Genomic DNA, 283,496 nt, shown 5'->3' with positions numbered 1-283,496 from the left:
AAAGATTTTGCCTTGTTTCCCATTCTGCATCCTTTAAAAAGAAACCCCAAATCCACCTTGCCTTACAGTACAGGTACCGCAGACCAAAACGAGCCATTAAATCGGTAAATGAATCAGTCTAGACTGGTGCCATCTGATTTGTCTAATTGTGGCTATCCAAGTTCACAAGCAGAGAAAGATTCTCTTTGCCTTTCTCCCAGGCAACTGAAATATCTTCCCCAATAGTGCTAGCCAATCTTTTTTAAGTATAGGCACCAGAGATCAAACCTGAGATCTTCTATGTACAGGTGTTCCACCAGTGAACAGTGCCTCCCCCTCCCAAAGGTGTTGTCCTAGATTAGCCTCAGCTACCCCACAGAATCTCAGCTTTCAAGCTCCTAGTCCTCACTGAAGGCACAAGTATAGTGTCTGCTTTTGCATTCACCCAGAGGCTGGAGGGGAAGGGTCTTATACAACTTCCTGGCAATTACATTTTGATTCAGCCGTGAATAGTGAGGGCATTCAAGCATTCCTTATTCCAATCTCGGCAGTTGTCAAACTAAAATATGCTCTGGTGTCGCACTCTGGAGGTTGAGCAAAGTCCAGCTGGACTTTGGCCAAAACAAAAGACACCTTTGGGCCACATTCCTGTTTGCAAGAGAGAAGGGTTGTCCTTTGCAGATTCAACCAGTGACCAATTTTCTTAAATGTTCAGAAGAACAGACAGTAGTTACACATCCCCAATCTGAGGATTATGTCCAAAATAGTGCAAACACACAAACAGAAACTGTCATTAAAATAGCACTTTAACAAAGAATGTGTTGAAAAATGGGATGTTTCATATTCTCACCGTTTGTATATGTTAATTTTCACCAGCTCTTCTGTTTCACAGCATCATACTACCAAGAGAAACAAAAAAAATGCTTTTGTAAAAAGTAAGTCTTATTGCCCCATAAAATAAATTCCTTTCCATTACAAAACAAGACATCATTAACAGAGGTTTAGAATGGGAAACATGGAGCTTAATTCAGCATTTTCACTCTCTATTTTTCAATAAAAAAGAGGGTTTCTAGTCCTCATGAACTGTGGACATAAATGTGCAGGCAGTGCCTGGAAAAGCAACAGACCCTAAGAGGACACCGAGTAGAACTTCTGCTGAATCGATGTTGTAGGTCAGCCAGGATTCAGTGAGGAGCCAGCTCTGAGTCAGCAGAAGCCAGCAAGCAGGAAGATGAACTGCAGGCTAGTCAGGATTCACAGCCAACAGCTGATGCAGAGCCACCTACAGTCTCTAGCCCTGAGTCAACAGATGAAACTAAGTTGATTGTTCCCAGCCCTCTGGTATCACCCATACCCTTTGAGCACCACAGATGGAGGCTATGAGCAGAACTACAGGATAAATGGCAGCACACCAAACTTTAAGGATACAGAAGCTAGCTCCACACAACCAGCCGAACTACAAACACAAGCAATACAAGATAACCACTGGAAGCTGTGGCACTTATGGAAATCTGACACAGGGTGTGCACAATCACAAAAATGGCTGCCACAGGAGGTGCAGCCAACCACTAAATATCATGGAACCAGGCTATATCGATATGCTGTTAGCAACAAGTGGCCCCCATCTGCAGATAGCTACGTCTGCTGATTAGGGCCACGTGGACACAATAAACTTTTCAGTAAATTTGGGGGGACTTCCCAGGTTAGCAGAAAAATCTGTAATCAACACTAAAATATATAGTGGGGGTTAAATCCCCCCTAAAAAAGAGCCCCGTGGCACAGAGTGGTAAAGCTGCAGTATTGCAGATGAAGCTCTCTGCTCACAACCTGAGTTTGATCCCAGCGGAAGCTAGGTTCAGGTAGCCGGCTCAAGGTTGACTCAGCCTTCCATCCTTCCGAGGTCAGTAAAATGAGTACCCAGCTTGCTGCGGGGGGAAGTGTAGATGGCTGGGGAAGGCAATAGCAAACCACTCCATTAAAAGTCTGCAGTGAAAACGTCGTGATGCGATGTCACCCCAGAGTTGGAAACAACTGATGCTTGCATAGGGGACTAACTTTACCTTTACTTTAAATCCACCCTATAAATTTGCATTGCCTGTGTGTGCACAGATAGCGCTCTCACCTGATCACAACAGAGCTGCGTCAGCCAGGCCTGGCAGTAGATAACGGCTGTGCCAGGCAGAGAAGGACCGTGGCAGTCCTCTTGGGCCCAGACGCACCAGAGAAGGATGCCAGTCTCTGCTCCAAGCCCAGGAGTGGTGGCAGCCACTAGTGGAAGCAGAGGAGGATGCCAGCTGATGCTGCAGGCCCAGGTACAGCAGCGATGGATGCTGAGGGCACAGTGGCGAAGGATACGGGCACCTGCTGCAGGCTGAGTAGTAGGTGGTGGGGCCTGGAGCCTCGCCAGTCTCAGTGATGGGAGGGGGGAGATATTGGACTTCCTCCACAAATTCCCCCCCCCCCCAAGCCATAAGGTGTGGGGAATTAGCAGTGATGGGAGGAGGGATTCCCCCTTAACAAGTATTGCAGGTCCCCCACTTGATTAACTCTAATAGGGACTCTTCAACATTTCAGGCAGAAGCTCTGTTTAACAGAATGAATTTTAATCCGCATAGCCAATCAGAAGCCTGCTGGACAGAAGCCACACCTAACTCCACCCACTTTTTAAAAGCACTTGGAAGGTGCCAGGAAAGGTTTAGGCCATGGGCACCACCTTAGAGACCTCTGGCTTAGAGTGTTGGAATAGCATCTGGGAGAACCATGTTCACATCCCCACTCGGCCATGGAAGCTTGCAGACTGAACAAAGGCAACCAAATCACTCTCAGCATATCCTACCTCACAGGGCTGTTGTGAGGATAAAAACAGAAGGAAGGGAGAATGACGCTGTAAAGCTGTTTTTGATGTCAACCAGGGAGAAAAGCAGGGAATAAATATTTAAATAAAGAACTAAATCCCCAGCAACCCATAATTCCCAGTATGTTATGAAACAAGGGAGCACAGATGATGTTTTAAAGAGTTTTTTACTCAATGCCCTTTTCTGCATTCTATCCAATTATCTCCAAGACAGATGACAAAATAGATAAAGAACAATATGGTGACCTCCTTCCTCATACCTGCAGTTTTAGCCAGTCAGACTCTGGACAGAGCCTCTTTCCAGCAATGGATGGGGAGGTGGAAAGCAATCTCTCCACTTGTTTCTTCCCTTGGGCCAGACAGGATTCTAGGGGCAGATGGTGCTCCTCTTAGAACAGGGGGTGAGGGGAACCTCACAACATGGGCCTGCTAGCCAGTTAAGTAGATTGCTTAGACAGCTTGCTGGGATTCTTGTAAAGGACTAGGAGGAATTATGGTCTGATCCGGTGAAGATCTTCTTACGGCCTTAAGCCCAGATGCAGACTCAGCATCACCTAATTACATTAAAAGATCCTCAGAATGCCACCCTGAATGTGCAAATTTTAAAATGTATCAATGGACCACAGTGGTTTGCTAGTAGAATTCTAGTGAACTACATATGTAGACTATGCAAGACTCTCCTCTGATCCTTTGTACAAGTCCAGCTTGCATCATCTGGAATTTGGTACCCAGAGTGAATGGTATCTGGGTTGCTGTTGGGAACCTGCAGTAAGAGAAATTGCTTCACACCCTCATCCTTGTTCCTGGGAAATGAGTTGTTCTGGAGTCATCTTAGCCTTTTTTACAAAGTCATAGCTCATACCTGCTGTTTTCTCTTTTCCACTGCTACCGTTTAGGTTGTATGGTCCTTGGAACAGAGACTTGTCTTTTATTTATGATATTCTGTGAAGCACTACATAAACCAGACAGCTTGACAAATTATCGGAATAACCAACCCAAAATTCTTTTTTTTAAAAAATTACCATTCTGGTGTTTTCAAGAATAATTTGGCGGGTTGACATAGGGACCGTAGCCCAGTTTCCCTGGCATTGGTGCAATGATAGGCATGTCTTGAAGTATGTCAGCCAGGATTTTCCCAACCCACTTTGACAAGGCTTCCATGTTGACTGGCTTGACGACTTGATCCGTGGACCTTTCCAGTCTGGAAAGAGAAACCTGAATTAAAAATCATTAGAGAAAACAGCTGTTGCTGCTGAAATCTTAGAGACACTCCTTCTCCACATGCAGCCTGCTGGGTGACCTTGGGCTAGTCACAGTTCTCCCAGAATGCTCTCAGACCTACCTACCTCACAAGGTGTCTGTAATGGGAAGAGGAAGTGAAGGTGGTTGTAAGCTGCTTTGGGACTCCTAAGGGTAGAGAAAAGCAGGGGACAAAAACCGACTCTCCTTTAAACACTAAAGCAGCATTTCTGAAACTACACACACTCCCCCCCCCAAAAAAAATTAAAACTGGAGTTAATCTTTACTCCTAAATCAAAAAAATCTGCTTTATAGAGGAAAACCTAACAGCCTACAGCAGGGGTGGCCAACAGTAGCTCTCCAGATGTTTTTTTGCCTACAACTCCCATCAGCCTCAGCCATTGGCCATGCTGGCTGGGACTGATGGGAGTTGTAGGCAAAAAACATCTGGAGAGCTACCGTTGGCCACCCCTGGCCTACAGGATAGCCCATCCTTTGTGTTTCTGTCTCGAGTCAACAAGCAACGACTCATGCAAAGGCACAACAGGACAACTCTTCTTAGAACTGGTCATTTCAGCATTGGGCATGACCAAGAAACTCAACCCCTGCCAATGCGGAGAGGCAGTAAAATTATCTATGTGTAATGAAGAGTCCTCCGAAGAAGGAAAGGTCAGAGCAGTAAGCATACAGAAAAGCAGTAGGCAGCTTCTGCAGTTAGGTGGGTTCACAGGAGGAGTCCTCAGTTCTTTAATTGCCTGTAGCCTGGAAAGTCCTCTAGATAACTAACTAGGGGATGTCCGTCTACTGCACCATACTGGCTATCATGAGGATACCTGAAGATTTTCCTTTAGATGCAGAAGACCCCCAAAAGATGTCTACTCCCAGAGTAAACCAGCTTCTGTTTAGGTTGTAACCGCTACCACCAAAAAATCTGAAAGAGTAGTTCCTGCTAGACAGATTTATACAACTAGCACTTGTATTTGATGCCATTTAAAGGCTCTGGTAGTTGCTGTATCTCTCACTTAATTAACCTGAAGACCCCTGGTTCAAATTTCACTTCTGGCATGAGCTCCCTAAGCAACCCGCTTGCTCCTGACTCCTTGCTTCACAGGCAATACGAGAGTTAAGCATACTGGCCTCTCTTGCTGTTGTAAGGATCACGAGATTGATGTTCTTTTTAAATGCTACGCATCATTACTGTGTTAATCCTTTTCACGATGCCATAGCAAGAAAACTCTGTGAAGGCTGGATTTTAGCCAGGGTGGCATGCAGATGTCCTTAGCTGGAGAAGCGCCCAGGTGCTTGTTTGGGCTGCTGGAGTAGGTGGGAGGCTCCCCAGAAGAATTTATTCCCCTTGCAAGCTTTTGGGGAGGGATTTAAAACATTAACTCTCTGCTTCCTCTGATACTGCATGCCTCATTAACTCTTTTGAGCGGTACAGATGGATTTTCTAATTTGCTCCAATGCACAAAATACATTAGTTTCCAAAGTACCAGAAAATTTAATAAACCTCATTCCATGGATGGTTTCTTAACACTTTTATGCACCGTGCCTCTGCAATGCCGTCCATGCATCAGGGCTGGTGCAATGCAAAAAAAAGTTTAACAGAAAAGAGTTTCTCTACGGCAAAAGCCATTTACATCAGCCATTGTGCCATTTTTACTTTAATTGTATGAACTAAGCTCAAGCATCAAGGTTTTAGCAATGGCTTGGTCTGTCTTCAGCTTTCAGGCCAAAGGAAGTGCTTCATCACAAATGCAGAATTAAACTCATGCTAATTGCCACAAGATCTGGTGACAGCTACTCACTGCGATGACTGTATAGATTAGACAGCGGCTATTAGCGGAATGAAACCTCCATGTGCAGAGGTAGCTTATCCCTGAGCACCAGACGCTGAAGTAGAGCAAGAGAAATGAGGACGCAAACAGCCAAACAGTCACGCAAGAGAGAAGTTTTTATCTCCATGAATCTTACAAAGGTAACCAAAAGATAATTGACTTCATCACCTAAGGCAAATCATGAAATGGCCTCCCCTTGGGATTTGGAACAGACAAGGGTTATTTGGGAAGTTGCCATAATGTTCTACTGACTTGGGGAAGGCCCAGATTTCCCCTGCCAACAACGTGGAAGGAAACAGGGAAACCAACAGGAAACCTGCACACACCTGATGTTATTGGTTGGGAGTCCCCATTCTATGTGCCTAGAGTTGCCATCTCCATCTTGGGAAATACCTGGAGATTTTGGGGATGGAGGCTGGGAAAGACAGGCTTTGAGGAGGGGAGGGACTTCAGCAGCATATAATTCCACATAGTCCATCCTCCAAAGCAACCGTTTTTCTCAAAGGGAACAGATCACTGTGGTCTGGAGATCACCTGTAGTTCTGAGAGATCTCCAAGCCCCACATGGAGGCTGACAACCCTGTGTGTACCACACCTGCAGAGCTCAGCACTGTGGGTGTCACCCCAAAATCTGGTGCCAGCCCCCATCTCTGCTGGGTTGCAGCTTTCAGCAGCCATCTTTCCCTTCCCTGTATTCATCCCATGCGATTGCAGATAACATTTCAACGTTTTCATCCAGCAGCTTAGTCATATCATGTTCCTGACTTTTGCCTTCCCTCACTGGGCTCCTCATCCAAATCATTTGACTAAAAGACATCCACATTTAAAGCATTTATTTTGAAAAATAAAATACAAAAGGTTGTTGAATTGTAAACATACAAGTCATTTCTCTGGATCTCAGAAATCATTCCTCTTTTTTTAAATAATTAAGAGCCAGCACACTTTCACATGGCAATAAAACTAGGGGGGGGGGGGGGGGACGAGAAACAGGCACAGAAATCCTTCTCCTGAAAATTAATTTGAAAATTGCCTCCGTCAAAGAAACCCAGTAAAAACACAGCACATTTGCTGCTTCCTGGTTAATCCGCTGGATGAATCATGAATGGGAAAAAGATACTGAAGATCATTAGGAAAGAAGACTCCAGCCACTCCAGGCTGCACACTAAGGTCTTTGATGGATCCAGCCCACACCTGCATTCCCCCTCAGTTTACCATACACAATCACCGCTGTTAATGTCTATCACCAGATGGACTCTAGGGCTGTGTCCACATGGAGATGATTTTTGGTGTAGCTCCTGTTGCTGTTGCACCTGCAGTGGCCACAGAACACCCACATGAAAGTTCCCCCCCCCCACCTGACTTGCTCAAGCCTTCTGTGGCTGCTATATTTTCCTGTCTGCCACCAGAGGCTTATTAGGCCTTTAAAAACATCCGAAAGAGCTAGATTGTTGTAACATTTTAATAAACTAATAATATTTTAATGATCCAATGCAACAATGTATTAGTTCCCAGCTTTCATTTTTAAAAAAGTTCCTAGCACTTTCAATTATGGTCAAGAGAAAATGCCGCTTGCACTTTTCCCCTTATAACTTTGCAATGAAAAGGGTTAGAGACTTCCTTTTTTTCAAAAAAGAGAAAGGTGGAGAGTAATACATTGTTGTGATAGGTTATAGTAACATTGTAATGTCACAATTCCCAATTTTCTTTAAAACATTATCTAGTCTGGTGGGGAAATAACCAACAAGGTCCAACGTAAAGAAAACAGTGCCTGTGTGGGCAGGACCTATAAAAATGTGGGCAGGACCTATAAAATGGTACTCTTTCTAGCCATATAGCATCTATAGGAACTTTCCAAAAAGATCATTCCAGACCAAAGTAGGCGAAAACATAAATGCACAATAAACAGAAGACGCAATGTCATGTGAATGCTCCCCAAAACAGTGCTCTGTAAGGAAGGCAAGACAAAGCAAAACATCCATGTAGAAACAGATCAGAATTTCCTTCTTATTCACCCCCCGGTGATGACATAAGAACATAAGAGAAGCCATGCTAGATCGAGCCAATGGCTCATGCAGTCCAACATTCTGTGTCACACAGTGGCCAAAACCCAGGTGCCATCAGGAGGTCCACCGGCAGGAGTTAAAACTCCAGAAGCTTTCCCTCTGTTGCCCCCCACAAAGCACCAAGAATACAGACCATCACTGTCCCAGACAGTGTTCCATCTATACCTTGCAGCTAATAGCCACTGATGCACCTCTGCTCCATAATGTCTATCCAATCCCCTCTTGAAGCTGTCAATGCTTGTACCCACCATTGTTTCCTGAGGCAGTGATTACCACATGTTAATTTCTTTTTTGGGTGCACCCAAATAAACCCACATGCAAGCAGTGTGATTACAGCCAAAAGCTCATGTTAGGATGAATGTGCCAGGGTCAAATAACTTGCAAGAACAGATCCACCTTTGTGAGATTTTTACATATTTGAAATCTCAAATTAGTGTTGGGAATGCAATTGAAATTTTTAAAAACAACAGGCAAGACAGCCAGAACAGTTATCTCTAGTCCAGCCAGAATACTGTTCTATCATTTTAAAAAACAGTGGTGAGCTTGGAGAAGGGCTGGATTTCCAACACCAGGTATGAGGAAGTGTGCAACTCTGGGCATAGTCCTCCAACATCATCTCTTGGGCGAATGTCACAGAGATGAAAGTAAGCTACGCAACCATCTTCTTTTCCTCGCTTTGATGGGGTTTGCTCAGGAGGAAATTTGCCACTGAATTGTTGTCCCCCTGGATGCCTGGGTCCTGGAAGCTTTCGCACAAAATATTTCCAGCTCTTCAGTGGGCTTCTCTGAAGGAAGTGGCACAAGGGCTGAGCCACAGGGATTTACAGGCGCTCAAAAACAATTTTTTAAAAAGACCGCAGTATGGATCAGGAAAATATTCCGAGTGAGGCAAGCAGCCTGCCGTGATCTTCGTAGATCTCACCACAGCACTGTGCTTTAAGAAAAAAGCAGCCAACATTCCTAACCAAAAGAGAGGGAGGGGGAATAAAAATGTAAGTACACACTATTCAAAACTAGACAGAAGGTGTAGGAGTACAGCGATTAATCATTTGCACATTTGTGTGCTAACAGAATTATGCTTTATGAAAATGCATTGCTGGTTTATCCTCACCAAGAGTTGGTGCCCGAGTCAGAAAAAAAACACAAAAAGGATTTTGCTTTCTGGGTCTCTTTGTTTCCCATTACACTTCCTATAAAAAGAACCCCAAATCTACATTGCCCTACAATACAGGTGCCTCCGACCAAGACAGTCTGTTAATTTAGTAAATTAATTCATCTAGACTGGTGATGTCTCATTTTACTAACACTGGCTAGCCAAGTTCCTTTCTCTCAGGCAACTGAGAGATCTTCCCCAATAGCGCTAGCCAATCTCCTTTCAAGTGGAGGTGCCAGAGATCAAACCAGAGATCTTCTATGTACAGGTTTTCCACCGCAGAACTGTGGCACCCTCCCAAAGATGTTGTCCCAAAAGGTGCACCAGATTAGCACTAACAAGAAGGTCGCAGGTTCATTCCCTGGTATCTCCAGTTAAAAGATCTCTGACTGTAGGTGATATGAAAGACCTTTGCACCTGAGAAAGCCACTGCCAGTCTGAGCAGACAATACTAATTTTGATGAATTAAGAGTCTGATTCAGTATTAGGAAGTTTCATGTGAACAACCCCCCAGAAACCTAGTTTTCAAACTCCTAGTCCTCACCAATGGCATTAGCATTGTGTCTGTTTTTGCATTTGCCCAGGGGCTGGGGGAAAGGGTCTCACACAACTCCTTCCTAGCAGATTGTTCAATTCTAGTTTGATTCAGCCATGGGTGTCCAAGCACCCCTTATTGCAATCTCAGCAGTTGTCAGACTGAAATATGCTCTGGCCTGGCACTCTGGAGGTTGAGCAAAGTCCAGCTGGACTCTGGCCAAAGCAAAACGCACCTTTGGGCACATTCCTATTTGCAAGAGGGAAGGGCTGTCTTTTGCAGATTCAGCCAGTGGCCACGGTTTTCTTAAATATTCAGAAGAACAGGCAGCAGTTAAACACATCCCCAGTCTGAGGATTATTTCCAAAGCAGTGTAAATACACATATACACGCTCATGGAAGCTGTCACTAAAAGGCTACTGCAACAAAGAAAGCATTGAAAGATGGGATGTTTCATGCTCTTACCATTTGAGTACATTAATTCTCACAGCTCTTCTATTTCACAGCATCGCTCTACCAAGGGAAACAAAAAAAAAATTGCTTTTGTGAAAGGTAAAACTTGCTGCCCCATAAAATAAATTCCTTTCCATTACAAAACAGAAGGAGGGTGTCATTCACAGAGTTTTAGTATGGGAAACACAGAGCAAAATTCAGCATTTTGGCTCTCTCTTTTTCAAAAACTAAAGAGGGGTTTTGGTCCTAATGGCTGTGGGTGGAGAAATATGTGCAGACTCTGACAAGACACTACGAACCACCTCCACTGCTTCCATATCTGTGCCATACATCTGATAAGGCCCTTAACTCCACGGCCTCTGTCCTTTCATCTCACCTACCAGCAGCCACTCTTTCTTGCAGTAGAACAAAGTTTGAGTCCAGAAGCATCTTTAAGACCAACAAAGTTTTATTCCAGGCATGAGCTTTCGAGTGCACGCAGACTTCCTCAGATACAGCGAAATGGAATTTACCAGTCCATACATATAAGGCAGAGGGTGAGCAATAAATTAGCTAGCAACATAATGAATATGTTTATCAGATTCAGGAATAACAAGCTTAGCTTAAAAGAACCCATTTGTTTGGGACATACTGAAGGAAATAAATATGTCTAAATTGAAGATCGATGTATCCTTAATTGTGGGATGTTGAGAGCAATTAATTAAGACCGTGACATTACATTCCATCCATCTCCTCTTTGGAAGCAACCATACACATACATATAGACTGATAAATTCCATTTCATCATATCTGAAGAAGCGTGCGTGCACACGAAAGCTCATACCTTGAATCAAATTTTGTTGGTCTTAAAGTGGCACTGGACTCAAACTTTTTCCCACTGCTTCAGACCAACATGCCCACCTGAATCTACCTTTCTTGCAATGTTTGCCAAAAATAGTCCATCTTTTAAAAGTGTCCAAGTCTTTGAATCGAAAACAGGCAACATAAATTGGAGCTGTACGGTTTGATCAGTAGTCTATCAAATGAACCTTTCATTGATTAAACAGGGGGTGCTGGTTTTCATCAACTATGATAAAGAGTTCAGGGCAACTCCCCTACCCTTCAGTTTATCTAGAATGGTTCATATAGTTCTGGTGAGAATTTTTAAGAAAGGAATTAGGTCTTGAATGCAAATTTTCTCATACTCCCTTGAACAACTTGCAAGGGATGCTTAGGTTTTGAAAATATTTAAGTTCCTTTAAACAGAATTGAGAACTACCTTGCTGCATCTGACCAATGGTCCACCTAGACCACTATTCTGGGTGGGTTTTTTTACCTGAGATCAGCCAGATGTCTCTGGGAAGACCTCCAGCAGGGCATGAAGGTTCTCATCTGTTTTACCTCTAGTCATGCTGCCTCTGAACATGAAGGTTTTGTTCCCCTCTCCTCTAAGAAACTGACAGTCTAGGGCAGGGGTGGCCAAACGTCATTAACATAAGATCCATATAGAATAAAGGTCAGATATTTGAGAGCTGGAAGGAAGATAGGAAGGAAACGGGGGGGAGGTGGAATGAAAGCAACTTTAACTTTAAATGCATTCTCCAAGCTTCTGACTGACTTGGCTTGGAGAAGTGATTTACAGAGACAAATGCCTTCTCCAAACTGACTAGGGGCTCCAAGAGCCACACAACATGTGTGAAAGAGCCACATGTGGCTCCCAAGCCACAGTTTGGCCACCCCTGGTCTAGGGTTGTCTATCTAATAGGTTGGATCCAACCTGAATTTTCCACCAGCAAAACAAAACCTTCCTGCCTCTGTTCTCCCACTGCCTCCACTAAATGCTGCTTCTGAGGGATAAGGGACCCTGATGGACAAACAGCATGAGTGAGGGGGCTCTTCAGCTATAAAGAGGAACTACTGGATCCAATCCAGTGCTTTTTACAGCCATCCAAAATAGAAGGCCATTGGCTCATCTATAAAAACAAACAAACTCAAAGAAATCTCACACTGGCTCAGATAACAAAATTTCACAATGTCTTGCTTTGTCTGTGATCATCCTGACAGCTGATCCAGCTGGTCAACAACTATACTGGCATCACAGGGCACCGAGAGCACATCTTGATCAGCATGAGCGGTGCGCACGCAGACTTTGGAGCCAAGCAGTACGCCAAGGGCAGCAGCGCACCAAGCTTAAAGGATACAGGAGTTAGCTCCACGCAACCAGCCAGACCACAAACACAGGCTGCCCAAAGCATTTTTTAGAAATAACAGAACAAGCAAGACACCCCCCTTGATACGTTAGAGGGCACATGGGCTTGCACACACGCAAAAGAGGTTATCAGAAGGAGCTCAGGTGCCTGCAGCCAAAAGGGATTTGTGTGTAGAAAATGCAAGACAGACACCACAAGCTACTCTACTTGGAGAGCTCCTTGTTCATTTTATCTTGACACGAGACCTCCTTTCTACTCTCTTCATGGGCTGCAACAAAAACAAAGCCATTTCTCACGCTGCACCAAAGATTCTCCTTGGCGCATTTGTCATGGTTCCCCCCTCCCCCATGAAGAAGTACCTTTCAGGGTCAAGTCCTTCTACGATCGCAGCGGTGTGGGAGACACTCTTCCCCAAGGCTGCTCTCACAGCTCCACAAACCTCAACGGAGCGATAACATGGGCAGGGCTTGTGGAAAGGGCTGCCAAGTGACCCCCATAGGGTTTTCCAGGCAAGAGACGAACAGAGATGGGTTTGCCTTTGCCTGCTTCTGCTTAGTGACCCCGGACTTCCCTGGTGGTTTCCCATCCAAGTACTAAACAAGGCTGACCATCGCTTCACTTCTGAGATCGGCCTAGTGTGATCCACCCTGGTTAAGACAGGTAGAGCTTACAACATCAATTCCCACCCCCACCCCCACACACACACACTGGCAGTGTTCTCTGACATCTGGGTAAGGAAGGTCACCTTTGGCCCCATCTTCTTGATGCTACAGGAGCCATTTTAGCAAATTCATTGTTGGGAGCTCCAACCTCAGAACTCTCAGCACATGCTGGGCTTGGCAGGACCTTAAGGGAACCCGGAAACAGAGTTAGCCGGGTTAGGTCCTCCCTAGGTATGGGTAGGTTGCCTCACAGAAGTGATTGGTTATTATGAAAATGACCAATGCAGCAAGGTTACGAACATTCCAACCTTACCTGTGGCATTTCTTTAAGGAAGTCTGGAAGCTGGAATTCACCTTTATAAACCTGAGGGGGAGGGGAGAAGAAAAGCAGCCTTGTAAACAACAGTGACTTTTATGCTTGCTTGTTTGTTTCTATATTGATTTTTTCCAGTTCAGATGCCACTTCATACAATAGGCTCAACTGAAGCTTATTCAAGTGCTTCAGTAGAGACACACGGGAAGTTTTCTCCCTTGGATCTGAGCACATGAGGAAGAATACTGCAAGCTGTATAGGGCAGTGATCCCCAATGTGCCACCTGTGCGCACCGGGGGGACCACTCCCATCTTCCCGCAAAGCAAAATAATCCTGGCTTTCCTCCCACTAGCTGGAGTCGGAGGTTCTTCAGAAGACCTCAGGAGGTGAAACATCCCTTCAGAAACAGCTGCCTGCATCATAGGACTCCTCTTGGTTTGGATCCTGCTTAAGATTTGGTGTTCGTTTTTATTAATAATCAGGACTATCCCATGAGAGCCAGCATGGCATATCATTAAAGTGGGGTCCCCAACCATTTTAAGCCTGTGGGCACTTTTGGAATTCTGGCACAGGGTGGCGTGCACAATCACAGGAGGTAGAGCCAGCCACTAAATGTCATGGAGCCAGGTTCTAATAAGCAGCTCTTCAGTGTTCAAGCAAAAACTGCGTTTAGCAAAATGCCTTTTAATCTGCACAGCCAATCCCACGCCTAGCTCTTCCCACTTTCTGAAAGCCTTTGGCACCAGGAAAGGTGGGGACTCCTGGCTTAGAGTGTTGGGACTAGCCTCTGGGAGAACCACATTCAGATCCCCACTCCGCCGTGGAAGCCTGCAGACTGAACAAAGGCAACCCACTCACTCTCAGCATATCCTACCTCACAGGATTGTCGTGAGGATAAAAATAGAAGGGAGAATGATGTCGTAAAGCTGCTTTGGGCCTCTGTCAGGGAGAAATCAGTGTAAATATTTAAATAAAGGACTAAATCCCCAGCAACCCACAATTCTCAGTATGTTGTGAAACAAGGGAGCACAGAGGGTCCTTTTTTAAAAAGAGTTTGTTACTCCTTGGCCTTCCCAGCTTTCAATCTAATTATCTCCAAGACAACTGAAAAAAAATAGATTAAGAACAATATGGTGACCACATGGCTGCTGTCTCAGGCAATCAGACTTTGGACAGAGCCCCTTTCCAGCAATGGAGGGGGAAGAAGGCTCCCCACAGCTTTTTCTTCACAGGGTACAGACAGGAATTTTGAGGCAGATGGTGCTCCTCCTGGAAGGGCGGGGGGGCAACCTCTTAACACTGGTCCACTGGTTAATTTAAGAGGACTGCATAATCCTTGCTGGGATGCTTGTAAAGGACTAGAGAGGGAACTGTGGTCTGATCCAGCAAAGATCGCCTTATGATCTTAAGCCCAAGTGCAGACTCAATGTTACTGAATTATGTTAAGAGATTTGCAGTATGCCACCTTGGATGTGCAAATTTTAAAATGTATCAATACACCACGGGGGGGGGGGGTGTTGCTTGTAGAATTGTGGTAAATTACATTTGCAAGCTATGGAAGACATTCCTTTACTCCTGTTGTACAAGTCCAGCTTGTGTCATCTGGAATCTGGTACCCAGAATGAATGGTATTCTGGGTTGCTGTTGGGAACCCGTAGTAAGAAAAACTGCTCCCACCCCACACCCTGGGAAATGAGGTGCTCTGGAGTCATCTTACCCCTTTTTATCAATTCTTAGCTCACACCCGCTGTTTTCTCTTTCCCACCGCCACCCTGTAGATAGTATGCTCCTTGGGACAGAGACTTGTCTTTTGTTTGTGGTGCTTTATGAAGCACCACATGCACATACAGCATCTGAATGACCAAACCAAGAATCCTTTTTTTGTTGTTTTGCTTTACCCTTCTGGTATTTTCAAGAACTTTCTGGTCCGGCTTCCCGTAATTCGGCGGGTTGGCATAGGGGTCGTAGCCGAGTTTCCCTAGCATTGGTGCAATGACGGGCATGTCCTGAAGCACGTCAGCCGGGATTTTCCCGACCCACTTCGACAAGGCTTCTACATTGACCGGCTTGATGACTTGATCCGTGGATCTTTCCACTCTGGAAAGAAAGAATTGAAAATCTTCAGGGAAAACAGAGATTGCTGCTGAGATCTTACTTCACTCAGCGTAGAGGCACTTACGGTAAACTTCCTTGATCTTGCTGCAAAAGAAAAAGTGACATTTGCACATCAAGAAACAGAGAAGAAATTGAAGAGCAAACAGGGAACTGTTCTAGAACGACACTTCAAAAGAAGTTTATACACTCTCTGTCACGCTCATTTCCCTCTGCTTCTATTGTTGGTAGTGGAAAGTGCCATCAAGCCACAGGGGTTTTCAAGGCAAGAGACATTCAGAGGCAGTTTGCCATTGCCTGCCTCTGCGTAGCAACCCTGGTATTCCTTGCAGGTCTCCCATCCAAATACTAGCCAGCCTGAGGCTTCTTATCTTCTGAGATCTGACAAGATTGGGCCAGTCTGGGCAATTCTACTGTTACCCTTCTTCAAGTTCCTTCTGAATGCTGTCTTGCTCTAAGTGGGTTGATGGAGGCCAAACTAGACATGCTTATTTTTAAGCATTCCTCAGACCCAGTTTGGGTTCTGTGCAGCCACACAACCAGGGAAGAAAGGCTTGGATTCAAGCAGTCGCTTTCCTCCCCCAGTGGTGTCCCAAGCCCAGATGTGTGTGCGTTTAGTGCCATTGCATTATGAGAAGACGGGAGTCACTGGAAAAGACAATAAGGAAGGAAAAGCTGAAGGCAGCAGGAAAAGAGGGAGACCCAAGGTGGTGAGATGGACTGATTCAATAAAGGAAACCATGAACCTTCAGTTTGCAAGGATGTTAATGAAAGGATTTTTTTTTTTGAGATCATTAATTCATAGGGTCACCATGAGCCAGACGCAACTTGACAGTACTTAAGGCACACCAAGTGCCATCGAGTCTCAGCCGACTTCAGTGACCCCCAGAAGGTTTTCAAGGCAAGAGGTGTTCAGAGGTGCTTTACCACTGCCTGACCAGTGTTCCCCCTAAGATGAGCTAGTGTGAGCTAGCTCACAGTTTTTTAGCCTCCAGCCCCCACATTTTTGTCTTAGCTCAGGAAAAATGGCCCCAGAGCAAACTAATTTAGCTCACAACTTTAATTCCAGTAGCTCACAAAGAATTTTCGCCTACAAGACTCCACAGTACTTCGAGGGAGTACTGCTCATGATCCTGGTATTCCTCGGTGGCCTCCCATCCAAATACTAACCAGGGCACCTTCTGAGATCTGATAAATGAGATCAGGCTAGCCTGGGCCATCTAGGTCAGGGCAAGCGCAAATGCTCTCTTCGTTTTCTTTAAGCATTCACGGCAGCTGCAAGGAACCAGAGCTGGGTCCAGCGAACTCAGATGCAATTCTTTAAAAACAAGTCCAGCTAGTTTGGCCCCCTGGATGGGAGGACTATTGTTGCACTATTACTGATGTGTTCAGAAAACACTAGAAAACTGAATACACATCTCAATAAGGGGAGAGAAAAAAAAACTTCTGTAAAAGGCACCACCAGAGTAATTGGTATGAAACCAGTAAGTGCTACTCAAACAAGAAACTTATCTGTAGGACTTCTCCAAATACTGGCTGAGTTTGCCTGCACTCAGCAGTGCTAAAAATAACACAGGAACAGGCAGACCACGCTTAACATTTCAACTGCTATCTCTGCATGTATTTGAGTTTTGGCTTTATGGTGGATGTTTAATATCCTTTGTTTCCAATGTTAGCTGGCTTGGTGACTCAGATCGGGTAGAAACTTTGTACCCGATGTGAGTCACCAAGCCAGCTAACAAGGTGGGACAGAAATTTTTCAAGTAAATACATCCTCCCACCAGGACAAATAGTGACAACACCTCATTCCTTGAGAAAAATAAACCCAGAGAGCTTTCTTTTACACAACTCCCTGGGTCACGTCTCCAAACTTTTAGTCAAGCCTACCTCGCAGGGTTGTTGTGAAGAGAAAACTGGATTAACACACAAACCATCAAGTCAGCACCATCGTGGCATCATGGTTAAGAGTGTCTGATTAATATTTGGGAGGCCCAGATTCGAATCCCTCTCTGTGCCGTGGAAGCTCACTGGGTGACTTTGGGCTAGTCATACTCTCTCAGCCTAGCTCACCTCGCAGGGCCAAAATGGAGAAGAGAATGACGTGAGTTGCTTTGGGTCCCCCTCGGAGAGAAAGGCAGGGTCCGAATGCATTAACTAAAAATAATAAAATAAATGTCTTGCAGAAAGGGCCAACCAGACTCCAAGAGCTCAGCTTTCCCTCAGCCTTTCTTGTCTCTGAGATGCAAAAAGGGGGGTTGTTTAAATGGGGGTGAGTGGGACTGCAGAGAAACCCCACACAGAACAGACCATCCTGAGTTCCGTCAGAGCTGCGGGCTCTGCAAAGGAAGAGAGAAACCTGGCTCAAAGACTGGACGGGGGTGGGGGTTGATGACATTTCTTTGCGGGCTGCAGCAGCCACACAGCTGTTTCCAGTGAAGGGGGAGGCCAGTGCCAGGGCACCGCGAACCCTCCTTGCGGCTTGGCCGTCTCCTTCAAGTCTTCCATCGTGACAGCCACGCTGGCAGTGACTTCAAGCCACGGACGGTCTCGTGCTGCTCTGAGCACCTTGCCAAAGCCTTGGCTCACTGCCTCCCTTTGGACACGTTAGGTTAAAACCACATCGTCGAGAAGCAGCAGAGAAGGGGGAAAAGAGAACCCCCAAACACTCAGCGGACTACCGGGTGGTTATGCAACAGAAGGACAGTTGCAATTTCGAGCACCCCACGGCCCCAGGCTAACGAGATCTGCTCCGTTTCTAGAGACCCAAATAAACAGCAAACTGCCGCGTGAGCATCTTTTAATTTTCAAACAGTTTCATAAGAGGGGAAGTGATTGACTGGATGGAATGAGGAGGAGGGAAGGGAGCAGGCGCCGTCTTCCTGCCTGGATCCTGTCCCGTTCCCCCACGTAGCACAACCAGCATGCAGAACAGCTGAAGTCAGCAAAAGACAAGCTGCCCTGCCAGGAGAGGGGCCAATCTGACGCAGAACCAGGAGAGCCATGATCAGTACCAAGTTACAAAGTTAACACACACACACACCCCAAAAAAAGCAGCTTTATAGTTTAACAGAACTCTTCCTCAGGCCAGATGTTAAAACACCCAGCCCCCAGAAATAGTTAAAGGCAAGATGGAAAATTCTGACATACAGCAGTTTGCAACAATCTTAAAAGGGAATAAAGGAAGTATTATGCAGGCTCATAGTGCAGTCTGAAACAGAGTTATGCTCTAACTCAGGCTTAGAATGATGCAACTCTGTCTGGGATTGCAGCATCAATTCATTTAGACCATTTTGGAGGTGGGGGGGGGGGTGTTTCCCCATCAAGTCAGAGCTGACTCACAGCAACTTCATGGGGATTTCAAGGCAAGAGGTGTTCAGAGGTGGTTTGCCATTGCCCGCCTCTGCATAGCAACCCTGGACTTCCTTGGTGGGCTCTCTTCCAAAGACTAACCAAGGACGACCCTGCTTAGCTTCCAAGATCTGATGAGGGTCAGGGCCATTTAGACTCTGCTCGGTGCAAAAAGAAAGATCTCCAGCAGTAAGAAGATGCAGTGGCAACAGCAAGCCCATCTTTGCAAAAGGAACAGAGCTGTCTCTGTCATGTTCGCTAGCAGCTATTCAGATCTGTCTCCAATCTATCAGAACTTGGCAGTTCTTTGGAGCTCTCTCTAAAGCGCATCAAGTTTCCATCCAAAGATTAATAACCAAAAGTAATACTGTTCATGAACAAGGGGAGGGGGGATGTTATAATTGATTATAATAAACCTTGTTCAGAAATGTGTAATCCTACACAATCGTTAAACACTAAAGCAGCATTTCTGAAACTACAGAAACTCGAATTACTCTTTACTGCTACACTCAAATAGATCTGCTTTATAGAGGAAGACACAATAGCCCACCCTTTGTGTTTCTGTATGAGTCACCAAGCAGCTACTCATGTAGAGGCACAAAAGGACACATCTACCTCGGCACTGGGCATAACCGAGCAGCCCAATCACAGCCAATGTGGAGATGCAGTAGAACTAGCCTCCTGTAATGGAGGCTGCTAAGAAGGAAAGGCTAGAACAGTAAGCATACAGAGATGCAGTAGGCAGCTTCCTCAGTTTTGAGTCACAGGAGAAGTCTTCAGTTCTTTAATTGCCTGCAGTTTAGGAGTTCTTCTAGCTGACTAATTGGGAGAGTGTCCATCCACTGCGTTATATTGGTTACCATAAGGATCTCAGGATTTCCCTTTAGTTTCCCCCCACACCCACACAAAATAAAAGTCTACTCACTTGGAGAGAGACACACCACCAGCCTTCCCAATCATCTCTTCGTGATGGAGAACAGCAGGATTCCACGGAATGCGAAGGAACTTCAGTAGAGTCCGCATCCACCTCTCCGGGTGCAAGACAAGCTGTTCATAATGAACCATCATGCAGCGGTCTGATCCGGCCTCCACACACTGGTTGTACATGGTCTCGATAGCTCGATTCCACTTAGTCAAGCAGTCCCTGTAGCTGTTAAGGTCAAAGCCAGCTATGGTGACTTTCCTAGAGATCATGGAGTGGACAGACGCCCGGCCGTCCCGTACCATCAAAAGAAACTTGGCATTGGGGAAAATGTGAGCCAGATAAGTTAAGGACTTGAGAGCAAAGGGGTCCTTGTTGCACAGGTAAGGAGCCGGCTCCCCGTGCTTCACGATAATTTCCAGCAAGAAGGCCTGCATGGCCGAGTCTAAAACCTCATCCGTCACGCCAGCCTCGTCCAGACGGATCTTTTCCTTGCTCGACCGAGCCCACATCTGTTTGACCGCCAGGATTCGAGGAATCACCCTGGTTTCTTCCCCGCAGCGAATGTCCGGATGGGCGTCCAGCATTGCCCGCATCAAGGTGGTGCCGCTTCGGGGCACCCCACCAATAAATATTAAAGGCATGTCTTTGTGATAAGCAAAGGTAGCATTTTCTTTCAAACTCAGGCCAGATTGGGACGTGGCCCTCAAGTACTCCAGTCGAGCTGGCTGACTTCGTTCCTCGATCCGGTGGTGGCACTCCATGGCGTGTTGCCCCAAATAGAAGACGGTCACTGAACTGATGACTAAACATGCCAGCAACAAATTCTGCTTGAGTTTCCCAACCATTTTTTGGTTACGTTACCGTCTCACCAGACAAAAAGCAAATCACCCCACCCGTATCGGTACTGACGCTTCATGCCATGGAGAGCCTGGTCCAGAAAGATCCAGACCTACTGGAGGAGAGGGAGGAAAATTAAGTCACCTCTGGACAATTACAAATTAACTTATTTACCCTTGAGCAACAAATCAGATAGGAAATAACTGGGTACTTAAGGACATCAATACCAAATATATTGCAATACGTTTCAGGGGTGCCCACATGGTGCCCAGGGGTGCCATGGTGCCAGTGCCCACCAAATGATTTTAGAAAGTGGGTGAAGGCTTTGCCCAGCAGGGCTTCTGATTGGCCACTGGAGATCCAATCGGCTGGGTACATTAAAATAATGTTGTTTAAGAAAAAGAAGATATTAGATTTATATCCTGCCCTATGCTCTGAATCTCAGAGCAGTCAGAATCTCCTTTACCTTACCCCCCCCACACACACACACAACAGACACCCTGTGAGGTAGGTGGGGCTAAGAAAGCTTTTACAGCAGCTGCCCTTTCAAGGACATCTACGAAAGCTATGGCTGATCCAAGGCCATTCCAGCAGCTGCAAGTGGAGGAGTGGGGCAGCCAGCACTACACTGTCGGTTTTATTCTCCCACTCCTCTTTCCAAGTGTATTTTTTTAAAACCGTCCCTCTTCTCTCCTGCATTTCTGTTTCCTCTGCATGGCTGCCACCACCTCCTACAGCAGCCATTTTGTGGTCACACCCACCACCCTGTTCCAGAATTCCAAAGGTGCCTGCAGGCTCAAAAACACTGGGGACCACTGATGTATGTATTTATCTGGCTCATTTTTCTATCCTGCCCTTCTGCCAAGAAGATCAGAATGGGGTACATCATTCACTCATAGGTTAAACTAAAAGTCTGTGACTGGCCCAAGATCACCAAGCATCTGCTTGGCAGAGTGAAGATTCACTCTCCCAGATCCAAGACACCCTAAACCACTCTACACCAAGCTGGAATGTTTGGAAACTTCTGACAACTTAAGCCATGGCAGAGTTTCTTTGCTCCAGCTTCCAACTACTGACCAGAGACGGACGGTTTCATCTGCTCCATTCAGAAACCAACCATAGGGGCTTGATTTGAGCCAGGCAAAGACACTGACCTGTTAAGGGGCTCGCCAACCAAAAGCTAGAATCACATTGAGCCGCTTGCTTGCTGTAGGGAAATACTCTGGAAAGAGGCAGCACTGGGATGCCACATTAAATAAAGCCTCCATAGCCAGAGACAGTATATCTCTGAATATCACTCGCTGGAAGCAAACAACAGGAGAGAGCTGTTGTCTTCCTGCCCTGCTTAGGGGCTTCCTGGGAGATGTGTCTGATGACTGAAACTGGAAGCTGGGAGAGATGCACTTGAGGTCTTATCCAGGGTGTCATCTCACCTTGTGTTAAGTGTATCAATTCTGCATGAAGAAATGTTCTCAGCTGGACTTCCGGGGTTGGAAAATGCCAAGCTGAATTGCTTCTCAGAAGGGGAGCAGGCTGGAACTTCTGTTCGTGGTAGTGGAAGGCAATCTAATACCTACTGCCTACTTTTCTCAGTCAGAGATTAGTCCAAGATATGCACAGAAAACTTTGAGGAGATTTACCTTGGCTAAAAGGGAGTCCCGGGGGGACTCCTTTGAGGCTTTGAGGGGTCTCTGGAGACGAGTTGCATTTTCATCATCTACAGAAGTTTCCAGAGTCATTTATTTGACATAAGCTCGACAGGATCCTAATCTTCTTTGATATTGCTAAACATCTAAAGCTACACAAGACCGGTGTTGATCTGGATAACTACAGAAAAGGTACAGATTGCTATCTTTCATTCCAGGACTAATTAAAGTTAAACAAAATAAAATCAGAAGGTGGGAAGGTGGGAAATTGAAATCTAGAAAGCTTGGAAGAAGGAGGGGAGAAGGGGCGAAATTTGGACTTTGAAAATTTAAAGGACAGTGCTAAAAGGTGGAAAGGAATTTATTGTTTGGTCTACTTGCAGTTTTGAGAAAAAACTCCATCGTCATAGAATTGCAGCTCCCACAGCCAACACAGGAAATACATCAAGTATCGTGAGATCTCTCTACCAGCGAAAACGGGATTTGGTGGCAAGTAAAGCAGGAAGTATTGGAGGGAAAAGGGACGTCATTGAAGCAGACAGACTACTCTAGGACTATAATATCATAGAAAAACATCGGTGGCCATTGCAAGGAGGCTAAAGTTTAAATAAACGTTTAAAGTGTTTGGGACATTAAAAATTGGTGGAGCCGACAGAGGTGATGATTATAAGGTAAATGCTATTGGACATTATTCTTAATAACTATTTTAGAAGTCTCTAGAGGAAAAAGGAAAAAAAATTTAAAGTGAGGCAGAAAGTCATGGCCACCATTTTGGAAAAAATAAAAACTTTAAAAATTAATATCTGAGCCCAGGAGGCTCTGAGGACGGTGAAATTTCTTATTGAAGAAAGCAAGCCTCACTTTTTAAAATCTGATAGTTGAAATTTAATTTGGTGAGGTCAAAATTTTCGGTGTTTTTACATGTCAGACCACAAGCAAACCCAGGCAAGGACTGCTTCACTGCAGAAAATGCAGGACCAACTAGATGCAATGGAAGCCAGGATAATGAAAGGGATGAAGGAGATGATAACTGCTTCCAAAAAAAAAAATTAGAAAAGACACTGAAGAGCTAAAAAAAGATATAGAGGATCTTAGAAATGAGACTGTGGTAACATCAAAGAAAGTGCAGGAGGTGGAAGGGAGAGTGAAAGTACATGACTCCACCTTGTTAAAAATACAAGAAAAAGTAGCAATTCATGACTGCAAATTGATGGAGACCAAGATACGTCTGAGAGGAGTACCTGAGGATGAAGAAACTGATTTGAAAGAATATATAATAAATATAATTGCAGAATTTCTGGAGGAAGATCCTGAAGGGACTAGAAACATGTATGACTATATGTACAGAGTGAACTCACTATATGCCAAAAAAATAATCTACGAAGAGATGTGGTTATAAGATATATGACAAAAGAAATGGTGGGAAAAATCATGAATAAAAACTTTGAAAAGACATTGATAGTGGGAGGCAGCAGAGTAAGAATTATGAAGGAGTTGCCAAAACAAGTGATAAATGACAGAAGAGCATATAAGAAATTGAAAGAAAAATTACGGGACAATGAAATGAGGTATAGATGGATAATACCTGAAGGTTTGAGCTTTGAACTTCAAGGAAAAAGGATCACAATTACAAACACACAGGAACTGCGTAGATTTTATGAAGAACATAAAGAATTTGCACCATGACGGATTACAAATTATTATCTTGGAATGTAAATGGACTAAATTCACCACAAAAAAGAGAGGCAACATTTCATTGGATTAAAAAGCAAAATTGTAATATAGTTTGTTTACAAGAAGTACATATTAAACAAAAGGATTACAAATTTTTATGGACTAAGCAATTGGGATTAGAATTTCATTCATTGTCTGAACAGAAGAAAAGGGGCGTGATCTTTTATATTAAACAAGAATTGGATCCGAAATTAGTGTTTAAAGATAAAAATGGAAGATTTGTAGCAGTAGAAATAATATTAAATGCAAAAAAAGTTGTTATTGGGATTGTATTCACCAAATGGAGCAAAAGATGCTTTTTTCAAAGACATTATACAACAATTTGATGAAGTGACATATGATCAAGTTTTGATAATGGGGGACTTTAATGGAACAATTAAAAACACACTGGATGGGTCTGGGGAAAAAAATAATGAAGGAAAATTGCCAAAGTCTTTTTTTTAATTGGTCAAACAAGAAAATCTGGAAGATATATGGAGGAAATTCAACCCTGAAGTGCAGGACTATACCTTTTTTTCAGCAAGACATAATACTTTTTCTAGAATTGACATGTTGTGGGGCATAAATGCAGATCTTGCAGAAGATATGATAATTAGCAAAGGCACAAGACAAGGTTGTCCGCTTTCCCCACTGTTGTTTATAATGACTCTTGAAATTTTACTGATGCAAATTCAAGAAGACAAAGAAATAAAAGGATTAAAAGTAAAAGGATTTACTTATAAATATAGAGCATTTGCAGATGATATGTTTATAAATGAAAACCCCATACAAGTAACACCTTTGTTGTTAGCTAAAATACAAGAATATGGAGAACTGGCGGGACTTTATATTAATAAAGAAAAGTCAAAACTTTTATGTAAAAATATGCAAGTAAATAAACAAAAGGAACTGCAGAAACTAACGGGTTGTGAAGTTACCTCTAAGGTAAAATATTTGGGTGTGGAGATAACAATGAAGAATATTGATTTGTTTAAAAACAATTATGAGAAGCTATGGCATAAAATGGATGAAGATATGATAAAATGGAATAAACTTAATTTGTCATTGCTGGGCAGAATAGCTGCAATTGAAATGAATATTCTGCCAAGAATAATGTATCTGTTTCAAACTATTCCGATTGTGAAAGATAGTAAACAATTTAATAGATGGCAAAGAAAAATCTCAGAGTTTGTGTGGGCTGGGAAGAAACCAAGGATTAAAATGAAAATCTTAATAGATGCAAAAGAGAGAGGAGGATTTCAACTACCAGATTTAAAATTATATCATGAAGCAGTTTGTTTAGTGTGGATAAAAGAATGGGTGACGCTATTAAATACAAAACTCTTAGTGCTGGAAGGTTATGGAAGTAAATTCGGCCGGCACGCTTATATGTATTATGGGGGGGAAAGGATGGGGGTTTTTTTCTCACCATTATATAAGAAACAATTGGTTAAATACGTGGATGAAATATAAGAAATATGGAGATGAAAGAAAGCCATTATGGATAGTGCCAGCAGAAGTAATAAAAATAATAGCTGAGATGGGTGAAAAAAAGTGGTTGTCATATAATCAACTATTAAAAATACAAAGGGGCAAAATAGAATTGAAAAATGCTGAAGAGTTGAATAATAAATATGATTGGTTCCAAATGCAGCAAATAAAGAGCTTGGTGGAAAATGATATTAAAACTGAAGGAATAAGAAAAGAGCAAACAGAAATAGAAAAAGTTCTGCTTGGAGATAATGAAAAATTAATTTCAAAATTATATAAATTGCTTTTAAAATGGTCTACGGAAGATGAAGTAGTGAAGTCTCAAATGATTAAGTGGGCAATTAATGTAAATAAAGAAATACAGATGGAAACTTGGGATACTTGTGGAAGAATTCTATTAAGCTTTTGACATGTCACAGTATTAAAGAGAAATGTTTTAAAATGATGTATAGATGGTATATGACTCCTCAAAAGTTGGCAAAGATGAACAATAAGATGCCAGATAGATGTTAGAAGTGTAAAAACATGAAGGTTCTTTCTACCATATGTGGTGGACTTGTGAAAGAGCAAAAAAGTATTGGCAGATGATTCAACAAGAAATTTCTAGGATCTTGGGATACGAATTTAAGAAAGTTGCAGAGACTTTTCTGTTGGGATTACAAATGGAAAAATTTCCAAAAGAAGACAGAACTATAATTTGGTACTTGCTTTCAGCTGCTAGGACATTCTATGCGCAGTTGTGGAAGCAAGAAAAAATACCAGAGAAATGGGATTGGACTGTAAAAGTTATGACATGGAGTGAAATGGACAAATTAACAAGAACTTTAAGAGACTATGACTTAGAAAACTTTAAGATGGAGTGGAAAAAGTTTAAAAGATATGTAGAAAAAGAGTGGAAAATAAAAGGACATTGGACAATTTTTGACAATGATTAAGTATTAGAAGAAAGAAGAATATAAATTTTTGTTTGTATTAGTTAAGGGTACTTTTAAATATTAGTATATTAAGTAAATAACACCGGCGGGGGTCAAGTAACGGGGGGAGGGGTGGTTAGAAAGTAATATATGGGATAAACAAAAAGAAGTTATTAATGATACAAAAATAGATATTGTTACCACATGTTACTAAATAAAATTGTTTTAAAAAAAAAAAGAAATGTTCTCAGCTTAATCAGTCTTTTTTTTTGCTTATTTTATACAAGGATCGTCACACCAACATACAGGCTAAGTAGCCAGGGCTGCCTCCTTCATTCCCAGTTAGTTGGCTTTCCCTGTGGCAACTGTATGGCATTGTGTGGGTGCTCTGGTCCCGTGACAAGATCCTCATTTGCAAAGTTCAAATGGATCTAAAAACACCGTTACACACAACCCCCACCCCCACCCCCAGTCTCAACACACGTTATTCATCCGAGATCAAAACTAAAAAGACCTAGCAGAATCTAACATACTAATTTTCTCTGGCTACCCATAACAATGATAGACGATTAAAGGCCGGGAAAAGAATTTCCCTCTGCAATTAGTTACAAAACACTACATTGACTCTAAACTGATTTTGTTTAATGATAGGGAGAACCTGAAACAAAGAGATTGACTCAACAAACCAAGTTAAAGACAAAATCTACAGCCAGGAGACAATGCTGGCAATTCAGGAGATTTTAAAAACTGTAAGGCAAAATTCCAATAACCAACCCCTCATTTTACACTAAAACATTATATTCTAAAACAAAAACCAGATAGAACAAAAACCAAATAGAGAGCTCAGAGATCAGACTAAAGGAATGTAGCAGAATTTAATCTACTAGTATTTCTGCCTGCCCATAACAATGTCACAAGATTAAAGGCTGAGAAAAGAAAACAGTTTCAAAACATTCCACCAACTCTAAACTGAGTTGTCTCAAATGGTAGCTGAGAACCCAAAACAAAGAAATTAACCCAATGACCAAGTTAAAGACAAAATCTACAACCAGGAGACAACGCAAGCAAGTTAGTAGATTTTTTTAAATGTAAACTGTAATTCCAATAACCAGTCCCTCATTTCAAGGCACTAAAACATTTTATTCTGCTGTGGTTTGTGACTAGAACCAAAACAAACTACAGCACAGTGTATCTGGTTCCAAGTGGAGGGCTGAGTTCAGTGAATACAGCTCTCCTATGCCAGGTCTCCAACTTACCAGCAGCAACAACCACAAATTAGAAATGTACAGGATAAAACCACCTATAGTGCACAAATAGGAATTTCCTGGGGCTGCTTCACAACTGTCCAGAGACTCTCTGACAAGCTTGCCCACAAAGTCAGGGGGAAAGCCAACATTTGCTGCGGCTTCTGCAGTGCCAAATGCGTTTCAAGATCTACTGATAGGTGTCGGTCAAAATCCATTCGTTTTCCTAGAAGGCGTGCATGCCTGAGTAAAGCATGACACAAAACTTCCAAATAGGTGTTGCTTTAGAAACAAAAGTGACCTTGAGAGCCGTTTTCTAAGAGTGAATCATCTCCCTCCGTTTTTTAAAAAAATCCTATCAGCAAAGCCAAGTTCTGAGTACACAATCCATTCCTAAAGGCCAGGCCTCTCTATTCAGACCTCAGTAGCAGCTCTCAGTAGCAGCTCTCCAAGGCCTTCCTGCAGTAGAACTCTGGCAAAGCAGGGCTTTTTTTGAGCAGGAACACAGCACTAGCTGGCTTTGCACATGAGGGAGTGGCCTAATATGCAAATGAGTGTCTGCTGGGCTTTCCATACAAAAAAGCCCTGTGTGAGAGAATGGTGGCATCAGGGGAGTGGCCTTATATGCAAATGAGTTCCTGCTGGGCTTTCCCTTACAAAAAAAAGCCCTGTCTAAAACTCTCCTAAAGGCACACAGCACATTAGAATGAAGCTGTTCATGGCACGACTACCCATTGTTAGAAACAAGATGCAAGGGTGCGTGGACTTTTGGTGCATTCCAGCAGGATTCTTAGGTTATAGGGAACATGTAAACTTGCCTTCTAGGAATCAGACCCACAGCTTCACAGAACTCAGCCTGGTTTCCTCTGAATGGCAGCAGCTCTCTGAAGTCTCAGACAAGAAAAGGTCTTCCCCAAAACTGCTACCCAGCAGTCTAACTGGAGCTGCCGGGGACAGAACCCAACCCCATCTACAGGCCAAGTCGGTGCCTTTACCACTGATCCCTCAGAATGCAGCTGGCAGAGGAAGTGCACTATGGAAAGTGTAGGATTCCTGCCTCAGATCATAAGATGCCTCCTTTGGGCATCCCTGCATCTTCCGGAATTTCACCCGGCTTACCCGCTATCAAGCATATCATCACAGCCATGAGGGCTAGCCACTTGATTTCTTTCAAGTTCTGTCTCGCCTCCAAATGCAGAAGATACTTTGTGCTGAAATGCCACTGTGAATGTGGAAAGCATCTCACAAATGCCTTCTTGAATCCTTCCAACAGCCCTGTAAAGCAAGCCACCTGCAGACGGGGAGAGGGCCAATATGAGAGAAAGACTAGCCATGGTGTGATGTGAGCCAGGGAACTCCCCGCTCACAGTCCGGTGCTGCTGAGCTAGCGCAGTGCTTTTGCCAGAAGGACATAGGGGAGGGGAGGGGGAGAATCTCCCTTGCGGAGTGGAGTCAACTGCCAGGCATTGGGGTCAAAAGGCCAATTTCCACAGATGGAGAAAGTCAACAAAAGCCTGGCCCCCTCCCCCAAATAAGAAAAGCACTGCCAATCCATCCCCAAGAGACCGGGTGCCTCGGCCCAGAGCAGTAATTGTTTATACTGCTTAGAGAAAGTCTCCACTGAATTTCACAGCAAACATAAGAACAACACCGCTGGGTCAAAAGATCTGTCTTGTCCAGATTTGCACCTCCAGCATCAGACAGCCAGATCCCTCTGGAAATTCCCCGAACAGCCCAAAGAGAGCAATGTGGTTGCTATCAGAGTAACACGCAACGCAAGCTTTTGACCTTCCCCAAACACATCCTTACATGGAAGGGGGAAGTAGCGAAGCCTTCAACTTCCCCTGCTGCTTGTCCTTGGATATTCAAAGGTAGATTGCCTCCAAACATGGAGGTGCCATTCATCTTACACAGATTAATTAATCATACACAGGCCTTTCCCACTGTGGCCCTCATCTTGTGAAACAGCCTGCCTGGGGAGGTCGTGAAGGCCTTGTGAAACAGCCCGCCTCCCACAAACTACGCAAAACTGAATTATTCAAGAGGGCTTTTCTACACAGGCAAAGAGGTAGCACTGCACAACAGGCTTCCCAAAACAATTTGGATAAATTACTGGGGACTGTGGTCTGCCCTACTATGTACAGTTCGCTGTGGGGTGGATCTTGTGGTGAAATTTGCCATCATTTAATGTGCCGAGTTTATTTATTTACTCAATTTTTGTAGTCGCCGCTTACCCAAAGGGTCTCGCAGCGACTTACAACATTACAACCAATAAGGTAAAACATAAAACAAATAATATAAAATATTGACAGTAAAATACTGCATCATTGTAGTATGCAGCTATAACCGTACCACTAATAAAACAGCCCAAACATGTGGTTACCCTCCAAGTCCACTCCAACCGAAACAATTCAGCCTTGCATGCTCTGTGGAAACTTAGCAAATCCGGTAGCGTGCAGGTGTCATCCGAGAGTGCATTCCACAGGGTAGGAGCCACAACTGAGAAGTCCCTTCCCCTGGTGACAGCTAAGCCATCCTGGGGCCAGACACTTATGCTTTACTTAAGTTTTGTTTTTAAGATTTCTGGGTGGTTCTACAACCCAAATCTTATTTCGTTTCTCGAATGCCCCATCTTGTTGACTCTATCAACTCTGTGTAATCCGCCACGAGTCCCAGTGAGAAAGGTGGACTACAGATAACATAAATACATAACAGATGCCTCCTCTACGTTTTTGTCTTCTGAATGGAATTGCTAAGGGAAGGACTTGTCATCTGAGAGGAACAGAATCTCAAACCCCATTGCAGGTGCTCAGAAAAGTCCCACGGTCGTCCCAGGTCCCTACCCTGTGATGTTGCTCCTTGCACTTACACCCAGGGTGTATACTTTTCTTTCTTTCAGAGAGCCAGTTTGGTGTAGTGGTTAAGTGTGCGGACTCTTATCTGGGAGAACCGGGTTTGATTCCCCACTCCTCCACCTGCACCGGCTGGAATGGCCTTGGGTCAGCCATAGGTCTGGCAGAGGTTGTCCTTGAAAGGGCAGCTGCTGTGAGAGCTCTCTCCAGCCCCACCCACCTCACAGGGTGTCTGTTGTGGGGGAGGAAGATAAAGGAGATTGTGAGCTGCTCTGAGACTCTTTGGAGTGGAGGGCGGGATATAAATCCAATATCTTCTTCTTCTTCATTGGGCAATAAGCACTATCACAACACATATGAAAGAGTATCTCCCACTAGACAGATTTGTACATCTAGCACTTAGTATGTCTGCTGCCATTTCAAGGCTCTGCCTAGTTGCTGCATCTCCACTTCACTCTCTGGGAGGTCCCCAGTTTGAATCTCACCCTCTGACATGAGCTCACTAGGCAAGCCAGTTGCTCCTGACTCTTTGTTCCAGGGGTAAGATGAGGGTATATGAGAGTTAGTTATACTGGCCTCCCTTGTAGTGCTATTGTAAGGACTGCAAGATAATGTGTGCAAGGCACTTGAATCTCTGGATATTCTGTATAAAGCTACGTATAATTACTCTTATCCTCTGCATGATGTCATAGCAATAAAAATCTGCGTCGGCAAGACTATAGCCAGACTGGCATGGTGCTGTCCTTAGCTGTAAAGAGCCCAGGTGCTTATCTGGGCTTTGGGGGGGGGGGGGGGTAGGTCAGATGGTGAGCCCCTCTGCGGAAGAATTTATTACCCTTGCAATGGTGGAGGGAAATTAAAAAAAAAAAACTTTCTACCTGCAACTATATATACACACCAGCTGGTGCAGAACGCTGCTGCATGGATGTTGACTTCGTCGCCTGTAAGGACATGGATCCATCCTGTGTTGCGTGAACTGCACTGGCTACCCATTGAGTACCGGATCCGGTTCAAGGTGTTTATACTTACCTTTAAAGCCCTATTCGGCCAGGGGCCAGAATACCTTCAGGACTGCCTCTCCTTCTTATAAGCCCCATAGGTCCTTACGATCAGTGACCCAACAACTTTTGGTAATACCCAGCCCCAGAGACGTCTATCTAGCCTCAACGAGGGCCAGGGCCTTTTCAGCCCAGGCCCCTGCCTGGTGGAATGAGCTCCCCTGGGAGATCCAGGCCTTTCGGGATCTGCTTCAGTTCTGCAGGGTCTGTAAAACAGAACTCTTTTGCCAGGCTTTCAACTGAGGCAGTGGGCGTCACTTGTTACCAGCCTCCCCCCCTACTCCATCCCAGTGCTACAAGACCTGCTGGACCTGGACAATAGGCCATGTCTGTGAGGTGGAATCTGCCATCTTAGTCTTTGCAATTTTAGATTTTATATATTTTAAATAGGTCTTTTACTGTTTTTACTGTTGACTGTTTTTATGATGTAACCCGCCCTGAGCCTGTTCAATGGGAAGGGCGGGCTAAAATTGTTCTCCAATTTGCCACAATGCACAAAATACATTAATTGGGTTCCGGAGTACCAGAACGTTGGTTTAATACTCCTGACTCTATACAGTTTTGTACACTGTTGCTCCCTGTGCCTCCACAGTGCCGTTCATGCATCAGAGTCAGTGCCATTTAAAAGATGGTTTCTTAACACAGAGTCTCTCTGAGGCATAAAGCCATTTCCATCTGCTGTTGTTATGTTCAAATGTATGAGTTGCACCCAAGCATCCAAGTTGGAACAGTGGTTTGAACTGCCCTGAACTTTCAGGCAAAGCAAGTACTTCTTCACAGAGGCATAATTATAGATCCGGCAGCCATGAATGGTGAAGGCTGTCTAGATTTGACAGTGGTTATTAGCTGAATGAAACCTCATGGTCAGAGGCAGATTACCTCAGAGCACCAGAGGCTGAAAATGAGCAAGAGAAATGAGGAAGGAAACAGTCAAAAGATCGTACAAGGGAAATCATAAAACCCAAGTTTTGCTTAAAAAGATAATTGGCTTGGTCACCTAGAGCAAACCCCTCAAGGGCATCCAGCCAGGAAATGTTTCTGAACTACAGATATTTGGTTTCCTGCACCCATAGATTTTAGGCCACCAGTGTATCAAAAAATTACTAACACGGGGCTTAACAAAAGCACTGGCTATTTGGGCTTCTGCACAATAACAGTGACCTCCTAACAATATTTTCCTGTGAATATACCATTGAATAGGCCCATTTAAGAGTTTGAGTAGACTCACTTAGAGATGCTACCTGTAAGTCTGCTAGTCTCTAAAGTGCTACAAAAGTCTTGGGAAGCACAAAATGGCCTCCCCTCTGGGATTTGGAACAGGCCGAGAGTTATTTGAGATGCTGCCTTCATGTTCTGTTAGCCTGGGAAAGGCCCAGGTTTCCCCTGCCAAATATATTCCCCTGCCCACACCTGATGCTGTTGGTTGGGAAGCCCTATTCTGTGGGCTTAGGGTTGCCATTTCCATCTTGGGAAAATCCTGGAGATTTTGAGGTGGTCTCTGGGAAGGATAAGCTTTGAGGAGAGGAGGGACCTCGGTGGCATATAATTCCACACAATCCACCCATTTTCTCCGGGGGAATGGATCGGCTGTTTGGAGATCACCTGCAATCCCAGAAGCTCTCCAGGCCCCGTGTGGCAGTCGGCAAACCTCTGTGTAGAAATGAGAGGATCCCCTCTGTTTTTGTGCCCCATTTATGAAGCACTGCTGGGCACCCTAAACCACTGCAAAGCGAAAGCTTCTTTGCTTGATAAAGCACTTTCCGACTGCTGATTGCTCTGTTTAAAGACCATTATGGGTCTCTGAGATTTACTTTTTGCCTGATTTTAGTCACTGCGCTTATTTAGCATGTTCTCACTTGCTGTTGGAATTATTTTTGATGTTGTTCCATGCAGCAGCTAAACTTTAGTACAGGTTTGTTTGTTTGTTTTAATTGCCACTCGCTATTTGTTTTTCGTGTTTATGTTCTCTCGCTGTATTTTATTTTACTAGGGAACAACCACAGAGGGGAGGACATCTAAATATTTTAAATGAATATCCAGTTACGCTGCTGTGCAAGTTTCTAAGATCTCCATCAGGCACCGGGAAGAAGTGATCTTAGGCATCCCACAAAGAAGTTTGATTACATGAGATTACTGAAACGTCTGCATTTGTTCCCAGCAGGCTGTTCATGATATAACTGAACTGCAATCACCCTGAGATGCCTCACTGGAACCTAAACTATTCATTTGCTTCCAAGGATTCCATTCCAAGACTCTTCCAAGGCAATAATGGCAAAGCTGAAGGCAGCAGGAAAAGAGGGAAACCCAACTAGAGGAGGATTGACTCCACCAGGGAAGCTACAGCACTCAGTTTGCAGGACGTAAGCAAAGTTAAAGTTTGAGTCCGGTGGCACGTTTAACACCAACAAAATTTTATTCAAGGTAGGGTTGCCAATCCCCAGATGAGGACAGGAGATCGCCTGGTTTGGAGGCCCTCCTCCCACTTCAGGGTCATCAGAAAGCAGAAGGGGGGGGGAATGTCTGCTGGGCACTCCATTATTCCCTATGGAGACTGATTCCTATAGGGTATAATGGAGAATTGATCTCCAGGTATCTGAGGCTCTGGAGGGCCTGTTTTTTGAGGTAGAGGCACCAAATTCACAACATAGCATCCAGTTTCTTCCCCCCCCCCCAAAAAATATCCCCAATTTTCAAAGTGAGTGGACCAGGGGGTCCAATTCTATGAGCCCCCCCCCCCCAAAAGTGCCCCTAATCATCATTATTTCCAGTGGAGGGAAGGCATTTAAAAGGTGTGCTGTCTCTTTAAATGTGATGGCTAGAACTCCCTTTGGAGTTCAATAATGCTTGTCCCAACCTTGCTTCTGGCCCCACCCCCAAAGTCCCCAGATATTTCTTGAATTGGACTTGGCAACCCTAATTCAAAGTATGACAGGCAGGCTTCCTCAGATACTGCACCCGAGAGCTCATACCTTGAATAAAACTGTGTCGGTCTTCAAGGTGGCAACTTTGTTCTACCGCTTCAGACCAACAGGGCTGCTCACCCGGATCTGAGCAAGGCCATTAAGGATAGGATGTTTGGGAGGTCATAAATCCATTGGGTTGCCTGCAGTCGGAAGTGACTTGACAGCACTTAACACCCACATATTTCTAATCCAGATGCCCATGAAAACAAACTTGATGACATTTCAGAAGCTGGAATAAAGACTTGCCATGGACGGACATCCATGTCCTAAATGTTCCCCTTCTTTTACAACTAGGGGAAAGAATATCAGTTACGCAAACTGAACTCATAGTGTTCATACTTGTTTTCATTAGCAGAACTTTACGCACACTCAATTTCCCTTGGTGCAGAATGCGGGTACACCCTCCCCCCCCCCGCAGCATTTTAATTCCTTTGGCCCAAATGGCACCCTCCCCCCGCCAATGCTCTGAGTGACAGCTAAGAAATACACAGCTGCTTTGCTGCAAGCTAAAAAGCCAGGTCATATCTTCACAGTCATTTCCATGTTATAAAACTCTCTTTTTTGCCACAGGAACTTCTAAGATCCTGCAGCTAACCCAAGTTTTCTAACCCAGTAAGGAAGTTCTCTCTCCAGCATCTCCTGACAATCTCTCTCCCACCCCAACAACTGCATCAACAAAGCTACCAAACTCTAAAGAAAGAGACTCAGATACACGCTCCCACCAATGGGCCAAACTCCAGGCCAAGAAACTAATTTTTAAAAATAGGTGTTTCCCTACGTGGCTCTGGATTTTCCTTTTTGTCCTCCTTGGCTGAGAGTCAATTATCTATAGAGCTTTTAAAAATATAGACGTTAGGTAGGCAAAAGGATTTGTGTTGTATCTCAAGATCTGTGCAAAGAAATTAGGCAATGGTTCATTTTGGCATACTTTTAATAGTTTAAAAAAAGTTTAAAAATGGGGGTGGAAAGCCCCAAAATATATCACAGGCAGTCCATTTTTAAAAAAACCGCTCGTTCAAAAACAGCCGAATTTTATTTTAGAAGGGGTTTTCCCCTTGCTGGTTATTTTAATTCTGTTGTTTTCAAAGTTACATTACCCTGATTGTATTGTTACTAACCATGAGACACAGTCCCCTGGGAGAAAGAAGGGCTTGTCATTTATTTTAAACATTTGTAACTGAAAAAAAATAACTAAAACTGGACATGATCTAAAACTCATGATCTAAGTCACCCTGGCAATAACCCTGCAAGGGAGGCCACTATCATTACTCCTAATTCCAGATGAGAGAGGCCAAGGCTTACCACAATAATTGGGCCAGCGTCCTCGTGAGCACATGACTTCCCAGAATTCAGCACTAGGAGCCTCTCCTCTGACCAGCAGCAGCTCCCCAAAACTTGAGGTGGTCTCTGGGAAGGCGAGATTTTGCCCCACACCTTCTACCCAAGATCCTCTGGGTTGAAAACTGACAGCAGTCCTATATATACAGTATTGCTTTAACTCTGCATAGGACTGCACCACAGGCCTGGAGCCCTCTGGAAAGCTACCCACTCCAACGTTGACTTGCATGCCCCACCCAGGTGGATTTTATTCTAACACACCAAGAGGTTTTCGATCCGTTCTGCTCCAAACATTGACTCTCTTGAGTGACGATTGTTGTTTCAACAGATTTAGAACTTTTCTATTCAGAACGGGAATGGAAAGCTAGGCATCACTTGCCACAGTACATGGTTAACTTATTCAGCTCAGCGCTCCAGGATGCTGTGCCGCCAGAACTTTTGGTGGTTTTAAGAGAGGATCAAATAGCTCCAGGGAGGAGGAGAAAGCCATTCATGACCAGTAATCAGAAAGGCTAAATGGAACCTCCATGGGCAGATGCAGTTTTGCCCCTGAATGTCAGTTTCAGGAGAAGCCGGAGACACTGGACTCCATGTCCTGCTTGTAGATCAGGAGGGGCAGATCCAGTTGTTCACAATGCAAAACAGGACACTGGACTCAACGGCCCTTGGGTCTGATCCAGCAAGGCTTCTTTTACAGGTCTTTGAGCAATCTATTCTGTAATTCCAATTTTTTTCTTATGTTCTCACGAAGATATATGCGTCTGTGAAAGCATATCAAAGAGCGTTTCAAGAAATATTCAGGCAGCAAGGAGTATTTGGAAGGGAAAGGGTTACGGTTGCCAACTGACCAGAATTCTCATTTAGCCCAAAAAATTCATTCTCCTTTCCTGGATGACCAGAAAGAAAAGATGCACATGCAGACAAAAATGCAGGCATGCGCTCTCAAGCCACAGCCAACTTATGGCTACTGACTCATGGAGTTTTCAAGGCAAGAGAGAAACAGGTGGTTTGCCTGTGCGGCCATGGCATTCCTTGGTGGTCCCCCATCCAAATAGTAACCCGGGTCGACCCTGCTTAGCTTCTGAGATCTAACAAGACCAGGGCCCAGACAAAAATACACGTCTCCAACGTTTGTTTTTTTATTGCTGAGCCCCAGCTGGGAGCACTGTGTGTTATACCTGCTCTTCAGAGATACACACAAAACACATTTAGACAACTTCCCTCCCATCTCAAAGTCCATTGTTCACATGAACACGTGAAGCTGCCTTACACAGAATCAAACTATTGGTCCATCAAAGTCAGTACTGTCCACTCAGATAGATAGGCAGTGGCTCTCCAAGATCCCAGGCAGGCTGGAGGCAGAGGTCTTTTCACGTCCTCTACTGCCTGATCCTTTTAAACAGAGATGTCCGGGACTGAACCTGGCATGCCAAGCACTGGATCTTCCACTCAGCCGGTCCCTCACTAAAGCAAAGGCATTCTGACCGAAGTTCCTTGTCATAAGATTTTTCGTGGCCTATTTTTTGACAATGGAAAAGAGCACTCTGCACATGCTTGAAAGCACATTATCCTTCTAGCCTTTTAGGAGTCTTCTTACATACTGATTTATTTCAAATACCTGTCTACTGCCACTTCAACAAGGCACTCAATATACTAACACACACACAAAATCAATAGCAAATACAATATAAGCATTCCAACAAATAAGAATCACCATGATTACGAAAAGACAAAAGACACTACATTCCCCAAGGGAGTCAGCACTGAAACCCCAAGATCGACCAAAGATCAACGTAGAACCCTTTTCCCATCCCAAGCAAATTTGTCTTTCCATGGATAAGGACATGCATTTTTTAAAAGAAAACCTGTATTAGCAGGATGCCGCTCAGCTAGCGATGCCTTTCTGACGGGGGGCGGAGGGGGGAGCCCGGCCTTCCTTCATATAACAAAAAACCCCAAACCGTCAAGAACCATTAAGAACCTTTCAGCCTGTGCCAGACCCTTTTCTCGCTTCGATGACCGTTCCCCCACCCCCTAAAGACTGGGAAGAACTCGGTGCATGCTCCGGAACAACACGTTCCAACCTCCCCCCACCCCTTTTGTTTCCCCCAACTCCCAGCTTACGGAAAACGGCACTCAAGTCGTGACGGATTCCCACGTGCACCGCGCTGCAAGGCAGGCTTAGGGCCAGCCGACCTCCTCTCTGCCCGCTGGGGGCTGTCCCCAATAAGCAATGGGCTGGCCCGGCCACTGGGGGGCGCTGGTTCTCCAATCCCTCCGCTTTGGGCAAAGGAGCAAAGGATGGAGGCGCAGCTAGCCTGGCATCTCCCGCTGGGCGTGGCGGGGGGCCCGGAAGCCGCCCTCACCGCTGCTGCTCACCTACCGGGGGCCTCCCCGCAGGCCCCGTCGTTGCCGCCCGGCCACAGCCGCCGCCGCTGCCCCATCCCTGCCTCAGCCCGGCCAGCCGCCCCGGCCGCAGCACAGGCGCTGCCATGGAAATCCAAAGACCCCTCCGATTGGCCGATGTCTCGCGGCACCCCATTGGCCGCGCCCGGCCTGATTGGCGGAGGGGGCGGGGCTCCTCCCTCGCCCTTTCCAGAGGCAAACATCTGGGGCTGGGCGCACAGCTGGGAGAGGGAACACCTGGAGGGGTGGGATGCCTGCCCAAGGAAACATCTGCAAGGGGAAGGTCGTGGGGGGGGGGGGTGGAGCTGCAAAGCAAAGGAGAGTTGGTTCCATGTTCCCAATTTGGAATGAAGGGCAATGAGTACAAAGAATGAGGGATATTCTGATAAGAACATAAGAGAAGCCATGTTGGATCAGGCCAATGGCCCATCCAGTCCAACACTCTGTCACACAGTGGCCAAGGAGCATTGGACTGGGAGCTGGTAATGTGGGCACAGCTTTCAGGGACTGAACCTGGAGCCTTCTGCATGCCAAGTGGGTGTTCTGCCACTGGCATCTGCAGTTAGGAGGATCCAATGATATGAAAGACTTCCGGCTGGAACCATGGCTAATCACAGTAGACAATCCTGACTTTGCTGGGCCAAAGATCTCATTTAGTATACGGCAGCTTCTGGAACTTTTCTTTAAATAAGGTCTGGGGTTCAGATGTCTACCAGGAGGCTCATTTGGGTGACTTTAGACCAGGGGTGGCCAAACTGTAGCTCAGGAGCCACATGTGGCTCTTTCACACATACTGTGTGGCTCTGGAAGCCCCCACCGCCCCACTGGCCAGCTTGGAGAAGGTTATTCTCTCTTTAAATCACTTCTCCAAGCCAGCTGGTAGTTTGGAGAATGCATTTAAAGTTAAAGTTGCTTTCTTTCCACCTTTCCCTCCCACCATCCATCTATTTTCCTTCCTCCCTCCCTCCCTGCCTGTCTTGCAGCTTTCAAACATCTGATGTTTATTCTGTGTGACTCTTACTTTAAGCAAGTTTGGCCGCCTCTGCTTTAGACTATTTACTCACTGCCTGTCCTGCCTCTCAGGGTTGTCGGGGAGATTAAACAGATGGTCCATAGATGCCACCCTGAGTTATTTGGAGGAAGAATAGGATTAAAATGGAGAGATTTCCTTTGCTAAATTTGCAGGTTGGCCAGACAAGAGAATGCTTCTGAACATGTTGACCCTGGAGGTCCCTTCCAACTCTATGATTCTATGTCCATCTCTCCCCCAGCATCCCTGTGGGTAAAATCAGTCCCCACTTCCTTCCCACACATCTGAGACATCTGCTTTTGTTTTGTTTTGCCTGGGGGGGAGAGCAGAGGATGCGTATTGTGACCAAATTGGGTTCTGAGAGAAAACTCTCAAGCGAGAGACTGGTTGCTGTTAATAAAGGGAGGAAATGGCTTAATTCTGGAACTCGTCAATGCATGAAGATGGGCGCGTGATGAAAGCCAGCTTAACACGCCAAAGATGTCGAGGACTGGGTCATATGGTGCGTGAGATAGATCTATTTGGCCAGAGGCAACGGCTCCGTTAGCAGCTGCACAGAATTAAGCCACCCAGATGACTGTGTATGGACTTGGAAGATTACAAGGATCAGTTTGTTTGTTGTAAGCCGCCCTGAGCCACTTGTGGGAAGGGCGGGATATAAGTTACGGAATAAATAAAATAAATAAAGTTAACAGATGGGTTCAAATTGAAGCCCATGAAAGCCGAATAATCACTGGTCTGTCCGGGTCAGTACTGCCTACTCTGCCTGGTAGTAAGATCAGAAATTTGTGATAAGTGATTCCAGATCTTTAAGAGTCAATTATGATGTAATCTGGGGCATGGGAGGAGCGCCAAGGGGGTACAAGACATGGCAATTCATTCCAAACACACAAGCAGAAAACTATCACTTACAAAGAGCAAGCAGAAACTGCAGTGCAAGTAAAGCCACCCCCAGCAGAAAGCCGAAGGCATTCAGGCACCTGCTCAGATACACAGGGGCTCTCAAGATGGGTCTCAGGAGGAGAACTTTTTCATCAACTTTTAATCTGATCCTTTCACTAAAGGTGCTGGGGATTGAACCTGGCCAAGTCCTTCAGAACCAAAGCTAGGGTTGGCAGTTCACTGAGCTAGAGTTACCAGTTCCTGGTTGGGAAATACCTGGAAATTTGGGGGGTGGAGCTTGAGGAGGGCAGGGTTTGGGGGAAAGGAGGGTCTTCAATTGGGCATAATGCCATAGTGGTCCAAAATGGTCATTTGCTGCAGGGGAACTTCTCTCTGACACCTGGAGATCAGTTGTAATCACAGATCTCTGACCACCCCCTGGAGACTGGCAACCCTAAGCCTGAGCCGTAACCCCTGGCTCAGTTGAGAGAGCAAACTGATTGCCACCTGTTGTGGGATAAAGCGTTTGCCTGACATTTTTCCATCCCAAACAAAATCCCACAGTTTCAACTACACCACTGAACAGTTGCAATCTTTTGATTATCTCTGTGCCTAGCAGGAAAGCCAAAGAGAAAGAAATTTACTGCTGTTTTCCTGGCATAAGCATGCAACAACAGAAAGAAGCTTTCCCTGCTGGGATCTCTGCCCATCGTGCAGCCGTTAAAGGGACACCAGAAGAAGAGGCACTGCATAAATCAAAGCCCAGCTCCTGATCCCAAACCCAAATTCACATCAAAAACCCAGCTGGGCCCAGCAGCTACAGCACTGAGATGCCTGTCATCTTCTTTATCATCTCTGGTTTGATAGCTCCAATAAGAAGAAAAAGATATTGGATTTATACCCTGCACACCACTCCAAATCTCAAAGTGGCTCACAATCTCCTTTACCTTCCTCCCCCACAACAGACACCCTGTGAGGTGGGTAGGGCTGAGAGAGCTCTCACAGGAGCTGCCCTTTCAAGGACAACTCTGCCAGAGCTATGGCTGACCCAAGGCCATTTCAGCAGTGGAGGAGTGGGGAATCAAACCCAGTTCTCCCAAATAAGAGTCCATGTACTTAAACACTACACCAAACTGGCTCTCAGGGGCGGTGTATGCAGTTCTCCATTTCATCCTTACAACAACCCAGCAAGGCAGACTGAGAGAAAAGGATGACTGGCCCTCAGATCCCACAGGGAGCTTTCAAAGCACACTGTGAATCTGAATTCAGGTCTCCCCACAGCTAATTCAACATTCTACCACTACATAAGCCAACCGTGTGACTAATGGCCACAGAATAAAACACTTAGCTTTGCTTATAGCAGCAGTTCTCAGTGGGGGGCTCTGGCATCATGGCATCCACCAATGTGTTCATCAGTGTGTTGTTGTTGCCGTTTCCTGTCTCCTTCCACACTCCTCCTTTATCCTTTTTTCACTTCCCCTTCTTCTCTTGGCCCCTCCCTCTCCCTGTTCATATCCCATCCTTTTCTGCTCCTTCATTCCTTCCCCACCAGTTTGGTGTAGTGGTTAAGCATGCAAACTCTTATCTGGGAGAACCGGGTTTGATTCCCCACTCCTCCACTTGCACCTGCTGGAATAGCCTTGGGTCAACCATAGCTCTTGCAGAGTTGTCCTTGAAAGGGCAGCTTCGGGGAGAGCTCTCTCAGCCCTACCTACCTCACAGGGTGTCTGTTGTGGGGCAGAGGAAGGGGTAAAGGAGATTGTGAGCCACTCTGAGATTTTGAGTGGAGGGTGGGATATAAATCCAATATCATCATCTTCTTCTTCCCCCTAACTTTTTTGAGTTTCCCAGGCCTTCATCCCCACCCCTTTGAAGCCATTCTCAGTGGCTTCATAGTGTCCTCAAGGCAACAGGAAGGTGGGCAGGTGGTGGTGGTGGGACTGGCTGGAAAGAGGGCAAGTGCTCGTCACCTGCTGTACAGTTTGGGCAGTAACTGCAGCCCAAAGGGCAACTGAACTTGGCTCTGTGCCTCTTTGAGAGAGGAAGTGTTTGCTTGGACCGCCCTCACTGCAACCAGAGTACTGCCACCCCAGAAAGGAAAGAGGGGGGGGGGGAGAGGGAAAATATGAGAAGAGTGTGAAGAGATGAGAATGCGGAAGAGGAGGAGAACATAGGATTCACACTTCCCCAGCTTTAACCAGGGACACCCATCTCATCCTCTTAGTACCTGCCAAATCCAGAACACAAATGTACACCACAAATTGAGGAGAGAAGAACAAAGTAGGAGAGGAAGGCAGGGCATAAATGAAAGAAACATATACATACCTTGGAAATCATTTGCAGTGCGAAACGACAGACCAAAAAAGCCAAAGGGCAGTTGGCTGCTCCCAAAAGCAAACAGAGCGTTGTGCTCCAACCGATGTGGATGGGCCACTTTAAAAGAACACAAAGGTGAGAGCCAACCAAGGGAACAGATGCAGCAAAAATAAAGGAAGTTTAAGAACTATGTCCGTTAGAAAGAACATACAAGATCACTCTGTAGAACAGAACGATAGCCCATTTTAAGCTATTGAAATGTCAGGGGAAAGACAGTGCCACCTATGAACCAGAGTGTCATACTAAGATCCTGGGAGACCCAGGTTCAAATCCCTGCTCGTTCACAGGGTGACCCCAGAGCCAGCCACATACTCTCAGTCTCACCTACACTTCGGGGTTGTTGCGAGGATAGAACAGAGGACTGGAGAACAATGTACACCACTTTGGATTCCACTAGGGAAAAATTCAAGGGAAAGAAATGAAATCAGTCTTTGCTCTAGCATAAGACCACAGTGGTTTTCATGTTAATGAAAAGCCCCCCAGTGGCGAGAGGGAGATGGTACCTACACAGGCAGCCATGGAAGGAATAGGGTTGCCAACCTCCAGGTGGTAGCTGGAGATCTTCTCAGATGACAACTGATCTCCAGGCAACAGAGATCAATTCCCCTGGAGAAAAATGGCTGCTTTGGAAGGTGGACTCTATGGCCATTCTACCCATTGAGGTTCCTCCTCTCCCTAAACCCCACCCTCCTCAGGCTCCACCCCCAAAATCTCCAGGTGCTTCCCAGCCTGGAGCTGGCAACCCTAGGAAGGGATGTGCAGGGAAAACCACCAGGTAGACACTCCATTGCCGCTGCCCTCACAGGAACAATGGAAGGAAGTTGTGGCCGGGTGGACGCCGCCCTTGACAGAGCAGCATTCTGACTAACCCAGAAGAAGGCAGCAGCTTCAGATGTCCTGCAAAGGTGGGACTTGGTGGCTCAGTCACTTCTCTGGATTGCATGAGTGCTTGCCGGCTCCTTCTCTTCAGGCCTGAGTAGGCCCACAGGGTGAAGGAGAAGAGAAGGAAAACATGTGAAAGCTCCTCCTTTTCTTATCCCTGGAAGGACGCTGACCCAGATTCTCCGGGCTTGGGTTGCCAGCCTCCTGGTGAGGTGTGCAGTTCTCCTGCAATTACACCTGGTCTCCCTGGAGGAACCAGCAGCTCAGAGGGTAGATTCTAGGGCATTACGTCATCCTGAAACCCCTCTGCTCCCCAGACTCTGGTGTCTCAAGCACTGCCCCCACATTTCCTGGGATCTCCCACACTAGAGTTGGCATTGGCAACCCTAAGTTCACACCCAGCTAGCCCTTTTTTTCCTCTTCCCCCCCTAGCCTTGCAACCCACCTGTGAGAAGAAGACATTGGATTTATATTCTGCCCTCCACTCAAGAGTCTCAGAGTGGCTCACAATCTCCTTTATCTCCCTCCCCCACAACAGACACCCTGTGAGCTGGGTGGGGCTGAGAGGACTCTCACAGCAGCTGCCCTTTCAAGGACAACCTCTGCCATAGCTATGGCTGACCCGAGGCCATTCGAGCAGGTGCAAGTGGAGGAGTGGGGAATCAAACCTGGTTTTCCCAGATAAGAGTCCGCACACTTAACCACTACACCAAACTGGCTCTGAGAACAACTGCTCTAGGGTAGGTATTCGAGTGAATTTGTTTGGCCCAGCGCTGAATCTTGATCCTGATGTTAGCTTTTTAGGGTTAAGTCCTGCCAAGCTCTGCCTCACCTTGACCTGGATGGCCCAGGCTAACCAGATCTCATCAGATCTCAGAACCTAAGCAGGGTCCGCTCTGGTTAGTACTTGGGGTGGGAGACCCCCAAGGAAAGCCGGGGTTGTGATGCACCTCTGAGCACCTCTTGCCTTGAAAACCCGATGGAAAGGAAAGGTCCCCTGTGCAAGCACCAGTCGTTTTCGACTCTGGGGTGACGTTTTCACAGCAGACTTTTTACGGGGTGGTTTGCCATTGCCTTCCCCAGTCATCTATACTTTCCCCCCAGCAAGCTGGGTGCTCATTCTACCAACCTCGGAGGATGGAAGGCTGAGTCAACCTTGGGCTGGCTACCTGAACCCAACTTCCGCTGGAATCGAACTAGGTCGTGAGCAGAGAGTTCAGATCACAGTACTGCAGTACTGCTGTTTTACCGCTCTGCACCAAGGGGCCGCTGAAAACCCTATGAGGTTGCCGTAAATCAGCTGCGACTTGATGGCGCTTTCCACCACCAGCTCCCTCTCAAACTAAGCCTGGCTGAGCCCTGACCTGAAGAGCCCAGGCAAGCCCAATCTTGTCAGATCTCAGAAGCTAAGCAGGGTCGACTGTGGTCAGTACTTGGATAGGAGACCAAAATAGGAGTCAATTGCACCTTTAAGAATACCTTCATGGAATACCAGAGCTGAGGGCAGGGGCAGGCTTTATTCAGCCACCTCCCTGAATATTCTCCAGGCCCCCAGTAGAGGTAAGTCACCAGTGTTCAACATGACTTCCAGGTGCAGACACACAAATACAAAAAAAACCCCAACATCTTAGCCCTGCAGGCATTCTAAACCAAGCTCTGCGGGTCTCCAAAACGTGCGGATCCTTTTCAATATGCGCCCCCTAACAGCAGTAGCTGAAGTCACGTGTGGATTTCCCAAGGTCATGTGTATTATTTGGATTCTACTTGTGTTTCAAAAAGAGCAAATAGAGTGGGCAGCGATCGTGACGCTTCAGTTTCAGTGACAGGATAAAATGGATTTGACGCCAGCCGTCTTCAATGGCAGCCGTTGTCAAGAAAACATCGTATCAGTTCTATCCAACTGTTCACTCCAAGCCACTGAGCCATCTGTTTCCAGATCGTTTTTTAGTGCTTAATTGCTTTTTAATGGCATTCAACATGCATCCTATTAGCAAGCCTTCTTTGATTTCTTCAGAGGGGGAAAAAAACCAGATAAAGGAAGGAAATGTGCATGCGGTATGCAGCTTCAACAGTCTGCGTTACCTATAGTTCGGTGCCAAAGTGGAGAGGTCAGAGGTCAAGCCCCCAGAAAAGGAAGCAATTTTAATTCCCTTGTGTGGAAATAGCTATTAAACGTACAGGCTAATGATGAGGGGGGTTGCCTACTTGTAAATTTCCTCCACCCAGGCATTGGCTGTGCTGCTGTGAAGTCATGGAATGTTTCGAGACATTCAAACTTCTGCGAGGGAAGTTGTAAGCAGAGTTGCTGCAAGAAAAGTTGGTTTGAATGTGGGTATAAGCATATGAGGGGCTGAGTGCTACAGGTAGACCTGGCATAATGCAATAGGTCAGGAGTGACCAAATTGCGGCTCAGGAGCCATATGTGGGTCTTTGATACATATTGTGTGACTCTTGAAGCCCCCACTACTCCATCGGCTGGCTGGGAGAATGCATTTAGTTGCTTTCTTTCCAACTCTCCCTCCCCCCCATCTATTTGCCTTCCTGCCTTCCTTCCTTGAGACATCTGATGCTCGTGGCTTGTGGCTCTCAAACACCTGACGTTCATGTTTTGTGGCTCCTACATTAAACAAGTTAGGCCACCCCTGTAGTAGGTAGACTAGGATTAGGGAAACCCTGTTCCAATCCCTACTCTGCCACACAAGCTTGTTAGATGACCTTGGGCCAGTCACCCTTTCTCTGCCTAGCCTGCCTCACAGGCCTGTTGTGAAAATAAAATGAAGGGAGACTGATGTTGTAAGCCACCTTGGGCCTCTATTGGGGAGGAAACCAGGCATGCACGCATAAATACATACATACAGGCAGACAGAGATTGGCAGCCTATGAATCAGCCATGGGCCAGCTGATCAGAATCCAGCACAGCAAATTTGGAGCTATACATTTAGGAAATTGGGGTTTGACGAAGGGAGGGGCTTCAAGGGGGTATAATGCCTCATCGGTCAAGGTCAGTATAATTTATTAGGATTGGAAGTGACTCTCCAGGCTAGGGTTGCCAACCTCCAGGTCTGACCTGGAGGGAGCCCCCAGGATTACAATGGATCTCCAGACTACAGGGGCCAGTTCCTATAGAGAACATGGCTGCTTTGGATGGCATCATACCCTGTCTGAGGTCCCTCCCATCCCCATATCCCATCCTCTCCAGGTTTGACCTATAAATCTCCAGGACCCCCAGCCAGGCCTTGGTGACCCTGTCTCAGGCAGAGGTCTTGCAGAGCTCCTCAATCCTTTTAACCAGAGATGCCAGGGATTCTACATCAACCCACAGCTCCTCCTCCCAAAGAAGTCCATGAACACATGGAAATATGAAGCTGCCTTCTACTGAATCAGACCCTGGGTCCATCAGTATTGTCCACACAGATTGGCAGTGGCTCTCCAGGGTCTCAGGCAGAGGTCTTTTACATTATCTATTGCCTGATTGCTTTAATAGGAGATTCCAGCATGAATGGCAGCCTCTAGGTGGGAAATGGGAATCCCCCAGAATCACAGCTCATCTCCAGACTATGGAGATCAGTTCCCCTGGAGAAAATGGGTGCTTTGGAGGGTGGACTCTGTGGCACTGTGTCCCTAGCCCAGAACTACAGCTACCAGGATTCCCTGGGGGGGAAAGAATTATTTAAACCTATTTAAGCTCATAACCATGTTTAACGTACCACAAGGCTTCTTCTGGTGAATTTTTGAGTTTCTCCTTCAGGGTATAAAGGCAGTCTTCAGTCCTTCAAAAATTCAGCTCTGAAAGAAATACAGAAGAGATTCTTCGACATCCCAAGTCACTGGGCAGACAGGAAAACCCCAAAGTGCTTAGAATCCTTTTCTGGCACCCAGTTCCACTGGCACAGCTCAGAGAGAGTGGAAAACCAGCACTGGCAAAGGCACGCCCAGCGACACTTTCCGCTTTCCGTAGCCAGCTATTTTTGAGGAAGCTTGGAAGGCAAACTTTAGAAAGATCAACAGAAGGGTTTTCTAAGAGAAAGCCTCCCAGAAAGCACATGGCCATGGGCTGACAATTAGCCTCCCCTCCCCATAAAAAAAGAATGTATGGGTTCATTTTAAGTTCCTTTTTTAAAAAGTTCAATAAATATATCCATACACGCTCTAATGAAGTCTGCCAGCCACTGGAGGAGGATGGGGGGGTGAGGTTGCCAGATCCAGGTTGGAAATTCCTGGAGCTTTGGGGATGGAGCCTGGGGAGGACAAGGACCTCGGTGGCAAAGCCCAGCCCCCAAAGCAGCCATTTTCTCCAGGGAACTGATCTCTGCGGTCTGGAGATGAGCCGTAATTCTGGGGGATCCCCAGGTCTCACCTGCAGGCTGGCATTCTACCTCCAACAAATGTCAGACATCAAGCAAAAATGGGGGGAGGAAGGGAGGGGTACAAAAAGAAACGGCAAAGGAAAAGGCTTTCTGGATCACACATGCTGGGGAAAATAGCGAGTGAAGCCTGATATGCTGATCAGGAAGCCTGCAGGAAAAGGCAAAGAACAGTTAGTAAAGAAGTCCAAACAAGAACAGAGTATCGCTTCCCATAGTGCTGGGGTTGCCAGCCGGTGGCTGGAGATTTCCCACTATCTGCAGGCAACGGATCAGTTCACCTGGAGAAAAGGGCCTTTTTGGAAGGTGGACTCTGTGCCGTGGCTTTATATCCCATTGAAGCTCCCCCCCCCCACCTGCCAAATCCCGCCCTACTCAGTCTCCACCCCCAAAATCTCCAGATATTCTCCCAAACCAGAGCTGGGAACCCTACATGGTGCACCACACACATCTTTCCCTCCTATTTGCTCACCTCTGTTCAAAAAAGTTTTCAAAACGGTCCTACGGAAACCCTCCAAACCCACTTAGCACCGGCAACAGTGGGATGAACACCCACCAGCATCAGTCTCTCTTAGTACTGCCTTCAGCAATTTAGGAGCGGGGCGGGGGGGGGGGGGGACCCAATTTGTCCATCTCTTTGCTTCTCCTGCTGGCTGCGGAGGAGACTCTGATCTCCCTTTTAAAAGGGATTAAGAAAGATCTTTACCAGAGCGTACCTTTGACTCTTTGCCCAAATTGCAAGGTGATTACGACACTGCCAACTTGGATGCAGTCAACCGCAAACCAGAGCATGTAAATCCTTACGGCCTTTGACGTTTAAGAAGAAACAGACAACCCCTCTGGGTGTTTGTCTTGGGGCCATAAGCACAGCTGGTTCTGTAGACCCCCCCCCCCCTTTTTGGATTCTCAAGGCACTGAAATCCCATCCGTTGCTTGTTTGGTTTCAAATTTCTAGTGTTGGCGGGTGGGGGGGGGGATTGGTTTGAAAAGGAGGGTAAGATCTAGGAATGAATCATAGTTGGCTTCCAGACACTGAAATGTTATTTTGAAAAGGCATTAGAAAAGTTGCTGTATTACTAGGGGTAATAATGAGTGTGTGACTATCTTCTTAAAATATTTGCTGGCATCCCCACAAGACTCTTTAAGACTCAATTGTCTAAGTTTGCAAGAACAGACTGCTGAACTTTTGAGAACACTGAACTGTTTTTTTTTAAGCTACTGTCCTGTTGATATCTTGTCATTTCCTGCTTTCCAGTGTTGGGTTGCTCTAAGACAGGGGTGGCAAAACTGTGGCTCTTTGACATATATTGTGCGGCTCTTGAACCCCCCCACTGCCCTGTTGGCCTGCTTGGAGAAGGCATTTCTCTCTTTAAATAACTTCTCCAACCAAGCCAGTTGGTGGCTTGGAGAATGCATTTAACGTTAAAGTTGTTTTCTTTCCACCTCTCCCTCCCCATTTATTTGTCTGCCTTCCTGTCTTGTGGCTCTCAAACAACTGAAATTTATATCCTGTGGCTCTCAAAGAGAGCCAGTTTGGTGTAGTGGTTAAGTGTGCGGACTCTTATCTGGGAGAACCGGGTTTGATTCCCCACTCCTCCACTTGCACCTGCTGGAATGGCCTTGGGTCAGCCATAGCTCTGGCAGAAGTTGTCCTTGAAAGGGCAGCTGCTGTGAGAGCCCTCTCCAGCCTCACCCACCTCACAGGGTGTCTGTTGTGGGGGAGGAAGGTAAAGGAGATTGTGAGCCGCTCTGAGACTCTTCGGAGTGGAGGGTGGGATATAAATCCAATATCTTCTTCTTCAAATATCTGACGTTTATTCTATGTGGTTCTTACATTAAGCAAGTTCGGCCACCCCTGCTCTAAGAGATATACTCATATACTGAAAAGTTTTCTGTTTTGCCGAGGCAGGCACCTGCTGAGATCCACAAGCTGGCAAAAGAAGATATTGGATGTTATTCACTGGTGCATTCTTGAAGCCACCGGCTAGCTTCGCTTGGATAAGTGATTTAAAGAGAGAAATGCCTTCTCCAAACTGGCTGATGGGGGCTTTGAGAGCTTCGCTTGGATAAGTGATTTAAAGAGAGAAATGCCTTCTCCAAACTGGCTGATGGGGGCTTTGAGAGCCACACAATGTGTGTGAAAGAGCCACACGTGGCTCCTGAGCCTCAGTTTGGCCACTCAGGGAGTAAGCAGCATGCTTCCACATGAGTTTCAGAAAAGCAAGCCTTAGCAGCTACAAGAACCTGAAAAAGGCATGTGATCATACCCTCCAACTCTTTTCCTGTTGTCACAGCCAAACTAATCTTGGCTCAGTCATTGATTTGCATTCCACTGGCAGCTGCAGGGGAGACCTTCCTAAAGGGACTCCCTTCTCTGCAATGATTGGCATAACATTCAAACACTAGAAACATGAGAACAGCTCCCAGTGGAAGGTTGGTGCTGCTCTGTTGCCTGGGAAGAAGACAAAGATGACAACGAAGATGATGAAGAAGACGACGACAATGAAGAAGACGAAGAAGATGATTATGATGATATATCCTGCCAAAAGCAAGAGAAACCCCTTCTGGGACAGGGAGGGCCACGGAGGACAAGTTCCAGGCTGCTGATAAAGAGCTGAGAGTTGTTTTCCCCCTTCAGGGATTAGTCTTCCAGTCTCCAGGAGGCCCCACTTCTTATCTGCTAAACTCTGATAAGAGCCTTCCCAAAATAAAGCCCGGAGGCCTGTATAAACAGGGCAATATGTACTCACACGCACCACGGCACCACACCCCCCAATTAAATCACCACTCTGCTTATTTTCCCAAGCCTTCCCTTTCCTTTGCACAGCTTCTACAAACAAGAAAAGCAAACTCTTGGTACAGATCTGCAGGGGTCCCAATCATGGGATGGGGGCAGATGCTTGCTGGTAGCCAGCGCTGTAATGGTCAGGCTGGCGGGACACCCACCAACAGGAACTCTGTTTTCAGCAGCAGAGATGCCCTCTACACCAGTTTTGTGTAGTGTTTAAGAGTGGTGGACTCTAATCTGGGAGAACCGGGCTTGATTCCCCACTCCTCCACATGCAGCTGCTGGGGGACCTTGGGTCAGTCACAAGTTCTCTCAGAACTGTCCTCTCGAGAGCTGTTCTCTCAGAGCTCTCTCAGCCCCACCTCCCTCGCAGGGTGCCTGTTGTGGGGCCAGGAAGGGAAGGAGAGTGTAAGCCCCTCTGAGTGAAGGGCGGGGTATAAATTCAACAACTCCTCCTCCTAGTTTGGTGAACAAAATGATGCGGGACAAGCTGGGGAAGGGCAGGGCTCTGGCTTTGACTTGCCAGGTTTGCTGTGTGGGTCCAAACTGACGCTGAGCAAACTCACAGAAAGAAACTAAGGAGGCAGGGGACTCCGGAAGGAGAGAGGAGCAGAAAGTGAGCAAAGATAAAATAAATAAATCAGGGACCAGACGGGAAGCTGAGGCCACAAGAATCACCGCGGCCCCTCTACAAGGCCTCCTTCTGGGTCCCATTCACACCATCCGGGCCCAGACCAAACCTTGCACCAAAACACACTGCATCGCTTTCTATAAGCAGATTGGTTCTGTCTATGTGTATAAAGACTTTCTCTCCCATTGCATTCCTAACATATATGTCGCCCCCTTTCTGCAAGAAGCTCAGATCAGTGTCAGTAGCATTCTCCCCCATTTTAGCCTCACAGTGACCCAGCTACCTGGGCTAGGGTGAAAGAGAAGGGTTTTGGTTGGCTCCCTTCTCGAGTCAACCAAAAGGCTGCTGAATTGTCAACCCTGTTCCAGCAGTGTCTTGCCCCCGAGGATTTCCACACACCCCACCAGCTCTCTTGGTGGCCCTCGGTGAAAGAGAGGTGGGAGTCGGGAGAAAAGAGGGAGGTAGGAGAATGAGGCAAAAGGCAAAGATGCCACTCAGAGCCTGGAAACACAAGAGCTGGGGACCAGCTGGTCAAAAGGGAGGATAGGCGTGATCCAGCACATACTTTCTGGGAGCTGAACCCCACAGAATAAAGCAGGGCTTACTTCTGAGTAAACACACATGGAAACTGGCTGGAAGGCGAGGAGAAAATTAAGAGCTCCTGTTGGATCAGCCGAAAGGGCATCTCAGTCCAGCAACCAAATTCACAAAGTGGCCAGTCAAATGGTGCAATAGTTAAAGTATCGGACAAGGGTGCAGGAGACCCGGGTTCAAAGCCTTGCTCTGCCATGAAGCTGGCTGGGTGGCCTTGGGCTCTCTCTCTCTCTCTCAACCCAGCCTACCTTACAGGGTTATTGTGAAGGGAGAACGGAGAATCATACATGGTCCCTGGAAGAAGAGTAGGATGAAAGTACGCCCGATATCCCCCTGGGAATCCAAGACCCAGGGCCTGAAGGCTCTTCAAAAGGATTTCTCATCTCTTTCCTTCAACATTCACAGTAACTGCTAGGCCTCTCTGCCATGCATATGCCTGATCATCTTTTGTGGCTATCTCAGCCAGGCCACCGCCACATCCTGAATGCCATTCTTGAAGTTACTATTTGTAAGCCACACTTCCTCTTGGTTCTCCTGAACTCCCGGGCAACTGCAGTGAGCAGTTTCCAGATCCAGCCATGCAAAAGGTATAGACAGATTCGAAGGCCGAGACACAGAGGGTGAGAAGCAGGCCTGTGGCAAAAAAACATGCTGTTGATTTCAGCTCACTTGCTCGTCACTGGCTGTGGCTCTCCAGACAGTCAGAGGACCACTCTGGTGGATGAACACCCACCCCCCAGCTGTTCATGCCACAGTTTGAGCTCTTTAAGAGTATAAGAAACCAACCAGAAGTCAGGGAGCTTGCTGTGTACAAGTCTCACACAACCACACAAGGAAGAGAAAAGAAGATATTGGATTTATATTCCACCCTCCACTCAGAGTGGCTCACAATCTCCTTTATCTTCCTCCCCCACAACAGACACTCTGTGAGATGAGTGGGCCTGAGAGGACTCTCACAGCAGTTGCCCTTTCAAGGACAACCTCTGCCAGAGCTATGGGTGACCCAAGGCCATTCCAGCAGTTGCAAGTGGAGGAGTGGGGAATCAAACCCGGTTCTCCCAGATAAGAGTCCGCACACTTAATCACTCCACCAAACTGGCTCTACACACACTTAACCACTACACTGAACACAGAGCCACACTCCCCTGACCCCAAGACACTTGTCTTTTCACCCAGCTCACAAAATGTTGACACAAGAGCAAATTTTGAAAACATTTTGTTGTAATCTGTTGTAAGCGACATTCGCTACTGTGATGTAAGAAGAATTCAACAATAAAACGAGGTGATGTGGCTTTGTATGTAAGTCTGTCATCATAAGGGGTGGGAGACAGATCTTCAGTGCAACTGAAGTAGGTAGACGGCTTTCAGATTTGGGTCAGGATCCTCATTCTGGTCCTGGAGATGCTGTCCTACCCCTGGTCTCCTTCCTCCTCGACAGCCATGGCTGACTGCCGCTCTTCCTCTTGCTCCGGATCTCCTGGAAGGATGCTGGTGACGGTCTGGAGGAGAGATTCGATTTGCTCTTCTGTTAGCCGCTCTTCGCTTTCTTCGACTATCTGCAGATTAAAAACAATTAGCAACTCCGAATCCCACTGCTTTTTGCAATCCCAAAGTACTTGTTTAATCTTACACTTCCAAGATACACAAGATTTAATCTTGTGAGCATAATAATTTAAATGCACTACTGTCTGCTGAAGAATGTACATTAGGCATATCGTGGTTTAGGGATCATATAAATGATGAAACATGTTCTATTTGAATGCCTGTGGTATAAGGAGTTTAAAGAGAAATGGATCAAATCACTTATATGCCAGTGAAATGAGCTTCCCTTAAACATTTTGATTACTAAATTCTTAAAAGACCAGCAGGTGTTCTTTTGTTAGCTAAATTCTTTGTTCAGGTTATGAGAGTTCAGACAGCCTGTGACAAGACATCTTCTCTAACATGGTATTATCTGCCTTTTCTGGCTTGCCTTCTTCCTTTCCACCTCTTATTCCTAGTTGGGATGGAATGACGGTATTCAAGAAGAGGAGGAGGAGCTGGAGGAGGAGGAAGTGAATTAGTACCTGCCTCTTTTCTTGTTTTCTTACTCCACCAAACTGTCAGATCCCCAGGACAAAGGCCATAAATATACATGTCTCCTACGAATCTGCCCCGTGGCGCAGAGTGGTAAAGCTGCAGTACTGCAGTCTGAACTCTCTGCTCACGATCTGAGTTCGATCCTGGCGGAAGCTGGATTCAGATAGCCGGCTCAGGTTGACACCCAGATTTATGGCACTTCACACTTATGACATGTCTGCTTTTTGAACAAAGCAGTAGACAAGTGCACCTTTAAGACCAACTATGTTTTATTCAGAATGTAAGCTTTCGTATGCTCTTAAGCAGACTTCATCAGACAAAATGGGAATTGCAAGCAGCAATTCTTAATATAAGTGGGCAGAGAGTTGGTATGTGGAATCATGGGAATGTTTTTAGCAGATTTAAAGAATCACACATAGGGATCTGTGGCTGAAACAACACTGGAGGGTGATAAAAAGCAGACTGCTGTTGTAGGTGTGAAGTGCCATAAATCTAGGTAAAGCCAGAATGTTACCTAGATTTATGGCACTTCACACCTACAACAGCAGTCTGCTTTTTATCACCCTCCGGTGTTGTTTCAGCCCTGCTTTGTTCTAACACTAATAAACACAGATCCCTATTTGTGAGTCTTTTAATCTGCTAAAAACATTCCCATGATTCCACATACCGACTCACTGCCCACTTATAATTGCTGCTTGCCGTTCCCATTTTGTCTGATGAGGTCTGCTTAAGAGCATATGAAAGCTTCCATTCTGAATAAAACTTAGTTGATCTTAAAGGTGCACTTGTCTACTGCTTTGTTCTACTGCTTCAGACCAACACGGCTGCCTACTGGGATAAGTCTGCTTTTTATCACCCTCCACTGCTGTTACAGCTCAGCTAACAATACTAGCAAACAAATAGCTGAAACAACTATTTGTGGCTGAAACAATTTGTGATTCTTTTAATCTGCTAAAAACATTCCCATGATTCTACATACCAACTCACTGCCCACTTATATTAAGAACGGCTGCTTGCCATTCCAATTTTGTCTGATGAAGTCTGCTTAAGAGCATATGAAAGCTTACATTCTGAATAAAACTTAGTTGGTCTTAAAGGTGAACTTGTCTACTGCTTTGTTCTATTACAAAAGGCTGTTAACTGACATTATGTAACACACACCCCGCAGCCATTTTAAAAAGGCGGGTGAAATGGGCTTTTGTCATCTGCTTGTTAAAAATCGAGTTTTTTCATGCCATCCTAAGCACAGTTACATCCCCATAAGCTCAGTGACTTCAATAGATTTAGAAGCGTATAAGTCTGTTTAGGAAGGCACTGTTAGCACCCGAAAAGTTTTTCACATTCTGTTGATTCTTTGCCATTTTAAGCGCCACTGTTGATTTTCCTGGCACTTTTATGGTTTCGCGGTCTGATTTACTGCGGTATTTTCTATTGTTTTTTTTTTAAAAACAAGGCACCTCGGGAGCCAAGAATGGCTGAGAGGGCAGAAAAGAAACAGATTAAAGAAATAAATTGTGGTAAAACAGAAGACAGCAATAGATTTCTGCAGGCGTAAGCAATGCTCATTCAGAACCACTGCCTTTCAAACGTATTAATTCTACTCTAAAGACAAACATTTTGGAACAGATGAAATTCATTCCAAGGCCTTTCTTACTTTTAACAGCTTGTTCTTCAGAAGAGCTTCTTGGAGCTAAAAATGTGCTAAAAATCTCAGTCTGAATTAGCTTTGTTCACACCAAAGGAAGCCGTTTGCTGCTCCGCACAGGAGGCTCACTGTTGGATTTGGGCAACAGAAAGTCTCCTATGTAGAGGGTGCTGTTTTTGTTGGGGCTTAGCCTGTAAGCTCTGAGGGGGCAGGGACCTCTCTGGTTTTGCCTTTTGTACAGGGGTGGCCAAACCTGCTTAATGTAAGAGCCACATAAAAGAAACATCAGATGTTTGAAAGCCGCAAGACATGAATATCAGATGCTTGAGAGCCACAAGACAAGAAGGAAGGAAGGCAAATATATGGGGGGAGGGAGAGGTGGAAAGAAAGCAACTTTAAAGGCATTTTCTAAGCCACCACTGGGCTTGGTTTGGAGAAGCGATTTAAAGAGACAAATGCCTTCTCCAAGCTGGCCAGCAGGACGGTAGGGGTTCCAAGAGCCACACAATATGTGTGAAAGAGCCACATGTGGCTCCCGAGCCACAGTTTGGCCACCCCTGCTTTTGTATCTCCAAACAGCATCACGGACACAGGTAGTGCTGAACAAATGACACTTACAAAGCTCCAAGTGTCAAACCAACAGTCAGTTTTCACAAAGATGCCCTGCAATGGTTTGAAAATGAAAATATGGATACTTTTTAAAAGAAGCACAAGCTGGGTTTTAAAGCATTTCCCCCCCTAAATGGTTAGGCGCTTTGAAAAGAAGAAGGGTAGAAGTCGAAGCCATTCCCCATTTCTAGAACTGGCAAACTGAAGCCAATTCCCTTCTGCAAAGCTGAATCATCTGCTCTGGCTCCAAATCTGTCGGCTTGGCTTTGTGCACGGGAAGAGGACAAAAGCCAAGGCACTCCGACCGCTGGGATGAACTAGCCTGCAATCTTTACCCTTCCTTTTGCCCACTATCAGCTACAGCCTAATGGACTTCCTTGGGTGGGGAGAAAACAGATGGAATAAAAGCGCCTCTGCATGGAATCGATGACCCGACAACTCCCAGGGCTTCAGCAGTAGCAGATGCTCAGGTGGAGTGTTTGCTTTGGCGATTCATTTCTCTCTCTAATACAGAGGCTTTATTTGCTCAGGGGACGCCTGTGGCATTCAGGAGCTCTCGCCAGCACATCAGTCAATACCCATTTTATTACGCAGCTCTCCCCAGTGGAGGCAGCAGCATCTGTTAAGGCTGGATGGGGGTGGGGGGGAAGCAGGGCTCAAAGGCTGCAGGCGTGAGTCCCGGGGACAGAGAGATGGGGGAAATCCTCCTTGAGGCTGGCAGGTGCTCATGCTGCCCAGGAAAGTCTCAGCCTGACCCGGAAGCCTTGATAAGTCAGCTAAGTCAAAGGAGGGCGATGGGGTTGCCAAGGTGTGGGCAGAAGCGCCCCGGAAACCTAAGAGAACATCCCAGCAAAGAGGGGTCTTCTGCTTTACAGCCCCCCATGGAGAGCCACGCACATATGCCCACCCCTCAGCCAACACCCCCATTGTATCCTCATACAACCCGCCTGCCACCAACAAGGGCCCATGTTTTTCCTGTGATTGCTCCCGCTTTGTGGAATGGTCTCCCTGAGGTGATGGGGGGCACCATAAGGCTGTTTGAGAGCCAGTTTGGTGTAGTGGTTAAGTGTGCAGATTCTTATCTGGGAGAACCGGGTTTGATTCCCCACTCCTCCACTTGCAGCTGCTGGAATGGCCTTGGGTCAGCAATAGCTCTCACAAGAGTTGTCCTTGAAAGGATAGCTGCTGTGAGAGCCCTCTCAGCCCCACCCACCTCAAAGGATGTCTGTTGTGTGGGGAGAAGAGATTGTAAGCCGCTCTGAGTCTCTAATTCAGAGAGAAGGGCGGGGTATAAATCTGCAGTCTTCTTCTTCTGTTTGACTCAGCAGAACTTTTAATGGAGTGAAGGTTGCAGACATTTTAGAACTTTATTAGGCATGGGGTAGGTGGGAAACAAGACTTGGGTTTTAGTCTTGTCCGATGTTCTAAATTATATGTTGTAAACGATCTTGAGCCACGGCAAAAAGTGAGATACAGAATGTTTTAATAAATAAATGGGACAGAAGCGTGCAGATTCTCTTCCATCTGCCAAACGGCTTCTGTTCCTCTGCGTTGGTCCACAGCCTTGCCCTGATCAACCAGCCTCCTGCATCTTCCCCGCCTTCCTCTCCCTCAGGCCCACAGCTGGGGCTTGGGGTAGGGGTGATTTCTATGACATGTACCAGTGCCTGGAATACTCTGGGCAGGATCATGGTCGTTTCCCCTCTCTCGCTCATAAAGGCTGACAAAGCTATTCACCCCGTTTCCTGTTCATTTCACAGCAACAGCCAGTGGTGCAGCCATTAGCGTGTCACACTAGGATCTCCTCGGAAAACCAGGCTGACATCTGCAACTCTGTCATAAAGCTCATGGGGGACCATCCAACCTATTCCCACGGGTTGTTGGGAAGGAGAAAGGGGAGAACCCGTGCACGCCACCTCAAGTTGCTTGGAGGAAGCGTGAGATGGATAGGCGTTTGGTAGATTTCCACGTGGACTGAAAGCCTTGCTTACCTGGGGTACTGTTTTTATACGAGGTGCTGTTTTTATTAGAGTTATGAAAATATCCACCTCCACACTCCAGCTGCTGTTGCTGAGGCCATCAGAGGGATGGATGGAAGCAGCCAAACACCTCTCTGTCAGGCTGGACCCAGCTCCAGCTGACAGCTGCTCTCCCTGCAGTTTCTAGCTACCAGGAATTGGGCTACTGAAAGGAACCAGGCCTTCCCCCACTGTGCCTGGAGCTGATTCCAAAGGGTGATTAATACATGGAATTCACTGCCACAGAAGGTGGTGGCAGCTATAAGCATAGATGGCTTCAAGAGGGAACTGGATAAACATATCCCCAGAGAGCACTGAGATCCAGCTCCCAAAGTCTTCTAAAAATCCCTGGACCAAAGGAGGCCACACTGAAAGTAACGAAGGAGCAGGCCTTCTCAGTAATGGCTCCCCACTGGTGAAATCAACTACCGGAGGAAGTGCGAGCCCTGCGGGACCTTAACCAATTCCGCAGGGCTTGCAAAACTACCCTCTTCCAACAAGCTTATAGGGAACTCTGAATGTGACATCTAGCCATCTGGATAGACATCCCACTGAATATAGCACCTTTAATTTACTATGGTTTTATAATTTTTATGTAACTTTAAATTGTATTTTAACTGTATCTTTTATGAATTGTATAACTGATCATGGTATATACCATGTCCTGTTAGCCGCCCTGAGCCTGCTACGGCGGGGAGGGCGGGATATAAATAAAACTTATTATTATTATTACTATTATATGGAGCAGAGGTTCATCAGTGGCTATTAGCCACAGGGTATAGATGGAACTCTCTGGGGCAGTGATGCTCTGTATTCTTGGTGCTTGGGGGGCAACAGTGGGAGCACTTCTGGAGTTCTGGCCCCAGTGGTGGACCTCCTGAGGGCACCTGGGTTTTTTGGCCACTGTGTGACACGGAGCGTTGGACTGGATGGGCCATTGGTCTGATCCAACATGGCTTCTCTTATGTTCTTAAGAATCCCCCCTCCGAATTGCTACTGGATTTTAATTTCTCTCGGTTGTTTTGGGAGCTAATTTCAGCTGAAAAAAATGGGCCACGACTATGATATAAAACAGCTCCTATTGTTTTAATGCTGGCAGCCTTTTCTTCCCCAACTGTTGCTTTTCTTACTTTGCCCTCACTGCCCTTGACCTCGCTGCCATTGAAATCAAATTGGATTTTGTTTACTGGTGCCTGACACCATCATGTCAGACTTGCACTGTTGCTACTTCACTGACAAAAATCATGTCGTTTGCCTCAGCCAATCAAATCAAATGGCAGTGAGGGCCAAGCGGGCCAAGGACAGTGAGGGCAAAAGCCCTTAAGGAGAACTGCAGCAGCCAGAAGGAACAAAAAGGTACTCAACGAAAACAAAGCAAATGTTCAGGAGGATGAGAAGAAATAGACTATTTCAAGTGCTTTTTCAAGGTTCAAGGCAATTTTATGGAGGGCTTTCGATGCTTGGGAACTTTGTAACTCACCAGCTGGATCTCTACTGCGGTCACAGGCCTGTGGTTGAGAAGCTGTAGCTTTTCCGCTCTGTGCAAAAGAAAAGAACAAACGCACCATGTAATTTGGGGATTCTGGTCAGAGAAGCGGCCCATATTTGAACACTTCCTTGCTTGTTTAGAGGTCAAAGCCTTGGCCACACGTCCCCCACAAAGGGCCAAAAAATCAGGATGGCAGGCTTGGCATGGGACAGTGAAGGACAAGAGCTTTGGTGCGCTCAGAAATACTTCATCACCGCAGCTAGAACCCAGCATGGCATTTTGTGGCTCGAGAGTTAAGACTCTCCAACTTCTCTTGTAACTTGGTCCAGGCACACTGACAAAAAAACCCCCAAAACTGTTTCCCTTGTTGAGGACTCTTTGTCCATAGGCTTCCAACCACAACTCGCTCCATTGTCAGCCCTTGAGGAGATGGCTGGAAAACACATTCCAAGTTTTCTTGGAGCTAGATTTTTTAAAAACCACTTGCCGATTTCAGGCATCCAACCTGCATACTTTACATGACACAGGAAGTAGCTTCATTGTGGGGGATCTTAGCCCACAACAACCAGACTCAGCCTACACCACTGCAACAGCGCTGGCCCACCCTGCAGGGTTATAAGGAGTGCTCAGATAATACATGCAAACCTCTCTCAACACTCAAGATCCCTAAGTAACGCTAACCATCATTAGTTGTTGTTGTTTTTTTAAAAAAAACCCTTTCCAGAAATCACATTTGCAGCAATCAGGAGGTGGTAACAGAATGATCACGTTACAAAATATTGTTTTCCTTCCCAATGCACATTTGTTTCCATTTTTGCCCTGGAAAGTCAGGACCAAACATCTTGAATGCCTCTGTATTCCTCTTTACACAGCAGCCATTTTGATACAGGATTTCTATTGCTGAGTTGTCAAGACTTGCTGTTTTACAACAAGCATTAAGCAGTTGGGCTGCGTTTGGAAAGACAAAAATAAGTAATTGCTGCAGGGGATTTGATCAATGGGCACGGCAAAATAAAGGGGGGCTAGAAAGCCAGTCAGAGTATCCAGCTGCAAAGAATCTGGAAAACTAATGTTCAGATGGACAAAACAACCCACACAGGGAAGATATAAACACAGTACAGTTGTAAAAGAAGCATTTTTTTTTTAGCAATCACTGAAGCAGCAGAAGCAGGCTGAGCAGTGCCAAAAGCACTAGTGGGATCAACCCACTGCACCAATTTATGCCCTCTTCCTCACCCCCAATGAATAAGTCCACTTTAGGGGCTCAGGAGATCTATTTCCATTCTTCTCACCATGTAGCCAAACGGCAGCACTGACTGGCTTCACCGGATCGGTGTGACTGCCGAGAAGGTGTTTCAACACTTACAAAATGCTTTCAACAAACAAGACAGACGACCATCAGGGCAAGGAGGCTTGATCTCCCAAAATCACCACTGATGTCCAGATGACGAGGGTTGCCAGGTCCAACTCAGGAAACAACTGGGGGCTTTGTAGATGGAGCCAGGAGCAAGGCTATGACAAGCATGACTAAAAGGAGTTCTGGCTATCACATTTAAAGGGACTGCACTCCTTTTAAATGTCTTCCCTTCATTGGAAACAACGGAGGGTGGGGGCACCTTCTTTTGGGGCTCACAGAATTGAACTCCGTGGGACAATTTTTTTAAAAACTTGGGGCGAGGTGAGGAGAGACACCAGATGCTATGTTGAAAACCTGGTGCCTCTGCCTCAAAAAAACAGCCCACCCAAATATCCACAGATCGATTTTCCATTATACCCCATGGGGACTGGTCTCTAAAGGGTGTAACTGAACGCACAGCAGACATTTAACCCCACCCCCTGCTTTCTGATAACCCTAAAGTGGGGGAAGGGCCTCCAAACCAGGGGATCCCCTGCCCCCAGCTGGGGATTGGCAACCCTATCACGACCGAGATCAGTAACCCTGGAGAAAATAGATCCAGGAGGGTAGCCATGTTGGTGTGAAGCAACAAAACAAAGCTTGAATCCAATGGCACCCTTAAGACCAGCAACGTTTAATTCTGGATAGCTGAAGAAGTGTGCATGCACACGAAAGCTTATACCTAGAATTAAACTTTGTGGTCTTAAAGGTGCTACTGGACTCAAACTTTTTCCTGGGCTATACCTCAAGCTGAAGAAAGCCAGTTTGGTGTAGTGGTTAAGCGTGCAGACTCTTATCTGGGAGAACTGGGTTTGATTCCCCCCTCCTCCACTTGCAGCTGCTGGAATGGCCTTGGGTCAGCCATAGCTCTTGCAGGAGTTGACCTTGAAAGGGCAGCTGCTGTGAGAGCCCTCTCAGCCCCACCCATCTCACAGTCTGTCTGTTGCTGGGGGAGAAGATATAGGAGATTGTAAGCCACTCTGATTCAGAGAGAAGGGTGCGGTATAAATCTGCAGTCTTCTTCACTGAATTCCTTCGCGTCCCCAGGCTCTACCCCCAAATCTCCAGAGTTGGCAACCCTATCTAGAAACCACCAGTTATCATTGGTTTTGCTTTACTTTTACTTGCAATTGTTTTATTGTTGTTGTTATGGCAATCTGTGTTGCTTTTGAAGTGATAATAGAAAGGGGAGGGAATTCTGCAAAGGGTTAAGAAGTGTTATGTGATAACTTGGCCTATTTCTTTCATAGCGATGACCAACCAAGCGCACAGCCCATCAGGGAGCTCTCCTGCATAAGCCTCATTGGAATGAACTTCCTGTTAGATTAGACCCCCCCGGCTGTTTGCATTTTATCTTCCGGCTCGGAAAGCAATGAGATGCTCCAGCTGGAAACTGAGCAGTAAAATATGTGTGCTAGTAGCGCCCTCTGTCGTCCGCAAAATATTCTTATTTGCAGTCTGTGTTTTTGTTGTTTTCCAGAATCTGGGCGCTCTAACTAGTGATTGCCAGCTCCAGGTTTGGAAATACCTGAAGATTTTGGGGGTGCAGCCTGAGAGAGGCGGGTTGGGGAGGGGAAGGACTTCAATGAGTCGGCCATTTTCTCCAAGTGATCCTCTCTCATACTTTGGTTTCACTCTTTGTCCTGTCCTCCCTTCGAGTTGCTCAGATGGTATCTATCGCCCGGAGATCAGTTCTAACAGCAGGAGATCTTCAGCCACCACCTGGAGGCTGGCAACTCTAGAACACAGGAAGGAAACTAACTATCCCCCCAAATTCAGACATATCTCTTACTGAAAATGAGAAAGAGGTAAACCCTGTACGCTGCTCTGAGCAACTCGGAGGGAGGGCAGGACAAAGAGTGAAACCAAAGTATGAGAGAGGATCAGCATTTCAGGACTGGCCAGCTCAGCTCTGGCAGGGTGGATTGAGCAGGATAAGAAGGCAGCCAGGTTAATTATGAGCCAGAGGGTATTTCTGCTCCCCTAAAATAGCTCACTCAGTCAGAGCTAAAGAGCAGAAAGATTAAACAATTAAACGAAAGCAAGAGTCCCATCAATTCTACAAATAATGAGGAAATGAGAGAATAAGCCAAGCCTAAGAGGTTGCCCCTCAAAAATCAGCAGGACTGTCTGACTAAGTCACAAAGAGCTCCATCTGACAAGTAAGAAGCCTTTAACAGAATAAGGGTGTCGAACTCATTTGTTATGAGGGCCAAATTTGATATAATTGAGACCTTGTCGGGATGGGTCATGTCGGGATGGACCATGTGTGTACCTATTTAAGGTTAGGTAGCAGAAATATAAACTCTGGCTTTTTCCTTCCTTCCCCAGGGGACCAGGAGGGGGAGGAGTCTCAGCCAATAGAAGGAAGAGAGGCTTGGCTCAGTAGCTCTGCTGTGCAATTAAGAGAGCCTGACAAAGCAAGTTCACCCTCTTCACCTTGCTCCCCAAGGGAGAAGTCTCAGCCAATTGAGAAAATAAAGGCTTTGCTCTATAGCTCCTGTACAATTGAGGAAGCCTGACAAAGCTAGCTGTGATGCAGAAGGAAGCAAGAGAGGGAGAAGAAGCAAATGACAGCCAGTTGCTCGGGGCCCTGATAGGAGCCCTCTGGGGGCCTGATTTGGCCCCTGGGTTGCATGTTTGACACCCCTGTAACAGAAAGTAAGAAGATACCACTGGGATCATATAACAGGAAAAGGAGAAGAGAAGACCAAAGGACCGCATTGGTTCTGTATATTCAGCTAAGGCAGTGAACAAATAAGAAATTTAGTGGGTGGCCCCCAAGAGAGAAAAATACATTTGGAGAAGTTATTTGGGGAACAGTAAAAGGGAGGCTGCCTAAACTTGATTAAATTATGGTTCATATTGTTAAATGTGGCTGGCATAAAGATCTCAGATTATGCTTGGAGCCATATCCAGAAAATAAGGTAAAATATCTCCAATTGTGTGCAAGGCCTCCTTGGAGGCTTTTAAAAATCATCAGAATGCCATATCCAATTTGTAGGCTGGAAGTGGGTTGACTGGTGGCTTGCGTCCACATATCAAAGATTGTAAAGGGGGAGGTCACATGTTAGAGAAAGTAAATCCATCAGAAGTATGGAAGGGAAGGGCTGCGGCTCTCTGGAAGAGCACCTGTTTGGCAGGCAGGAGGTCCCAGGTTTAATTCTTGGCACATTCTGTTAAAGAAGATCTCAAGTAGCAGGAAAGCTTGGAGAAGCTATGCAGATAGTGGTCAGTTTGGTGACCCAGTAGTGCAAGGATAAGGAACTGCCATAATAGGAAGAAGAGTAACAAAGGATCTTTTATCACCAACCTTAAAATGCTTTAGAGAAGTAGGAAGTGAGCACGAAGTCAAGCTGTTGTTTAATTGGTTTATACATTAATTACTCAGCATGAGAAGAATACCCTAACCTGGTTAGTCCAGGCTAGCCTGATCCTGTCAGGTCTCAGAAGCTAAGCAGGGTTGGTCACGGCTAGTATTTGGATGGGAGGCCACCAAGGAATACCAGGGTTGTTACATAGATGCAGGCAATGGCAAATCACATTTATTGGGGGGGTATTTTGTGTGTGCGTGTCTGTACCTGGAAGTCATGTCGACCTCTGGTTACTGACCCTTATTGGGGGGCTGGGGGGTATTAAGGGAGGTGGCTGAATAAACTGCTCCTGCCACCCAGCTGGGTATTCCAAGGAGGTCTCCCTTCCAAATACTAACCCTTCCAAGTACTTAGCTTCTGAGATCTGACAAGATCAGGCTTGCCCAGGTTATCCAGGTCAGGGTTATGGCAAACCACCTTTAAATGTCTGTCTTGAAAACACTATGAGATCACCATAAATTTGCTGCAACTTAATGGAACTTTCCACTGCAAGAATAAAGTAGTACCATTGCTTAAAGGAAGGTTAAGGCAATAAGGACTAACATTACCTCATTTGAATTACCTGCTAGCATTTAAAGAAAGAAGAGGTAGAAGGGAATTAATTATTGAAGATAATTGATTTATTTACTAGGAGAGAAGTTACAGGGAGAACTTGCTAAAATTGAACTGGTTTCACAACTTCTTATAGGTTCTGAACCAATGTGAATGCTATTTAATAATCAGTATTTTCTTTTAACTCTTCTTTGTTATCTTTTTGTATGATGCATTTCTGGCAATTGTCTGGCATGATGTTTTGTGAAACTACATTTAAAAATTCTTTTAAAAGACAGTATGAACAGAAGGTCATTGGCGGTATCCCTGCTTAAAGGAGCAATTCTCTAACTCTCTTGCAATTCCTGAGTCCACTGTTTCTTCTAAATTGTTGGAAAATAGTACCTACTAGTAACATTATTTTTACAATTTATTATTGGTGGTACAGTACTTTAAATAAAAATTGTTTGGACTGTGCAATTTGGAGAAAATTACTTTCATTTTTGCAACCTGTATATATTTATCTTAAGAAATCATATCCCACACTTAATACTCTGTCATGAGAGATATTAAAAACAAGTCAAAGTGAAAATATCTACTTGAGGGAGAATAGTTAATCACTTGCAACCCAGCAAAACAAGAAGAAGTTGGTTTTTATACCCTGCTTTTCACTACCTGAAGAAGTCTCAGAGTGGCTTACAATCTCCTTCCCTTCCTCTCCCCAGAACAGACACCCTGTGAGGTAGGTGGAACTGAGAGAGCTCTGAAATAACTGTGATTGACCCAAGGCTACCTGGTTGGCTTCATGTGGAGGAGAGGGGAATCAAATGTTGTTCTCCAGATTAGAGTCCGCTCTTAATTATACCAAACTGGTGCTCTTAGCCACTGCACCATACAAGACAGGTTGCATGGCCAAGAAAAAGCTAGGAAGGAGGAGGTTTCAGTAACTCCTCCGGAAGACCCTTCCACAAAGAGGAAGCCACCACCAAGAAGGCATGAGCACTCCCTGTTGCCTTTTGGAGCAGTCAACCAGAGGATACTATCAGCTGTGCCTGCCAAAAGGCTTAAATGGGAATGCGGGCTCCTGCCAAGAGAATCCAGCTTGTTTATTTTTACAACTTGCATTTGTTAGCAGTATCTTCTTGGGCTGTTTCTTTTCTAGTGGACCATCCCAGTACAAAATAAGCACTTTAGGGCCAGCAAAGCCATTGAGAAAAGTTGCATTTCAAATTGGAAGGTCTGGTAAAAGATAACATGGTGGAAAAGCGACTGCAAAGCAAGCTCACTCATTCATTCCACTGATCGCTTTTGACGGGTTTCATTGGCACTCTGAAAACAAGGCTTCCACTGATTGTAGCATCTGACAGTGCGCTCCTGTGATTCAAGTGGAAAGACTTAATTTAGGCATCTCGTGGAAGAACGAGAAAAGCCAGTCAAGCCTTCGACTCGGAGTTCCCAAAGAAGGACTGGCAATAGAGAATAAGCAAAATTCTGCCAACTTTCTAGGTACTCGCTCCTGGTAATTTTGCCAGAGGAGGTTTAGGGGGGGGGGGGAAATATCCACATGGAATCTGCCAATTCTCTCTAGAGGGTCAGTTCACCAGGGCAAATGGATTCCAAGTCATTGTTTCCAGCTATCCTCAGGCAGAGGAGAACTGTGGTGCATGAACTGGAGTTAGCCCAGAAGTCCAGAGATTACCAGCTGATTTTATTATTTCTTTATTGGATTTATATCTCGCCCTCCCCACCGAAGCAGGCTCAGGGCGACTCCCAGCAATAAAACATTGAAACAATTCATCAGTTCTAGAATATGATAGTTAAAACAGATTAAACAATAAACAATTTTGGTGATAGTGTCATTAATTCCGGTGTCATTCAGCCCTCTTCGGTATCCTCTTATACTACTATAAATTCAGCTGAAGGTGAGCCGAAATAATGTTTTCTTGCAGGCCTTGCAGAACTGGGCAACACATAATCCCATGGAAGGGGTATGCATACAGGAATTGCACAAAGGCTGGTTTGCCTGCGTGACCCATGCTGCTCTAGGTTTATTCACCTTCCATTTCAACTGATCACTGCTTGCTGGGGGACACAAACTATAGGATACCTATTACTGGCATACTGATTCAGCCTGCAGAACGCCTGTTAAAGTGGTTAGCCATCATCTCACTCTGTGCTTTGGAATCTCAGGCCTTTTCCATTAGAATTAGATCTAAGTGTGCAGAAGCAAATGCAGCTGGTCCTTCGCTACTGCAAAGCAAGGGGTGAGCTTGGAGGGAGAGAAGCAACAAGTGTGTCTGCGCTGGGCGGGGGGTGGGGTATGTGAATGTGATTAACCCTGGGCCTGCACGCACACTGCTTTTCTTCCACAGTTCCTCCAGCTGTTTTGTGTTACCAAGGAGGGTGGGGAGCAGATGGCAGGTAATTTAAGGATCCTTTCTCCTGCCACTTCTCCGAAAAGAAAACCAGACCCGCAGAAAAGAAACAGCAACCCAGATTCCCAGATGTGCAGTTTCCACTGATGGCTTACTTCAACCCTCAGATGCTCTCTGCAGCTCAACGAGAAGGAGAACAGCTGTTAGTCTGGGATTACTGCCAGCCAGTCATGGACTGTAAGAGTGCAGTGCAATAATCTAGGACTCTGTAATGGTGAGAGGCGAGGGGGGGGGGGGAGTTTTGCAATTTATATTATTGAGCTGCCTTTTTAAAAGTTTGTTTGTAATGAAAAAGAGAGAAGAGTCCAGGTTTTGTGCCCAGTGAAGGTGAGGCTCTTCCCAACGCCAACTCAGCAGAAAGAGAGGTGGTAACTCTCAGGCCCTTGGGGGAAAAACAGCTGAACCAAAGTCCACCTAGTCCAATATTCTGAAGCTGACCCGTAAAATAACTGTGGGAAGCACAGATGCGGAACACTTTCTCCTGTTTATCTAGGTATTGAACATGAACATATGAAGCTGCCTTATACTGAATCAGACCCTTGGTCCATCAAAGTCAGTATTGTCTACTCAGACTGGCAGCGGCTCTCCAGGGTCTCAAGCTGAAGTTTTTCACGCCTATTTGCCTGGACCGTTTTTAGGTGGAGATGCCAGGGATTGAACCTGGGACCTTCTGCTTCCCAAGCAGATGATCTACCACTGAGCCACTGTCCCTCCCCAAAGTCTGAGGATTCAGACACACATACTGCACCTCCAAATATGGAGGTTCGATTCCTACAACCATGGTTAAATATCAAGGCAGGATGCTGACCTATGGATCTCACCCCGTCACAAGCTATTGATTTAAAATATTTATCTTCCACCTTACCTTCTTCACTGAATGTAGCCTTTGACAAGCTAACCCCCCACCCACCTGCATTATGAGGGTAACAACAGTTGCCAAGCTTATAGGGTTGCTATACAATAGGATAAAAACGCTTTTCAAAGAATATCTGGAAATGTAATATAAATGTATTAAAAGGAATCATCCTCCATAAATCTGTCTAATCCATTAAAATGTGTCTAAATTGTAGATCACTACATACACAGCTGCCAGAAATCTGCATAAACTAATTTGTTGGAAGTGGAAGAGCTGTGACTCAATTACAGGGTCCCAACTTTGCAGACATAAGGTCCAAAAGTCAACCCCTCCACACACCCCTAGAATTCCCAGTTCAAAGGATCTAAGCAGGTCTAAAAAAGACCTCTGCATGGAAACAGCCAATCAGACTGAACAAAGTAATAGGTACACTTACGTTAAAGGTACACTTACGCTAAAGGCTTATACGCCACCTCTTTATCAAAGGCCTCCCTGTCATTTACATCTTCTGTTGCTTTTTGTCATGGACTTCTGTGTATCTCTCATTCACTCTAAAACAAACCAGCCGCCTCTCTATGACCCAGGTCCGATATCCATGTTTAACAGCTTGTGGTCCTGCTCCAGACTATTTCACAGAAATGAGAACATAAGAGATGCCACATTGGATCAGGCCAGTGGCCCATCCAGTCCAACACTCTGTGTCACACAGCAGCCTAAACCCAGCTGCCATCAGTAGGTCCACCAAAGGGGCCAGAACTTCAGAAGTCCTCCCACTATTGCCTCCCAAGCACAAAGAATACAAAGCATCACTACCTCAGACATAATGTTCCATCTATACCTTGTGGCTAATAGTCACTGATGGACCTCTGCTCCATATGTTTATTTGATCCCCTCTTAAAGCTCGTCCTCTTATCCCATGCACGAGTGAAGCTAATTTCAAGTTGCCCTCCTTGTCACTAAAAACTCAAGTTTTCCAGCCAAGGCGCACTTGGAACTTAGTGTGCAGTATCCTATCACCCTATCTGTGGAAAGTGCAGCTTTCCTGAATTCCTCCCCCATTGCTCTGGTTCCTTTTGACTCCTGCAGGGGTCAGTCCTGGGGTCACAGGAGCTGTAGGAAGGGACTGAGATGTGGGTTGAGAGGACTCGAGTGAGGAGGGACAAGGAGTTGGAAATTTCATATTCCTGCCGCTCTTCATTCCAGCCCACTAACCCTCACACCAGTCCCTCAATATGGAACCTGCAACTCTGGGAATAATCTTTCCTGGGCTCAGAAAGAAGTAGTGCTAGAGAGGACCATGGGAATACTCTGTATCCTTTCTGCGCACACAATGACACAATAGTTCCCAGGATGTCACCCATATATATATATTTGCATCATTTAGTATTATTTTGAATTCATTCAACCTTACGGGGTTTAGCTGCCGCTGCCGACTTAGAATTCCCATTTTGAATTTTAGTGCATTTTAATGTTCCCAAACTATCTGGCGGCATGTTATCTGGCAACCTCTTTCCGATGCTTCTACTGTCCAGATAACTGGAATTTCTGTCCAACCGTTTAAATCCTTTATTACATTTTCATGTAATGCAATCATAATAGTTCTTGCATAATTACTACAATAATTTTGCATAGTTACAACTGCAATAATGCAACATGATAATTACTATAATAATAGTAATACTATTCATACTTACTTTGTTAACTTGTGATATTTCATCGCTAAGAGAAAATCCATTATGATCTCAGGACTCTGGTATTTACATGGAGTCTTAGATATGTATTTTAGCGTCTAGGTGGAGAGAAAAACAAAGGCGTACAAATCAGCCGTGCCTGTTTTTGAAGTCAAATGTAAAAACTCTTCAAACCAAAGCCAGAGAAGAATACAAAAAGTATCAAACATCATGGGGGCTCAGGCTGTACTTGTGAATTCTTCCTCCGGGGAAGAATCCAATGGTTCCAGAATGACATGCTAGATCATAGAGACCCCCACCCTTTTATAAACCTTTCTGGAAACTGAGGTTTTGGTGCTGACAGCCTAAGCACTTTAGCTTCTACTAAATTATGCTGGTTTCCATACTTGCTTTGAAGTAAATATGCTCAGTATTGCACAGTAAAAAGTGGACCTGACGGAACCAGATCAAGAAAGTAGAGAGAAATTTATGTTCTCTCTATTGGACCTCCCCCCACAAAGAAAATAGCAGGTCATGGGCCAAGTTATTTAACCTAGGAACATTAGCATTTTAAGAATAAGTAGCTACAAATAAAATTAAACAGGAGACACAGAGGGGAAACCTTCCAGTAACTTTCACCTATTTGACAAAGGGAACTGATTCTCAAATGCTTATACCCCCAAAATCTTGCTGATTTCTAAGGTGCTACTGGACTCAAATCTAGCTGGTTAACTATACTTTCCAACATTTCTGCTCACTTTCTGTTTCACCAAGAGTTGAAATGAACCCAAAAACTACAACGCTGTACAGGCACACACTTGCAAATGGACAGAGGCTGCTCCGTGATCTGGGTATGGTACAGCATGCACTCAGCTGTCACAGGGGTTTTAGGCAGACAGAGGGGACAGGCAGCAAGGGGCTGCTTTGCAAGTGAGGCATGTGCAGGATGAGAACGGAGCAGCAGGCAACCAGAAGGCCCTCCATGCTGGTTTTACTCACTTCATACATGATAGTGTTCAAATTCTGCTGGCCGGAACTCTGCTTGCTTTTCCCCGTTTCCCAGCGTTGCTGCTTCAGATCGGTCAACAACTTGTAGACCTGGAAAGAGGAGCTTTCTTATTAGGCAGCTTCAAGCACTGCAAGAGTTCTACATTTTCACAAGCTTGATGTATCAATGCTAGTTTCACACCTCTTCAGCAATGTGCCTCCCAGCCAAGAAACATCTGGAACTGTAATCCTGGGAAAGGACAAGTACCCTCCAAACTAAATTTCTCGGCCTCCCCTCAATAAAGCAGCAGCTTTGGCAGAAGCAATGACAGTTAAACAGGTTGCAGACTAATTTAGACCTTTAGTGTAGATGCATCCCCACTCAGCTCTCAAATCAGACAACTCTAGTTTAAAATTCACATGGGGTTAAGGAAAATGCCAGCATGCTGAACTGAAAAGATGGATGAATTCCCTCTCATTTGTGCTAACTAGGTTCCCAGTTACTGCTCCATGTTGATATGGGTATGGGGGAAGAGATCTGGATTTTCCTCCTCAGGCATTAGTTAGGCTCTAAATTGCATCACATAAACCATTTGTGACATGTAGTACATGCACTGATCGAAAGGGCACCCAATCCAGCAACCTTGATAAGACTTGGAAGGTAGTCAGTGCTGGGATGGGGGGAGGGGGATGTGAATCCCACCACCATTACAGATATGCTGTCCTGCATTTCACAATGGAAGAACGACAAGACAGAAATGCAATCAATCAGCACAAATCAATTTACCTCGTAATTGCTGAGAAGGGCTGCATTTCCGTCTTTCCTAGCAAAAAGAAAAACAAAACAAATAAAAGACATCAGGATGCTTTAAAGGAATTGAGGGGGAGAGTTGCTTCCATCTCCCACAGCAACTGCACCTTAAGGAAATCCTGCTTCTCTACCTCACAAGATTCTAAAAGGAGTATGCAGTGAAGGCATGAGTTTTAAAAAATCCAGATTGAGTCATTATGCTCTTGGAAGTGGAGACTGCCTATGTGTGATCCAAGCTGTCTCATCAAAGCCAAACTAGCGCAAGTCTATCAAGCACCTTTCCGTCAAAGAGAATGCAACTCAGATGAGATTGTTCAAGTAAAGACAACCCCCCTCCTTTTAAGCTTGTAAACACACCTGCTAGTCCAACAAAGTTATGGGCCGTCTTGCTCTCTTTCTGGGCAGCTGACACCACTGCACCAAGGAAATGCTTGTACTGGACACAGAAACCAGATCCACAATCCTTTCTCAGCCTCCATTACAAAACTACAGCTTTGGTGGAAGCCGCAAGTTAAATTGGTTTAAACCTTTAGTGTAGAGTTGCCATAAAACACACTCAACAGGTGTGGGCCAAGCAGCTCTAGGTTCATATCAGGCACTGCCTTCCTTTTCTCCAACACAATTTTAATTGATGAAGCATGTGGTCATAACCATTCAAGAGAAGTACTCTGAACTTGGTAGAAATCCATTTTATGCAACACAATGTGTTCTAACTAACTTACTTCTCTCTTGGAGATACCCTGTCATTTCACTGAACAATGACATATGTATTATATATGTATGTATGTGCCTATGTATACAGACCTATATCCCATAAAGCTCTGGGTGGTATAGTGATTACAGCATCAAACTAGAAGCTGGGATCCCAGGGCTTAAATCCCTATGCTGTCATGAAGCTTGATGCATGCATGGCCTTTGGCCAATTTCTCTCTCCCAGTCTAACCTACCTCATAGGGCTATTGTGGGAGAAAATGAAGAATAATAGATGCTGCCCTGAACTACTTTGGCAGAAGGGCTGGATAAAAATATATTGTGATGAATTTACAAGGCACTCAGGTTCTTCCTTGCTGTAAATACCTGTTTTATTTTTTGTGTGTTCCAAAACAAATTAACATAGTCCCAAATAGACCCCAACATAAACCTCTTTCCTTGTTGAAGGCTTCTTCATGACTGTAACAGTCACAGAGTCTTTTTGAGTAGTTTCCCTACCAATGAGATATGACCTTGTATCTCCTTCACAGAGCGCTTCTCAGGGTGCTTTGGCCAGCTGGGTCTTGCCCATTGGTTCTTTTGGAGGAATGCTTTTACTGTCTCTCACATCAGAGTGGTTCTCCCATTCTCCAAACTCACTGACCCCCAGCTGTCTGGGTTTGCAGATTAAATTCCCGTATTTGTCGCCTCCTTTGTCGACCTCCAGCTGCCTGTTTGCAGTTTCAGTTCACCCAGCTGGTTCTGACTCGCCCTGCTTCAAGGGCCCACTCCCTCCCGAACCAACCCATTCGCTACATATATAAATACAAGTACCAAATCCGGATTATTTGTTTAATGTTCTCCAGTGGTTATGCACAAAGGTTATTAATTGATGTCTATAAGCAAAATCTGCCTGGTGATAGATGGGGCTGTTATAAGATGCTGCAAGGGCCACTAGGAGCTGAGGTTTCCAACAAGACCCCTATCAGCAAGGACTGAGATACACTGCCAGAGGCAGAGGTGTAGCTTGACCCACCTCCTTGTCTTCCAAGTACAGGATTTCTCCTAGGAGAAAGGGCAACCAACCATTCACTTATAAGAAAGTCAAGGCAGGGCACTTAGGAAACACAATGGCTCATTATTGGCGACCCCAGCCTTTCAGAATTAAGCTTGCTCCTATCTGCCTAGCTCCAGCATCATCCTCAGCAATCTTTCTTGGTCACAAAAGAGCACGACAAGAGGGTATGTAAGGAACTGGCTACCATAGAGAGGACCCCCTCTGTTCAGCCTTCCTCCAGCCTAAGGAACAGTCTTCTAGCAGAAAACCCGCTTGAAGACCCTTTCCACAGCTTAGGCGTTAACCTCTGCTGAGCACAGTGACGAGGTCCCAACCAGTCTGTGAAAGAAAAAGCTAATCAATTGTAGTACAGCAGAGGGAACAAAATAACAAAATGGTGCATCTGATCAGAAGAGCCACTGCCTTTCAGTTTTGTTTCAAACTCCTTTCAAAGAAGGAGGAAAGCAGGACCGATTTCGCACTAGGCTTGTTCCAGGTGGAGAGCCCTTTTGCTCCCGGTGCTCCTTTCGATTTTTGCACAAGCTGCCCCAGAGCTGCGAGTTGGCATGCCGCTTTTCTGCAGCAAGCGAGATTCTCTTACAGGAGGTTTCTGATTGCAGCAGAAAAGCAGCGGGCCAACTCTCAACTCCCAGGGCAGCTTGTGCGAAAACCAAAAGAAACTCCGGGGGCAAAAGGGCTCTCCACCTGGAACAAGCCCTAGTGCGAAACCGGTCCAGGTGTTGCAACAGATTCTAGTTACTTCACAGAAGACTAGGAAGGATTTTGGAGACTTTCATTTGACAAATAGTTACTTTACATCCTGGATTTATTATAAGCCGCTCTGAGGAAGTAAAAAACGTATTATATAAAAAGAGAAAGATTTGCGTAAGAAAGCTAGACTGGAGTCCAGCAGAGCCTTAGAAACCAAGATCCTCAGGGCCTGAGAGTTCAAGAGTCAAAACTTCCTTCCTCAAAGCTCTGACTCTTGGATGCTCATACCCTGAAAATCCTATCGGTCTCTAAAGATGCCGCCAGACTTGAATCTAGCTGTCCGACTGCAAACAAACAAGGGCTACCCTCTGAAACTATTTAGGCAAGACAAAAATTAATAAATGTACCCATGCTCCGGTTAGTTGAATGATCTGAAAAGCACACACCCCAATCCAACTAAGGAGATTCAGTAACCCACCATCGCCAGTAAGCACCATCACAACTTAGGTCTACTAACTGCCGCTTAAACTCAGCTCTCTGGGGAGTTGTATGCCTCCACTGCCTATTTATTCCTACCTAGATTCAGCAGCCGACACAATTATTTTATTTTGTTAAATAATAAATAAATAGAACTTTACATTTACAAAAAAACCCCTCAACCACACACACATCGCAAAGCTGTAAGCGCTATACATACTAGGGACAAAGGGTTCTGCTGAACAGACAGAGAGCAGAGACAACAAAGGAGCTATACAATAGGGGGAGGGAGGCTTTTCTCGGAGCCCCCTTGTTGGAACATATTTAAAAGTACAATGTATTATGTCAAGCACAGCCGATGGGTTTGAAAAGAACCATCATGCTCATCACTTTCATACAAGTTCAACGCCTCTTCTACAAACTTCCACAGGTTTCATCCCTCTTTGTTTTTAAATTGAATGGGAGGGGGAGAGAAGTCCCCTTCAGAAAAAAATATGCTGAGGTAGCCTTCTCATTACGTTTTGCTGACCCGGGAGAAAGTTCAGCAAGCCAGCTCACACACTCATGTGCACCAGCCATGGCTTTTTGTTGATACGTAAATTCAATTCTCTTCAGGATCTTTGCGCTTCGTCCCCATCTAGAGAAATCCCTGCGTGTCCAGGATTCTTGTGACCCAATACATCAAGATCTTTTGCACAACCACATCAAAGAAACAGCATAGTACAGGATTTTGCTTGACCATGCAAACAGGGTTACAGAGAATTACTCTCCGCTCTTTGAAGCAAAAGGGCTCTCTCTCCGAGCGAAAATAAAAAAGTTTGCCCTGTTTCAGAATGCACCAGAAGATCCAGTGAGCGGATGGCCCGTGACAGTGCACTGCAGAATGATTTTTGCATTTTTTGTCTACATCAAAGTGAAACACATGTGTACATTTGTTCCTTGTGGGCAGCAATCCTGCACATACATGCTTAGGAGTACATCCAAAAAGTAAAAAGGTAGACCTCTGCTCAAACACCAAGTCTTTACTGACCCATGGGACGACGTCACATCATGACGTTTTCTTGGCAGACTTTTTACAAGGTGGTTTGCCATTGCCTTTCCCAGTCATCTACACTTTACCCCCAGCAAACTGGGTACTCATTTTACAAACCTCGGAAGGATGAACCAACCCTGAGCTGGCTACCGTACATCCTAGCCACAACTGTACCTCTGACAGTACAAAGATCCAGAGGAATTAGCTGTGCTAGTCTTTTCTTGCAAAATAGTAAAGAGTCCAGTAGCACCTTTAATACTAACAAATTTTATTGAAGCATAAGCTTTCGAGAAACACAGCTCTCTTCGTCAGATGCATGCACATAGAGCTGTGTTTCTTGAACACTTATGCTACAATAAAAATCTTAAAGGTGCTACTGGACTCCTGAGTGTATAAAAACACTCAGTGTTCTAGCGAAGAACTTGCTGCTTTCCTAGAAGGACAGCAGGTTTCTCCCTGGCAAAGATACAACAATCCACAGCAGACAGTAAGACTTTACCAGTTCAAATAAATAGGATGACACATAGTCTCTACTATGTTCAATTTAAACAGTCCCGCTTGTAGGGACCGCCATTCAAATCTTCTCTTACATATAACCCATATTTTCCTTGAGCCCCTGGTACTTTATCACACAGCAGTGAGGAAAGCAGCCCTCTTGCTAAAATTCCTCAACATCTATAGACAGATATGGGAGCCCAGACTTCCTCCTTTGTACCCATTCACCCAAACGAGGGCTACAGAAAACCCACAATTAGAAACACCAATCTGAACATCTAAGTCATAAGAGAGATGCCCTGTACATAAGTGATGGATCTAAGACTTGTTTGCCATTTTCTATTCCAGGTTTGTTCCTCCAGCATTAAAAATGTGCAGTCTTACACAATACATCCTCCTGAATGTTAACAGTTATCCCCTTCATAGACTAGTCTTAGCAACGAATCCATAAAAAAAATCACTGTCATTAGGTCACTTCCCCATCTTTTTGCACACCTTGGCTAATGAACTTTCAACACACTTCCTGCACGAAGCAAGAAAATTCACTTGTACATAATCACTAAAGATCACCAATGTGTGTGTAAGCACTGTATATTAAGTCACCTGTGACTGGGAGAAAAGGAAATCCAAATTATATAAAGTTTCCCTGGAAGAGATTTATACCCAGCCAAGTGGCTCTTCTGAGGCACTATTCAAGGCACTGTCACCCTCTTCAAAGTTAATAGGATTTTTGTGGTGGTGCCTCATTTGTGGAATGCCTCCCCCCCACCTGCCCCAAAGCAAATCACACTGTCACTGCTACCTTTCAGGCACAGCAACTTATTTGCCAAAGTGTTTGATGGATGGCGTGTTTTTTGCTGCCCCTTGTTCACTGCTATTTTTAAACCACTGTATAGGGTTTTTAAATAGAGTTTGGGATTTTATAGTTAACTTGTCAAATCTCTAAGCCACCTGGAAATCAAATGTGGCAGAAGAAAAAAGAATGCATGTGTATATGATCGCTGCCCTCTTCTAATCCAGGTTAATTAAATTCAGAGTGGAAAATGTGCTCTAGTGTGAGCTCACTCGGTGTTACCTAGAAGGATACTTTATATTAATTATTATTTCACATATACACCGATAACACTCTATCCAAGTCACAACTAAGCACTTTTGAGGCCTACTGACTCCAGTAAATACATGTTTAATTTTAATTTAAATTCAACAGGACTTAAAAGTGCTTCAAGCTAGTTGGAAGCTGAAAATATTGTTGAAATTACAGCATGTCATTCTGTCACAAACTCACTAGAATGCATCTCTCTCTCTCCCTTTTTAAACTCTGAATAAGTGGGGAGGGCTGACCACTTGCGTTAATCACCACGGTTTGGTTTCTGGAGTGAGCCAGAATCACCTCTGCAGGTAATCCATCAGGGAAACTTCAACACACTTGCAGCCTGATCTTGCAGATCTTTATTTGATTCCACTGAGATCAGTGAAACTAAGTTCCAAGTCAGGGCACAAAGGAATGCAGATGTGGTTGTTTTTTTCCAAAAATCCCAGCTACAAATACAAGTTGATGGGGTGTGAACTGGCAGAGACTGACCAAGAGAGAGATCTTGGGGTCATGGTAGATAACTTACTGAAAATGTCAAGACAGTGTGTGGTTGCAATAAAAAGGCCAACACCATGCTGGGAATTATTAGGAATTGAAAACAAATCAGCCAGTATCATAATGCACCTGTATAAATCGATGGTGCGGTCTCATTTGGAATACAGTGTACAACTCTGGTCACCGCACTTCAAAAAGGATATTATAGCATTGGAAAAAGTCCAGAAAAGGGCAACTAGAATGATTAAAGGTTTGGAACACTTCCCTATGAAGAAAGGTTACAATGCTTGGGGCTCTTTAGCTTGGAGAAACGTCGACTGCGGGGTGACATGATAGAGGTTTACAAGATTATGCATGGGATGGAGAAAGTAGAGAAAGAAGTCCTTTTCTCCCTTTCTCACAATACAAGAACTTGTGGGCATTCAATGAAATTGCTGAGCAGTCGGGTTAGAACGGATAAAAGGAAGTACTTCTTCACCTAAAGGGTGATTAACATGTGGAATTAACTGCCACAGGAGGTGGTGGCAGCTACAAGCATAGCCAGCTTCAAGAGGGGATTGGATAAAAATATGGAGCAGAGGTCCATCAGTGGCTATTAGCCACAGCATATTATTGGAACTGTCTGGGGCAGTGATGCTCTGTATTCTTGGAGCTTGGGGGCGGGGGGGGGGCAAAGTAGAAGGGCTTCTAGCCCCACTTGTGAATCTCCTGATGGCACTTGGGGGGGGGGGGGGGGGGGGGTTGGCCACTGTGTGACACAGAGGGTTGGACTGGATGGGCCATTGGCCTGATCCAACATGTCTTCTCTATGTTCTTATGTTCCCCCTTTTAAAGGGTTCCATTCTTAGTGTTGTATATTGTTCCTTAAAGATACAAACAGAAGAATAAGCACACACATAAAAGTAAGCAAATAATTTTGGTTTTTAAAAAGCCTCCTATTAAGTTATGGGGAAAGCAAGCAGTATATATACTTTTGAAAACGGAAACAAAAAACAAACACATGCACTTTAAAACTCATATACATATTTTATGGAATTGATATTTCAATGGAAATGTGGTATATATTATTTCATCAAAGTACACTAAAATGAACAACTAGACTAAAATGACAAAGAGTCTTGTAATTCCAAATGGGTGGTCCTGTTAAGTCACTGCACAAACAAACAGACTCTAGCAGCGCTATATAAAAAGAACACAACTCTATTTTATTCCAGGACAAGAGTTAGTGAAATAAGGACCCCTTCATCAGATGCAAAGCAGTAGGTCCTCCCTAGATAGCCAAACAGAAAGGGATGAGAAAAATAAGAACCAGGGGCCCTGAACACCAGGTAGTACAGAATGAAATGCAGTTTTCCTTTGGATTTCCACACCTCCTGCATAACACATTTGCATAGCGACGATCCACTCACAGCATCTGAAGAAGGGAGCTCTATTCCACGAAAGCTTATGGGGGGGAAAGAATCTTGTGACACCTTAAAGATGAACAACATCTCTGTAGTTTACATTTTCCTGACTCAGAACTCATTTGCCAGATGGATGAAATGCCCCATTAGGTTGGCAGAGGCAGTACAACCTCTCATGCAGCTGACGAAATGGACTCTGGCTCAGGGAATATTGTGCCACAGTCAAATTGTACTTTCACACATGCTGAAAAAGCAGTTTCAATCCACTTCAGTATTTGCAAGTAAAGTTTGCCATTTCACAGTAAAATTCTGTTGCAAAGGGCACTGAAAGTGGATTAAAAGTGTGTTATTTGGTGTGTGTGGTGCCCTGTTATAGCCTTTAAGGTGCCACCAGAGCAGGAGTGGCCAAACTGTGCCTTGGGAGCCACATATGGCTCTTTCACATATATTGTGTAGCTCTCGAAGCCCCCACAGCTCTATCAGCCAGTTTGAAGAAGGCATTTGTCTCTTTAAATCACTTCACTGAGCCTGCGAGGGTCTTGGAGAATGCATTTAAAGTTAAAGTTGTTTTATTTCCACCTCTCTGCCCTCCCCATTGATTTTCTTTCCTTCCAACTCTCAAACATCCGACATTCATGTCTTACACGTCTCAAACATCTGCTTTATTCTATGTGGCTCTTATGTCAAGCAAGATCCAGGTGGGCAGCCATGTTGGTCCAAAGCAGTAGAACAAAGCAAGAGTCCAGTAGCAACTTTAAAGCCAACAAAGTTTTATACAGAATGTACAGAACGCACATGTACCGAAAGCAGCCCTGTGACTAGTGCCTGCACAGGGGGGCTACCTTTACTTTTTTTTTTTTTACAGAAGCACACGAAAGCTTATATTCTGAATATAAGTCTTAAAGGTGTGACTTGACTCCTGCTTTGTTCTTATGTTAACCAAGTTTGGCCACCACCACCACCACCCCCCCCCCCCGCATCAGAGTAAGGCCTCTCTTATCCTTTCAGCAGCTACAACTGAACAGCTGTGCTCGTCCTTTGAGAGAACCAGATGTTCCACTGCTACTTCTCTCCCCAGCCCCACTCCTTTTTCATGAAAAACTGAACAGCCTTGAACTGAACTGGGGAGAAAAGCGGCAAAAATACCTCGTTTTGCTGGGGCTGGGAGAGAAGTAGCACTTTAACATATGGTTTCTCAAAGGACAAGCACCGCTGTTCAGTTGTAGCTGCTGAAATGATAACAGAGGCTTACTCTACTCTACCCGAGGGACCGTCTCTCCCCATATGAGCCCCAGAGAGCGCTGAGGTCAGCTGGAAAGAACCAGCTGAATATCCCTGGGCCAAGGGAGGCCAGATTGAAGGCCACCCGGGATCGGGCCTTCTCCATTGCAGCTCCACTGCTGTGGAATCAACTCCCAGAAGAGGTACGGGCCCTACGATGTTAAGATCAATTCCGCAGGGCCTGTAAGACCTACCTCTTCAAAATAGCCTTCAACTAATGCCGAGCCAAGAAAGTGCCGCCGGATACGTTTTCTAGCTACTGAACCTTACTGAAGACCTAATGTTTATAGCACCACTATGTTAATGTTAATTTTAATATAATTTGTAAATTGTTTTAATGATGATTTTATAATTATAATTGTTGATGTATATTATATTTTTATGCTGTGAGCCGCCCCGAGCCTGCCCTGGCGGGGAGGGCTTGGAGAGAAGTAGCACTTTAACATATGGTTTCTCAAAGGACAAGCACCGCTGTTCAGTTGTAGCTGCTGAAATGATAACAGAGGCTTACTCTACTCTACCTGAGGGACCGTCTCTCCCCATAGGAGCCCCATAATATTATTATTATTATTATTATTATTATTATTATTATTATTATTATTATTATTATTATTATTATTATTATTATAGTGCAGGGGTGGCCAAATTTGCTTAACATAAGAACAAAGCAGGAGTCCAGTAGCACCTTTAAGACCAACGAAGCTTTATTCAGGATGTAAGCTTTCGTGTGCATTCTGTACATTCTGAATAAAACTTTGTTGGCCTTAAAGGCCCAACAAGCACCTTCATAAGCCTCTTCCTTCAACCGCCGGGAGAGGGCGACCAGTATGGCGGGTCAGCCACGCTTCCAACTGAGGGGGGGGCGCGCAAGTTACTTCAAGCAATGCCCGTTTCCTCCTCGCCCCCATCCTCATTCTGAGGGGCAGACTGCTCCCCCCCCTTCCCCTTATAGGGGAGAAACAATGTTTCTCATCGTCTTCTTTCACCCTCACGGTCTCTCCTGCGACTTGGCGGCCATTATCAACGGCGCAGGGGATGATTGGGGGGGGGGGCTCAGATAAGGAAACAGGGGCCCCATTCGCCCGCCATCTTACACTTCCATCGTGTCTCCGTCCTGCGCCCGGTGCTGGCGACGCTGGTCCGCGGCCTCCTCAGATTTCCTCCCTGAGAAGGTCTCTGCTTGCCGGCGACGCGACGGCTTCGAGCGGCTCAGCTCCCGGCATCCTCTTCCCAACAGAGTCCGGCGCTGAGGCCTTCTCCCCGCCCACCCCAGGAGGTGTGATGAGGAAGAGAAAAGGCAAAGGTTACAAGAGTAGCGTCTTCATTCATCAAAATAGCGCTTTTTATTTGGACAAAAGGGGAGAAGGAAAAAAATTTTTAACTGCATTGGCCGGGAATCGAACCCGGGCCTCCCGCGTGGCAGGCGAGAATTCTACCACTGAACCACCAATGCAATTGTGAATGAATTGCTTCCTTTGGCTTACTTGATGTTAAACTTCTTGCTCTTTTTAACGGATTTAATTGCATCATTTTGTATAATTGGTTTTGTTTTGGACATTTAAACACATTCGAAGCAAAGAACTGCCTTCTGCAGCTAGCAATCTGGAAGGGGGGAAAACATTGGAGAGGAAAAAGGATGAATGCAATAATTTAGATTTAGAAAGGCAAAAGAATGCTCAGGGGCAGGGACATGCCATTTGGTCCTAAAGAAAGCACCATCCCTCTGATAGTACGTTTATATAGCCGTTGTTAATAATACGAACGAGGGCAGCATAATTGCTAATAATAATACTAATCACATGTTAATAATAATAATCCAAGTAGGAGACGCATAGATCTGTATGCCACGCAAAAATGCACAAATTCCAGGACGTTTCGACCTTGATGCCTCTTTTGAAGCCATCGCTATCATCACACGGAATTTCCCTCCCCAACACACACACACACACTCTGCTTCAATGCGGGGCTTTTGCTCCCGCGATTGCAAAACGGATCGGTTTTTATCAAGGGAAAATAAATAAGCTGTTAATACTTCAGTGCTTCAGGCAGAAACTGTCCAAGCGGTTTCTTCCCCATCTCACCCCCTGGTGGCAAAAACAGAAGATGCAACAGAATTTTTTAAGTGTGTATATATATATATATATATATATATATATATATATATATATATATATATATATATATATATATATATATATATATATATATATATATATATATATATATATATATATATATATTTATATATATATATATTTATATATATATATATATATATATATATATATATATATATATATTTATATATATATATATATATATATATATATATATATATATATATATATATATATATATATATATATATATATATATATATATATATATATATATATATATATATACACTTAATATCTCCCCATCGGGACCCAAAGAATCTTACAGCGTTCTCCCCTCCTCCATTCTGTCCTCACAACAACTTTGTGAGGTAGGTTAGGCTCAGAGACAGTAACTGGCCCAAGGTCACCCAGCGTGCTTCCATGCCATGAGTGGGGATTCGAACCTGTGTTTCCCAGATCCTAGGCCATTTTACTGTTTCTGTCATCCAGTGAAACTCCCAGGGAATTTAAACCTTTTGCAGCCCAGTGTTTTATGTTTAGAATTAAAACCAAGTAAACCATCTATTTACAAGAAATCTTGATGAGGATTTCTAAATATTTATTTATAACATTTAAACCCCACATTTCTCCCCAAAGTGGGTCCAAAGCAGCTTACATCATTCTTCATTTTATCCTCAGAACATCCTTATGAGAAATGTTAGGTTGAGTGTGACTAACAGAGTCAGGGCTTTTTAAAAGAAAAGGCCCAACAGGAACTCATTTGCATATTAGGCCACACACCCCATATCACCATAGTTTTGCATAGGGCTTCCAACAGGAATTATTTAAATATTAGACCACACCCCCTGATGCCAAGCCAGCTGGAACTGTGCTTTCCTGCTGAAAAAAAGCCTTGAGCAGAAGCGAGCTTCCATGGCCGAACTGGGAATTCTAACCTGAGACCCCACATTCTTGGCCAATGCTACAATACTAATAATCATATAATATAAACAGATAGGATATCCCTAAGACAGAGGGGAAAGGGAGTACAGTGTTAACATACCTCAAAAATGTAACAAGTTTGTAGAAGATTCAATGCAGCCCAACGGGATTGTTTCATACAACTAACAGATGACGTACGGAACTCACTGCCACATGATGTGGCCACTGACTTGGATTTTAAAAGGAATTGGATACATTTATGTTGTACAGGTCTTTCACTGGCTGTTGGCCATGTTAGACAAATGGGATCTCTAGCTTTAGAGACAGAGTTGTCTCCAACTCTCAGATGTGGGGGAGCAGTAATAGGGAAGCACTAGGTTGCCATCTCCGTGCTGAGAAATTCCCGGAGATTTAGAGGTGGACCCTGGGAAGGGCAGGGTTTGAGGAAGGGAGGAACCTCAGTGAGGAATAATTCCATAGAGCCCACCCTCCACAGCAGCCATTTTCTCCAGAGGAACTGCTCTTTGTCATTTGGAGATTCAGCTGTAATTCTGGGAGATCTCCAGGTCCTGCCTGGAGGTTGTTCGCCCTAGGCTATTGCCAGAAAGCCCTGTTTATGGGTTTTCCTGTAGCCTCTCAACTGCAGTGCCAGAATTTCTGAAAACAGCTGGCAACTCAGTCTGGATTGGACTCGGGGAAAGGCGGGGGAGTGGCAGTTTCCACCTACAGAAAGCAGACGAGTCCCATGCTAACTGTACCCAGGGACTGTGCCAATATCAGGGTCACATTCCCTGCTTTCTCATTTCAGGGCATGTGCTAGTGTGCGCTGTGCATGTTCATGTGACCTGGCTTTCTGAATACTCCGTCTGTGAACATGGGCATGCTAGAATGCCAACCTCTTTGCTCTTGGTACCCGATCCAACCATGTTGCTAGACAACATAGGGAACAAAGACAGCAGTGTCCTTCCTCCCCCATCCCCCAAAAGAGTGTGCTCAGCATACCAATGGTTTTCAGCACAATATTCGGACTCAGATTGCGAAGGCCCCAGGCTGGGGGGTCTCAGTGTGTGTTGGTATTAACTAATGAAAGCCGAGGGGCCCAGACGCCGCTATTGTGAGATCTGCCCTGTGTTTGTATCCTTTGTCATGAAAGATGTTTACTATGCTCAGCATTTTGGCTGATTGCACCAAAGAACCTTTTAAAAAAAATCAGCATTCATGAAACAACTGGTTTTAAAACACACACAAAAATGACATCTTTTCATACCCGTTCAGCTGACGACGCATTTAACTAGCAGTTTCAAGCTGTATACAGAATGGTTTTCTTTTTCTATCTTAAAGCTGAACTTTTTTTAAAAAAAGTCACTTTTAGCCTTCCACATTCAGGAAAACATATTGTGTTGTATTTCTACAAACAACTGCACTCTGGCTTTGTACAAATTTAGCTGAAAATTACACTAACAATTTCAGGAGAAATGTAGAAGGGACTTTTTCCCCCGCCCCTTTTTTGCCCGTCTTTTTTTTTTTAACCAAATCTTATCAAATTTAATCACAATTTTGCCAGAAAATATGAAAATCATAAATAGCAACCACAAAAGTTGAACATGACACTATCTAATAATAAATAAAAATATCCGAAGACGTGTGCATGCACATGAAAGCTTATATCAAGGGTGGCCAAGCTGCAGCTCAGGAGCCACACGTGGCTCTTTCACACATATTGTGTGGCTCTCGAAGCCCCCACTGCCCCATCAGCAGGGTTGTCTCTTTAAGTCACTTTTCCAAGTCAAGTCAGCCGGCAGCTCAGAGAATACATTTAAAGTTAAAGTTGGTTGTTGTGGATTTTTCGGGCAGTGTGGCCATGGTCTTGGCATTGTGAGACCAGACGTTTTGCCAGCAACTGTGACTGGCATCCTCAGAAGTTTAACCCAGAAAACTGGAGTTCTCTCTGGGTCACTCCAGCCATGAACAACTTCGACAACAAAGTTAAAGTTGATTTGGGGAGGGGCCTCAGCATGGTACAATGCCATAGAGTCCCCCTTTCAAAGCAGCCATTTTCTCCAGGGAAGTTTATCTCTGCCAGCAAGAGATCAGTTGTAAAAGCAGATCTCCAGGCCCCACCTGGAGGCTGGCAACCCAAGCTGGTCTTAAAGATGCCACTGAACTCAAATTTTGTTCTGTCTAATAATCTGTAACTTAATAATGCACACCGAATTACATCTATTCCTTCCTCCCTCCCTCCCTTCCTTTTCCTGGATTTATAGAAGAAGCCATAACCTAGCAACCAGAATTGCCTCTTCTCTTCATGGGTAATGGGGATGCCCCAAACTGCATACTCATTTCCAGACTGCAGAGATCAGTTCCTGTGGAGAAAACGGAGGGTGGACTGTATGGCACTGTACCCCACTGAGCTCCCCTGTCCTCCCCAGGCTCCATCCCCAAATCTCCAGGAGTTTCCCAAATCTCCATCCCCAAATCTCCAGCCTGGATCTGGCAACCTTACCCCCATCCCCCACTGGTGGCTGGAGGAGACCTGGCAACCCAAATCGTTAGTTAAGCCCAAAAATCACACTGGTGCAGCCCTGCCTCCCCAACAAAATGATCAACTGATTTCACTGGATACAGTCTTCAGGGCTCATAACTAACAGACATAGTTCCTCACTTTCTTGAGGGTTGTCAAGGCCTGGGATTCCTTGAAATACTTGCAATCAGTCTTTTTTATGTTTGCAACAACCACCAAATATTACTCTTTGAAATCTGGCATCCATTGGTGTCAAAAGTGACTATCTATTCCTGCCTAACCATTAAGATCTGCAACAGTTCCACATACTGCAAAGAATCAGAGAGGGCCTTTTCTGTGGAGGCTCCTAAGTTGTGGAATGTCCTCCTCAACTGTGAAAACCCACAACAGAGGTTCAACTGGTGCCTCTCTTGTTAACTTTTAGGTGCAAGGTAATATATATATGTTCAGGCTTTAACTCAATATATTGTCTTATTATTCCTTTGTTTTTGTTCATTGTGCTTAAAATTTTGCATTGGCTTCTCCTTGTTGAATCACATCCCATTTCATTCATCTGCTTTTTACAGATTTGACTGAAGTTGAAGGTTTTTTTAAAAAGAAATGGCATTAATGTTATAGCATACTACTTCAAACATCTGGGCAACATGGGGCACAAACATTAACTAAAAAGTAGAAAATAACTGCCTTAAAGTATCACTTTCTGCAGTCAATCTCTTCTGTGATCTCATTGGCAGAGAGGTAAATGTATGCACTGTTGAAATGGATAAGACTCAAAGTGTATAATTTCAGCTAGGCCATATTCCATATTAAATAACAAAAAAGCTGAGCGATATCTGACCATAACAATATTGCTGTTAATTTCCTGAATAACTGGGAGGAGGGCTATATTGACATGAGAAATTAGGAGGTCACTAAGAATGCCAAAAGAGTTCGTCTGAATTAGGCAAAGGGTCCATGTAAGTCATACTCCCTAACTAGGGTTGCCAATCCCCAGGTGGGGGCAGGGGATCCCCCGGTTTGGAGACCCTCCCCCCGCTTCAGGGTCATCAGAAAGCGGGGGGAGGGGAGGAAAATGTCTGCTGGGAACTCTATTATTCCTTATGGAGATTTATTCCCATAGAAAATCATGAAGAATTGATCCGTGGGTATCTGGGGCTCTGGGGGGGGCTGTTTTTTGGCGTAGAGGCACCAAATTTTCAGTATAGTATCTAGTGCCTCTCCCCAAAATACCTCCCAAGTTTCAAAAAGATTGGACCAGGGGGTCCAATTCTATGAGCCCCAAAAGAAGGTGCCCCTATTCTTCATTATTTCCTATGAAAGGAAGGAATTGAAAAGGTGTGCCATCCCTTTAAATTTGATGGTCAGAACTCCCTTTGGAGTTCAATTATGCTAGTCACAGCCTTGATCTTGGCTCCACCCCTAATGTCTCCTGGCTCCACCCCCAAAGTCTCCTGGTTCCATCCCCAAAGTCCCCAGATATTTCTTGAATTGGACTTGGCAACCCTATCCCTAACCCAGGCCTTTTTTTCTGAGGGAATGCACCAGAACAGAGTTCCAGAACCTCTTCATAGAAGCAAAATTCTCCCAAAAAAATAAATGTCTAAAAGTTTGTGAGGGGCGCTGGGAAAGCATAGGTGTCTTTGGTCCAACAAAATATGTCAAAACATGGTTGCTTCGAGGTTATCATTCAGCATTAGGCACCAAAAGCAAGACCCGAAAAAGAACTGAGGAAGCTGGTTACATGTCTAAAGTTTGGAAACGGTTTTAACATAGAGGTAAAGTCTGAAGGACCGTAGACCATATGAAAATATTATTTTATAGAATCCCGTGTGTCTCTCCATTTCCCTCTTCTCGAGTTCTGGGCTGGCACCTCTTTTTCCAGAAAAAAAGCCCTTTTCCAACCAATACTCCCTCTAAGCTCTGGAGACTTGTGAACAAAAATTCTGCTTCATGAGTTACTGGCATTAAAGTTGTGAGCTATTGCGTGAATTAGGAGCCATTGTTCCTGAGCTAGGACAAAAATGTGAGCTGGAGGGTAAAAGCCTCACACTAACTCAGCTTAGAGGGAACACTGGTTCCAACCCTTTTGAGCCTGTGGGCACCCTTGGAATTCTGACAGAGGGTGCTGGACACAACCAGACAATGGCTGCGGCAGGAGGCAGAGTCAACCACAAAAAGGTAGGGATCGAGGTTATGTATAACTCTAATGGTAACTCTTCAGCATTTCAGGCAGAGGCTCTGATGCCTTTAGAATCTGCATAGCTAATAGGAAGCCCACTTGACAAAAGCCCCTCCTAGCCATGTTTGCTTTCTAAAGGCACTTAGTAGGCTCCAGGCAAGGTGTTGGCGGGTACTATGTTGTGGACGCCTGATCTAAATCATTATCCTGCTTATTTGCGCAGTGGTCAACCAGGTGTCTCCAGGAAGGTTGTCATCTGGCCAAGAAAGCAACAGACTAAACAAGAAATGGCAACTGAGGGGTGACATGACAGAGGTTTGCAAGATTATGCATGGGATACATAAGGCAGAGAAATAAGTGCTTTTCTCCCTTTCTCATAATACAAGAACTCGTGGGCACTCAATGAACTTGCTGAACAGCCGGTTAGAAGAGATAAAAGGAAGTACCTCTTCACTCAAAGAGAAATTAACACATGGAATTCACTGCCACAGGAGGTGGTGGCGGCTACAAGCATAGACAGCTTCAAGAGGGGGCTGGATAAACATACGGAGCAGAGGTCCATCAATGGCTATTAGCCACAGAGTAGAGATGGAACTCTCTGACTGGGGCAGTGGTGCTCTGTATTCTTGGTGCTGGGAGGGGGGCACCTGACGGCACCTGGTTTTGTGACACAGAGTGTTGAACTGGATGGGCCATTGGCCAGATCCAACATGGCTTCTATGTTCTTATGTTCTCTCCTGCCAGAGTGGCACTGCCTCTGAGCATGGACGTTTAATTTACCCATCTTGTTTAATAACCATTGGTGGACTTAAACCCTATTAATTTATCTGACATGTATGCAGTGTTCCCTCTAAGCTGCAGAGTCTTGTGAGCAAAAATTCTACTTTATGAGCTACTGGTATTAAAGTTGTGAGCTACTGCCATTAAAGTTGTGAGCTACTGCATAAATCAGTGTGCTCTGGGGGTCATCCTTGTTAAGACAAAAATGTGTGAGCTGGAGGCTAAAAATCTGTGAGCTAGCTCACACTAACTCAGCTTAGAGGGAACACTGCATGTGTGTGTGGGACGATCCAGGGTGTTGTAGTGGTTAAATGTAGGACTGGATCTGGAAGTCAGTGGTCTGAATCCCTATTCTGCCACGGAAGCTCACAGGACACCTTGAGCTAGTCCCTCAATCTAACCTACTTTACAAGATTGTTGTGAGGGTAAAATGGAGAGGAGGGAGACAATGTTCTAAGCTGCCATGGGTTCCCACTGGAGAAAAATGTAAGGTATTAACAAAGCATCCCCTCTTAAAACCATCTTATCAGCGATCCTGCATCAATAAGTTCTGTAACTGGGAACTTGGTAAATAAATGAACGGTTAAAGTGCAAATGTGTCAGAGAGGTAGGTGGGATGCTAGAATCACCAATGTGACCACATGAACACATGAAGCTGCCTTCTACTGAATCAGACGTTTAGTCCATCACAGTCAGTATTGTCTACTCAGATTGGCAGTGGCTCTCCAGGGTCTCAGACTGAAGTCTTTCATATCATCTACTACTTGATCATTTTAACTGGAGGTGCCAGGGATTGAACCTGCCACCTTCTGCATGCCAAGCAGATGCTCTGCCACAGTCTGTGCTTAATCAACTACCCATTAACTACAATAGGTGCCCCACCCCTGAAGATTTAGTATTATAGGAGCAGAGTGAGAAAAAAGCGCTGTCTCTCCGCAGCTTTCACTCCAAGAATAATTTTATACACCTCTCCTGTGGGCCTTCAAGTTATCATTGCCAAACCTGCCAATCTATTTTCATTAATGTAGCTATAAAACGAATTTCTTCATTCTCAAATTCTGCTTTGGGTCCATTAGAGAAAGCCAAAGTGGCACATTAAAAAAAAAATAAATAGAGGGCATCGATATTAAATAAAAAGAACAGAGATACTATGATCGCAAATACATTTCAACCTCAAATCACATTCGCCCCCTGCTGGTTCCTATTCAGTCTTGCAAAGAAAAGACAGAAAAAGCAAAACAAACTATTCCTACTGGAGTACCCCCAAGTTTGTAACACAACTTTTTTGGCTTCTTAACACACAATTTGCCCACATTCTTAACAAGAGGACCCAAAATCTCAAATGATTCCACCGCCGCTTTGATCTCTCCGGGTGAGTTTAATAAATTCACTTCAAATGATTGAGAAAGCAGATTTGGAGGTCCCCGTCTGGGTGGGGAGGGGACAGAAAGACCGGGAGGCGGGCCGGGCTGGGGGGCAAGCCCCGCCCATCGGGGGCGTGGCTTGCTGGAGCCCGGCGCATGAAAAGGAGCCCCCGGGCAGCTGGAGCCGCACACATCGGCTGGGTGGTGCTCTGGACGCACGGCAGGTGAGCCGAGGCCGCCCCCCGCCGTGGGTCTGTCCTGGCAGGGTTCTCTCCAGAGCCTTTGGCAGGGGCAGGTGGAAGGACGGGGCAGACAACTGTAGGGACGCTTCTGGGGGGCATCTAGAGAGACGGGGGATTGGGGGACTGACTGCCTGCCTGGCACAAAAAGAAAACTAGTTTCCTTTGGCTCCTTTGCAGGTTCACACGCATTTTACAAACGTTTCTTTCTAAAGGAAAGAGAAGGCAAGAGACTCCAGACATGGCATCTGAGGTGAGAAAAGCTTTCCCTGCCTTCATCCTCCCCCCCCCCCCCACTCCTCTTGGCTCCCTGGAGCAGTTTTGACTTGAGACCTTCAAAGTGGCACTTCTTTTCCATTAATATTTTCAGTTGATCGGTTCAGTCGTGTTGTTAACGGTTAGTTTCAGACTTAGGCGGCCCCTAAAGGGAGCTTGGTGCCGAACAGGGCAATTCTCTTGTTGCATTGGCTGCTTGCCCCCAAGGGGTTTCCATTAAATGAATGACATAGGGGCGGACTGGAGAGAGATCAGTATGGTTGGGGTGTGAGGGTTGGTTCCCAGTAAAGGTATAGGGAAGGGGCTTGCACAGGTTAATCTATGTCAGGTGGTGTAGTCTGTGGATTGCTGACCAGTTTGGACAGCACAGCTATCTGGATATTCACCTGTTGGGATTATAACCCTTATTCATTGGAGACAGGAAAGGATGCTGGAATGAAATATAGTAAAGCCTCGTTTGCAGCTTGCTGTGCATCTGAGCTCCCACTAGCATTGGGCTGTCCACTGTTGGAGACAGCGTATTGGGCTCGATGTATTTTTGGTTTGATCCAGCAAGTGACATTTTTTCCTAAAGTGAAAAAGGTGGGAGAAAAAGCCCAGATTGCCTTTGTTGCCTGACATTTGGTGCAGCTTATTTAGTAACAAGAACTGTATCAGTTCAGTGGCTTTGAGTGCATTGAACCTGGTCATCTTTATAATCAGGACAATACCATCAGTATCCATGATGCTTAGAGCAGGAAAAAAGCCCCCCCCCTTCAAGTCTTTGCCCCAAAGAATTTACAATCTAAAGGGGGAGAGAACAGAAGAGTTGGAGTAACCAGGGAGAAAAGTGCGCAAATGTATTTAAGGATGCTTAGTTGCAGTGGAAAAGGAAGATAATCAAGGACTTCTGGAATTTTGAGGTTGGGCAAGTGAGGGCTTCTGGGCATGAGGGGCAGTGAAGGCAAATAGGCAGAGAATGGGAGATGTGTGAGTAGCTGTGGGTGACGGAGAAGCAAAAGTTGCAGGTCAGGGAAATAAGTGTAAAAAAATAGGTTGGTCAAGAAGATAGGGAACTTTCAAGGAAAATGAAAGTGTTTCTGTTGGGTGCAGAAGAAGATGAGAAGCTGGTACAGGGGTTTGGAGAGGCATACCATCTGGTCAGATCAAGAAGAATGGGAAATAAATAAAATTAGCAGAAAGCAGAGGGTAAATATACATATATTGTAGGGCTAGGTGCTTAGCCCATCTGTCAAACGGCAGTCTCTCTTTAAGCATTGCCTAACCTGACTGAAAATGGAGCTAGAATTCCCCTCGTATCTGAAACCTCTTCCACTTCCACAGGCAGTGGCTTTAGCCGGTGCTGCCTCTCAGATTAAAATGCCTTCTCAGCATTGTTTGGCAGAGAGGGAGGTAGCCTTAAAACTGCTGCTGAACCTTGCAGGGCTGAGCCAGAGCTATCCCCTGGCCAGCAACCTTTGACTTGCTCTGGAAAGGCCAGACCGTCACGTGCTCTTCATATTTGCTTTGAGAAAACCAAGGGATTGCCATATCACGGTCATGTGATAGCAAAAGTACAACACGGAGTCTCTTGCTTGGTGGTCCGAAGATCGATCATCAATAGGACCAAAGCAGTTAGCGCTGCAATCCTGTGCAGCCTTTCTTCAGTCTAAGCCCACAGAATTCAAAGGATGGGAGTTGCAGGTCCGGGGATGTATGTGTGGTATAATGGTTAGGACATGTCCAAGCGCAGTGCCCATGAGTGCCAGTGATGCCCACTGATGCCTTTCCTGGTGCTCATCAATGTTTTTAGAAGGGGAGCAGGGCCAGGTGGGCATTTTTGTTCTGCAAGGCTTCTGATTGGCCATTGGCAATTTGACAGGCAGTGCAGATTTTAAAAATGTTGCTTTGGTGGCGGCAGCTACAAGGATTTTTTGCTGCATAAGGTAAGTAAGTTGTGGCAGCCATTTTATGGCTGGTTCCACCTCCTGCAGCAGCAGCTCTTTTGTGACGGCCATTTTGTGGCTGAGCTCGCCACATGATGTCAACATTCTAAAGTTGCCCGCAGGTTCAAAAAACTTGGGGGCCCTTGAGTTAGAGTGTCATATTTGGATCCCAGAGACCTGGGTTCAGATTCCCACTCTACTCTGAAATCTCCCAGAGTCACCTTGGTCCAGTTGGTCTCTCTCAGCTGAAGCTACCTCAGAAGGTGATTGCTGTGAGGATAGGATAAAAGGAGGGGAGAATAACGTTGTCAACCAATTTGAGTCCCCATAAGTAGGCAAAGCACGGTTTAAATATCTAAATACTTCAGAATAAATACCAGGGTTTTTTTTTAGTTTGGGTGCTGATACAGAAGCTGGGGCTCCATCAAAGACATGGACATGGATCTGTGTAGACTTCAGTATGGGAGTCCCAAATTAATTATATTTTTTCAGCTGTCTACACATGCTTCTGTCACCAGTGCACTCACAAGAAAAAATATACCCCTCAGACAATTATCCAATTCTCCATTTCCTTCAGTGGGCCACCATTTTGAAACATCCTGGGTTTTTTTGTACAATGCCAAAATGGCAGCCACAAAAAAAGGAGGCTGAGGAATTTGGGTTGCCTTGTTCAACTGTATGGAATTTTTCCTGTTACACAGGGCGATAAACTGTATGGCGGAAGGCTTGTTGGAAATTTGGACCCCATCATGGAGAAGCTGAACGCCTCAATCCTGGTTGATCAGCGCCTGGCGGAGGTTGATATCCGTGAAAGTATAGCTTATGCCAAGACTTTGGAGAAGGCTGGGATTCTATCCAGGGCTGAATTGGACAAGATTATCAGTGGCCTAGAGAAGGTACTGTGGATGTTGTGACCCTCTTCTTCAATGAACTTGACAATTTAGCTTTCAAAGTGTTATAGGTTGCAAAAAAATCTTGTGTGGGGATGGGCGCTTTGAGATGGGACAAGCCCAGCAACGTCCACCTCTTGTTAGAAAGAAAAAACCCCCCATCTTTCACATTTTTCTCATCCAGTTCTGAATGTGTTAAAGGACTCCCTCATGGGAACATGCTAATGCTAGGGCGACTTCAAAAACAAACAAGTTCAAGTCCCATCAGTGTTGTGGAAGATACTGTCTTTAAATAGATTGGCTTGGATCTCAAGCCAGCACTGTAAGCTTGATTCATCTGCTGTTCTCCAAGTCTTTTTTCAGTCTGATTGGAAGGAGGGGGTATGGCAAATTTTAGTCTTTAGTTGATTGACCACCCATTGATCTCTCAGTAATTTCTTTTAAAAGTTATTGAGTTTGCACATACATAAAGGATAATTGTTCAGCATTGCTTGGGGTCATAGAATCTGACTTGTATTCAATGTGAGCAACCTCTCTGGTCAGCCTAAACAATGTGCATGGAATAAAACAATTGTTAAGGGGAAACTGGAATCTGAGCATTATGGCAGGATCTCTCGATGGCTATTTTACTACATGGAAGAGAGATAATATACAACTCTAAGCCGTAGTTGTGTGAATTGGCTTAATTACAGTTACACACGCAGGTGTTGAAGTCTTACAGAGAAGCTATAAATTCATGGTTCAGTTTTTGTTTTGCTTAAAAAAACGAAATCAGCGAGAGCTGTGAAAAGCATAAGCTGTGATCTGGGAGGCCACTGGTTCCAGTTTCTCCTCCGTCACAAACTCAGTCAGCTTGCTTGTTCCCAGCTTCAGTTTCCGTCCTGCATAGAACAATCCTGCTTCCAACGCTGTTTTAAAGATTGCAGCGATTAATGTATACAAAGTGCTTTGAACAGTGAAACCACCAGTCAGATGCTAAGTGCTGGGAATTTTCCCAGCTTGCAATATGCTTACCTCGCTGAGCAGATGGATGGTTGGTTTTTTTTTCTGGGTTTCCGCCAGGGAGATCAAAAGTGCAAGTAGTGGGATCTTGCTGTTAAAACACATGAATGGCTCTCTAACTGGGCCAGACGTGGAGAGGGCCGTTAATTGCTAACCTGCTGGTGTCTTTGTTTCTCTTGTAGATTTCGGAGGAGTATTCCAAGGGCTCCCTAATGATTTCCAAAACTGATGAGGATATCCACACTACCATTGAACGCCGGCTCAAGGTTTGGTTTATCTGCAGAGCACCCTTAGACTTCCTTGGTGGTTTTCCAACCAAGAACCAACTAAGACTGACCCCGCTGAGCTTGAAAGATCTGATGAGATCAGACTAGAATAGGCCATCTGCATCTGGGCTGGAATGTTCATAGATGTTCTAGTTGCTGTGGGGTAAAGGAAGAGGTCAGGAGTGGGTTGCAAATGATTTCGGGTAGCCGCAGTGAGAAGCAAAAGTATGGTTTGGGAGTGAAGGACAGAATAGATTCCTGACTAGGGGAGCACAGGGACTCTAAAAGAGGTGAAAAGTGAAGGACCTTCAAACCGTGCCAAGGCAGTCTGATGTGTTCACACATCAATATATATGAAACAACAGCTGAATTATTGGCTGAAAAGTGCTCAAGTCTGGAACATCCAGAGACGCTTACTAAGGATCTAGTCCGCATTATAGTCCTTGCTAAGGTGTATAAAGGCAGCCATCCTCTCTGACCGGCTGACATTGTTTCAGTCGACTAGATGGCCTGTATGGCCCTTTTCCAACACGGTGATTCTGTGGCTGTCCCTGGCAATTAAAGCAGCCATGTGACCGGCCCCAAGATTAGCTGCCTTGCAACTATTAATAGGGTTGCCAGACCAGGTTGGGAAATATCTGGAGATTTTGGGGGTGGAGTCTGAGGAAGGCAGGGCTTGGGGAGGGGAGGGACTTTAGTGGGGTATAATGTAATAGAGTGCCCCTTCCAAAGCAGCCATTTTTCTCCAGGTGAACTGATCTCCGTTGCCTAGAGATCAGTTGTAATAGCGGGAGATCTTCAGCTGCCACCTGCAGGAAAGCAACTCAACTATTAAGCTAACTTGGATGAATATTCTTCTGTTTCAGGAGATAATTGGCGATGTGGCTGGGAAACTCCACACCGGACGCAGCAGAAACGACCAAGTAGGGAAACCGTGAATGGCTTTTTAGTTGTTTAGCTCTCCTTCTGTTTTGCTTGCTTTCCTTCTCTTTCCTGCTTGGCACTTCCCGAGCGAATGTAGTCAGAATTTGAGGTGACATCCTGGGAATTCTGCTTTTAAAATCAAGCAAGGTTCTAGTCCATAAGGCTGTGAAGGTGGGTAGCACCTGGCAAGATCTCAGACAGAGGAGGATTTCTAGGTGTTCAAGCTTGCTTCAAGGCCCTTTGGAAGTCTTTTGCCATAACTAGAAGCAGTGGAATCATGCAGCCTCTGGAGAGCGCAGTGGCATTTTGCTCAAAGAATAAACTTGTGTACTTCAACAAATGCAGTATCCACCATCCTAGTCCACATGCATTCTGAATAAAAACCGCTTTTCAGCTCTTCTTCCTCCGTCCTCCCCATTTTCTTCCAAATACTTAGCTAGTGAAGTATGGTGAGCTATTCAGCCTGTGCTGTTTTTTGTTAGGATTGATTGGGTGAGGCATCCCCCACCCCACCTTTTAAAAATGTGTACATTTATTTGAGGTCTAGATGTAACCCAAACCCCTTCTTTTCTCCAGTCGCTGCCCACAGCTTATTCCTTGAGCCCTCTTTCCTCCTCTAGTTTATAACTACAGTTGAAAGACAAGCAAGCCTGGTGGTTAAGGAGTTTGTCTGCGTCTCTGAAGGTCAAGAGAACAAGCTCTGTTTATTCTCACCCTGAATGGCTGCCACCTGGCCACGCAGCAACAAAGGGGTACCTGATCCATGCCCTGTGGCACCTTGTGTATGTGTTTTTGTACACACACACACACCCTTATTCCTTCCCTACAGGCAGGTACCAAAGCCTTGAGCCTTTAAGCGGTAGAACTAACTAGAAAGCCAAAAAACACTATTATGTAAAAAAAAAAATAGGGCCAGCCCAATGACATGTGTCAGAGTGTGCAAGCTTTCAAGTTCCCCAGAACTCTTTCTTAGGCTCAGGGCTTTTTTTTTTTTTTAGCAGGAACGCACAGGAACACAGTTTCAGCTGGCTTGGTGCCAGGGGGTGTGGCCTAATATGCAACTGAGTTCCTGCTGGGGGTTTTCTAGAAAAAGCCCTATGTGAAACGATGATGTCAGGGGTTGTGGCCTAATATGCAAATGAGTTCCTGCTGGGCTTTTTCTACAAAAAAGCCCTGCTTAGGCTGATTACAAAATGAAAGAAATAACAAGAGCACATGGTTATTAATGTTCAGAAGATCAGTATGGACGTTTTGGGCTCTGGTATCGTGAGCAGACGTGGCCTTCAGTTTGTAAGACTTTACCAATGCCAGAATGTTTGGGAGGTTATTGATTTGTAAGGCTGCAAAAGTTGGAAATGGTTGGACAGCGTATAATGGACATGTTGAGAAAGGGGTCCTCCAACTGTGATCCTGGGTTCCTGAAACATCTGATGATTCTTAGGTGTTCCTCAGTGAACTGAAGCAGTCTCTGCCCTCCACCCCAAATAGTCTGTTTGCCTGTAATATGCACCCTCTGAAAGGCATTGACTGGCTGTCGGGTATCCTTCTCCTGCCCTCTCAAAGCAATTTTATGCAGCCCTCTGAAATTTTGATCCTGATGTGGTGTGGAGGCAAAGTCTTCCCTGAAATTTTATGTGTAAGAAAACAGAGGGATTTTCTTCTTCGTTCTGAGACCTAAGAAATTACCCACCTCCCAGTGCTGTGTCCCTTTCTAACTCCCTTTATTCTACAAGATACGTACATGGAACTTAGCAATTGACTGTGCCTGAGCCTCGGCACTCTTACCTATTCTAGTGCAAGACTGAATCAAGCTGATCTCTCTGGTGGGGACAAAAAAGATAGGCTTGACCCCAGACCCACTTAACTGGGAAATTCCCACATGCACCCCTGCCCAAATAGAGAAGCTTGCCATCCCTCTTCAGGGCATTCTGTTTGAGGTTTGGGGTGCATTAAAAGTGGCATCCCTTCCAATATGCAGAGGTTTCTCCAAGCAGACAGAACAGTGTTGAGTTTCTTGAAGGCCAGATGTTTGAAAACCTTACATCTGCAACAGGCCTCTGGACATCCATGCTGGAAAATGGTGGTGTTTGAGCACATGCCTTCCGGGACCCTCCTCCTCTCTCCCTCCCCATAAAAATTTCTGTCAGGGCCAAGTTATCAAGGAGTTTTCTAGTTGGCTACCATAGGCTTTGAATCTGGAAGTGGTGGGTGCCAGTTTGTCAATATTTGTTTCATTTTGTGTATCCCGTCCCCTCTTCAAGGGTGGTGAGCTCATTTTCATAGTCCTCACAACAGTCCTGTAAAGTAAGTTAGTGACTTGCTGGTCAGGGAAGTGAACCATGAGCTTATGGTTGCATCAGAGACAGCTTAGTCTGTGGCTGGCCTTGATGGGGAGGGAACAATGCCTCTTTTGCCAGATGAGACAAAAGGTATTTTAAATAAGCTTATGGGTTTGTTTGTTTTTAAAGAATTTCCTGCCTCTCAGTGATGGCATTCCAGAATCCCAAGCCATATACCTTTTCTCCGTTAAGATGTTCCTGAACTCTTGCAAACAGGATGAGTGGCACTTTGTAGAGGAGAACAGGAAAATAATTTTTTTTTCAAGTGGCACAGCCAAAGAACTGATATACGTATGTGCCTCTTGAAGGTTGTCCCATATTGCAGGGAGGGGATAGTTGATGTATCCATCTGATTGAGCTGTCCCTGGAAAATGCAACATCTCTTTTTTAAAACATCCCTTTGCCAAAAAGATCAGGTCTCTGGCAGCTGAATATCTTGGGGCAGGCTTCCACTGGAAGCTGCAAACAGGCAAATCCTGTACCTCTCTGTGTTTTCCTTGCAGGTGGTAACTGACTTGAGGATGCTGATGAAAAGCTCTATCTCCATGCTGTCCACCCACCTGCATCAGCTCATCCGCACCCTGCTGGAACGTGCCTCTGCGTAAGTCTCTTCTTTTTGGTCCCGAGCACCATGTTGTTCCTGCTACTGGCTTTCAGTCTCCTGATTCTCTTAAACCCTTTAAAGTTCTCAGGTCCAGTGGGGGTGAAATTCTAGCAGGAGCTCCTTTAGACCACACCTCCCTGATGTAGCCAATCCTCCAAGAGCTTACAAGGCTCTTTTTTCGTATTGGCTGCATCAGGGGTGTGTGGCCTAATATGCAAAGGAGCTCCTGCTAGAATTCCACCCCTGTATCCGGCTTCCCACAGTAGCCCATTAAATGTCGCCGGGAAGGCTACGAGCAGGACAAGGCAGCAATGTAACTTTCTCACTGTTGCCCTCAGCTGTTGTTATTCAAAGATATACTTCCATTGCATGTGGAGGTTCCATTACTTATAAATCATGATTAATAATAAGAGCAGCCCTGCAAGGCTGGACCAAAAACCCTGCTAATTCAGCATCCTGTTTCCCACAATGACTAGCCAGATGCTCTAATTAGACAACTGCTAAGCAGGGCACAGAGGCCACGTTCTCCATTTGTTTGCCTGGTATACATTTTTTCTTTCAGTACATGGAGTCTACAATTAACTATGAGAACTAATAGCTTTTAGACAAAGATCCACTAAGCCTTTTTTCACCTTTCTCTTGGGCTGCTTGCAAGCGCCTTGTGGGAAGGGACTCATCTGTGTTCACTTACAAAACTGTCACATCTCCTGTACCTTGATGATGCTACGGCAGGGGTAGTTAAACTTGCTTAACATAAGAACCACGTAGAATAAGCGTCAGCTGTTTGAGAGCCACAGGAAGGAAGGCGGGCAAATAGATGGGGGGGAGGGAGACAGAGGTGGAAAGAAAGCAACTTTAAATTTGAATGCATTCTCCAAGCCAGCCAGCTGGCTTGGAGAAGTGATTTAAAGAGACAAATGCCTTCTCCAAGCCTGCCAACGTGGCAGTGGGGGCTTTGAAAGTCATACAATATATGTGAAAGAGCGATGTGTGGCTCCCGAGCCACAGTTTGGCCACCCCTGTGCTACAGAAATAATGAACAACTATGATCCAATGTAAATCCTTTGGCATTCTCATTTTGTTCCATTGCAGTGAAATCGATGTGATCTTTCCTGGCTACACTCACATGCAGAGGGCTCAGCCAATCAGATGGAGCCATTTTTTAGTCAGGTAACCAGTCCTCTACCCTAGTCCCTCCTTTTGTTCATCAAAGCTCCGAGTTGTTCTGCATTTCCCAGCAATGGAAATCCACCTGCAGCAGCCTGCCATCTTCAAGGAAAGGCTGTCTCTGGGCATATGCAGAATTCCTTTTCTTACTATCTGGGACGGCTTGGGTCTCTTCTCGCTCTTTCTTGACATTCAGGTTATTTTTCATATCTATCTTTCCCTTTCTTGATTCTTGACAGTCATGCAGTTGCTTTGACCAGGGATTCTGAGCGCCTGATGGAGGTGAAGAGAAGGATCAATGTCCTGCCTTTGGGAAGGTAAAGACGGGTATAGGGAAGGTAAAGACGGGTATAGGGAAGGCATTGCATGACCAGCTGGGAGAAAACTACTGTTTGTGGCATCCAAGAATTGGGCTGCAGTCTTGGACATATGGACATATGAAGCTGCCGTATACTGAATCAGACCCTAGGTGCATCAAAGTCAGTATCGTCTTCTCAGACTGGCAGCGGCTCTCCAGGGTCTCAAACTGAGGTTTTTCACACCTATTTGCCTGGACCCTTTTTTGGAGATGCCAGGGATTGAACCTGGGACCTTCTGCTTACCAAGCAGATGCTCTACCACTGAGCCACCGTCTTGGGAAACGTCCTTATTTTTATTTATTTACTTTAAATTTATATGTCGCCCACTCCACATGCAGACTCTGGGCGGCTCACAGTCATAATGCAACAATAACAATACCTTCTGTTATAAAATCAAAACACATATAAACAATTTATAATTGTTATAAACTTAAAAACGGTGCTATAAATGGTGCTTAGCTTTTCACAGTTAGAATTCTGGCTTTAGTTGATTGAAATGAGCAGCCGTAAGCCATTGGCTCAGCAGCTGAGGTGTTATGGGATGCTCATGAATATTCCAAATGCTCAGGTGTAGAACAGGAAGACCAAACCTGGTAATACATTAGACTAGTGAAGGGGCTGTTGGTAGGTGCGGGAGAAGGTAGCATTATTGCAGTGTGGTGTATGAGAAGTGTTGTATGAAGGAAGGACTGTGCATGTGAAGATGAACACGTCAGGGAATCCAAATTAAATTTTCTACCCAAAGAAAGAAACCCCATTCTATGCCAGCGTAGCACAGAGGTTAGATTATAAGACTAGGAACTGGGAGACCTGGATTCAAATTCCCACACTACCATGAACACTTGCTGGGTGGCCTTTGACCGCTCTCTCAGCCTAACCTACCTCACAAGATTGTGGTGCGGGCAAAACAGGGAAGAATCATGTATGCTGCCCTGAGCTCCTTGGAAGGAGAACAGTCTAAAAAGTACTAGACAAAATGACAGATCAAAGAGTTAGAAGATGCAACTGTTCTTTTAGCAGGAAGGAATCGTAACATATTCATTTCTCTTTACTGCAGCGGTGCTTTGGCAGGTAACCCCCTGAACATTGACCGTGAGTTTCTCCGTAAAGGTAAGTTCTTGGCTTCAGAGACCCCAGTCTAGGAGGGAATGGGCAGGCTGCCAGAACAGCAACAGGACCCAGCTTTAGACTCTCATTTGTGCCTCCTTAATAGGGGAGGGCCTCTGATGTGGCTCAGTGGAAAAACCTTCGCTCTGCATGCAGAGGGTCCCAGGTTCAATCCCCGGCATCACCAGGGAATAAGGGATGGGAAAGACCTCTATGTCAGACCCTAGAAGCCACTGCCAGACACAGTAGCCAGCAGTAACCTTGGCAGAACTCTGGTGACTGGGGTAGATCTTTCTCTGCCTGAGACCCTGGGCCGTATTTGCCAGTCCTATGGCCCTGGATCACCCTGCCAACTTTAGCACCCTTCTGGAAGAAACTGATAACCAATCAAATGAAGGGCTGTTTTTCCCCATTCAGATGCTATTGTTTACTTCAAGTATTCCCCTCTCTCTGTTTTTATCCTCAGAACTGGACTTTTCTTCAATCAGCATCAACAGCATGGATGCAGTTAGCGACCGAGACTTTGTGGGTAGGCACATTGTTCCAGAGTTCCCTTAAGGCTGATATTGGAGATGGAGGGCAGAAGTGTCTGCTGAGCCCTTTGGAGGTGGAGGGCAGAAGTGTCTGCTGAGCCCTTTGGAGGTGGAGGGCAGAAGTGTTTGCTGAGCCCTTTGGAGGTGGAGGGCAGAAGTGTTTGCTGAGCCCTTCTGATCATGCCTTGAACAACTTGATTTGTTTGGAAATTGAGGGTGCAAAAAAAAGGGGGGGGGACACTCTCCTCTTAATTTTTTCCCTTCCTCTTCCCAGTGGAGTTTCTGTCTACTGCTTCTCTGATCATGATCCATCTGAGCCGATTGTCAGAAGATTTGATCATGTATACCACAAAAGAATTTGGATTCATCACCCTCTCGGATTCTTACTGGTAATTCTACTGTCACGATCTGGCTCGATTGATTGAAGTGCCCATTCTGGGAATTTCCTTGGAAACATATTTGGGGTTCTGTTGTTTGATGGGCCTATTGGGGGGAGTTCCTTGGAAACATATTTGGGGTTCCTTGAAAAGAACATCAGCATCTGCAGGCGAGTTTCCCTGGGAGACAGTTAATCCACCCACTTCTATTCTTCACATTCAGTGCACCTTTGCAGGGTTGCATTGGGCACACTCTCTATGTTCTTCCTGGGTTCACTGTGTTGCCATGAAACATGGTCCCAAATCCTCAGCAATGCTTGGGAGTTCCTTGGCAAGTATACACATGGAGTGGGGGTATCCTGGAAGTTAGAAAGTTAGAACATTGTTCTGGAACACACAGCAAAAAGTTAATGGGGTCTTCCATCAGGGAATCTGCAAAGATGAAGCATGATTAAGGAAGGGGAGGCTTGTTACACGGTTGCAGGAATGGATCTGAAAATGTCACATACCTGCTAGTTCTGCAAATGAATACACCCCAGTATGGTGCCATAGCCAGGGGTCTTTTTGTAGCAGAAGCTCCTTTGCATATTAGGCCACACACCCCTGATGTAGCCAATCCTCCAAGAGCTTACAGGGCTCTTTTTTGTAAGCACTTGGCTACATCAGGGGTGTGCGGTCTAATATGCAAAGGAACTCCTGCTACGAAATGATGACCCCTGCCCATTGCTGCCATAGTGCCTGCTGATACCTTTTCTGGTACCCACCAACTGTTTTTAGAAACTGGGCAGGATAAGGTGGGGCAAAGCTTCTGAATGGCCAGGCAGATTTTTAAAAACACTGCTTTGGCAGTAGCTACCACCACAGCATAACTGAAGGCAAGCTGCTGCCATTTTGTGGATGGCTTCACTTCCTGTGGCAGCCATTTCATAGCTGCACCCACCACACCGGGTCAGAATTCCAAAGGTACCCACAGGCTCAAAAGGTTGGGGTCTCCTGAAATATGAACCAAAAAGGAAGGGTATTAAAACACCAAGCGATCTAAGAGATGAATCCCAGAATCGTTTGCAACGCAGCGGAAGATCCTCTGGGGCCCAAATTGTGGGCTTTGCAATCACTTGGTATGGCAAAATGTCTCTGCAGTGGTGGTTTGGGCACGGTGGAGTCCTAATGGGTTTTGTTTTGATCTTAAAAGTACTGGAAGCAGCCTGATGCCCCAGAAGAAGAACCCAGACAGCCTCGAACTGATCCGCAGCAAGGCTGGCCGCGTGTTTGGAAGGGTGAGCGCTTGCACGATGCATGGTGGCACCAGGTGTAGGAAGGGAACTGGTTTTTGATGATCCAGAGCCTTCTTTAGATAACAGAGTGCGCTTGGCTTTAGCGCAACAGTGTTTGTCCCAAATCTACCATTGTGCTTGCAAGACCACAAAGTTACACAGAGCCACCTTTCAGTTTGAAATAAAAATTAGTCCTCTATTTTAGAAATACCTGCTTGATAGTGCAAGGTAGAGAGTTCCTATGCTATCTAACTAGGAGATGGATCCGGATGCAGAGAGGCATCCTGCACCTCCGTCTTGTGCGCATGAGAGAGAGAGGGCAGGAAATGGAGGGAAGTTGCTAAGGAGTGTTAAACTTCACTTCAAAGGGAGTCAGTGACAGTAAATGGGAAAGTTTTAGTGTCTGCCTGCAACTCTGTGTTCACTTGCTTCTGGAGGCTGAGACACTGGGACATCCCATCAGGTGCTTCCAACACCAGGTGACATACAAAGCTGATAATGTTGATGGATGAGCCAGTTTGGTGTAGTGGTTAAGTGTGTGGGCTCTTATCCGGGTTTGATTCCCCGCTCCTCCACATGTACCTGCTGATGTGACCTTGACTCAGTCACAAGTTCTTGCAGAGCTGTTTCAAGAGCAGTTTTTGTCTGTTCTCTCTGCTCCACCTACCTCACAGGGTGCCCATTGTGTGGAAGGGAAGAGAAAGGAGATTGTAAGCCTCTCTGAGACTCCTTTGTGTAGTGAAGGGTGGGATATAAATCCAATCTCCTCTTCTTCTCTTCTCTTTTTCTTTGGGCTAATGGTCTAGACAAGGCAAATGTAATCTGGGAGGGGAACGATAGAGTTGCCAGCTCTGGGTTGTGAAATACCTGGAGATTTTGGAGGTGGAGCCTGAGAAGAGCAGGGATTGGGGAGGGGAGCAACTTCATGTGTCTCTAGTGCTGTAGAGCCCACCTTCCCAAATGGCCATTTTTTCCAGTTGAACTGATCTCAGTTGTCTGGAGATCAGTTGTAATCCCCACTACCTGGCAGCTGGCAAACCTAAGAATAAGTTGGGGATAGGGGAGTAAGGCCTCTGTTGCCACCAGAGGGGCAGAAAAGGTAATGCGGGGAGGGGGGGCGGGATCATCCAGGTGTGGAGAGGGATCCATGTGGCAAAAAGGCAGTGGAGGCAAAAGGCAAGTGGGGAGGAGGTGAGCAGCCGGGGTGGAGGGGATAGCAATGTGAGAAGTTAAGCGTGAGGCTAAGGACTAGAAACTTGGAGGAGGCTAGAAGAGTTTGCTGCATCTCACATGAACACACATGAAGCTACCTTGTACTTAATCCGACCCTCGGTCCATCAAAGTCAGTGTTGCCTACTGAGACTGGCAGGGTGTCAAGCAGAGGTCTTTCACATCATCTCTTCCCTGGCCTTTTTCTTGGAGCTGCTGGGGATTGAACCTGGGACCTCCTGTGCGGGAAGCAGAGGCTTTGCCACTGAGGCCACAGCCTTTCCCTTGTTTCTAGGAGCAGGCTAAAGGCTCCAGAGCAATGGGAGAGAACCAAGAGCTGGCTGGTTCTGAATTGACTGGGGAAAGGGGGAGAAGACAGCAAGCAGGAGATGAAGACTAGGCCACAAGAAGAGTCTTGGGCAAGTCGTAGCAGTGGGAAGGGGTGCCCTGACCTGGATAGCCCAGGCAAGCTCGATTTCATCAGCTCTCAGTCGTTAAGCAGAGTTAGTTGCTTACTAATACTTGGATGGGAGACCTCCAGGGAATACCAGTGTCATAGCACAGAGGCAGGCAACCATCTCCTGCCTCAAAAACCCTATGAGATTGTTCTAAGTCAGCTCTTGACTTGACATCATTTCCCACCATCATGTGGGCGTGAACCAAGTAGAACCTCACAATTTCGGCCATGAGTTCCCCAAGGTATTCAAGGGGACTGTGAGCCTGGAAGAGTCAGTTCCCATGAGTGTATTCTTCTGTGTGGGTGTGTTGGGTATTTTGCTTCTCACCTGCTTTCATTCCTTCCCTTGCAGACTACTGGGATGTTCATGGTTCTGAAAGGACTTCCCAGTGCTTACAACAAAGACTTGCAGGTAAAAATACTGGGGGTGAGGAGGTGTCTTCTAGTCCTGAGCAAGGACCAATTATAAACCCTGGGCCAAATAGCTGCCTTCTGGCCCGTTCCGCTAGCTGGGAGCTGTCCAGGTGGATATGGGCACAGAAAAAAGGACACTGGAGATCTATGGAACTTTGCCGCAAGAGGGGCATGATGGATCTCAGGAACTCCATGCCACAAAGCCATAATAGTGCTGGGCTCATGAGGCTTTGAATCTGTTGCTTGGGGTGTGGTTTGATTGAAAGGAAGAGCTGGGGGGGTGGGGGGCTTTGATCCAACAAGTTTGAGAGCCAGTTTGGTGTAGTGGTTAAGTGTGCAGACTCTTATCTGGGAGAACCGGGTTTGATTCCCCAATCCTCCACTTGCACCTGCTGGAGTGGGCTTGGATCAGCCATAGTTCTCACAGAGCTGTCCTTAAAAGGGCAGGTTCTGGGAGAGCTCTCTCAGCCCCACAGGTGTTTGTTGTGGGGGAGGAAGGTAAAGGAGATTGTAAGCTGCTCTGAGATGTGAAGAGCTGGGTATAAATCCAATATCTTCTTTTTCAAGTGGCAATGGCAGGTGTCTGTAGAAACCTCTTACCTGGTGAATCAGATGACCTGCACTCAGGATGTACGGGTGGACAATCCTGCCACAGCAATTTGTTGGCATAAAAATATGGGGGGGATGGAGAGTGAGAGAGAGAGACTAGAGCTTGCATTCCAACCTTTCCAACTTGCTGAGTATCTTTAGACAAGTCTCTTGGCCACTGGAGCCCTCCTGGCATATGCAAAATGCATGAAGGAGAGATCTATTGGTGGCTGTCCACTGTGATGGCTAAATGGAACCTCCTGGTTCAGAGGAAGTCTGTCAGGGTACAAACATAGGACCCCCTGACTGAGGGCTTACCAAAAGCATCTGGCTGGTTACTGTTGAGAGCTGAAGGCTGCATTAGGTACGTCCAGAGGCTTCTGTTAGAACTCAATAATTATTTTTAATCTCTCATCCTGCAGGAAGATAAGGAAGCCGTGATCGATGTCATGGACACCCTGAATGCTGTGCTCCAGGTGACCACCGGCGTGATCTCCACTCTCCAGGTGAGAATTTCAGAGGGGTTGTCTCAGTGGCTGCTGAGGCCTACAGATGTGAAAGGCAACATCTGTCTGAATCCTGCATCGTTTACCTCAGGTTTAGAAGGGGCTGTTTGGGGAGCACAGAGCTGGCAGTTCAGCTAACAGTTAATCCTTTCGGCTTTTAAATTGATCCACTCTGCTAGAAAACATAAGACTCTAACTTGTGCGTGGCTCAGGACAAAGGGGGAGGGCTACCCCAAACAGGTTGTGCTGTTGTCCTTATCCCTTGGCCTCTGCTTGTCTCCACTGATGCTCACAAGACTTACTTAATCCTCTTCCAGATCAACAAGGATGCTATGGAGAGGGCTCTCAGCCCTGACATGCTTGCTACGGACCTTGCCAACTACCTGGTCCGCAAAGGGGTGAGTATCGAAAAACTGGGCAGGAGAGGAGGGAGTTAGAAGTGCTTGTGGAACACCCTAAGATGGCCTCTTTCTTCTGCATTCCTGTTTATTTGCTGCTTGAAGCCTGCTTCCATAAATGTACTGATTCTAATAGAGCTGGGTGGGCAGCCATGTTGGTCTGAAGCAATAGAACAAAGTTAAGGGTCCAGCGGCACCTTTAGGACCAACACAGTTTTATTCAAGTTGTGAGCTTTCACGTGCGAGCACACTTCATCGGACTTTTCCTAATTCCATTTCAATGTCTGATGAAAGGATTGCGGCTCTGTAGCAGAGCACCTGCTTTGCATGTGGAAGCTTCTAGATGTGATCTCTGGCAGCATCTCCAGGTAAAGGATCTCAGGTGGCCTTCCTTAGTTTAGAGTGCTGTATCCAGGACCATACTGGGGTAGATGTCTAGAAGTCATAGTAACTTCTGGCGACCTCTACTGGGGCATGGAGGACATTCAGATAAGCGGCTTGATACAGCCTGCCCCTGCATCCCAGTACTGGTATTCCAAGCAGATCTCCCATCCAAATACTTGCCAAAGTTGGCCCAGTTTAGCTTCTGAGATCTGATGAGATCGGGCTTGCCTGACCTATTCAGGTCAAGGCATCAATTCAAACATTTGATTGTTTCTTCCAGCTTAAAAGTTGTACTGAGGATCCTCTGATGGGCTGAGGGCAGGGGTTAGGCAGAGTGATTTCCTAGGCCCCTCCCACCACTTCTCATTCAGCATCCTTCTCATTTTAGATGCCATTTAGACAAGCCCACATGGCTGTTGGCAAAGCAGTCCACTTAGCTGAGAGCAAAGGAGTGACCCTTAACCATCTATCCACTGAGGACTTCAAGAGCATCACGTATGTATTGCACTTCTACATTTGGGGAGGGATGGTGGCTCACTGGTAGAGCATCTGCTTGGCAAGCAGAAGATCCCAGGTTCCATCCCTGGCATCTCCAACTAAAAAAGGTCCAGGCAAATAGGTGTGTAAAACCTCAGCTTGAGACCCGAGAGAGCCACTGCCAGTCTGAGTAGACAATACTGACTTTGATGGACCGAGGGTCTGATGCAGCTTTATATGTTCATATGTCTCATTTTCCTGAACTTCTTACAGCATCCCTGAGAAATCTTGCTTGAATTTAAAATACAGAAACCAAGTTTCTAGCCCCTGTGGCTTTGGAGATGATAACGATTCACGTTTTCAACACTACTCAAAGCGTAGCTGCTTATGACATCTCCACTGTCCTTACAACAGCCTTCTGAAGAAGGCCGCTAGGATTTGGGGCACAGTTGGATGGCACATGGTACAGCTGCTAAGCAAGTTCAAGTCTGATCCAGGGCCAAGAACAGAGACTCAGTGCTAAGGAGACATTGTTGAGCAATGTAACGAAGGGTAGCGCTTCTGTCTATAGTCTGCCTTTCTTGTTGAGTCTCAAGGCGGATTATGAACATTTTGAAACGATGCAGTGAAACGGTATAAATACAAACTAAACCGGTTTTCAAAAGATTAGAAAACAATGCAATTAAAGAATAGACGACAGGAATAAAAATATTATTTTGCAGACGTAGGAGAGGGTTCAGTATAAAATTGGCATCCCTTTAATCGCCAAGGAAATTACCCCAAAGTGCTGAGTATGATATTTAAAAAGGAACATCGCCATGAGTCTTACGGGGGTGTGGAGAAGGCAGATGGGGGGTCCTACAGGATAGTGACCTCCCTTAATATCTCCCATCGCATGATATCCAAAGTTCTCGCCTTCTTATTATAAACAAGAGCTTCAACTTATCACGGCCCACATTCTGTTACTTGGGGGTGCCAAAATGTGACCAACAGATAGACTTAAAACATTTGCTTTGATTTTTCTTCTGCTTTTAAAAAAAAAATTAGATTTTTTTTTTAGTTCTCTACGTCACCCCAGAGTCGGAAACGACTGGCGCTTGCACAGGGGACTACCTTTACCTTTTTATGTGCACCTTTCCCTGATTTCTTTTTCTTTTTCCTCTTGGTCCCGTTCCTTCTTCCAGCCCCATGATGGGAAGCGACATCTCCCAGGTCTTCAACCACCAGCACAGCGTGGAGCAGTACACCTCCCCCGGGGGCACGGCCAAGAACAGCGTGTCCACCCAGATTGAGCAAGTGAAGGAGATGCTCAAGAGACAGAAGGAATAAGTTTTGCGTGTGGGGAAGCTATCCCAGTGCTGCGGGTTTCTGCTTATCACGTTTAATTCCCGAGTTAATAATAAATACAGTGGTGTATTGGATTTCACTGAGGAAAGGAAAAGCAAATCTTGTTGCGTGGTTTCTTCTGGATTACGTTTGTCCTCCGAGTAAGGGATGGGAAAGTTTAACAGCTAGCCCTGGGTTCTGTCTCACACACTGAAGTTCTATGCCTGGTTTTGTGCACCTTTCATACGGTTTAACCCAGACACAATTATTGTGATGGTGAAAAGTTTCCATCAAGTTGTAGTGACCCCTCAGAGACTAACAGTGGTGGTTTGCTGCTGCCTGCCTCTACACAGCAACCCTGAACTTCCTTTGTTGTCTCCCGTTCCAGAACTAACCAGCCAACCCTGCTTAGCTTCCAAGATTTGACAAAGATCAGGCTAGCCTGGGCCATCCAGGTCAGGACAATCATTTACTCAGCTGTAATGTAATGGTTACATGGACAATGTGTGGTATGTCAGCACCTGGGGATGCGGCTCAGAGGCAGAGCATCTTCTCTGCAAGCAGAAGGGCAGGGGTGGAATTCTAGCAGGAGTTTCTTTGCATATTAGGCCACACCCCTGATGTAGCCAATCCTCCAAGAGCTTACAAGGCTCTTTTTTGTAAGCTCCTGGAGGATTGGCTACATCAAGGGTGTGTGGCCTAATATGCAAAGGAGCGCCTGCTAGAATTCTACCCCTGCAGAAGGGAACTACACAGGAGTGTCCTTTACACATGCATCCCTCAAATCCTGAAGTCAGGAACCTAGTCCTGGGCTTCTTATAGCATCCCTGAGAAATTTGGCTTGAATTTAATATACAGAATCACAAGTGTAGTCCTAGAACAATATTTCCAGTGAAATTATGGAGGGGGACAATGCCCAACCACTTGAATGGAACAAGGTTTAATTTTTATTGACCGTGTAAAACACAGCAAGGAAAAGTAGGTGGATTAAAATTCAAAGGCAACACAAATAGAATCCTTAGATAAATGCAGAATCAGACAAAAAAGATTTTGGGGAAGCAAATCCTAATTGTATGCAGAATCGCAAAGACACTCGGAAAATAAGCAAAATCTAGTGGAGCCCATGCTGGTGATGCTAAAAGCACCATCTCATGGATTATTCTTAGAATTAAAAAGCCCTCTTGTGTTTTAAGACTAGCCATGCTAGTCTGCCGCAGTAGAAAAGAGAGTCCAATAGCACCTTAAAGACTAACAAAATTAGTGGCAGGGGGATGAGCTTTCGTGAGTCATTGCTCACTTCTTCAGATACTCCTGTGTTCCCCAGAGGGGGAAAGGAGGAGCAGATTAAGGAGGATGGATAAAGAGCAGGAAGTAGGATCAGAGCTTTCTCCAGGCAGAATTCAGGGAAGGGAACTACAGTGGAAAGCAGGGAGGCTGTGCTTAAGAAGGAAAGGCTGGGGAAGTAGAAGAGGCAATTGGAAGCCAGAAAGTTGCAAGTGTTGCCTAATCCTGCATCGTAAACATAGCCACAGTGTTCCAGAGGGTCAAGGGAACAATCCAGGCAGAACTATCCTTACTCTGAAACTCCAATGATGAAGGAGCAATCCAGGGAGACGCTGAACCTCATTTGCTAGCGTAAGGATGCCCTGCAAACTAAAGGTTGTCAATTAGGGCAGTATGCTGCAAAAAGAACAACTTCTATTTATTTAGGATATCCCCTTAGGGAAGACCAGGGCAGGAATTCACACAAGAGGTTTGACTACTTTTGTGAATGTGTTCCTTCAGGTCTACTGAATCTATCATATAGTGCATCAAGTGGATGATGCTTTACAGAAAACTGAGGGGGAGAAGTCCTGGCTTCAGTCTCAAGCACTCTAAGCAAGGCAGGATGGTTGGAGCTATCTAGGGAAAAGAGGTTCTTAATAGGGTTGCCAGCTCAGGGTTGGGAAATTCCTGGAGATGGGGAGGGCAGGATTCAAGGAATCTTAGTGGGTCATGATGCCCTAGAGTCCACCCTGCAAAGTAGCCATTTCCTACAGGGGGAACTAATCTCTGGAGAGCAACTGTAATTCTAGAAGCTCTCCAGGCCCCACTTTGGCAGCCCTGGATTTTAAGATGGCTGGAGTGGTAGAACTATGGGAGCCACAGTCAGAGTGTTGTACTCTCAGATTAGAATGGCAAAGATCTAGGCTCATTCCACATGCAACCTTGATGTTCCCTTGGTAACCTAGAGCCTTGAGCCAGTCACTTTTTTGCAGCATAGCCTACCCCGCAGAGCTATTGTGCAGATAAGATGGCAGAACTGTGCACAAACATCACCTAGAACTTCTTGGAGGAAAGGCTGGAGAGAAATGTGTTCTGCTAAGAAACTTTGCTCAGCACAATATTAGGTGTCAATTGTTGGGTGTTACACAAGCGGTGGTGTGAAGAAGCACTGGCAACTCAACCTTGTAGCGTTTTCAAGGTGAGAGAGGAACAGAGGTAGTTTGATATTACCTATCTCTGCATAACAACCCTGGACTTCCTTGGTGGTCTCCAACCCAAGCGCTAACCAGGGCTGACCCTGCTTAGCTTCTGAGATCTGACAAGATCAGGCTAGCCACATCCTTAGATAAATGCATCCACATAAGGCCATTAGATAACAGCTGTAAAGCACCCTGCCTGTACCTCTCTGCAGTGGATTTGACACACAGAGGACATAACGAGCATCTGAAATAAAAGGCCTCTGAGCATGTGCAGAATGTCTTTGCCATTCTGCAGAGGTATAATCTGTAGGTTGCAGGATAAAATAGGTTTGGACATGCTGTTCACAAATTTTGTATCTGAGAAGATACGGCTGGGTGGGAAAGGGAGTGGTCACAGGCTGGACATACATATAAAAATGGTGACTTTGCCTTGACAGATGCATGCAAAAATACATGCTCATAGTTATCAAATGATAAACATAGCAATAAAAAGGTAAAGGTAGTCCCCTGCGTAAACACGTCGTTTTCGACTCTGGAGTGACGTTGCTTTCACAGCAATACTGAGAAGCTAACTAGGAAAAATCAAGGAAAAAGGAAAGGTCCCCTGTGCAAGCACCAGTCGTTTCCAACTCTGGGGTGACGTTGCTTTCACAACGTTTTCACGGCAGACTTTTTATGGGGTGGCTTGCCATTGCCTTCCCCAGTCATCTACATCTTATCATATCATACATAAAGAAGTGCATAAATACATATTTCCAAAAAATTAGCGACAACATATTTCCTATTGAGATTCAATAGCATCTTAAACTTATTTGGAAAAGTTACAACATTCATAGCCAAATTTCATCCACAAGGAGGAGAAAAAACAGGAACGTTAATATGAGGTCCAATAACTGGGAAAGCCCTTGGAGTGACCAGAATAAAACAACAACAAATGATTGCAACTCTGGCCACACAATTGACTGTATCCAGATGATCCTGATCTCTCTACACATGACTGACAGCTATGGGATGAAGCCATGGGAAATGCTGCCTCTAGGATGAATGTTTAAACATATAGATTTGACAGTGTATTTGATATCACCAAAAGAATACCATAAGAACATGAGAAGAGCCCTGCTGAATCAGACCAATGGTATAAATGAAGGCAGGCCTCGGATTCAGTGGGAGCTCACAGGAGCACAGCTCCTGAACCTTTCTGAGAGTTCCACCTCCTCCTTCCCACCTTGTCCATTGAATAGTAGTAGGTGCAGCTGAGCAGCATAACAATCCCTGGATGAGCTCCACCACCTGAATGTAAGCATAAATAAAAGTCCCCCTGAGTGTAGGTAAAAATAAAACAGTCTTCAACTGTCTTTTTAAAAAGTGAGGGGGCTTGGGACACACGCCTCCCTGGAGAGCTTGTTCCACACCTTTCACACTCCATGAATTTGGAATTTTGGTTGCACCCGTGAAAAGTCCAGAGTGCGCGCAGCTAACGCTGGTAGATCTATGAAATGCAACTTAAGCAGACTGCCAATCCGTTCAAAGTCTCAGCTTGCCCTTAAGCAATACGGCTACAGCTGCATTCTGAAAACCCGGGAGAAGGGGCGGGAGAGGAAAGGGGCGGGGAGAATTGCTTCGGTAAGCCTATGATTGGCTCTTGAGAGTCAGCTGGGCTAAGGATCAGCTGATCTCCTCCCGGCGCTCTGAGCGCTGGCTGAGCAGTCCTGCCAAAAAGCATGGCTTTGTTAGCGGGTGCTCTGTGCCTGGTGCTGGGATGGCGCCTGGCTCTTGCCCTGGAAAGAGGGATGCTCTTTCCCCGGGAATCGCCCTCGAGGGAGCTGAAGGACCTCAGTGGCCTCTGGAGCTTCCGAGTCGACTGGTCGGAGCAAAGGAATGCGGGGTTTGTGCAGCAGTGGTACCGGCAGCCTCTGAGGCAGGTGAGTATGCAGGAGTGGCAGAAATGCCAGGTTGCTGGGCTGGCAGAAATAGGAGCTGCTTTGTGGCAGATTGGCCTGCTTTGGAAGGAACTGCAGTCTCCAGCTGCACCAGCGCGCTTTCTTCTTTCTTACTGCCTCTTGCGTCCCAGAGATGAGCACAGAGTTCAGATTCAATGTAGAGGTATCCTGTCTCTGTACATGGAGGTTTCATTTAATTATTTATTTTATTTATATTATATAAAATAAATAAATTTAGTTACCCTATCTAATAGACACCATTAGATCTTTGGGTCCAATCACTGGGCCGTTGCCAGACCAAGCCTCATTTGTGATTATTTATCCATTACATTTTTATCCACTGCTCCTTCCAAGGAGCTAACAGCAGCACTTACGGTTCTCTCCATTTTATCCTGAGGACAACTTCGGTAGGTAGGTTAGGCTGCAAGAGCGTAACTAGCCCAAGAGCTCACTGTGAGCTTCATGATAGTGGAGAAGAGGGAATTTAAACTTGAGTCTGAGTACTGCGCTGCTTTCTGTTTTATGTTTCATTGCTGAGCTTTGGCATTAAAACAGGTTCTGGGGATCAGCCTAGGTAAAAAACCTTTGGTCCCACAAAAAGGAGACCAGCCCATTGTCAGGGGCGAGGCTTAAAAATGACAAGAGGTGGCATAATGGGCTGCCCCTCCTCCCAGAATTTAAATCTTGCATTTACAGTTTTCTCAGCCACATTCTTCTTAAGAACTTTGGAAGAGCCCTGCTGGGGGAGATGAAAAGGCTCACCTGGGAAGTTCACAAAAAGGGCATGAAGGGAATAACCCTTCCTTGTTCACCTTCAGCATCTGATATTCAAAAGTATACTCTGCCTGGCATACATTTCAACCCACCAAAATCTGCATACCTGCACAAGGCCACAACAGGAACACCACAGTTCTCCCATTTCTTGTTGTTGGCCAATATCACTTCCTGTTGAAAGGGAACCTTGTGATCTTGGCTTTTGTTAAATTCCTTCTAGACAAGCCAGGGCTGCAGAGGGCAAACTGCTGTTTCTGGCAGCTGTGCTGGAAAGAGGAAGTTAAGCCATTCAGGGGTTCTGTGGAAAAGAAACGGAAGTGTATAAGTGGAAAGCTGGGGAAATTTTGCTTCTTTGGCCAGAAAGAAACACCTTCATATGCCTGTGAGTCAAGATGCAGAAAAAGAAGTCAGGGGAAACAATTTGCAAGAGGGGATATTATTTCCAAAAACTGTATGGTAATGTAGTTACATACATACATATATATATATATATAAATGGCAGCGTATTAGAATACCATCAAGTCTATACCTCTATACCACTGACATCTGAAGCTCTGGGCGGGCTCCAGTCAGTGTTAAGAAATGTCATTAGTCTGCAAAGTCAAACTTCCTTTTTGTAGTGATGTGGCAAAGGCATGTTGCCTGATACTTGCCATGTGTGCCCTAGAATGACTACTTGGCCTCATGAATACAGAGCGCCCTTCTATGAGCCTGTGTCAGCCTGCCACTAAAGACACAGGAGCACAGCCAGAAAAAAGTTGGCAATCCTATGTGATCTTGCTTTGGAGAAGTAGATAAGTGCAAATTTGCTTTAAAGAAGTTGGATAAATGCAAACCTGCAGATAAGCGCAAACTTGGCCAGAACAGTGGAGCAGCTGTGCCCTAACATATGACTTTTTGTTTCAGTCTGGGCCAGTGATTGACATGCCGGTCCCTGCCAGCTTCAACGAGATCACTCAGGATCCCAATCTGCGGAAGTACATCGGCTGGGCTTGGTACGAGAAGGAGGTGCTCCCGCCTGCCCGCTGGCTCCAGAAGGAGGCTGGGACACGAGTGGTGCTTCGGATTGGCAGCGCTCACTACTACGCTATCGTCGTGAGTCCATGGGAAACATTTCAACCCACCAAAATCTGCATACCTGCACAAGGCCAGCTTCGGTTTCTGGAGGGAGGGGAGTCCACACATACCATCCTAGAAGGGAGAGTGGAGCCTGGCCTTCCGTGTTCTTTGAACCCCCACTGGTGCTGGCATGGCTCAAAGGAGCTCACTATAGGCCCATCTCTCAGCACAAAATGGGTGATTGCCCCAGAAGACCCAATGATGATCTCCTCCTGGTGAACACTTTAGGGTCAGGAAAGAATTTTCTTCCAGGCTAGATTGGCCCAGGAATCCTGGAGGGGTTTTTTACCTTCCTCTTGGCATAGAGTGGAGAGCACTGAGGGAGAGGGAGCTGTGAATTTCCTGCATTGTGCAGAGGGTTGGACTACATGCCCCTTGGGTTCCCGGTATGTTTATATGACAAGGACAGGCCAAGCATCTCTGGCTGGTGGAGGGCACTCTTCCAACCTGCTAGTCCTTGGCAGATGTCTTGACAAGCTGATCCTTGCCATCTGGTCCTTGATTCTCCCCAGAGAATCTGGCTCCCTAGATTCCAGAATGGTAACATTTTACAGGTAAAGATCCAATCATATCTCACAGCTAATATATTTATGAAAGTGATTTTTAAGCTAATGCCTTAGGTTCAGTTCAGACGTGCATTAATTTGATGGGCAGCTGCACATGTGAACGTCAAAACAATTGCTTATTTGAATACTATTTTTTAAAGCATTTGATGCACAGTTGCACAGGTGAACTGATGCCCTTCAAAAGCATTGTGTATCTACCAGTCACATTCATATTCTGCTCTTCCCACAAGGGGATCAGGGCAGCTTAGACAGGTTTTGAACCCAGGTCCTAGTCTGGTGTTCTTAACCATGAACACCCAATCTGTGTTGGAGCAAAAGCAAAAGAGAACAGGGCCAGCAATTCCCTCCTTCAGCAAACTATCATGAGGATGCAAACAATGAAGGATCCCGGTCTTGTTTCTGGAGCTTTCTGTTCAAGTCTCTGAGTGTCTTACATTGGGAGGAAGGTGGCTTGTAGATACCTCTCTTGTGTTCCTTTCCAGACTCTGATTTGTCCCCTTGCAGTGGGTCAATGGGGTACAGGTGACCGAACACGAGGGCGGCCACCTCCCCTTCGAAGTGGAAATCGGCAGCTTCCTCCAGCCCATGGAATTGTGCCGCATCACTGTGGCCATCAACAACACCCTGACGCCCCACACACTGCCTCCGGGGACTATTCAATATTTTAACGATGAGTCCATGTGAGTTTACAGCCCTGCAAGAAGTCTATTAAGCGGGTGGGTGGGTGGGGAGAGAAAGAGATCATGCAGTCCTTTAGTTGAGGTTCCAGAATGTCCTCCCTAGATGGAATGAAGGATGTTGTTCTGAAGGTTGTGCATTTAAAGTTGCCGCTGACTTACAGCAGCCCCGTAGGGTTTTCACGGCAAGAGACATTCAGAGGTGGTTTGCAACTCTGGATTTCCTTGGTAGTCTCCCATCCAAGCATTAACCAGGGCCAGTCCTGCTTATTCTCCGTAATCAGGCTAGCCTGGGCCATCCAAGTCAGGCCTTCTAAAGGTTACCTTGCAGTTTTGATTTCCAGGCCTCGGTTGTGGTCCGTTGACGTCTCAAATAACCTTAATCCTTTTTTTCGTGTATAATATTTTTAAAAGATATGAACTGGCTATTTGCAGCTTTAAATCCTTGTTGTGAGGATAAAATGGAGAAGAGAACAACCAAAGTCACTTTGGGTCCTCAGAGGGGAAAAGGGTGGGGTGTATAAATGAAAAATAAATACTATCGATACTCATTCTTAGCTGGAAATTCATCCACCATGCCTGTTCCTTTCTCCTGCCTTGATACAGGTATCCCAAAGGCTACTTTGTTCAAAACACAAAGTTCGATTTCTTTAACTACGCCGGAATTCATCGCCCTGTCCTCCTGTATACGACCCCCTTGGCCTACATAGATGACATCACAGTGACCACAGACATAGCAGAAAATGTCGGTAGGTTGTGCGTTTTCACAAATTGGTAATAGAAAAAGAAATGTACATTCTTTTCTCTACCTCGGTGATTTTAAACATTTGACCATCTTTCCTGTAAAGAAATTAAGATGTTTGTGAGCCTTTGTAATTCTTTCGTTGCATATGTGGTCCTTAATCTGTTATGGAGTTCTGTAAGGAGAGGACCACCCGGGATATTGTAGGTTTTATGATTTGTATCCTGCTTCCTGATTGTGTAATTTTGAAAATATGAAATCCCCGGTTGAAGCTTCCAAGTGTTTGGGGGAAAGAATTTTCTCTGTCTGATTCCCCGGAGAGCTGCTACCAGTGAGAAGAGATGAGTCCAGAGCCAATGGTTTACTAGGGTTTTATAGTTTTGTATGTATGGGAATCATAGACTGCCTGCGTTTTTGCGTGCAGAAGGTCCTAGGCAGCATCTCCAGTTCATGGGTCTGAGGGCTTGGTGGAAGCAAGACCTTTCTCTGCCTGACGCCTCAGAGAGCTGCTGCCCGTCTGAACGGAGACGGAGACCAATTTCACACTGAACCTTTAATCATGGTTTTTAGCGCTGTCTTCAAACTAACATTCTACACTTTGAATCATGGAATCATAGAGTCAGAGAGTTGGTTTCTCTGGTTCTAGTGTAGAATGTCAGTTGGGGGACAGAGTTAAACCTGGATTAAAGGTGTAGTGCGAAATTGGTCTGAGTTAAAAGGACCAATGTCTGACTCTGCACCAGACCGCTTTGTGTATCTGTGTGCTTTTGGGATGAGGCCACATCAATTGCAGAGTGTGTCCTTTCTAAGCAGAAGGTCCCAGGTTTAGTCCTGTAGCCCAGGTTGCTATTAGACGGTTCAGAGATATTAGAAACATTTGCAAGCACTCAAGAAGCTCTCCAAAGTAATTTCTGTGGGTTTCTTTTTCCATCATGACAACAACCCTGTAAAGTAGGACAATGCTATCACTTTGCAGATGGAGGCTGGCCAGAGTCTGACTTGCCTATCACTACTGCAGTGGCCAAGGTGACGTTCAACCCCAGGCTTTCCTTGAAGCCACTAAACTGCACTAACCTTCTTTCCTTTGGACCAGGTTGGCTACAGTATTTGATCTCAGTACAGGGGAGCCCTCAGTACTCCCTGACTCTGACTTTGCGAAATAGAGACGGTGGCGTGGTAGCTACTGCCAATGGGTCAGCTGGTGAACTGAAAGTGCTTGATCCCATCCTTTGGTGGCCCTACTTGATGAACGAGCAACCTGGATATCTTTACTACTTAGAGGTAACATACTGAGAGCCAGTTTAGCGTAGTGGTTAATTGCAGAGTCTCTTATCTGAGAGAATCACATTTGATTCCCCACTCTTCCACTTGCAGCTGCTGGAATGGCCTTGGGTCAGCCATAGCTCTTACAGAAGTTGTCCTTGAAAGGGCAGCTGCTGTATGAGCTCTCTTAGCCCCAGCTGTGTCATGGGGCGGGGTGGGGGGAGGTAAAAGGAGATTGTGACCGCTCTGAGATTCAGAGTATAGGGTGGGATATAAATCCAATATCAATCATGGGGGGCAGGGGAGTGCTCACATAATACAAACAACCCCTCCTTTGTTTCAAAAGTCCTCAGATCTGAATATCTCAGTGGAAACTGGAGACAGGAGAGTAGGCCTGCCAGATGTCGAGTTAGCATAAAATTGTCCCCAAGGAAAGCCTGAGAATAGGTTACCCCCACTTGCAGAATCTGTTTGAATGCCACATGTAAAGATGCATACTAAACAGTCCCTGGCATTTTGGAAAGCCCTTTGACTGTCCGAATCTCTGTTTGGCTTCACGGCCTCTTTTCCTTACTCCCTTTTGGTTCATCAAAACCAAACTAGACATCGCTGCTGCCATCAGCAACTCTGAGAGCATCTCCTGCTAAATGGAGCTGCCACTTAGAGACTCTGCCTAGTTGCTGTGCCCACCCACTAAGCTCTTTCAAGCTAGCATGGGAGGAACCTATTGCAGTGTTGCAGTTCTGGGATACAGTGCTCCAAAGATGGCAAGCTTACCTCCTGCTTCTTCCCATTCCTGCAACTTCAGACAGTAAGACCGAACAGGTATATTTCCAGAGATTAGGTTTAAAGCGTTCCAAAAAAATAAGGAAGTTTAATAAATAAATCAAAAGAATACACAAGTCTGTAAAAGTGTTCAGGCTGAGAAAGAGTGCAAAGGAGAGGTGAAAACACAGTTCACACAGTTCCCCTTTCCCTACATTTCATTCTTATCCTAAATGATGTTTAAATGGGAGACACCTGTATTTTTTGAAACTGCAGTAGTTAAAGTTCAGTACTGCCTTAGTTCTTATGGTTGGGAATTTGCCATGTGGACAAGACAGATGTTAGAGAAGTCACACAATGAGCTTCATGGTAGGGCAGGGATTTGAATTTGAATCTCAGTCCATAACTTTAACCAATATATCATAATGGTTCTGTCTTTGCTAATGTTTTGAGTTTCTCAGTAAATAAAACCCCAAGTTTCTAGTGCTCAAATAAAGTTGCAATTGTGGAACCAATGCTTGCCCAGTGAAAGCACCAGAACCAGAAGTGTGGCTGAATTAGATTTCCAGAAGTCAAAAATGGAGCTTTCTGATCATGGGTAGCTCCTAGCCAAAGCAGCAGAAAATCCTACGTAAATGCAGCAAACATATGTACATGTGGCATGTGTTGTCGATTCCTTGGATTTCATCTCAACTTTGGAAACAAATCTCTAAAGAGGCAGCATATAAATGTGCTAAATTCATGAATTACAAGCACACTTGGTGCACCCATTTAGCTTCTTCTTGGGGTACATCAGGTGGCTCTGATCATGTCAGTTTGTACAAAGGAGAAGTGGGGGCTGGTGGTCAATGATGGGGCGGGGGCCATGTGCTTGGAAAGAGAAAGTAAAATGGAGCATCTTTGGAATACAGGTCACACTGTCTGCCATGGTGAATGGGGAGGTCTTGGAAGACAAGTACACACAGCCAGTTGGTTTCCGTACTGTGCGGGTCACCAGCACCCAGTTCCTCATCAACGGGAAGCCTTTCTACTTCAACGGGGTCAACAAACACGAAGATGCTGACGTGAGTTGGGCTGAGATATCTTTCCTACTAAGCCAGTGGGCTCAACACTGGCCATGAGCTGGGAGCTGTACAACAGTAAGAAGACATGTGGTCCATGTCCACATAGATAACAGGCAAGAAGGAACAAATGGTGTTGAAAAGGGACCTATCCATAAAGACCAACCACCCTTGTAAAGGCCTCACATGCTATTGGAATAGGGACACAAGTTTCCCTGTTCAGCAAGAATAAGCTCTTTGGTGATTTTTCTAAAATGTTTAAATCCATTTTTCTAGTATATTTTTATCCTATCCTTCCTCCAAGGATGTCAGCGAGCAGCACACATTGTTCTTCTTGCATTGGCTTATCTCTCACCACAATCCTGTAAGATAGAACACACCGAGAAACAGATTGGCCCAGAGTCGCCCCCAAGCCATCTTGAAGGCAAAAGTGGGGATTAGAACCCAGGTCACCCAGATTCTGATCTGATACTCTAGCCACTACACCGCCCTGGCTCTGAGATGAATCTGTGCCTAAACATTCATTAGGGTTGCGGAAAGAACCACAGTGGCCAGCAGAAACTGAGATGTGGAAATGAGGCTCTCATTAATTCCTAGAGGGGCTCACCGGGTTCTTTCTCGCACAGATCCGTGGCAAAGGACTGGACTGGCCTCTGATAGTGAAGGACTTCAACCTTTTGCGCTGGCTGGGAGCCAATGCTTTTCGCACGAGCCACTACCCCTATGCAGAGGAGATCATGGAGCTCTGCGATGCCTACGGCATTGTGGTGATCGATGAGTGTCCAGGAGTGGGCATGAGAGACAGGTAAGGTCGCCAAGCAATTTTGGGCATGGAGGTTTGGGGGGATGGGGTTTGGGGAGGGGAGAGATCTCAGCAGGGATGCCACAATGTCCCTCCTCCAAAGCAGCCATTTTCTCTAGGGGAACTGATCTTGGTTGTCTGGAGATCAACTGTAATAGCAGGAGATCTCCAGCTGCTACGTGGAGGTTGGCAGCCATAGCACATAGGGTGAGGGATTAGGCACTCCAAGGTTCCTTTAAAATATTCCAGTGCATTATGAGATGTGATGGGAAAGAGGCCTTAAGGAGTAATCATCTGTCACAGTGCAGGCAGAAAGATCTCCACTGTTTGACCTCTTCTACTCTGGTCTGAGAGGAAAACTGGCAGGCCGTTGTTAGATGGAATCACAATGGGGGAAACTTGACTACCCATACATCTGACAACAGATATTCCTGCTCCTCTGCTGAACATGTGCAAGTTCTCTTATGTGGAGATCTGCCATCACTACGTTTTAAATTTTAAATTCTCTCTATGCTTTAAATTCACTGGGTTTCAGGGGTCTCATGTGGAAAGGCAGGGCTGAGATGCTGTGGATTAAAGTGATTATGGGGAGGTCTTTTAAGAGAGAAGTAGGGCACAGGAAAGGAGGAGACGTCAAAACAAGCCATCCTGAAACCTTTGCTTAATTAGCCATCAGCAAAACGGTGCTTTAAATAATCACAGCAGATGGAGAAAAGAGTTGCCCTCGGGGAGCTTCAAAGAGGAGGAATGATGAATTCAACGCATTGGTTTGAAGCCTAACCCTTTGCCATTCCTTTCAGTGCCAACTTTGGAAACAAATCTCTACAGCATCACCTCACAGTGATGGAGGAGCTCATCCGCCGCGACAAGAACCGGCCCTCGGTCGTCATGTGGTCTGTGGCCAACGAACCAGCCTCAGAGCTGGCCCCGGCGGCTTATTACTTTAAGTGAGTAGCTGCCACGCTTTGAGATTTGTAAGGCGGAGTCAACTTGCTCTCTACAAAACAAGGTTTCTGTTCATGTGAATAAAATAAGATGGTAGTTTTCTTGTCCTGTAAGGGACCACAGAGGATAAGAATCTGGGGAAAATGCTTTTGGTCCATTAGCTGAATAGTTCTGAATTGCAGGTGATAGGTGACGGTGGAGTTATGTTGTTAGGGATGGGTTTGGGGTGGAAGTCTGGTGTCTTGGCTCAGAGGCTCAGCAGGGGTCTCTTAACAGCAGGCCACAGCATCACACTTGAAATATACATTACCTAAAGGGATGTTCCTCCTACAGTCCAACATCTAAAATGATCAGACTGATAAGCAGAGGATTCTCCTGTGTTAGAACACCAAGAAGCAAGAATTGGCTTGGACAAAATCCTTTTTACACATTCATCCTGCACTCTGGGCAGTGTCTCTCCTGTTTTGATTTCTCACCTGCATCAATTCCCTGTTCATTTACACATTTTCTTTTTATGTTCCAAAGTTATATCCTCCTGTTCTTTTCTTTCCTCCTGACAATCATGATCTGTCCCCCATCTCCTCTTTCAGCTTTTCTCTTAATCCTTTCCTGGACTCTCGTGCTCCTGTTGTACTATCTTAAAAGGTAGAGAACAGAGGGAGCCAGCGTTCTCTCATTACAATACAACGGGGGTGGGGGGTGAGCCCCCCATGGATTCAGTCCCTCCCATGCTTCTCAACCTATGGATGTTTCAACTAGTTAAATAAACCAGTCATGGGGAAAGTAGTCATGTGAAGAAGTCACATGAGCAGACCCACAGGCTAAGATCACCATGTAAAAGGGCCGAGTGTATTGGGAGAACCAGGAGGACTAAGACCAGAGACAGACACTGCTTTGGAAGAAAGGCAGTAGCCTATTCAGCAAAGCGGTCAGTCAATAGACCAATGGCTTGGATCATGCCTTTCCTAGGGAAGGCTACAGCTGATGGCCAGAGCTAGCACTCTTTCGGCTCTATGCGCAGCTCTGTGCTCCCAACAGCTGTGGCTGGCCTCCTAGCACATCTACTGGTTCTTCTGACTACAGTTGTGGCAAGTTTTGGTGTATGACTGTGTTTGCCCATGGGATCCTGGCTGTGGATGACACTCTTAAGGAGTCACCAACTGACTAAGTTATGCTTCCTAGCTGTTAATCTACCTCCTTTGGTAAAAGACACCAATCCTCCTTCTCGTCCCCAGGAGACAAGCCGCTAGATAGCCTCAGAGGAAAGGAGCCTGGGTAGGAGGGGAAAATAGCCTGGTCAGATGGTATAACCCTGAATGAATACATTTCTGTTTTTCCCTCTTGGCACCCAGGACAGTAATTGCTCATACCAAAGCCTTGGACTCCACGCGGCCTGTAACGTTCATCTCAAATGCCAATTATGCTCGTGATCAAGGGGTAAGCACCGTATCTCCTTCAGTGACAGAATCTCAGCAGTTAGGCCACATTACAAGAAGCAGCACAACCAAGTCACATGAATTAACAGTGCCATTCTCTGCTGCTGCAGAGGGCAAGAGTAGATGTCATAAGGTTATGTTACCAAAGGGGACATTTCAGTTTAATATTAGGAGAAACTTCCAACAGGTAACAACAGATTCAAGAAGCCAAATAGCTCCGCCTAGAGCTCTCTTAGCAGTCTTTGAAAGCTAAGCGGGGTCAGTCCTAGTTAGTACTTGGATGGAAGTAGTGTTCCCTCTGATACGTGTGCAAGCGGCTGCTCATTAACACAGGAAGCCCTACTCTGTGGCAGTCTGGAGCCATGCAGGGTCTCTCTCTACCCATTTTAAAGTGACAGCAGTTATATTCTGCTCAGCTCAGTCGGGGGGGAAATTAGAGGGAACATTGGATGGGAGACCACCAAGACTGGGGTTGCTATGCAGAGGAAGGCAATGGCAAACCGCTTCTGGTCATCTCTTGCCTTGAAAACCTTATAGCCAGGGGGGATTTTTGCAGCAGGAACTCCTTTGCATATCAGGTCACACAACTCTGAGGTAGCCAATCCTCCAAGAACTTACAGTAGCCCCTGTAATAAGAGGCCTGTAAGCTCTTGGAGGACTGGCTGCGTAAGAGGGGTGTGGCCTAATATGCAAAGGAGTTCCTGCTACAAAAAAAGCCCTGCTTACAGCCCTGGGGTCACTATAAGTCAGTTGCGACCTAATGGCACACTATTATTAAGAGCAATTCAACAGTAGAACCAATTGATGGTCTCTCCCTCATTGGAGGCCTTCAAGCAAAAGCTGGCTAGCCAAGTGAGGACCCTTCCAGTTTGGATTTCCTGCACTGAATAAGGGGTTGGACTAGATAGGCTATTATTATTATTAATTGGACTTGTTTAATTGCGCATCCCGGCCAAAGCCCCTTCCTGGAAAGGCTAATTGCATGCCTACTTTGATGGAAGGAGTAAGGAGTGTGACAAAGACCCCATTCTCCTCACTTGACCTAAGCTGAAGTTTTTCCATAGGCACCTTACGTGGATGTTATCTGTGTGAACAGCTACTTCTCCTGGTACCACGACCCCGGGCACCTGGAAGTCATTCAGCTACAGCTCAATTCACAGTTTGAGAACTGGCACAAAACTCACCAGAAGCCCATCATCCAGAGTGAATACGGAGCCGACGTTGTTGCTGGCATCCACAGCGTGAGTTGCATGTGTAGAGGGAGAACTGCCTGTTTTAGATTATGTTTAGTGTGGGGAAAACACACACAGAGGTTCCTCTGCTTCTGCTGCTAAATGTGGAGCAAAAACATTCTGAGGTGGGAGGGGAATTACCTCTTTGAATCTGAGGCAAAACTTCCCAAAGTGTTCTGCCAAATGTGTAGGTCACTGATTACACAAAGATGGCACTGTTCATCCCCTTTGAACAGAACACTAGCATGCCACATTAAAACAAGAGCTCAACTGGAATTCACTTTGATTTCATGCATGTGGTTCTTGTGCACCAATCATTCAGTAGGCCTTTACACAAGAGCCAGTTTCATCGAAGAGTACCATTTGCCATCTTCAGCCTTTCCTCTGTTTCCTAATGCCTTCAGGACCCTCCCCTTATGTTTACGGAGGAATACCAAGCAGCCGTACTGAAGGAATATCATACGGTCTTTGACCAAAAGAGGAAGGAATATGTTATTGGGGAGCTCATCTGGAATTTTGCAGATTTTATGACCGAACAAGGTATGGTTGTGTTGGGTGATTATTGCCACCTTACTTGGTAACCTTTTACAGTACTATCTGTTGTGAGTGAGCCATTTTAAAATATCATTGATCTGAGAAAAAATGTATACTCACCTTTTCTCCCTGAGAGCTACAGCAATTATAAGTGCTTAACTTTGGCTGAATTATACCCTTTTTGCCTTGTGGGGAAAACAAAACACACTTGGCTTTTAAAATCTGTCAGGATTTTTTCCTGTGAAAGTTAACCATTGGATATTCTTTGCGTATTTTCAGTATTCTATAAGCATTCCTTGAATATTGGCTGTCTTTTGTCACTTGACAGTTAAATACCACTTTGAATTATGACTGTTTGTAGTCAACATGTAAGCATAATTGAGTGTTTGTTGGATGACATGCAATGGCATGCAGTATTTTTGTAACAGCTGCATTTATAGTAGCCAGAATCAAGAGACGTTAGTGTCTCATGTCTGCTGTTTCTTTAATACTGAGGAAATTATTTCATAAACCTGAAATGCAAGAATGGGAAACGTTAAAGTTTTTACATTCCTTAAATACGTGAAATGCACTCTGAACACTTGGTCTCCCAAGCCAGTTTACGGCATAAAGATACATTTTTGATTGGTTCATATTTATGGAAATGTACATTGTTATCTTGGGTTTGTACAATTCAGTCTGCTGGTGAGTTAATCAGGGGGAGTGTTAAAATCAGGAATCTTCCTTTGTATGGAGATTTCACCAGGCATTTCCCCCCGCCTCAAATACTTTGAAGCCCACCCTGGCAAATGCAAGTAAAAACTTTAACAGGATGACACATTCTGCAGTTCAAAAACCCATAAAACCGAACAGGAGTCCTGTAGTATTTTCAAATCCAATACATTTATTATGGCATGAGCTTTCATAGGCTATTGCCACAATGAATCTCACAGCATCTTAGACTGAGAGACTTTTGTTTGATTTGGCTACAGCGGACAAATGTGGCAGGCCACTGGAATTTGCTAACTTGAAATTCTGTGGCTCTTGCAAAACTAGCCACTGCTAAAGTATCTGGATCATCACTGATTGCTTTTTAACTGCCTTTCACATCTACAGCAATATCACGCATTGTGGGGAACAAGAAAGGGATTTTTACCCGTCAACGGCAACCCAAATCTGCTGCCTTTCTTCTCAAGGAGAGGTACTGGAAACTTGCAAATGAATCTGGGCTTCTCGCATCCAAGCACAACAGTGTCTGTTTCACTCCGCCTCAGGCCTTCAAGTGCACTTAACGAGATTTTATGTTTGGACAGAGCTGCAGACTCTTCTCGGTTCTTGAATAGTTTGCTATAGGAGGTTCCACAGAAGACATGGCCTATGGAACGTTTGCTTTAAGCTGAAGCTGCAAGAGGGAGAACACACCAAGCCCAGCAGAGTCAGTGAGGAGCTTAAATGGACTCTGATTCCACATTTCAAGATTGAGGATTCCAAGAAATGTACATTCATGACGTAGGACCGTCAATGAAACTTGCATATTTTTGTCTAGCAACCGCCAGACTGCCAGAAATTGTCACAGAAAACCAACTCAGCCTAGCTAAATGACTCAGTTTGATCCGTGACTACCATTTCATTCTCTCACCTATAAATTGTATTTAGGTTAAAAGTCTCGGGTCAGTTTCTGAAAAGGAAACAAAAGGGAATGTGCAAGGGGGGAGGACTTTTACATAGGGCTGAATGCAGGTTGGAATGAGATTGGAGGCTGTGGGAGGTCCCTCAACTTCATAGGGCCCAACCAACATTTTGTCTGCACATGTTTGTCATTTATACTTGGTCTTCTCCCAGATGGGGACCCAAACCTGCTTACATCTTTTTGTCTTTTTTTAAAAATCGTCACAAGAACCCTGTGTGGGTAGATTAGGACTAAGTGTGTGACTGGTTCAAGGTCACCCACTTCCATGGCAGAGCAGGAATTCGAACTGGGGGCTCCCAGATCCTAGTCTAACCTTCTGACTGCTGCATCTTATATTGCTCGATTTTTTCACACATTATCAGTTTCTGGAAGTGTGAGGTGACTACACTGAACACTTATGCTGAAAGTTTCCACAGGGACTTCAGCCAGTCATGCATTAATAGGTGATTCAGCCTGAATGCTAGGGCCACTGAGTTCCATTGTTTGTATTATACTGAGTGTTGAAACATACACTGCCCTAGTTGAACCAGACAGGACACCAGCAGTGCCTTAAAAATGAACACATTTATATCCTAACAAACTTTCCTACAGCAGCTTACACTAGAATTCTGGCTTGTCTTTAAGCTATTATAACTGTCCGTTGCTATGGCAACAGACCAAGATGGCTGCTCCTCCGTAGACTGGGTGAACATGGCTTACCTAAAAACTCCCAAATAAGGTTATATGAGGGGTTATGTTATAATAGGGACCAAAACCCTGCTATCTCTAGCAGTTTTTAACATAATGGGTTTCAAGGAATATCTGCATTACATAGTACAGTTCTGACCAGTGTTCTCTCTAAGCTGAAGTAGCGTGAGCTAGCTCAGTTTGTTAACCCTCCAGCTCACACATTTTTGACTTTGCTCAGAAAAAAAAATGGCCCCAGCGCACAACTTTAATGCCAGTAGCTCATGATGTAGAATGTTTGCTCAAAAGATTCCACAGCTTAGAGCATTGGTTCTGACCCATGCAACACAATGGATGCCTCATTGATAAAGCCAGAGTGTGATCCAAAGGTGCAGGGTGTAACCACTTCACATATGCCTGGGTCTGTGAGAACTGAAAATCCCATGACTCCTTCCCCCCTCCAAAAAAAATCCGCGACAGAGAAAAAGCAGGACAGCCAGGTAATGCTAGACTACGATTTCAAATTGTAGGCGGGTGCGGGGAAAGCACATTTGTATCCCCTACACAAACTCCCAGTGCATAGCAAACTAGAGCATTATACACACGATTCCAGCTCAGCCTTTTCTTGGCTCCATTAACCAGATATACTTTTAAGCGCTGGAAGCATTCTGACATTTCTTGCGCACACGTAACATTGCATTCTAATGTGGTGCAGTTCAATCAAGAGAAAAACAGTTGCACAAGGCTACCAAACTGTTTTCTCTCCTTCACAGAAGAAAGGGAGACTTACAGGTTTTAAAGACAGCCAGAAGGTCAGAGCATTCAGGGCAGCAGAATCAGGCAGAAAAACTTCTTAGGCTAAAGGGAGGTGTTGAGCACTCCCCGTGAAATAGCTTCCTGCACATCATGAAGTGTCAGGGAGTAACGACTACAGGCAAGTCTGCTCTTCATCCCATCTTGTTTTCCCTCCTTCCAGATATCACCTTCAGGGGAGTATTCTTCCCCCCCTTGCCCCCGTTACTGAGATGGAGTCACATGGTACCTTCCTTCAGTTCACCTGAGCTAGAATTTTCAAATGCCAAGAGGTTTAAACTTGAAACTGAGAATGCTACAGTTATTTCTGTAGCTGACCCTCTTTCTAAACAAACCTTTTGATTCAAACGGCGACTGTTTTGTTTCTTTAACCTGTACTTCCAAAAACCAGAGCTAGCAGTTATTTAAGAGGAAGCATCACACCTTCCATTCTGCACAGCAGCAAACCAATACCTCTTCCAAGATAACTCTGGGTGCTGTGTGCCGATTAGAAACACACAAACCAGGGTTGACTATTTTAGAAGAGGCGGTGCCTCTTCTCTCTTAGATAGGAAGGAATGCCTCCCACATGCTTCCGTGATATATGTGCTGAGCTGTGAGACCAAATGTGTATTTGTTCTCCAGAATAGTGTAGTGATACAAAGCCTAATTGCAGAGTTAATGAAGATTCCTTGGAGCAGGCCTACTGACAGACGTTTTGCAGCAGCATCAAAAGAGACACGAAGCTGCCTTACACTGAATCAGTCAGTACTGTCTACTCAGACGGGCACTGGCTCTCTAGGGTCTTGGGCAGAGGTATTCCTCATCACCTGATCCTGTCTACTGAAGATACTGGAGACTGAACCTGGGACCATTTGCATGCAAAGCAAATGTTCTACCACTGAGCCACGGCCCACCTGTTAAAACACTGGTCTTCACTTTTATGTAGAAATCTAATCACGTGCAGGCACCCATTTGCACTCAACAGCATCCCACCTATTTATTGCATCCCATCTATTTCCTTGATTTCTACCCCACCTTTTCCCCCATTAGGGACCCTAGATAGACTACATTGTTCTCTCCTCAAGGTTATTCTCACAATCCCCCTCCAATTAGATTAGACTGACAGTGTGACTGGCCCAAGGTCACCCAGCAATCTGGGTTTCTTTAGTCTGTCTGACACTGTCCCCGCTACACCACACAGGCCCTCTACCTGCAGTTCACAGCTGAGCTTTGGCTTTTCAGGAAGAAGACGACTGCAGATTTATACCCCACCCTTCGCTCTGAATCAGACTCACAGCGGCTTACAATCTCCTATATCTTCTCCCCCCACAACAGACACCCTGTGAGGTGGGTAGGGCTGAGAGGGCTCTCACAGCAGCTGCCCTTTCAAGGACAACTCCTGCAATAGCTATGGCTAACCTAAGGCCATTCCAGCAGCTGCAAGTGGAGGAGTGGGGAATCAAACCCAATTCTCCCAAATAATCCACACACTTAACCACTACACCAAATGGGAATGACAAGATAAAATGTGATTTAAGCTTGGGGTTTTTCCCCTCCTCTCTCAAAAAGCAGTTCAGCAGGCAAAGATATTCTCAAGCAGCACCGCTGAAGACGTTTTTGAAAAGGTCAAGGAAGCTATTACGGAAACACTGCAAAAAGACATCCACAGGTAATTTCTACATTTATTTTTATACCAAAAAAGTTATGTGCAACAAATAAACATTCTTACATTATTTACATTTTTTTTAAATTCCCCGTTAGCAAAACTCTATTCTAGACCTCAGGATTCTGTAGTCTTAACGTTGAATGTAAAAATGGGACCACTCCCGCTTGACAGACAGTTTGGAATTCAAAGCATGTGATAAAAATTTCGTCCGATGGAACGTACGAGACAGAACACACACACACCAAATACTTAGGCCATGCTTAATACAGACTTTTTAAAAAAGGAAAAAAACAACCTAAAATGGTAACGGAATATCTTTACCCGCAGCCGATTAATCTTGCTAGGTTGTGTTTAAACAACGTTGGCAGAACCCAAGCAAAGTTTAATCTGGTTTTCGCTTCCAACGTCTCCATGCAGATCAAGAACCATCACGCCACCCGATGTTCTCATCCACACTCCACCCCCAACTGTGGGATCAGAGATGCCCCGAAACTGAGCAGCAAAATAACTGAGCATCTTTTTTGGGGGGGGGGGGGACTATGCCCGCATTGAGGTACACTTTGAAGCAAGGCTATCCCCCATGTACCTTTCTTACAGGGCTGTTTCCCTTCTATGCCTGTGAATCGCTCTGCCAGCTTCTTGCCCTCCCTGCCAAAGCAATGCCATTTGGCACATGGGGAAGCTTGGCAGACAGACTTAGATTAACACTGGGAATGATGCAGCTGTCCGCAACTAGGGGTGCTTTCTCCTAATGCAACAACCATCATTCAGTCTGACCAACGCATGCTGGGCTTGTTATCCAAAAGATTTTAAGGTTCTGCAAAGCAAATGGAGGGGCCTTACCGGGTACATGGGTGCTTTCTCCTAGGGAAAGGGACATCTCCATGCACACCAAACTCCACCACTATGATTCATAGGAGGAGGGAGAAGACCATGGCACTGGCCTCCAGCAGTTCCTCGCACATTAACAGCTGAAGTTTTTACTACTAACCACCAAACAGCTAATTTTGACAGTGACCATTGGCCAGAGTGGATAGCAGGGGTCTTGACCTCTCAAGGTATAAGATGGAATTGTTTGCAGGAACAGCTGGCAGCGCAGAGAGAAGCATCATGCGCTCTTCAGTATGCCTACCGCCAACGACACAAGACAGATCAAGATGGGTAGCCATGTTAGTCTGTACCAATACAAAAGAGCAAGAGTCCAGTAGCACCTTAAAGAGTAACAGGGGTGGAATTCTAGCAGGATCTCCTTTGCATATTAGGCCACACACCCTTGATGTAGTCAATCCTCCAAGAGCTTACAAGGCTCTTTTCTGTAAGCTCTTGGAGGATTGGCTACATCATGGCCTAATATGCAAAAAGCAGCTGCTGCTAGAATTCCACCCCTGAAGAGTAACACAATTTACAGTAGGGGATGAGCTTTCGTGAGTCACTGCTCACAGAAGACTATCTGAAGAAGCAAGCACTGACTCATGAAAGCTCGTATTCCACCACAAATTCTGTTAGTCTTTCAAGACCTACTGGACTCTTGCTCTTTTCTACTGCCAACCGCAGGGAGTGATGTAGTCTGCCGCTGCATCACCGTTCACCCCACAAGAGAGGCGGGCACAGGCAGAATGGACTCATACTGGCGCACCATGCACAGGACCTCCTTTCAAGATCCCTCCCCGCCACGTTTCCTGCAGAGGTATCCTCAAAGCTGCAGCACAAATAGTGAAATGATTCAAGAAGAGACAACTCCTGGGGGATGATCTATATTGATAGACCCACACACATAAACTTGGGCAATAATTGCAAGGGGCACAGCTTAAGGGTTTCAGAGAGCTGCTGTTCTGCACCTCTTCCTTGTTCCTTGAGACATGAGACTCCTTCATTTCATGGAAAGAAACGAGCACCTGAGAGGGTCGTGCGCTTGCTGAGTCAGTTACTCTGGTTTTGCTCAGAAACTAGGCTCCTACTGGACTGAAAAGTGCACGCAGATATTGCCTCATCTTTTGAAGAGAGGAAAGAAGCAAAGAAGACAACTGGAAAAGGCGAATTAAACTCAAATTGCCATTTTGCCATTTGAGATTAGCAAAGAATAAAGCAAACTGTGTGGCACTGTATACAATCTCTATTAACAAAATATAATAAAGGCATAAATGCAAAAATCCATTCAAAGATCATACAAAAGTCTCTCAGATAAGTATTAACGTGGAAAGTCCAGGGCCTAGTCCTCAGTTGATATCTTCAGTTAGCAACAGTATTCTCTTGCCCAAGAACTGAAGGAACGTTTGTCTTGTGAAGCTGTTTGACTGGAGTCCCGATCAATAAGTAAGTCTTCAACACTGTGGGAGAAGCTTCAACACACTGAATTGCAGAGAAAGCGCCTTTGGCTGAAGAAGGTTGCCTTTTGGACTTTTGGCTTACTGCCTTTGGACTTCTTGCTAATTGAAGACATCAACTGAGGACTACGCCTTGGATTTAAGTCTGCAAGTACCCACATTGGAAAATAGACTTTCCAGCATTACTACTTACTTGAGAGACTTTTGGATGGCTATTGAAAGGATGTTTGCATTTATGCCTTTATTATATTTTGTTAATGGAGACTGTGTACTGTGCCACACAGTTTGCTTTATTCTTTGCCATATCATTAACTGAGTTTCTTCCTGGTTTTCTGACGATATTATTTGAGATTAGTGGGCAGATTCCTCAACCCAGGGAACAGTCTCAAGCGGAGAACTTCCCCCACTCTTTACCTGCCAACTGCTTGCAGTGTACTATTCTGACCAGGCAGAGACCAGAGTCCAAAAACAGCATCATTCATCTCATCCTTTGATATGTAAAAAAACATTTAATGGTTACAGGAATGTTTTAAAGTTAAAAAAAAAAAAATTCCCAAAAACCCACAGAGTGGCATCTTCTCAAACTGGAGAGGGCAAAACTTTGATGGTCCCCCAGGAAATATTACACAAGGTTCTACCCACCCACTCCTCCTCCTCAGGTTCCAAAGTTCGAGAGAAGCTTTAAATGTACTCTGATCGACGCAAAGATATATTGAGAAGCTCTGGACAAGGACAAGCTGGTTTAGTGTTCTAGTATGTATTGTAACATCACTGGTTTTACAGGGTTCCCCCTTCACCATGCCTTGCACTCCACTCCCATCCCCTGTAAAAAAAAACCAGGACAAATTTTGGCAGACATTTCAATACTGTTGGGAAGTTCATCCAGGGTGGAGGCTTGCTTCCACTGAAGACGCTAATACAAGAGCATTCTGTTAACACCTTGACATTGAATTATTTTCCCCTTCCTTCTTACAGTACATCAAAATTAGGATTTCATACAGAGACTCACAAGGAAGAAATTTCAGACTGAACAGAATTTTTAAAGGGAGGGATTTTGACAAGCTAAGTTCTGACAGAAACGAAGGCAAGAGGACAACCCAACATTGCCAGATTCCCATTTTGGCATCGCTACAGCGAAAGAATACAGCATGGGTTTAGATATAGTCAGAGCTGGCCCTAGATTGTTCTCCTGCCCCTTGGGACTCCACAGGTACGCTCCACGGTCCTTGTCAAAGGGCCATCCCCAGCTATCAGATTGCACGCTGCACTGGCCTTCTTTTCAGTGTCCCCAAGAGATGGGGTGTGTTGACTGGATTGCCTGAGAGCCCTAACCAGACACTACATGTAGCAAGGAGCCTCTGGGTGACCGCAGCAGCTACTGTGTTCTGACAACTACTACAGGCACCCGCAGAGAGCCGCTATTGCCACCTACTCACCCTTTAGAGGCATCTGTGTTATTTCTGCTGCTGCACGAAGGAACAAGAAACTGCAGTGACCTCCTTGTTTCTCTCCATTGCTGCAAGAAGCCACAAAGCATGGCTGGAGGGCAAGCAGAAATGCAGTAGCACTGGTGCGCACCAGAAGGAAACTCTGCACAGGTGTCCATAGCTGGGGTCAAAGCCAATTGCTGCGACTATCCTCTACAACCGTCTCTCGCCCTGCCGAGTCCTGTTCATGAAAACCAGCGCCAAACGGTGCTGATTTCTGTATCAAAACACTGTGGGTTCAGCCAGTTAGGTACAATACTGCACGACGCCCCCTAAGGAAAGACAGGTAATTCCCTAAGGAGGAAAAAAACCAGGCAGCCTCTCTCTACGAATTACCACAGGAGCAAGAGCACAATCCTGCTGCAAGCCCCGCAGTGCCTGTACTGTCCCTGACAGTCAGGGGCCTCAACACGACTGCAGATGGACTACAGAGGCCTGGTGGGCTGAACTGGCACTCTTCGCCTATCGTCAAATTGGGGGCCTCTAGGTGAGAAATTCGTTCACAACACTGCTGCCCCTCGGCATGCAAAGGGGCACAAAACTGCTTCTGCCATACTGCCAAGGTTTGTTTTCATTTGCATATGCAAGCAACACTTCTGCCTGCCAATTTCAGACACCCACAAATATTTGGTTGCTTTTGTTTGCTCTGTTTAAAAGACAGAAGGCACTTTTAAAACGTTGTGTTACAGGATGACACAGACTGGAGTGCGGGGGGGAGGGGGGGAGAGAAGGAGAACAGGACAACAATGCAGTGATCCGCAATTCGCTCGAACGTTATCATTTCAAGAACAGCGATTGAATCCTGAAACGCCCCACTCAGTTCCAAGTCATTTGCCCACTTATTTCCTCGAACAACCCCACCCAAACGCACAAGCTCCCTCCGCTGCACACCACTTTGGGGTGAGGGAGAGTTGATTACACATTCGCTCTAATCTCTCCTATGTATCAAGGATCCTGAATCGCTCGGTCTCTTTGGCCATCGCCTGTAGGAATGACTTCCTCCACTAACCACTCAAAGGGAAGGGAAGCTGACCAAAAAGCCTGGTTTTCTTCGGCAGCCACCCTTTTGGTTTCAATAGGGCTAATAGGAGAAGACTTCACTGAAGGCGATGCCTGAACAGTGCATCAGTTTGCCAGTAAGTTACTGGGATCCAGTGTAAGAGTTGCAGTTTTACACAGCAGCTTATAGAACCTTTAATACTGCCTGACTTTCTGACACTGGTCCGAAGGGAGCGACCAGTTCTGTCCCTGAATTCCACTTAGAAGACACTTCCCCTTTAAAAAAAGAGGCATCTTCCTCTAACAGACTCCACGTCCCATCCCAGGCCATATACCCTTCCCCAGTGTCCTCAGAAAAGACTTTTTTTGCCAGCCATAACAACTTTATATGTTATGCAGGGAAACCTGAAATTGTTCCATTGAAAGTGGAACACATAACAACCGTCAGCATCAATTTACGTCTCATTATGGATACACGTGCATGTGTACGCATACGGAAAAAAAGGGAATCTCAGCTAACCGCAAGTCTTCCGCAGAGATGGGCTCATTTTATCCTGCTTTTTTGTTTGTTTGTTTGTTCAGACAAATCTCCCAACAAGAGGACAAATGATTCTTCTTCACGGTCACTATGCTTCTAAACAAAACCAGCCAAGCTTCTGTCTTTTGCAAAGGTACGGCTGGCCCTTTCTAGTGTTAGGTACAATTTTGTAGCAAGTGTCCTAGTTGCACCTATGCTTTTCAAACCCCATCAGCTACAGACAGACACACACAATGTAAACACGGCAACGTCTCCGTATGGTACCTCTAAAGTCTAGAATAAAGTTATCATGATCACGTCTTCCATTAGACCCCAAAACTGAATTTATGCACGCGCACGGTACTTCCTAGCAAGTGTTTCCAACTTTAAATATTTGGATGGGGGGGGGAGGGGGAAGACAGGACAGAGTAAAGAATCTGCAGTGAAGAAATGCCACCAAAGCAGAGTTAAAGCTCATCTCTGATTGGATGAGAAGTTTCTCAGCTGTTCCTCACCACACCGACTTGAAGGTTAGCGCGGGAGTTATTTCAGGGGCTCCTTCTTCATTGGTTGTAATTAAGCCAGTTATGATTCTCGGGAAAAGCGTCCCAATAAGAATTTAAAAAAAGGTCTCTCTTTTACTGTGAAATAAACTCAAGTTGAAGTTGGGTCTTCAAATTCCATCAGCCAAACGTTCACAGGGAAATTAATCCTGTTTGGGGAGGAGCTGGCGTTTCCAGGCCTCGTTCAAGTAAACTAGTCGTTTGTAGTTGATGATAAAGAGAATGAAGTTCAGCAAGTACGTGACAACACAGATAATGCAGAATTCCTTCAGCACAAAGTACAGAATGTAGGCCAGGTACAAGGATCCTATTACAGACACTATGGAGGACATCATGAGGACTAGCGCCGCTACCGCACTTGCCGTCGTTCCTGGAAAGCAGAACACAGGGCAGTTACTGCTACTTTGTTTTGAACTTGAGAACTTACAAGGATTCTGGCTGTAACATGGCACAATCATTATGCTGAAATATACCATTAAAAAGATACGTCAGTGTTTCAACCAAAGCAGACCGTGACAGGGCTGATTTTTTAAAACCTCTCTTAACAGTTTATCAACCTCAGCGGTAACATGCTACTCACTGTTAGACAAATGAACAAGGCCCTCTTTTAATGCTAAAAACTTCAATAATTTTTAATCTGAGAGGAGATGCCTTTGTAGCTTGAAGTAATAAATAACTCAGCCTATTCTGTTCATTGCAGAGAAGTACCACAAAGTAGGAGATGCCTTAAAAGTATTGTATGGTTTATACTTACTAATTATTTAATATGATCACACCGTGGGATAGGACATAAATTACATGATTATTACCCGCAACTTTTAAGAGACAAAAATGTATATCTGGCCAGCTATTGGAATCCACGTAGTTGGCACTACTGTATGTTTGACGAAGGGAGCGCTGACTATCTAAAGCTGGTCTTTAAGGTACTACTGGACTTGACTCTATGTTTTACTTGTTATTAGCAACTTTCCCTTTCCCCCCCTCTTCTTTTCCTGTTAGGAAAATCTAAAATAGTCATTTTAAAAACTTCAATGATTAAATCTTTTGAAAAACATGCAGATGCAACACTGCCAGACCTACCCTGATGAACAGACTGTGAGTGCCCGGTGGGTTCCTGGGTTCTCTCCCATGCAAGCTTTTTTGTCAGGTGGGTAGATTAGGAGTTTTATGGTACAGCTACCTCTAGGGCATACTGCGCCCAGTTCTAGAGTATGCATCAACCCAATGTGCTGAAGCTTCCATCCAGTTCATTCTTCAACCAAGTTTCAATCATCCTCCGGGTTGTTGTTCTTTTTAAGAGATGGCCCACAAATTGTTTTTTAAAAAAAAACATGGGGCACATACATAACACAGATGAATGGCCTCTCCATGGCACACGATTGATTGCAACCAATTATCACGAGAAGCATGCATAACTCAGAGCCAAGAGCAACATCAGGGCCTCAGCCTCTGTGCCTCGTTGCTGGCCCCCCATAATAACTGGCCGGCCACTGTGCGAGGCAGGATGCTGGACTAGATGGACCGCTGCTCTGATCCAGCAGGGCTCTTATGTTCTGATGAGAGGCACCCAAGTCCGAGGGGCGGGGGGAGAACACAAAAACATGCAGGGTGCTCAAATCACCTAACAATGCTACTTCTGCACCCAGACAGTCATGTTAAGGATGCCTGGGTTTACTAGCCTAGACACATGGGCATGGAAGATCATTGTGCGGTACCATGAAGCCACAACAGAAGACATGCCTCTCCTGCAGCAAAGGGTGTATAACCCCAAGCAGGGTGGCTGATCCTTGTCAAAAAGATGTGCAAGCACCACCCCTGGTTTATTTAATGAAGCATCAATGCACAGGGCTCTGGAGCACAAGAAAGAAGCGACAGCCTGTGCGCTCCAGTTTAGTAGAGTTACTTCACACTGTTGCGGAGAAAGCTGCAACAGAGGGCACCTCAAGTGACCATCCTCTTTTTGATTTCCCAACACCCTTTAGATCTGGAATTCAGATTCACGAGTGAGTCCCATCATTCTCTTCCTTCAGATCCTTGCTCATAAACTGCCTTTACCTGACCGCCCTCCGCCCATGAGCCGTGGGCAAACTTTTACCTGGCCACCTGTAGCGAGCAAGAATCTCTTCCAAGCAATCAGGCTGGAGAACTTTTATAAACTTGCAAGATGGTTGCGCCTTTCTCCTCTTACAGGCAGGGGAGAAGCTGAGGTCCTTGAGTCACCAGGGCAAGTTTTACATCGCCTACGCAGCCCAGCTCGCTTTCAGAAACCAAATCTGCACAAAGCCCACAAGAGGATTATAAAGAAAAGGCACAACAACTTACCAAGTAGCATCTGTAGTATATAAAACACAAGTCCGAAAACACTGTTCGGTTGGTTTATTGCACTGTCCTTCCCAAATATGGAGCCCAGCAGGCCGAACCCTCGACCCCATCTGCAAGACAATGGAACAAACACTCTACATTGTAAGAACTGGCTTCTTTTGCTTCCTCTTTCAATTAGTCTCACAAGCAGCAGGAATTAAAACATGATCCTATGTAGACTGTTCTGTAACCCCCACTCCATACCTCACCCCCAAGAAGAGAATCCAGTTTGCTCAAGTCAGGAAATCCGCAAAAGAATGCTCCATGTTAACCTGGCAACTGGTTCCAGGGGTGAGCCTGTGCAAACAAGATGCTATCAGAGCAAACAAAGCACTATCTCCCCCCAAACAACATATCCTTGAAAATATGTTGTGCTGCTATATAAATGCAATGTACCAGAGATGATCTTAGAGCAAAATCCTCATACGTCACATGTTGAGTAAAACCTGTCCTAACTAGTGTTCCCTCTAAGCTGAGTTAATGTGAGCTAACTCAATTTTTTAGCACAGATTTTTGTCTTCGCTCAGGAAGGATGGCCCCAGAGCAACCTAATTTATGCAGTAGCCAAATTGCTTGCTCACAAACTTTAATGCCAGTGGCTCACGAAGTAGAATCTTTTCTCAAGAGACTCCATAGCTTAGAGGGAGCATTGGTCTTAGCTACTCCAGTCATTCCAAAAGATTGTATTTCTTAGGGTTTCTTCAGCGTGCCCCCAAATGTAAGTTTTTCCGCTGGCAAATAATTAGGGGGAAAGGAGCAACATTTCCAGTTTTCTGTTCAGTCTTCACATCTGTGAACTAAAGGCGTGGGTGCTTTCAGTGGCAGATTATAAAGGGTGGCAAAATAGCAATCTCCTGCCACATCCCAGGTTTCAGACCCCTTCGCATTGTTTCCAAGGGGATCCTATTCCTGGCCAACTCAGTGTGCCATAAACCATTACAGGCCTACATGCCCAAGGCACTGCTCCCTCCACTGGGGGTTCCCATCTCATCCCCTAGCAAGAAAGTGATATGCGCCAAGTCAAAACAGCATGACAAAGAGGAAGCTCCACAGCAATCCCCAGAGCTACTGGCCAAGGCAACTCCAGTGCATCAGTAAGCTGGTGACTAGACAGCCTGAGCTGTAGCTGCATCAGTACCTCTCTGGAGGGCAGGAAACCCCTCCATATCTTGCAGAACTCAGAGTGTGTGTGGCCTGCACTGGACTCTTTAAAAAGTCAGCAAGTCACTTGAGCCTAAGAAGAACCTTCCCACACTACTAGCTTGCTCTCATAAGCCAGGGGTCAGAAAAGGAACACAGCAACTGGAGGGAGGAGTGGCTAGCCACCTCTTGGCCTAAGTTCCAGGGCATCTGCTTCCGTGGCTGAGTCTCCCAAATCTTACGCCAACACTTTAATCACTATACTACACTACGGCACATTTTTTTTTTAAAAGGGAAAACTGTAGTAAAATAACCCCTCAAGCCCTTGGCTTTTAGCATGAAGAATTTACCCAACTGGCCCAGATCTCAAGCTGCTAGAAGAGTTCCCACCTCTAGCTTTACTGCACTTGTTTTTGCTCATGAATAGGGTTTACTCTCCATTGCCACCAGCAAGCCAAATTGTGACATGACGTCACCCCAGAGTCAGAAATGACTGGTGCTTGCACAGGGGACCTTTACCTTTAACTTACAGTCAGACCTGGGAGTGGGGAGGGAACAGAGCGTCCTCCCTAATTCAGCCAACATGGAGGTAAGGGGGAAATGTTGAGCCCTTTTATAAATGCTACAGCTTAATGCACTAATAATAATAATAATTGTATGGTATTGTGTGTAGGACAGCCAGGAGATCCTTAGATTGTCTGAAAGCTGCAAGTTCTAGCTCTTAGCATCGTGCAGTGGAGAACCAGACTTGTTTTAGGGGGTGAAAGAGCTCTGAAAAAGCTGTGACTGGCCCAAGGTCACCCAGCTGGCCTCATGTGGAGGAGTGAGGAATCAAACCCAGTTCTCCAGATTAGAGTTTGCCACTCTTTACCACACTAACTGGCTCTGCTAATTATTGCGAATGTCACTAATTATTGTGCACATTATCATGTCAATGCACTGTGTTCCAGTTGTCCCTGTAGTTAGTGCACTGTATTCCAGTTTTTATGCTATTTATCATACTTCTTGTTTTTTCATGGCATGGTTTTCTGATTTTGTGATCTTCCAAAAGCTTCAGAGAGATTAACATAAACTGATTCCCTGTAAGGTTCCTAGTCTGCACACCTAACCTGGCAGGAGCACAACCCTCCCAGGGCTAGCCCCTTTGGAACAAAGTGGCCACTTTGAAAAGGAGCAGGATCCCTCACATGAACGACCCATTACAACTAAGGAAAAGGTACAGAGAAATTTAAACAGCTTAAGAAAAAAACTGGGCCATATCAACACAGCATCCCCTGTGCTCATGAACTTCCAGCAGCAGCGGAATCAACTCTCTTCCTCTTAAACCTTAAGGATCAAAGTCACTTCTGATGAGACACATCCTATGTTTGGCAGTTTCCCTGGAGACTAAAGAAGAGGCACCGATTTTGAACAAGATTCCTCTAATCGAGCCACAGAGCTGGCGAAATTATGGGGATAATTCCTAGCAATGGAAAGCAGCAGAATTCCAACCTGTAGATTGTTTGTCTGAAACCTATCTGTCCCAGAACTCCATGAAAAGACCCTGAGATCATGAAAGGGTTCTGACAACTTGCAGGACTCAGTGGTGTCAAACTCATTTGTTACGAGGGCTGGATCTGACATAAATAAGACCTTGTTGCGCCAAGCCATGTCAGGCTGGCCCATGTCAGGCCAAGCTGTGTGTGTGTGCCTATTTAAGAATACGTAGAAGAGATATAAACTTTTTACAGGACACAGACAAAAACAATTAAATATTTTTTTAAAACAAAAACTTAAAACAAGCTTAAAATGTTAGCACTTGTTAGTCTTAAAGGTGCTTTCTTTGTATTTCTCCCATGGGATCCAGGGATCAGGGCAAAGGAAGCTCTGGCTCTTTCCTTCCTTCCCCAGGGGACAGGTGAGGGAGGAGCCTCAACCAAAAGAAGGGAATGAGGCCTGGCCCAGTTGCTCTGCTGTGCGATTGACAGAGCCTAGAGAAACAAGCTCTGCCTTCTCCAAGGGAGGATCCTCAGGCAATGGAGAAAATAGAGGTTTTGCTCTGTAGCTCCTGTGCGATTGAGCAAGCCTTGCAAAGCAAGCTGTTATGCAGAAGGAAGCAAGAGAGAGGGAGAAGGAAGCAGATGACAACCAGTTGTCACATGTTTGACACCCCTGATCTAAGCCCTAGCATGTCCCATTAACTCGGGACTATAAAACCCTCACTAGAGAACCAAATATAGCTCTTTAAGGTAAAGCATTTTGGAGGAGTAGGTGGGATGCCAGACAAACCAGCACATGAAGGGAACGGCAGACAAATATTTTTATGGGATGAAGGGTTTCTTAAGAGACGCTTTTCAGAAAGGGAAATGACAGAAGTGAACAGCTGCTAGCAATCCAAGTGGTAATCACACAGAGATTTATGCCAGTGCACTAAAAGAATTGCACAGGACACTCCTGTGTGTATTATTGACTTTACTGTGAAACCCTGCATGGGTCACTTCCTGATAAACCCCTCGCAAGTACTAGTGTTTGAATAATCCAACATATTGTGTATAAGAAGACAAGAGAAGCCATGTTATGGATAAGCAAACAACATATTGAGCATAGGCGAACAAGAGAAACCATGTTGGGTCGGGCCAATGGCCCATCCAGTCCAGCACTCTGTGTCACACAGTAGCTAACCCCCAGCTGCAGTTAGACTCAAGTCCAGTAGCACCTCAGAAACCAACAAGATTTTTGGAATATGAGCTTTTCAAGAGTCAAATCTCCCTTCATCAGATGCCTCTGACTACCAACAGTTCATACCCCGAAAACCTTGTTGGGTCTCTAAGGTGCTACTGGGCTTGAATCTAGTTGTTCTACTGCAGAACAACATGGCTGCTCTCTGAAATTAAATGTTTCCAGTGAAGCAAATAGGTTTTCTCATACAGACTCTCTGCTAATCTCTTGCTCTGAATAGCCTGGCTCCATAATAATAAAAGGCTGTTGACCCTTACCTTAATTCAAGGCTATCCCCTAATGCAACTCACAGGAGACAGGCTAAAGTTTCTTCTCAACATGAACAGCGACAGAGGAAGGGGCAGAGTCCTCCCCACTATTTATGTCCACTGGCCTACTCCATGGAAAGTCAGCAGTTGAGCTCCGTGAGAGGAGATTCTTGTCAGAGAATGCACTCACTGGTGACTTCTTCAGATCAAAATACAACCCCTTTAAGTTAGCCACAGACCAGTTTAAGAGACCAGTCAGAGTCAATCCTCCTGTAACACCAGCCATTCATCTCTTGGATGCCCCACCTGGAGCTCTGCTACCATCAATTATTTCTGAACAGCCCCATCAATGTGCATGTTACTTTATAGTGAAACAAGATGGCTGGCTCTGCCCTGAAGAGTTTACAGTCTAAAATTTTTTTTTAAATAGAGATGACGGAGCAAGAGGAAAGCAAAAGACAAGCAAGAAGCACCTCCATACAGTTTAAGGCCAAGGCTGTGTCACTAGTTTCAGAGAGAGATGATGCAGATGGGCTTTCCTGAGGTCCCACCTGAATGACTAAGGCTAGTCATTCTTTCCTTCCTGTGCATGGTCAAGAGTCTCCCCACCCTAGAACAAGGCTCCTTTCTGCAGCTCGAACCAAACCATGGCCATTACCAGGGGTGGCCAACCAAGTTTAACGTAAGAGCCACACAGAATAAACGTCAGATGTTTGAGAGCCACATGACTTGAATGTCAGATGTTGGAGGGAAGGAAGGAGGGAAGGAAAACAAATAGATGGGGGAGGGAGGGAAAGGTGGAAAGAAAGCAACTTAACTTTAAATGCATTCTTCAAGCTGCCGGCTGGCTTGGAGAAGTGATTTAAAGAGAGAAATGCCTTCTCCAAGCTGGCCAACAGGGTGCTGGGGGCCTGGAAAGTCATACAATTTGTGTGTAAGAGCCACATGTGGCTCCCGTGTTGCAGTTCGGCTACCTCTGGCCATTACCCACGATGACTTTCAGCAGACCTCCATGTACATCAAATACCACCAGCCACTTAGGAAACCCACCCACACATCAAATCTTTCCTGTGGTTCAAAAACCTTGCAAAGTTTAAAAGATACACCACGCTGTACAGAATATTTCAAGCGTGGAAGATACCAACCACCTGCCAATGTTTCACCATGATGCTTTGTAGACACCAAGAATAAGCAGTTGGTTGTCAACAGCCTATCAATAGCCTGACTGTGTGTACAACTCCATCTCTTATGAAATCGACTTTACCTTGAGCACAGGCCTGGTGAAAAAAGAGCCAGCTGTTCACACAGGTAGAATCACTTCCAGGTGAAGAGGGAGAAACAACACACCAAGTGAAGAGGCAGGCTGGGGAATGATTTACTCCGACATTAAACAAAACTGCCCACGTTCTCTGGGATGACTGTCAAGTGGCGATTCAGTATGCAAAGTTCATTATTAGAAGATCGAGTAGTTCCAGAATGTAATTAAAGAAGCATGGCACGTTCTCTACCATCAATAACAGACCACCTGGGAACTATGTAACTGTACAGCATTGCATCTCCCCCACAGTTTGAAAAAGGCAACAAACGGATCATGTTTTAAGAAACCACTGCCACATTTTGAAAATTGACCTCTTATTGGGTGGGCTGCTTTTCCAAATTTTGAGGTGTTCATTGACAGCACAGGCTAACTTTGCCTGGAGTTCCGAACAGCTGAAAGCAGAGCAGAGTGTACACTGGGAGGCAGCAGGAACAGTGGTAAAACTGCTAGAGCACCAGACTCGAGCTCCCAAGGCTCCTTCAGACTTGACCTGGCTATAATTAGCTCTGGGTCAGGCTTAAACCTTTGCCAGATCACAAGGCAAACTCTGGCCTTGTTCATATTGCCCCCTAAGCCCTAGACTACATAGCAGCCCCTAAAACTAAGCGGTTTAGTCAGTTTCTGGATGGAAGCCCTTCCCATGTGCAACCACCACAACTTCCTGTTTCATCTTCCATCCAGTAACCATAAAAATAGCAAAGTTGTGCACCAGCTCTCTGCCAGTTTTTCACCTTCAAACCTTTTCCGCCTTTGAAACAGTCTTTCTTCACTTCTAACACCATTCTCCTTCTCAACTCGTCCCAACCCATTCTACACCTTTTATTCCAGCTTTCCTCCAAAGAACTCATAGTGACATACATTATCCTCCCTTCTTCTATTTTTTTGCACCACAGCAATCCTGTGAGGCAGGTTAGGCTGACAAAATGACCAGCTCAAGGTCACCCAGCAAGATTCATGACATAGTGGGGATTTAAACCTGGTCTCCCAGGTGACAGTCTGACAGGCCAAGCACTATACCATGCTGGCTCTATTACCTAGCTAATTGAGTTAGTTTTGAGTGTAACTAAGTATATAAAACACCAGGCCACAACTGGAAGCAAAGGGGACAGAGGCATCTCAACTTTTTAACCTGCACAGTTAGTCCCAGGAGGGATCAACTGTTACTCCAAATTCTGTGCAACACAAAAAATAAAGTATCAACCACTCTGCTTAAGAAAAACATGAGCCCCGGAGTAAATCAACACAACACAGAAAAATTGCACAGATGAGAGCTTCAAAAATCTACAGGCAGTCAATGTTCTGATGTAAGATTGTCACACAGCCATGGGTCATTCTGTAGAAAAATAGGTGGTGGAGCTCATCCAAAGATTGTTATGCAGCTGCAATACTATTAAATGGACAAGGAGGTGGAACTCTCAGAAGGAGGAGGTGGAACTCTCAGAAAGGTTCAAGAGCTGAGTTCCTGTGATCTTCCACTGAATCTGAGGCCTGAACACAGCTAAGATTTTTCTCAGGAACCTTCTGATGCTTAGTAAGTCTCAGGACTTGAACAAAGCTTCCAACTGTTTTGAAGTTATGCTAAATACATAAAGGTTGACTAAGAAAATTGAAGCCATGTAACTGAACTGTCCAGAACACACAAGCTGCTATGGGAACAAAGTGAGTAGCACAAGGTTCAGGGCATATAAGATTATATAGCATGCCAAGTAAGAGAAGCATCCAGCAGTAGGAAAGTAGCACCCAACCACTTTGGATCCTTCTTCATGTCAAAAGAATCACACATCACTTCCTGAATCCAGTTTAATAACCAAAGTACCTCTTTCCCAAAAAAGTCAAAACAACAGACTTGTGGCATGACAGACACATGGATTTATTACGCTGTAAACTCTCACAAGCCAAGACCCACTTTGTCAGGTGTGTGAAAATGGTGTGGCCTCTGCTGCAATAAAGTTTTGTCTTTAAGATGCCACAAGTTTGTTATTTTAGCTGCTACAAGAAAAAATAGTTGCCCTTTGGAGTAAGAAACCAGGTTATTTTGTTGCCTAGGCACTTGTTTGCATTCACCCTTAACCTGATTCTTTTGCTACAGTTTTTTTACTTCCAAAAAGGACACCTCTCTCACTGTCAACCTAAACACCTGCCCAGCCCAAGTCCAATCCACTGATCTGCCCACAGCATTAGTTCCTGCTTTAGTGACCTCTGCTTGCTCATGGCTGTCACCCTGATCTACCATTCCCAGCCCCAAGGTGTCACACTTCCTTGCAGCCTGAACTCTATAAATACCTCTGTTCATCCAGTCAGGCTTGACAGATGTCACCAGATACAAGGTCCATTGCTAAGCTCTGATCCACAAAGCCTGCACAGTAAGAAACCCAGTCAAAACCAGAATGTGCATGTGTGTGATTAAGTGTCATGGAAACTTATGGCAACCCTAAAAATGTATGAACTCCAAAACATCCTATCCTTAATAGCCTTGCTCAGGTCTTGCAAACTGAGATCCAAGGCTTCCCATATGGAGCCAGTCCAACTCATTTTGGGTCTTCTTTTTCCTGTGGCCTTCAATTTTTCCTAACATTTTTGTCTTTTCCAGTGACTCCTGCCAAAATACAATAGCTTAGTCATTTTAGCTTCTAGGAGGAGTTCAGGCCTGATTTGATTTAGAACCCACTTATCTGTCTTTCTGCCATTCCACAATAACTGTAAAACCCTGCTCCAGCACCATATTTCAGTTCTGCTAGAATAGTCCAGGTTAAATGCTAACATGCCCAGCCACACCCCTGCCAATCAAAGCAACCTCACCCAATTCCTCTCCTTCTCTGCTTCCACTGCATACTCTCATTCACAGTCACGCCCTCAGAAAGCTCAAATCCACAGCCTCCTTGTTTGAGACAGAGAGACTCACACACCCCAGTTACACAACCCCTCTGCCTTGACTAGCAGCAATTCATCTTCAAACCCCGACTTATTTAAGCCAGAAACCCATTTGTCAATGAGATGAGAAAAGCCAGAAGATAGTCAATGTTTGGGCAAAGACACAATACAGAGTATATGCAGAGTTCTCCCCTCACTGCAGCCTCTCTATACTTACCTAATGATGCAAAATGCTAAACAGAACTGACTCTCCTCTTAGTCATTAAGGTTCTCCCATCATTTAACTTACTCTAAATTACATTTTCCAACCTTCCATCTTTTAAAATCAAAGTGACTTCCCTTAGACAAAAACCATTCCAAAGTCATCCCAATAACATAGTAATCTGACCAATACAGTTATTTCATCATTCTAAAGTAACAGCAACAGTGCTGCAGAATAAACTTCTGCACACACCTTACTCCCATCATAAAAGGCCCTACCTGGGAAGCCCACAAGCTTTTATTGCACCAGCAGTTAAGACTAAAGCTACAATTCTAAACAAGCTTACCTGTAAATGAGAACTACCCTCTGAATAGAGACACACAGCATCTCCTTGTAAGTTACGAACAGGGCCCCACCCAACCTCGGTTCAAACCTCAAGTCTAGCACAGGTCTACTAAGCGTCCCTCCCTCATGACCATTGTTTCCTCTAAGCTGAGTTAGTGTGAGCTAGCACACAGATTTTTAGTCTCCAGCTCACACATTTTTGTCTTAGCTCAGGAAGGATGACCCCAGAGCACACTAATTTATGCAGTAACTCCCAACTTTAATGCCAGTAGCTCACAAAGTAGAATTTTTGCTCACAAGACTCTGCAGCTTAAAGGGAACATTGCTCAAGACATAGGGAAGAATATTCCTAGTTTACCTTAAGGAATGCAGTATGGAATACAACAAGCACTAACCACACGCTGGGTATTATTATTATTCCTCCCAGACTGAAGACCAGAGGTTGGTGCCTGTCCCCTGGGGTCACCTAGCGAGGGCCTGGTTGCTAAGAGACTTCCTCTTCGGGCCTCCAAGTTCTGCCCCCTTGACTGGCACTCCCCAGTGCCCACGAGCGGCCCTTTGCATATGCCCAGAGGCCCCCTTGCGAGCAGCGCGTGGCCCACCCTGGTGGCAAGGGAGGCGCCCCCTTGTCTAAACGCAGAGGCCCGCCTGACCTGGAGGCGATGGCGGCGGAGCAGCGGACGCGCTCGCTGAGGTCACAGAGGGCCTGGTAGTGGAGATCGCGCCCCTTCTCGCGCTCCAGGTGGCAGGCGTAGAGGGAGAGCGCGATGCCCGCTAAGCACACGGCGTAGCGGGCCACCCGCTCCCAGCGCGGCACCGACACTCGCAGCAGGACGGGCGCCGCCATCTTAGCCCAGCCCTGCCCTGCCTCCCTGGCGGACTCGGCAGAAGACTGGCTCGCGAGGTGGGAACGCTGCGCCACGCACGCCCCGCGACCATTGGCTGGTGCTTGGGAAGCCACGCCCACCACCTCTTTCGCCTTCGCCCGGGAACGTGGCGCTCCCCTGCTACAGGCCGCGAACAGAACCGGGCGAGCGACCAATCACAGAGCGCGCACAAGCGGGTTTTACGTGGAAACACCGCCCACCCGCACTGACGAAACGGGAGGGAATGCGCGGCTGTATTTGGATTGGATAGCGTCAGAAAGGGGCGCGGCTTTTTGTGCCCCTTTGTGTCATTCAGTGACTCGAGGAAGCCGCGGGTTCGAATCCTTGCTGCCGTCACAGGCTAGAACAGGAGTGGCCAAACTTGCTTAATGCAAGAGCCACATAGAATAAACGTCAGATGTTTGAGAGCCGGAGGACATGAGCGTCAGACGTTTGAAATAAGAAGGAGGGAAGGAAGATGTGTGTGTGTGTGAGAGAGAGAGAGAGAGAGAGGTGGAAAGAAAGCTGCTGGCTGGCCTGGCTTCGGGAAGTGATGTAAAGAGATAAACACCTTCTCCAAGCCAGCTGACTTGGTGGTGGAGGCTTCGAGAGCCGCACAATATGTGTGAAAGAGCCACATGTGGCTCCCCAGCCACAGTTTGGCTTCCCCTGGCCTAGAACGTCAGAGGGCGCTATAATTTTCAACAATACAAAAAGACTCCATGAGGATCATTCGAATGACTCTTTTTCTTTATGGCTCATGGGACTGTATGTAATTCCTCATTTTACCCTCACAGCTACCTTGTGATTCAGGTTGGTAGCTGTGTTGGTTTGAAGCAGCAGAATAGTTCTAGACCAGTGGCACCTTTAAGACTAACAAAGTTTTATTGAAGGTATAAAATTTCTTCTGTATCTGAAGAAGTGTGCATGCGCATGAAAGATTATAGCTTGAAAAAAACTTTGTTGGTCTTCAAGGTGACACTGGACCCAAAGTTTGTAATGAATTGTAGAATGCAATGTATTCTACTTTTCTACTATGCAATTTGGTGGAATGTATTTCTCTGGCCTGGGGACAAGGGTGATACATAACCAGTTGTCCCCCTTTCAAAGATGATGATGATGCTATAAGGCTGTCTCTATGCTTGAGAGGAGACAGATGGAATATAATAGCAGGCTTTCAGTTGTTCTCAGCATTCCACTATTAAGGATACATCAGTCTCCAATTTAGACATATTTATTTCCTTCACTGTATTTCCTCTCAGAATTAAATCCAAGCAAATGGTAACCGTATACACGAAGCTTGTTATTCCTGTTTGGTTCTTGCATCTGTTAAACACCTTTTATTATGCTAATTTGCTGCTCACCCCTCTTCCTATATATATATGGACTGGTAACTTCCATCTGAAAAAATGTGTGTGCATACAAAAGCTTTGGTTGGTCTCAAAGGTGCCACTGGCCTCAAACTTTGTTCAACAACCCTGTGAGGTAGACTGAAAGAAAGTGACTGGCCCAAGGGCATCCAGTGAAGTTCAGAACTGGGGGGCTAAATCCAGATCTCCCAGATTCAACTCTCTGACTGCTTCACCATACCACGCTGAAATGTAGCTTATAGTATAATTATAAAATGGAATGTGATATATTTTAAATATGTATGAGATAGTTTGCCCTGACCTGGATAGCCCAGGCTAGCCCAGTCTCATTAGATCTTGTAAACTAAAGAGGGTTGGCCCTGGTCAATATTTGAGTAGGAGATGACCAAAAATGCCAGGGTCGCTACACAGAGGCAGGCAAAGGCAAACCACCTCTGAATGCCTCTTGCTTTGAAAACCCTATGGAGTCAGCTGTGTATTAACGGCAAAAAAAACGTTTTTGTCATGTAACTTCAACTACATCTTCAAGGTTCATATGAATGCTGTACTCTTAGGGTTTATATCACATTGATCCCATGCTTCTTCCGAAGAGTTCCTGGCTATGGTTCTCTCCCATTTTTATTCTCAACGTTCCCATGAAATAAAGCATACTGAGAGTGGAACTGTATCAAGACCACACAGTGAGTTTCACCCATGGCCGACTGGGAATTCTAGGGTTGCCAACTCTGGGCAAGGAAGTTTCTGGAGATTCAGAGGCTGTGTCTGTGTGTGTGTGGGGGGGGGGGGTGACATTCAGAGACTGATTTCATCTATCCATGGTACATCATAGAGTTAACTCTCTGAAGCTTCCATTTTCTCCAGGGGAACTGATCTTTGCAATTTGGAGATCAATTAATTTTGGGGCCCCACCCATCTATCTGTGGATTCTTGTAGGTGGCAGTATTTGGTTTCAGAAGCCAAGGGAAGTACAAGAAAGAGACAGAGTGTTTGATGCTGCTTATCCATACTTTGAATAACCCAATGAGTCTAGAAACCATGGGTTTGTGGATCTCAGTTGTTCTCCCCCTAAACCCACTATGGCTTGTGGTCTTTTTGTACAGCAAGGCAACAGAGTGTATTGAAATGCTTAAACAAATCATCAAATAATAGAATAATTTCTGGCATCTCCAGATAAAAGGATCAGATGGAAGGTGATATGAAAGAGCTCTCCACTTGAGACCTTGCTAGGTTGAGTAGACAGTATAGAGTTGATAAACCGATGGACTTTATTCAGAACAACAGTTTCAGAGCTGGATGTTCCTGGGCGATTTCTCCCTGAGTTGTCCCTTGAGCCAAGCTCTCTCTTTTCCTTATCTGTTCTGCATCATGTCCATTGGCCATTGTTTCTTCCTGGCTAAAATTAGATCACATAAACCAAGCCCATTCCTGCCTTTTCTCCTTTTTTCTTATAAATATTCTCCAGAACAAGCCCCTGACAAGGACTGGCTAGAAACCTGAGTTTGTCATAGCAGAGGTAGAAAATAATGTCAGCTACATGGAAAAGCAAAAGGTCATGGCAACAATGGAAAAGACAGAACCGTGAGACCCCCATATTTCTCTCTGCAAGGCAGTCAGAACTTTGCCCTGTGCTGAGGAAAGTCTGAAGCTGCAGCACATGAGCAGACCTTTCTATGAACTTAACCCAAGTGATAGAGCAAATACATCAATTTCTAACTAATTGGATCCTCACAGTGAGTCTCTAGTTCCTGTCTCCCCATCTGGGCTTTGCTGGAGCTCTTTCACATCAACAGTTCTTCCTGTGTGCCTTTTGTTCCTTGGAACAAAGAGGGCTCTGACAGCATCCTTTGCCTTATGAATGTCCTCCTTGTACAACTTGGCTGTTCCATAGGCTTTTGGGAAAGGATGGAGGTGAATATTCTATGGACTCACTGCACCATCTGCTAATGGTCTCTGATGGTGTACAGAAAGGGTTGACCAGCAGAGAAGAGAACCTGACAGTCTATTTTAATGATTCAGGGTTTGTAGTGTTACTAGCACTGGATCGTACAATGGAGGATTATTCATGAAAAAATTTTTTTTGTACACTCTGGGTTTGGAGTTTATGGGCATAATCAGCTAGGAAGATCTCCTCTGTACTCCTATTTGAAATTTAATAAGAGCTGCACATGTGCATGTTCAGCTGTCACTCATTTCAATAGAGCTTTGTGCAGCGCTTGGAGATCTTCATGGGGTTTGTCTTTTTCCCATGGCCCAACGCAATAGCAGGGGCACACGGCAACATGTTTGTTGTTTGTTTAATTTATGAATTTGCATTCTGCATTTTCTCCATTCTAGGAGGCAAACGTTCATCAAAATGAAAATCAAACATTAAAATAATACGGACAGAATATGAAACTATTAAAAGCAACAATCCTTATCCAAGGATTATCAACACACGAGAAGAAAAAAATAGTTTACAGGTTTATTGAGATGGCCACAGCCAATAATAGTCCACAGAAAGCCTTCTGGATCCAGTAAGTTTTACAGGCTTTATTGAATACTAGTATGGAAAATGCCTGACAGGCCTCCATTCTCTAGTCTAGAAGACAAGCTGGTGCAGAAGGCACGGGCTCTGGTTGGTATCAGTTTACTGGGTAGGCATTAGGGTTGCCAGCTCTGGATTGGGAAATACTTGGAGATTTTAGGGATAGAGCTCAGGGGAGGTAGAGTTTGGGGAGGGGAAGGACCTCAGCTGGGTGTAATGCCATAGGGCCCACTCTCCTCTGAAGCAGCCATTTTCTCCAAGAGAACTGATCTTGTCTGGCAACCAGTTGTAATAACGAGATATCCAGGTGCCCCCTGGATGCTGGCCACCCTAGTGGGCAGAGGGTACAGCTAGAAAGAGCTGTTGGGTTCAGTTCGCAACCAGGTCTGTATTAGGAGATGCGATCCTTGAGGTGTGTGTAGGTATAGACCCTAGGCCCTTTAACAAAGAAAGCCCCTTTAAGACCAATGAGTGCTAATGTTTTAAACATGTTTTAAGGGTTTTTTTTAATTAATTGTGTTTGTCTGTGTCCTTTATAAAGTTTATATCTCTGCTACCTCATCTTAAATAGGCACACACATGACGGGCCCAATAAGTCTCATTTATGTCAGATCCGGTCCTCATAATAAATGAGTTTGACACCCCTGAATGGAGGATAGTGCAGAATTGTTTTCTGTTGCCCCAGAAGGTAGGACCAGAATGAACAGGTTGAAATTAAATCAGAAGAGTTTCTGGCTCAACATTAGGAAGAACTTCCTGACAGAGCAGTTCCTCAGTGTAACAGGCTTCCTTGGGAGGTGGTGGGCTCTCCTTCCTTGGAGGTTTTTAAATAGAGGCTAGATGGCCATCTGACAGCAATGCTGATCCTGTGAATGTAGGGGGTGGTATTTGTGACTTTCCTGCATTGTGCAGGGGGTTGGACTAGATGACCCTGGAGGCCCCTTCCAACTCTATGATGCTATATAGGAAGAGAGTGGGTGGCAGGTTGTTAAGTTGGCAGGACGGGCCAATTAGAGTCAACCAGGGGTGGCCAATGGTAGCTCTCCAGATGTTTTTTGCCTACAACTCCCATTAGCCCCAGCCAGCATGGCCTATGGCTGGGGCTGATGGGAGTTGTAGGCAAAAAAAAACATCTGGAGAGCTACTGTTGGCCACCCCTGATAAAACACACACATTCCTCTCTTTAGGAGCTTGTTTCACTGAGAAACTGTGCATGCACATAAACGCCCATACCGTTAACAAACCTGTAGAATAACGTTAGAGTTCGTTGGCAACTTTAAGATCTACAAAGTTTTATTCAAGGTAGGTGCTTTCCTGCGCAAGCACACTTCCTCAGAAAAAAATGCAACGGAAGAAAACCATTCAAATTTATAGACAGGGTTGAAAAGCAATTCACCCGGACCTATCTTGAATAAAACTGTTGGTCTTAAAGGTGCCACTGAGCTCTAACTTTCTGCTGCTGCTTCAGATCAACACGGCTGGCTGCCCACCAGGGTCTAGGCAGGAGTAACTCTGCGAACCCGACCGCTAGGCCTCCGTTACTAGGGCAACCCTGGGGGAATGGCCACGTGCTGCTCTGTGACGCCACCACCAGGCGAGACCCTGCGCCTCCGATCGCGGCGGCGGGCAGAGACCAGGAGCTAGCATGGGGCGCGGGCGGAGCCAGACGAGGAGGGCGGCCAAAGTTGCCAAGGCCCCGCCTGTCGCCCCGGAGGAGTCGGCTTCCTCCTTGGTTTCCGACGTGGAGGCGGAAGCGGAGCAGGTGGATGAGCTGCGAGAGGCGGTGTCTCGCGGCGGGCCCCGGGGCCTCGGCTCGGGCGGAAAGGGCCGCAGCCGCCGCGAGAGGGAGCAGAACACCAACTGGCCCGTCCCCGCCGGCCACGAGCGCAAGATCTCCAGCAAAATCCGCGCCACCCTGGCTAAGCGTCGCCGAAGGCAGCAGAGGACTGGCGGGACCCGCGCCAGGGGGCCGGCCAAGGCGAAGGTGCACTTGCCTTGCGCATTCCTACAGCACGACACCTGCCCATCCCCGGTTCTTGTTGGCATGCGCCCTCTTAGGGTGCATAACCTCCCTTCCATGTCATAAAGCTCATCAGGAGCTCCAAGGATGGGTCCTCTTTTGCGGGCAGTTATTTATTTCTGCTGCTTGCACAGAGGACTACCTTGACCTTTTATTTATTTACAAAGCGCATAGCGGTGCAATAGTTGTTCTTTCCCTTCCTTCCGTTTTCCAGGAAACAGATCATCCGTCCCGTTATGCAAAGCACTTTGGATCAGTGCACCCCCTCTCCAAGAATGCAATCGCTTAATGGTCACATAGCACACTCATTCCACTACCGATCTCATAACCCCACTATTACCATTATGTGTTTTAAAGTTTTTTAAAATTATTCTTTCAAAAGAAAAGAGGGGCCCACTACTACCATTATGTACTGATGCAGGTCCTCCCCCCCCCCAACCCCCCCCCACTAAATTTCCATTGACTCTTCCCCATACTGCCAGGGAACACACAGCAACAGCATAGACGTATACCCCCTCACACAAGTGATGTTCCACCATTTCCCTCGAAATGCACCTGCCTCAGTTGTTCCCCCCCCCCTGTCCCCGCACACACATTAATTAGATCCATGGAAATAACTGCCCAGATCATATTTCATGTATTAAAGTGCTTTCCCTGTCAGCAAATGAAGTTAGTACAAACATATTTCCACCCCCCTCATCACCATGCTCTATTCAGGATGGCTATAAGTGTCAGCCTATGAAGAGTGCTGCCCTTCTAAACCCATTGGCTTCTGTGGCTTTAGAGGGGGGTGTAACTCTGCTGAAGATTACACTCTTATCTCCCCCTTCCACTTCATACACAATAACACATTTCTTAGTAATCTGTTGCTACAGTCTCTATCTGCCCCAGTTTGCCTCTCCATTCACCCACTCCTGTATAACCCCATCCCCGCTCTAGTCAAAAACATCTAGTACCACTGCCAGAGCAATTAGGTATCCCTCATGCAGTAGTGGACCTCTATGGGCAAAGTCCATCCCTATGATTGTAGAACCCATCACACCCCAGTCAACTCTGCCGCTCAGGCTGCGCATATAGTAATGTAATGGGAGGGATGGTGGCTCAGCGGTAGAGCATCTGCTTGGTAAGCAGAAGGTCCCAGGTTCAATCCCGGCATCTCCAAAAAAGGGTCCAGGCAAATAGGTGTGAAAAACCTCAGCTTGAGACCCTGGAGAGCCTCTGCCAGTCTGAGAAGACAATACTGACTTTGATGGACCCAGGGTCTGATCCAGTAGAAGGCAGCTTCATATATGTTCATATGTCTCTAGGTAGGACAACGCAGTGGGCGGTCTATATCTAGCTCAGTATTGGGAAAACAGAACTTCCTCTTTAGCAGCATGTGCCATGACTCCTGCAAGGCAGAAGAGCTTTGAATCTGGGGGTCCACCTAAATCCCAGAGGGTTGATATTAGTGAGAATTCATAATGCCAGCCTAGATCCTCTGTGGGCCTGCCATCATGCCAGGTATTTTTTGGTTTATTGCAGGCTGCAGAAACAACCGATGGCTGAAAATGTTGCTCTGTAGCTGAAGAAACCACCATCTGGATCTGCTGTACTGCAGGATTTCCACTTCTGAATCCTCCTTGTCCTTTAGACAAATGCCCAAGTTCTCTTGGACAAAGAAGCCTGTCTGCCCAATAACACCAAAACACAGTGCACCTGGCCAGCATCTTCTTGTGTTTCTGCATCCATTTATATTTCTTTAAATTCATGTTGTTTAGATATTTGCCAGCCAGCTTTCCAAAGGGAAGCATTGCCAAGATGACAAAAATCAAAATATGTGTTGAAATGCAACACTCTGACATCACTAAAGCACATGTGCTCTAGTCTTCTGAAGGGTTATTTCTGAATAAGTATTGGAAATCCCTTTCATCTTTGCATGAAAAAATTTCTCTTAAGAGCCTATAAGCCTTCTACCTACTACCCCCAGGGCAGGTGAATCTGCTTCAATCAAATCTTTTCATAGGCAGAATTGCTTTTACTGTGGATACTTTTAAGTTCATAAGAATGCTTGATGTAGCTAATCAGTGTGGGTTCATCCAGCAATCTGTTGCCAACTCAGTTCAAGAAAACCCACAAGCAGGGCATGGAAGCAATAGCTCTCATCTGTTTATCTCCACCTTCTCCCCCAGCAACTGGCATTTACAAGTGCTGAAGTTGGGACTAATCAGGGTTGCCAACCTCCAGGTGGTGGCTGGATCCCCCACTATTACAACTGATATCCAGGTGACAGAGAGGAGGAAATGACTGCTTTGGAAGGTGGATTCTACAGTATTATACCCTTCCCTCGTCACCCCAGTGTCGGAAATGACTGGTGCTCGCACAGGGGACCTTTCCTTTCCTCCCCTCCTCGTACCCTGCTCTTCAGGCTCTGCCCCCAAACTTTCCAGGTATTTTCCAACATAGAGCTGGCAACCCTGCAGATCAGCCAACTTACAGTGGCAGCACTCAGTGCAGCCCCACAGTGACAGTACTATCCACTATTGGTTTGGTCACGTGTGCAAAGGCAATACCTACAAGAACAATAATACCAACCAAGATAACAGGATTGAAATCCATCTTCCTAGTGCTACCTGTACTGCCCCATTCAGACGGAGGGTTTTTCATTTCTCCCGCTTTCTGATAAGGAAGGCAGTCTTCCTTCTGAGTAAATATTCTTAGAATCAAGCTGCATGTCATCTTGATTTTGCCTGCAGCAGGCATCCCCATACTGTGTCTAGGAGTAGGTGTAAATTACGTCTCAGTCCCAGTATTTCAGGCTGATCTTATGCACATTGATTTGAATGCAATGTCTACAGTATTTGACAGTCCATTAAGTCCTCTAATTCCCCAGCCTTTTTGGCACCAGGGACTGGTTTAATGGAAGACAGTTTTTCCACGAACCGGGGAGAGGGGCGATCATTTCGGGATGATACAATTGTGCATTTTATTTCTATTATTACATTGTATATAATGAAATAATTATACAACTCAGCATAATGCAGAATCAGTGGGAGCTCTGTGCTTGTTTTCCTGCGATTAGGTGCTTGGTTGCCCATCACTCACCTCCTGTGCGGCCCAGTTGCTAACAGGCCACAGACCGGTACTGGTCCATGGCCCGGGGGTTGAGGACCCCTGCTCTATAGAGAGGTACAGAACTGAGATATGAATGTTGAGAGGGTATATACACTTTGAAACAAAATTAAATGTTTCAGTGCTACCTCTGGGCTTCTTTCCCTTAGGATCAGAGAATCTATTTACAATTTGTTCAGATCTCCCCTTGGGGACATTTCCCGTTAAGGCTGTATTTGGTTTTGACAGGGAAAGTTTTGCCGGCCTAGTTTCTGCCTGACAGCGCCCACAATAAGAGAAAAACAAGGTTAGAAAACAAAGCTGGCTCTCAAGCTGGGTTCCCCTCCTTCCTTTTTCCCTCCCGAGTCCATTCACCCTAAAATTTCTGTGCCTTAACCTTCCTACTCCTTGATGTTCATAGATTCTGATGGGTAATCCTGTTGGTCTGAAGCAGCAGAGCAAAGTTCAAGTCCAGTGGTACCTTTAGGACCAACAAAGTTTTATTCAAGGTTTAAACTTTAATGTGCAAGCATCTGTATCTGAAGAGAAGCCATGTTGGATCAGGCCAATGGCCCATCCAGTCCAGCATTCTGTCACACAGTGGCCAAAAAAACCAGGTGTCATCAGGAGGTCCACCAGTGGGGCCCGGACACTAGATGCCCTCCCACTTAGGGTTGCCAAGTCCAATTCAAGAAATATCTGGGGACTTTGGGGGTGGAGCCAGGAGACATTGGGGGGGGCGGAGCCAGGAGCAAGGGTGTGACAAGCATAATTGAACTCCAAGGGAGTTCTGGCCATCACATTTAAAGGGACAGCACACCTTTTAGAATGCCTTCCTTCCATAGAAAATAATGAAAGATAGGGGCACCTTCTTTTGGGGCTCATAGAATTGGACCCCCTAGTCCAATCCTTTTGAAACTTGGGAGGTATTTTGGGGAGAGGCACTAGATGCTATACGGAAAATTTGGCACCTCTACCTCAAAAAACAGCCTTCCTAGAGCCCCTGACACCCGCGGATCAATTCCCCATCATTCCCTATGGGAATCGTTCCTGGAGGTGCATAATAGCTGTGGGGGTGGAGCTTCCCCCGCAGGCCAGCTGGCTGGGGGAGAGGGGAAGCCTGTAAAACCACGGGATCCCCCGCTGGGACTTGGGGATTGGGAAGCCTACTCCCACTGTTGCTCCTCCAAGCACCAAGAATACAGAGCATCGCTGCCCCAGACAAAGAGTTCCATCTATACCCTGTGGCTAATAGCCACTGATGGACCTCTGCTCCATATGTTTATCTAACCCCACCCCCCCTTGAAGCCATCTAATGCATGTAGCTGCTGCCACCTCCTGTGGCAGTGATTTCCATGTGTTAATCACCCTTTGCATGAAGTAGTTCCTTTTATCCATAAGAAGTGTGGCTGCACGTTTATACTTTGAATAAAATGTTGTTGGTCTTAAAGATGCCGCTGGATTCAAAACCTCGTTCTTCCAGCCCTCTCACGCTAATATTAGATGTACTTCCTCCTATTTCCAATACGGAAGGTAAAGTCAGGCCACGCCTTCCGTCCCCTTATTACCCTCATCCCGCTGTTTCTAGCAAGAGGGGCGGAGTTAAGGACGTCACTCCCTCTATAGCTCGCGCCGCAGTCTTTATGGCGTTAAAACGTACGCAGGCGCAGTTGAAGGCAGGCGGAATTATTTGCCGGTGACCTTGAGGAGAAAGCGGGGGAAGGGGTAGTAGGCGGACCGGAAGTAGGAAAAAAAAGCGCACGTCTGAGCGGAGGCGAGAAAGCCGGAGAGAAGAAGCAACTCGCGAATTAAGGCCTCTGTCGTCGTCATTATGCCTCGGGGAAGCAGAAGCCGAACTTCCCGCATGGCCCCGCCGGCCAGGTAAAGGGCTGGGGGCGCCAGAGGGCCAGAGTGAAGCGGCGAAAGCGCTGCACATTTGTTGAAGGAATAGGCCCAGCATGGATGTAGGCCTCAGCACTCTCCACGCACTCTTTCTTTAGCTTAAGTGGTTCTTCTTCCAAGGGAAGAGTCATTTAATTAGGGGGGGGGGGCTCTGTATAGTAAAGAAAGGCTCAAATTGGAGCTAAAAATAAAAGTGGGGGTTAATTGTTTTAGAAAACAATTAACTGATAGGATCCACCCCTATATATATTTATTTTTGGAGGGTAGCCCTGTTGACCAGAGCGTAAGGAAGCATAGAATTGATAGTGTGGTATCTTCTACTCCCTTTCTACGTACATAACAGCAAAATCTGGTGACTGACTGTTAAATGATGACTAGTTGGGAGAGAAGTAAGGGGTGAAGGGAACAGAAATGGGCTTGAAGAAGAAATTGGGGGGGCAATCAAAAAGAGAATAGAGAACTGGCAGCAGTGTATGGAGAAAGGTGTTTATTGACAGGCATTATGCTGTCGTAATTAATGTTTGATTAGAACAGGGGAGGCCCAGGTACAAATCCTTGGGTGCCATCAGTCTTACTGGGTGACTGTGGGCCAGTCTTTCTTACACAACTTGACCAACTTAACAGTATTGTTGAGAAGGTGATGAAACATGTATGGCCTAATGCTCCTTGGAGGAAGGGTGAGATTAAAAAGCTCTTAAATAAATAATTAATGGAGAATGAAAAGAGGGGGTGACTTGGTGCTAACTTGTTCATACATAGCCTTATAAACTAGTTGAATGGGGGAGAAAACCCAGTCCTGTCAATGAAGCACACCTGTATTCTACTACTTTTTTTTCCCTTCACAAAGTGGTTTAAATGAAGCTTCTGCAGCTTGATCATTCATGTCTGCATTTTTAAACGTTGGGTACCCTTTTTGTTGGGCAGATGGTGAGGGCTCATAATGGGCTAGAAGTGGTGCTGGGATTGTATGGACACTTCCAGAAAAAGAACATGGAAGTGCTTTGGACCCTTGTAGGCTGCAGGGCTATTCTCCATACCATCCAAACCTTTGCCTTGGATAGGCTTATTGTAGGCAGGAGCTGATTTGATTGTCTCTTTTTCTGAACTTATTTCCGCCCTCTTCCAAGAAGCCTTTAAGACGTAACCAGAATGAATATGACACTGCCTGGATAAATAGAGACTGTAGCACCACTGTATTGTTTTAGCTTATTTTTAAAACTAATTTATATTTTGTATTTATATTGTTGATTGATTTTATCTGTTACTGTCATGCCATGATATTGTATCACGCTCTGTAAGCCGCCCTGAGCCTGCCTCGGCGGGGAGGGTGGGGTATAAATAAAAATTTACTTACTTACTTACTATGGGAGAGGCAGTTCTCTTCAGAAGTCAGAAGGGAAAGGGAAATCAAGAGGTGAACAGGGAGGAAGACAGAGATGAGCATCTTGATCTTTAGCTCCTTTCCTTCTGGAATATATATATTGTCCAGGAGGGTTTCAAACGCAGCAAACCTTGTACTCTGCCGTAAACAGAGGTTATGGTTTTGGCCCTCCAGAGCCTAGCGTCAGTGGCACTAGTGGCTAGGTGTTCATGGGGTGTCTTGTGTCTTTGGAATCTTTCTCTGTTAATGAACAATGAACTTCCTAATCCAGGTTTTTGCATTGGTTCTTATTTATCTGCCTTACATGCCTGCATCACTGTTCCTCCAACAGCCCGTGGTTCCTTGGCAGTCTCCTTTCTAGGAAGTATATAGGGTCATACCTACTTTATCTTGTATGAGGACACTATTGATCTCACATTAACCTTCAGCCCACTGTCAAGACTGAAGTGACAAAAAAGCAGGAATGTGGCCTCCTGTTTAAAGAGCATCAAGATTCTTGCATTTGTTTAATGTTTTCTCCGTCCTGATGAGTTGAGTAACAGGCTGTGAATATTTAACCAGTTTAAAGAGACAATCTGTTTTGTAACGTCTTCTGTTGGCTGCTTTGAAAGAGCTTTGACCAGTGATCTTAAAGGCATATTCCTGGTAAAATGTTATGGATATCTGTCTTCTGTAGAAAGAAAAATTCAAAAAGCTGAAATTTTGGGTTCTTGCAAGGGGTATCTGAGTCATTTGTAATTAGAAGCACAATTGTTACTGATCAACATGCAGTCAAAAATGTAAGCCTTTCCATTTATGGCCCAAATAGTGGCTCTGATGTGCAAATTTCAAAAACAAATGTGTTCCAAAATCAGAGACAATCTGCAAGTCTTTAATGGCCTAGGTTCACATGAACATAAGCAAGCATTCTATATGGTTCACACAGGTGTGCACCCCCTCCTTATTTACACATGAGGGATTACTTATAGTCATGTGATGCTACCCTAAGATTCTCCTCAGCTTTTTATTAAAAATGGGTAGACACAGTAAGCCTTTACCTGGGTGGCTCAGGCTTTCCCTGTCTCATCAGATCTCAGAAACTAAACCCTGTTTAGTATTTGGGATCTGGTTAGTACTCAGATGGGAGAAGTCCAGAATTGCTACACAGAGGCAGGCAACCTGGCAATGTCAGTCAGTCAGTCAGTTTATTGCGGCTCTAGGCCAATCAACAACAACAACACAACTCATCAATAACAGTACAACACAACACCAAGCTAAAATATAACATAACAATATAAAACTATGTACAACCATCAAAAGGCAACACTTAACTAAGGGCATCTTCTTTCAAATACAAACAGCATTAAATTTCTTCCTGTCAAGGTCGGTAACTTTCTGGCTTCACCTGCAGTAAGGTTTTGCTGTGGAAACATTCATGGGAGCAAAGGTTAGAAGCTGGGATATGTGTGGTTTAGAATTTAAATTGTTAGATTAAGAAGTGGGGACAGATCTTGGTTCAAATCCTGTCCCCCATGAGTCACACGCTGTCTACCTAACCTCTATCTCAAGGTTTTTGTGATGATAAAACTGAGGGGAAAACCTTGTATGCTGCCCTGACCTTGGAGAGAGGGCAGAATAAAAATAACATGTTGTTTTTTAAATTGGAAGCAACATTCCTGCTTCCTCTTTACTTCTGTTCCACCTCTATTGGCAATAGAACAAAAGGTGTTTGAAGTGAACTGTTTATAGGAACATATACCTAGATGTCCAAGTCCTGGGCCTGTTTAACAGGGAAATTTGTTTAATCCCAGTGAGTTTTGAAAATTCATTTTTTCCCCTTGCCTTCACAGCCGTGCACCACCAATGCGAGCAGCTCCACCACCAGCTGCACATGCTCCCGTCCCAGCACCTGCCCCTGCATCAGCAGTGGCTTCTCCTGCTCCCCGGCAGCCTGGCCTGATGGCCCAGATGGCCACCACAGCTGCTGGCGTGGCCGTGGGCTCTGCTGTGGGGCACACACTAGGACATGCAATGACTGGAGGATTTGGGGGCAGCTCTGAAGCTGCAAGGCCAGACATCACTTATCAGGTAAGTGCAGGGAGGCCACTGTCTGGCTAGCTGGTTCTCACCTGCTGTGAATAAAACTTTGTCTTGCTTAACATTCATCTGCTGCCACGACTACCGCACAGACCCCAAAAAGAAATGATGGGAAGTTGCTGGGCCAGCACTCACTTCTTGTCCAAGGTTGCCCAAGGAACTGGGCTTATAGTTTGGGTTACCAACAGGTTTAGCTGGTAGGATTCAACTTAGAAAAGTTCCTTTGAGGTCAAAGACAGGAGGAAATAAATGTTCTTTGGAATAAGGCCTCATAGTGGTCTTTATATCAAGAGTATTTGGAAGTCTGAAAGTCAAAAGAATGCACACATTAAATGTAGTAGCCATTCTGTAATAATTTTTTTAAAAAATCTGCGTTGAGAGAGAGCAAAATTCTAAATGATGTTAAGAGTAAGTTAGTTCCCAAGATTTTTTGGTCTGCTTTTCAATACAGTGCTTTAGGAGAACAATGGAGGCAGCAAAGTTTCCAGGAGTTATACAACGGAGTTAAACAAGCTGGGGATCCGCAAAGAATAACAGAAAAGGAGACAGGAGACAATTTAGAAATCCAATTCTGTTCTTCAAAAATCTCCTCCCAAGATTTAGAGAAGGGTTGCTTGATAAGGTTAATCTCTCGACATATAAACTTTCAACTGAATCTCAGCTGACCCCAGTGTCTGCAGATTTGTGAAGCATTTCCCATCTTCATCAAGTTTTTGTAAAATTAAGAGAACCTCTCAAAGGGTGTGTTCTTCTGCACAGCTGGCATCTTTCCCTAAGTATTTATTTTATTCCATTTATAATCTGCCCTCCACGCAAGCAGTCTCAGGCGAGGTCCATCATAAAACCACACAATAAAATCCATTAAGTGATTAAAATGCAGTTAAAAATCAGGACATCGACATTAAAACTAAACCATGCCTCAACAGATCCACCCAGTTGGGCCCAAGTGGTCACTCAGATCTGAGGTCACTGGAGGGTAGGCCAGGTATAAGTGAACGCCACTGCCTCAACTAAAGGCCTCCTGCCTTGTTGGCTGATTTTGCAGTTTCTAGTTCCCTCAGCTGGAGAGATGGCTACAATGAGCTGTAAATATGCATTCCCACCCCCCAAAGGTATTGCATTGGAGATGGAACAAAGTAATACTGGCTAATCAGGGCATAAAGGGGGGCAGTACTACATAAACTGTGCTTGCTACGTTAGGACCTAACGATGAGCATCCTGCAAGGTAGAGTAAGACTGATTTTTACTCTAGTTGCTTAGCCAGAGGCCTAGCTGACAAGATGTTAACAGGGCAAAGCCGCAGGAATTGGGAAAGCGTCCTCCTGCTTTTAGAATGAAAACGTTACAACGCTTGCTGGCATATTCCTTCTGACAAGCAGTTACTGGCTTCAGACACATCTTCTGCCATCTTATTTCTGTTTCGCTTCCTCCTCAGGAGCCGCAGACAGCCCAGCCAGCAGCACAGCAGTCTCAATATACCCCTTGCCAGTATGAAATGAAACAGTTCCTGGAGTGTGCCCAGAACCAGTCTGACCTGAAGCTGTGTGAGGGCTTCAGCGAGGTCTTGAAGCAGTGCCGTTTTGCAAATGGTAAGGAGCATCCTTGGCTTGGGGCAGGCTGGTTTGCCAATGCGTCCAAACCAGCAGAAACTGATTACTTTGAACACAAAAGGTGTTTCTGAGTTTGTTTTCATTCTTGCCAGTAGCTTTTCAAAAGAAATATTAAGTGACCTGTACTAGTTGCTATAGAGATTAGAGATGAAACAAACAATAACGATGCACTGATTTGGATGATAATGATAGTAATCGCTTGTTAGTTAGTAGCCACCAAAATAGTCTTTGCACTTTAAAACAGAATGGTTCTCTTTCTTATAACCAGGCTGAGCCAGTTTGGTGTAGTGGTTAAGTGTGCGGACTCTTATCTGGGAGAACCGGGTTGGATTCTCCACTCCTCCACTTGCACCTGCTAGCATGGCCTTGGGTCAGCCATAGCTCTGGCAGAGGTTGTCCTTGAAAGGGCAACTGCTGGGAGAGCCCTCTCCAGCCCCACCCACCTCACAGGGTGTCTGTTGTGGGGGAGGAAGGTAAAGGAGATTGTGAGCCGCTCTGAGACTCTTCTGAGTGGAGGGCGGGATATAAATCCAATATCTTCTTCTTCTTGAAGAATATATGCTCTCTGACCTTAGTAACTGACAAGATTATGGAGGCAGGTTTTCATAATCAAACCTGGTGCCTTTCTGGCTCTCTCTACATTTAACTTTGTATGATGTTTAAACACTAGCAAAGATTGCAAGTAAGGCCACATCAGTAACTGGTGTGGACCAGGTACCTATCCTGCTGTTTGGAGTATTTTCTAAAACTATGTGCCCTACTGTCATTGCTTTTAGTATCATTTGGGATCTGAAAGAATGCTGTTTTGAAAGCTGTACGAATAACTTTGTAAAAACTGGAAATGGTTGAATAGACAAGGGTTGCTTTCTTGTCCCTTTGCCTGTGGACACTCTTAGAATAGTGAGAATGGGGAGTGGGTGTCGCCACAAAATGGCTTCCACAGAGGGCTGGGGCCACACAGAAAAAGTTAGGCAATTGCAAGCTGAGCATCCTCTTACTATGATATCCGTTGTTTCTCTGGTCTCCTGTACCAGTGGCTTGTAGGAAAGTCCAGGTTGATTCTGCTTTGGGGGAGAGGGGCACCAGGAAACCCAACAGTGGGCCAACAGGCACCATGTTGGGGATTACTGCCTGACACAGGGTAACATAGTCATTTGCTGAATACTTTGAATTATCTCCAGCAGTTGGTGTCTGATGCTCATCAGTGTCTTTCTTTTGCTCTTCTGAATCCACAGGTCTAGCCTAACAGAGCTGTGCAGAGCGAAGTCCAAACTCCGTTAATGAAAGATGCCTCACTAGTAAAATTCTCTTTTAAAGTCTAAAACGTTAGCATTTCTCATTTGTTTGCGACCGGCTGTCTATCCATCCCCCTACAAGAGCATAGAGTGCTTTCCCCTGTGGAGAGGATTGTGGTGACAGTGGAGGGGTGAGCACAAGACCTCAGGATTGTATCAACGCTGTCCATCCTTGCTCGTCTGCCTGTTAGTAGTGTGCTGACTTGAGCTGTGGAATAAAAGCTGATAGCTCTTCAGAAAAACATGTCCTCAAGCGCCTTATCTGTCACTGATGGGGGTGTGTGTGTGTGTGTAAGTTCTTCAGCCTCTTGATAGTAATGCTTGAGAAGTGAGGGAATTTCTGCCATACGCTTTTATTAAGTGGTGGCCTCATGGAGAACAGTCTTTTCCTACAGTTGCTCCCTCATGTGACAAGCACCTACATTTTTCTTCCATGCACAGAACAATCAGGAAACAAAAATGGGGGGCCAGAAAAGCTGGAGTTGGACCTGCATAAATTGTTGAACTAGAATAAACCCACCACACCTTGGTGTTCATCCAAGCAGCCTGCCAGGTGCCAAAAGAAATAGGCTAGGAGTAAAATCAATGCCTCAGAAGGTTTTAAATCTGCCACAGAAGAATGAAAAGTTAACAAAGATGAATCCTCCTCACAGGAGAGTGAAGTGAAAATAAGATTAACATTTCTTAGCCTGGGCTTTGTTCAGATAAACTAGACAGAATTTGATTTGCTTTACAGTTATAAAAGGGGTAGAATGAACAGCAGCATACATTAATACATTACTAATAAAAATGTAGGCTACATGTAGCACAACATTCTGAACCCTGTACTTCCCCACTGATGTTCTCAAAGGAGCTTAAATCTTGAAGAATACCATAGCACCAGAACATAAATGTAAACCAAATAAGCATGGTAAAGCAGCCATAGCTAACAGAATCCTGTAGAAGCAGCATTTGCAAAATGCACGGGGGATGGGATGCATACCTCTAAGCAATCAACACTTTTCTCCATTTGTGAAAGCTTTGAGAATGTGGCATCCTGTTCACCTGATCCCAAAACAGTAGATTACTTGGAGGTTAATTGAGGGGAAGTGCACCAATGCAGAACTGCCAGCTACCCCATCCTAAGATTTTGGGCTGTACCTCTCTTCCATTGTGTTGGAGGAGATTTTTACAGATAACATAGACTGCCAAAAAGACAAGTAAGTGGTTCTAGATCAAATCGTTTGAACTTCAGACATTAAAATTACTAAACGGAGGCTACTGTATTTTGGTCACATCATGAGGGGCAGACAATCATGCTAGGAAGAGTTGAAGGAAAAGAAGTAGTAACCAAGATGCAATAGATTGACTCTAAAGGAAGCCATGGCCTTCAGCAAGGCTGTTTATCAAAAATAGGATGTTTTGGAGGACATTAATTCATAGGGTTGCCATAGGTTGGAACTGACTCGACAGCCTTTAAACACACCTCTCTCTACACAATAACTCTTGCATTTCTGATGGTGTAGGTTTCATCAGTTGGCTCAGTAGACTACACACGGAGCAAAAGTCCTCTTCCACCTGAAGACCTGGCTGTACTATTTCTTCCCTTGAATGAAAAAAGGGTTAACTTAGAAAAGAAACAGTAAAGGGGGGAAAGCTGCTTGCAGTTCTGCACAGCCCCCATAGCAGTGCGCTTCTGTTCTTTGTATATTTGTTCATGCAAATACAGCCTCAGGGTGGTGAATCTAGTCAGTTTCTCCTTGAGCAAAAACATACCAGAACAGATTTCTGCATAACTGCCTCATAACTCTGGTGGTAAAACATCTGTCAAAATGCCGAGGGAGTTTGCTCTATCTCCACAATCGCACAATGCTTTTTTACCCCAGACTTGCAGAGCAGGTGGACTGAGTGCCCCCTCCGCCCAATATATATAATTCTGCTTCTTGAGTTCAATCACTTCAAAGGGTCTCTTCTTTCAATAGACACTCCTCCAGTTTCTTGGAAAGTGCATTGATTGGCTCAGAAAGTGAATGCTTCAGTTGTAAATAGATCCAGGTGGGCAGCTGTTCACCTCGGTTGTAAGAATGCAAGGAGTGCCGGTCATCAGTTTCCAAGAATGTTATCCTGAAGGTGTTGCACCTGGGTTGTAGGGATGGTTGCCAAATTTTTTTGTGGTCTCTGTTGAAAGGGGGTCTTTACTAGTTCTCTCGTAGGCTTCTCCTGCTTTCTACAATAGTGCCACACTCCTTTATGAGTTTTGAAATGCCCCTCCCCACAAAAGTTATTATATTGACTGCCATACCAATTAAAGTTTGGTACAAAACAATTTCCATTCTGCTGGTTAGCTTATGCAGACAGTGGACTACTTTACCCACAAAATAATGTATTAATTAGATTACACAGCCTACCATGTAATGAGGTGGAATACTGGATCAAAGGTTCCGTTCTATCATATACTTGAGTCCTGTAGCACTTTCAAGACTAGAGTTTCAGGACATAAGCATTCAAGAGTCAAAGCTCCTTTTGTCAAGTACTTTATATTCTTTCTTTTTTTTTTCTCCTGTGCATATTTATTACTTGTGGGGCACTTTTAATAAAAGACTTGGCAACAACCCATGTTTGGACTATAAGAAACTGAATGGATTATTATTCAGTATATTAATTTTTTTCCATTCTCTTTTTTTACATTAAACTTTAAAAAGACAACAACGATATACAACAAGTGCAGTCAAATATTCACAAAATCTTAACCCTTTACCGCCCGCCCCCCGGACAAAAACCTATAATAACACATCTATACCATTATCCAAGGAGCAGATTCAGACAGGCAAAATTCAAGTAGTAGATTATAATATGATCAACATAAAAAGCTGCAAAATAAACTCCCTACATAGAGGATACATACTGACACATTAAAAAGAGGCTCAGCTTATAGAATGCATGGAATGCACAGGGTGAACTAACTTTCCGGAAAAGGAAGGTGAAAGAGAAAGGGGGAAAAACTTTATATTCTTGAAGATAGATCTGGGTGGGCAGCCATGTTGGTCGGAAGCAATAGAACAAAGTTAAGAGTTCAGTGGCATCTTTTAAGACCAATGAAGTTTTATTCAAGGGGTGAGCTTTTGTGGCCAATATCTGAGGAAGTGTACATGTCCCCAAAAGCTGATACCTCGAATAAAACTTTGTTGGTTTTAAAGGTGCCACTGGACTCTAACTTTGTTCTATATATTCTTGAATCATCTGGTTTTGGGGAGGGGCAAGGAATGGCACTCTGATCACTGGAAATCTTTTTGGAGTCCTAGTTTCTGAGGTGGTTTCAGCTGGTGCTGTCCACAGGCTCCAAAGCACATCTGCACAAGCATGAGGACTGGCAACTTAATGGACAGCTGAATTTTGCAGCATATATCGCATGCTATGCCTTATCCCTGGAGCCCCAGAATACACATCTCTCTACTGCTGTTGGGCATCTGTTTCTTGTTTATGAACACTTGGTTTTGATCATTTGAAGCGCTCTTGCATTCTTCAAGGCACCAACCATGACAACTAGCAGTCCTCTTCAGTGACTCAGAGCTGCGCTGTTGCCTACTGGTGAACCTCTACGGTTTACCTCAGCTCTGGGTCACTCTTCAATAAATACTTCAGCCCATCAGGCGTTCAAATCAGAAGGCTTGGAAGAGAGCCCAAGTTGCATTGCAATTTTTATTTTTGGCACCGCAGTCCCCACAGGGAAACCGACTGGCAGTGAATTAACAGAAGACAGAGGGGCCAGTTTGTTATTGTCTGTCCGAGACACTGAATGTATCCAATTTGGCTTTGACTCTTTGTCTTCTGGATTACCCACCACTCTCCCCCCTCCCTGGATATTCTGGTCATCAGTTAGAAGAGAGAGGATTCTGAAAAGGAAAGGTTATGGTGAGTGCTTGCTTTCTTGGTCAAGAAATCCATCTTGTTCAGTAAACAACAGAGAGAAATGCACATCTCCATAGATATCAGTTGTTAATTTCTAAGCCAAGAATAGTAAAAATGACTAGGAATGGGGATGATTTGGAGCCACAACCAAATTTTGGTCCAGAGCAAGCGAGATGATAATGAAAAATGGCAGCACCTCTAAGTACATGCAGAGTGTTTTCCCTTTTGCCACAAAGAAATCACAACTGGCCCCTACGTCATATTGAATCAAGGTCAAAAATCTGTGTCCATGTCAGCAGGCCAGATTAACTATTGCTTAGAAGCGCTAAATGCAAATCCTGCAAATATATGATCTGACTGGCTACCAATAGAAACACATTCTGCACCATAGATGTATAGTGCATACTGAGCTATTCCTGGGCCAGAGCCATTGTGATACAGCTCCAGTGCGGTGGCTGAACTAAAATTAAACTAATTGCTATAGGAAGCAGTTCTATTAGGAAACGTCTCAGAATTCAGTAAAGTGCTTCATCTTTTTAAAAAAATCTGACAATAGCAAAACAGTCACTTTGCATTTTTTAATACAACACAATCAGTGCATGCGACAGTTCTTTACAAGCAAAGAATGGGATAGGGTGGTGTGAGCTAGTGTGGTATAGTGGTTAGTCAGTGTGTGTCAGATTTGGAGCTGAAAGAGCCAGATTCAAATCCCCACAAAGCTCACTGGGTGACTTTTGGCCAGTCATTCTTTCAGCCTGACTTATCTCTCAGGGTTGTTGTGAGGATAAAACGGAAAAGAGACCCTGAGTTCTTGGGGGAAGACTGAGATAGAAATGTACTGATGGGCATCCATACAAAAGAAAGGCTTCTCTCTCAAGGAGCATGTAAAATACATTTCAACAAAACGGTGAAAGGAGAAGTGAGTGAATCAGAAAATTTTTCAGTATCTAATAACCTTTGGCTGTAGAAGAATCAAAATAGTGTTTTATTTTATTTATCTGTTTTACACAATATATACTCTGCCTTTCTGTCCTCATCAGGGGACTCGAAAGGCAAGTAGGGTGTTAACTCATATCTCCTTTTTTCCTGTACTTTGTATCACAAGATTGCCGTTATTGGAATTGTCAAATTTAATAGACACTTTAACAAAAAGATTTATAACATCAAATATCAAAATGTTGATGATGCATAGTTTAGAGATAATAATATGTGACAATTTATGCATTTTAAGAAAGTACTGCAGATGTAGGCTGATATTTTTTGAAAGTATTTTTTATAGGTGTGAACTTATATCTCTTTTTTTCCTGTACTCTGTAACATACAATTCCCTTTATTGGAATTGTCAAATTCAATAGACACTTTAACAAAAAGATTTGTAACGTAAAATTTCAAAATGTTGATGATGCGTAGTTTTAGAGACAATAATATATGACAATTTATGTATTTTAAGAAAGTATTGCAGATGTAGACTTACATTCTTTGAAAGCATTTCTTATGCAGAATAAGACTAATATGTACTCCGATCCCCTATCCTTTCTTATTTCCTATCCCTAATCCCTTGAAATCAATAAAACTTTTTAAAAACTGAAAGGCAAGTAGATGTTCTGCCACTGAGCTATGGCTCCTCCCCATGTTATCTTGTGGCTCAAGCTGACTTCCAGTGTTCACAAATGCTGCCCTCCTTCTCAGCTTCAGTTGCTTCTAGAGGACAGATTTTATTTAGGTGGATTCTTCAAATCCATCATTTTATAAAGATGGAAAGTTGGTAACAGATGCTAGGAACTGTTGCAAGGTTCTTTGGTAATGCTTTCAGGCAGAGCTTTTTTTGTAGCAGGAACTCCTTTGCATATTAGGCCACACACCCCTGATGTAGCCAATCCTCCAAGAGCTTACAGTAGGCCCTGTACAAAGAGCCCTGTAAGCTCTTGGAGGATTGGCTACATCAGAGTGTGTGACCTAATATGCAAAGAAGTTCCTGCTACAAAAAAGTGCCCTGCTTTCAGGAGATTAATGATTCCAGGGCTTTTTTTGAGCAGGAACACATAGGAATGTAGTTCCAGCTGGCTTGGAGTCAGAGGGAGTGGCCTAATATGCAAATGAGTACCCGCTGTGCTTTTTCTACCAAAAAAAACCCCTTGCATGATTCCATGAGGGTGGAAAGTGATCTACCCAGCAAGTTTGTTGTGGGCAGACATGGAACCAAGGAGAGCCTTGAGATACCACAGCTGATCTTACTTCTTTCCCATTATGCATACTATTTGTTTCCTGTTTTATTATTCCCTCATAGCATTTTGTCATCTTGAAATAAACCTCAAGAAGGTTCGGATCAGTACAATCAGACAAAGATGACCAAAACCGAGGAACTTCCTGAGAACCATTCTTCTGGGGAATTTTATGAGAAATATGAACCGAAGGAAATCTTGGGAAGGTAAAAGTATGGATCCAAGTGGCTAGAGATGGTGGTTACTCAACCCCAAACCTTAGAATCAAATAACTGTGGCACTTTAAAGCTTCTGCCAGGATAATTTTTTTAAAAAGCATCCTGATTCCCACAGTGAACAGCCAGATGCATCTGAGAAGTTCACAAACAAGGGTATGAGGGCAACAATTCTCTATTGTGAGTCTCCTGTGACTGGCATTCAGAGGTACACCGCCTCACAATATGGATAGTCTATTTAGCTCTTGTAGTTTGGATTACCAACTTTGGGTTGAGAAATAAATCGGGATTTTAGGGGTGGAGCCTGAGGAGGGTGAGGTTTGGGGAGGAGGTGGGTCTTCACTTGGTTATAATGGCAAAGTCCACCTTTCAAATAGGGTTGCCAGCCTCCAAGTGAGGCCTGGGGATCTCCTACTTTTACAACTGATCTCCAGCTGGCAGAGATCAGCTCCCCTGGAGAAAATGATCAAAACAACTGGAAGCGGTGTGATAAATAAGCTGTGTGTGAAATCCATGAAATTTCCCCACGTAGTCTTTCAACAGCCTCAATAAAATGATAGCTTCTCCAAAGTAGACATAGCTGTGGGTGAAGTTTTTTTGCTCTCTCAGTGTTCAATTCGTGACGGTGCAGACAGAATAAGGAATCGCTTATAAAAGAATCCTCATGGTTTCGCTTACCAACACTCCGTCAGTCTCCTTCTCCCGACTCTACACCGAGCCTCCGCTCAATTCTTTACAGCAGGGGTGGGGAACATCCGTCCCGAGGGCCGTATGCAGCCTTTGAGGTCACTTGTAAGAACAGCACAGTTAACTGATATTTCTGTGCTTAACTGTATTTAACCAGTCTTCTAAATCCACCAATCTAACCCCCCTTTTGCAGGATGCAGAGGAAAACTTAGCTTGTGTGGTTTTAAAGCAAGCCATCTCCAGCTTTGTCTTTCAGATTTGCTCTTTCCTAAGTACTTGAGTACAGCCAATCTCCACCTCTTACAGCGTCACTGTTGCAAATTGTTGCAAGCCTGCCATAAAGCAAACTGCAGAGATGCTCTGAGGCAATAGAGTGTGATGGGGCAGGAGTCGGGGATGAGCTTTCCTTTGAAAACAGGGTTGCCTGCTGTGGGCTGGAAAATACCTGGAGATTTTTTGTGGGGAGGGAACTCAGCAGGATATAACGTCATAGAACAGGGGTGGTCAAACTTGCTTAACATAAGAGCCACATAGAATAAGAGTCAGATGTTTGAGAGCTGCAAGACAGGCAAGAAGGAAAATAGATGGAGGAAGGGAGAGGTGGAAAGAAAGCAACTTTAACTTTAAATGCATTCCCCAAGCTGGCCAACTGGCTGGTGGTGGCTTTAAGAGCCACACTATATGTGTGAAAGAGCCACATGTGACTCCTGAGCTGCAGTTTGGCCACTCCTGCCATAGAATCTATCCTCCAAAGTAGCCATTTCCTCCAGAGGAACTGGGCTTGATTGTCTGGAGTTCAATTGTAATAGCAGGGCATCTCCAGTTGCTCCCAGGAGGCTAGATTTCTGCCTATAACATGGCAAAAATCAAACTGATGATCAGCCTATTAAAAGCTGTTTGCTTTAATAAACAACTGTAATAAGATGTTAAAATTCCGCTGATGAGTTTTTTTGTTGATGAATTAGTTAGAGGAGATGACTGAAAATACTTGGTTCTGTTTAAAAGATACCTATAGTTCTCACTGCTGGGTTCGGAAATTCCTGGAGAGATGAGGTATGGAGTCTGGGGAGGATGTGGGGTATGCGGGATATAATGCCATGAGAGTTCATTCGCCAAAGCAGCCATTTTCACCAGGTAGGGTTGCCAATCCCCAGGTGGGGAAACAAGGTAACAACGAACCTCCACGAGAACCAGCCTCCAAGTTAATACACTACAAGCAACTCTTAGAAAAAATGCAAATTATTTTTCAGAATAAGCCACAAATTATAACAAACCCAGAAGGAACATACGCCCACACCCAAAGTCACCGAAAGGCAGTAATGTCCGATATTCTATTGTCCAGTATTTTTCAATGGTAGGGTGCAGGTGAAAATTCCAGTCACAAAGTCTTTCAAATGGAGCGCTGCTCCTAAGAATTCCAATTTGAGTTAAGAGAGTCTTCCATGGAGAATCCAGCTTCACAGACTTTGTCTTCTGTACTTCTTGTGCCTTGCTGTACAGAAGACAAAGTTTGTGGAGCTGGATTGTCCATGGAAGACCTTTCGGTGACTTTGGGTGTGGGCGTATGTTCCTTTTGGGTTTGTTATAATTTGTGGCTTATTCTGAGGAATAATTTGCATTTTTTCTAAGAGTTGCTTGTAGTGTATTAATTTGGAGGCTGGTTCTCGTGGAGGTTCGTTGTTATCTTGTTTCCCTGCTCCAGTATCCGTGTTGCTCTTTATTGGTTGCTCAATCCCCAGGTAGGGGTAGGGGGTAATGTCTACTGGGCACTCCATTATCCCCTATGAAGATCGATTCCCACAGGGTATAATGGAGAATTGATCCACAGGTATCTGGGGCTCTGGTTTTTGAAACAGAGGCACCAAATTTGCAGCATAGCATCTGGTGCCTTTCCTCAAAACACTCTCCAAGTTTCAAACAGATTGCATCAGGAGGTCCAATTCTATGAGCCCTAAAAGAAGGTGCCCCATCCTTCATTATTTCCAGTGGAGGAAAGGCATTTAAAAGGAGTGCGGTCACTTTAAATGTGATGGACAGAACTCCCTTGGATGTTCAGTTGTGCTTGTCACAACCTTTCTCCTGGCTCCACCCCCAAAGTCCCTAGAAAGTTCTGGAATTGGACCCTATCACCAGATGAACTGATCTCTATAATCTGGAGAGCAATGGTAATACTGGAAGATCTTCAGGCCCCACCTGGGGGTTGGCAACCTTGAAGCAGCTAGTTTAACTTAAACAAAAAAACCTACTGACAAATGTGTGGGATTTGTACACCCTTTATAGGATTTTGAGTTTGCATAATGCCGCTTTTGTCTGTCTCCAGGGGGGTAAGCAGTGTGGTTCGTCGGTGCATCCATAAGGTTACCAGGCAAGAATTTGCAGTGAAAATTATAGACATCACAGCTGGGAATTTGTCCCCGGAAGAAGTTCAGGAACTAAGAGAAGCCACTCTGAAGGAAATAGACATCCTCCGGAAGGTGTCTGGACATCCCAATGTCAGTAAGTTGCATTTCCCCATTGCTAAAACTGGGCACCTGGAGCTCAGTTCTCAGGGCCAGAAAAGCCAACTTTGGAAATGCCTGGAGATTTTGGGAGGATGGACTGGAGAAGGGGTACCTTGGGGAGGGAGCGCATCAAAAATGTGATGCCACAGAGACTGCCCTCCAAAGCTGCCAGAGTCTGGAGATCAGCTGTAATTCTGGGAGAAATCCAGGCCCTGCTATATAGTGATCATTCACAACTGCTATAACAGGAGTGGCTCTTTCACGCATATTGTGTGGCTCTTGACGCCTCCACCACCTGTCAGCCAGTTTGGAGAAGGCATTTGTCTCTTTAAATCACTTCTCCAAGCCAACACAGCCAGTGGCTTGGAGAATGCATTTAAAGTTAAGTTGCTTTATTTCCACCCCTCCCTCCCTTCGTTCGTTCATTCGTTCCTTCTGTCAAACACTACATTCATGTCTTGCGGCTTTCAAACATCTGACATTTATTCTATGTGGCTCTGACATTAAGCAAGTTTGGCCATCCCGTGCTATAATATCACAGTCTGCATAGTTATATTAAGCAATTTAAAACTTGCAGTGGCTATGAAATGTTCCATCGTGGTTAATGCAATTAATACCTGCCGATACATTCCAATTCAGCAATTTCATGTTGATGTTTCCCAGTAGATTGAGAATGCTTTTGAATATTGCCAGTTTCTCTGTCCAATTGGAATCTGCTTGTTTCTTTTTGTTCCAGCAGCTTGCTGCTGTGTACTTCCTGGTACGCAGAAGCATTGCTAGCAAGTGTTTGGGGCCTGTTTATCATTCTTGCACGAAGTCTTGTGATTCCTGGAAGTGTTTCCCATCACTGAGGGGTTGGCAGACTTGAGTCCGAGAAGCCAAAGTTTGCAAAGCTATGCTGGACAAATGCAATTAACGTCCTGTTCCAAGGCTGACTCTCGGATGATGATTTCTGATTTATTTCGTGCTATCAATCAGCGTGCATTCCCAGAGTCTCATGGGCCAGTGAGGTGGCAGATTTGGAGGATATTGTCAATTATTCCATTATCAAAGATTTCAGGCTTTCACGGCTGGTAACATCATTAGGGTTTGTAGAATCTTTCGGGCTCAAGTGCCGTGTTCTACTGGAGAAAGTTTTTCCTCAAGACGTTTCGTTCTCGGCTACGGAGAACATCCTCAGTGGCGTTGCAGTCGGAGCAGGCGCTCTGACCTTCTTGGCTGCTGTGCATTGAGCAGCCAAGAAGGTCAGAGCGCCTGCTCCGACTGCAACGCCACTGAGGATGTTCTCCGTAGCCGAGAACGAAACGTCTGGAGGAAAAACTTTCTCCAGTAGAACACGGCACTTGAGCCTGAAAGATTCTACAAACCCTAATAATTATTCCATTGTTTACTAGTCAAATTTTTGTAGAGGCACAGTCATTAGGAATTTCTGCTTCAGGCAGCTTCAGGGCCAGTCCGGAGCTGTTCTAGGTTGATTCTGATATCTGCTATAAAAATAAAACCAGATCTGTTGCCATGTCTTCCCCAAGAAACCCCAGAATGGTAATTTAGTTTATGTAAAATCTTGTTTTGGAGGTGAATCTGCAAGATCTGTTTATGGTCAATAGTAAATGTCTTTTAACTATCCTAACATAATCACATCTGTTTGGTAAAACAGATATGCTTTTTTCAGTGCACACATTACCGTTGCCAGGTCCAATTCAAGAAATAACTGGGGACTTTGGGGGGTGGAGACAGGAGACATTGGGGGTGGAGCCAGGAGCAAGGTTGTGACAAGCATGATTGAACTCCAGAGGGAATTCTGGCCATCACATTTAAAGGGACTGCACATCTTTTAAATTCCTTCCCTCCACTGGAAATAATGAAGGATGGGAGACTTTCTTTTGTGGCTCATAGAATTGGACCCCTGGGTCCAATCTTTTTGAAACTTGGGGGGTGTTTTGAAGAGAGGCATCGGATGCTATGCTGCAAATTTGGTTACCTCAAAAACAGGGGCCCCCCAGAGCCCTAGATACCTGCAAATCAATTCTCCATTATATCTTATGGGAATCAGTCTCCATAGGGAGTAATGGAGTGCCCAGTAGACATTCCCCCCCCCCCGCTTTCTGATGACCCTGAAGTGAGGGGAGGGCCTCTAAACCTGGGGATCCCTTGCCCCAAACTGGGGATTGGCAACCCTAACACTTATAGACCAAGTGGTTTTGTTTTTTTTTTAAGATGTATTCATTACTGACAATAGACCCAGAGGAAGCCACTGATCTGGAACCACTAAAGAGAGAAGTGTAGAAATGCCTTTGTCTTGCATCTGTGGCTTCTGATGTTTATCTTAAGCTACAGATCCAAGGAGACCTTTATTTATTTTACTGACCTGCCTTTCAGTATTGATGTTCAAGTGACATACAAGCTTTAAAGAATACAGATCCTAACCCACTAAAACTAACAATGAAAACAATCAAATCAGTCAGCAGATCTACAAGCAGCAGCCAAAAAAAGTTTTCTCTGCCAAAACTCTGGAGGAACAAGAATGTTTCCTCGAAAAGGTAAGGGAAAAGCAGGGGGCATTCCAAGCCAGCCCTGTCCTGCATAATAAACTAGAGACACTTTCACATGCACTAAATAATACACTTTCAATGCACTTTGCAGCTGAATTTTGCTGTGTGAAATGGCAAAATCCATTTGAAATTGCTTTATTTAGCATGTGTGAAAGTGCCCTAGGATGCATAAAAGGCGGCGTTCAGAGCCTCATCAGAAAATCTTAGTTCCCAGTTTGCTAGGGCTGCTAACATCTAGGTGGGGCCTGGAGATTACAACTGATCCTGGAATTAAAACTGATATCCAGACAACAGAGATCAGTTCACATGGAGAAAATGGCTGCTTTGGAGGATGGACTCTATGGCCATAATATCCTACTGAGGCCTCTCCCTTCTCCAAACTTGTCCTCCACAAGCTCCTAGCCCAGAGCTGGCAAACTTCAGGTGGGCTTATAAAGAGGCAGACACTGTTTGCAATAGTCTGGATGCAGGCAGTGGGCAGGAGTCTTAAAAGTAACTTCAAAGAGAAGCCATAACAAACTGGTTTTACAGCATAATGCACATCATATTTGCAGGAGTGATCGGTGGTTACAACATGAGCCCCTGTTATTAAGACACTGTGTTTTATTTCCAGTCCAGCTGAAGGACAGCTTTGAATCTCACACCTTCTTCTTCTTGGTGTTTGACTTGTAAGTACCAAGTGTTTGGGGACTAACTTGTGCCACTCAGTTATGCACACAGGAAAGCATTTATGGAGATAGTATGCTTTGCACACATACGTGGGTGACTGTGTGAATTTAGAAGATGGATCTGCCAGCAGGACATTTAAAGAAAAATTTCTAAAATTCAACTCTGCATAATCAGAATGTCATCAAGCTATTTTCTTGCCAGTTTAATGACAGACTCAGATGACTGTCTAGGCGATGACTGAGGACCAACCTAGATGTGGCAGGATGTGGAGGAAGGGTCTTAAAATACTTCTTGTAAGCTGTAGAGTCTTGTGAGCAAAAATTCTACTTTGTGAGCTGCTGGCATTAAAGTTGTGAGCTGCTGCATAAAGTAGCTTGCCCTGGGGCCATTTTTCCTGAGCTAAGACAAAAATGTGTGAGCCGAAGGCTAAAAAAACTCTGAGCTAGCTCCCACTAACTCAGCTTAGGGGGAACACTGGTCTTAACGCAGAGTTGTGGTCAAGCAGTGGCCCTGAGATTAAAGAGAGACTAGAAATGCCTTTGTCAGAACAGAAGACCTCCCTGTCACAAGCCTGGAAGAACAAAAATGTTTCCTCAAAGGGCAAGGGGCTATGAAAATTATAGACATAACAGCTGGGAACTACTTCACTATTGTTCCTTGGAAGAGTTTTTCAGCGACTCCTGTTCCAGAAGGGAGCCAGGATGGGTGAAAAAATGCATCCAGGACTAGAGCACAGGAAGGGAAAAGAGAAAAAAAACCCATACTGCTGTCTTGAATGGACATGTGTATAGGTCTCTGTGCCCCCCATCTAGAGCAGCTTTTATTGTCCTTTCTTTCTGAGGTATTAATGTACATAACGCAACCTAGTAACCTGCAACTGTTATTCATCTAAATATCAGCTTGCATCAGCCAGGAAACCAGTGAATTATTTTGCACAGTACATGAAGGTCACGTTTGATCCAGCAGTTGAGCTGAGTTCTGTTAAGTTTCTTTGAAGTGGCATCCAGAGTTGTCCTGCCAACTGAGTTTGCTTTCATCAGGTAGGGTCAGGTGTTTGGATGGCTTACATGGATTGCCATTAAGGAAGGTTCTGAGATTGGTTAAAGGCAACGGAAGAATATCAGGTTTCAACATGCAAAAAGAAGGACAGTAACCTTAAAGTAGGGGAAAGCCTCCCATTTAGAAGCAAGACAGATTTGTGAATGGAATTTCATGTCAGTCCAAGGACAAGGAATTGAAAATAAAACAGACAGGCTTTATATAGGCCTATGATTGTGGCTGCATTTGGAATACTATGAACAGTTCTGGTCATTGTATCTCTAAAACTATATTGAAGAGCTAGATGCGAGTCCAGTAGCAACTTTGAGATCAAAAAGATGTTGGGGGTATAGGCTCTGAAGAGGCAAAGTTCCCAGCTTCAGATCCATCAGATCTGTTAGTGAGAACTTTGACTCTCAAAAGCTTATACCTTGAAAATCTTTTTGGTCTCGAAGCTGCTCCTCGACTCGCGTCTAGTTGGACTTTTGTTTGTTGTCTCTGAGGCCTGCAGGCGGCTGCTCCACAAACCAGCCTCAACCCAAGGAAAGGGAAGGAGGGAGACAACCCACAACACAGGGACCCAAGAGGGGAAATGTTGAGGCACCTGGGGCTTGTTTGTAGGCTGAATCACAGCTGCATGGAACCTGGACTCAACTCTTTAAGAACTGGAACATATAATTTGGCCCTGACAGGCCTCTGTGGAAAGCAGGATGCTGGACTGGATGGAGACTCTTCATATGTTCTCATTTCTAGCCATACATTGTAACTTGATATGCTGTGCCACTCCTGAGAACTGACCATAAACATTCCCTGCCAGTCCCAGAGCCAGAGAGGAGGGCTCGATGCAGCTGTTCGGTGTCCAGCTTCTGCATCCTGGCCCAGGGCTGATTGCTCAGATTTCCTGTAACCTTTGCTAAGGTCTCTGCAGTCAGAAAGAACCTTCGATTCTATTTTTAGGCGTCTAGGTCCTTGTGTGAGGTTTGGCGGTTTGCTGTTGAGGTGTCAAGGACTCTTGTCAAAAGGAAAAGAATCAGATTTAAGTCAGCTCATTTGAAAAAAAAATGAATAAAATCTCTCAGGATTTAAAAGTCCATGGAAGACTTTCCAAGGTAACTATGAGGGCAGTAACACACACACCCCTGCATTAAGTAAATTAATAATACAATTAACAGATTTTGTCAGCCTCATGAGGCTGCCTGTATATATTCCTCTCTGTATATTTTCTTATTCTGGTCATGCCTTTTTCCAATCAGCCAGCACGGATGGGCGGGCAAACAGTTCTACTGGATCTACTGGAGTGACTGGATCGTTAATCACTCTCAATATAGAAACACAGCAGAGTAACAGGCCAGCGCATAGGCAGCCTCTGGCTGGTCTGTGTTAGTCACTGTTCCAGGCTTGCCTTTTTCTATGGCTCCGGAGGCGTGCCCAGAAGAATGCCTCATACAGAAACGTCAGGCTCTTCTGTGGGTGGGCTGTCCTTACTCTAAAAGAGGATCTTTGAGGGATTTGAGAATGAAATGCACCTTCAGTTTTGATGTTGGGAAATGAAATCCTGCAGCTGTTGGAAGCTTGGGAAAGAATGATCTAGGAGGACCAGCTGCAATGGCTGATTGTAGGGCTCAGTATCTCTGGATGAGGGAACTCACTGATAGGCCAGAGGTAGACACATTATAACATGAGGGGTGCTTAGAATTGCCAATTTCCCATGGTGGAGGGTTTCTAGGAAATAGGGAGAGATGGGAGAGATTGGGGCTCAGAAAAAAAAATGTGGCCATGAATGTTCACAGCCTCCAAAAAAATGACACTCTAGGCATTCCCTCTCCTAGACCATAGAGATAAGGGAGGTGGGACTGCCTAGAGTGTCTCTCAAGTGCAGTATGCCACATGTGAATTTCCTGCAGCCCTTAACCTGCTTAACAGTTTGTCGGGAACTGTGGCTGCCAGGCTGAAGCCTATTGACTAGTGCACTGATGCACTTGAAACATTGTGAAACATTTCTGAGGGTCAAGTGTCAGCAGCAGAACAGGAGAGAAAAGGTCAGGTCTGGATCTCTGTCCTCTTTTGAGAGCTCCAAGTGGGCACTGGCTCTTCCTGTTTCCTAAATGTGGTCCTCAGGCTGAAAAATTTGCCCATGGCTATAATAATAAGTGTAGGAAGTAGGAATCACCTAAGTTTGCTATTTAGAAGGACTGATGCTAGTTTATTTTTGGGATTTTGACGCAACAGAGTTGGCATGTGCTTAACTTTTCAAAAATGATAGGAACAGAAGACACTTCACTGGGGTAAATAGTGCTTGAGCTGTGTGTTAGCAATTTGTTTTCTTACTTTTTCCATTATAAATGGCACCCCTTCAGAGTGCCTTTAAAAAGTATATTAACCAGTGGCATTCTTGTCCATCCCTTCTTGGGCTTTGAGCTTTTACCAGGCACAAATGGTACTTTGAGTTTATTTCTAACGACTTGCTTTTAAAAGAAGCTGAAATGCCAGAGTGGTGTTTGCTGGGATAAAGGATAATTGTTGTTATGGTGGTAATGCTGAGTTGGGTCCCAAAAAACTGCTTGTAGAGTTCCACTTGTGGAATGGGACTTTTCCACCTTCCTCCTCCAGTCCCCTGTGCTTCCCAAAAGACCCCCAGGAGTATCATGGGGTGTGATTTTGATGTCTGAAGTGGGAAGAGGTAGAGATTATCCCCGAGCTTGTGTTCATAGAAGGGGGGAATTAGGCTCGAAACCCATATTTCATTATTGATGTGCCATCACTAGGGTTGCCAAATCTGGGACGGGGAGCTCAGCAGCAAGGTGATACCCTAGGGTCCACTCTCCAAAGCTGCCTTTTCCACCAAGAAAAGTGATCTCACTAGCCTGGAGATGTTGTAATTCTAGGAGATCACCAGAGCCCACCTTAAGGTTGGCAACCACAGCCAAGAAAAAAGGTCCCTGCTCCAGGGAACTTTGTCTAAAGTTTGAGACAAAGAAAGGGAGGGAGGGAAGTAGAGGTGATGAAGAAGAGACTGCATTTGTTGCAATTGTACGTCAAGAGAGGAGAAAGAAGGATTTCAGGTTGCCAACCAACGGGTGGTGGGTGGAGATCTCCCAGTATCACAATTGGTCTCCAGGTGACAGTGATGTTCCCCTTGAGAAAGTGTCTGCTATGGCATTATGCCCCACTGAGGTAAAATTTCCAGGCAACCCTAGAACTTGTGCCAAAGTCTTCATAGAGAAGGTGGGTTTTGAGGGGTGGTCTGAAGGAAGAGAGAATGAGGTGACAGCTATTTTTGAGGGGCAGGTCCAACTATAAAAGGCAGCAAGAGCGAAAGACTGAGAGGCTTGAGGGAGCAGGAGATCTCTTTAGAGCTGAAGGTGACAGGATTGTCTCCATTATCAAATTGAATTATGTGAGAAATGGGGTTATGATGTCCCTGAAGCGATGACCTCCCTGCTCCCTTTTCGTTTTTCTCTTATTTTTACTAAGTGGTTCATAATATTAAATATTATTATTATTATAATGTTCAGATACAGTCACCTTGTTTTTTTAAAGCATCTTTTCCTCCCTAAACACAGAATGAAAAGAGGGGAACTCTTTGATTACCTCACAGAGAAAGTGACCTTGAGTGAGAAAGAAACCAGGTAAGAGGTTTCAGCCCTCTGTAAGCCAAGAGGTGTTGGTTTTATAACATTGGCTAATTCTGAGGGGCTTCTGTAGCAGTTGCTCAGATCATGCACAATAAGCCTGTTTATTGATGCATAGCATCTACACACTCCTTGGGTTTGACACTTTGGTCATTCTACAGTATGACCTGAGCATGGTGTTGGGAATCAGTTTCTATGTATACATAATCCATTAATTGGAACAGAATGTCCTGGAAACAGATTTGCTATGAATGAAAGCGTCCGAGATATTTTATTTCCTTGAGAAGGGAGTATGTCAGTGTATCATATTTTTTCCCTACCCTTTCTCCATGGAGCTCGGAGGCATACAAGATACTCCGTTCCTATATTTTGCCTTCACAACAGCCCTGCGAGGCAGTGTAAGTTGACAGAGAGCAACTGGCCCGCCGTCACCCACTGTGCTTCTTAACCAGTTCAAATACTCGGGTCTCCCTGGTCCTAGTCTAATTAAAATGCACTTTCACACATGCTAAATCATGTATTTATTTTTATTTTATTGGATTTATATCCCGCCCTCCCTGCCGAAGCAGGCTCACAACAGTAAAAACATGTACAGATATTAAACATTAACTAATAAAAACCTTAAACAATATAACAATTAAAACATTTTAAAAACAATTTGGTGCTAATAATACATTCCAATAATTTCAGTTTCAGTCTTCTTGAGTATCTTCATATGTGGCTATCGATTAAAAGCAAGCTGAAATAAAGCTGTCTTGCAAGCCTTGCGAAACTGAACAAGACCCCACAAGGCTCTTGCTTCTTCCGGCAATTGGTTCCACCAATAGGGGGCCGCTATAGAGAAGGCTCTCTCCCAAGTGATCTTCAATCTTGCCTCCCTCGGCCCAGGGATCGATAACGGGTTCCGTGCCCCTGATCTGAGTACCCTCTGGGGAACATATGGGAAGAGACAGTTCCTAAGGTTGACAGGTCCTCGGCCAAATAACAGTTTGACTCCACTTCATTGGCCATTTGCAAGTGGATTTTGCCATTTTACACGGTAAAATCCAGTCTGCAAGGTGCATTGAGGGTGGATTAAAAGTGCGTTATTTAGTATGCGTGAAAGCACTCTCTCTCACCACTACACCACACTGGCTTTTACTCCAAGAAGACTCCTGATACCCTTTAACATGAGGATGAACTTATGAGGCTGCCGTACTTCTGATACCCTTTACCTTGAGGATGAACCTATGAGGCTGCCGTAGTCTGAGTCCACCTGTTCCTCTAGCTCAGCCTTCTCAGTTCTGCCTGGCTGCAGCTTTCCAAGAGAGGAAGGTCTTTCTTAATATCTGTTACCTGAGATCTTTAAACTGGATTGAACCTGGGATCTTCTGAATGAATAGCAGGTGCTCCGCTACTGACATGGATCTTGCCTTAATTTGCACTGCCTACAATATTTGGTTCTAACTCATTATTGTCTGCTCTTACTGGCAGTGGCAGTCTGGGGTCTCAGGCAGGGAAAGGCTATTTTCTCCTCCCTGCAACTTGAGTTCCTTCTGATGGAGTTACCTGGGATTCAACTGGTGACTTTCCATACATCCTGGGCCACTAAACTATAGATTCGTCCTGAGCTGCAAGGATGGGAGATGAGAATGTACCCCTTCTCTCCTGAGCAGTTTCTTTTCGCTGACTGGTGGGTGCTTTCCTCCCTTTAGAAAGATCATGCGTGCCCTCCTGGAAGTCATCAAGTACCTTCATTCCATGGACATCGTTCATCGAGACCTGAAGCCAGAAAACATCCTCCTGGATGATGACATGAACATCAAGCTGACGGACTTTGGCTTCTCGTGTCAGCTGCAGAGAGGCGAAAAACTCAAAGGTGATATGACCAGCTTATTGCAGAGACTGGATGCTGGGGTGGGGCAGGGCTGCCTGGGGCCTGCTACGGTCTAGGTCAGGGGTGTCAAACTCATTCGTTATGATGGCTGGATCTGAAATAAATGGGACCTTGTTGGGCCGGGCCATGTGCATCATAAAATGTAACACCAGGTAGCAAAGATATAAGCTTTATTAAGGACACAGACAAACACAATTTGAAGATTAAAAAAAAATAAAATAAAACATGCTTAAAACATTAGCACTTGGTCTTAAAGGCGCTTTCTTTGTATCTTTCCCGTGCAATCTGGGGAACTGGGCAAAGGAAGTTCTGGCTTTTTCCTTCCTTCCCCAGATGGACCAGGAGCGGGAGGAGCCTCAGCCAACAGAAGAGAGGCTTGGCTCAGTAGCTTTGCTGTGCGATTGAGAGAGCCTGACAAAGCAAGCTATTCCTCCCCCCTTCCTCCCCAAGGGAGGAGTCTCAGCCAATGGGGGAAAATAGAGACTTTGCTTTGTAGCTTCTGTGAGATTGAGCAAGTCTGGCTTAGCAAGCTGTGATGCAGAAAGAAGCAGAGAGGGAGAAGGAAGCAGACGACAGCCAGTTGCTTGGGGGCCTGATAGGAACCCTCTGGGGACCTGATTTGGCCCTCGGGTCACATGTCTGACACCCCTGATCTAGGTGGATAAGGAGGCCCATAAGCACCCTCTCCATAAGCACCCACTTGGCAATCTAAGATTCTGTATTCTCTGCATCTGTATTCTCTGCATCTTGAATCAATTTGAATATTTTTTTTCTAATTTGGAGTAATTTATGCTACTTTCCCCACCTATTTACATTACTTGTTCTGGTTTTGCAAGCACTGGGCAGAAGCTAAGTATTTTGATAGCATGTGCTTTGTTTGAGATTCCAGTTATGTAGCAGCCACATATATATATGATCACACATGAAGCTGCCTTATACTGAATTAGACCATTGGTCTGTCAAAGTCAGTATGGTCTTTCCTCCAACTAGCAGCAGCTCTTCAGGGTCTCAGGTGGATGTCTTTGCCATCACCTATTACCTGATCCTTTCAACTGGAGGTTTCGGGGACTGAACCTGGGACCTTCTGCACACAAAGCAGAGGCTCTTCCACTGAGCCACAGCCCCTTCCCTTAGGTAAACTGCAATGAAAATATGTGCATTCTTGATGTGAGAATTACCTTGATTGGACCTCTGACTTTTGCATATTGATTTGAACTGAAACCGCAAGGAGTCTTTCTAAATCACATCAAAATCACATCTATTCCAGCATTCTCCAGCAATGGCCAGCCAGCTGCCTCTGAGAAGTCCATAAATGCCACATACTTCCCTCAGCTCTGACCCTACAGTAGTTGATATTCAAAGGAATACTGTCTTTGAACATTTGGTTCTATTTCTAGTCCTCATGACTAAGAAGAACCCTGCTGGATTAAGTCCTGTCTTGAGCCCACAAGCTAGGTAGGGAGAGGGATAGCTTTAAAAAAAGCGCCTAAATAATAAAAAGGTATGAAAAGTTTTACATTTTTTAAAATCCTATTGATTTTCTTGCAGAGGTCTGTGGAACTCCTGGCTACTTAGCACCTGAAATATTAGAATGTTCCATGGATCCAGACCACCCAGGTTACGGGAAAGAAGTTGACATGTAAGCAAAACAATGTGTATCCCTATTTCTATATGGATATGGGAAAAATGCAGCTGTTGGAAGGACTGAACACAAAAATGAAATCTTTTCCTTTTCTCATCCTTCCACCTACAAGCATCATCATGTTTATCTGTGTCCTCCCATGAATAAGCTGCATGGAGGGAAGCGGTTGCCAGTGGCAACATCAACTGGCGATAGGGCTGGCCAGTGCCAGGAGCAAGCATAATTAAGGACCAGGGCTTTTTTCCCCGAGCAGGAATGCACAGGAACGCAGTTCCGGCTGGCGTTGCGTCAGGGGGTGTTGCTTAATATGCAAATAAGTTCTTGCTGGGCTTTTTCTGGTTAGGGCACCTGCCAAGGGCCCAAAGCCTGGCTGAGGGACCACCCCTTGGCAAACACACTGAGTTGATTTCCCATCTGGGAGAACTGGGTTTGATTCCCCACTCCTCCACTTGCAGCTGCTGGAATGGCCTTGGGTCAGCCATAGCTCTTGCAAGAGTTGTCCTTGAAAGGGCAGCTGCCGTGAGAGCCCTCTCAGCCCCACCCACCTCACAGGATGTCTGTTGTGGGGGAAGAAGATTGTAAGCCGCTCTGAGTCTCTGATTCAGCGAGAAGGGCGGGGTATAAATCTGCAGTCGTCTTCTTCTTCTTTTGGAAACCATGCCTGATAATAGTGAAGGAAGAAATCACCAAAGAACTGAGCAGTGCAGCACCTCCTCTACTTCAGCCCAGAACTCATCGACCACTGCTTTTTAGCCACCCCTTTTGTGCTCTTTTTTCAGACCTGTGGGCACGAATGGGGCCAAAAGGAGCATGAGAATGCGTGCTGTCCTCTTCCACGGAGTCTGATGACAGCAGTGTGTGTGTTTGTAGGGGGTGGGGGTGGGAAGCTGCAACGGAGGAGCCAGTGGGTACCTAAAGACAAAGGGGGAGGGGAAACAACCCTGCAGCCACTCCTGCCGGGCAGGAGAGTAATTATTTTCTGGCGTGTTCATTACTGTCTTTAAAAAAAAAAATGCCATTGAGTCACAGCCGACTTACAGCAACCTTGCAGGGTTTTCAATGCAGAGACATTCAGAGGGGGTTTGCCTTTGCCTGCCTCTGCTTAGCAACCTTGGGTTTCCCTGGTGGTCTCCCATCCAAATGCTAACCAGGGCCAACCCTACCTAGCTTCCAAGATCTGACAAGATCAGGCCATCCTGGTCAATTTGCAGACTGTTTTATCATTTAGGAAGCAGAAATCTCACATGCACACGCACACATACAGAGATGCAAGCTCACTGAAGGTGTTTGTTTTTCAAAATGAGGAGCAAACTCAACATGGAAAAGGTGACGTGATTTTTCTTCTAGAGGCCGTGTAAAAAAGGGTGGGTTTGTTTGTTCCCAGGTGGAGCACAGGAGTCATCATGTATACGTTGCTGGCCGGATCGCCCCCGTTCTGGCACCGGAAACAGATGTTGATGCTGCGGATGATCATGAATGGAGATTACAAGTTTGGCTCCCCGGAGTGGGATGACCAGTCAGATACCGTCAAAGACCTGGTAGGTGGCATTGAAGCAGCAGGATTGTTTCAAGCAGCTGAGGCAGCTGCTAGGTAAGGCCCACTACCACTGCCCTGTTTTCCATATATCTTCTCTGCCACTTGCCAGTGTTCCTCTCCACCACATGAACATATGAAGCTGCCTTATACTTAATCAGACCCTCAGTTCATCAAAGTCAGTATTGCCTACTCAGGCTGGCAGCAGCTCTCCAGGGTCTCAATCTGAGGTTTTTCATGCCTACTTTCCTGGACCCTTTTTAGTTGGAGATGCCGGGGATTGAACCTGGGACCTTCTGCTTACCAAGTAGATGCTGTGCCACTGAGCCACCGTCCCTCCCCATGTAGTACATCTGCTTAGGCTTCCAGCACCCATACTCCATGACACATATACTGCTCTGTGTCAATGGGGAAGGGGTGCAGAGCGGTGGTGCCATCAGAGAAAGGATTTGTAGGAGGGTTTGCAGCAGAGGAAGGACACTTGAGAGCCAGTTTGGTGTAGTGGTTAAGTGCACCGGCTTTTATCTGGGAGAACTGGGTTTGATTCCCCACTCCTCCGTTTGCAGCTGCTGGAATGGCCTTGGGTCAGCCATAGCTATCACAGAGCTGTCCTTGAAGAGGCGGCTTCTGTGAGAGTTCTCTCAGCCCCACCCACCTCACAAGGTATCTGTTGTAGGGGAGGAAGGTAAAGGAGATTGTAAGTCACACTGAGATTCAGAGTATAGGGCGGGGTATAAATCCAATATCTTCTTTTTAAGCAGATGATGGACAGGAAGGCAGCTGTTGGTGGGGCTGGTGGTGACCAGGGGAGATGAGGTGGCCCCTGGTTACTCTCCACCCAGGGCCCCTCCAAACCTGGAACCATCCCTGGTCGCAAGTCCTTGTGATGCTCAGATAATAGACATTGTGAGAACTCGGAGCAAAAAGTGCAGCGTTTCCATCTCTGGAACCAACCCCCCGTCTTGTGCTTTTGTTTTTAGATTGCCCATTGCCTGGTGGTGAAGTCAGAACGTCGATACACTGTGGAGGATGCTCTCACTCACCCTTTCTTCCAGCAATATGTAGTGGAGGAAGTCCGACACTTTAGCCCGTTCCGGAAATTTCGGGTACCCAAGCTTATCCCTGCTTTCTTATAGCCAGGGCAGCTCAGCAATTATTTTGGAGCACAACTATGCTATACAGCTAAATCAGCTTTAAAACTGGTTTTGGCCATTGTAGCTTTGAACACATGAAGCTGCTTTATACTGAACTGGGCCATCAGCCAATCAGGTCAGTAGAGTCTACTCAGACTGGCAGCAGCACTCCAGGGTCTCAGGCAGAGGTCTTTCAGATCAATTGCCTGGTCCTTTTTAAAACTGGAGATGTTGAGGACTGAACCTGGGATTTTCTGCATGCCAATCAGATGCTCTGTCATTGAGCCATTCCCCAGCCAATGATGGGAACAGTGCTGAGAACTGTTATGAAGAGTTCTATGCCACTAACATATGCTAGTTTTATGGCTGTTTTAATTCACATGGCTTCCTCCAAAGAATCTTGGGAATTGTAGTTTTCTGAGGATGGTAACAATTGATGAGACTCCTAGCTCCCTTTTGCAAACCTTTTGGAAAATGGGAGTGTGTATCTGTGTGTATGCACGTATATATATGCACACACAATTTTTTTCCATACATCCCCAAAGTCCTGTTGCAAAACAACATTGATCCGAGATCCTTCAGTTGCAAGTACTGATAATTCAAGAACCGGTTTCAATGTGCAGTGTAGGTGTTTGCTTTTAAAATGGCACCAAACCTAAATGGTGCCTTGCATAGATTTGGCTTCATTCATTTGGTCTGGAAGCACATGCCCAAAGAAAGCTGCTTACCCAGAAACTACCTGCTGTGTGTTTCATGAGCAGCTAGCAATTGCAAAGGTGCAGTAGTTACCCTAAATTAGTGACCACAAAATGTATAGATGGTGATCTGTGTATGGACTCGTATTAATATGCTTGTGGGCCTTGACTAGCCATTGGAGGGTATACATTTTTATCCCACCCCTCCCAAAAACTCAGGGTGGCAAAAAAAGGGGGGGCAATATAGCAGGTGATATATGCTGCAAATTTAATAGCCCAAGGGCACTGCCACACACTTTGACTCTGGGTCTTTATGGTGGACATATATTTGAACAGATTCAGGAAATTCTCATTTGGGTATGTTCAAAGTCTCCTAAACTGGAATCAGTTATTCCATTAGTTAAGAGACAACTTGATATGGATGAATCAGTGGCTATTCCCAAGAGGCTACAAATTTTAAGGCTAAGGATTTGGTTTCCCTCCAGGTTATCTGCTTGACGGTCTTAGCATCGGTCCGAATCTACCTCAATTATCGGAACGTCAAGCCAGTCACCACAGAGGTGATACGGCGTGACCCTTACGGCTTGAAACCCATCCGCAAGCTGATTGACGCCTGCGCCTTCCGGATCTACGGCCACTGGGTGAAGAAGGGAGAAGCTCAGAACAGGGCGGCTCTGTTTGAAAACACGCCCAAAGCCATCCTGCTCAGCTTGGCAGCCGAGGAAGAGTTCTTCTGAGTCTGAATGCGGTGACAACACAGGACTCTGAATGTATTAACAGCTAAGGCAAAAACCTCCCCCGCAGTGATATACACTTTCTCCATTAAGCACCCCAATACATAGCAGAATGAGCCAGATTGCAGAAGTCTTCTCCTATTGTTCAAACACTTTGTTTCAGTCTCTATCCCATTTTGTTCTAAGATCTTGGGGTGAAGAAACAGCAAATGGGTATATATTCCCCAGCCAAATGAAATAATGTTAAAATAAAGCAGGAGTCAAGTTGCACCTTTAAGACCAACCAATTTTTATCTAGAACGTAAGCTTTCGTGTGCTCTTAAGCACACTTCATCAGACGAGGAATCCAGCACAGTGAGCAAAGCCATACATAATGGCTTTGCTCACTGTGCCGCATTCCTCGTCTGATGAAGTGTGCTTAAGAGCACAAGAAAGCTTACGTTCTAAATAAAAATTGGTTGGTCTTAGAGGTGCAACTTGACTCCTGCTTTGTTCAACTGCTTCAGACCAACACGGCTGCCCGCTTGGTTCTATCTAATGTTAAAATAGTATTTGTAGTTCTGCCCTAATTAGTTTAATCCCCATTTCTGAAACCCAGCTCCAAAAGTTCAACAAGCACCACTTTCTCTATCACATGTTGTAAGATGGAGACATCCAAAGGGTAAACCACCAATTAGCTGTTCACCAAATCCGCAGCTCTTAAAGGGACAGATGCTCTTAGGAAAAGAGCATGCTAGTCCCTCCCCCCATTAATAGTTACCATCATAGCTCCCCATTGCCAAAATGCCACCCACCCTGCTTTGCATGAGTCCTTGCCGTATTTAGTGCAGAAAAGTTATGGCTAGAGTTGGCTCCAAAAGGCCAATGGGTTTGGAATATTTATTACTATTTATTACCACAGTGCCTTGGGAAAGGGATGTATCCGTTTTCTAAACTTCTACCAAAAACATCAATAAATGTGCTTTGTTTATTGGATATGGTTTGGTCTTGATGAGCAACAGGGTTTTGCTGCTGGAAGAACAACTCACACACATGGCTCAGACCATCAGTCCACCTGTGCTGGTATTGTCTATTCAGACAGGCAGTGGCTCTCTAAGGTCTCAGGCTGAGGACTTTCACATCCCCTGCTGCCTGATCCTTTTAATTGGAGATGCCGGGGATTGAACCTGGGACCTTCTGCATGCCAAGCAGAGGCTCTGCCACTGAGCCACAGCCTCCTACTAGAATAACCAACCTAGAATACTTAAGATTTGATACAGCACATGACACCGCTTTGGCCCGTTAACCACTGCTCCACCTGGCCCAGTTTTGTTGCTTCTGACCAATGGTGGCTCTACCCATGCCCAAGCAGAAGATGCCAAGCACAGAAGCTGGAATTTCTTTAATACATCGTTCTGCTCCTGAGCCACAGAAACAGACCTGGCGGCCATGATCTGTTTCTGGTATCTTTCCACAGTGTTACTGCCTAGAATGCTGATGTCCATGTTACAACCAATGGAAACATTTCCATTATTGCATGCTAGTCTTTGGTCCCAATTAGGAGCAGCAGAATCTTGATCCAGCCCTAAAATCCACCGCTCTCATGACGGTTCTCCACAGGAGAAAAGATCCAAGGCTCTTGTTTGAAGACAATCCCCTTCAGAGTTCTGTGTTTTTGCTCACACTTTCCAGGCTGGCAGCACAACGGAAGCTCAGGTTGTCTGAGGCAGAGTCTGGTGTGTTCCCCATCCTAGGAAATAAAATGGTATTAGCTCTGGGGTCCCTAACATTTTTGAGCTTGTGGGCACCTTTGGAATTTTGGTCCCACTGGAAGAGGCTGGACCAAAACCAAAATGGCCACTGCAGGAAGTGGAGCCAAATGTACTATCTCCCTCCTAACATCTCCTGGGAAGAAGGAAAGTCTGAACAAAAATGGAACTACACAGTGGCTAAGGAAAAACCAGGTACTTATTAGTTGTCCTAATTTCTCCAGTGGAAAACTCCTCCATTTGAAGGAGGGAAACCAATAATGCGCTCTGCCTAACAACAGCCCCACCCACATTCTAAAAAGCTCAGTGGACACCAAGGGAAATTCTGATGAGCACCATGTTGGGGAACCCTGGTTTACTGATCTAGTGTTTTACGTTTCTGTGGTTGCTTAGAAAAATCATCCCTGAAATGTGCAAAAGTCCTGAAAAGCAGGTGCCATTTTAAAAGATGCAGTCCTGTTTTTCTCATGTACTGAGTGGAATGCCCCTTCTAACAGACGATGTCAGGCCTAGAGGGTGGAAATGGGGCACCAATTAGTCAGCAAAAAGTCAATGCAAAGAGCTTCCATGGACTACACCCACCTTGTGGTCACCCGAGCTTTGTGATTGGCCGTCCCGTCCACCGTGTCGATCCAAGAAGCTCCCCGCAGGACACGCATCTCCTGAGCAGGCTGGCGGGATGTGCGTCCGGGAGGGCGATAGGCTGAGGCAGTCCATTCCCATGTATTTCCTAGCAGGTCACAGATCCCTGAGATACGGAAACGGCTGGTGATTCGCTAGAGACAACTTCCAGTTCTTTTTATGATTTACACATTAATGGCCTCCTGCATACCTGGGAGTCTTCCAAATGGGCAGAAACCTCCACATTGCTGAGGGTGGTCCTGTTTTATTCCCCCTACTGACAGCCATCAAGTTTGCTATTAGCAGGAAAGCAGCTGACCACGAGGGTTGCCATACCTAACCACCGTTTCTAGTTCCTAGCCCTAAATATGATGACGACAGTGCTAGAACGAACCCCTCATTGAGAACCAGTTTGGTGTAGTGGTTGTGTGGACCATCTGGGAGAACCAGGTTTGATTCCCCACTCCTCCACTTGCACCTGCTGGAATGGCCTTGGGTCAGCCATAGCTCTCGTAGGAGTTGTCCTTGAAAAGGCAGTTGCTGGAAGAGCTCTCCCAGCCATACCTACATCACAGGGTGTATGTGCAGGGCAGAAGAATATTGTGACCACTCTGAGGTTCAGAGTATAGGGCAGGATATAAATCCAATATCTTCTTCTCAAAACTGCCAAGTACAAAATGATACTGTTGGCCTCTCTACCTTAGTCTTGTCTCCTCTGTCTGACAGTAGCTCTCCAGGGTCCCTGACAGGGAAGTCTCTCTCAGCCTTGCTACGTGAGATTCTTTTTAACCCAGGAGAACTTTCTGCACACAAAACAGATGCTCTAAATCTGAGCTTCAGGAACACCTTCAAGAAGTCAGACAAGGCTGAAGGGCTTCAGAGGAAAGAGCCGGAGTTCCAGAGAGCAGGACTGTAGTGTTCCACTTCACCCCATTGTTCTGACCCGAACAGCCCAGGCAAGCCTGATCTCATCAGATCTCAGAAGCTAAGCAGGGCCAACCCTGGCAAGTTGGGAGACATAGCTGGAATACCAGGACCGGGAGGCAGAGGCAGGCTGTATCAGGCCACTTCTCTGAACATCCTCCATGCACCAGTAGGGGTCACTAGAATTCACCATGACTTCCAGCCATGTGCGTGCACACAAACACAAAAAGAAAAGAAAAAAAACAAATGCTCTGCGACCTTTTCTATAACAACTTATATTGGATACCACCCAGAATATACCTGCACATGGTCACTGCCTGAGGTCAAAGAAAGGCTTCCTTACCATAGCTGTTTTGCGGAGGGAATGCTGCCACTGGGGAAACTCCGTGGTAGCCATCTTCAGCTGTGTCCGCGTCGGGGAAGTTGCCCTGCGGGCCAAGAAGGAGGGTTATCTTCTCGCAAACAATTTAGGCTGTCTCAATTGCACAAGGTAGCTAACTGCCACTTGGGCCATTAATATTCCTAGTAGAGCTGAGGGAGGGTTCATAATTCATACCGGTGTGCTCTGTGATGGTTGCAAAAGATCCTGAGGTCTCCTCCCCCATGCTGTGATGCAGGGGAAAACTGGTCCCAAAAAACAGTTTAAGGAAGCCGTCTTTCATGTTTTCCACCCACCTTTCCTCCAAGATCTCAGGGAGGCATATAGCATTGTTTCCCCCATTTTATCTCCAATGAACCCTGGGGGGCAAATAGGACCAAGTGTGCATGATGGGAGAAGAGAAAGCAAAATCTCCTTGGACTTATGTTAACATTCCAAACACATGTCCCAGATGGCTCTCAACGTGGACTGCACACAAACCAGCTAATCTGGAACCCAAGCTTTTAAAAGTCAGAATGCACCATAATCAAAAACAATCCAGACCAGGGTTAGGATCAGTATTCCCTCTAAGCTGAGTTAGCATGAGCCAGCTCACAGATTTTTAGCCTCCGGCTCACACATTTTTGTCTTATCTCAGGAAAAATGGCCCCAGAGCAAACTAATTTATACAGCAGCCAAATCACTCACTCAAAACTTTAATGCCAGTAGCACACAAAGTAGCATTTTTGCTCATAAGACTCCACAGCTTAGAGGGAGCATTGGTTAGATTCTCCCCATCTTCCCAGCCCAGAAACTGGGAAGTAAGTGACATAAAGGTAGGCTTCTAGTTTTTTTGATCTTCCCCTGGGAGCAGGAAAAAGAAAAATGGGGAGGGGGGCGATGTTATGTGGATCTCACTGCCAAGGACTAAACTTGGCCTGATGTTTTGGTCATAAGAATCAGCCCCATAGGTTTCAAATGAATAACCATCACGTCCAGCATCATCTTTTGCATAGTGGTTAAACCAGACACCTCCAAGAATGAGGACAAAGAGATCAACACTTTCAGTGTCACAACAGGTTCTGTATTCCTACCTGCCACAGGTTTGTGCGGTTTGTCAGGAATTTGTTTCCCCAAGGATACAGCCTGTCTACCAAAAATGGGGAAGAGAGAGAAAACATATTAGCCCATCTCTGAGCAGCTAAGATTCCTGCTCTCTTACTTAACATGGTTATCTACCAGCAGGGAAATTCTTCTCTTTCTACTAGGGTTCCCAACCTTCAGATGGTACTTGGAGATCTTCTGCTATTACAATGGATCTCCAAACGACCAAGACCAGTTCCCCTGGAGAAAACTGCTGCTTTGGAGGGTGGACTCTCTGGCATTACACCCTGCTGAGGCCCATCCCCTCTCCAAACTCCACCCTCCCCAGGCTCCACCCCCCAAATCTCCAGGTATTTCCCAACCCAGAGCTGGCACCACAGCTTGCTAGTAAGCTCCTTAAAAGAATGCCAGACGATTTATAAAGGAGACATATTTTGGTCTGGGCATCTCAGTTGGCTTATGTCTTTTGGAACACAAAGCTGAAGCCTGTACTGAATGTGCATCCTCAAAAAAAAATGTGTATCATTTTTCAAGGGTTGGCTGTGGAGTGGGCTCCAAGGATATAGCAAGATGAAAGTTAGTCTGCTCATCTGCATGCTTTTGATGGTTGTACATGTGCTTCATTTTTACAGTGTTCCAATGAATTCTCCTGGTTTTAACTGCCTTTGTTTTAAGTCATAGTTAAAGTAAGGCTATATAGCAGCAGATGCTACAAAAAATCAAAAACGGAAGGGTTCCTGACTGCAGCCCTCTCCCCGTAACACTGTTCTGCAGAAATGAACAATGCACAAGGAAGGAGCTGCAACTGGAAAAACCATATTCAAAGGGGCAAGGCATCAGTCTGTTTGGGCCACCAATGTCTTATCAACACATCTAGCCTTGGTTGTTTTTCTATGGGATTGGCACAGCCCTGGCAGAGCCTCAGAGGCCCTCTAGGGCCCTTGCTTACGTACTCTCCAGTCCTCCCCGGGCGGCAAACTCCCACTCCGCTTCTGATGGAAGCCTCTTCCCTTTCCATGCGCAAAAGGCTCTGGCGTCATTCCAGCTCACGTGCAACACTGGGTAGTCCAGCTTGTCCTTGATGCCAGATCCAGGACCTGCAGGCTGATGGGAATTTCTCTGAGCAGGTTGGGCATCTGTTCACAGCATCAGTATAGCACAAGTTGGAGGCTATGTTTTTTGGTCTGTGCAAAGAGGTGAAGCTGCCTTATACAAGCTCAGCCCATCCATCTCTTTAGCTTAGTATTGTTAGATTTGGTAGCTGCCCTCCACATGCTCAGGCAGAAAAAGGACTTTTCTCAACCCCTGCTGCTCAGTGGGAAATGTCAGGGATCGAACTAGGGACCTTCTGCATGCAAAGCAGGCATTATGTCACTGATCCATAGCACTCCTCAAATTATGTCACATTTCCATCCTGCCTCATCTCTGAAGAGTTCAAGACAGCCAGTTTGAGAGCCAGTCTGATGTAGTGGTTAAGCGTGCGGACTCTTATCTGGGAGAACTGGATTCCCCACTCCTCCACTTGCACCTGTTGGAATGGCCTTGGATCAGTTATAACTCTCACAGAGCTGTCTTTGAAAGGGTAGCTCCTGGGAGAGGTTTCTCAGTCCCACCTACTTCACAGGGTGTCTGTTGTAGGGGAAGAAGATAAAGGAGATTGTAAGCCACTCTGAGACTCTAAGATTCAGAGTGGAGGGCGGGATATAAATCCAATATCTTCTTCTTCATAGTTCTCCCAGTGTGCATTACCCTGTGAGATACGTTAAGCCAAGAGTGAGAAACTGGTCCTAAGGTAGCCAGTGAGCCTCCAAGCTGAGTAAGGATTTGAACTTGTCTTCCAAGCCCTAAGCCGACATTCTAAACATTACAAGATATCGCCTCTCTTTGATATACAGCTGCCTTATATTAAATCAGACCCTCAGTTCATCTACCCAAGGGTCCCCAACATGGTGCCCACCAAGTGTTTTAGGAAGTGGGTGAGGACAAGTGGGGGCTGTTACCCAGCAGGGGCTTCTGACTGGCCACTGGAGAACCAATTGGCTGTGCGAATTAAAATAATGTTTCAGCAGCAGCTGCCACCATGTTGGTTTTATTTTCTCCCACTTCTCTTTCCTAGAGTATTTCTAAATTACTTCTTGTTTTCCCTTTACTGAGGCTTCTTCTATGTGTGTGGCAGCCATTTTGTGGTATCCCCATCACACTGCGTCTGGATTCCAAAGGTTGATCTAGCCATTGTCTCCTCTATCTGGCTGCAGCTCTCTAAGGTCTTAGGTAGAAAAAGGGTTTTGCCATCTCATGCTCCATTGAGTGGAGACACTGGAGACTGAATCAGGAATCAGGCCACAACCTGTTCCCAAAATTAACTTTGCACTATCTGGGATCTGAGTCCAGGTTTTCTGCATGGCAAATCCCAATCCTACCACTGAACTTTCAGCATGACCATTTGTGAATCACAGTTTGGGCTATGAATTCAGTATCCACAAAGTTTTCCAGGACTTCCCTTACCCCTTGGTTTCGCTCACCTGTCTCCAAAATGCTTTCTCTATAGGAAGCCACCAAGGTGCAGACTGAAAGGAGAAGTACAAGTGGGTTTAAGACAAGTAAAACTGTCACTTGGCATTAATACAACCACCCTTCCCATTAAGAATAACAACATTCTGTCTACATTTTTAAAGAAATTGCATTGTTAAAAAACAGCCTGAAAAGGGAAATTTAAGGGGGAAGCAGAAGCCCATCTCTCTGCTGTGATTGGATGCCAGTGTGCAGACCACCACAAAAACTTAGTTTTCCTTTACAAAAACAAAACAAACCAGCAAGTTGATTTGGAGCAGGGATGTCAAACATGCAGCCCAGGGGCCAAATCAGGCCCCCAGAGGGCTTCTTATCAGGACCATGAGCAACTCACTGTCATCTGCTTCCTTCTCCCTCTCTTGCTTCCTTCTGCTTCACAACTTGCTTTGCCAGGCTTGCACAGGAGCAAAGCTCCCCCCTTATGAAGGAAGTGGGGGAAGGAGAGGTAGCTTTACCAGGCTCTCTCAATTGCACAGCAGAGCTACTGAGCCAAGCCTCTCTTGGCTGAAGCTCAGCAAGCCAATGAGATGGATTAGGCTGAGTGTGTTTGTTTGTCTGTATCCTTTATAAAGTTTATATCTCCATGACCTTGCATTACATTTTATCAGGGCTTTTTTTGTAGAAAATTCCCAGCAGGAACTCATTTGCATATTAGGCCACACCCCCCTGATGTCACCATTGTTTCACACAGGGTTTTTTGTGGGGAAAGGCCAGGAGGAACTCATTTGTATATTATGCCACACCCAGTGCCGCCAAGCCAGCCGGAACTGCGTTCCTGCTAAAAAAAAAATGCCCTGCATTTTATGACACATGGCTCAGTCTGACAAGGTCAAGATCTGGTCCTCATAGCAAATATGAACATATGAAGCTGAGCCACCGTCCCTCCCCATTTTGACACTCCGATTCAGAGGGCACAAGCAGCAGCTGGTGAGTCTCTAAAGCCAGAGGTGTTGCCAAATGTGGTTGCCTTGTAGCTAGGGGGTCCTGAAAAGCCTCGTCTTCATTCAAATTGATTATGCAGATTAGACTTACATTGGGGCAGAATTTAAACCCGGGGTGGGGGGAGGAGAAGAGTGTACCTAACCCCTTTCCCAAGCAAACTTAGCCTTGCTGCATCTAAGCCTCCATCCTCCATCCCATTGCTCAATGCTCACCTTTCCTGTTTTATTGTTTTAAGTGAGCAGCAACAGACATTTATATGAAGATGCCTTTTTTCTGTCCTATTGTCTCAGAAGGAAGTTTAGCATTTGAAATAATTAAGCTTTTCTTTTGGGTAAGAGGCATCACTCCCAACCCTTTCCCTCATTATGTGATCCCTGCAGTCCTATATTTCTATTTCCCCCCCATCATCTACAGAGAATTTCAGCATTCAGTCAATGAGTTTGTGCCTTACAGATTTAGAATTTGTGAGCCTTCTGTGACATCACAGTAGCTCTGCCAATGGCTGGAAGGCAGTGGAGGAGTCACAGTTAGAACACATCTTGCTATCAGTATTTTATTTGCATTGAAAGTAATAAAAACTGCCACACAGATTAGCCTCAGTTTTGCGCAGATCATATCCTAAAGGATGACATTCATCTCCAGTGCTATTTTTTACCTCCAGTTTTTGTGTCACTTTCTTCTTAAGATTTTCAGGTACAAAATCCTCAAAAACGAAACTCCATCCAAACTCCTCTGCTTCCGTTTTGTACTTCTGATCTTGCACAAACTCCCTGTTGCCAAATACAAACACCCGCCTCCCCCATGTTAAGATCTGGTGGTACAACATTTAGAAGTCTTCCGACCCTTTTCCTCATCCAGCAGCAATATCTCGCACCAACCACCAAAGCAGACTGACTTCTCAACGGCTTGAGCCATCCTCTCTTTATTTCCCCAGTGGTTTCATCCCACTGGCTTCTACAGATTTCATCTTCCACAAATTCTCATTCTAATGTGTTGCACTCAAAGTCATCTAAGTGTCATACATTAATGACTGGTAAACAGCTTAATAGCCCAGTGTCCAAAAGGTAAGCTCTGCTTGCCATCTGAGTTCGATCCTGGTCAAGGTTGACTCAGCCTTCCATCCTTCTGAGGTTGGTAAAATGAGTACCCAGCTTGCTGGGGGTAAAGTGTAGATGACTGGGGAAAACAATAGCAAACCACCCCATAAAATAATCTGCCGTGCAAACGTCGTGATGTGACATCACCCCAGAGTCAGAAACGACTAGTGCTTGCACAGGTGGCTACCTTTACCTTTTACCTGACCTGAACTCCTGAGGTAGCAAGGAGCGGAAAGAGCATAAGAACTGAAGATCACCAGCCATGCATGCAAAGAGACACCAGGTTCAATCCTCACCAGAATTTCAAGTAGATGTCAGCATAGGGGTGGCCAAACTTGCATAACATAGGAGTCACATAGAATAAATGTTAGATGTTTGAGAGCCACAAGACATGAATGTCAGATGTTTGAGAGCCACAAGATGGAAGGAAGGAAGGAAGGAAGGAAGGAAGGAAGGAAGGAAGGAAGGAAGGAAGGAAGGAAGGAAGGAAGGAAGGAAGGAAGGAAGGAAGGAAGGAAGGAAGGAAGGAAGGAAGGAAGGAAGGAAGGAAGGAAGACAAATAAACGGGGGAGGGGGAAAGAAAGCAATTTTGACTTTAAATGTATTATCCAAGTTGCTGGCTGGCTTGAAGCGATTTAAAGAGAAATGCCTTCTCCAAGCTGGCGGTTGGGCCAGTGGGGCTTTGAGAACTGCACAATATGTGTGGAAGAGCCACATATGGCTCCTGAGCCACAGTGTGGCCACCCCGGTGTCAGCAATATCTTCCATCACAGACTGTCACTGACATTAATGCAACCACCCTTCCCATTAAAAATATCAGCATTCTTTCTACATACTATGCCAAATGGATCATTAGTCAAATAGTCATCAGTTTCTACTCCCCCTGGGGACTAACGATACCAGTCTCCCTTACAGGCCTACCGTAGGGATGAGTGAATTTACCTACGCAAAGCACCTTGTCTCCTCTCAAGTGCTACATAAAATGGAACAACTGTCAGTACACAGGATTTGCAGCATTTCAACTGCAATTCCCAGTCCATTTCATCCGCGAAGCAAGCAAATATGGAGTCTGGCCCTTACCGGAAATCTCTGTTGCTGACTGGATATTTGTCCATCAGAAATGGCTTGACCGTCACCTCCCTGGGGGGCCCGTCTTCACTTTTGTTATCGAATAAGCTTGTCCCCATTTGGAACTTCCCACCAGAGAGCTGTACCAGGTTTTCATCTTGTCTGCCTGGTGAGAGAAGGATTTAAATCAAAGGCAAAGGTTTAATTTCAGAGCTGGCACAGTGTAGCAGTTAAGAGCTACACTGGTTCAAATCTGTATTCCAGTACAAAACTTTTTCATTTATTATATGCCAGTATATTCTCAGCCTGTTCTACCTCACGAGTAGTTGTTGTGAAGAGGAGAGAGAGAATCATATACCTAAATAATAGCTCTGCTGACAGCAGCGGGAACTGGGAAGAATGCATGTGTTTCCTGGAAGTATAACAAGAACAACCTAAACAACAACAACAAAGTCTTTGGAACATCCAACCCCAGAAATTCAGTCAGCAGAAGCTACCACTAACTGGGAATGTAAATTCCCAGGCGTCAAGATATTTAACTGTACAAAAAATGTAACAGGAAGAAAAAATATATATTATTTCTTTTGCAAGTCACGCCCCCCATTTATTGGTTTCTTGGCTTCTAACAGAAAATAATTGAATTTTGGAGGGAGGTGAGGCAAAACAAGGAGACCAAATGGGGTTGCCAACTCCAGGTGCAGAAATTCCTGGAGATTCAGGGCTGTAGCCAGGGTTGCTATACCAGGGCAGGCAATGACAAACCACCTTTGAACATCTCTTCCCTTGAAAACCCTACAGCATCGCCATAACTTGGCTGTGACTTGACTGCACATTCCACCAGCACCACTTCGGGGGTTGCCAACCTCCAGGTGGTGGCTGAAGATCTTCTATTACAGCTACCCTCCAGGCAACACAGATCAGTTCACCTAGAGAAAATGGCAGCTTTGGAAGGTGGACTCAATGGTATTAAATCCACTTAAGTTCCTCCTCTCCACAGACTCACCCTCCTCAGGCTCCACCCCCCAAATCTCCAGGTATTTCCCAACCCGAAGCTGGCAATCCTAACCACTAGGGTAGCCAGATCTGTGATGCAAAATACCTGGAGACTTTGAGGGTGGATCCAGGAGAGGGCGGGGTTTGGGGAGGGGCCCTTCAAAGCAGGCATTTTACCAAGAGGAACTGATCTCTTTTAGCTGGAGATCAGTTATAAAAGTGGGTGATCTCCAGGCCCCACCTGGAGGCTGGAAACCCTACTAACAACCAGCTTGGGGAGGGTACAACGTGAGGATGGAAGAGACCTCAGCAGCATATATAGAGTCTGCCCTTAATGTCGCCAATTTCTCCAGGGGAACTGATCTCTATAGCCTGGATATGAGTTGTAATTACGGGAGATCTCCGGGCCCCATCTGAAGAGTGGCATCCCTAAGTAACGCGACTCACCCTTCTGCTTGGAGCTGGCGCCGGCTAGGGCCCACGTAGGAAGCAGGAGGGCCAGCAGCGGCCCGGACAGAGCTGCGCAGGATCGCATGGGCAAAAGAGCAGCCGCTACAGCTCCCCTCCTCCTTCCCGCGGTTGCAAACGCCAGCGTAGCTGAGCGACATCAGCCAGGCAATCGCTTCCGGGGCCAAGACAGGAGAAGTTGCACACGTGGGAAGATTCCGCCCCACTATCCCGACGGCAGCCAGCCCCTGGGCGCGCTTACTCGACAAAAAGCCCCCTTGCGGTCAGTATTGCTTACTCCCAGCGAAGCGTGCATGGAATGGGGACGGCCGGAGGAGTAAATGAAAATCCGAAAAGCACGCCGTTTTTTACGCCCTCTTATTCGGAAATAAATGCATTTATTTGCATTAGATGCGTATATCTGATGAACGGATCCCGTTGCTTTTATTCAATCTGAATTTTGTATGTCTGCATTTCACGGGCCCTTAAGCCCGCCTTTCAAAAACATAATTCCTGTATTTAAAACAAGACAAGACCCTGAATAATGAGGATCCATTGCATCCAAACGGGCCCTGATCCACAAGTTTATAGTGATCTATATTTTGCTCAGAGCCCCCTGGCGTAGAGTGGTAAAGCTGCAGTACTGCAGTCGGAGCCTGAGTTTGATCCCAGCGGAAGCTGTTTCAGGTAGCTGGCTGGAGGTTGACTCAGCCTTCCATCCTTCCGAGGTCAGTAAAATGAGTACCCAGCTTTTTGGGGGAAAGTGTAGATGACTGGGGAAGGCAATGGCAAAGCACCCCATGAAAACGTTGTGAAAGCAACGGCACCTGAGTCAAAAACAACTGGTGCTTGCACAGGGGACTACTTTTACCTTTTTATATTTTGCTCATCTTTGAAGCATTGCAAGGGCAGATACCTCTGGGTAAGGGACTACAGAGATTTTGGGGGTGGGGCTGGGGAAGACAGGATTTGAGGAGGGGGTACTTCGATATATGAGGAGTCCACCCCGCAAAGCAGCCATTTTTTCCAAGGAAACTGAGCTCTATCATCTGGAGATCAGTTGTAACTGAGATCTCCAAGCAGCACTTGGAGCTTTGCAACCCTAAAAAAACTGATTTCTGCTGTTAACAGTCTATTTGTGTAGAAATTCAGGTATGTGGTCCAATCCTTTTAAAAATCAGAAATATCTCATTGGGCCCAATGAACCTGGCTCAGTAATATGTGCATGGGAGCCCCACCCCCCACAATTCTTTCCTCTTTGTACCTTGGGAGTGTTTGGAGCTAAGTGGAGTTTCTAGCTCTGAAAGTGAAGTATCTGTAGGGGAAGAATACCCTCTGGAGTCTCCCACAAAGTCTGGATAGGAGTCTGCCTTATATCCCTGGCCTTTGGTTTGGCTCAACTGGATAGCAGCAGCCTACACTTACTTTGGTCTGACCCATCAGAGATACGGAACATTCTTTCAGCCCCACAGAGAAGCTCCCCAATGCTTTTGACAGATGCAGGAATTAAATCTTGAGCCATAGCTTGGAGCTGTGGATTTGCCTTAAAGAGGTTCTCATCCCAGAGCCAGCCTGTTACTTAGAAATGCCCTAATAAACCTAGAGGTAGGACATGCTTACCTTTTCTGCTGAGATAGCCTGCCATCAAATGCACCAGTGTAGCACCTGATACACGCTGGCCTGAATTGTAGAAACATCTGCCTTTCATAGGAAATTAAAGCTACTGACCAATTCCATACAAAACCCAGTACTATGGACATTCTGTACAATTTCTCCACGGAACCAACTGGAGAGCAAACATGGCTGAAGGATGCATGGTTTGCATATTTGTTAAACTGCATTACTAACCCTAAAGTTCATTTATATGCAGAGTACATCATGCGGAATGCTGGCCTGGATGAAGCACAAGCCGGAATTAAAATTGCTGGGAAAAACATCAACAACCTGATAGGCAGATGACACTACTCTAAGGCAGAAAGTGAGGAGGACCTAAAGTACCTGTTGTTGAGGGTGAAAGAGGAGAGCACAAAAGTAGGCTTGAAACTCAACATCAAAAAAACTTAAGATCATGGCATCTGGCCCCATCACTCCTTGGCAAATAGAAGGGGAAGACATGTTATTAGTGACAGACTTCACATTTCTGGGATCCAAGATCACTGCAGATGGTGACTGTAGCCATGAAATTAAAAGACGTTTGCTCCTTGGGAGGACAGCTATGACGAACCTGGGCAGTATAATAAAAAGTAGAGACATCACCCTGCCAACAAAAGTCCGTATAGTCAAAGTGATGGTATTCCCAGTAGTAATGTATGGCTGTGAGAGCTGGACCATAAGGAAGGTCGAGTGCAGAAGAATAAATGCTTTTGAGATGTGGTGCTGGAGAAGACTCTTGAGAGTCCCTTGGACTGCAAGGTCAAATCAGTCAGTCCTAAAGTGGTAGAGAAAAGATTGTTGCTATCCTCATCATGCTGGATGAATGACGAGAGAATGAAGAAGTGATCCTTTCTCAGCAAATCCAGTTAAAAGCTATACTAACCTAGGCATACCAGGAGGGTAATGACTGCACCTTGGCCTGGATGGCCCAGCCTGATTTCATCAGATCTTGGAAGTTAATAATAACAATAATAATAATACATTTTATTTATATCCCGTCCTCCCCGCCGAAGCAGGCTCAGGACGGCTCACAACATATAAATTCAATTTATAATAAAACATCAGCACAATTTGATAAATACATAATTCATTAATAAAACCATCAGTAACAATTAAAATTAACATTTACGGTGCTATATCTCGGATTTTCCTCAGTGAGATTTTGGTGGCTGGATATGTCTACAGCAGGTCTGTCTGTCTTGGGGTCTATATTGAAGCAAAGGCCATTTTAAAAAGAGTAGTCTTGCAGGCCCTACGGAACTGATCCAGACTTAGCATCCTGGTTAGAACTTGGATGGGAGACTACCAAGAAAGTCCAGGGTTGCTACAGAGACTGGCAATGGCAGACCACCTATGTTTATCTGCCTTGAAAACCCCATAAGGGGTCAATGTAAGTCGGCTGTGACTTAACAGCACTTTCCACCACCAGAATGACTGTCTTGGATCTAAGTCTCTGACATTCATTGGGTGACCTCAGGCCTTCCCTCTCTCCTATCACAGAGACATGGGAATAACTGCATATGCTGCCCTAAGGGCTGAAAGCAGAACCAATACAGTGCGTGTTTCATTTCCAGACTTCTATCTCCCTGCAGGCAGAGCCAGGTAAAAGAACATGCTCAAATGGAGAATAATAATGGATGGCAGAAAAAAAAACCCTTTTAAATGCCCTTCTAAACCACCCACCCACCCTCTCTAGGCCTAAGAGCTCAGAAAACAAAACACTTCCTTTCTACAGAAAGTCAGCTGTGGCATGACTGTTACACACAAAAATTATGGAGAACTAAGGCTCTATAAGCTCTTATTGACCAAGCTGAGCTGACACTATTGGCTCTCCGGTTTCCCTACCTCCTCCTACCAACAGACACCGCTCTTAAAATCAAAGCTCAGATAAAAATGACGCTGCAGCCTACGCCAAGAGCAGAACTGTTTATTGGGTAGAAAGACAGTAACTTCAGATGTACTAGTTCAGTGCATGTAAAAAATAAATAGTAACCAATTTCAGAATAGAAGCATGGGTGGCCAAGCTCCTGAAGAGGTAAAGAGACAACTCCTCCTGTTACTCTGAAGCTGGATGCTGGGCAGGGGTTGGACATGGCCTTGTACTAGATTTACAGATGCAGGGTACAAGTGCTCACTGGAGCTCAGCCTTTGAGAGATGACATTCCGGCTCGCATTATTTCATCGACCAAGAGAATGTTGCTAGCAATCACGGTGCTAAAAAAAGAAAAACAGATAAGTTTATATTAGTTGTACAGTTGGACTCAACCCAACCATTACACACACTCCTTCATCCTTTAGAAGCAGTCCAGAGTTCTCAGATGGTTTGGGACTTTCTTTTTTTGCAATTCAGAGAGAAACACTTACTACCCCAAAGGAAACACACACACACGTCTACCAGCCTAACAGCTGGCCTGCAATACAGATGGTACCTCTTTCTAAGTTAGTGCTATTTAAAAGTTCCTTTGTGTTTAGCTTACCATGAATGAAGTAACTGCTTTTTAACACTGTAATTATCCCAGACTCCAGTGGCTCCTGCCATCATTGGCTCACCTGCAATCACAAGAGATGCTGTTCTCAACAACTGTTGTGCTTGGTTTGGTTCAGTTATCCAATAAAGAAACTTGCTGCAGAAGCTGTTCACACTCCAAAACACTTCAGTATGGTTCCACTGATTTCCATGGAGGCAACCAGACCAGCAGGTCAACCAGGATATATGCCCATTCTCTGGTATGTATCCAAGCCGGTTGCTTGTTTTCAAAGTTTGCGTGAGGTTTGGGGGGGAGGGGGGGCGTTAACACACAAGGGGTCCGCAGTTACTCAGTAAAATGAATAACATTTCAATTGTCCAATTTAGCTTTGATCACAGTCCGCTGTAAAGTCTTATTCAGCCTGAAACCACACACACACTTTTCTGCACCCTTACCAGTGTTTAGATCAACACCGACGAGTTGTCCTGACTCAGCATATTCCGCTTGAACTTTCACAAGTGTTTCTTGAGGATCATAGCCTGAGTTCTGAGCAAGAACCTGACAGAATCAAAAGAAGTCAAAATGCTTTAGCTTCACTGGCACTGTTTCCACTGCTCAAGTAATCTGTCACTTTCCATGTCCATTGTAAACAACTAAACCACATGATACCAGCAGGTTTAAAGCATGTAAATACATCAGTCCTGATCTGGATGGCCCAAGCTAGCCTGATCTCAGAAGCTGAGCAGGGTCAGCCCAGGTTAGTATATAGAAGAAACACCACCAAATACCAGGTGGGGTTGCTGTACAGAGGCAGGCAATGGCAAACCACCTCTGAACATCTCTTGCCTTGAAAATCTTATGGAGTTGCTGCATGTCAGTTGAAACTTATCCTGACCTGGGTAGTCCAGGCTAGCTTGCTCCTGTAAGATCTTGGGAGCTAAGCAGGGTCAGCCTCTAGTATTTAGCAGGGTGACCTTTAAGGAATACCTGGGGTGTAATGCAGAGGCAGGCAATGGCAAACCACCTCTGAACATCTCTTGCCTTAGAAACAAGTCTAACTCAACACCTAGTAGTATGTAATGCTAAGCGAGCTAGAACTTCTGGCTGCCAGACAATCTTAGGATCTCCTGGCTATTCTACACACAATGCCATGCAATGTTAGCTGCAACTTGATGGCACTAATATATGCACAAGCCTATCAGGCATTTCACATTCCACTCCACACTTGCATCACACTTTTCAGACTGAGCCCTTCTAGGGTATTGTATCCCCCCGAGCCCCTGCATTTCAGAGCAAGAGAATTAGTATTTGTCAAAGTCTCATACCTTAGGGATGATAAGCAGAGCATCGGCAAAAGCCTGCACCCCAAGTTGGGCCCTTCCTTTGATACTGGACTTGTGTTTCACAAGAGCATCAGCAATAGCCACCTCGACTGCTCCAGCACCTGGTACTACACAGCCTATGAAAGGACACCACAATCATCAAACTGGCTGCATGAGACCCAGAAAACACACAAGGCTTCTGTTATGCACAAATTCAATCCTGAGCATAGTGGAAGTCTTCAGTGGCTCAGCCTGCTGGGAGTTATCATTTTAAGTACAAAAACTTAAGAGGACATACATTTATTTAGAGGAACCACCCAGGAGATAAGAGACCTCCTGGGATGATTCCTATAGTATACTGCTTTGAAATTCCACGAACAGAAAGCAGGCCAGTTTAAAACAAATACTTAACATCTTGTAACCACGATGCAACTGCCAACATGAATGGTGCAGCACCACGATCATGGATAGCAAGCAGTTTTACAGACAAATTCATTTCCCCTTTAAAACAGTGTCCCAGCTGTATCAGCACTACTGACATTTCAGGAGGCACTTCTAATCAAGCATAGACAGCTTCAAGAGGGAAATGGATAAACATATGGAGTAGAGGTCCATCAGTGGCTATTAGCCAGTGTATTGTTGAAGCTCTCTGTCTGGGGCAGTGATGCTCTATATTCCTGGTGCTTGGGGGGGGGGGGGGGCACAGTGGGAGGCCTTCTAGTGTCCTGGCCCTGCTGATGGACTTCTTGATGGTGCCGGGGGGGGTTTTGGCCACTGTGTGACACAGAGTGTTGGACTGGATGGGCCACTGGCCTGATCTTATGTTCTCACTTACCATCCTCAATAGCATTTTTGACAGCACGAAGCCCATCTCTGATGGCATCCTTGATTTGCGTCAGAGTGTGCTTATTGGGGCCCCGGATCAACAGTGTCACAGAACGAGGGTTGTCGCATTTTTCAATGAAGGTGTACTTCTCCTCACCCTGTACAAAGATAAGGAGCAAGAGGACACCTGAGCATCGCAGATGCAGATACAAAGGCAGACCACTGATTGCATACTGCTACTGGCTGAGCTGCCTCCTCCAATTCATTGAGGAACAGAAAAAAATCCAAAAGGGTGGCTGACAAAACATCTGCTGATCTGCCATTCAGCCGCTATTTTAAAACCACTGCAACTCTTTTCCAAGAATCTAGGGAGCTAATAGTCATTGCTGATCCCACAAAATGCTGACAAGTTTCACCCCGCATATTCGTTGAGCAACAGTATAGCTGGATTCACAGTGCTTCCACTGGAAGCCAGCTGTGACAAAACAAACAAAAAAGGAGAGAAATGTTTCTACACCTACCAGTGAGTATTCATACACAAGGCCTGCGTGTCCCAGGCAGTCAACAGAGATGTCGTCTACTGAATTCATAGCAACACCACCACAAGCAAGAGTCAACCTGGAAGGGGAAGAAGAGAGCCCACATTTCTTAGCATTGCAACAATCCCAAATGACAGAGGGAGGGAGGAACCATCCCAGTTCCAATGTGTTTTATAACACCATTCTCCCATTAAAAGTCACATTAACTTTAGTATTCAAAGAACACGGCGGATGAATATGGTACACATGAGAGGGGGGGAAAGCACCGGGGCGGGGGCGGGAGGGAAGCTAAGCACTGGAGACAAACTGAAGACCAAACGCATCACTGAGTGTGCTGTATACACTGCAGTCATGGCAGAAATATCCCACGCAGGATGGATTCCCTCCAATGTTCTGTTCTGTGTCAGGCAAGGAGGAAATCCAGGCTGGGCTACTGAACAGTACTGCATACATCCTGGGTGTTGCCAGATGATTTACAGGAAGAGGACTTGGAAGCACTTTCCTTCAAAAAACTACATCAACAGGCCTGTAAACTGTCTTGCTCAGGGGTGGTCAAATTGTGGCTCGGGAGTCACTTGTGGCTCTTTCACACATATTGTGTGGCTCTCAAAGCCCCCACCACCCCATCTGTCAGCTTGGAGAATGCATTTATAGTTAACGTTGCTTTCTTTCCCCCTTCCTCCCCCATCTATTTGCCTTCATTCCTTGTCTTGAAGTTCTCAAACATCTGACTCCGTTCTATGTGGCTCTTATATTAAGCAAGTTCGGCTATCCCTGCTCTAGCTGATAGCTCTTTACAGAAGTGAAGCTCATAGGGCCGCCCTGCACAATTTCCCCAGAGCTTGGGTACAGCTCTTTGGGAGCAGAGATAAGCAGAATAATCAATGGATGCCGTTCTGTGGTCACTCTGTACAAGTTTTAATTCTAAGCACTAACCTCTCCATGTTCCTGCGTTTTGCTCTGCGCAAAGCTATAATCCCTTCTTTTGCAAGGGCATCCAAGGAGAAAGGGTCAATCCCCTGAAAAAGAAATGCTGAATTATCAGTCAAAACAGAGGTGACCTTCTCAAAGCATTTCACAGGATTCATGGACATCTGCACATCACTAAGCTTGCCACACCAGAAAAAGCTCCATTTGCAGCCAGTTAGGTCAAACTACAAGCCTCTAATCTTACCTTTTGGTTGATAACAACGAAGCCTTTATTAGTATCTTTGCAGACGCTTCTTTTTAATTCGATAATTTTGTTCACTCGCTCTTCAATGAACTTCCTTTCCGCTTTCACTAGCTTCTCCCTTTCTTCTGCGCTCTTATAGAAGAATCCGGAGTTTACTTCTCTGAAAACCAGCAACCAACCACATTATCTGGACGCCGATATGTTAAAACTACGTAACCAGTGCTTGAACAGGCAAGAAATGGATCAAGGCTTAATGCAGCATAAGAGGAATTGGAGGCTTGTAGAGCTAGACTACTGCAGAATTTCTTGAGACCAGAGAAGTACTGTTAAAGAACCACTGCACAAGACACCCATCCTACCCACCCCCTTAAGAGCACCTCATCCAGGTCTGCAAACCCATCCAAAACTTACGTTTTTTCATACTCCAACGATACATTGCACGTAAGAATGAAAGCATCTTCAACTCTCTTCTTCATGTCAGGATGGCGAGCACCATGATCCAAGACAAGCCCTCTGATCAACCTGGTAAAAAATGGTTTGCTTTTCTTAGGAATTGAAGTTCTCTTATACACAGCCACAGGCACCTCCCACCATGCTGGCTCCTGCTGCCCAGTGGAGAATTCAGCTGTGTACCTGTTTTTGATGCAGGCATGCTGCCCGAGACACAGCATGCCATTAGGAATGCCCAAGACAGGAACTTTGTTCTTGCATGGTGTCTGACTCCATTAGCTACTATAAAAGCCAATGCAGAATTCACCCATGCTCTCAAACAAATATTTCTAGTTTGATTTCCATTCTCTTTCCTGTTTTGAATGCCTTGTGGAACTGCTTTGAGTAAAATGCAGTCTTGGCTGAGCTGATAAAGCAAAGAGTTCTGCCTAAAGCTCGTCTTTTGGCTAAAGAGAGCTCAGACTAACAGCTATCTAAGTGCACTGATGTTTCCCACTGAGTTGGGGAAGGCTGGTTAAAATATGCAATGCAGTTCTATCATTGATCTTTCAACAATGATCACATTAACTTTGTGTTTCATTCTAAAATGCTGTATCTTGCCATTTCCACCCCAAAGACAATTCAGAACAACATATTAAAAAGCAAAAATAAATAGAAATAAAAACAAGAGTAAATACGACAGAAACACAGCACAGAGCCAGGTTCAGCCTAAAAGCTCCTTGTAAAAACAGGTTTTGTACCTACGTTGTGTCAGTTTCAGATTTGTGCTTCATTTCCATAATTTCAACCATATAGAGGTCGATCGGCTCGCCTGGTTTTCGGATTGCCAGAATAGAATCCACTACAGCCTGATGATGGAAGAAATAGGAGTCTTATAAAAACATCATCTTCTACCCATTCCCCAGATGGTCATCATCTCCCCTCCCCATTTAAAGTACGAAAATTGCACAATTACTTAGAAAGGAGAAAATTTGAAGCCACCCGAACGCTTACCTCCGTTAAGACATCAGCGAGTTCAGCATGCACCTTGGTGCGAAGCGAGGTTCTGGCAACGTCCATCAGTGCTTCTCTATCCATTTCTTTTGTTACTTTGACTTGTTCCAGTACCTGAAGGGCTTTCTCCTTTGCAGCCTCAAACCCTTCTGTAACTATTCGAGGGTGCAAGCCCTGACACAAGAACAAACAAAAGTATATGACTGTTTCCTCCTCACTTTTAGTGGCTTACTTGGCAAAACGGAGAAGATAATTTAATAATGAGTCTCTGGATAAGCTTATCACCTTGGCTACAAGATGACATGTCTATGATTCTATGTAAACTGTATTGTCCTTTTGAATACATAGGAAAGATATTCTTTCCTACGTAGAGGGTAAAGTACAGATTATTCTAGCACAGAATTATGCCAAAAAGAGCTACATAGCCCACTTGGGTGTTCACTGTGCAAACTTGGGGTGTTAGAAGGCTCAACATCTCAGTGTGCTGCCACAATCAATTACGCCACAAAGCATCACATGATATCAACAAAAGAAAGTCCAGCCTTACAAACAGTTGAATCCATCCTTGTTAAAATAGAAACTCTGGTTTCCAAGACTAAAGTGCCAACACCCATTTCCCCCTTATGCAGAGGCACTCGGATGAAGACAGCACTGCTATGGCAATGGAACTCAACCTGAGTAAGCAACAATTAACATTTTGCTTCCAAAACATAATGGTAGTAATATATGGTAAACATAGACTGCTGAATGCTCACTGTTTGCTGTGTAAGTACAGAAACTACACAGACATACCTCTGAAATGTAGAGGTCTGCCTGCTTGAGCAGCTCTCCGATGATGAGGACATTTGAAGTGGTACCATCTCCGGTGATGTCATCCTGTGCTGTTGCTACTTTGGCTATCAAGGAGGCTGTTGGGTGCTGGATTTGCTGAGGAACACAAGAAGAAATGAGCAATGGCCGTACCATCCATTTCTCATTATTGCTGGGCTCCCCAATCAGCCTTGCTGTACTTGGCCCATCCATAGACACACAGCAGCATGACACCGCCCTCCCCCTGAACAGTCAGGAACAGCCTCTTAAGACTGAGCAAGACATTTCCGAGACAGCCGTACAACTCACTACCAACAAGCGTCTAAATTTCTGTTAAAGGCTTAACAATATAAAGGAAAACATTAACTCTGAAAAACATCCAATCTGCTGCACTCATCTTAACAGCAATGTTCACAAATCAAGCATGGTTTCCTGTTTGCTGAAGACAGTCCAGTGGTAGTATCTTTAAGCTAGATTTCACATGGTTTAAAAGGTATTCTGTCTTCAAATCTATGCCTCACAGAGAGAGGAAATTACACTCCTATGATTAATGTTTTGGTGCTTTATGTGTCAGGCTGTTACTGTGCCTTTTCTGCAAGTTCAAGGTGCCACATATAGTTTTTCCCTCCTCAGTTTTATCCTAACAACTCTATGAGGTAGTGTAGGCTGAAGTGAGTGAGAATAGCCCAAGGTTACCTAGTGAGCTTTATAGCAGAGAGGGGATTTGATCCCAGGGCCTCCCAGTGAAAATCCAGCACTCTTTCCACTTGAAGAAAAAGACTTACCATCTCATGGAGCAGTACGTTGCCATCTTTGGTAAGCTTGATATCTCCAGCACCAGACACAAGCCTGTAAGATTAAAAAAGAGAGAGAACTATCAACTTCTAGTCTTTAGATGTGGGTAACTGAGAATATACTGAATTCACAACCCTTCCCCCGATGCCACTCATTTGCTTGTTATGCAGAGAGAGAGAGCAACCATGGTTTTGTATCAGAATCTGCTGCTTTCCTCCAGCTCATCCCCTGCCTTTTCAGCCCTAACAGACCTGCATGATAGCCCACTTGTGCTGGAAAACTAACTAGGCTGCATCTCAAGCCAACCGTCTTCAACTACAGAGCTGTAAACAACTACTCCTGCAAATATGTTATATACAACAGAAGTAACATTACATCTAACATTTGAAAACCAAGAGAAAGCAGGTTTTGGCGGGGGTGGGGGGGGGGAAGAAAAAGGACAAAAATGGGAGCGACTAAACAAAGACCAGATCTGGGGGAGGGGGGAAATATATATATACACACTAAATTAAAACACATTCTATGTTGTTGGTTGGACTTCCCCAAGAGTCTTATGTCTGGAAAGGATACAGGTCACTGCTTAAGTAAAGGGTGACCAAATGGAAAAGGCAGACTGGCTCCTTTGTGCATCAGAAGCAGAGCTCAAGGAACAATAATGGCAAGTGCACATCATAGAAAACTGAAACTGCCTTATCTGGAGCCAGACTGTTCGCACAAGTAGGCCAGCACTACCCAGTTTGATCAGCAGCTGCCATGTCGTTCCCAACACCTATGTTTTTCCATAATACTAAACATCCCTGTTCTCACAACTGCTGCCTAGCAGTCCCCTGACCCAAAGACAATGACACCTCTGGAGCTTTCATGAGCACTCTTCTTCAGACAGAAATGAAGGCGGTGCTCTGCCTCAGGAAGTCTTCGAATGAAATCAATGGCGATGAACTACGCCCAATGTTTAATTCCCCACCCCCATCCATAGATCCGTCCAACCTCCCCACAGCCTTGAAAGAAAGCCATCTAAAATAACCGTATAGTGGCATCAAGTTCCGCAAGTCAATTCCCCCAACGTAGGCCAATAATATTCTGGCCGGAAGAGAGACTAGAAATGCTCTTAGTCCTACCCTCCTTAACAAAGGTCCCGCCAGACCCGCGTGCAGCGCTTCACACTCGCCTGCCGCGTGTCCCTCCCCCCCGCTTCCGCCCCTGAATGCCACGCCGGGTAACCCCACCTCCCGTCTCTTCCTTCCCCCACCCTTACATCTTCATGGTTCCTTTGGGGCCGAGGTTGGTCCTGAGGACGTCCTGCAGGCCCCGCGCTGCGCTGATGTTGACGGCCAAAGCCGCCTGCGCCCTCGCCACCTCGGCCTTGGGGTTGAGCGCCTTCACCGCCGCCATCTCGCCTCAGCTGCCGAGAAGGAGGGAAAGGAGAAGAGACTGCGCGCGCAACTCGCTGCCGGCTGGCTGAAAAAGGGATGGGCGAAAAAAACGCGATCTCATTGCCTCGCCCCCTTCTGGAAGGCTCCACCGCCGTTTGCGGCCGCTCATTGGCTTGGCCCCAAAGCCGAACCAGTTTTCAATTGGCCGACGGGGCGTCACTCAAGCATTGCGAGGCGGCTGCTTGTAAGCAGTTGGAGACCGTTACTAAGCAAAATGGCGGGCTGGGGCGCATAGAATACTTTAATAGCTTCTTTAGTACCCATGCAGTATTGCAGCCGCCTGTGCACACGTTCATGTGTGAATATATAAACTAAATAGGCGATATACGTAGAGGCAGATAGAGATATGTTAGGGAATTTTGGAGTACTTCTTAGGACTCCCATTCCTACAGAGTATAGTTCAGTAAGGGTGGAGGGGTGACTGGAAAGAACCCCATAGTTTTGAGAGAGACGAGAGAGAAGCCTGTTCCAAAATTAAACCATTTATTAAAAGTAAAACCATAATGCAAAAACCTTTCAAACATAAGGATTTAGTGAGCAGTATGGATATATTTGGTAGCTCTGACTCATGGCGTGAGTCATGTACCCAACTAGGGTTGCCAAGTCCAAGTCAAGAAATATCTGGGGACTTTGGGGGTGGAGCCAGGAGCAAGGGTGTGACAAGCATAATTGAACTCCCAAGGGAGTTCTGGCCATCACATTTAAAGGGATAGCACACCGTTTAAAATGCCTTCCTTCCATAGAAAATAATGAAGGATAGGGGCACCTTCTTCCGGGGCTCATAGAATTGGACCCCCTTGTCCAATCCTTTTGAAACTTGGGAGGTATTTTGGGGAGAGGCAGTAGATGCTATACTGAAAATTTGGCGCATCTACCTAAAAAAACAGCCCCCCCCAGAGCCCCCAATACCCGCAGATTAATTCCCCATCATTCCCTATGGGAATCGTTCATGGAGGTGCATAATGGCTGTGGGAGTGGGGCTTCCCCCGCCGCCAGCTGGCTGGGGGAGGGGGGAAGCCTGTAAAACCGGGGGATCCCCCGCTGGGACCTGGGGATTGGGAAGCCTATACCCAACCCCTATCATACTGTAAGGCATGAACTTTGACTTCGTTAAAATCAGGGCTTTGGGGGGGGAGGGTAGAAAAAGCCCAGCAGAAACTCTTTTGCATATTAGGCGACACCCCTGACACCAAGCCAACCTGAACTGCGTTCCTGTCCATTCTTGCTAAAAAACTGTCCTGGTTAAAACAATACTGTGAGGACAAGAAGCCCTGTCTCTTTAAATCATCTGTATATTACCAGTGGTACTGTATTTGTCAAGGGGGAATGATGGAGATGCATATAGATATTATGACTTCGAGGCTAACACTAAAGGAAGTCAACAGTTCTAGAGCAGAATGTACTGACAGAACAGGCCAGACTTGAGAGAGACATGCAAAACCTTAGGGGAAAAAGAACCAAGCAGGAATTGCTACCTACCAAACAGGAATTGCCCCAGTCTCACTTTGAAGTCCGCCACAAGATACATAACAAAAACAAACATAGATACATAGCATGTAATAATTTTAATGTTTTATAATTTTTATTTTACAGACACACACACATCGATCCAGGTGGGCAGCCATGTTGGTCTGAAGCAGTAGAACAAAGAAAGTCAAGTTGCATCTTTAAGACCAACAAAGTTTTATTCAAAATGTAAGCTTTTGTGTGCTAGAAGCACACTTCATCAGACAGTAATATGGAATGGCAAGTAGTCCTAAATATAGAGAAAGTGGGCAGTGAGTTAGTATGCAAAGTCATGGAAACGTTTTTTAGCAGATTAAAAGAATCACAAGTTGGGGTCTGGTGTTTCTTAGTTTGTGTTGACTGGGCTGAAACAACAACGAAGGGTAATACGTTGGAATAGCAGATTGATGTCTATGTCATGAACAGCTCAATCCAGAGAACTGCCGTGTAGCTGCACTCGAGTGCAGAACTAGCATAGGCAGACGCAGTAGGCTCCCAAAGGAGAAACGTTACGCCACATGTGGAGGGAGAGCACAGGCCCATGTGCACGCCATTGGCCCGCTACTGAGACGGGGTGGGTGAGGCATAGGCTCGCATGGGACCACGGGATTGGCCAGCTCGTTGCATGTGACCGGGAGAGGGGGTGGAAAACCCGCACCTGAGAGGCCGTCAATCCTCTCACACCCTCTTGCTGTCAGACACTCTGCCAATGGCAGACAGACGGGCAGAGGCATACGCAGACAAACAAGAACCACTAAGTGCAGGAATTTGCTGCCCTAAACAGTGGCTGGAATGTGTGTTGGGGAGCGGGCAGACCACCAAGTCCAAAAGACACCCCCCACCACCACCAAGGGGATTGATGAGGCAATCAAACCACTCCTTAAGGGGTTTGTGAGCTTCTGCAGTGGTGGAGGCTACCTTTGTTTTTGGTTTCAATGAGTGCCTATGAGACATGCTGTGGTTTTTGCAGACATAACATTGTGCCTCTCGAGGGGGACGTATCATGGCCCAAACCCCTCAAGGAGCCACCTAAGGCTGGCTGTGCCCCCAACTCCACCCCCTCCCACGCCTGAGCGCTGCACTCCGCAGCACTTCTGCCAACACTCTGGCGCAGCCCTCAGGTGCCACTGCTCTCGGGGGGAGCAGTGCTCTGGCGGCCCCCTGCCCATGTAACTCCCTTCCTCTGCAGCAGGGCCGAATTTACATGAGCGCAAATGCTTCTTGCGCCCATGTAGTGGATCGTCCGCTCCCAAAAGACTTTCTGCCCCTGCCCCCCCTTAGGATTGTGCTCTAAATATCCTGGGTGTGAGGTGCAATAAATGAGAGACTGTTGTAATGTTAGCTCTGGGTTAAAATGAGTAAAATGGGTTAAAATGAGAAACCTATGCCCTCATTTTAACCCAGAGCTAACATTACAACAGGCTCTCATTTATTGCACTTCACACCCAGGATATTTAATTCCATAGACATTGATCTGCTATTCCAATTTATATTACCCTTCGTTGTTGTTTCAGCCCAGTCAACACAAACTAACAAACACCAGACCTCAACTTGTGATTATTTTAATCTGCTAAAAAACGTTTCCATGACTTTGCATACTAACTCACTGCCCACTTTCTCTATATTTAGGACTGCTTGCCATTCCATACTATATGATGAAGTGTGCTTCTAGCACAGAAAAGCTTACATTCTGAATACATACACGTAAACATACTTTTTTTTTGTATTTTGTGTGTGTGTGTTCGCACACACATCTGAAAATCATGGCAACCTCTGGTGACTGACCTCTTCTGGGGGTCTGTAGGGTATTCAGAGAGGTGGCTGAATAAAGCCTGTCCCTGCTTCCTGACTGCTGGTATTCTAAGGAGGTCTCCCATCCAAGTACATGCCAAAGTCAACCCTGCTTAGCTTCCAAGATCTGATGATCCAGGTCAGGGCATATATGCATACTTTTAAATGTTTTCATATGCATTTATATTCATATATATGTATTCATATGTAGATAGATATGGGTGGGGGTACATTGTTATTACGAAATGAATATGTATTGCAAAAATGTTGTGTTGTGGTTAGAGTATTGGACAAGGATCTTGGATTCAGATTCTCACTTTGCCATGGAAACTGTCTGGTGAGCTTGGGCCATTCATGTACTTTCTGCCTAACCTGTCTCACAGCCTTGTCCAAATAAAAAGGAAGCAAGAACAGAATGTAGGCTGCTTGGGGTCTAGGGGGAGAAAGACAAGGTATACATTAAGTAAATAAAAAGGATTATTAAAATATGAGATAAGATATATACCATAAAATTTCAAGATTAAAACTTCCTTAAAATTCTCATATAATTATAGTGTGAGAGTCTGACACAGTGTTTTTATATCATTTCTTTTAAAGATTCATGTTCCACTTTTCTCACTATCACTCTTCCTCCAAGGTGCTGCTGACTGAGGGTTGCATACATAGGTCTTTAAAAAACAGTACTTGGTGGTACAGAGTACCAGCACTTTCCCCAGAGATCTTCCAAGTCCTTATCATGTGTTGACCTGCCCCATTCAGCTAGAGAAATAGAGAGCAGATCATCAGGAACAACCTAGTGAGGATCTGCTGAGGGAGAGGGGAACTGGTGGAAATCGGTATCACATTATATAAGAGTAGTAGCACCTTTTTCACACACACACACACACAAAACAAACTGGGTCTTCTCCATTTTAAGCCAAGGTGTGAAGTAGGTCTGGCTGAGTGGCCCATGGTGGTCCCATTGAGCTTTATCAATATGCCATGGCTGAGAGGTTTTTGAAACATGCCTCCATAGTCAAATGTTTGATGCTCTAGCCCGGAGTGACCAAACCTGCTTAACATAAGAGCCACAAAGAATAAATGTCAGTTTGAGAGCCACAAGACATGAATGTCAGATGTTTGAGAGCCACAAGACATGAACATCAGATGTTTGAGAGCCACAAACAGGAAGGGAGGGAGGGAGGAAAATAGATGGAGGAGGGAGAAGGGAGAGAGAGGTGGAAAGAAATAAACTAAATACATTCTCCAGGCCACCAGCTGTCTTTGCTGGAAGAAGTGATTTAAAGAGACAAATGCCTTCCCCAAGCTGGCTTACAGGGTGGTGGGGGCATCAAGAGCCACACAATAAGTGTGAAAGAGCCACATGTGGCTCCAGAGCCAAAGTTTGGCCACCCCTGCAGTCTAGCCACTTTTCTAAAACAAAGGTCATAACAGTGAACATATATTTATAATCAGCAAGAGTTTTCACCAATGAGTTATATGTGCATCCAAATAGTTGGATGGCGACTGATAAATGTGACTTTAGTACTTTGTACTGGTAATTTTAAATTGTTTAAATTGGTTTTTAATTGTAAGCTGCCTTGTATACCCATCATAGAATGAATAAAATAAACCAGTACAAATAAAATACAGATTTGCCATATTCTTTCTGAGGCAAGAACAAAGCACAGTGACAAATACATTCTATTTATGTCTCCAGTCAATCTCAGATGTTATTATGTATATCCACAACTGATTATGAGTTATTGTTTGAAGTACTGAAGTTTTTTTCTGTCTGTATATTTATGTAATGTAGTTATGGAAATACATAAATGTACGTGTGCGCACGTGTGTGGTTATATATTAAAATATTTTGCATTTGATATTCTGATGTGGGCATACATAGAGGCTTTCTGGTGTACATCTTTTTACATTGTCTTAAATTTTGATTTTGATTGTTTTCTATTATAATTATGTACTAGTGGTTTTAATAGTGTCAGCAAAGGGTTCATTGAAGTTTCAAAATGATCAGGCTTGTCTTTGTTAAAAACTAAGTTTCATTTATTGATTACAACAATGTTACTCTCTACATGGATTCATTGAAACTGATAACAGATAGCTTGAACCATTGGCATTTATGAATACACTTCAAAGGCTTTGGGCTTTAAACTACTTCTCATAATAAAACTACAGTCGTCCCTGCAAGTAACACTTTCACACGCCCGCTTATCTTTTACCGGTGATGGTTACATTCCCCCCCCCTTGGTGATGTCCTTGCTTTGCTCAGGAGGCGCCAGCGAGGCTAGCTGAGCGCTCTGCACTTCAAAGGCCTTACTGGCCTTTGGAGTCTTGGCAACTTCTATTCCCACCCCTCCTCCTTTCCTTGCAGGGCACACGGGTTAGTAGCATAGAATTTTATTCAGTAATGATATTAGTAAGCAGGGATTAAATACATTCATCAAGCAAAGTAACTTCAATGAAGCATGGTCTGACAAATAGATTATGATGAATTGTTAACATTCAGAATTTATATCAGATGTCAGTATATAACATTCTTTGCAATTTCAGTGTTTCACTGTGGAAATGTTAACTAACTAATTTAATTTTCCAGGTATTTGTAGCTTCAGACTGCACTTCAGACTCTTCTTGGTGGCTGTATTTCATGAAAAGGGGGAAAGGTACCTGAATTTCTTGCTCTATTTGCATTTATTGCCTATATTGATTTTTTTCCCCCTCTAAACATTTAAAGGGTCGATTTCATCTGGACTTTTCCCATAGCCACCTGCATTTACATAGGGTTTCTATAAATCAGTATTAATAACCATAACATCTAGCTCTGAAAGGTAGACCACTATCATAATACCTATATGAGGTACATATAGATATAGGATCTTTCGCTGTTAACTGTGACTTGCCAAGGCATCAGGTAAATTCTGGAAATGGCATATGGAGAGCCAATATGGTGCAGTGGTTAGTGTTGGATTTGGAAATCATAGATTCAAATCCCCACTCTTCCATGAAAGCTTGCTGGGTGACCTTGGGCCAATCACATGCTTCATCTAACCTACCTCACAAAGTTGTTGCAAGGATAACAGGAGAGAAGAACAATGTAACCCACTTTGGGTCCCCACTGGGGAGAAGGAAAGGTCCCCTGTTCAAGCACTAGTTGTTTCCGACTCTGGGGTGACGCTGCTTTCACAATGTTTTCATGGCAGACCTTTTTACGGGGTGGTTTGCTATTGCTTTTCCCGGTCATTACACTTTCCCCCCAGCAAGCTGGATACTCATTTTGCCGACCTCAGAAGGATGGAAGGCTGAGTCAACCTCGAGTCAGCTACCTGAACCCAGCTTCTGCCGGGATCAAACTCAGGTCATGAGCAGAGGGCTCTGACTGCAGTACTGCAGCTTTACCACTCTGCGCCACTGGGGAGAAGGCAAAGTATAAATGAAGCAAATAACTAACTAAATAATTTAAGCCTGGGATTTTCTAGCTCATGTTGCAGTACCAGCTCAAGATCTTGTATGTGTGAAGCTGCCATTTCAAATACACCTGCTTGAGGGGAAATACTCACTGATTTCAGATGGATTTGATTCTGAGTAAACATGCTCAGAACTGGGTTGTGTGAATCACACAGAAAGAAGAGCTTTGCCAATGTGCAGCTTCTCCCTGCTTACAGGCTTACTAGGCTGTTTGGCACCTTCAGCAAGGCTAATTTCTGGTGCCCCCCCCCCCCACTGCAATGATAATGTCACCGAGTCACATGGGGGGTGCCCAATTCAGTACCCCCAGGAAGCCGGCGCCCTAGGCAATCACCTTGTTTGTCGAGTGGCAGGGCTGGCCCTTCCTGCTTAGCACTCTGAAACAGAAGCTGGTGAGGTTGTTTGTCACTTGCAGTAGAGGACATATTTAGAAGATGCCCAGAATAACTCTTGTGAATAAGTATGCATTTTCCTTTCCCTCCCGTTAAGTCATATGTAGAAGGTCCCAGGTTTGGCCCTCAGAATCTCCAAGTTGAAGGATCTCAGGGTAGCAGATGCTACAAGATATTTTTTTTTCCTAACTGACTCATGCAGAGCCGTTGCCAATAAGAATAGAGTGCTGATCTAGATGGAGCAAGAGCCAGAGGCTACATAAAGCAGTTTCTTATGTTTGTATAGGGATTTATGTGCTGCAATAGTTTGCTTGAAATTTTTATGATTGTTTGTTTGACGTTTTAGCCAGTAGAGGGCAATACAGCCATTCCTAACTGGAAAAGTTATATAAACTTGCATCTACCTGTACTTGGTCAGAAATCAAAGCTTATGTAAGCTTGCATCTACCTGTACTTGGTCAGAAACCAAAACTTCTCAGACGGTTTACGTGAACCTCCCCTCTTGGGAATTCAGAAAATAACTTCTTGAGTCTGGCACTCAGTCTGAGCCACAGATGTATCCTGGAAGTTTATTTATTGCAGGATTTACACCCTGTTAAAACAAATGGGCGTCTTGTGACCCCCTTAAAGACGAATACATTTTTTATTCTAGCTTTCATGTTGTGCCAGGATAGTCATGTTTATTTTGTCTGCAACAGACTAACACATCTAATCCTTTGGAATTACATGTGGTGTTGAATCAATTAAGCAGTGCCATCATCAGTATCTTTAGTACTTTTCAAAGTTAAAAAAGGTCCCTGCCCCAAGAAACCTACAAACTAAAAACTGATATAAAGGAACAAGAAGAGGATTCGTTCCAGTCACAGTACTTAGGATGTGATTCAGTGCTGGGACATAACCCTTGAATCCCCCTAATAAATCAAATCCTGCGCATTGTAATTGGAATGTAAAAGGTAGGTTTTGAGGAAGGTGGGTTTTGTGGAAGGAGTTTTGACAAGGCTTTTTTTCTGAGTGTAAACACCATTGAATAAAAGGGGTCTTATTTCTTAGCAGATTTGCTTAGGATTGCCTCCAGTAAGTGAGAGAGATGCTCTAGGAGGCGGTTTAAGCCACAAGGGCCAGAGAGGAAGAAAGGGCAGAGTTGTTTGAGGGAGCTGTTGACATGAGATCAGCGGAGCTGGATGGGATGAAAGAGGAGTGGGGAAATAACGGGGGGGGGGGGACACAAGGCCATGCAGGGAGTTGAAAATAAAGACAAGGAATGTATGGTGGATGTAATTTTGTTAAATGGCGGTGCGAATAAGGAACTGACCTTTCAGAAGAAAGGACCTCTGGCAAATCAAAGACCACTGCCCGATACTGAAAAATGAGCTTTTGTTTTGGGGTAGTCCGGGAGTGCTTTCGAATTGTATCAGTCTTTCTTTAATGAGAAGACCCCTGACAGCAGCCCCAAAGGACAACTTTCCCACCACTGTCTGCCCACATTCCCCTAAAACATGGAATGCTAAGGCTTTCTGTTCATTGAGCCCCGTGTGCCTAGTCCGTGCTCCGCGCACTGGCTTCACGGCAGGCAAAACCATGGGCGGTGGGAATGTTTATATCAAAAGAAAGCCTGCAAGAGGCAAATTCAGGACCTGACCTGCAGCATGTGGCCTAGCCCCCCGCCCCGCTTCTGGCCAATCCCCATGCAGTCTATACTGTTTAGAACCGCATCTGATCTCAGCGTGCTCCACATGCTGTTCCTGCTTCGCCTCTCCTTGGCAGGCTCCCCCCACCCCTAACTCCGAACCCAGTTCTCCTGGTTCAGCGCGACGAGGCCTTCTTCGCCCCACAGCTCCTGGAAACTTTGCAAGTTCAAGGTGACTTCGCCCATTCTCCTCCTCCTCCTCCTTCCACACGCAGCTTGGTGTCTGCCGGCTCCTGCCTAGCCAATCAGGGAGCAAGCAGGGCTGGCTTTGAGGGGCTCCTCCCCCGCAAAGGGCGAAATTACACCTCTTTGTAAATAGCCACTTTCATGTCGGCAACGATTTTTTTTTTTAAAAGAAAGGATTGTCCGAGCTTACTCAGCAGAATCCGCCGCAGCTGTTGACGAAATGTGGCTGACTTCCAGATCACTTGGTGCCCGGGCATCGATGTGACTGAAGGGCTTAGCTGATTCTTTTCCGTGCGGCACAGCCAGTAGGTGTCCATCGGCTACAGCGACAATTGCAACAGGAACCACAACGCCGTAAGTTCCCATGAGCTTGGGCTCGGGGGATCGAGTTTGGTTTCCTTTCTGTCCAGTTTTGTGACACTCTTTCCCTCTCCATGTGGTTCCGACTTTGCTTGTTTAGAACTGACAGCTAGCGCTGGTAATTTTCCTCCAATTCCCTCTGCTGGTGGCTATTTTTTTTGCAGCGGCAATGGAAAGGTGCAAGGCCTGTTTTGTAACAGCAGGATGGATGAATGATGCAATTCTGCACGGGGGCATCATCAGCAACTTACTGGGGAACAGAGACTTGCTGGCATGTACTGGATGTGACCTTCTGGTTCCTTTTTTTCTTATTAGCATATTTTCGGAAGGATAGATGAAGGAACTTCAATACCCAAACTGTAAACACAGTTACAGACAAAGTTACAAACAATTATTTCACTGAGTTTAGGAAGTATTATCTGTTTGCTGCACATATTACACTGCATTGCTTTCTGATAATGTAATACCATTTTATGCATTATATTTGCACTCTGTATCATGCCTAACATGTTATGCTTATTCAGATTTCTGCAGTCCTTGTCCTAGTACGTTGCTTATCAGATGTCTCCTTGTATTGATTGTATCAGTTTATACTGTGTAATCCACTTTGAGTCTCAATAGGAGAGGTGGACTATAAATTATAACTACATAAGTGCCATTGAGTGACAATCAACTTATGGCGACCCTGCCAAGGGGTTTTCAAGGCAAGTGAGAAGGAGAAGTGGTTTGCCATTGCCTTCCTCTGTAAAATCTACTTTGGTGTTCTCCCATCCAATTCCCAAGACTATAACTGTAGTAAAGAAATAAATTGTGAAGAACATAAGAAACACATTGCTGGATCAGACTGAAAGTCTATCTAGTCCAGCACCCTGTTTCCAACAGTGACCAACCATATGCTTCTGGAAAGCAACAACTATCCCTGGCTGTACATCTGTAACAGTTCTGAACTAACACCAAGGATACCTGAGTTCAACTCCTTGGTTAGCCTTGACTGTCAGCCTAACCTACCTCACAGGATTGTTGTGAGCATGAAGGGAGGGTGAGGGGAACAATGTATGTTCCTTCCTTGGAGGAAGATCAGGATAAATGTGTGACTCAGAGTCACAAATTGTACAAGGAAGAGATAGATCGTGGTGAGGAACTGTCCATTTTTCTCCATTAATCCTTTCTTAAAGCCACTTAAATCACCATCACATCTTTTGGCAGAGGATTCCATAAGTTCAGGATGCTTCATGTGAAGAAATATTAGTGAAAGATAATGTAGAATTCTACAAAGTCTGGAAACTTCTATTTGCTTTTATTAACAAAAACAAGTGCATCAAAAACCAATCTAAAGGTGACTATCTGTAAAAGACAAAACAAGATCTTGCTTCAGTTGACTCCTCCCTTAATGTTGCTCCAGTAATGATTTATGTAAATACAGTTCAATTACCTTAGGCTGTAATCCTGCATTCAATTATCCTGCATACATTTTGACTGGAAAGTACCTGATGTAACTCAGTGCAGGATTGCAGCTTCTATTTGCATAAAGCATTCTTGCAGCAGTATTCATTTCTCGCAGGATTTTGTGTGTTTTGGCATAGAGGGTGATGTTCTGGGCTGGTCAATGAATCAGTAAAGGAACAGAACAAAAGTAGCCTAGGATAAAAGCGACCTTGAGATAGGGCAGGAGTTCCCAGCCTCTTTGAGCCTGTGAACACCTTTGGAATTTTGACACAGGGTGTCACAAAATGGCTGCCACAGAAACAGGAGCCAGCTTTACAATAGCTACTGCATCTTACCTTCAGTCACACAGCAAAGATCCTCATGCTGTGGTAGTAGCTTCTGTCAAAGCAACATTTCTAAAAATCTGCACAGCCAGTTCACATCTTCAGTGACCAATCAGAAGCCTTGCTGTGCAGAAGCTCCACTCAGCCCCACTCCAATCCACTTCTTGAAAAAACAGGTGTGAGGAAGGATGTTTGTGGGTACCAACACTGAGAGGAAAGGTGTTGGTGGACAACAATCCTGAGAGACAGTTTGGTGTAGTGGTGGACTCCTCCACATGCAGCTGCTGGGTGACCTTGAGTCAGCCACAGTTCTCACAGAATTGTTTTGCTCAAGAGCAGTTCTCTGAGAGCTCTCTCAGACCCACCTACCTCACAGGGTATCTGTTGTGGGGAATGGAAGGAAAGAAGATTTTAAGCTACTCCGAGACTCTGAGTGAAGGGCAGAGTAAATTCAATCTCTTCTTCTTCTCTGGGACGGGATCGGAGCCACTCCCCAGTCAATAGAAACCCTTCTGATTCTGAGCCTCCAATAGTCACTGCATCTCCCATAGCAGCCAAAAAGACTTAGGCAGAGTTTTGAGAAGGGATTTGAATGAGGTATTGAGACCATGCCACAAATATTTTATTCAAAAAAGAAGACAATTTGATGTGAAAGACATATGAACAGCAAACTGCAAGCAGGCAGATTTCAAACTTGGTAGTTCATGTAAGCCACTTAGAAAAGTGGCCTAGACATATTTTCAATATGTATGTATGTATGTTCCATCAAGTTGCAATTGACGTATGGTGACCCCAGCAAGGGACTTTCAGGTCAAGCATGAGGCATGGCCTTCCTCTGAAATCTCTCTTGGTGGCCCCCATCCAGGTACCAACACGGCTGAGCATCTGAAATAGGATAATGCTGGCAAATACCATTCAAAATCCCATGTTTTAAGTAGAGAAAGAGAATTCCAGATAACTTCCACCCACTAACAGGAAGCATCAAAATGCCAAGGTGTGAATGATGTGTCACTTCCAGGCACAATGGCAGCACACACATACACCCCAGCTCTCTGCCTCTTTGCAGGATCTTGGTTTAGCTTTGGCATGGCCCTTCTTGAGCCAATGAACAGCAAGAGAGGTCTGCTGCAGTGTTCACTTCAGTTGCACCTAACAGAAATGATCACAACAAGATTCCTCCCTACGGTGGGGCTGTTGTCCAGAGCAGTCATAACAGCCATGTCCATTAATGGTTACTTTCTCAAGAGTGCCTCTTTGGACTCTTTGTGGCTCTTGGGACGCTTTCTCTAGATCAGAGCCAGTGAGGCCTTTGTTTTATATTTCTGGAATTTCTGGAAAGTTAGAAACCGTTGTATGAAAAGGGGTTCTCTGCGGCCAACCATTCTGCAAGCAAAGGAGGGAGAAACAGCAAGACCTGTTCTATGGATCTGCCATGACCCGTTTGCTCATGGTATATCTTTTGTTAAGTTTCAGGCTTTCCTCCAGAAGGAAAGGCAGGAGTTAAAAATGGTCAGAAATAAGTCAGGCCACTGTCCTCTTAGTCCCATAAACTCTTCCCCAGTGACCCCCTACCCTGCCCTTAGCTACTAAGGATGGTTTTTCTGTGGCTTTTTGGAATGCATGTCAGTGGATGTATGCTGCAAATATACTGTAAATTTGATATTTCTGTATTCAGTGCAAAAGATTAAAAAAAAATTACACTTGCTTTTCTATAGCTATATGTTCCCAGAAAAAATAAAAATGACACACGTACATGACATTTATGCACACAAAAATAAATTTAGGGGAGGGACGGTGGCTCAGTGGCAGAGCATCTGCTTGGGAAGCAGAAGGTCCCAGGTTCAATCCCCGGCATCTCCAAAAAAGGTCCAGGCAAATAGGTGTGAAAAACCTCAGCTGGAGACCCTGGAGAGCCGCTGCCAGTCTGAGAAGACAATACTGACTTTGATGGACCGAGGGTCTGATTCAGTATAAGGCAGCTTCATATGTTCATATATGCTCTGCTCCAATCTTGTAGCTAGAAAATTAATACACACAAACAGTTTTTTGCCCTCAAGTCACAGCTGACTTATGGTGACCCATACAGTTTTCAGAGGCAAGAGAGATTCAGAGGTGGTTTGCCATTGCCTGCTTCTGCATCATGACCCTGGCATTCCTTGGAGGTTTCTCCTCCAAGTACTGTCTAGGGCTGACCCTGCTTAGCTTCCAAGATCTATTGAGATCAGTTTAGCTCTGGCTATCCAGGCCAGGGCAGAAAATGAATATACTGCAAAGAATTTTGCATGAATAATTTTTTTATGCGTTCTTACTAACAAGGACATAAGGTTGAAATAAATTTATGCTGTAAAATATTTCTATATAACTACTTACCAAACATGCACAAATCTTTACCTATAATGTACAGTAACTGATTTATAGAAAAAACAATAACTATTAACAATAATTGGCCATCACCTTGTGACAGTTCAGAGTTATAAATGCAAACAGATGTGACCAAAGGAAATAACTTTGAAAGTGACAGAGCAGTAAAACTGAAGCTAGGAAGATGCAGGGGGTTGGACTAGATGGCCCTGGAGGTCCTTCCAACTCTATGATTCTAAGATGTTTAATTCTAGGCCCTAGCCTGGCCAGTTGTAAATAAGTGAATGTCGTGGTCAAAGGGGCCCACCACCAAGGTCCCCTGCTTTGCCTTTGCCTCAGCACCCTCCAGGTAACCTCATCACCCCAGGGGTGTTACTGCCCACTTTGGGAACACTGCTCTAGAATGTTCACTAACATTATAATAATTTTTATTATGTAATATGCATATACCTGTATAATATTATTATAATTATGGTGCAATTATATAATTTGTTATATAATATTTATATATTTATACAGTTATTTATAACAATACTTATAAAATAACAACAACAACAAAAACATGGTACTGTTCAGGGGAAAGGTTGCAGCTGTAGGATGGTGACAGTGGCGCTTCCTATGAGGGAAGGGAAAGGACAGTAGGCACAGGATGAGTCCCAGTCCCAGTGATCTGATCTACTGAATGGAGGAAAAGTTGCCTACAGCAAATGGGCAAGGAAGCCATTTGCTGGATTTGCGTACTTGATCTTGGATCTAAAATTCAAGCTGGTAACAACCCTGTTTGCGTATCCAAATGAATTCAAGTTCATAGAGCTGCGTTGCCTGCATAGCATTTCCAGCAGCCCTGAAATATGTACATTGACAGGTGCCATGGGTGATTCTTGAAGACATACCCAGTCCTAGTAGATTTTATTCCTAACCCTATATATATATAGGCCCACTTGCCATGAGACATACCCTGTGACCTTGGGCCAGTCATTCTCTTTCAGCATAGCTTACCTCACAGGGTTGTTGTGAGGATAAAATGGAGTAGGAGGACAGAATCCCATGCACCTTCCAGGGCTCCTTGGAGGGAGGGCAGGATAAAAATGTACTCAATAAAGATAAATGTGAAGTCTAGAAGCACTCTTAATTTGTTCAAAGGCACTCTCTATAAGTTCCTAACAAATAATACTGGTTCTGGGGATGATCCCTAGCTTTTATTATTTAGTAATTTTTTTAAAAAAATAACCTAATCTCCCAAAACCTACAAGGTGGTTCATATCAGAATTACAAACAACCAGTATCAGAAAGATATAAAACAATATAATAATGCCACTCACCATCATAAAACATCAGCTTGAGTGATGCTGACTCTAAGCCCTCCTGTCCAGCTATAAATAAATCTCCAGGCACCAGAACTGTAGTTCACAGGACACAGCATGTGGCCATTTCCCATCACCATCTCAGGTTTAAAATCTGACAAGATGGGGGAGCCACAAGAGTCACTGGGGGTGGGGAGGCTTTACCCCACATTACCCCTCCCTCTTTCCAGCCCTTTATTTCCCATTCTGCCCATTTTCCTGCTTTCTTTCTTGTCAGCCATCTTCCCCCTATTTTCCCCTCTTGATTTTCCCAGCCTTTTCTCCTTGGTTTTCTCGCTATATTCCTAGCCCTTTCTCTTCTTCCAACACTTTTTCTCCTGCTCATTGCTATTGTAGCCTGCAGTCACTCTGGAATTGCTTAAGGCCAGGCTTCGCTATCTCAGTGGCTAGGCATTCCAGCAGTGCTGAAAGAGATGTCGGTCAGTGGTCTCACTTTCAGGGAATTGTAAACTTCCTCACCCCCCCCCCCCTTCAGTTAGGGATTTCCTTGCAAACCTGAGATTTCCCTCAAGTGTATTGAATAGTCCCATCTGGGCAAGGCCCTTTTATGCAGATTATTTTATCTGCATTCTGGCGCTGCTGTTCAGAATTAGATATATTCCTGGATTTTTTTTTCCCCTTTAAGGAAACTCCTCTTTGAATATGTTTTTGGCCAGACCAGCGTCATCTGACGGCAACCATATCTTCACTTTGCATCATGCAAGAACTGTTTCGCCATCCAATCTCGGACTGCAGTTGAGGCAATGCAATATCATTACATAATGGTTTTGGGGACATCATGACGCAGAGGCTTTGGCAATGACCCACAACCTGGCCCTTTCAAAATTAGCAGACTAACCTTGTATTGAATTCTGATTGCACATTCCATCTCCGAGCGCCTGGGGGAAAAATTAACAGCTGGGTCTATTCCAAGGGTGTTGCTGGCACGTGGCTTTTTCCATTCTGTTGTGCAATGATGTGTCATGGCACATGGGTTCCAGTCCTGCCAAACCTTCCTCCCCTCACCTCCCTGGTCTGACTTAGAACAAACAGGCATTTTGGGTGCCTTCAGCAAGTCAAGGCTACTGCTAAGCAAATTTAAAGTACTGATGTGCTCATTTTCTCAACACTGCCCTACAACCAATCTTGGAGGAGCTTAAAGGCTTTTTCAGATTTTGGCCATACCCATATCATAAATCTGAGCTGGCTGTACCATCCCTGGGGAGTCTTGGGAACTCTAGTTGTGTAAGATCTCTAACAACATCCTCTATTAAACTACAGTTCCCAAGATTCTTTGGGGTTAGCCATGACAGTTTAACTGGTAAAAAGCCAGTGCACGTCACCAGTGTAGTTTGATTTCATGTCTGTGCTCGGTTCATGCGCTCATATTACAAGACCATAACACCCACCTCTCCTGTGAAGGAAGGATCATCCTTAGCAACTTAGAAGCCATTTGGGTGCCTGTTGCAATTCCCTCCTGAGATAACAGCAAAGCTGAAGGCCAGCTCGGTTGTTGCAGGACTGGAAGTCACTTGCCCACAATGGAAACGTGAACTATGCTGTCCTGCATCTTTAGGTATGGTCAAAATCCAGCGTGCTTGCTGTTGCACAACCCTCCAATGGGACACAAAGTAACTGGAAGCCTCTAATAAAATTTCCAGGAACCACCTACCCCTGGAGAGCATATTGTTGGGATACCTGTTGTACTTTGGAAGCACCACTCGGATGGTGGATGATCAAACTTTTGCTATACTAGACCATTCAGCAAGGCCAGATCCAAAAGCATTGATGCCTAAGGTGGAAAATCCAAATTGGACCCATGTGTATGTTCAGCTCTGAACTAAACTTGAGCAGGCAAATGTTCTGGTTGGCCAGAATTATATTAAGCCTCTATTTAACCAGTTGTCCCCCATGCTCCAGAAACCCTGGCTCTTTTGCTCAGTGACAAGGGTCTTAAGATCATTCTAGCAACTGCAAAATTCATCTCAATCCTTTTAATTCCTGCATCGAAAAAATAAGTATCTTCTGCTGTCCAAGTTTTGAGAATTAATGAGCTTCTAGGAGGAAAGGAAGTCCATATCTGTCTGGGTTTCGCTTTCCTGAAAAGTTGCTGCCTTGCATTGCCCTTTGGCAGGTTGCCCCAAGCCTTAAGGACAGAACTCGTGTATATCCTTCTTGGTTTCTTCCTTCTCTTCAAGAGGTCTGAATTCATGGGGTTGGGGTCTCCAGACTCATAAGTTACCGGTAGGTCGCCAGCTGCTACAGAGGGGCTGGGACATCCCCCTAGAAGACTCAAGAAAAGATCACAAAAAGTTCTGCTCTGGGCTTTTAAAAAGCATTTTTATTTCACAGGATTTGTTTTTGTGCAGTGTAGCTTCATTTCTGCGACTCTTCCTTGTCCAGAACAAAACTTATTAACATGCCAGTGTGGGGATAGTAGCTTCAGATATTGTTCATTACTCAGAAGTAGCTCTCAAGAAAGAAGGTTGGAGACCCCTGCTCTAGGTGCTTTTCAATCTATTGCGTTATGCACTTCCTCTTCCAGCCCCGCCCACATACTGGCTAGAGAATGGGGGGGGGGACACTTTAAAATTGGGTGTTTTGTGTGGCATTATTTGATTACAAAATTCACCTTTTGATCACTAGGTAGGGTTGCCAATCCCCAGGTGGGGGCAGGGGATCCCCTGGTTTGGAGGCCCTCCCCCCCACTCCAGGGTCATCAGAAAGGGGGAGGGGGAAGGGAAAGGTCTGCTGGGCACTCCATCATTCCCTGTGGAAACCAATTCACATAGGGTATAATGGAGAATTGATCCACAGGTAACTGAGGCTCTTGGGGGTGTTTTTTGAGGTTGGGGCACCAAATTTGCAGCATAGCATCTGATACCTCTCATCAAAGCACCCTCCAAGTTTCAAAAAGATTGGACCAGGGGTCCAGTTCTATGAGTCCCAAAAGAAGATGCCCCTATCCTTCATTTAAATGTGCCCCTTTAAATGTGATGGCCAGAACGCCCTTTCAATTATGCCTGTCACAACCTTGCTCCTGGCCCCACCCCCAATGTCTCCTGGCTCCACCCCCAAAGTCCCCAGATATTTCTTGAATGGGACCTGGCAATCCCAGAGTTTGGTTGACCATGAAGTTAGGAGATGGCTGACCTGGATGGAAGACAATTTCTCTTTAGGGGATTCATTAACTAAAGAACCATAGACTGGCTCTTTACGTCAATGGTCAGCTCCAGGAAGGGTTAACTCTGTGGGAGAGCCAACCTTGACTGATTGCCCATCTCTGTGCTGCCCCTACAGTCAGCAAATCAGCGAAGGCTGTTTCCACCCTCCACCACCACCCACTTCTGTTCAAAAGGAGCTGTTCTCTGGTAGCTCTTCCTCTACACATCTCTCTCTCTTGGGCACAGAGAGCCTTGTAAAATGTCCCAACACAGGGTACAGGATGGCGATCTCCAAAACGACCTGATCTTGCTCTCGCACAACAGGAAAGTCCCCAGAAGAATGTCCTCCCTCATGGAGATGAAGGAAATCTTCCACAACGCGGATGCTGTTTGCTTCGATGTGGACAGCACAGTCATCCGAGAGGAAGGCATAGACGAGCTGGCCAAATTCTGCGGCGTTGGAGATGCAGTGGCGGAAATGTACGTATGGTTGTTGCTCACTTCCTTCCACAGAATGAAGACAGTGGTGATGTGAAAGCATTCCGCCATATCGCTTGTCTGAATTGGGCTGTCTCTCATGTACAGCCATATTGGTATACTATGCTGGTTGCCATGTTCTCTCAGGTGTCATGTCCAGTGTTCCCTCTAAGCTGATAGATCCAGGTGGGCAGCCGTGTTGGTCGGAAGCAACAGAACAAAGTTGGAGTCCAGTAGCACCTTTAAGACTAACGAAGTTTTATTGAGCATGTAAGTTTTATTGAGCATTCTGCATCTGACGAAATGTGTGCGCATGCACATGAAAACTTTGTTGGTCTTAAAGGTGCTACTGGACTCCAACTTCCCTCTAAGCTTAGTGTGAGCTGGCTCAGTTTTTTACACTCCAGCTCACACATTTTTGTCTCGGCTCAGGAAAAATGACCCCAGAGCAAACTAATTTGTGCAATAGCTCACAACTTTAATGCCAGTAGCTCTGGAAGTATAATTTTTGCTCACAAGACTCACAGCTTAGATGAAGTATGTCCTACCATTGCAAAACCAGGTTGCCTGGTTCTTTTGTGTGATTTGTTTCCAGGAGACCAGGCTGAAAAGTTGTGGTTTTGGTTTTTTTTGTAAACTTGGGAAAGAGTTGTCTTCTTTTTCTTTCAGGTTGTCTCTGTGCCCCAGATTATTAGCACATAGTTATGAATGGCTGGAAGGGGTTGTGAAACTGTGTGCAGGTTTTGCAGATTTTGAGGATCTGTTGCCAAGACTGTGCAACTCAGAAGCGGTTTGGGCGCCTGTTGTGATTCTTTCCAGAGATAGCCCAGCAAAGGTGAATCTGACCAGCTGGGTTGTTGCAGAAGTTGCTTGCCCACAATGGAAATGTGAACTATGCTCTCCTGCTTCTTTAGGTAGCACAGAAGCTTTTTTAAAAAGAATGATAAGGAAATGATTAGAATGGAGGCAGGCATGCCAGGGAGTAAACATCACTCCCACACCATTTGAAGTTGATCCAGTCGCTTCACCCACAATCTCTTCAACTTAGTCAGCTTGGCAAATCTGAGGCTTCTGATAGGTCTGAAGCAGTGTTCCCTCTAAGCTGAGTTAGTGTGAGCTAGCTAGCTCACAGTTTTTTAGCCTCCAGCTGACACATTGTTGTCTTAGCTCAGGAAGGATGGCCCCAGAGCAAACTAATTTGTGCAGTAGCTCACAACTTTAATGCTAGTAGCTCACAAAGCAGAATTTTTTCTTACAAGACTTCACAGCTTAGAGGGAACATTGGTCCGAAGCCATTAACCTCCCAGCTTTAAGCAGAGAGACTTTCAAAAATGCCCTGCCTATGTATAGACTGGGGTGGGTGCAAGACATTTCAGTTCTAGGGCTGTGGACAGGTAGCTTTTCAGAAAGGCAATATAATGTTGGTAAGCGAGTGGTCAAAATTGGGTGCTTTCTGGGTTTCTTTTTCCATATTGGTAAGTTACAGAGCCAAAAGTAAGGGTGGCCCAAATAGCATCTGTGCCCATGGAACTTGCCTGAAGGCTAATTCGGAGGGTGAAGGTTGAGGCTTTGGCCTGCCTTCCTTTGCTCAGCTTAAAACAGGCCTCCAGCAAAAGTAGCCACAGCGCTATCAGTGCCTCTGTGGTATACCAAAAACAAGAAGGGCCAAGCAAATTAAGCATAAAACCTTGTGTAAGCTTTCAAGCCCACCAGGACTTTTCATCAGGCTTGATGTCACAAGAATTAACAAAAGTCAAATGAATGGAAAGCGCATTTCTGAGGCCATGGTTTAAATAGCTCATCTTGCCGGCTGTAAGCTTATCTTTATTGCTACAGTGTAGAGTTGTGGCATGCTCTCCAGGAAGCTATGTTCAATCGATTGCTATTCTTTGCCCTTCCAATGAAACACAGAAACCACCCATTATCATCCCAAATGATACCATTGTCCCACCATTTTCTGTAGTCAGAGTAGGTTTATGTACTCAGGGGGAGTCATTGAAGTGGGAGGGGGGCAGTACACACAAACACATGAAGCTGCCTTATACTGAATCAGACCTTTGGTCCATCGAAGTCAGGATTGCCTACTCAGACTGGCAGCAGCTCTCCAGAGTCTCAGGCAGTCTCAGAGGTCTGCCTACAGTAGATTCAAGGTGGACAAAGAGACGATGACTCAATATGTGGTTAAAGTCGACACCGGCCTGAGCACAGAGCAACTAAAAGAAACAGTACAAGATAGGAAAACATGGAGATAGCTGGCCCGTAGAATTGCTAAGAGTTGGACACGAATGAATGGTTAACAACAGCATCTGATAGAAGCCGATAAGGTGCATTTGTGGCTTTACATGTGGATTAGCCATATTTGCAGAGGACATGCATCAGTGGCTACTAGCCATGGTGACAAAAGGCAGGCTCTGTGTTCAGAGGCAGTAAGCCCCTGAATATCTGTGCCAGGAGGCAGTACCAGGGGAAGGCCTTGGCCTGTATGCCTGTATGCTTTACTTACAGGGTAACTGGATAGCCGCTGTTAGAAAGAGAATGCTGGGTTAAATGGATCACAGGTCCGTTTTAGCAGGACACCTCTTGTGTTCTTATGTACTACTGTAAGTAGCACAGCCGGTCCACCACAGCTGCAGTCTAGGGAATGCTGACTGTAAGGCAGTTGCTGAAAAGGTGGCATCTGCCAGGTAACATTGCTCATAACTGATCCCCAAAACCACTCAGCCACCCCTTCTCTTTCAAGCTCAGACACCAGATACTGTACTTGATGTGGAAGACGTATATTCAGATCTCCAGTATTTTCTGTATCAAGCAAGAAAGGCAATTTGGACTGGTGCTGGAGGAAGGGGTGTGGGTTAAACCTACCCCCCCAAATGTGTTTCCTCAATAGAAACTGCCATCCACAAACTACTATTAGCATCTCTGGGAAACCAACCAGTACAGTACAGGTAACTTCCTTTTTCTCCCCACTGGGGCTGAAAGAAGATGCTCTGATGAGTGATTTCTACCTGGGGAGTGGTCTCAGGGTGGAAAAGTGAACCTGCCTCCCCCAGATGTAGTCTAAATACCTCTTGCACAGCAGTACCTCTTTAATGTTACATGTAGTTTTGTCCTGAGAAACATATGGACAAGCTTCTTTTAAAATCACGATCCTGCCTGTTGTTTTAATTCCCCCCCCCCCCCCCCTATTTTGGCCTTTGTTCTGTTTTAACTTGCTAACCCAATTAAGTTTTCCTTGGATTGTTTTCCTCTCGTGAGACACATCTTGGCTCCTTTTGTTGTTTTTCATGTAGTGCTGTACACAGAATGTTAGCCAGATTAAGGCAAGGGCATGTTTTTACAATCAAGTTTTGGTGGTTTTAACTTGGGGCTGTTTCATGAATGGGGTCCTACTATGGATTCCTGTAACCCAACTCGGTTGCTGTGTGTCTCTGGGGAAACTGGAATATGCCGTCAGGAATACTGTTGTATTCTTGACGGCAAATCTTGGGCTAAAATGGAAAGATTCCATAATTGTGCCCGTAATTGTTCCAACCAAGTGTGGTTAACTTTCTTCACTTCCTGGATTTACATTTGGTAATGTCTGAAGTGATTACAGGGCCTGTTATCCTGGTATAACTGGTTGCAGAATACGAGTTCTTCTGAAAAAATTGACCTACATTTCTCTGGATCTCGATTTAGGACGCGCAGAGCCATGGGTGGTTCAGTGACGTTCAAGGCAGCGTTAACGGCACGGCTGGGGCTCATCCGCCCGTCCTATGAGCAGGTGCAGAAGCTAATATCAGAGCATCCTCCTCAGTTAACTCCAGGAATAAGGTAAGATTCTTAGAACTGGTTGCGTGGTCCCAGGATTCTGAGACAGGGAAATCAGTGCCATATTGATTTTGTTCATACGAGCCATAAAGGCAGTAGGTTGAGAAAAATAAAACATAAAATAATGTCTCCAGAGGGTTTCAGAAGCTGTGGCAAAATAATGGCCACCCCTAACATTGAAAATAGAAGAATTAATTTTCAGTGGAGGAAATCTGTCTCTGTGTGTCTCTTTTTCGTTATCATAATTTGGCGTATTTTCAAAGCAAAAAGATCCAAGAAATAGTTCCAAGGGTTTTTTGTCTTGGGGTGAGATTTCACTGTAAAAAGCAATTGGGTAACAGTGGTGTGTGTGTATGTGCAGAAGCCAATACACCAAGATTTAATTCAATTTCAACAATTTGGGCTGTGGGGTTCCCATTAAATTGGGCCCCAGTTTGCTAGCCCTCATTGGTTCCAGAGAAAACCTTTGGAACATAGACCTGGAAGGAACCAAAAGGGAAGCAGAACTGTCCATAGATCAAGAGAGTGCACTTGTTTAGTTGGCCCATTTACACACCTGAGCCTGTACTTTTTATTTAATGAGCATTGAGCTGTGGCCATTGCTATATATGAACCCAAAACAGCTCTGACTCTTTCTTAAGCTTTTTATAGTGGCATTATGGAGGTGGGTGAGGGGAAGAAGGAAAAGACCTTTTTAATGCAATGGTTGCACAAGCTCTCCTTCCAGGCTTGAAATTTACCTTGACAAGCGGCCTTAGCCATTGTCTGTTCTTTTCCTCAAAGGGAACTGGTTAGCCGACTCCAACAGCGAGGCGTCCAGGTCTTCCTAGTCTCCGGAGGGTTCCAGAGCATCGTGGACCATGTTGCTATGCAACTGAACATCCCAACAGCCAACGTCTTCGCCAATAGGTTGAAGTTCTACTTCAATGGTAAGAATGCCTGGATAGCAAACCAGGCTGCTGGATTCTCTTGGGAGCAGTGTTCCCTCTAGCTGAGTTAGCATGAGCAAGCTCACAGATTTTTAGCCTCCAGCTCACACATTTTTGACTGAGCTCAGGAACGATGACCCCAGAGCACAATAATCTATGTAGTAGTTCATGACTTTAATGTCAGTAGCTCACAAAGTCGAATTTTTGCTCACAAGACTGCAGCTTAGAGGGAACATTGCTTGGGAGTAATAAATATTGACTCTCAGGCAACCATGCTGACTGTGAATTTTTCATCATCAGTGCTACAGATTAATCTGTACTAAAGGCACAGCAAGAGAGTCAAATGGGCAGGCTTTTTACATAGAGCACCAGATCGAAATGGCAACCTTCCCCAAGGTTCTTTAATTATTTCCCCCCTCAGCCAGATCTTTTTTCCTTGGTCTGGAACTTAACCCACAGCTGGTCCCTTTGATGTGTCTATTGTTTGCCGGTAATCCTCTATCAACTAGCAGAGATTAGTTTTGAATTGGAAAGTCACCTGCTCTTGCCTGAAAGTCGCATTCCTTTTCCCATTCCTTTTTCCATACCCCACACCACAGAAACCAATAACCAGAGCTAAGCAACTTTTATGATGGCAAGAAAAAAGAATTCTTGAAATGAAATTGAGCTTTGTAATAGATGACCGTCACTGAGGATCAAACTATATGCTGTGTCAAGAAATTTATTTATGTATTTGGTGCTTTTGTGTGCCACCTTTCAGCCACCGGCTAGCAACAGAACCCCAAATCTTCAATAAAAACATGAACATTGCAACAAAAATCCTTTAAAATATTTTCCAGTAAAAATATCTGGTACACTAAAACAGCAGGCACCATTCCATGATCAATCAATCCAGCTTGAAAGGTGTTGCCCAACAGATATGTTTTTAAATTTGTCTAAAAGGTGGGAGTTCCAGTATGGGAGGACCACCTGAAAAAGCCCTCCCATCTATCTCACAAACCTCAAATCAGGTTAGTCCTGCTGAATCTCTGATCAACTCAGGGGCTTAGAGGACAAGGCCAGCACCTTGAACTGAGCCTAGAATCCAATTGGCAGCAAGGGCAACTGATTTATCAGTGACATGGTGAACCATGGGATATTCTTCCTGCCCTGCTTTGTACCAGGTGAAGCTTCCAGACTAGTTTTAGGGCAGCCCCATGTGGACTCCAGCATGGTAATCTAGCCTATTTATTTATCAAAACATGCATAATGGTGGTCAGGTCCATTTCCTCCAGGAATGGCTGCTGCTGACATATCAGTGTGAAGTGGTAAAAAACACTCCTCAGTTACCTGTGTATTCAGGCAGAAAGAAGCATCCAGAAGTATCCCCAAGCTGGGCACTTGCTCTTTCAGGAAAAGTGTAACCCTCACCTAGAACAGGCCAAACACCAATTTCCACACCAGCTTTAGAAAAGAGCAGGAGTCCAAGAGCACCTTAAAAACGAACAAAATTTATTGCAGGGGATGACCTTTTGTGGGTCACTGCTCACTTCTTCAGATTATGTATCTGAAGAAGTGAGCAGTGATTCTTGAAAGCTCATGCCCGGCCACAAATATTCTTAGAACAGTCTGAGTCCAGTGGCACCTTTAAAGTTTGAGTCCAGAGCATTTTTGTAGAGAAAGTGCAGCAGGAACTCATTTGCATATTAGGTCACACCCCTGACACCAAGCTAGCTGGAATTGCATTCCTGCTAAAAAAGAAAAAAGCCCTGTGTAAAGCCTTCTTCTGACCATGGGCATGGAGTATTCATGGCAAGGAGACTGAGTTCTCCATCAAGAAGATATCATCTAAGCAACTTTATTGTTGGAGTGCTGTTCCAAAATCCTTGCAGCAATCCGCACAGCTGAGAGACGCTGTACAGCTGCCCTGACTGACTTTCTCTTTGTGACGTTCATCTTTCTAGGGGAATATGCAGGCTTTGATGAGACGCAGCCAACAGCCGAGTCAGGCGGCAAAGGAAAAGTAATCAGCTACCTCAAGGAGCAGTTTCAGTTTAAGAAAGTGATCATGATTGGAGATGGAGCCACAGACATGGAAGCCTGCCCCCCTGCGGTGAGCATTCCCATTATTTATTGCACTGTTCTCTGTGGAGGTTAAGTAGATACAGATACCAGTTTCTGGCTGAAGACTCAGATTCAGATGTTCCACCATTTTATCTTTCTGTCTATCTGTCTGTCTGTCATCTAGTGGGTGGACTCTATGGTATTATACCCTGATGAGGTCATGTCCTACCCCATACGCCCCCCTCACCAGGCTCCACCCCTTCCAAATCTCCAAGAGTTTCCCAACCTGGAGCAGGCCAGCCAAGCTTGACCTGCTGAGCACAAGCAAAACCAGCCCACTGTGTTATCTAAAGAAAAATTTATTGAAGTCAGCAGAACCACACCTGAGGAAGTGGGAAGAAATCCTCTAAGATGACACGCAAGAGTAAAATGGAGCAGCAAAAATCCTGGACAGTTCCATTGCCTGCAGGCACAATGCTTGCTCCTGGTTAATGATTTTGCCTATCAGTTAATGATTATTTCTGATATCTCCCAAGGGAGGTGAATGAGGCCAAAATGAATAGATCAGGGAGGCCAGCCACGTCAGAAGCAGGCATTAAGAAACAAACTCCTGGAGTTCATGGTTGAACAAGGACATGTGCCAGCAGCCAGCAAGAACTTGAGGGCTTCTATACTCAAGGTTCTTTTTCCTACTAAAAAAATACCTGTGTATAACCTGCACACCCTAACACATGACAATCACAGTACAATTTATCCTGCCTTGATTAAGCATGGTCGGAAGCTTTTGAGTTTCCCAAGCCCTTGTAAGAGGGTAAAAACAAGCACATGTTCAATTGAGGCAGAGACAAGAGTCCCTTCTAAAAGGGCACGTTCTGGGCATGATTGAATCAGCTGGCCTAACTCCCAGGCTCCCCCCACCCTTCCTAAAACCTGGGAACTGTAATCCGGGGATAGGGGCTGCTGTGATGGTCTAATGGGGGTCAGTCATCAAATATGAAGCAGCTGAGTTTTGAGCCTTACAAATGTGCAGTTCTCGGGGTTTCTTGGGAGAAGCCAGGACAACTACATTGGTTTAATTACATTTTTTAAATTACACTGGTTCTTGGTTATGTCTGAATGTTAATTACATTTTACTCTGTCCTTCTTGTACTTCATGGTTGCTTGACCCTGCTGTTTTATTTTGGGGTTTTTAAAATGTTAATATCCACCTAGTAAGGATCCATTACTTTGCATCTGACAAAGTGGGCACAAAAATATATGCTGGAATGCCCTGACCTGGATAGCTCAGGCATGCCCGAACTCATCAGATCTCAGAAGCTAAGCAGGGTCAACTCTGGCAAGTACTGGGATGGAAGACCTCCTTGGAATACCAGCAGTCGGGAGGCAGGGGCAGGCTTTATTCTGCTGCCTCCCTGAATGTCCTCCAGGTCCCCAGTACAGTTCAGTCATCAGAGGTCACCATGACATGCACACACATACACTTACACATGCACACCCGCACACATAAATACATATATATATACATATATATATATATATATAGAGAGAGAGAGAGAGAGAGAGAGAGAGGGAGAGGGAGAACAAAATGGAACTTGTAATGAACAGTCTCCCAATAGCCTTTGAAACTCAAACTGCAGAGCACTCTCATTACTTGCAGATCCCTAGCAAAACGTAAGCAACAGCCCATACTCTGTTTGATGTAGTGGTAAAGTATGTGGGCTCTAATCTGGGAGAACCAGGTTTGATTCCCCACGTCTCCACATGCAGCCAGCTGGTGTGACCTTGAGTCAGCCACAAATTCTCTCAGAATATTCTCTTAAGAGCAGTTTCTGTCCGAGCTCTCTCAGCCCCACTTATCTCCCAGAGTGTTTGTTGTGGGTAGGAGAAGGGAAGGAGGTTGTAAGCCAGTCTGAGACTCCAAGTGAAGAGTGGGGTATAAATCCAATCTCTTGTTCTTCTCTTCTGGAGCTCAAGCTTCCCACTCCCCACCCAGCCCAAAGAGGGAGAGGATGCCAAAATCAGGGTCTTTCACCCATGACTTGGAATGCTGAGATCCATTGCAGAAATAACCATGCTGACCCTTTCTGCTTCTGCAGGACTGTTTCATTGGATTCGGAGGCAACGTAGTACGAAAACAAGTCAAAGAAAAGGCCAAATGGTACATCACTCACTTCGATGAGCTGCTGAAAGAACTAGAGGAGCGATAAATTATAGCAAAAACTAGTCTTATTTTATTAACATTTGTCATAGATAGACGTATAATGATGCAATTAAACATGTTCTTATTGTTGTTTGCAAATGGAGGTGTTTGGGCTTTTCATTTATGGCAGGCCCCCGTCCTTGGAACTGGTGTTAGTTTAAAGTGCGGTGAATGTCACACACAAGGTGTTGCAGTGGAAAATGGCTCCATCACACACATACCATCCTTCTTGGATGAGGAAGCCCTGTCTCTACTGAAGCCACTCCTTAGCTTTATTGGGATGAGGATGGAGGTTGGATTTTACCAGGAAAGTACCATTTGTGCCCATTTCTAAAAAGAAAAGCCGGAAGCTTCAGCCACCTTCTCCAAAGCTGCACTGCCTGATCTCAAAGCCCTGCCTGTCATTACCTCACAGTAGCCAAGAAGTTCTCTGCACAGGCTCAAAGGGCTGGTTTCATGAATAGTTATAAGCAGGGCTCTTTTTTTTGTAGAAAAAGCCCAGCAGGAATTCATTTGCATATTAGGTCACACCCCCTGACACCAAGCCGGCCAGAACTGTGTTCCTGTGCGCTCCTGCTAAAAAAAAAAAGCCCTGGTTATAAGCTGCAAGTGTGAGGCCTAATGTTTAAACATCAGATTCCCTTACTAAGCCCTGGTTTACATTAACTCCTCCTCCTCCTGATATTTAAAGAGATTGATTTATGAGATTGGAGACTGCTATATGAGGAAAGAGAATGGCATGGGTGGGGGCAGAGACATTAAAGAAAAAGGTTAACTGTTTTCTCCCTGGACTTTCCCTACTAGAAAAGCCACCCCAGCTGCTGGAAAACATACTCGGGATCATTTCCCTCCCCCCAAAAAGGGGTAAAAGTAGTTTAGGGATAGCTTTTCCTAGCAAGAAAATAGCAGGAGAGGAAAGTTTCCCCCTCTCCTGGCACCATTTTGCCCCTTGCAGCTACATTTGCAAAAATAAAAATTCAAAATAAACAGAATAAACGGTAACATGTTTGTTAAGTGGACAAAATGGTGTGAACAGGGATGAACAAAAGCTAAAATAGGGGAGACTCAATTAAGGACAAGCAAAGATGTTCAAATGGGACAAAGGGGGTGGGAGCAGGGAAAGAGACAGGCAGTAACAGCTGATGAAAGGCAGGGGAAAGAGGAGAGAAGAAATGAACTTGTGCAGGAGGGAGGAACTGCCAGAGGACAGATGGGGGATAACATGTTCCTCTGTTTCTGTATATTGTTCTGCAGCCTTAGAGCTAACATTGCGAAGGCTGGGCACAAGCCACAGTGGTCCTTGTAACCCTTGTGGATGGTGTTCTTCAGCAAAGCCTCTTTATTAGAGATATGGGAGAATGCCAGATCATAAAGGGCTAAAGGATGAGAACCAATACTTTGACTTGAGGTTGTTAGAGATCAAAAAGGAGAGCTGGCATTCACTGGCCACTGCAGTGTTAAGCCAGAACTTCAAAAGTTTCCGTCCTTGCCACCCCACCCTGAAATTCTTACTCTCCCTCTACAAACTCAATTTTAACACTCATGCAAATACTCAGGCTGCCAGTTGCTCTCCCTAAAGGTCAGAAGTTTATCTGGGTCCTCTTGTTCCAGAGATGCCATAGAAAGCTCTCTGGATTTCCAGATGCTGTTCTCAAGGGAAAATCTTTTTCCACCTGGAGACTGTGAAGCTGCTGCAACTTGGATTAGGAAAAAAATGAACATTCCTGGGCAGGGAATGCCTTTTACAGTAGCATCCTCTTGCCGGAATCCTAGTGCTCTGCTGAAACAATAGCAGTATTGTGCAGGAGCCAAGGAACTTGAGACATGCCAGAGTTTCTGTTAGGGAGAATGTGAAAAGGGGCTCTTTTTGACAGGAACCAAAAACATCACTGAGTGGTGGGGCTGAAATCGGGATTCAGTTTTAACCAATGTTCTATCTCAGAGTGCTGGTGCTCACCCTTGGAAGACATGAAGCGTGAATTATTATCCAAGAGCATTTATTTCACTGCTAAATGCACCATAACCCGCCACTAGGATTGAAGCAAGCAGAGCAGGGGGAGCAGAAATATCTTACGCTCCCCAAACACTACAATGCAATGAAACTAATTTGGTGGCAGGCTCAGTGGAAGAATTAATTAGCATGCAATCCCTAGTCACAAAATCTGGCGAGGTGCATGGCTTTAGGTGGCTTTAAAAGGGGTTGACAAGTTCAGAACAGGATTATTATGATTAATGCTGCCAGAAGGGAGCCAATCATCCTCCAAGTTAAGGAGCCCCAGCAGAAGGCCTGCTTAAGCTGCAGGAAGGCTTCAGACTTTGCTCAGTGGACTGGTAGGACAGAGGTAGGATGTCTCCATTATTAATGGCATAAGCAAAAATAGAAATGTCCCTGCCTCCAATGAGCTTACCATCTCAAAAGCGGGAGAGACAATAAGCAAGGAAAGATATAGGTAGAAAAGAGTGAACATGATAATAAATCTGGTTCCAGACAGACATGGTCTCTAAGGTACTACTGGACCCAAATCAAACTGTTCTATTTCAGACCAACACAACTACCCTCTTTAAATCCGCTGTGTACCAACTTGCTTGTGGCCAAAGAGACCACCTTTGGCGAAACTCAAAATTCAACATTATTGAAATAAATCCAAACAGTGCTGATGGTATGCGAAAATCAAAAGTCAAGGTCTCAGAGAAAAAATGGATTTTGAAGAGGGATGTGAAGGAAGACAGAGAGGTGACACTCTGCATGTCTATTAAGAGTCAAACAGAACCTCCACATCCCGAGGCAGCGTACATTCTCTGAGGACACACAAGAGAAGGCTCTCTTCCTCATGGACTACTGAGGCATCTGGCCACTGCTGGAAGCAGGATGCTGAACAAGATGGACCTTGGGGTATAGTTAATGATTTCCTGCCCCAAATGTTTATGCCTGTAGTTGTTAATGCCTGTCATTAGGACAGGGATCAGCTAGATCACATGCTTCAACCAGCATCCTATTTTTTCAGCAAGGTGCTGCTTTAAAATGAAAATTTACTGTGTAATCCAGCTGGTCCCCCATAGGAAGTCAATTACAGCCGTGTGGACAGATGTCTGGGACCCCAACCATGAGAAAGCGCACTTTGGTGACAACCATCTGGTACTGCAGCATTTGAATCAGGCCCATCTGAGTCAGCAAGGCCTTTCTAATGCTCTCTTGTTTGACCACTGAATGTAAATGTATAAGTTTTTAAAATGCCACTAGCTAGTTTCATTGTAGAGTTATAAAGGCAAAGGTGTAGCCTGTACATTTCCCTTTATAACTCTGCAAGAAAAAGTGCTAGAGACTTTTTTAAAAAAATGAAAACTGGAAAGTAGTAGATCATGGTAACAGATCATTATACTGTTCTGACACTATAGTGATCTAACAATTCCTGATTTTTTTAAAAAAAGCCATCTGGTGGAAGGGGGAAATGGTGGCCACAAGGGACTGTGACAAGGAAAATGCAGGACAAGTGGTGTGCTAATACACCAGTGAAGCAATGAGAGCTATAGAGAGAACTAGTTGATCTGTGTGTGGAAACAGCCAAAGGCTTCAGTTCAGAGAGTACACTTAAAGCGACGTTAAATCTATTCCACCCCACTAACAAAAGGCTAGACCTTCAGAAGATGTTCAGGAGCACGCATGAGATTGTTGCTCCTCTTGCAGTTCTGATAATTGTTTCTCTGAAATTCACAATTATGTGTTACTCTAATTTCCCAGTAGTTCTCCTCCCAGTGGTACAGGAGATCCAGTGCCATTGTACAAGATGGCCATTTTTTCCAGCGCTTAACCAGTGTCACTCTCATGGAATGCCCAGAAACTAGATTCTCACAGGGCTGGCCCAAGATATTCTGATGGACAGAACATCCAAATGGCAGCTAGATACACAACATACACAAATTGTGTTTCAGGAGATACCACCAGCCTGCCTTACAGCATTTTTGTAAGCATTATCAAGACAATATATATCAAATGCTTTCAGCACTTGAGATCTGCTTATGCCAGTGCCAGGTATTATTTCTAATAATAATAAAAGTCTGAAGAAGAACACTCAGCCATTCCAAAATTGTACTGCAAAGTCTGTTTTTGGTTTGTGGGGCCTCCATCCAAACCCTCGCAAAATAAACTGAAACTTTTGAGTTTTAATTTCAGATCTGGGGGGAGGAGAAGGCTGCAAAGGAACCTGCAGGAAATTTGCAAAACAACCGGCATCAGCTTGCTGGTCTGGGACATTTTAAAATATAACAACTGATCAGATAATGGTGTTCAAGATGGGAAATGAGGATGTAAGAAAGCTCAATAGGTCTGCATGGGAAAATTCCATGACTTTCAGGCAAAGCAAACATACAGGCGTTGGAGTCAGTGTGGAATGTGCTTGGAACACATTTCAGAGGTATTGTTTGCACATGGAGAATTGTCAAATGAGGTTACTCAAACTTTGCCTTTATTCCCAGAGAGACATATTTACAGCCCAGCTACCCCCATATTCAAAAGGACTTCCTTTTGATTCAGTCTTCAACTGGCTTGGAAGAAAACAAAAAATCCCAAAACAAGACAAGTCACTGGAGGTTACATTTGTTGGTTTCTTCCTAATGGGAAAGATTGGGAAACTGACCATACCATACCCAGCAGAATTACACCCTTCTAAGCAGGGTTCCCTCTAAGCTGGGATAGTGTGAGCTAGCTTGCAATTTTTAGCCTCCAGCTCATACATTTTTGTCTCAACTCAGGAAGGATGGCCCTAGAGCAAATTAATTTATGCAGCAGCTCACAACTTTAATGCCAGTAGCTCACAAAGTAGAATTTTTGCTCATAAGACTCCACAGCTTAGAGGGAACATTGCTTCTAAGTTAACTAAACTCAATGGGCTTTGAAGGGTGTAACTGCTTAGGACGGCATCACAGGTTTTCTTTCATGAACACAGCTGACAGCTAACCAACAGACCACGTTGCTCAAATCTACACGTATACTTCTACACCCACCCTTCAAAATTCCTGCTTGTGGCTCTGGCTCATACAACTTCAATGTTCTGAAAGGTGCAGTGCCTCACTCATGAGTAATAATATCCAATTGCTTAGCTGTAATAACTGTGGACCAACTGAATTCATCCTATGCCATCTTAAATCTGATGAAATTGGATCCACAAATGAAGATTCATGTTCTAACAGCTTGTACCTAAGATGTGAATGTAGAACTAGTGTCTTAATTTACACAGTATTGCTTCTCGGCCTTTTGGCTAAGATCAAGTGTGTAATTTACACAGTGATTTCCCAGCTAACTGAACTTTAAATTTGCTTAGGGTCCAAAGCTCCCTTTGCTCTCCTCCCAAAGCTCTCAAAAGCTTAATATCCTGAAACTCTTTTGGTCTCCAAGGTATTACTGGACTCAAATCTAACTGTTCTGCTGGAGACCAACACAGCTACCCTCTGAAACTATCTTTAAATTTGCAGCGTCCTAACTTGCTTGTGGCCAAATTGACCATCTTTGGGGAAACTCAAAATTCAGCATTATTGAAATAAATCCAATACAGTTATGCGAAAATCAAAAGGATTTTATTGACACATTCTGGCAGAAAACTCACTGAAATGTATAAAGTGGATGTTTTGTAGGCAACTGACACACAGTATATTGCACTGATTTGTTAGTCAACAGGATAATTATTTCAACGCACAGGATGTTGTTACAATTACAGACATCAACAAATCTCTGTTCTGAAGTAAAATTTAAAAAACCTCAGAAAACCAGACACAGGAGACACAGTGATTTTGCAAGTCCAGAGTGATTTAATAGGTTTCGGCCTGACATACCTTTTCAGAATGACCTTCTGCAGTTCAGGTTGTGAAACCACACAACTGGTTGCAATCACGAAAGCTTATTAAGTGAACCCTACCCCTGCCATACACTCTGGTTTGCTTCATGGCCATAGTTTAGGAGTGCTTGTAAAATTTTCACACCACTGATTTTGGTTGAGTTGATTTGAAATGTGTGGACTGCAGAGTTCTCAGATCTTATCACTCAGGCTGATTCACTTCCAAAGGCCAGAACGTCAAATCTGAATCTCGTCAAAATGTGACTGACTGCACATTATATCCCCAACACAATCCCCTGTACGAACTCCTCAACACTGCCTCACCTCCCAAAGGAAGAGTGGTGTCAACTGGGGGTGGTTTGCAGGCAAGAAGCAGGCAGGAGGGTACTTAACCCCTCTCCCTGAGCCCCATATTTTTGATGGAAACATGGATCTGGAATATGGGCTGGAGGACAGTTGCAGGTGGAAAAGTGGAAAGCAGGGAAGGAATTCAGAACACAGTAGAGAGGCAATGAGAAAGGTCTCCTAATATATACTGCACACAGACTCTGCAGTTCTGTTCTAATGCTGCGATCCTTTGCAGGCTTATTCTGGAGCAAGCCCCACTGAACTGTGGGATATTTTGGGGTACAAATACAATCAAGTGGTGTGAGAGCCTTCACCAAGAGCACTAAGAAGGGTGTATGGATTTTCTTTTTCTGTTCTAGGACATTACATCAATATCCATTATTCATTAACAGTGGCAGCAGTCAGAAACTGCCAGTCTACCACTTTCTAGTGCAGGAGGTCATGCTCCTCAGATCTGACATTTATGTAGCCATACCGGCCATCAACAGTTGGTTACATGTAACTTTGAGAAAGCCTGTGTTTGCAGGAACAGAAAAATCCACTAGATCATTCAAATTAAACACCCACATTTCTAGAGATGGCCATTCAAATTATGAATGGCTATTAGCTGACTACATGCTACATTCTCATAACCTTTATCAAGTCAAAAACAGCCAGTCTCTATCCTCAGCATAATCAAACCGCATACAAAGGACTGCACCCATATCAATGTGTTTTGCCTAGCAGCTTCCATGACAGGCCAGTTTTTACAAGCAGTGAGCACTCAAGACTTTCAACTGCTTTCCCCCGCAATCAAAATAACTTACCCACAGCCTGTAGCAATACAACCCAGGAGAAGATTTCCCAATTGACTTCTCTGATTGGCTAGGACAAAAAAGACAACGATATGGAGTGCTCACACTGTCCCCTGATAGTTGAATGGACACAGGGAAGAGAATCAGAGGTTTTAAAGGTTCCCAGTGAAGAGGAAAGCAAGGTGCCTGTTTGTTACTCCCTGCAAATCTGGGAAATGAGGGCAAAGGAATCAGAGAGGAAGGAGCAATCTCTCTAGCAGCTGTTTATGAAAGGCTGTGCCACACACACATGATCGAGAGCAAACATCCCAAAGGCCTTTAAACCTCTGGTTTTCCCTTCAAGTTTCAGATCCAGGATGGAACTGGGTAGATACAGTAACATTACACATCCTTAACAAGTGAGCCGACCAGGCAACAAATTTACTGGAGTGTCAGGAACAGAAAGAGCTATTTTTTTGAGGCAGAAAAAAAGCTCTGTAAGCTTGACAATTGACCATGATTCTGAAAAAAAGCAATGCAGAGGAATCCACTGGAGAAATCACCCCCCTGATTAAATACAGTATTCATTCAAGATATTAAAGCTCGTGCAACTAATAAAATGTGCGCGTTTTCATCAGCACCTGCTGGCTCTTGGAGCGTCTGGCTGTGTTTCAAATCATGGAGAGCCAGGTTATGTGACTGAACACTATATCTTAAATTATGGCCCTATGCTTTCCCCCAACACATCCCTCCTGCAGGGACTTTAAAAAAAAGAGAGGTATACAGTCCTTTTCAAAAATCAACATTTCTGTTGCCACACGCATTCTGTCAAATGAACTAAAAAGACATACTGGTCAGTTTAAATCTACAGGCAGATGCCATTCAATCTGTGACTTTACTGCAAAGGAGAAATCTTCAATGGTATCATAATTCTGGATTCCATTTCCTGAATTAGGGGCACTGGGAAAAAAAGAAGAAGACGAAGGCCTTGTTAATTCAAAAAGGCTTATGCAAAAGCTAAGCTTATGAAACATGGGTGGGACTTGATTACCACCAAATATGACACAAGTAAGCAGGAACTTCAAAATTTTCTAGGAATAGCGGCTGGCACACTTTCACCAGGTCCTCTAAACTTGGAAGATGCAGACAATGCAAATCAAGAGTTCTCTCATGCTGCCTGTGATCTTCCTGTGTGCTCTGTGCAAAGTGGGAATGGTGGAATTTTTAGGGCAATAGCAATCCCTTTGCCAGTCTTTGGAACAAACTACAAAGGAGTTGTGGCAGAGATTCAAGGGCAGAGTGGTGCAGGAATTCAAACACCCCATGGCCAAATCCCTCTGCTGGATATGAAAATATGAAATCTCAGAAGGGATGCAAGCAACACTTGAAATTCCCAGCAGGAATTGCATCACATCCAATTACAAGAGCAGCAAGTTGTTACCTGTGTAGTACACCAGCTCATCCCATCCAGGCTTGTGCCATGCAGAGTTTCTTGTGTCTTCTCTGGACTGAAGATCTTTGTAGGCTGCGAGTGTTAGAGGAAAAGAAACCAATGCCTTGATTCACATTTACATCCTCCTTTCAAACAGAGCTGAATACCACAGACAAGCAGATCTGTGGTCAGGTCTTCGTTATAGATCCTAAACTGCTTTTACTGCCATAGCACCACCCGCCCTTCCCCGTGGGTCTGCATCTCAATGAGGAGGCTTGAACCACACGTTCATGCACCAGTTTCAATTAACAGCTTGCAAATGACAAGATAAATTTGTAGGAGGGGCAGTACAAACTCTTTGTAAAGAGGAGTGCATACCCCTGATCTTGAAATGTTCAGATGCCAGAGTTATGGCCTGCTTCATCCCTTCCCAGGATGCCTCTTGTCAGCCATAGACAGAAGGACGGCTGCCTCCCTAGAAAGCAGAGCAGAGAAGCTCTCTGGGATATTCTCATGTCAGTTCAGTGATTCCCTTATGCATAAAGTGTGCACGGAGACTGCATAAGTAAAGTATGCCCTGCTAAATAATTTGTGGCATATGTAACACTGTTTGCCTTTCCCAGTCCCAAAAACAGTGATAAGAACATAAACAAAACCTGAGCTATCTTTTTTTTGGGGGGGGGGGGAATTATTGGGTGCCAACTGTATCCTTATGAGTTATAACTGCAAGGAGCGAGGGAAAGGTGTGCTTACCAAATCACACTGACACCAACTTACCCCAGAGATGATGAACCATATACAGCTGCCCAATCTGTGAAAAAAAGCCTCCAACGGCTTCTTCGTTGTCTTGCCGGAAACGAATGGCACGGGCCCTGAAAAGAAAAGACAGCTCTATAAAAACAGAACATGAGCTCTGGAGCTGAGATACCAAAGGCAGGCATAATTACCATTGCACCAGAATGCAGCAATGCCTTGGGCACCCCATAAACAAACAAACATCCAAAGCCCTCAATATTCCAAGTTTAATATTTCAAATTACTACAAGCCCATATTAATTTATTTTATTTTAGAGTACCTGGTATAATTTCAGCCAGCTCACTGTACACATACAGTATATAAAGGTTTTAATACATTCATTCTTTTATAGCCTTTATTACCCACGCTCAAAGGACAACCTTGTGTGTCTGGCTTCTATCCTTCCTATTTTGTGAATAAAGAAAGACTAAGACCGTTTTCGCACACAGCTTACCACGCGGTCACGTTCCTGTTCTCTCCGCAGAGTCTGTCGGATTTCCCATTATCTGCACCGGAGTTACAGGAAGTGCCGCGGCTTTTGCGTAGCAAACGTAAACTGGGTTTTAGCGGTTTACATTTGCTACGCAAAAGCCACGGCACTTCCTGTAACTTCGGTGCAGATAATGGGAAATCCGACGGACGCTGCGGAGAGAACAGGAACGTGACCCCGTGGTAAGCTGTGTGCGAAAACGGTCTAACTGTGCCATCATAAGCCGTGCAACCTCTTTGCAGTGTAAGTGCCTTTCCTACGGTTGCATTATAAATTCCTAGGATTTTTATTCTGATCTTGTAAATTTGAGCATAACTGTTCAAGCATCCTGGACCACTTAGCTCCCTGGCATTCTGAGCCATATGAAAATGCCTCTGACTGGGTCAGAACACAGATCTGTCTAGTCCAGCATTACCTCCAATGACTGGTATAGTGGCTCTTTAATGTCTTTCCAGGATACTTGGGAATTCCAGGGACTGAACCTAGTACCTTCTGTACTGAGTTTTGTTCCCTCTCAGGTCAGCAGGGCTGGTCTTCATTTGAACTGCCATGAAGCATTTACTTCAAATAACGGATTCTAGGGGTGACACAGTATTTTCCTAACTCCTGATCTCCATTTTTGCATTTTGTTAAAACACAACAACAGGACCATTCAGAGTTGGGGGTGACTACATATTTTGAATTTCTTCTTCAGTTTAAGTCAGCTCTGCTTGGGAGGAAATTATCAAATACTCAATTATCAGACTTGTATATGAACTACACAAAACCTTGTGTCATTCATCTTTAAAAAAAAATCTTGCAGAAATAGGTCTCATAGGGTAATTACAGATTGGCACTTTGGGCTGACTCAGAGACGGCTCTAAAATTGACCCAAAAAATCCTTCCGCACACGAACATCTGCTGCCCGTCCCCATCCCGTACTCACCCCATCCTCTGGCCTCTGCAGGCTAGCTCAAAAAGCTACCACTTCTGAAGTGGTAGCAAATTTCTAAGCCGACAGCCAGTTGCCCCGTTGTCGTCTAAAAGTGGAAATGCGCAAGCAAGGTGTCTTGGCGTGTGAAACTGCCAAGCCACCCCACGCTGCTGCCAGCTTTCCCCCCCTTAAAAACTGTCACGAGCGCTTGAGTGCATGAGCACTTAACTTATTTTTGGGGGGGAAAGAGTGGTCCAGCTTCTGAGGTACCTCCGCATGTGGAGGTGCCTGGCCACCTTGCAGACGGAATGCAGACGTTTCGCTGGGGAGCGTGTGGAGACTTCAGGCCAGCTCTTTTTCAGCCAGCCCAATTTGGGATGCCTCCCAACCACCCCAAACTGCCCGTCTGTTATCATCCATTTTCCCATTTTAAAGAACAGCAGCTGCTGCTTCCCAATTACAGTTTCTATGACAAAAATGAGTAAAAAACAACTGAGGAATTAAGAAAGTCTCAGCAAAAATATTATTTTTTAAGTTGATGGCTGAAGAGCACTTTCAGTAAACAGCAAGCTCTGAGAGCAGCTGTGACATTTTTCCCTTGTAGGGGTTCTTATCCTCCTGGATGTTCACCTTCTCTGTGTGTCAACAAATTCAATTAGCCAAACAAAGGGTGAGTGAGACTGCCATACAGGAGGACATTGCCCTGAGATGAAGTTTCAGGTCCGCACCTTACCAGCTTGTTCTAAAAACAGCCCAGCATTTTGGAAGGTTATTTACATTAAAGCATCAGTCAATGTACTGTGAAAGTTCGCCCATAACCTTCTGGCCAGATGTACATTATCCTTTCCAGGAACAAGTTCAAGGAAGACCATGGTTTGCAGCAGAAAAGGATGTGCACAGCACGGACAGGCTGTTGTCTGTGACATCATGAACCCCCATTCACCCTTGCTTCTAAAATGATTGCATTTGTGTTTTTAAAAGGGGGTGCGTGGACACATAATGAATTTTAAACTGAATCAGCAATATTGTTTGGAAAAAACATTAAAAGCAGACAGTCTGCTAGGATTGAGCAAGGCTGAAGACTGAAACAGCTCCTAAGTACATTTGGTTTTAACGAACCAAAGGCATGAGAAAGTTGTACTTATCCTGGAGGGAAGCAACAGCTATTTTAATATATGACATTTGCTTGCATCTTTTTTAAAAAGCTGATTTGGCCTGCACTTTGCAAAGCACCCACCCATTTATAGTTCTAATCTATGGTTTGCAAAGTCATGCCCACAGAGAAGCCTTCCCCTGGATTACAGTGGAACATCAGTCCAATGCAAATGCTGCAAACAGCTAAAAGATCACAGTTGCTTGAAGTACTACAAAATGGATTTATGGGATTGGAAACGAAGAGGCTGGCTGGGCATATCCTAAAAAGAGCCACATCTAACAAGCAATTCAGCAATCCTAGCAAGAAGGTTCGCCATAAAACAAGTGACTTGATGGCACTTAACACACACAAACGCACAAATAGGCACTTGGAAAACAAACACCTGGGATGTGGAGCAAGTGCAAGGAGGACAGAAAGAAAGTTAAGCCAACATAAAGCCTGCTCAGAACAAGTATGCAACAACCATGACAAGACAGACAGTTATGAATTATTTGGAAAGGAACTGAAAACAAAACACAAATATCATGACATCACTAAACTCAGCTATGATATGGAGAGCAATTATATGACTGCATTTAGAACAAGCGTTCTCAACCTGGGGTCCTTGGACCCCCAGGGCATCTGTGCACAGAATTCAGGGGGTCTGTGAACTTGGATGGCAAAAACGTATGTCTTATTTTCACTAACCTTTAACTGAAATTTAGCACTGCCTACAATTATGAATGTAGGCAACAAACCCCAGTACTACTAGCAGCACCTGTGACCCTGTCACCTATAGAGATATTTTCGTATCACATTACAGTTGTTGCACATATCTTGAAATATCATTTACACTCGTCACAACTTCCAAAGGGTCCGTAGGGTTCACAAGAAACCCAAACGAGTCCATGGCACAAAAAATGTTAAGGCCCCCTGGTTTAGAAAGAGGTAACGGCTACTAGCTTGATTAGACAGGCTGAGGAGTCTTGGTTTATCAAGAGCTTATTAGTAACCACAATGGCTAAATTCTTCATGTTGACAGGCACTGTATCTCTGAATACCAGACAATGGAGACAGAAAAAACATAGTCATCATTTTCAAACCCTGCTTGCGAGTTTCTAAAGGAATATGGCTGGCCTCTGTTGAAGGCAGAATACTAGATTAAATGGACATTATCAAATCTGGCAAGGCAAATAATATATTCTCAGAAAGCTCCTTCCAGTACATTCTTACCACTAGAATGCAATACATAAAGGCCTGCTTTGCAGGTAAGTCTAGGATGCCTTATGTAATATAGTGAAGGACACTTACCAGTAGTTTCCCCACTCAATCATTGTTCCAGGCTGAAAGAAAAAGAAAAGATGCAACTAAATCCTAAAACCAGACTTCCTCCCTCTGTTTCCCAGGTTGGGACGAGAACACAGGCTGTCCCCTTTAACTCTACAAAACCTTTCACATTCTATTCAGTGAATAAAAAGATAATTCAAGAGACCAGCAACAAGTACACTTCCACTACAGTTGGCCATCTGACCACTCAAAAAAGATTTGGTCAATGGTATGGTTTCATATCGTCAAATATGATCAAATTATGGTGAAATATTTTTGAAATATTGAATTTTTAAAAAGACACAAATGATACTGTAGTATTTAGCAGGTCTCATAGTGATGCTAGTTATAAAACAATTAATTAACTAGCACTGCAAAACACTGACTTTGTTTATAATTGTACTGTATTATTCTAACTTTTAAAAATATTAGGTAAGGTTTTTTATAAATGTGAACAAGTCTTCTCCTTGGCCATTATCTTAGAACATCAGGATCAGCCTGCAGTTACATTTGTTGTTTTTTTAAAAAAGTAATTAGAACAGAAATAAAATACAACTTTAGCAAAAATTAGAAAATTGTCAGTTTTTAAAGTTAGTTGTGCCAACTTGGTAGCTGGGCTGTGAGGCAAGCAGCCCTAGGTAACAGGGAACACCAAAATGAAATGTAAATGAGAAGCTGCCATCTATACAGAGGCAATGACTATTTTTTTTAAAGAGGGAAATATTTGACAGTATTTGAGTACAGGTAAATAACAAGAGATCACTTAATAATACTTGATGATCTGTCAATTGACCCAGTAAGCCAACAGGAAACAAAGAGTGAGTATAAATGGGCAGTTTTCACAGCAGAAAGTAGTAAGCAGAGGGGTACGACACGGCTTGGTACTAGGTCTTTTTTTACTTATTCATTAATTGAGTCGGGAGTAAGCAATGAAGCGGCTCAGTTTGCAGATGACACTAAGTTGTTCAGGTTGGTGAAAGCCAGGGAGGACTGTGAGGTGCTCCAGAGGGATCTCTCAAAGCTGGATGAGTGGGTGTCAACATGGCAAGTGAAGTTCAACATGGGCAAGCGCAAAGTAATGCACGTTGGGAGTCAAAAATCCCAACAATAAATACACATTGATGGGGTCCAAACGGACAGTAACTGACCAGGAGAGATCTTGGAGTCATGGTAGGTAACTCCCTGAAGATGTCGACTCGGTGTGCGAATGAAATAAAAAAGGTAAATGCTATGCTGGGAAGTATTAGCAAGGAGATTGAAAACAAAACAGCCAATATCATAATACCCCTGTATAAATTTATGGTGCAGTCTTATTTAGAATACTCTGTACAATTCTGGTAGCCATGCCTCAAAAAAGATATTATAGCACTGGAAAAGGTGCAAAAATGGGCATCTAAAATGATTAAGGGGATAGAACACTTTTCCTATGAAGAAAGTTTAAAGAGGTTAGGGCTCTCAGCTTGGAGAAACGATGACTGAGGGGTGACATGACAGAGGTTTACAAAATTACGGATGGGAAAGAGAAGGTAGAGAAAGAAGTACTTTTCTCCCCTTTTCACAATACCAGAACTCGTGGGCACTCAATGAAATTAACAAGCAGTAGGTTTAAAACAGATTAAAATAAGTACTTCTTCACCTAGTGAATAATTCATTAAGGGCTATTCTTATGTTCTTGGCAGTAGTAAGAGTCCACTCAGGAATACTATTTAGTGAACGTAGCTTTTGCCTGTTTAAAAGGCAGAACTTCCCACAGAAAACCAGCAAATAAAGAACCAATGATGCAGCACGATCTCTGTCACCAGCATCTAGTAGTAGCCAGGCTGCCCTGTACTCTACCAGTAACAGCCTTTGAACAATATTTAAGGGCAGGTCTATATAGAGTGTGTTGCTGGAGTACAGACTGACTTTTAAGCCCTAACTTGCGAATAACTGAATCCTGTTACCTTGGTAAAAGAGAGACTCATTTCGGAGGAGTGGATGATTTCTGAGGAGTGGATGATTTCTGAGGATAGGACAGTTTTCATTTTTTAAAAAATATATATATATTCTATAAATCTAAAAAGCCACTCACACGAAGTTGGTAAGACCTCAGTTCATAGATATTGGGGCCTGCCCTGGGAACCGGTTCATTCCAGAAACTGAACTCCAGCAGCAGCTGATTCTTGCGTGAAAGAAGCATATTCCCCCTTGCTTTGCGAAACTCCATGAACTCCTAAAAAACATTCAGAGTGCAAAAGTGTAACAGCAGGTTGCTGTGTGTGCTTATTAAAAACTAATGCAATGCATGCTATTTAGTTCCTGGGCGTTAACATTTTAAAACTTGAATTCTTCTAAATCTAATAGTGTATCTGATACACAAATTTTGAGACGCCTGGTTGAAGTACGACCAGGGAAGGGGCTATGGCTCAGTGGCAGAGCATCTGCTTGGCATGCAGAAAGTCCCAGGTTCAAGCCCTGGCATCTCCAGTTGAAAGGATCAGGTGGGAGGTGATGTGAAAAACCACAACCTGAGACCCTGGAGAGCTGCTGCCAGTCTGAGTAGACAATACTGACTTTGATGGACCAAGGATCTCATTCAGTATAAGACAGCTTCATGTGTTCAAGTCAAATTCTTGCAACAATTATACATTAAAAATTCAGGAGTCAACAAAATTCTTTTTTCAGAATTGATCGCCACTAAAGGCCAAAGCAGAAGCAATGGCTATGAGAACTCCACACATATGTATTTATGTGTAAAGCAGGAGGGGGGGGGATCTTACTTTTTATAGAAGCCAGAACATGCAGGTGCTTTAATTATTTCTAGCCTTCTTGCATCAGAGCTGGTTTGGGAGGGAAACGTTTATGAATGCTGAAAAGCAATGAGGTAAAGAGGGAGCAGGAACAGGATTTAACCACACTTGCATGATCTGTTTTCTGTAAAAAGTAGACACCCCCCTCCACAATTTAATGTGAACAAGAGGGCATATGTATAAATACACATTGATTTCCTCCCCCCCACCCCCCAAAAAATCAGATTTAGTTGGATCCTAACTGAATATTGGGACAACACAAGTGCATTCATCAGAAGAGGGAGAACAGGGTGGGCTGCTTGATTTTGTAATAGATTCAGGTGGGTTTGGCTGGTCTGAAGCAACAGAAGAAAGTTTGAGTCCAGTGGCACCTTTAAGACCAGCAAAGTTTAATTCTGTGTATAACTTTTCATGTACATGCAAACGAAAGATTATACCCAGAATTAAACTTCGTTGGTCTTAAAGGTGCCACTGGTCTCAAACTTTGTTCTATTGGTTTTGTAATGTAACGGCAAAATATCTCCATACAAAAGCCCACCCTTCTTTCTTTAATGCACAGAACAAAAAATGATGACAGCAAATGTGTCCTGTATGCAGCAAAAGTCAGGGACTACACACTGCTAACCTCAACCAGAATGAAGCAGCCAATGCCCCAAAGCAAGCGTGAAGTTACAAAAAGTAACTTCTACACGATGCTTCAGTGACAATATCAAGGTATATAACAAACTAACCCAAAGATGTGGATCCTTACCAACATCATGACAGTCAGTTTCATAGAAGCAAAACTTTTAAGTTAACAGCTCGTCTCCATGACAGGTTACAGCAGGCTTAACTCGGAAGAAGATGGAGTAGAAATTTCCTGGCAGTAGCCAGGACAATGCAATGTTGGGCTTTCAAAAGAAGTATAGTGTCTAGATCATGTGAAGTGATGATATCACTTTATTCTGCTCTGGTTAGACCTCACCTAGAGTATTGTGTTCAGTTAATATAGAGGATGGTGCAGAGTTGTTTTCTATTGCCCCAGAAGGTTGGACCAGAAGCAACAGGTTATAATTAAATCAAAAGAGTTCTGACAAAGTATTAGGAAGAAGTTCCTGACCGAGTGTATCCTCAGTGAAACAGGCTTCCTTGGGAGGTGGTGGGCTCTCCTTTTTTTTAAACAGAGGCTAAATGGCCATCAGACAACAATGCTGATTCTGAACTTAGGCAGATCATGGGAAGGAGGACAGGAAGGTTTGCATCAACACTTAGTACTCAAGGTCAATGTTCCCTCTAAGCTGCAGAGTCTTGCAAGCAAAAATTCTACTTTGTGAGCTACTGGCATTAAAGTTGTGAGCTACTGCATAAATTAGTGTGCTCTGAGGTCATCCTTCCTGAGCTAAGACAACAATGTGTGAGCTGGATGCTAAAAATCTGTGAGCTAGCTCATGCTAACTCAGCTTAGAGGGAACACTGCTCATGACCCTTTCTTACATGCCTGGGGAAATGCTGTTTGCAACTTTGGAGTGAGGCAGCAATTTTTCTCCAGACCAGTTTTGCAAGGATCCTAGAGGGTGGGGTTTTTTTTGTCATCTTCTGGGCATGGAGCTGGTGTCATTGGAGGTGTGTGGGGGGAGATATTTGTGAATTCCATCATTGTGCAGGGGGTTGGACTAGATAACCCTGTAGGTCCTTTCTAACTATATGATTCCATGATTTTCTTCACAGGAAGACTAGGTGACGCTTCAGGTAGCTGCTTCTAAGTTTCCATTTAGTTAATAAACTTTCTTATTGCCTCTTGCTAATCTCATGACAAAAGAAAGTCCAAAGGCCTCTCACACAGTCAGCATGTATCTATCCTTTTAAGTGGGAAGAAATGAGTGCCTATCAGACTCCTTCTGAATCAAAGTACAATGAACTGGAGCAACAGCAATGCAGGCATCACTGATCAAGCCTGGCCTGGAAGTTTTCACAGCAGTCCACTGAAGAGGACTGGAAAGGAGTGAAGAGCTTCCCTCCTTTTGCCATCTGTTCCTTAATTATTTATTGCATAATTTACATTTGATGATGTCTCATCTTAACATCACTGAAAGTTAGTGTACTTTCAACACCAACATACCATGCACAGTTTATGCCGGGGTGGCCAAACTTGCTTCAAGTAAGAAACACGTAGGATAAATGTCAGGAAGGAAGGAAAATAGATGGGAGAGGGAGGGGAGTGGTGGAAAGAAAGCAACTTTAACTTTAAATGCATTCTCCAAGCTGCTGGCTGGCTTGGTTTGCAGAAGTGATTTAAAGAGACAAATGCTTTTTCCAGGCCAACCAACAGAGCGGAGGGAGCTTTGAGAGTCGCACAATATGTGTGAAAGAGCCACATGTGGCTCCTGAGCTGCAGTTTGGCCACCCCTGGTTTATGCAATGATAGCAGGGAGTAAGACTCCATGGCTCTTGTTTTTCAAACCACCTGGCAGCCTTGGGAAACCCAGAGTTCAAACTTTGCAGTTTAAGTTCCACTAGAAGATGCTTCCAGCAGAGGTCATACTATCTAAACTAAATCCCACTGAAATCAGCAGTATCACCTAATTCTGAACAGGGTGGCACTGATACAGGTCCAGCTTTGTACTTGGCCTTACCTTGTCAAGTCGAAGCTTACTCATGACCTCCGTAAGGGCTGGGTAGCCTCCCTCATATCGCCAGAGGTGGACTGGAATCAAAACGGGCAAGTTTAAAAGTTCTCTCCTCTTTAGAGAGACACTCAACTGGCTCATTCTGCCCACCTCTTTCCCTCTGCTTCAGATGGGTTTCAGTTCCAGACCTCTAGCTTCCACATGAGTGGATAAACCACTTTGCTTTCTTTCTGGGCCCATTAAGACCACTAGAGGTCTCAAGACAGGAAGCCATGCTAAAGGCCTGTTTTCTGAACCACCCACAACTCCCCTGAAAGGCTTCTGAGCTTTGGTCACCTGGTGTCTGACTTTGCTCTATGCCCCACCCTCTCTGGCTCATTACCCACTGGCTGCCCCTTGACTCCTGGACCTTGCTCAGAGACCCATAAGTTCTCAGCCCAGCTAGAACAGAACACCTGTCGCAAACACACATCACGGGCACAGTTGCAGGTTCTGTTGTACATCTATCTCCTACCAGCCTGATCTTGCTCTCCGTACCACGTGTTCCACGTCCCCACCAGTGTACATGGATACTCCTTCCCTTCGTGGATCTTTGGCAGCACCTCTTTACTTTAAAAAAAGAGAAACATACACATCATGTTGAATTTCCTTCACTATGAGCAATCCTTAGAGAAAAATCATAGCACTCTCACCTGATATAAACATTCCGTTTTAAAAACTGCTACCAAAACGGAAAATAATAATAATAATAATTTGAATGGAGGAATTATTTTAGAATGAAAATTCTAATGCACTAGACAGGAAGCTTCTTCACTGTGCAGCACAACCTGATGCATGTTTGCTCAAAAGTATATCCCACTATGCTCACTGGTTTTCATTCAGCTAAATCTAGAACAGACTGCAATTTTAAGGAGAGACGTCTTCTAAAAATTCCTCTGAGATAGCTCACTTCTTGAGTGACTTTGAGCCAGTCTCTCTCTTTCAGCCTAACCAAGTTTACAAGTGTCTTTTCAGGGTTTCTCTCATCAGTTTAGCTGCTACATGACTACATAACTACAGATCCAAAGCCCCTTGTGCTACTCTCTGGGTTAAAAAACAGCCAGAGAAGCTAGCAAAGATCCCACATCACAAATCCCTGTACAAAGCTAGCTGAGGGATATCTACATTGGTTGTTCTTGGTTGTACTTGGCTACACATCAAAAGCCCTGTTTTTATAACCACTTCTGAATGCTGCAGTCCTGAATGTCATTTTTCTAACCTTGAAGAAAAAAACTGCCTCAGCTGTGCTAATTTTTGCCCACATAATGGACATAATATGAGGGGCCGGACAGGAAACCCTAGACAAACTGATTTCATTACACTCAAAAGAGCCACAGTGTTCTAATCTTCCTTCTTTTAAACAAATTTATAGTATTATTATTTGCATCATCAATGTAAGAACACAAAAGTTTATTCTTTTTAAAGAATACAAAAATACAGATCCCTGTTTCCTAAAATTTGACACAAAAAGGGGAGGAAAACCAAGGAGAAGATAAATATTTAATTCAGTTATATGTATTCAGTCTGAAGCTTCAAGTTTTAGTAGAGAATTTTAAGAGGTTTGCCAAAAGCTTCACAGAAAAGGTGGGGTTTGAGGAGAGATCTGAAAGAGGCAGGTAGCATCAAGCAGATGGCCCGGGAAGTGATTCTAGTCATAAATCATAGCTTCTAGCTTCATATCGGCTGCAAATTCCTTGATTCTTTTGTTTCTTCCTTCCTCTTCCTTATTATTCTTCCTCACCATCTAAATCAGGGCTGCTAGCTCCTTGGGGGCAGGGACCTGTTTTTTCAAAAAAACTATGCTACTTTATAAAGCACCATACACATTTGTGGCACTGCATAGCTAATTATAAGACTCCAGTTTAAAATCCCCAAGGCACTTAATACAACACCAAGACTTACCAAAGCTGGTTGTAGGAGTCTAGGCATTCTGGTTTGACATTGTGAACTGAAACAGCAACAGTCAACAACAAAGGTATAAAGTAAGAAATGATGCCAGGGCTGTCACTAGTTTGAGTACTAACCAATTAAATATGCATGAATTTGCAGGTTTTATTTTATTTTTAGTATATTTCTATTCTGCCCATTCCCCGTAGGGCTCAGGGCGGAGTCCAACATAATAAAGTGATAAAATACAATAAAAACATTTTATAAACAGACAGCTCAACAGCACTCAGAAAATTTACCATATCATCATAATAGTGCCCAGCCTGGCCATCTCACATCATGATAAGATGTTATCCCATAGAGATGGCAGATATTATTCCATTTTATAGCACAGATGACAGTGCTGACAGGAAAGGCCAACCAAATCAAGAATAGATGCCTGCAGCCTCAACTAAAAGCCTGGTGGAACAGTTCCATTTTATAGGCCCTACGGAAGGCCCCGAATCTCTGCAGGGAGCTGATTCCACCAGGTGGGAGCCAGGACTGAAAAAGCCCTGGCTCTAGTTGAGACAAGGCAGGCATCTCTTGGGCTGGGGACGGCCAACACATGTTGGGAGGCTGAATGTAACGACCTCCTGGGCATATGTGGGAGGAGATGGTCCTGCAGGTATGAATAAAACAGGAGTTCAGAAGAATAAAACAGGCGTTCAGAAAAAAAGGGACATTGTTTTTGAGAATGGACTATTCAGGAAAGGTAATATTTTCTCTGTGTGTGAGAGAACAGGAAATATACCCAGCACCCAAGAATCTGTACCTACTCACACAGAAATAATCAACCTTTGAAAAATCTGCTACCCAATTAATCAGGGGCACCATTTTAATCAATGAAAATATTTTAAACAATTAAAGTTTCGTTCCAAATAGACAAATTAACTAAACACTTCAAGCCGTGACTTACACTGTAATTTATAGAGACTGCTGGTCTCCCTTTTGGCTAAGAGATTGGAGTGAGCATCTTTCCTGGGATCAACTTTGCGGACAAACAATGATTTTAACCAGCTATCTTCACCGGATCTGTTACTGGATGACACCAGGCTCCTGCAAGTTAAAAAAAAGATAGCGTTAAAACAGTATTCCTGCTACTTGATTATATTTTGTTCATTATCTTTAGATTTCACAGTCCGTTTGTGGATGGTGCTGAACACCATTTTGTGAGTCCTTTTGGTATGTCTAAAGAACATACGGTCTGGGCCATCCTGAGCCTACTTTTAAACCATCACTAACTATATGTGGAAGTCAAGGACACATTGCTCTGACTTGGATAGCCCAGGTTAGCCTGATCTTGTCAGATCTTAGAAGTAAAAGGTTGGCCATGGTCAGAATTTGTATGAGAGACCACCAACAAATACCAGGGTCACTAGGCAGAGGCAGGGAATGGCAAACCACCTCTGAACATCTCTTGCCTTGAAAACCACCTGAGGGGATCGCCATGGGTCGGCTGCTGCTTGATGGTCAGGAAAAGAGACATATTATCCCGCAGCAGACAGATGGTGCATCTTTGTCCCATCTTGTGGAAAGAGCATAAGTAAACGCTTAAAAATGTACATGCTGACTCAAGGTTATCTGAATGATGAAAGGATTAAACACCTGTTCCACTGCAAGCGCCCATGTCCTAGACAAAAGAAAGATGTGTCCTACAGGATTCTGACACTGTGTCGAAATACAACCGGAACAACAAAAGAATGATGGCACTACCAAATCAAAGGGTCAAAATATGGCTGTTTCTATAGGTCTTACTATAGTTTACCTATCAACAAATCTGTCACCTTTTGAGTGCCACTAAGGGTGGCAAAACGGAATGCAGACAGATCTAAGCTGAGGGTGCAAGTTGCCCTGCACAAGCCTCAGAATGAAAGCTCTGTGACAGCATGTTGTAAGTCTCATGTCAACTATTGGGACATGTCTGATGTCTAGATTTCCTACTTCAGGCTCTAAAATACCTGGTCATAAATTTATAAATATCAGTTAGCTAGAAAAGTCACTTAACAAGCTAAGGCCTTACCCCAGCAGGCGCTACAGTTGTAGGAAAACCATGGTTTACCAATACAAACTGAGAAAACAGGCATTTGACACTGCAGTCCTAAACAAATTTATGCCCTCCTAAGTTAATTGGTATCAGTGGGCTGAAAAGGGTGTTAACTTTGTTTAGGATTCCACCACATGTTACCTTTTAATGAAATATAGGGCAGAAGGGAGTAAATCAGCACACAAGTCATTCTGAGACAATCTTACTGTTTAAAGCTTTGAGTCTTATTCATATTATCCAACTTTTCTGCAGCATAACTATCTATGCTGTGTTTCAATACAGCTGGCACAAGGCTAAAAGATAGACGTAGAAAAACTCTCTCCCACTATCCAAATTTGCAAACAGTGTTTTCGTTATCTTGAAGAACCCACTTTTATCTCTTTTCCCATGGCCTAGAGTGCATGACTTTTTTTTTAAACCTTCCATGCAAGATAGTGAGGATTATATGATGTTTACAGAGATTGCTGAAGGTAAAAGTGAACACAGCATACATCCTTGTTGACAGGTTTAGTGTAGGGAATGATTCGGGAGGTTACTGGTTCAAATCTATCTGATCTTGGCCACATATTCACTAAGGGATTTTAGCAACATTGTCTGTCTAGTATCTAGGAGCTCAGAGAAATGCACATTGTCCTCCCTTCCTTATTTCAGCCGCACAACACTGTGAGGTAGGTTAGGCTCAGTGAACGTGTCTGGCTCAAGCTGAAGTCCCTCTCTGTCACTCTCAGTCCCCTGGTCTGCAATATGGAATAATAAGCAGGTGACCCGCAATGACCATCTCATTTACCCCCACTATTTCCTGTTTCCCTTCCCCGGCAGCCCCCATAGCCTCTCCCTTATTCTTGCTTCCTTCCCTCCTTCACCTCCAGCCCACCTACCTTTAGTTCCCCCCCTCCTCCCATCTTTAGCTTTCCCTCATTTTCTCTCCAGGAAAACTCTGGTTAAATTGCAGAAGTCATGTGCTGCCTGCCAAGCCTGGGTTGCACAATACCAACAGGGCCCAAGCAAATTATGAGTTGAGACTCACTGTCAGGTGAGTCTTCCACTCAGAAGACATGACATACAGGGTGGAGGACATTTTCAAGGCTATTGGCCTCCTAGTCTACCCCTGACCCCTGCCATGACTTTGCTTTACAGAAACCAAAGCTTGGAAAGCTCTGCAATATTGTTGTGGTGGCCTAGCCACACCCAAAAATGGTCACTTTCTTAAAGCTGCAGGTGTTGTTTTTATAACTTTTTGAAATTTTAATCCCGATTAAAAAAATTTTTTCTTTCAGATTTTTCTGCAAACCAGGAATTTTCTCCGGGATTGTACAGAAACTCCCTTATGTCTGTTTCTGTTTGTCTTGACTATTTGAAGGAGAGCTCCTTGATCCTCTATGATCAAGCTTGATTTTGAAGTTACTACTTTGTTCTTAGGGTTATACAAAATAGGAGAGTTTTTAGTCCTTCTGTCTGTCTCTGTCTCCATTCTAAGTTTTAAAAATCCATATTCTATGGCTCAATTTGAAATGAGATATAAGACTGGCTTGCCTTACAAGGTTGTTGTTAAGACTGCTGTGAGAATGTGTCAAAGGACTCTGAAGAATGAAAAAGCTATAGAAATAGTAAATATAATTCCTAGCAGAGCATATGCCCAAGGGTGGTCAATCACTGTCTGCTAAATACATGGCACCGGATGGCTGGTCTTTTTTTTTTATGTCTCACTTAAACATTTGACTCCTGAACATTCGCTTCCAGGAAACTGACATGTTTTTCAGTTCAGTTTGGTTTGTTGTCCTCCTGAACATAGATCCAAGCACTTTTGAGAACAGAAGGAAACATATACATCAGTTAGAGCCAATACAAACAATCCCTTGTCCTTGTGTCTCTACAATGATTTGCCTCAGTTTTTCAACTGCAAGAGCAAACAAAGCCACTTCCTGCATTAAACTTCTGACTCCATTTGCAAGAAAACATATTATTTTTATTGGTTTGTCCAAGACTTATAACAATAATTTTAATTTATATCCCGCCCTCCGCACTGAAGCAGGCTCAGGGTGGCTTACATAACATAAAATACGACATTACAATGGTACAATAATAAAACACCTCAATTATATAACAGTTATTCCTCAATTAAATATACAATTACAATAAAACCATCAATTAAAACAACAATTTAAAACCACAGATTAATTAGGTGCTACGATTTTAGTGTAACATAGCTTTGGATGACGATGGATTCCACATTAAAAAGCCAGCTGGAAGAGGATGGTCTTGCAGGCCCGGCAGAACTGGTTAAGGTCCCACAAGGCCCGTACCTCTTCTGGTAACTGGTTCCACCAGTGGGGAGCTGTAGCCAAGAAGGCCCTCTCCCTTGTCATTTTCAATTTTGCCTCCTTCGGCCCGGGGATTTTCAGCAGATGTTTCCCCAGATGTTCTCTGGGGAACATATGCGGAGAGACGGTCCCTAAGGTAGGCAGGTCCTCGGCCATATAGAGCTTTAAAGGTAATAACCATCACCTTGTAACAAATCCGGTACACAATTGGCAGCCAGTGCAGTTCCCGCAGCCTAGGCTGTATGTGCTCCCACTTAGGGAGTCCCATTAACAATCTGGCCGCCGCGTTCTGCACTAGCTGCAGTTTCCGGGTTCGGCACAGGGGCAGCCCCATGTAGAGGGCATTACAGTAGTCTAACCTCGAGGTGACCGTTGTGTGGATCACTGTTGCCAGGTCATCACACTCCAGGAACTGCCTCGCCCGCCTCAGATGAAAAAAGGCGGATTTAGCAGTGGCTGCTATATGGGCCTCCATTGACAAGGAAGGCTCCAGTAGCACCCCCCAGACTTGATATAGGAAGGCAACAGAGACAATATATAAATAGTAAGGGACATCCTCACCTGGGCGTGTACCACATACACAGTGTATATTATCAATCAGGGCATGACCTGACCATTCTGACTCCCAGCACTACTACTTTTAAACTATCAGTATATATGGAAGTTATGGACACATTGGCCTGACTTGCACAGCCCAGGCTAGTCTGAGCTCATCAGATGTCAGAAACCAAGAAAAGTCAGCCCTGGTTAGTATCTGGATGGGAGCCCTCCAAGAAGTCCAGGGTTGCTTGCTGTAAAGAGGCGGGCAATGGCAAGTCGCCTCTGTTCATCTCTTGCCTTGAAAACCCTATAGAGATGGCTGTGATTTGATGACACTCAGAGTGTTCTGATTTTCCCCAAAATTTGTTTTCCTCCCAGGAAAAAAAGAACAAAACCAGAAAATAATCTCCCCCCCCAAATAAAAACCCTCCTACTTTGTATAATCCTAAAAACAGAGCAACAACGTCACAATCAAGCTTGATCTTCACGTAGCACCAAGGAACTCTCCTTAAAATAATCAACAAATACCACTGGATATTTTTTGTGAGTTGTCTTAAGCCCTCCTGAGGTGGAGGAACATATCCTGCTTGAATAACAATATTTAAACTGTTTTTAATTGTACTACAGTAGCTTATGGTTTGAAAGGTGAAAAAATGTTCAGGGGAGAAATAAAAATGTATATTGTTAGGATTATTTTTCTCAACCTCATTTGAACGGCCACTTGAGAGACTGTTTCTTAAGAAAAAGTTTCAATAACTTTTTGTCCACGGATAGACTCTTAAACCAGAAATGTAAGTACATACATGTTAAATTCTAGTCTCCATCAGCAATGGCCTGTAGATACTTTCTAGCTAGAAATATTTTCTTTTTCCTTCTTTGCCAAAGAACCAAAGAGCAGACAAAACAATGCTAATTTCTGCAAAATCCCCATCACTGATGACAGGATTGTTCTTTTATCTGTCTTAAACAGAGGAAGAGGGGGGAAATTTATTTGGACCAAGAAAAGGAGGCATGTTTGGATACAGAAGAAGTTCCTGTTGGAAAGTGTACATATGTTTGTTGTTGTTTTTTTAAAGATACCAAGTGGCAAGAGACCAGGGATTTGGCTATTATGCAGCTTCCAGAATGGGGGATTGTAGGTGGGTGGGGGGGGAATAGCAGACAGAATAAATCAGACATTTGGAACAGGTTGCAAGAACATCGAGAACAGGTTGCAAGCTACTGAGAAAGTGGGGTTGGGGACACAGAGAAGATGTGCGGATAGCGAAAAGTGGAAGGATCCGTGAAAAAGAGCGGCAAGTGGGGAAGATATAGCCCAATTCAGTGTAGAATCCGGCTTGTCTATGTTCACTAGTGGTTAAGCCACCCCAAACAGACAGAGGAGAGATTTAACGTGCGTATAAAGAATGGGAGATTAGCCACTGGGGCTGCCACCCCTCCAGCTATGGGGTAAAAGATCTAGGCAGGAGCTGTCAAGTGGGATTTGCACACTTCCGCTTGCTCATGGCCTCAGGAACACTCCCCCCCAAGTATGTATCTGAAAGAGATGAAGAGGAGAATCCTCACAGGGAGCTGTAATAACTGGGGGGGGGGGGGGGGGGAGGAAGCACGGGATTATACATTGTCCAGCATAATTCACTTTTATTTAACACATTTTTATGCCGCTTTTCCATCCGTTGCAGGATTCCCTCCCCTTTTGTGGCGACCAGATAGGAGAAAGAGACTATCCAGCAGAACATAAGCGCGAATGACGCTCCTCCCCCTTTTCCCTTCTCCCTGGGGAGGCAGGCGGGAGAACCCCCCCCCCGGCGAGGCCTTGACCTTGAGGGTGGGGGAAGGAGGCGGAGATCCGACCTTGCCCCCTCTCGCGCGCGCCACCCCCTTCCCGCCCTTTTCTGCCCCCGTGCCTCCCTCCCCCTCCACCCCCGCGGCTGCCCTCACCTGAGGAAAAAAAGGCGGGAAGTGGCCCCCTGCTCGGAGAAGGGGCGGAAGCGGGCCCCGCTCCCCCGCAGCAGCGCCCCGGCCGCCATCTTGACCACCTAAGCGAAACGCGGGGGGAGGGGGGAGAGAAGGGAAGGGGGCGCAGTGTGCCCCGGCAGCCGCTAGAGGGACCTCCTTGAGGGAAGAATGAGGACGGGAGGAGAAGTAGGAAGGGGGCTTCCCAGCAGGCCTGTAGCCACAGGGGGGCCTGTGAGGGCACTGCCCCTGACTGGAGGCAGGCGAGCACCGTGCACTGCAGCTGCAAAAGCAGCAGGGAGGGAGGCGGAGGAGTAGGAGGCAGAAGAAGCCACATGGAATGGGCTGGGGGGATGGCTAGAGCTGCTGGCCGCAAGGTGCCAGGAAGGGGGTGAGGGAGGAGGTGGAAGAAAGCCTCCCTGCTTGCATGCAACATGCAGTCCCCTTCTTGTCTCCAAAGTTTTAGGGTTGTCTGCCTCGGCCACTTTCAGAGCCTCCAGCTTTTGCCCCTGCCCAGCAGTGGATTTGAAAGGGTGCCCCCTGACTTTTTAAAATCCTGGCTATGGCCCTGTTTCCCAGCCTCCCTCAGGAATCCCAAACTGTAGAGGCTGAGCGCTGCGCTAACCAGTGTCACATCGTCGGTGGAGAGGGCTTAAGATGTGATCAGCCGCGCCAGATTTCCACTCTCCCTTTTTCAATGTCCAAATTATTTAGCTTGTTGTACCCACACACGTTTTGCAAAGGCCCTCCTGAGCATACGCAAAGTGCATTTCACTTGTGAAACGGCAGACGATGTTTTGCAGGACAAACCCTGCAAAAATCTTGCAGCGAGATACTGATATCTCTGTTGTGCTCCAGGGTACCAAGATGATTTCTTATTTGAAGTGTCCAGTCCATCGGGTTGTATATTTAAAAGTTCCTAGATAGTTAGCCACCCAAAATATCTGTGTGAAGTAGAAAGAGCCTGCAAGTAAAAAGAAGAGTGAGCAGAGCTTACCTTCTCTAACGGTTCCCACCTCCCTCCAATTTTAAAACCAGTCTGTGGAAAGTTAGTGCAGAGTGTACAATTTATTTATTTTTAAAGTAAAGTAGCCAAATAAAAAATGAATACATCATGTTCTGAGGTTTTTTTTTAAATAAAAGGAAGTCTTGTACCTGAAAGATGAAGAAAATAATTATGTGATAATGTACATGAAGCACTATTAACCCTCAAGACACTTCACTGCTTTTTTTTTACTAATATTAACTAAAAACAGGAACAACAGATTTATTTCTAATTTCAAAGCACCACAAGATTACTTTTTGGGTTTTGGCTGTGACAAGCATGGTGATCCCTATAGAACACATTTCCCCCCCTTCCTTTACATCCTCTCATATGAACATACGAAGCTGCCTTATACTGAATCAGACCCTCGGTCCATCAGTCAGTATTGTCTACTCAGACTGGCAGCGGCTCTCCAGGTTTTTCATGCCTATTTGCCTGGATCCTTTTTAGTTGGAGATGCCGGGGATTGAACCTGGGACCTTCTGCTTAAGAGCCCCGTGGTGCAGAGTGTTAAAGCTGTAATGCTGCAGTCCTAAGCTCTGCTCACGATCTGAGTTTGATCCCCGGCGAAAGCTGGGTTTTCAGGTAGCTGGCTTGAGGTCGACTCAGCCTTCCATCCTTCTGAGGTCGGTAAAATGAGTACCCAGCTTGCTGGGGGGAAAGTGTAGATGACTGAGGAAGACAATGGCAAACCACCCCGTAAAAAGTCTGCCACGAAAACGTTGTGAAAGCAACGTCATCCCAGAGTCGGAAACGACTGGTGCTTCCACAGGGGACCTTTCCTTTCCTTTTGCTTACCAAGCAGATGCTCTACCACTGAGCCACTGTACCTCCCTCATTTTGGTAACGGGCTAGGAAGATGAAATTCTGGTGGGACTTGATTTTTGGCCAGTTGGCAACCATATTATAAATAAAAACAATACCTATTATTATAGTTTCAAGGGGGGAAAAACAGTCTTCCATAGAGAGAGTGTGGGGTACTGGGCAGAAGGCTAGTCAAGGACAGGGGAAACCTCTGGCTTCAAATCCTTACACATGACATTGAGGCCATTTACAATCTCTGAGCATAACTCACCTCTTAAAGATAAAGTAATGATACTAAGACACTCCAACCCCCTTTACTAAACAAGTAAAGGGAAAGCATGAAATTTACATGAAGGATATCATGGGTAGACTGTAGTACACTCCTAAGCTCAATCCAAAAATTCCACACAAGTCTCAATACACTGGAGCTATGCTGTCCTGCACAGCCTGTTTAATTCAATGGGGCTGGAGCAGAAGAACAGACTGTAACCCAGGGGTGGGGAACCTTTTTTCTGCCAAGGGCTATATGGATATTTATAACATCATTCGCGGGCCATAAAAATTATTAACTTAAAAAGAAGATATTGGATTTATATCCTGCCCTCCACTCCGAAGAGTCTCAGAGTGGCTCAAAATCTCCTTTACCTTCCTCCCCCACAACAGACACCCTGTGAGGTGGGTGGGGCTGGAGAGGCCTTTCACAGCAGCTGCCCTTTCAAGGACAACCTCTGCCAGAGCTATGGCTGACCCAAGGCCATGCTAGCAGGTGCAAGTGGAGGAGTGGGGAATCAAACCCGGTTCTCCCAGATAAGAGTCCGCACACTTAACCGCTACACTAAACTGGCTCTCCAAAAACAGTGCTCCCCCGAGGGAGAATGATTCAGGCTAGCAAAATTAATGCAAATAATTGTTTTTCTATTTGAAGTCATGTGGGGAGAATCTAATCTGGCATGCACACACACCCGGCCCACCGACCTAGGCAAATGTCTAGGTCCGGGGCTTTTTGTAGAAAAAGCCCAGCAGGAACTCAGTAGCATATTAGACCACATCCCCTAATATTATCATATTAGGTCACACACTCATTAGCATATTAGGCCACACCACCTGGGACAATCAAGTGCAAACTGAACTGGTGCAGTAACTTTTCCAGGCCCTGCAGTAATTCTGGCCAGCCAGCCAAGCCCTAGGGAGGCTGCTGCACAGTACATCTGTGATCCCTGCCTAGCCCTGGGGAGACTGTTGCACAGTGCATCTGGGCCCCACGATCCTTGCTGGTCAGCCGGGCCCCAGAGAGGCTGCCACATGGCTCGATTCGGTCCAGCAATCCCCGAGGGCCACACCAAGTGACCTTGGGACGGAGGTTCCCCACTCCTGCTGCAGCCCAACCAATACACGTTGCCACTCTTCCTGGTACCCAAAATATGCCAAGGTGATTGCTTCAAGTTCTCACTTCATGATAGAGAATGCTGGAAAGAATCTTTGAACAATTTCTCCCCCACTCTGAGTACAACCAGAGTAGATGTTGGGAGGATTTATATCCCACTTCTGAGAGCTCAAGAACAGTTTACAGAAAAGGGTTTTATGTGGGATGTGTATGGTAATGGATGATTTCTGACAAATAAATTGTCCTCATGGAGCAAACTCCCCCCAACTCATACAAGAAATCAGAGTTGCAGCGATCACAGCAGACCATTTTTCAAAGCATTGCATTCAAATTTTCATCATTTGCTGAAAATTCTGTTCCTCACAGAGTACCCTGATATGGGATAAAAACTGGCAAAAATTTTTTTTTTAAATCACCTGAGATAGCTGAGTGATAGCAATTAAAATATTTGCTTTTGCTGTCACTATTAACATATTTCCATTCAGGGCTTTTTTTTTGAACAGGAACACAATTCCGGCTGGCTTGGCATCAGGGGGTGTGGCCTAATATGCAAATGAGTCCCTGCTGGGCTTTTTCTACAAAAAGAGACCGCTTTCCATTTATTGAAACTTTAAAAGGGGGGCATGTCAAATTCATGCACATGCTAGAGGGATCTTAAACATAATGGCCATGGACTGACAAGCCCCCTTCTTTAAATAAGTGCAAATATGGAAATACTGACATCAAAAGCAAATATTTTTTCTTCTGCCTGTCTTTTTACTCCACTAGACCATCTGTGAGAGTGCTGCTCTTTGAACTCTGAATATATTCCCATGCATTCTCCCTCCCTTCAAAAGAATGGGCATAAGCAAGGATGCTCTCTTCATTTTACTCTGTGCACTTTCCCCAAACAGACAGGCTATTCTAACTCTTTCCCACCCAGTTAGGAAGATCTTTGTGGGACAATCCATACTTACTCACCAAAACTCTATGACCCAGTCCAATGTTTTGCACCACTGATCTTCAGGGTTTTCAGCTGGTGATATTAAAACCTATCAGCCTAGCAATATTGCCAAATGGATTGTGTTCTTCCTGATGTTTAGCTCCATAAATGTAATGTGTTTTCTACTGAGTTCAACATAAGGGTTTTAGGGCACTATTCACATAGACGTGTGTATTTTCATAAGGCCATCAGCTTCTCATTCACTACAAGAGGCACCAGCACAAGAAGACTTCTTGCTCAACACAAAAACACAACTGGACTCTGCTGCTAAGGCAAGCTGTGTATGTTTCTTCTGAGTGCCTTCCTGTGAAAGAACTGAATCCAACTATTAATGGAGGAGGAAGAGTCTATCATGCATGCCCAACTCCTCTGTGCACCTGCTAGCTCCTCTTCCTTGCACTTTCTTACCTGCTTTTGACTGCAGGTTTTATAGCACTTCCTGAAATTCAATACTAGTTTTATATGATGTAATCTCCAGTGGTTTCTTGGCAAAGAGAAGACTTCAAACTTCTATAAATAATCAACTTATGGTTATTTGTGATTTTTTTTTTTAAAAAAAAGAAGAATGAATGTTCCTGTTCATAGCAAAAGCTAGGTAAGTTAACTCCATTTTATTAACTGCCACCATTTTAAAAACACAGAAGCACCATGCCACATACAACCCCTTCATAGAGGCATGAAAGTCCCATCTTACAAAGCCTCGCCTCCCCTTCATTTATCCGAAGAGGAAACAGTGAGCTCTTGGAGTTTTTCACTAAGGAAGCTGGTGTCTCTATCGGTGAGGTTTTCTGAGTCTGAGTCTGTTACACTTTCCAAGAGTTTCGATCCGGCACAGGGCTTCCCGGTCACAGGATCAATAATTTTCCCAACCTTGTACACGATTTCTGCCAGTTCATGTTTCACATGCTTGCTTCTCCGCACTGGCAAAGCTTTCAGAAGGACAATGTCTCCCACAAGGCACTGCTGCTGAGGATCGTGAGCAAAATAAGTTTTCCGCTTGTTATAGAACTGCAGGAGAAGACAGAAGAATTATGTTTAGAGTGAAATAAGTTTAAAGCTTTACTGTCAATCAGCTTTTCCCCCCACCCAAACTGCACTCCGTTCGGACTGGAAGGAAGCAATGTAGATGTGGATGAATTAAAATACCGTCACTTATCTAAAACCTTTTACTGATTGTAAGAATATAGCATAATGACTAAGCTCTTCCCCTCCAAATTCTTTCAGGGGAGATATCATTGAGTACCTTTATGTGATAGACTCTGTACCTGTGGAGCAAATATTCTCGACTCAATTCAGCATATATTGCTTGATTGTTCCATATATCATAATCTCCGTAAGGAACTATCTTGCAAGCTTTCTTTCTCCCCAGATCCATCTACTCCGCCATCCTGTCGTTATTTACTGAATGACAGTGGGAGGTTACTGAGGCTGTGGCAAAATTTTCGGTTGACATTCTTAAATGTAAATCTGATCTTGTATAAATGCACATATAATCTCTGTTTCTTTTTGATTTGATCACCTATGTTTAACTTTTTACATTCTGTGTACTCTTATTTGCAATTGTTATGCCATTAAAGGTTTGGAATTCGACTAAACTGTGACGTTCATAGTTCAAATCTCCTTTTCAGCTATGAACTCACTTCAGTGGCCTACGCCATTATTCTGCCAGCCTTAGCTCCCCTCCATCGCACTCCAGTTTTCTCTGTCATGGAGGACAGCTCATCCTGGAAGGAGCGTGCTGGAGGGCACAGCATTCAAGCAACTGGCATTCTAACACCTATGACAAAGCAGCAACTGGTTTCTCCCTGCTTGCCTCACAGGACATTAAAGATCTCAGCTTGGGAGGAAAGGGCTAAAGCAGGGTTGGCCAACGGTAGCTCTCCAGATGTTTTTGCCTACAACTCCCGTCAGCCCCAGGCATTGGCCATGCTTGCTGGGGCTGATGGAAGTTGTAGGCAAAAAAACATCTGGAGAGCTACCGTTGGCCACTCCTGGACTAAAGCATTCACTCAGCCACAGGGACTAACATGTTGGGAATGGGACAGGAAAGATAAGAAATTGTTAATGTATTTTTAAAGTACTGAGGATGTTGTAACTGAAAATACATGATATAAACTAAGCAGCCATTATCCCTAACAATATGGAAATCCCAGGATCCTACACGCAACCCATTCAAAAGCAGTTTCCAAGGCTGCTTTCAAATTGTAAATTCCCACTGAGTTCTATTCTACAAAAGCTTATGCTAGGAATAAAGACTTGTTAGCCCACCACCACTGTGCAGCTGCTAGCTCCTCTTCCTTCATATAATAAAAATATTGTTTATTTTTGCTGTATCAAGCTAACACAACTTCCCCATGAAGCTCAAAGTGCTTTAAACACCCCTTCCCCCAGGATGTCTTGTTCATTGGTCCATCAGCGCTCACACTGTCTGCATGTAAATCTAAGCACTGCAAGTACACATTTTTGGACACTCTTTGCACTAAACAGCATCTTGAAATGGAATTATGCAGCTCCCTGCTGCCACTTTCTACATTTCAAAATACACATTTTCTCATAAGCTAACTGTTATTTTATCTTGAATGGAAGAGGAGCAGAACCCCTCAGGATAGCCAGGTCATCAGTTATGTTTGCACTACCCAAGCAAAGACCTACTCCATTTCAGAGACAGTACATATATGAACATATGAACATATGAAGCTGCCTTATACTGAATCAGACCCTTGGTCCATCAAAGTCAGTATTGTCTTCTCAGACTGGCAGCTGCTCTCCAGGGTCTCAAGATGAGGATTTTCATGCCTTCTTGCCTGGACCCTTTTTGGAGATGCCGGGGATTGAACCTGGAACCTTCTGCTTACCAAGCAGATGCTCTACCAATGAGCCACAGTCCCTCCCAAGTACTACAAGCTCCTTACCTTAGCTGAGCCATGTAACCAGCACCATAAAGCATCATTTGCGGTTGGAAGAGAAAGATAGCAGGGGAGGGAGAGAGAAGTAAAAGAGGGAGGGAGGAAGGAAGTCCTTCATAGTTGTAGGAGAATTTAAACTCAGCTTTCCCATATCTGAGCCCCAACATAAACCACTCTGTCCAACACCCTTTGAATACTTTACCTTTAATAAGTAAGGATCCAGCACCAGCCTTGTTACTCTCACTTTGGCAGTCTTCTGCATTTTGGTCCCAATGACTTTCCCTATGATCCATTTGGCATGGACCGCTCCACGCAACGCAGACATGCTCCGGCTATGGGAGGAAAGAAGGAAAACTCTCTACATGACCAGTTCAGTTTCAGTTTATTTCAATTTATATCCCGCCCTTCCCGCCGAAGCGGCTCAGGGCGGCTCACAACATATAAAATCTAACATAAAGTCTGGCTTTAAAATACATCAATTTACAACAATTACTTTAAAAATACATCAATTTAGACAATTTAAAACAGTGAAATAATAAAACATATAGAACAAGCGTTCTGCCAAAATGATACACTACAACCTTCCATAAAGTTTCCAATGTCAGTTAGTTATAGGCCAGCCAGAAGAGGGCTGTCTTGCAGGCACTGCGGAACTGCCCAAGGTCCCGCAGGGCCCTCACTTCTTCCGGCAGCTGGTGTCCCATGGCCCTATAAGTATCAATTCTGGCTGTCAGGAATTGGAAGTATCCATCCAACAGTGACTCCAGCACCTTTCAAAACCATAAACTACACCAGCGTAGCCTGAGCTCATCAGAACTTTAATGTTAAGCAGAGGTGGCCACAGTTAGAACTTGGATGGGAGACCACCAAGGCAGACTGGGGTTGCTATACAGAGGAAGGCAATGGTAAACCACCTCTGCTTGTCTCTTGCCTGGAATGCCTCATGGATGGGGCTGCCATGATTCAGCTGCAACCTGAAGGCACGCTGTTGATCTTCTTATACCAGATCAGCTCACCACTGTCTACTCTGACTGGTTGAGGCTCAAGCAGAGGAAAGTATTTATCAGTGCCTCGTTCTCACAGTTCTCACAATGGAGCAAAGTAAGCAATGGGGTCCCACAAGGATTGATACTGGGATCGGCATTATTTAATTTATTCATAAATGATCTGGTACTAAGGGTGAGTAATGTAGTGATTAAGTTTGCAAATGACACAAAATTATTCAGGATGGTTAAAACCAAGGCTGACTGTAAAGAGCTCCAAGAGGATCTCCATAGACTGGGTGAGTAGGCAAACTATGCAGCAAATGAAGTTCAGTGCTGGTAAGCGTAAGGCACACTGGGACGGGAAAAAAAATCCCAACTTCAAGCATAGGCTAATGGGGTTTGAACTTGCTGAGACTGAGAGGGGAAAAGATCTTGGAGTTGTAGTAGATAGCTCAATGAAAGGGTCAATTCAGTGTGCTGCAGCAGTGAAAAAGGCAAACTCTGCTGCCACATTCTATATCCAAGCCTAATTTATTCCATGGTGTACATTGCCCTTTTTTTTAGAGGGGAAGGCGGTTCAAAATCTCTGCAGGGGGTTGAACTAGATGACCCTGGAGGTCCAGAGAAGATGAGAATGATCATGGTTTTTATTTTGACAAAGATATTTCAGGATTCTTGGTAGTCACAGTAATTTGGCACTGGATGACTCTGAGGTTTCTTCCTTTGATTAATGGGTCTTGACTTCTCACCAAAATGAAAGACTTTTTCTTTTACTAAAATCAGTCCCCAAAATGGTCATTTTTCTGGGTGACCAGCAGCAAGTAAGAATCTTTCTAAGGCAACCACACAAAGACTGCTTACAAAACTTGGCGCTCATGCATACATAGGCAGGCTAAATACAAGTTTGGTTTGCAAGGCATGTTCTTGAAAGGGAGCAATTTGGTAGCAGGGATAGAATGTTTTCCCAGTGCACTGTCGTGATGATGGCCCAAAAGCCAATGCTTCTGTAATAGCACATGAGTCATGTAAGCACCACAGCTAAATGAACCCTCCCAAACTAAATAGCTCCAATTTAAAAACAAGTTACTCCAGAACAACTAGTCTGCCTTGACTCCGGAACACATGCAATGGACTCAAACGCTGAAACTCTGGTTTTGCTTTTCATTTATTAAGCCAGTTTATACAGTTTTGAGTGTTGGAACAGGAGCAAGGAGACCTATGTCACAGTACAAGGACTTTTGGGTCTGATTCAACAGGGCTCCATTTATACTAAAGCCTAGAAGCAGGGCACAAAGGAAACATCCCTCCCCTCCCATTCAACTTTCAGCAATCACAAGGAAACCAGAGATGCCATTGTAGTTACCATGTCTAAATGTCCCTGTATTTAGAAACAACTCTGAAGTACACCGTTGTGTATGTGTAAAGTACCATCAAGTAGTCACAGTCGACTTATAGCAACCCTGTAGGATTTTCAAGCTATGAGATGAACAGAAGTGGCTTTTCATTGCCCATCTCTGTGTCATGACCCTGGTATTACTTAGTAGCCTCTCATCCGAATACTAACCAGGTCCAACCCTGCTTAGCTTCTGAGATCTGAAAAGAGCCTGAGCTATCCAGATCAGCACAACCATTGTTACATCGCTGATATTTCAAACACAAATAAAGGCATATATTAGAGCTTCTTGTTGAAAGAATGCCCAATCTTCCAGAGCTCTTCCTAATTTCCCACCCAAGCAGAACTGTCTGCCAAGTAAGGCAAAGATGTTCTGCCAGGTGTTTGGTTGAAGACAGTGACAGTTCCATCTTCCTGGCGCTTCTACTCCCTGCCTCTCCACGAGGCAGTGGCACAACTGAAATTCTTCATATCATCTTTTAGGCTGATAGTTCTGTTTTTGCTAGTTTTAATCATGTATTATATTAATTTATTCCATGGTGTACATTGCCCTGTTTTTTAGAGAGGAAGTTCAAAATCTCTGCAGGGGGTTGAACTAGATGACCCTGGAGGTTCCTTCCAACTCTATGATTCTAAAATCCAATTTAATAAATAGAAAATAAATAAAAAGACCAGTGGCCGTGCCCCACATCAAGTGGCGCCGAATCCGACAGGCTAAGTCTGTGATCACACACACTAAATAACGCACTTTCAATCCAGTTTCAATGTGCTTTCCAACTGGATTTTTGACAGTTCACACAGCTGGAAAGCGCACTGAAAGTGGATCAAAAGTGCATTATTTAGTGTGTGTGTCTGTATGATTGCAGCCTTACTGGCTGCAGAGGCAGGCAACGGCAAATCACCTTTGCTCACCTCTTGCCTTGAAAACTCCACGACAGGTCGCCGAAGTCAGTTGGTACTTGATGGTACACTATTGCCATACCAACCGGCTCTCCTCCACAGTTATCTGCTCACGGTGCCATCCCTGTCCAACTGCCCACCCCCCTTGGCGGGGCTCGACCCTCAGCCCCCCCCCCCTACCAGGGCGCCCCCTACTCCCCTTCCTTCCGCGCCGGCCACCCCCCCCCCCCCGCGAAACTTACTTGGTCTCGAAGCCGGGAACCAGGAGGGGGGAGGGGTAGAGTAACAACAGAATGAAAAGGCGGGGCTAGAAGCGGAAGTGCTGCTCACTTCCGTGGCACGTTTAGGTGAGAAGGGCGTGACCTAGCTATACGTTCTAGGAGTTGTTCGTGTGGCTCAGTGGTTAGGAGGCGAGTTGTGTTGGTTCAAGGGCTGGACGCTAGAGGTCGCTGTTGGACAGATTTTTTTTTTAATTCAAAAATTGTTCGCTGTGGTTGCTTAGGCAATGCGGAGGCTGTGTTTTGTGATTAGCGAGCCAAGCATTGTTTTCAGTTTTAGAGAGGTTAAGACAGCTGATGGGGAGGCTTACATTCGACACGAGTATGCAATGGTTGGGGAGGGGGCGAGCTGTTTTGATTTGAGTTTATTGAAGAAACTTGTTTTCTGTCTTTCTCTTTGAAGCACAGCATCTTTTTTCTGCAATGGAGGTGTGGAAGGAAAGTGATAGTCCTTCTCACTCGAGGTTTTTGTCGTGTGTGGTGTGGTGGAGGGGACAGAATTCCTGTGCTCCACAACTGCCATAAATTCTACAAATGCAACAAATGTTATTGTATGTGGTTGACGGGTGGAGATCGGTTAAGTGTGCCTTTGAGATGCAAAAGGCAGGGAAATAACAATAATGAAAGCTTGTGGAGCAATAAACATGGTCGTCCTTAAAATGCCACAGGACTCTGTTATTTTGTCTGCAGCTGATTCACTTAGCTACCTCTCTAGAATTTGTCATGCAGAATTTAGGGGCAGGTGGGTGGGCTGAACTTGGGGATGCTTCCCATCCATCCAGCCACTGGGCAGTTCATCTTCAGCTGCACTCTGGTAACACTGACCTGTATGACATCACTGTCTGTTTAATAAATACCCTGTATGAAGGTTAAGCTCTGTGCCAAAGGATCGATGAATACAAATCTAACATCAAGAGCCAAAAGACTGAGAAACCTGTGGGAGAACACTTCAGCCATCCAGGATGTTCAGTGGGTGACCTTAAAGTAATTTTATTGCAAAAGCGGCCCCGTGGCGCAGAGTGGTAAAGCAGCAGTACTGTGGTCTGAACTTTCTGCTCACAACCTGAGTTCAATTCCAGCAGAAGCTGGATTCAGGTAGCCGGCCCAAGGTTGACTCAGCCTTCCATCCTTCCGAGGTTGGTAAAATGAGTACCCAGCTTGCTGGGGAGCAAGTGTAAAAAGACTGGGGAAGGCGATGGCAAACCACCCCACAAAAAGTCTGCCATGAAAACGTTGTGAAAGCGACGTCACCCCAGAGTTGGCAATGACTGGTGCTTGCACAGGGGACCTTTCCTTTTTTCCCTTTTATTGCAGAGAAACTTCAGGAGCAGAGTAGAAAGGAAAATTGCTGAATTACAAGTTATTACAACACAGAGAACAATGGAATCCCCAAGACTTAACAGGGATATTGGTTTCTTACCTCACTACATATGTTAACCTCATTCATCACTTACATCTCTGTTCTCACCAATCTCCCAGAACGGCCATTTTGAACATATGAAGCTGCCTTATACTGAATCAGACCCTTGGTCCATCAAAGTCAGTATTGTCTTCTCAGACTGGCAGCGACTCTCCAGGGTCTCAAGCTGAGGTTTTTCACACCTATTTGCCTGGACCCTTTTTACTTGGAGATGCCAGGGATCGAACCTGGGACCTTCTGCTTCCCAAGCAGATGCTCTACCACTGAGCCACCGTCCCTCCCCAAAGATTTTATTTAATCTCTTATTTGGAATAATAGATTAGAATAGTAGATTGTAATGGAAGGTAACAAATAGTAAAAATGAGAATGTATTTTTCTGGTCTGGGGATGGGGAGATAAATCTGCACAGCCAATTGCCCCACTTCAAAGAAGAAGATGCTATAAAGTTGCCTCCATGCTTGAAAGGAGACAGATGTCAGGGTCTCAGTTAATTATTGTCAGCATTCTACAGTTAAAGATACATCAATCTCCAATTTTGACATGTGTATTTCCTTCACTGTTTTTCCCCCAGAACTGAACTCAAACAAACTAAGCTTATTGATCCTTGAATCCACATGTTCATTATGCTGTATGATAATTTACTCACACACTACCTATAAGGAGGAACTGGTAATTTCCAGTTTTGTATCTGTCTGTTTTGATTCTAATTGTCCCTTCCGGGCAACTAACCCCCCCACCGTCGCTATAATGGTTGAGGGGATTCTGTTTCACTGTATCTGAAGAAGTGTGCTTGCACTCATACCTTCAGTAAAACCTATTCCTTGAATCAAGCTTATACCTTAAATAAAACTTTGTCGGTCTTAAAGGTGCCACTGAATTCAAATTTGGTTCTTCTGCTTCACAGCCAACATTGCTTTCCAGCTGGGCCTGCATGTCTGTGATTGTCATGTCATCAGTGCCGCAAAAACATGAGATTGGTAAGCAGTAAATTCACATGATGGTCTAATATGACAAGGATGACTCAGGTGCACAAACCTGTGCATCAGCATCATGAAATGGGCCACAAAATGCATTGATAAAATACAATATCCAAGACTTGATCATGTAGAGGTAGGGGGTGTCAAAGGTTTTCCTTGCCTGGGGTGCCATTTGGTTTAGGGTGGTCCAGACTAATAAATCCCCCCCCCCAATGAAGAGTTTGCAAAATGGGAGGGTATTGCTACAGCAGGATGGAGATCATCTGTTCAGTGGTCACAATTTGCTTTGTGAATAGAGCACCTGGTCTGTGTGCTGACCTTCTAAAAGTAGTGGTTTCTTTTCCTCCAGGGAATGCTCCTTTGCTGATTTGCCTGTTGAGAAACCCCAGCCTGCAAGCTTTTCTGCATTGCAAATGATGGGAGAGCATATTTTAAGGCATGCAGTAAGTTTGGGAGGAGTGCTAACCCCCTCAGGACAGCACTGTGGCAGAAGAGGGAGGGAAAGCAGTACAGTATAGTTTGATGTCATAAGACTGTAAGAGAAGCAGGGTTAGTGTTTGAAGACAAACCACCAAGGAAGGCTCTGGAGAGGAAGGCAAGGTCGAACTACCTCTGCTTTTTGCCTGACTTGAAAGCTCCTTGCTGGGGTTGCCATAACTCAGTTGCAACTTGGGCAGCAACTTGTGTACACATGTAGGTGGCAGGAGAAGACACAGAGTACCTCTCAGATAAGCCGATTAATCATTACCA

At 44.9% G+C, this 283,496-nt stretch overlaps 13 protein-coding genes and 3 non-coding genes across 22 annotated transcripts; 6 read left to right on the top strand and 10 right to left on the bottom strand.

The window, feature by feature from the left end:
• Positions 1-10,126: 10,126 nt before the first annotated feature.
• Positions 10,127-38,136, bottom strand: TPST1 (tyrosylprotein sulfotransferase 1). 3 transcript variants are annotated; one of them, XM_060258738.1, is made up of 6 exons: positions 38,099-38,136; positions 19,664-20,615; positions 15,177-15,375; positions 13,279-13,329; positions 12,506-12,571; positions 10,140-10,172 (listed from the first exon to the last, which is right to left on the bottom strand). In XM_060258738.1, exons 2-5 carry the CDS (start codon positions 20,506-20,508, stop codon positions 12,527-12,529), a joined length of 1,140 nt encoding a protein of 379 aa, XP_060114721.1. In that variant the 5' UTR covers positions 20,509-20,615; positions 38,099-38,136; the 3' UTR covers positions 10,140-10,172; positions 12,506-12,526. The 3 variants fall into 3 exon arrangements, with proteins under 3 accessions (XP_060114723.1, XP_060114721.1, XP_060114722.1); XM_060258739.1 differs by lacking the exon at positions 12,506-12,571 and having other exon boundaries at positions 10,149-10,174; XM_060258740.1 differs by lacking the exons at positions 12,506-12,571; positions 38,099-38,136 and having other exon boundaries at positions 10,127-10,174; positions 19,664-20,617.
• A 14,739-nt stretch (positions 38,137-52,875) lies between these two features.
• CRCP (CGRP receptor component) lies at positions 52,876-81,701 on the bottom strand. 3 transcript variants are annotated; one of them, XM_060258736.1, is made up of 6 exons: positions 81,402-81,701; positions 71,549-71,585; positions 70,774-70,872; positions 69,799-69,893; positions 59,504-59,561; positions 52,876-53,228 (listed from the first exon to the last, which is right to left on the bottom strand). In XM_060258736.1, the coding sequence occupies exons 1-6, from the start codon at positions 81,407-81,409 to the stop codon at positions 53,082-53,084; spliced, it is 444 nt and encodes a 147-aa protein (XP_060114719.1). In that variant the 5' UTR covers positions 81,410-81,701; the 3' UTR covers positions 52,876-53,081. The 3 variants fall into 3 exon arrangements, with proteins under 3 accessions (XP_060114719.1, XP_060114718.1, XP_060114720.1); XM_060258735.1 differs by lacking the exon at positions 81,402-81,701 and adding an exon at positions 77,426-77,457; XM_060258737.1 differs by lacking the exons at positions 69,799-69,893; positions 81,402-81,701.
• TRNAG-GCC (transfer RNA glycine (anticodon GCC)) lies at positions 81,690-81,760 on the bottom strand. Its single transcript has one exon. It is a non-coding gene; the product is annotated as a tRNA-Gly (tRNA).
• An 8,623-nt stretch (positions 81,761-90,383) lies between these two features.
• Positions 90,384-109,353, top strand: ASL (argininosuccinate lyase). The gene is made up of 17 exons (XM_060259201.1): positions 90,384-90,416; positions 90,612-90,684; positions 93,334-93,528; positions 94,707-94,790; positions 95,657-95,713; positions 98,557-98,654; positions 99,750-99,827; positions 100,064-100,141; positions 101,241-101,293; positions 101,757-101,819; positions 102,098-102,212; positions 103,393-103,477; positions 105,493-105,552; positions 106,565-106,648; positions 106,966-107,046; positions 107,819-107,925; positions 109,092-109,353. The coding sequence occupies exons 2-17, from the start codon at positions 90,673-90,675 to the stop codon at positions 109,234-109,236; spliced, it is 1,395 nt and encodes a 464-aa protein (XP_060115184.1). The 5' UTR covers positions 90,384-90,416; positions 90,612-90,672; the 3' UTR covers positions 109,237-109,353.
• A 4,035-nt stretch (positions 109,354-113,388) lies between these two features.
• GUSB (glucuronidase beta) lies at positions 113,389-127,196 on the top strand. The gene is made up of 12 exons (XM_060259318.1): positions 113,389-113,620; positions 115,319-115,507; positions 116,602-116,777; positions 117,381-117,523; positions 118,610-118,797; positions 120,456-120,608; positions 121,232-121,410; positions 122,208-122,354; positions 123,705-123,789; positions 124,853-125,029; positions 125,425-125,560; positions 126,650-127,196. Exons 1-12 carry the CDS (start codon positions 113,420-113,422, stop codon positions 126,823-126,825), a joined length of 1,950 nt encoding a protein of 649 aa, XP_060115301.1. The 5' UTR covers positions 113,389-113,419; the 3' UTR covers positions 126,826-127,196.
• A 3,152-nt stretch (positions 127,197-130,348) lies between these two features.
• On the bottom strand, positions 130,349-148,425 carry VKORC1L1 (vitamin K epoxide reductase complex subunit 1 like 1). Its single transcript, XM_060259176.1, has 3 exons — positions 148,097-148,425; positions 138,563-138,672; positions 130,349-136,610 (listed from the first exon to the last, which is right to left on the bottom strand). The coding sequence occupies exons 1-3, from the start codon at positions 148,288-148,290 to the stop codon at positions 136,384-136,386; spliced, it is 531 nt and encodes a 176-aa protein (XP_060115159.1). The 5' UTR covers positions 148,291-148,425; the 3' UTR covers positions 130,349-136,383.
• Positions 148,426-153,840: 5,415 nt separating this feature from the next.
• Positions 153,841-155,920, top strand: NUPR2 (nuclear protein 2, transcriptional regulator). 2 transcript variants are annotated; one of them, XM_060259289.1, is made up of 2 exons: positions 153,841-154,187; positions 155,755-155,920. In XM_060259289.1, the coding sequence occupies exons 1-2, from the start codon at positions 153,849-153,851 to the stop codon at positions 155,785-155,787; spliced, it is 372 nt and encodes a 123-aa protein (XP_060115272.1). In that variant the 5' UTR covers positions 153,841-153,848; the 3' UTR covers positions 155,788-155,920. The 2 variants fall into 2 exon arrangements, with proteins under 2 accessions (XP_060115272.1, XP_060115274.1); XM_060259291.1 differs by having other exon boundaries at positions 155,748-155,920.
• A 2,919-nt stretch (positions 155,921-158,839) lies between these two features.
• On the top strand, positions 158,840-165,606 carry CHCHD2 (coiled-coil-helix-coiled-coil-helix domain containing 2). The gene is made up of 4 exons (XM_060259296.1): positions 158,840-159,194; positions 162,426-162,663; positions 164,108-164,261; positions 165,518-165,606. The coding sequence occupies exons 1-4, from the start codon at positions 159,145-159,147 to the stop codon at positions 165,526-165,528; spliced, it is 453 nt and encodes a 150-aa protein (XP_060115279.1). The 5' UTR covers positions 158,840-159,144; the 3' UTR covers positions 165,529-165,606.
• A 3,456-nt stretch (positions 165,607-169,062) lies between these two features.
• Positions 169,063-190,653, top strand: PHKG1 (phosphorylase kinase catalytic subunit gamma 1). Its single transcript, XM_060259495.1, has 10 exons — positions 169,063-169,468; positions 171,753-171,893; positions 174,910-175,085; positions 178,256-178,310; positions 182,913-182,978; positions 184,676-184,839; positions 186,406-186,496; positions 187,884-188,037; positions 189,014-189,139; positions 190,347-190,653. The coding sequence occupies exons 2-10, from the start codon at positions 171,811-171,813 to the stop codon at positions 190,596-190,598; spliced, it is 1,167 nt and encodes a 388-aa protein (XP_060115478.1). The 5' UTR covers positions 169,063-169,468; positions 171,753-171,810; the 3' UTR covers positions 190,599-190,653.
• Positions 190,654-191,961: 1,308 nt separating this feature from the next.
• SUMF2 (sulfatase modifying factor 2) lies at positions 191,962-202,556 on the bottom strand. 2 transcript variants are annotated; one of them, XM_060259348.1, is made up of 10 exons: positions 202,469-202,556; positions 202,024-202,026; positions 201,041-201,194; positions 199,519-199,633; positions 197,873-197,917; positions 196,304-196,454; positions 195,341-195,396; positions 194,232-194,316; positions 192,926-193,091; positions 191,962-192,324 (listed from the first exon to the last, which is right to left on the bottom strand). In XM_060259348.1, the coding sequence occupies exons 1-10, from the start codon at positions 202,554-202,556 to the stop codon at positions 192,234-192,236; spliced, it is 954 nt and encodes a 317-aa protein (XP_060115331.1). In that variant the 3' UTR covers positions 191,962-192,233. The 2 variants fall into 2 exon arrangements, with proteins under 2 accessions (XP_060115331.1, XP_060115330.1); XM_060259347.1 differs by lacking the exons at positions 202,024-202,026; positions 202,469-202,556 and having other exon boundaries at positions 201,041-201,217.
• A 3,472-nt stretch (positions 202,557-206,028) lies between these two features.
• CCT6A (chaperonin containing TCP1 subunit 6A) lies at positions 206,029-214,981 on the bottom strand. Its single transcript, XM_060258758.1, has 14 exons — positions 214,753-214,981; positions 213,488-213,551; positions 212,685-212,819; positions 211,893-212,066; positions 211,644-211,747; positions 210,861-210,971; positions 210,450-210,609; positions 210,212-210,294; positions 209,258-209,354; positions 208,747-208,894; positions 207,915-208,048; positions 207,045-207,147; positions 206,599-206,671; positions 206,029-206,335 (listed from the first exon to the last, which is right to left on the bottom strand). Exons 1-14 carry the CDS (start codon positions 214,887-214,889, stop codon positions 206,263-206,265), a joined length of 1,596 nt encoding a protein of 531 aa, XP_060114741.1. The 5' UTR covers positions 214,890-214,981; the 3' UTR covers positions 206,029-206,262.
• On the bottom strand, positions 211,075-211,212 carry LOC132587428 (small nucleolar RNA SNORA15). Its single transcript, XR_009556436.1, has one exon. It is a non-coding gene; the product is annotated as a small nucleolar RNA SNORA15 (small nucleolar RNA).
• Positions 212,214-212,341, bottom strand: LOC132587429 (small nucleolar RNA SNORA22). The gene has a single exon (XR_009556437.1). It is a non-coding gene; the product is annotated as a small nucleolar RNA SNORA22 (small nucleolar RNA).
• An 18,095-nt stretch (positions 214,982-233,076) lies between the features above and the next one.
• Positions 233,077-242,506, top strand: PSPH (phosphoserine phosphatase). Its single transcript, XM_060259688.1, has 5 exons — positions 233,077-233,428; positions 237,104-237,238; positions 238,019-238,164; positions 240,108-240,256; positions 242,304-242,506. Exons 1-5 carry the CDS (start codon positions 233,208-233,210, stop codon positions 242,412-242,414), a joined length of 762 nt encoding a protein of 253 aa, XP_060115671.1. The 5' UTR covers positions 233,077-233,207; the 3' UTR covers positions 242,415-242,506.
• A 5,450-nt stretch (positions 242,507-247,956) lies between these two features.
• Positions 247,957-269,802, bottom strand: NIPSNAP2 (nipsnap homolog 2). The gene is made up of 10 exons (XM_060259185.1): positions 269,657-269,802; positions 263,727-263,866; positions 262,784-262,829; positions 261,357-261,451; positions 260,849-260,919; positions 257,519-257,659; positions 255,433-255,464; positions 251,566-251,660; positions 250,798-250,881; positions 247,957-250,316 (listed from the first exon to the last, which is right to left on the bottom strand). The coding sequence occupies exons 1-10, from the start codon at positions 269,743-269,745 to the stop codon at positions 250,252-250,254; spliced, it is 858 nt and encodes a 285-aa protein (XP_060115168.1). The 5' UTR covers positions 269,746-269,802; the 3' UTR covers positions 247,957-250,251.
• Positions 269,803-274,478: 4,676 nt separating this feature from the next.
• Positions 274,479-280,483, bottom strand: MRPS17 (mitochondrial ribosomal protein S17). The gene is made up of 3 exons (XM_060258853.1): positions 280,314-280,483; positions 276,995-277,124; positions 274,479-274,894 (listed from the first exon to the last, which is right to left on the bottom strand). Exons 2-3 carry the CDS (start codon positions 277,115-277,117, stop codon positions 274,598-274,600), a joined length of 420 nt encoding a protein of 139 aa, XP_060114836.1. The 5' UTR covers positions 277,118-277,124; positions 280,314-280,483; the 3' UTR covers positions 274,479-274,597.
• Between the last annotated feature and the right edge of the window lie 3,013 nt (positions 280,484-283,496).

This window comes from Heteronotia binoei, chromosome 18, assembly GCF_032191835.1.
Source record: "Heteronotia binoei isolate CCM8104 ecotype False Entrance Well chromosome 18, APGP_CSIRO_Hbin_v1, whole genome shotgun sequence".
Lineage (NCBI taxonomy): Eukaryota > Metazoa > Chordata > Lepidosauria > Squamata > Gekkonidae > Heteronotia > Heteronotia binoei.
The sequence above is the reverse complement of the archived record's forward strand: the minus strand, read 5'-3'. Positions and strand labels throughout refer to the sequence as shown.

Coding starts and splice junctions, on each gene's coding strand:
- VKORC1L1 (XM_060259176.1), bottom strand. CDS start 148,290: ATGGCGGCGCCCGTCCTGCTGCGAGTGTCGGTGCCGCGCTGGGAGCGG. Junction 138,673..148,096: donor TCCGCCGCCATCGCCTCCAG/GTCAGGCGGGCC, acceptor ATTGTCTTGCAG/ATGGGGTCGAGGGTTCGGCC. Junction 136,611..138,562: donor TATACTACAGATGCTACTTG/GTAAGTTGTTGT, acceptor TCTGCTTTCCAG/GAACGACGGCAAGTGCGGTA.
- CRCP (XM_060258735.1), bottom strand. Junction 70,873..71,548: donor CCCTTCTCAGCAATTACGAG/GTAAATTGATTT, acceptor TCCTCTTTCCAG/GTCTACAAGTTGTTGACCGA. Junction 59,562..69,798: donor AAATATCACAAGTTAACAAA/GTAAGTATGAAT, acceptor TCTTTTGCACAG/AGCGGAAAAGCTACAGCTTC.
- TPST1 (XM_060258738.1), bottom strand. CDS start 20,508: ATGGTTGGGAAACTCAAGCAGAATTTGTTGCTGGCATGTTTAGTCATC. Junction 15,376..19,663: donor GGTGGTGTGTCTCTCTCCAA/GTGAGTAGACTT, acceptor CTTTCTTTCCAG/AGTGGAAAGATCCACGGATC. Junction 13,330..15,176: donor TTCTTGAAAATACCAGAAGG/GTAAAGCAAAAC, acceptor CCTCCCCCTCAG/GTTTATAAAGGTGAATTCCA.
- ASL (XM_060259201.1), top strand. Junction 94,791..95,656: donor CCATTGAACGCCGGCTCAAG/GTTTGGTTTATC, acceptor CTTCTGTTTCAG/GAGATAATTGGCGATGTGGC. Junction 107,926..109,091: donor GAGGACTTCAAGAGCATCAC/GTATGTATTGCA, acceptor TCCTTCTTCCAG/CCCCATGATGGGAAGCGACA.
- CCT6A (XM_060258758.1), bottom strand. CDS start 214,889: ATGGCGGCGGTGAAGGCGCTCAACCCCAAGGCCGAGGTGGCGAGGGCG. Junction 208,049..208,746: donor CAAAAATGCTATTGAGGATG/GTAAGTGAGAAC, acceptor GTCCTTTCATAG/GCTGTGTAGTACCAGGTGCT. Junction 206,672..207,044: donor CGGTGTTGATCTAAACACTG/GTAAGGGTGCAG, acceptor TTGTGATTGCAG/GTGAGCCAATGATGGCAGGA.
- GUSB (XM_060259318.1), top strand. CDS start 113,420: ATGGCTTTGTTAGCGGGTGCTCTGTGCCTGGTGCTGGGATGGCGCCTG. Junction 113,621..115,318: donor ACCGGCAGCCTCTGAGGCAG/GTGAGTATGCAG, acceptor TTTTTGTTTCAG/TCTGGGCCAGTGATTGACAT. Junction 118,798..120,455: donor GATATCTTTACTACTTAGAG/GTAACATACTGA, acceptor TTTGGAATACAG/GTCACACTGTCTGCCATGGT.
- CHCHD2 (XM_060259296.1), top strand. CDS start 159,145: ATGCCTCGGGGAAGCAGAAGCCGAACTTCCCGCATGGCCCCGCCGGCC. Junction 159,195..162,425: donor CGCATGGCCCCGCCGGCCAG/GTAAAGGGCTGG, acceptor TTGCCTTCACAG/CCGTGCACCACCAATGCGAG. Junction 162,664..164,107: donor GGCCAGACATCACTTATCAG/GTAAGTGCAGGG, acceptor CTTCCTCCTCAG/GAGCCGCAGACAGCCCAGCC.
- PSPH (XM_060259688.1), top strand. CDS start 233,208: ATGTCCCAACACAGGGTACAGGATGGCGATCTCCAAAACGACCTGATC. Junction 237,239..238,018: donor CAGTTAACTCCAGGAATAAG/GTAAGATTCTTA, acceptor TTTTCCTCAAAG/GGAACTGGTTAGCCGACTCC. Junction 238,165..240,107: donor GTTGAAGTTCTACTTCAATG/GTAAGAATGCCT, acceptor TCATCTTTCTAG/GGGAATATGCAGGCTTTGAT.
- SUMF2 (XM_060259348.1), bottom strand. CDS start 202,556: ATGCGATCCTGCGCAGCTCTGTCCGGGCCGCTGCTGGCCCTCCTGCTT. Junction 195,397..196,303: donor CGCCCGGGGAGGACTGGAGA/GTACGTAAGCAA, acceptor CATTTTTGGTAG/ACAGGCTGTATCCTTGGGGA. Junction 193,092..194,231: donor CCCTCCGCAAAACAGCTATG/GTAAGGAAGCCT, acceptor TCCGTATCTCAG/GGATCTGTGACCTGCTAGGA.
- NIPSNAP2 (XM_060259185.1), bottom strand. CDS start 269,745: ATGGCGGCCGGGGCGCTGCTGCGGGGGAGCGGGGCCCGCTTCCGCCCC. Junction 255,465..257,518: donor TGAGGTCTTACCAACTTCGT/GTGAGTGGCTTT, acceptor TTTTTCTTTCAG/CCTGGAACAATGATTGAGTG. Junction 250,317..250,797: donor TGAGCTGGTGTACTACACAG/GTAACAACTTGC, acceptor TTTTTTTCCCAG/TGCCCCTAATTCAGGAAATG.
- NUPR2 (XM_060259289.1), top strand. CDS start 153,849: ATGGGGCGCGGGCGGAGCCAGACGAGGAGGGCGGCCAAAGTTGCCAAG. Junction 154,188..155,754: donor GGGGGCCGGCCAAGGCGAAG/GTGCACTTGCCT, acceptor TGCAGGCTGCAG/AAACAACCGATGGCTGAAAA.
- PHKG1 (XM_060259495.1), top strand. CDS start 171,811: ATGACCAAAACCGAGGAACTTCCTGAGAACCATTCTTCTGGGGAATTT. Junction 171,894..174,909: donor CCGAAGGAAATCTTGGGAAG/GTAAAAGTATGG, acceptor GTCTGTCTCCAG/GGGGGTAAGCAGTGTGGTTC. Junction 182,979..184,675: donor TTGAGTGAGAAAGAAACCAG/GTAAGAGGTTTC, acceptor TCCTCCCTTTAG/AAAGATCATGCGTGCCCTCC.
- MRPS17 (XM_060258853.1), bottom strand. CDS start 277,117: ATGTCTGCGTTGCGTGGAGCGGTCCATGCCAAATGGATCATAGGGAAA. Junction 274,895..276,994: donor TGGATCCTTACTTATTAAAG/GTAAAGTATTCA, acceptor CTTCTCCTGCAG/TTCTATAACAAGCGGAAAAC.